The 288,358-nt window shown below is 37.8% G+C and overlaps 14 protein-coding genes across 40 annotated transcripts in view; 7 read left to right on the forward strand and 7 right to left on the reverse strand.

Annotated features, from left to right (window-relative positions):
• LOC122576788 overlaps positions 1-32,827 on the reverse strand; it is a 314,658-nt gene extending 281,831 nt beyond the window's left edge. For all 3 annotated transcript variants that reach the window (XM_043747566.1, XM_043747562.1, XM_043747563.1), the window contains exon 1: positions 32,437-32,827. The gene's annotated coding sequence lies outside the window, so the exon portion shown is untranslated. The remainder of the gene's footprint in view (positions 1-32,436) is intronic.
• Positions 32,828-79,027: 46,200 nt separating this feature from the next.
• Positions 79,028-80,578, reverse strand: LOC122576790 (probable rRNA-processing protein EBP2 homolog). The gene is made up of 3 exons (XM_043747568.1): positions 80,181-80,578; positions 80,023-80,109; positions 79,028-79,926 (listed from the first exon to the last, which is right to left on the reverse strand). Exons 1-3 carry the CDS (start codon positions 80,265-80,267, stop codon positions 79,123-79,125), a joined length of 978 nt encoding a protein of 325 aa, XP_043603503.1. The 5' UTR covers positions 80,268-80,578; the 3' UTR covers positions 79,028-79,122.
• Positions 80,579-80,825: 247 nt separating this feature from the next.
• On the forward strand, positions 80,826-84,497 carry LOC122576789 (uncharacterized protein YJR142W). Its single transcript, XM_043747567.1, has 5 exons — positions 80,826-81,040; positions 81,693-81,790; positions 81,880-82,084; positions 82,178-82,657; positions 82,729-84,497. Exons 1-5 carry the CDS (start codon positions 80,965-80,967, stop codon positions 82,851-82,853), a joined length of 984 nt encoding a protein of 327 aa, XP_043603502.1. The 5' UTR covers positions 80,826-80,964; the 3' UTR covers positions 82,854-84,497.
• An 882-nt stretch (positions 84,498-85,379) lies between these two features.
• LOC122576786 (myb-like protein X) lies at positions 85,380-148,491 on the forward strand. 8 transcript variants are annotated; one of them, XM_043747556.1, is made up of 8 exons: positions 85,380-85,893; positions 86,311-86,414; positions 119,376-119,431; positions 139,423-139,484; positions 139,696-139,819; positions 141,210-141,366; positions 141,942-142,599; positions 142,900-148,491. In XM_043747556.1, exons 3-8 carry the CDS (start codon positions 119,398-119,400, stop codon positions 147,034-147,036), a joined length of 5,172 nt encoding a protein of 1,723 aa, XP_043603491.1. In that variant the 5' UTR covers positions 85,380-85,893; positions 86,311-86,414; positions 119,376-119,397; the 3' UTR covers positions 147,037-148,491. The 8 variants fall into 8 exon arrangements, with proteins under 8 accessions (XP_043603491.1, XP_043603492.1, XP_043603494.1 ...); XM_043747557.1 differs by having other exon boundaries at positions 86,314-86,414; XM_043747559.1 differs by having other exon boundaries at positions 86,367-86,414.
• On the forward strand, positions 87,607-90,061 carry LOC122576688 (quinone oxidoreductase-like protein 2). Its single transcript, XM_043747348.1, has 8 exons — positions 87,607-87,858; positions 88,446-88,679; positions 88,742-88,933; positions 89,028-89,209; positions 89,284-89,375; positions 89,456-89,582; positions 89,807-89,936; positions 90,035-90,061. The coding sequence occupies exons 1-8, from the start codon at positions 87,607-87,609 to the stop codon at positions 90,059-90,061; spliced, it is 1,236 nt and encodes a 411-aa protein (XP_043603283.1).
• A 1,002-nt stretch (positions 148,492-149,493) lies between the features above and the next one.
• LOC122576197 (MYG1 exonuclease) lies at positions 149,494-151,472 on the forward strand. 4 transcript variants are annotated; one of them, XM_043746119.1, is made up of 7 exons: positions 149,494-149,606; positions 149,710-149,866; positions 150,015-150,110; positions 150,184-150,417; positions 150,494-150,695; positions 151,035-151,210; positions 151,276-151,472. In XM_043746119.1, the coding sequence occupies exons 2-7, from the start codon at positions 149,754-149,756 to the stop codon at positions 151,445-151,447; spliced, it is 993 nt and encodes a 330-aa protein (XP_043602054.1). In that variant the 5' UTR covers positions 149,494-149,606; positions 149,710-149,753; the 3' UTR covers positions 151,448-151,472. The 4 variants fall into 4 exon arrangements, with proteins under 4 accessions (XP_043602054.1, XP_043602055.1, XP_043602053.1 ...); XM_043746120.1 differs by having other exon boundaries at positions 149,523-149,606; positions 149,694-149,866; XM_043746118.1 differs by having other exon boundaries at positions 149,529-149,866.
• Positions 151,473-151,738: 266 nt separating this feature from the next.
• Positions 151,739-158,077, reverse strand: LOC122576200 (cuticle protein 18.7-like). Of its 3 annotated transcripts, none has more exons than XM_043746125.1 (3): positions 157,123-158,077; positions 152,362-152,682; positions 151,739-152,052 (listed from the first exon to the last, which is right to left on the reverse strand). In XM_043746125.1, exons 1-3 carry the CDS (start codon positions 157,282-157,284, stop codon positions 151,855-151,857), a joined length of 681 nt encoding a protein of 226 aa, XP_043602060.1. In that variant the 5' UTR covers positions 157,285-158,077; the 3' UTR covers positions 151,739-151,854. The 3 variants fall into 3 exon arrangements, with proteins under 3 accessions (XP_043602060.1, XP_043602061.1, XP_043602062.1); XM_043746126.1 differs by having other exon boundaries at positions 152,362-154,026; positions 157,123-157,239; XM_043746127.1 differs by lacking the exon at positions 157,123-158,077 and adding an exon at positions 153,829-156,718.
• Positions 158,078-160,034: 1,957 nt separating this feature from the next.
• Positions 160,035-167,467, forward strand: LOC122576689 (pupal cuticle protein-like). Its single transcript, XM_043747349.1, has 6 exons — positions 160,035-160,743; positions 161,215-161,630; positions 161,776-161,881; positions 164,704-164,751; positions 165,041-165,303; positions 165,704-167,467. The coding sequence occupies exons 1-6, from the start codon at positions 160,723-160,725 to the stop codon at positions 165,906-165,908; spliced, it is 1,059 nt and encodes a 352-aa protein (XP_043603284.1). The 5' UTR covers positions 160,035-160,722; the 3' UTR covers positions 165,909-167,467.
• A 2,042-nt stretch (positions 167,468-169,509) lies between these two features.
• LOC122576201 lies at positions 169,510-171,971 on the reverse strand. Its single transcript, XM_043746128.1, has 3 exons — positions 171,926-171,971; positions 170,855-171,205; positions 169,510-170,564 (listed from the first exon to the last, which is right to left on the reverse strand). The coding sequence occupies exons 1-3, from the start codon at positions 171,935-171,937 to the stop codon at positions 170,274-170,276; spliced, it is 654 nt and encodes a 217-aa protein (XP_043602063.1). The 5' UTR covers positions 171,938-171,971; the 3' UTR covers positions 169,510-170,273.
• Positions 171,972-175,413: 3,442 nt separating this feature from the next.
• Positions 175,414-179,854, reverse strand: LOC122576199 (pupal cuticle protein-like). The gene is made up of 4 exons (XM_043746124.1): positions 179,707-179,854; positions 178,393-178,756; positions 177,580-177,831; positions 175,414-175,652 (listed from the first exon to the last, which is right to left on the reverse strand). Exons 1-4 carry the CDS (start codon positions 179,716-179,718, stop codon positions 175,489-175,491), a joined length of 792 nt encoding a protein of 263 aa, XP_043602059.1. The 5' UTR covers positions 179,719-179,854; the 3' UTR covers positions 175,414-175,488.
• Positions 179,855-186,479: 6,625 nt separating this feature from the next.
• Positions 186,480-189,089, reverse strand: LOC122576202. Its single transcript, XM_043746129.1, has 2 exons — positions 188,019-189,089; positions 186,480-187,080 (listed from the first exon to the last, which is right to left on the reverse strand). The coding sequence occupies exons 1-2, from the start codon at positions 188,103-188,105 to the stop codon at positions 186,580-186,582; spliced, it is 588 nt and encodes a 195-aa protein (XP_043602064.1). The 5' UTR covers positions 188,106-189,089; the 3' UTR covers positions 186,480-186,579.
• An 892-nt stretch (positions 189,090-189,981) lies between these two features.
• Positions 189,982-192,329, forward strand: LOC122576198 (cuticle protein 18.7-like). The gene is made up of 2 exons (XM_043746123.1): positions 189,982-190,832; positions 191,124-192,329. Exons 1-2 carry the CDS (start codon positions 190,396-190,398, stop codon positions 191,548-191,550), a joined length of 864 nt encoding a protein of 287 aa, XP_043602058.1. The 5' UTR covers positions 189,982-190,395; the 3' UTR covers positions 191,551-192,329.
• A 1,986-nt stretch (positions 192,330-194,315) lies between these two features.
• Positions 194,316-196,825, forward strand: LOC122576195. The gene is made up of 5 exons (XM_043746115.1): positions 194,316-194,330; positions 194,995-195,264; positions 195,669-195,839; positions 195,942-196,116; positions 196,566-196,825. Exons 1-5 carry the CDS (start codon positions 194,316-194,318, stop codon positions 196,823-196,825), a joined length of 891 nt encoding a protein of 296 aa, XP_043602050.1.
• Positions 196,826-211,191: 14,366 nt separating this feature from the next.
• The window catches only part of LOC122576604 (polypyrimidine tract-binding protein 2), a 417,022-nt gene continuing 339,855 nt past the window's right edge, over positions 211,192-288,358 (reverse strand). For 12 of the 13 annotated variants that reach the window (XM_043747173.1, XM_043747179.1, XM_043747171.1 and 9 more), the window contains 11 exons: positions 280,731-280,880; positions 259,036-259,176; positions 237,567-237,618; positions 234,068-234,126; positions 228,503-228,731; positions 226,168-226,385; positions 222,606-222,639; positions 221,182-221,274; positions 220,702-220,918; positions 220,284-220,425; positions 211,192-219,435 (listed from right to left, as the gene is read on the reverse strand). In XM_043747173.1, the coding sequence (XP_043603108.1) occupies positions 219,367-219,435; positions 220,284-220,425; positions 220,702-220,918; positions 221,182-221,274; positions 222,606-222,639; positions 226,168-226,385; positions 228,503-228,731; positions 234,068-234,126; positions 237,567-237,618; positions 259,036-259,176; positions 280,731-280,880 (1,404 nt within the window). In that variant the 3' untranslated portion in view covers positions 211,192-219,366. The remainder of the gene's footprint in view (positions 219,436-220,283; positions 220,426-220,701; positions 220,919-221,181; positions 221,275-222,605; positions 222,640-226,167; positions 226,386-228,502; positions 228,732-234,067; positions 234,127-237,566; positions 237,619-259,035; positions 259,177-280,730; positions 280,881-288,358) is intronic. The other variant, XM_043747168.1, reaches the window with a different exon arrangement.

Raw genomic sequence — 288,358 nt, forward strand, 5'->3', positions numbered from 1 at the left:
TTAAGCAACGATGTAGTTGTTTAGAGTTGAGAGTAAGTTCGAAAGAAGACGAAAGTGAGAAAGTTGAAACAGAGCAGAGTCGAATAATTAAATAAGTAAAACGTTTAATGTGAAGTAAGTACTGGAGCTTCGAGTCATTAGTTTGCAATTACGTGTCGTGTAGGATGAGTTAGCAATGTTTCGTACATTATTTTCCCTGCTTTTCACATTCATCTCTTATATCATTTAAATCGTTGTTTAACGTTGCAAAGCGTTTTATGGCACTCGAGTTTCATGCCATTGGTTTATGCTTGTCAAGTACGTTTAACGAGCGTGCAGTATTTTAACATAATATTTGCCAATAACGGATAGTTTTAGAAATAATTTTTCTAAATGTTCATCGTCATGTTACATATTTAAACGATTTCTGCCATTTTCCGTATTATTGGGAATTTTCATTGCCAATATTTCACCGTGACAAATCAACCAACGCCTGTTATTTATGCTTACGAAGTCGCGTAGCTCACCGACGCACGTATCCACGGCATAAACTAGTTAAAGCAGTATTTCCGTGGACCAATGGTATTAAAACTCGGAAATACAAGGGACTTTTCTTGATCCTTCGTGCGTCACGCGAGCCATGTAACAACGAGTTTTTACACCATATGCAAATATGCCAGTCGGCTTCAACTTTTAATTGTGCGCGGGTGCTGTTCTCTCGACTCGGCTGCGTCGTTAAACGGGACAAGGCGCGACATTAATGAAATGCAAATTGCCGTGAACACCAGCTTTCGAAGAATTCTGGATAGGATGAATGGCGTTGATGCTGTCGAACCGTTTACGAAAACGGAAACATGGTGTTATACGAGAAGGATTAACTCAGGGCCATGGATTAATTGGAAGGTTAAACAGTGGCGTAAGTCGATCCGCTGGTATTTTTCGTAAAACAGCGTTCTGCGTTCACCGTTCTAAAAGCTTCGTCGTATTTTTTCAAGTCATGAAAACGTACCATGGCATTGGAGTATAATCCAGTTGGATTAAGTATCTTTTCTTAACTCACCGACTGCTCGTATGTTAACTAAATAACGGATGAGAAGGAGGAAATTCATCTCTTAAATAATCCTTTAATTATCCTATCCCACGTAAGTTAACCGCAAAGTTCCTATTCCCATTTTTCTGTCTTCGTAACTTTCTTCGTTGCCATAACAAACTTCTTGAAAATCGAATCCTCGACCTCGGAAACCAACCACCAACGCAACCATTAATCGCTTTGCCAAATAAGAGCCTCGTCACCTAAAAGTCCCCCAGCAATTCGCAGCTCGCGGCATCCCCGTGGCGCACCTGCACCCATTAATCCCCAGCCATTAAACGTCACTTCTACACGCAGAATGTTCATGGAGGTAGGAGCAGGAGGCCGGAAATCGTGCATGCTGGAAGCTGGCAATTTATTAAAAGCGCATCCTCATTGTCACCGAATCTGCTGACAGTGCCCATGCAAGACGACTGCCTCGTACTCTCGTGCGCGTTATTATCCATTCTCGCATGTACGTATAATGACGAATACACGCACGCGAACTGGCTGTATTATCGTTCAAAGCTATCTGAACGCTCGATTATTTCCGAAAATGTATTTAAGACGATACTAAATGACGCGAAAGTCTTTGTCTTCGGATTCTCCAATTTTCTTCTTCACCCGCTGAATATCACAATTACCTTCATCTTGTATATTCGATATTCGTACTCAGCACGTTCTATGCATTTTTCCACCTTTTAAATTCCTACAAATCCTATCAAGATCGAGTCACAACGTACTATAGTTTAACTATATCTTTGTCGAAATTGATTTTTAAAAAGCGATACGCAACGACTAATTTATTCGTCGTTAATTTGCATGTAACTGCGCTTTGCTTCGATTTGAAAATTCCACGGATCGAGCAGAACGGCCAAATACTTGCCAACATTAATGTACATACACGCGTATAGAGAAATGCACACTCGACTAGTGTACGTCTATAGATTTACAGGCGGGCAAATACACAGACTCTCGTGTGCAACAGAGGACACACGCCGCTTGAATCCTGATGGGGACAGCCGAGCAGTTTGCGCTGGTTATTCGCGCGTCTACGTGTACCTGCGTAAGCATGTACGTGTGGACATAAAGGAGCGTGTCTGCTTGCAGACTAATCGCATCTAATGAGCCGCACCCCGTCAGCGCAGATTAAAGCCACCGGTTACAACGCGGTTAAATGGCCTCCTCTGGCGTTCCAGCCGCGGAAAAAAACCACCCCCGTTCGGGGAATTATTGTTTCACGCAGACTGGACTGTCTTCTTTCCTTTTTTTGTCCCCTTTTTTGTGCCAACAGAGCGGTCTCTGGATATGGCGAACGAAGAGTGTGAGATAGAAACAAGTAACGCGGCTATAGCGGCTTACGAAGGTATTGGAACACTTGCAGACAATATATTCCGGCCATGATTATATAACTGGCATAGTTGAAAATAAATTATGGGAAAATATGTACAGAAATTAAACGCTTAAGGTAAACACCTAGATAATTTCAAATCTCTATGGATCATTGAACGATCCCAGTATATTAAACTTAATTTTGTCAATACTCGTTTCGGTCAATAACGATGGAGATTTTACGAGGTATGTCAGTAGCCATGGTTAATTTCAATTTTACGTTATTGGAAACCGAGTCTCTTCGTAATGATATTAACAAAATATTTCATTTTCTGTGCATCATTGAACCTAACTCTCAATTATTTCTTCAAGAGAAGCTACCTTACGCAATTACTCCAAATAGTTCGATTTAACGAATTTCCAAAAAAAAAAAAAAAAAAAAAAGAGTCAATGTAACCGAATAATTGCAGAATATGAAAAGCCGACAATTTGTGAATTGTACTCGGGCTAAAGTATTGAACGTTCAGCTGGCAAAAGAAGGAAAGGAAGAGAATGCATAGGGAACACGATTTGTAACGCTTTTACGATTCTCCCTTTTCCTGCCAATTTTCTTTATCTCCGGTGGCGTTCGCTGGTGCGGCTTATTTAAATTTTCACCGGGCATGAAAGGGTGGCCGGTGTTTGCGTCGAACATTAAAAACACACGGCCGGCCACACGCCGTCTGATTAATCGCCGGGGAAACGTATTAAAAATACATTAGCACGCTGGCTGGAATATTGCCCGTACTGTAGCCCCTACCTGTTCGTTGTTGCACCGATATACAAACGATTCGAATCTCGTTACGCGGCCGGAAACCGCCTCGTTCGACGTTAGAACACGTCGATTAAGCGGCAACGCGAATCAATACTCGAATTTCAGCCCGGAAATTTGATTAAATGACGGGAAAGAAGTACTCCGCCTTCGCTGTACTTTATATCCTTTCCGCAGTGGTTACGTTTCTGTATGTCCTTCCCCAATTTTTTCTCGCAACTGGCACAACAGATATTTTGGGGGCTTCTTTTTTAAGGTGACTTTGTATAAAGCGTGTCAACGCGTATAAACGCAACGTTCCTGAAACTTGAAAAAGAATTGAGAATTTTATTGTAATATCATGAAAACTGCAAAACGGACGAATAAAAACCGTTAAACGCTATATACATCGTGTTTGCTTTAAGACGTTTTCTAATCAATAAATAAAACAGTAAATAAAATATTGTTTCAAGCAGCTAGACTCGTTGTTATTTATTTTCACTAGTGCCCTACGAGAAATGGGAGGATTCGATCGCTGAATCGGGCCGAACCAGGTAGTCAAAGATCAGTTAGAACCAGTTTTAAAGACTCTTTCAGGATCCCCATGTCAGAATTATCCCCCATAGAAACTTAATCCCGATGGCCGCCTATTTACCTCGGTCAATGGCCATCTGGAAACCTCACACGCCGTATAATCTACTGCAACGTTCAATCTTCCACTTTTTCTCATTGATATTCAAATTCTAACCTCTAGCTGCTTCATAATTGCAAGTGACTCATCGAGGTAGCCTTCGATGATCCGTAGAACGTCATCTGGACCAAATATATCAGGTCGTAACGCATGTAATGCTCGTTTGAATGCTCCAAGTTCTTTATTACGTTACGTCGTTTCTCCGTACTGTTCGCCACACTATTTTATAATCCGTTTATCAAATATAATCGAACAATCGGATACTCTGTAGTTCATAAAATTTCATTCCTTGCTTAAATATCGTATCTCTGATATACACTCGCGTGTGACAACTTGTGCAACGGTGCCAATTCGTAACTTGCGACTCTTAGAATTTCGCTAATAATACTACCAACGTTAAAAGATTGATTCGAGGAAACGAACATTTCATAGCTTACAGGCCGATACAATGGTGGCTTCATTACGGCTCCAATGACTCACCTGAAACAAAAAATGAGAGAAAGCATAATACCGCAAATACTGCAAATGGAAACGTAAAACGAACACGTAGCAGGAAGTTTCTTTACACGCGTGCTCTAGCATACACGAACAAACACTAACACACGCATAGGTAGACAGTTTCAGAGGGACGTTTTGCGTCCGTTCGACGCGCGGTTTCTGAGATGTTCGCCGAGTAAATGGCAGCAGCTTTCATGCAGACGCGCCTTCAATCCCGGCTCCGCCACAGCCTTCAGTTGTAAGCCACACACATTCTTTGTTAAGGATAGCGAGGTCATTCCTTTCCCAGTAAAACTCTGGCATAAAAGGGAGGTTAGGAATGCGTATGGCAGGTTCGAGAAAAAGACGAGGAGAATAGAAAGACCGGGTGAAGTTTCGTGGACCGGGGATAGTAGCCTTTTCATGCTGTCAGCCAGCTACGGGATAATTGTTGCTTTCAGGGATTTTAAATAGGCAAGTGACTACCGTAAAATGGGTTCGAAGCGGTTCTATCAGTCTCTGAATTTACGCCAACGTTTGTCAGCATTTCAATTCACCAATTTTTCGCTCATCCTCGTAATATTCAATGAAATTTCATTAACAAGCGCGTTTGTGCTTGTCGAACGTACGTTTGAATAAATAGAACCACGTACGTGTTCTTCATCTTTGAATTCAGAGTTGTTAGAGTTACCTTCATTCGGGTTTTTCATTTTTTCTCATCGACACGTACGTTTGATTTGAAATTAGATTCGGATTAATTGATCCACGTATGTACATGGCTATTATTTACGAACTTACGGTAACGCATTATCCGAACTCTTAACTCTACAAAGTATATTTAATTGCTGGTGACAATTAATAACACGACGTGATAGTGGTATGTTGAAGAAGGTATAAAACCTGTCGTTGAAATCCAATACTACGGCAGGTAAAGCTGCCTTGTGAACTCAAGTTTGTCAAGGTAGAAAAATGCCAGGTCGTTTCTATTAATTCCACGGTTTCGAAGGGCACCGGCGATGGGTTTGTTTTAACACGAAGCCAATTTATCTTTCATCTTTGCCAAGCTTTCTTTCATCTTTCCCAGTCTCCTCTTTGATCCGTATGACAAGTTTCTATTAGCTTTATGGCACACAATACGCCCGTAAATCCTATTAACAGCCTTTCAGATTTATCCTCCATGCGTGTTTCGCGATAGATATTGGCCGTCTTTCGGTTCAAAGGCCAGGCGAATATCGATCCAATATTAAAGAAAACGATTATCGAACCTTTACTCTTGATTTTCGATGCTTTTTATCGGAGAAAAGTCGAGCATAGAATCATAAGGCTTCGTGCGAGCTTAAATTTATAATAGTTGGGCTCGCAGGGTCTAAGAACAAAGGAAAAACGAAGCGAACGGAACAGGGAATGATGAAAGATTAATAAAGCAAAGCAGGCGCCTATATTAAATGACTGTGTACACTTAATCATCCTCGGCAAACTTCCGCGGACATCGAACATTTACGACAGGAAATTACGGGCCGATTTATGGACTGATCTGATCGAATTAATTATCGAGTCTGTTCTCGTACACCTCTAAAAATTGAACGTCAATCCCTCGGGTCTGCATGGCGAAACGACTCTTCCATCGATTAATATCGTTTCGCTTATATCGAACAATAATTCACCGGAATATTTATCCGTCCGCTACGAGTAATACATCCCCAACGATATACATTACGTTTGTAATAATCCCCGTGTCTCTGGAACCAAGTACACGCTGTTCAATGTTCTGTTTTCTAATTTTCTTCTTTCGCTCTTCGCTTCCTTCTTCTCCTTTCGTCAAAGAATTTCATATATCGAAGAGTACAGGGGACACTCGAAGCTGACAAATTCGATTTATTCGTTACATAAAACAACTTTACGCCCAGCGGGCATCCGCTGCAGGAAGTAACAGATAGAAAGACAGGAAACTTTAGCGAAGAAGCTTTCCGAACAGTTTAAACAAGAGTCCGAATCGATTCTCGAAGGGAACTCGCGATCCTTCCATTACACGTTCCATCGTTTCTATTTACCAAAATTGTGTCACGGTAAATATGTGAGCTCCATGCTCTCTACGTACACACAGCGGGGAATATTAGTTCTACAACTTGCCGCGATATTGAAACGTTTCCGGTCGCGAGTTCGCGTTTATGCAAAAGCCCGGAGTTGCGGCTGAAACGAACTTTCGGACGCGCGCGGATGCGAAATGAAAGAATCCCACCTCGCGTCAGATCTCCGAGAAACCTGGATTCTCGAGGAAACGAGCGCGGCAGTCGATATAAAAATCTGGTACGGAGGAATCTGGCCGAAACCACGAATCGAAGAAACTCCGATAAGGAGGATCTTTCACTTTACTTTGATTATTAACCGTTTGAAACAAAAGATGCGATTGGAAACATTCCTCTCGTGTAGGTATCATAGTCTATAAAATCGTATTGTAGTTTCCATTGTTGAGGCAGAAGATTCATCTCGACGAGTTTAAAGGAACTGATAATTGATAAGCGATAATCCAATCTGGTCTGTGTAATTAAATTTCGAACCTCGCGATCGCCGAATACCGACAACTCGAAGAAGAGGATTAAGGCGATAATACGTCAAAGTGGAAAATAATAAAGCGATTGGAGGAATTTTAGCGGAACGTATAAGGAAAGGTAAAGCGGCATCAGAAATTACGATTCTGAAGCGTGGCGTAAGTGCAAAGTGTAAAACGGGGTTGGAACAAGGTCCCAGATGCAATAAGAACAAGCCCTTTACAATCCAAGAGTCACGTACGTTACAACTTCGCACTGGGAGCAAATAAAACGTCACCTAGACGCGAAACCATGGGGTAGACGCAGCGTCGAACGAAGTACAAAATCCAGGGGGCCAGATCTAACACGAATAGAGAGAAGGGTGATAACGAACTAACAGATTACCAAACTTCCTAATATCATTACCAAACTTCTGAATATTGCAATGAATACAAAGCTCCCAGTCGATATTTACGTGCCACGCACGCTTGCGAGCCACGTACGATGTTGTAACCGTAGAGCAGGCTCTATGCAGCAATTGTACGAATATAATAAACGATCGTCGTAAAGCGTTATAGTCGATGCGATTAGAATCAAAGTCGGACCAAGAACAGGATCGTAGGTTTTCGACAAACAATATCGAAGACTCATGTACAAATAGAACAGGGGTCGGGTCGACTAAGAGATCGCACTTAAGAATCGGAAGCGTTCTCCCAGGCAAAGTGGATTAGGGCGATTACAGGCCGAACTTAATTAGGGACTGGCACATAAATAACGCGCCAGGCGTCAAGAATACCAGACACACGGCAACCTTCCGTCGTGCGCCTTTAATCCTGTCGACGTAATACCGAGCTAATTGTGAAATGTGTCCCGGCTGAAGACAGCACCGGAAAAACTCCCTCGCCGTCAGCTCTCGCTCTCCCTCTCTCTCTCTCTCTCTCTCGTTCTTTTCCCTCTTCCTTTTAGGATTATCCCAACCGACGATTTACGATGACAAATCCGCGACGAGTGTTTCTAGGACCTTCGTTTTTGCGTGTACGTGTGCACTGGTACAATGGAAGAACCGGGTGACACACATAACCTCCTCCATCCGGAGAAGGTTGTTCATGGACCCATTGAATCATCCGGCGTCAGCCGGGGAAAATTCTATGCATCTTTGAGCGAGGAGGTTCACCAGTCCTTCCCTAGCTGATGCACGAGAGAGAGAATTTTTTTCTGTATGGCCTTTCCTCCTCCCTTTTTCTGTTTTCATAGCGGCAGAGTGTTTGGTGTTCAGGGATGGGTGAGATCGGTCGTTGGGTGTAAATTGCAACGCTTGTTCCAGATGGCAAGATGTTTGATCTGCTCCTAGGTTGTATCGTTTAACCCAATAAATAGCAGAGCAATGAATTATCCATTTAAATAATGAATCTTGGAAATTGTTTGAACGACACAATGTGAAACTTGTGGCTTTGGAAACGAGTCGACTAAATTCTACGTGATCAGGAATCCTACAGTACCAAAACCTATGATCCCTGACCGATTCACAGTTCGTTTAATTTTCCAGTGTACAAATCCAACGATAGTCAAATTCCTTGATTCAACGAGTCCCTCGTCCCTTGAATCCACCCTTGCTTTGACGTAACAAAATTTAAAAAATAAAAAGGCTTTACAATTTCTTGCTCCTAGTAAACTTAGCCATTCTGTGCCATTCCCCTAACATCGTCCTAACGTCATATGTCAAAGGAAATCATAAGTTTCAATTTTTCTTTTTCGCTTATAGATACCATTGGTGAGACGCTGGAAATTTTCGAGATCCATAATGGTACCAACATGAAAACGACCTACACACCGCATAATGAATTCGATGTGAGCAACGATAGCGTTGCTAGAGAAGCAACGACAGCGGGAAACTGACAGTATCTGTGGAATGCGATTCAGTAAGGACAATGGTCCGCGTTAAAACGGCCCGTATAGATAACCTGGTGGCCTGGTTGAACGTAACGTGTACACGCGTACCACGTAACGACGCGAGAAATCGATACGCGGCGAGAAGAGTGCATGGCCCGAGACACACGAGATACCTGCAACGCCACGGCTTGTTTGCCATTGCGAGCCGTGGTCAGAGGACCTGCTGATAAAACCGGTTTACCGGCCTGCGCCGAGTAAATAATTGGTTAAATAATTGGCCCAACCGTGCCCTGTCATTAACTCTGCCACAGCTCAGAGCTGCTCTCGGTTTCGAGTCTATTTGGAGCCTAGCCTGGTTCCTGTTTTCGCAAACTCCAAAGATTGTGGCTGTTCGCGAGACTGAGGACTTTGGGTCAGATTTTCGGGTAGTTGGAGTTTGGCGATTTTTAGTGTTCCGATCTGATAAGATGTAACATTCTAACGTTGGTCGGATAACTTTTAAGAAGGTTCGTTTGTGCATAGATTTTGAAGAATCCGTTAAGATCGTGTACGTGCGAAAGGGAGATAGGCAAGTACGTATAACGAAATACTCTTCGTTTTACGACGTTCTCTTAGACTGTAGATTATTACGTTAGCGAACGATATACTCGTAACCCGATCGTTGGATCGTTCAAACAAATCAATTCTTCAAATAATGTATTCTCCAATGAGTTTGGATAATCGAAGTTCGAGGAAAGTTTAGCTACAGCAGGGAGCAACCTAACTTCCCTAACGAAGTCAAGTATGTACCTTCTCCGGTCTTCCGGTTCACTGGAACAAAAACAAGTTCTGGTCGTTCCCAACTTATCTTTCCACGACACAATTTCTAAATATATCCTGATAGTCTAGCCTTCGTTAGCGGATCGCTTAATTAAAATTTAAGAAACGGATAAATTTGCCTAGTCCAGTTAATTGGAGGTTTAATTGTTTCGAACTTTGCTCGATCGATCGTAATTAATTGCTTAAGAGAAAGAAGTCTTTTCTTCTTTAACCATTTGTTAATATTTTATTCTTACATATTTGTCTTCAAATTCTGTTTATTCTACCTTCGATATTTGAACTCACCGTTGCAAACACGAATCATCGTGTATCAGGTATTTCATTAAAATCGAACGTCGAAGGCTATTTTTCCAGCACTATTCTAAGATCGTTTTTTACATTTTTATCGCGATAATATCCGTCGTTTGTAACGCGATATTGTAATAGAAATAATCACCTGATTAGCTTCGTTAACAGAACGAGAGGCAAACATCCCCGTAACCTATAAAACCAGTAAAACGAAAGAGTCTCCTAATTCCTGGTAATCCGATGGCGGACAGGGTGAAAAATACGAAGAGAAGAGGAAAGAACAATCGTCCCCTTGCTGGAGAACGGGTGGAGCAAGTTCCAAAGTTGGGTAAACGTTGCTCGAGACACGGGACAAAAGGAAGCAGCGGAAAAATAAATTTAAATGCCCCAACGTGTCCGTGCAATGTAAGAAGCGACGTTGCGTGGATTTCCATATGCAACGGCGTGCAGTTTAGAGAATAGCAGCGTGTAGACACTTTGTACACAGGCACAGACACGGAAGGGACTAAAAGCGTTACGGCGGATAAGTGACACCGGGGGGGAAAAAAAGGGCGAAAGGGAGCGTTTTAAGCGCTCAAGTGCGCGGATACGGACTTGCATCGGTCGCACGCCAACGTTCTACAACGGGAAATTGTTTCCGACAACTGCGCCGAAATCGCCTGCACGCTCGTGTAATTGGCATCAGTTAGAATTTGTTATTTTTGGTCAATTCTAAGGGGAGCCACACGCGACGGATGATATTCGTAACAAAATATCATCAATCCGTTTCGATGTTTGTGAGGTGCCGCGCGATCAATATTTTTGACAATATACAAGTTGCCTTCAAAACGTCACGCAGTATATATTACTTTACACCGTATGTGAAGTCCATTGAATTTTTATCGTGTATCGTACTTTATCGTATATTTTGTGTAGTATTTTCAACTGCACTAGAAGCTAGCCGTAACAATTTTTCTTTTTTTTTTACGGAACGCTACATGAAAAGCAACCAATGGATAGAACAATGCATTAGAAGCCGGGAAACAAATGTTCGCGTATAAATTTATTGAAAGAAAAATGCGATTTTGTTAGTTGAAACGAGTCCGTTCCAATTACTTTAATAGGAATTGGAGGGCGTTTCAACAGATCTATAAAACAGTAGGAGGTTTCTTTAAAAAATCGCAAACAAAAGTTCTTTGAATCGGCACTGTGCATACCGATTGAAAATATTAGATTTCGACTGCACACAGTCACGTAGAATTTCTTTCGTTTTTCCTCTTTAATTATTCGTTGTTACGTTGACGAGCGTGTTTTCTATAAAATTACGACAACTTTCCACCGCGTTTCTTTCTTGTTTTTATATTTACTATACACGTCACCTGGTGTACGGTTCGAAAGCTTTTGTAGTGGATAGAGGATAAAACTTAAACAACGATCTATGGATCTTTAGATCGGGAGAAGTGTGCGTACGTGTGTGTATGTAAAGACGGCTGCCGGGGACAGCGGTGATGCCCTAGATAGAGGGCAGCACGGGTTAAAACGAAAAAAGAGACGAGGATAGTGTGAGCGTGATTATAAAAGCAATCGATAATAACAAGCAGAAAAGAACCACGTCGAATTTCACGTTAGCCGAGGAAGCGTTAGATAAATTTATCAACAGTGGAATTTTTTCTAATGATTAACAATGACGAAGAGCGAGTAATTGGGATTGCATACAGGGTGATAAAAACGGATCCAAGAACTTAGAAACTTATAAATCTTCATTGAGAGAATTCGATTCGCTTGCGATTTATTTTAAAGCGAACGCGTCTCTTCGTATTATTTCATTTTTTATAATTGTTATGCACGAGAAAAGATAGTAAAAATCAAACTCCCGTCACGAACAACCTCGAACATTCCTCTCTACGAAAGGAATAATCTTAGCACGACTATTAGAAGAATGTAACTGAACCATTCTCTGAAACAATTGACAAACGCGTGCACCGTAAAATCAAGAAATTTCGAGGGACGTTTTAGGGAGAAAGAGAGTGCGTGTGTGTATGTGTAGTGGCGCACGCGCGCGCAGTCGCTTTACATAATATCTTTGCCATTGTAAAATGCAAAGTACCGCACGAGTCTCGCTGAGCCAGCTTTTCCTTTCGCCGCGTTCGCACTCGGCGTGCAGAGTGCAGAGTGTGTTCGCGCGACGAGGATGAGAAGAAGCATGGAGACAGAGGAGAAGAAGAGAGTAGAAAGGAAGGAGAGGATGCCTCGAAAGCAAGTTTTTGTCTTCTCATGTAAATCGCTACGTAGACGGGCCGATTGAGGGCTTAAGCACATATTTTTGTATTCCCTTCTTAAGGCGAACCGATCCCGTTCGCCTCGAGTGGAAATCGATATACGCTGTAACGTAGACACGGATAAAGAGGAGTTTCGTGGGCTGGAGAAATTGTTTCCAAGCCGCGGATATAATTTTACGATGGCGCCGTGTAAACGCGAATGGCAAAACGATTCGAAGAAATTCTCTATATTAAGATGGATTTGTAGGTTAGGTTGGATTTAGGCGGATGCGTCAGGCTAGCTACGGTGTAGTCTATGGATAAGGAAAACAAATGTTAGGTTCTCGCGATCCGATTGAGTTACACCGATCATGTGTGTCATCTATAGGCTTTGTTATCCGTTTGATAGTTTTCTATCCATGCGGTGAACCACGTCAGAGTTACTATACATATACATACATATATGTATAGCCGTACGAGTTCCATATTATGTGCCATTTTAATTCCGATTCAATTGAAAATTCTTCATTTTTCAAATGTTGTTAACGATATTATAAATCCAAATTCAATCGTACGATTGCGCTGAGGATTCGTTCCTAGAAAAGCTGAGGAGAAATCTATAGCACGATACGTTTATTGCAAGATCATTGAAACGAGCGAAGCAAGGATGTTAGATATTATCGTGAAAAATCAGGCAGCTCTGTTTGAACCCAACCTGGCTTAATTTAAGTTTAACCCACTCTAAAGCTACCTAATCCAGCAGGATCCGGCACAATGTATGACTATTTCAATCTAGCTCAACATAATGTTGAAACGATTCGACCTAACCTAACCTGAAACAGAATAGATCCTAGCTAATCTAACCAGTTTCGAGATTAATCCAGATTAATCCGATTTAATTCACTGCTGATCGGGTTTAATCTACTTTATTCTACGATAACCAGGCCTAATCCAATTCTATTGATATATCAGATATTTAATACATGCAATTCGTACAAAATATACTTAACCTCTATTTATTATACAATCACGATTCGCATAAGCGAGACGTTATTCGGATCTCATTCGTTTCTAACTGGAATTTGATTCATAGGCTGTTTCGCGTAACCGGACGTTTGGCATAGTCGAAAGAAGAAATGACTCGAGTAATTTCACGCGTAATTGATCGAAAGCCTGACATCGCTATGTATTTTATGGAATGAAAAAATTTAAAAAGGAAGTTGGATGAAAATTATTTTACTTTTTTAGTTACGAAAATTATTCTAAAAAGGGGAAGATAAAAAAAATTCAATTGGAACACGAATACTGTGCAAACCCAATCCCAGGACCTTCGTCTAAAAATCTCTGTTACCTCGCCACATTATCATGATCGCTTCCCATCTGGTCACGTTCCATTAGTCGGTCGGTCCTCATTTTCATGGAAACGCGTTCTAAAGAATAGATCGAATAATAATAATAATCTATTTCATTTAAACCGTAAAATTTCACGAATTCGCGGACCAAGAGAATTTGAATATCCTACGGGGAAGAATGTTTTCTGTAAAGCCCGAAGCTACACGATTCTACGCGAGTTTTGCCAATATTTCTTCGTGGCTCACAAGTGTCAGCAGTATTGCGAAACACATTCCGTAGTATTCCTACGAGTTATGCCTGTATCTGCCAGTAACACGCGATCTCGTAAATTTAGCGGATCTGTAACCGTTATTTGATACACTTCCAACTTGATAAACTTCTATGAAACAGAAAAAATAGTCTATAGGCTTGCGGTAAATTCAACGATCGAGCCTCGTTCGTCCATCGATCGAATTTCCGCCGTAACAAAAGAAAATACTCCGTTCGAAGCGATTTATTTTGCAAGATGGCTTTGTAAGCTCGATATTTCGAATATATGTATATATCGCTTCGGGAAATGTATAGTACAGTTTTTTTTTTTACCAGTTTTATCGAGTGGAATGAAACGATATATCTTGGAGCTTTGCGCAGTAGCATGATTATTCTTCCGGCTAACACAGACGTCTTGCTTCCCTTGGCGAAATTGGCCAGTAAGAACTTTCTTTTGTACAGTAATTTAATAACTCGGCAGTAGCTTCAACTATCTAGCTATCGTACGAATGATCCGCCAACTTCGAATCCGTTCAGAGAAGAAACTCGAGTAATTAACAATTAAAGAATCTACTAAAATTCATCGTAAGAAAATTGAATTTTCATTTTGAAGTTCCTCGATCGTTAATAAAACGCGTAACGAGCGTCGATGCTATCGTGTAGAGATTCAACGCGCCATATAAAAATCCACAGCTTCTATTACGACAACTAATTTCACTTTCTCTTTTTGAGCAAGTATCAACGAGTATGACGAACCAACACACGTATCCTCGTTATCGTACAAAGATTCGCCGTACGAAATTTCAATCCAACCATCTAAGAAAGAAAGAAAAAGTCTATCTTTCTGACAACACTGCTGTACTTATTCTCTGTTTTGCAAGTGTCTGCGCGCGTTTCAAAGTTGCAGTATCACCGACGAAACACCCCTCCGGCAAACATTCGCGAGGAACCGCGAGATACGATCATCGGGCATGCCGGACGCGTGAAAGATTAATGGCGTCGGGACGGGCGCGCCGTCGATGGGATTAAAAAATTTAACGAACCAGCCGACGACAAGCGACACGAGTTGCACAATACCGGGCTAACTCGCTCCGCTTCCTCCCTCTCGACTCTCTTGGCCCAGAATAATAACGTTAACCGACGATATTATACTCGACCGTGGAGTTTCCGCGGATTCGCTTGTTTTCGCATTTCCGCGACTCTTTAGGAACGCGGAAACGTTCGCAATTTGAAGCTCGGTCGACACGACCAGGCACCTGCTCTTTTTCATACACCGACAATTAACCGGTGTACGCGTAGCTGCTAATCTGGCTGCACGATCGATACGAAATTTCCTGGCTCGCTGGAAAAATTCCTACATCCGTCTACCAGGTGTCTTTCGCCTGTCACCGCGAGCTTCCGCTTGTTAACGCGATTTTCCTCACCCCGTGTGATTAATGGATACGTTCGCTCGCTTCCTTCCAAGTCCATGTGCAGCAAATACATTCAACGCGTGTCTTTTATGTGGATTTTTCTACGCGACTTTGATTCAACGTGGTTATCTTAATATCAGCTATCCTAAATAGAATTTTATTGTGTCAAACACTCGCACTTATACCAAATAGTTGCGTAAATACGACAAATACACTCGATGGTAAAATAAATTTAACGAACCCACCAAAACTCCTCTTCCGTTCGTTCTGCCTGTAAATCTGCAAGAACGCTAAACGTCGAAAATCTACAACACTGAAATATTTATTAAAAAGCGAACGAAAATCAGTCTTTCGTCCTTTCGTCCTATTCTGTGGAAAAAACCGCCTCTGCCACTTACACGCGTCATTCGTCGCTTCAGCACTCCAATTACAAAGCTGCGAGCCAAAAATCTACGAAATAAACATTCGTCGCGTCTCGAATCCCCTCGTAACACCCATATTTCGCAGCTTACAGAAAATTCTACACCATCGACGGGAAAATCGGCATCTCGGTTCTCGCGAGAAAGTGAAATTCCTCGTAAACCGCGATTTGCTTACATCGAATTCGTACGGGGCCACGGTGTATAAGTCCGCGTATTTCTTGGGAAACGAGGGGCTGGAGGATTCGAAGAGGTGCTTCGTCGCGATCGTATTTCACACTTTGGGGCAACGAATGCGGCCACATTTTCGGTCAGCTATGTTCCGCGGGTTCGTTGCCGTGTGTTGGTCGAAAGGTCCCGAAGGAAACGTTTACGGCCAAGTTAACGGCTAATCCTGGCCATAGTTACAGTCATTAGGTCCAGCTTAAAGCGACGTTATTGCTTACATTAGTTACCAACTGTTCCAACCGCTTGACTCCTCCCGTGTACCGATGTTCGATTTAATTACCAACGCTGTTTGTCAAACGGCTCTCTCCACCATTGTTGTCGCTTTGGGAATTTTATTTCGCTTTCGTAGAATGGATGGTGAAATTGGATCGATCGGGCATTTTTACGAAATTGAATGCGTGGAGAATTTGTTGGAATCCTTGGGGGAAATTAGAGTATGGTGGGAATTTTAGAGGCCGGCGTTGCACGATGTTTTGGATTTCGCGTTTATGTTGGCGGTAGGTTTTCCTTCCAGACTTTTATTTCTTTTCTTCGTTTGGAAAGTTTGTCGAATCGACGACGGAATTTGGAATTTCCACAAATTAACACGGTGGAATGGAAATATATCGAAGACCGTATGACTTAAGTTTTCGAGCTTGGAGACTTGATATAAAGCTAGAAATGTACAACGCCACGGACGGACTTGAAAGTACGTTGTTAACATCGTTGATCAATGTGAAATTAATCCTATTGATCTACGTACAACACGCACATACGCGGGATATAAGTGGCTGATCGATACTTTGAACATCAAAGTCAAACTCTGCAACAAGACCGTAAAATGAACAAGAATTAATTACTGGATCGTTTCTGGAAACAAACGGGGTTAATCAATCCCATTTGAAAGGATCCTCGAGAAGACGCGTGCAACAGAGGCGGATCGATAATCGCGACTTCGAATTCAATTTTCAGCAGCTCCTCCATTTACGGCCACTTCTCCACTGTTTGCCAACAATGACCGATTACACTGGCATTTCGATGACCAATTGTGGGTCAAAAGGTCAACCAGCTTACACTCCACATTCGTACGCTTCGTCCAACTTGTATGCCTATGTGTATGTGTGCGTGTGTGTGTGTGTGTGAGCGTCTATGTAGAGAGAGGATATCAGGCAACCAACGTTCCAGAAAGGCACACACAACTACCGAACAGAGAATAATTCATTTTGAATTTACAGATTAGGCGATGAATCGAGCCGGATTTATGGCGTTTGACGGCCGCCTATTCGAACCAGAGATGCGACTAATCAGGATGATTTGAGTCGTATTATACGACGTATGAAATATAACGAGGAAATTTCTCTCGTTGTTTGACGAGAGATACGACTGCCGATAAAACGATCAACATGTTTGCTTTTACGATAATAATAAAGGAAGATTATCACAGATATTATATAGAAAGGTAATTTTTTTTTTTTTTTAATTGGATTCAAGGAAATTCGTTGTCAAATTAGTTAGTTGGTGAACTTTTTGATGGAACAAAATCAAAAGTCAAAAAGGATAGAATTTATCGCTTATTCTGCGTTACATTGTCCTGTTACGAGAATACCGAACCATTCGACGAAATTTTCAGTTATTCCATTAAGCAAATTTCAATTGTTAATTTTGATTGCGGTGTAAATGGTTTGTTCCCCGGTGAATTCGTGATTTATGCGAAAGAAAATAATTGTTTTCCTATTGTGTCTTCGCGATAATAATTAAGAGAGATAAATCTTTCGCGAAAATAAATAAAAAACGGCTAAGAGAAACGCGATAGCGATCAGTGACAAGAGAAAGGAAAAAATTCGTTACATTTCATCTTGATGGATAAACCATTCATCTTGAATTCAAATCATTCAAGGTTTTAAAAAATACTATCCTATAACGCGTTGTATATCTTGCAGGAATATGAAATAATATAATTATACATATGTATAATTAATCAAGCGAGTCACTGCATCGAAATTATTTAATCAGCGGATTAATTTGTAACTTTCCTCGGTTAAATCCCCCATGTTATAATCTGCGAGCGAACAGAATCTAAAAAATGTTTTCCCGGCACATCTTCAAAGTTTACTCGGCAAAGAATGTCTGATAAGAGAGGCTGGCACGCGATATTTTTCACAAGACTGTTTCTGAAGTTTCAATTTCATACATTCTCTCCTTTCACAGAATATTCCTGTATCTCTCGAGTTTTACTTCCTTTCTGTCTGATATTTATTTAGAACTTTTTCTTCTTACTAAATTCTACCATTGTTCTACACCTCTCAGACCATTCAACCGTCTGGCATTTACTCTAAAATGATTTAAGAAGAACGTGACTGTATTCGAATATCTCGTTATCATCAAGAAATACCTTCTTCTGTCGTAAATCCTAGTTTAAAGTATTAGATAGTTCTCGCGAAAGAAAAGAAGGTATCGAATAGATACAAATTTCCATCGCTTGATTTTGTAAACTGTTGAAGTGGTCACCACTTCCAAGAAAACTCTACGTCTGGTCTCTTTGGCTTTCTCGAGCATTGAAGCCATCGACAGCGTATAGACAAAAGGCTGGGACGAAGACAGACCATAAACAGTAGACAGGCGACGTTGACTATATAGGGTAACACTGTTAGCGTGCGGATCTGGACCAGCTCGAATTATTATTTCCTACTTGTACTTTCACTTCTGTATTTAAAATATATTTTTCTACCTTACAATTTATCCACGCGTTTCTCTCTCTCTCTCTTTATACATCTAATAACCTCAACATAAACGATCATTAACGAAATGTACAGACGCAAGAAGTTGCTTTAAAAATCAAATTACGTAAAGCGAAATATATTTGTGAACGTGTGCAACCCACTTCCGCAGCTGATTGTACACCGGAAAACGATGAAAAGCAATTTTCCGTATCGATTTCGTGTTATCTAGTCACCTTCACGAACGATGCTGAAAATGACCACGTTGCGTTTCGAGGCAAACCTGTAAACGTCCTGTCGTGGATCCTGTTACTCAGTGTTTCAACGTTTCCCGTAAGTTTGCTCTGCTTACAAAATTCGTTGCATCTCATAAACGAACACATATGAACGTTTTCCGTTCTTTTCTACAACCGACACCCGAAGTGCGTCCCACGTGTGACTGAATCGCGTAATACTTAAAAAAAAAAAAAAAACACCCGCGATTTACGAAAATTCGGAAATAAAGTAACAAGTACGAAAGAAATTTGGGGACAGAACTTTTCGATCAAACTAATAGACTGGTGGTTACTCGATTATACGTCGTGCACCGAGCTGATACGTAATCCTACTCATCGAGTACGTCGCCACTCGTCGGAAGAATCCACTTACGAGTGGTCGATCGGTCCGGCGTTTCAAAATTAACGCTAATCTAGGATCAGACCTAGCTTATAAAGCGCTGTCGAGATTTCGTCGGGGGAAAAAACGATCGTTACCGGTTCGCCTAATTGGACGGCGACGACTACTCCATCGAACAATTCGCTCTCGCTCGATTATTCCATCTCGTGGTTCCCAATGCCGCCATATTTCAGCATCCAGATTGATCGCCTCTTTTAGTTTCGTTCGTACGAAGAGATTTGTTGGATAGCTTCGAAATTGCAGTTGAAATTGACTGGTTACCCTTTTTATTATTATTTTTTCTTTTTTTTTTAAATAGTACACGTGCTTTTAATCATTGTGGACGAATTTTTCATTTAAAAATAATTTAGTACTTCTTTCGTCATGAAAAATATTTATATTTCCGACGTCAAACCGTACATACGTGTTAATCGTTTTGGTACTTTGGAATGAACGATTTAGGAGATGATTATCCCGAAGAATATTAGTATTTTTGATGACAGAGGAAAAGGGACATGGAATTCTGAATTTTTACAGCCGATTTTAATGTTCGTATCGCGTCTCTGTTTGGTACTTTTCTTTATATTTGTACGCCGTAATGTACGAAATTATTCCGATTCTCAACGACAAGTTTGAATGCGAGTCCTGAAAGATTTTAATCGTTTAGGAAAGTTAAAATTTTCAATTTTGATACGATACTTGATACGACACGCTATACGTAAAATGATCTACAGAAAGACGAAAGCGTTTATTTTAAAAAAAGATTTACGGAATTGATACACACAGCGAAATCGAATACTCGATATGTTGCAACGTGATATTTCATATTTATGTCTAACCATTTATTCGTAAATTAATATTATTATGCTGTGAAATGTAATATTCGCAAGCTGTGACAGGCATTTAAAGAACTCATAGCGTTTTAAACAAAAATATATCTAAATCGTATAAACAAATGGTAATATCAATCAAGAACAATCGTCAAGTTATATATCCTTTTATCTCTCAAAATCAACAACGCAATCCAATTTCACAATTCAAAGAGTACTGTGGACAGAATATTTGCTCAAGTCTCACACTCTAATGCTTCCTGCAACAGCGAGCAATAATTTTAAAACCGAATCTGCCCCATTATCGAGCTATTATATTCTCCGATATATTAGTACCAAAGGAAGATAAATAAGAGGTAGAAGAGAAAAATATTATTTCCAACGAATGGAATGGAACTGCTCGCGTGTAAAATTGACTTTAGCGAGAATTCCAGCTAATACCCTATCTGTCACTAATATGTCGTCGCGTACGGTTCCATTCAGCCTCGAGCGTCTTATCGCGCTGATTGCTTCGAAGAGAAAGCGAGAGAAAAAGAAAGAGAAATTTTACTATTTAGGAAACCGTGTTCCTTTAATATCGAGGCAACCGTATGTTATCGATACTAAATCATTTATCGACCATTACGACATTTGCACGCTGCATTACGCAAATGGCCGCCGCTCTTTTTGCTCCTCCAAGCCCGTCGCAAAACCGGAAACAAAAGGAATACGTAAACGAGATCATACGTGAATTTCTAATCGAATATTCCGTGGATTTTCTACGTTTAATGGCTCGCGAATGTATCTGAACGCTCATGATAGAAAACTTTTGTAGAGAATATCGGGGGCGGAATTAAGCGGACAGGTAGAGGAAGCTTCGTTAAATAACGCTTGTATATAGAAGAAAGTAAATTTTAATTGCAATTACTTGCCACGAAAATTTGCCAAACATTTCCTTCCTTCTTCGCTGAATCCTTAAAACAATTGAGAATTTGAAAAACTCGCTGCAACACAAAAGAAACTTTCAAGTGGCTGTAATTTATTAAGGTATTTGCAGCGCGGATTGACTTTCTTGCAATTCCTTTGAAATTTTCACGATGGCTTACTTTACACGTACTTTATCTATACGTTGTTCAATTTCAAACAGAGTGCAGCCTTGCCGAAACGGAGATATTCATCTTCTAAGCTGAAACTTTTAACACGTAATCCCTATAGAAAGCCGGAGGGAGAATGACTTTTTGATTAATTACGGAAAACCCGTTCTTACAAAGTTGTGAAAAAACTAATACGTGTAAAATGGCCTTTAAAGGAAGAATCCAGCTCCGCCCTCGCCGTGTTCGAATAAATATAACGTGAAATATCTCTACTATCGGTCATTTCGACGTCCAAAATGCCGTATATTACAATGCGAAATTTCTGTCTATTTCCGAATTGTTTGTTAGTCCGCGCGCGTACAAGGCACAGACAGCCAAGAAATTTCTAGAGAGAGAATCTCAAAACATACGCGAAGAATATGGTTTTCGAGTGCGAACGTGTTTTGCTTCTGAGAAATATCGTAACGCTACAAATATCTTATGGCGAGAAGAGTTTAAATAAAAAATCGTAGAATATATTTCGTAATTATTTTGTCAAAGTTATTTAATAATCACGCTCTAGGGGTGCAAATACGAAAGGGTCGGGGAAACGAGCTTCTTTCAATATGAAATATTGCGGGCTGCTTCAAACAGTTGGACTGTAAAATTTAATAGCTTTGGCTTGTTTTTTCACCGTACGTATGGAACCAAAGCCAAAGTACAATTTACGAGAGCGGTGCAGTATCGATGGTCAAAATAGATTCATCGATGGCTCCAACAGTCAAAATAAATTTGCGCTCCGCAATACGCTTTCAAACTTCGGCCGAATGAAAAAAAGTGTTCATGCGCGCGTGCGTTTAAACCCCGCGCTTAATTTCGCCGCTCAACTTTTCACTTTCGTCCAATTAGAGGCTTTCACGGATCTCTTGACCCTGAGTCGTCCTTTTCGTCCAAGTAATTAATTTATATGCTCGCGTTATTTGTTTTACAAAGATCTAGACGGGATAAAAGAGGAAACTTACACTCGTCTTGTAAAAAGAATTTTGCCTTCTAACTTCGAGGTGTACATAACTTTACAGTTGGTCTCGTTTCCTTCGCGAAAAGATTCAAGAAGAAATGGCTGCTCGATAATTGCAGATAGATTTATAGCCTCAAATAGCATTTCCAAAAATAATTTTCGATAAATCTACTTCCTCCGCTATATTACTATGCTTTGGATATTTTATGTATCTTTAGATACTCTGTCTTCCCTGCATTCTTGCCCCTTCAAATTTTCCACGGATGCAGCACGTCCAACCTGAGCAGCCTAAATTCTCATCCAAGAGACGCGTATTCAAAAATCATTTGCGTCATACCACAAAAAAAAAAAAAAAAGAAAAAAGAAAATTCACTTTCAACGGTCTCCTTGGCGATCGATTACCCATCGACCGGGTGCGCGGGGCGAAAAACGCGGAATTAATCGACGGACTGGCCGTGTACGAGTTCAAAGAGGCGCGCGGTTCGACCATACGCCAGACTCTGGTAATTGGGTTTTCGCAGCGGGTTCGCATTTTCCATCGAACGGACGCAACAGTTGAGATTTCCAGCCTGCGAGAAACACGCCTATAGCGAAAGAAAGACAGAGACCCCGTGCTACCGTAAAGAGAGACAGAAAAAATCTTGCGTTCTCGAATTCCGGTCGACTGATTGACACGGGAATCTCGCGAAAGCTCGAGCCCTCTCATCGTCGGCTACCTTCGGCTCCACTTACATTCCAGCCAGATTGCATTGTACCTTGTACCCAAAGGAGCTCGTCGAGAATTTTCCCCTCGCGACTCGTCAAACATCGCCGCGTTAACAATAGTTTATAATCCCCGCGAAGCTCGCGTTTCGAATTGCACGGGATGAACGTCGATACTCGACTTTCGTTTCTGCAGTCGTGGATAATCCAGTGAATATATTCGAAATCAATTTTATTCCTTCCGAAAGGAAGGCTATGAAGGATTTACGCGAGACTTTTTCGTTACGTACGCGCGAGGAAAACTGTTTCTTCGATTAATAATTCAATGACTACACTTTCCGTTTACGTTTAGTCGGTGACTGAAATGATAAGTGTGAGAATGTACAGGGTGTTCTCCAATTATTGATACAATTAGAAATGGAATTGCGTTATATACAAAATGAATTAAAACGAAAAACAAGTTACAGACAAGCGGACCGAAGAATGTTTCGATCGCTAAAATTTAATGGAAACTTTGACCAAATATCGACCTAATGAAAAAGCTGCTACCTATGATCCGAGCTTAACCTACTTCGGTAAATATACACATCGCCCATCTTTCATGAGAATCTACAACATTTTCCTTTACTCGATATATAATCGGGTTAGTGGAAAATCGTTGGCGCGAATGCCGCGAAGCTGGCAAATAGCAACAATGGTGACGGAAAACAGGACGCGAAATTGATTGGCGAGATCATCTGAACGCCGCAAATAAAACGCTCTTAATTAACGGATTTTTCATTTCGGCGAATGACAAAATGAACAATATCTCTGTACGAAAAAACCAGACAGTGAAAAGAGCTGAAAATAATCGAGTCGGAAAAACAGGGTCGAAAGAGTAGCGACGGCTCGTATCGGCACGGCCAAATTATCTCGAGAGGAAATCGTTGGAATTCGGCATTTCCGTCTCGAAATACCGAAACGCCAAAACACGAAAACGTTGGATACGCAGACGGTGATCGATCCTAACGGCAAAGAGATTACGATCGAAGCCAATTTGCACTTTCCGCCGACCGCCTCTTCCCGATCACGATAATGTTACACTTCGCAGCTCGGATAAAACGAAAATGGTAAGTACACCTGTGTCGTCATTCATACGCGACCATACGCGCCATTTCGCTCTTTGCACTCGTATCCAAACAGCCCATAATCGCGATTTATCCGGCGTCGATCGGTATTACGATCTGATACCAGACCACGTGTATCGTCACCGTGCAATACAGTGTGTTTCAGGATGTCTCGGTATTCGTACGACTCGTAAAATCGAGAATAGAGAGCGCAATTTTTTCAGTTCTCCTTTTTTGCAAAGTTGCGAAATCTAGCGACAGGTTTGTAACAAATCAGTAATAATCTGAGCAATAAATAAACCTAGCGACAGTAAGAAATAAATCCAATTGCAAGTTTGGTATCGATCGAAGCTAGCAACAAACTCGGTAACAAATAGAAAGATCGAATCGACCGAATAATTCATTTTCCAAATACAAACGAATTTGTCAAAATTCCTCTTCCCAAAATTCTCAAATTAAATTAACATGTCGCATCCTACCGTGCAAATTACGCAAAAAGTCTTTCAGCAAGGTTTCTACCTTGGCAACAGGAGCTCCGCAGGGCCTAATTCGAAGCAGATCCGCGTTACAGCTGTCGTTTCTCCTGCTTTTTGCGAAACTGCTCGCACGCAGTTGGATATATCGTTGTCTGGCACAAAGCGTAGCAAGAAACCAGACACCCTGTGGATCTCACGACTCGCGTAACCTATCCACCCGTGTGTGCACACACGCAGGTAGATATCTCGTGTCCCGAGTAAAACGGAAACCGAGCTGGCAGACATTGACCCCGCGAACCGGAGCCTCGGATATATTATGCAGAAAATTGTCGACGAAAGAAATCCGCGAAAGACGAGGACAGGGATTGAAGAGAGGTCGAAATCCGGATACGAAAATAATGTAGTCAAATCCTGTCCACCATATATGTACGTGGACTGCGCACGCAACTACGATGGAATATAAAAGCACGGATAAAGTGACGTAACTTGGATTTCACGTTGAAAATGCGAGATTTTTCACTGTGCATGTATTTTTAGTCGTTTTCCTGGGCCCTGTTAATTATTGTTCAGCCTTATTCGCAGTTCTGTTAAGGTTATCACGATTTCGGCTCATTTTAGGGAAATTTTCGGGAACGTAGCAACGAGCCGCTGTTTCGTATCGTACGAATGAAATAATAGAATTAGTAAAATTTGTTCGTCGTTGCTGTCGTTTGTCAGAGATCTCGCTTCTAATGAAAAACAATTATCGGAACTTTGATGGCTGGTGATCACAGCCCGGCAGTGGACCGCGGCGTTGTTTCTGCAGCGTCCATTCGAGAGATAAAGTCATCCGTCGGACCAGCCTCGCGTCGTAGCACGCGCAGGATTTGCAATTGTGCGGCGCCACCGTCGCGAAAAGCAAGGTTGCAGACATTGACCCCCGGAGACCGGAGGGAGGCTGATGTTTTGGGGAAGGTCGAGCAGAAGGGGAAAGGGTGGCTAAAGCTGGAGGGAGTGGAATCCAAGCCTTTCTCTTCGGCCAGCGAAATTTCCCTCTGCCTCCGCTTTTCTTTGCCCTTGCGAGCCTCTCTTCCGCCGCTAGACCACTCCAACCCGGCTCTTCTCTACGAATCTTTCTCTTTCCGTTCATCCAGCTTTTTTCTCTATTGCCTTCATCTCAACGCGCGTTTTCTCTGTCAAGCACCCTACACGCGTTGAGACCTAACTTAACGTTAGGTTTCGAGGTTAAGTCTCGTGCGCGACGATCTCAGCCATCGTGTCTAACAATGTTATTATTCCAGGATTACTGGAGATTTTCTAGCTTTTCCCCGTGTCTAATGACATTTGTTTATCAGTCGCTAATAAAAATTGCTCCGATTTGAAATCTTTTTGCGTCTTATGAGAACTTTAGCTTTTCGCCAGTCAGCCACTTTCGAGAGTAAACCTGCACCCCTATTCCCAGTAAGATATCATTAGTGAAAGTTAAAAATCCCAAATTTTATTATCAATTCGAAATCACTAGATTTCAATCCTTAACTACTTTTAAGAGTAACCTACAACCTCGCCCAATAAAATATCCGTATTTAGCGATTCATCCTGTTTCATTAAGGGCGTTAATGATGGTCGCGAGTCATCGTACAGGTAGAGACCATACGGCTGGTTAATTTAGCCGTCGCTTAATGTATGCATCACTGTTGATATTATTAAAGTTCGGGCCGGACGTGTATTCAATTAGCAACCGATATGTGTGTATTATCTGTGTGTGTGCGCGCGCGCGTGTATGTGCGTGCGTGTCAGGGTGCAAGAGAACGGGAGAGGTGCAAGGAAATGAGAGGCGTGCGGGTTGTATCGACTCGTGGGTACGGCTGCTTCGTTTACGCGGAATTTAATACCGGCCCCGTTGTTATTAGCGGATTTATTATTCAAAAGTGCCGGCAAATGGAGATTGAACGCCGCGTAGCTCGCTCTGGGTAAATCAGCCGACGAAATACTTCTCTCGTCATTCCCCTTCCCCTCTCCTCGATTCCCCGCTCTGTTTTCTGCGACCTCGGAATCTGATCATTTTCTTCCATTCTTTTCTGACAAGGGTGGTTCCTTCCGTGCAAGGAATCGTAATTTTTATGCGTTTTACATCACGCGAAGTGATCACCCTCGACAGAGGGTGCCACTCAAGTTTCGTAGGGGATGAAGAATTTTAGGTGGGAATTAACGAAGATGGAACTGGGGAAACTTTGACTCCATTCTTGGTCTTTTATGTTTTTACGGGTTTGAGGTTTCTTTCGAGGCTGGTGTGTTGCGGATACACATCGTTGAATAATGGAATTCGTCTCTTAAACTTTGCTCTAGGCTGGTATCAAGCGTGCGAGCGCCCGTAATAGACGAAACTAGGGTTATTTCGGCCAAGTAAAGTAATTTGCTTTGTCATTTATGTTGGATACGGAACGGTTTAGTTTTGGATAAATTTCGGATCCGAAATTTTTTATATACTTAGCCTAATATGTGATTGATCGATAATCATTCGCGTTTAGTGCAACATCGTATATTTGTTGAAGGAGTGATTAATTTATTACGAGATAAAACGCTTCACAACGGAGAATGCATTTGTATACTGGTGCAAACATTTTTATTGGAAATTAATATCGAAGATAGGGGAACAGAAAATCAAAGGAAGCCGAGTAATTAATGGCACGGAAACACAGGCAACTTTTCAGTTCCAATTAAAACACCGCCGCTTCGCGAATCGCGATACAGAAATGAAAAACAAATTATTTTTTAATTAATACGTGTATTGGCCCCTGCTGTCTCCTATTAACGACGTATATAAATTTCATCCAATAACAAGAATGAACCCAATATTATCCTCCTCTATGTTTTCCTTTCTTTCGCAGCTATATGTAAGTCGGAAAACGTTATTTCGTCCGAAAATTTTGAAATATTTTTCAATACTTTTGTTCTGTTATCCTTTGAAAAGTAAAAATTGAAAATATTCAAAACTTTTTTAACAGAGCGAACGAAGATTTTTTGACAGTTTTGACTAGAGCAACGAAATAATTCGCAAAAGAATTTCGATAGAAGAAACGCGTAGTTCGAAATATCAATGGTTGTAATTTTAGTTTATTTTTAGGAATCCAGAAGATTGAAAATTTCGTGAAGCGAATAAGAGAAAATTGAATTTCGTTTGCCTCGATGAAGCTATTTGCAACAAATTTTACGAAATCTTTCGTACGATGTTTAAAAATATCTTTGGGAATAATTTATCTATTGCGAGGATTTAAAATACCGGGGATATTAAACATTTTCTATGGAATTTTACAAAAAGAAACGATTTACTTTTATTTTACTTCCTCAATTAATAGCTAAGCAATTCTTAAACGAACTATTCCAGGAAATATTTGACCAAATATTGCGAAAAACATCGAGAAATACTTGGACCGAAATAATACTACAAAACATACTACGAACGAATACAGGAAAAGATTGAGAGAAATTCAATATTGGAAAAGTTTGCTAAATTATTTTTAGAAAAATTCATTCGTACATACTTCGATCACGAGCGTCTTTATTTACCAAGAGTTATTTAGAATGCAAAAATCTTACGTCGAGTAGAACGATCAACTAATTTGTAAAATATCTCAATCTGCGAAATTTCTTTCTAAATCTCCGCTTCATTCTTGCAGCAAGATTTATGAATACCGATAACTTTTAATTCGTGACTTGTAAAATTTTGACTAACGATACTGGGTCAATCATGCAACAGAACTCGGATATAAAAATATGACTTCCCATTTATCAGATCTGCAATGTTTAAAAAAAAAAAAAAAAAAAATTCAATTACGACCAACGCATCGAGGCAATCTTTCGAAACGTTCGAGACACGCCAACTGGAACGAAGAAAGATCGAGATACCGTTCTGAAACATGCCACAGGATTAAACGAATACAATCCAGAAAACATCGACAACGCACCGTCCTACAAATACCTCTTTCTACATATGTATATCGATGTTTTAAGAATCGCGTTCAACGAACAATTCACGATGAATATTAATAAATGCTAATGTTTCTCGACAGCTAATTTCGCCACACGAAGCTTCTCTCTCACAACGATCAGCATTCACGCTACATCGAGCGTTTCTAGAGAGTGGAGGGCGTGAAAGGGGTGAAAGGGGTGAAAGGGGTGAAAGAGGTCCTGTCGTTCGGTGTTCCCATGAAAATTGCTGGAAAAGCTGAATTCGTAACGAAAGTTCATTCCGGCGACCGGAAACGTTAGCCAGCTTTCCTCGCAGTTCCTTTTCCATATTTCCTTTTCGGCTCGTTCCTGTAATAAACGTCGTCTCGATTCTCACGCACCATCTCCAAGCCCGCCGAAAGACGTTGGAAATTTTTGACAAATTTCGATCCTCTGTCACATATCACAGAATGGTTTGATACTTGTAGCACGAGTGGAGAATGGCGACTCTTTGTAGGAAATTAAGTTTCGCAAATAATACATAGATACAACGTTCGCGAGAGGACTGAAAAATCGCCTCGTGATCAACGTAAATGACGATAACAGGTAGATATACTTTTCGGTTCTCTTCCAACACACTTTCACGGAAACTCTACTAACCCGTAATTAGTACCACGATTACATACTTCCTTTGACATCGTTGTTTCTCTCTATTTTTAACTAAAATTTACCCTCGCATTCGTCCCTGAAAATTTTCCGTACCGAGTCATTCGTCCTGTTCCAAATTTCCAATTAAGAAGTCCTACTTTCCTCCGAGAGAAAAAATCCTCAAATACGATCGCACTGTAATTCGCTTGCAAATAGGCTACACACGCTAACACGAGAACTAGCTATTCAACGGACATCCAGTGGATCCTGTGGCAATCACAAACGAAGAGGCCTTTGCTCTGGCGAAAACCGAAACCAATGCCAGTAGGAAATCTCACAAAGGTAGTTAGTAACCCAGACAGCCAGACAGACAGATGGGAGAAAGATAGGAAGAGGAATAGAGGGTAGGAAACGTTGCATCGTTTGGATTGAACCGGATGGCTTTAGTTCCGTACAAGTAAGATCTAATGAAGCAATTCAAACTGTAACCACAGACCGCTTCAAAGTTTTGAGAAATGCCGCAGCGCGCACGGGACGGCCAGTACATTACCGGCCTGGTAATATCAGCCATACCGATGCCACAACTCGCCTATATCTCGGCGAACTATGCTTCGCCGAGGTTCGACTGCACACGCGGCGCCCAGGAACACGCTCGAAACATTAGCGTTCATCGACTCTCGGCGATAGAACCACTACCAAACCCGGCGTAAGTATCACCCCGTTTCATAATTAGTGCTCCCCTTAGAACAATAACGTTGCTGGTTAACGAGCTCGGAATCGACGTGGCGGCTCACGACCGAGTAAATCTATCTGCGTATCACGTGCTCCAAAGTCAACCCGTTTTATGCGAATGCTTTTATAATTCGAGAAATTTCAGATTCCGTGGAAGATAAGTATTTAAAAAAAAAAAAAAAAAAGAAAAAAATATGAAAATTAGTATTTTCGATGCGAGAGCTAGGGCGGTTCTTGAGACTTAAAGTAGGGTGCGACGGACCCCAAGGATCATGATACAACGATTATTATTGGCTCGAGTAAGTGTAACAGGTGTATTTCAGAGCCCAAGTTTGGGTGGAAGGGTGTTTTTCCATAATACTGAATACTGATTACGTTAAATCGTCAAGTTGCCGCCCCTATTTTCCCACATTCGAAGACAAATTGTCGCTAAGTATTTTAATAGGCGTTTGACGTCATCGATCGTATATATCGAGAGAAAAATCAATAATTGCACTAGATCAATAGGTTAATTCGAACGAAGGTAACGGAGATATTTCACGATTCGATTTCGCGAAAAAGGCATTCTGCAATATTAACTGTTAAGTGTCTCGCGATATTGAAATTAAAGCAGGTATATCGCTTATGTGAAAGACATTTATACAATATCGTTAACTTCTGTCTTGTATTTTCAAAGATCAAAATAGACTGGTTATTACTGTTTACGTTGCTAAATATGGCCTCGCGACTCGAAGATACGACCAAGTTTCGATATGGCGATGGAACGGAAAAGCACCTAGTACGCTTGATCGTTGCGTAGATTTTATGTATCTCAAGGAAAATAGTGTTTACAATTCACGAAGTTTGTTCTGTAGCTCGAAGTAGAATGCAACGTACTGTATACAAGAATAACTACAGAACGATCTTCGATTTACACGAAGGGAGCAAACGTATTTTAAGATTCAAATTTTTGCGACAAAGTTATTCTACGATAGCATACGCGCGTAGTCTTCCCTACATTCTACGTATTCCACCAAATGTAGGCTGGTTAGCGTTTACGGTTTCAAACGTAGCTGCGTAGGCTTGACGATGCTTCAAGTACAGTGCAGTGAACGGTGTAAAGCAACCCTTCGTTCGAGCAAGGGTAGCAAGAATCTTTTACGATCTTTTCTGCGTAAAAAGTTGTTTCACGATAATAAATGAAATATATTAATATCAACCCCTTGCCCTATAAGCTTTTTTATGGTCACTACATAAAATTACATAACAAGCATTAAAATAATCTATTTCTAAGATAATGTAAGAAAGGAGGCAGTAAATAAAATTTATACTATAATCGTTTAAATAAATAGCGCGTGTAATAATAATAAAATACAAATAATTATTTAAACAAAAGTGTATTCCTATAGCAACTAACGTCGTTGCTTTGTGTTTCATTTTAAAAACTCAACGCCAAATATTATAGTACATATCTATATATACTTCGATTTTATAAGTCGAGGCGAAAATTTGAAATTGAAAATTCGAGTGAAATAAAGTTCTTGTACATACTGGTTGGAGAATAATCTATCACGAGCCTGAGTCGATACTTTAAGACAAAAGAGGATAGAAAGGAGTGAAGGGGAATAGAAAAGTCGGTGGCTATGAATGAAATTTTGCCGAAAAATCGTAATAGTGCCCGAGGGCTCCATTTACGTACATTCTATGTGGATTTGGAGGGTAAACAACGACGCTTGGATCGGATCGAGTTCAAGGGCCGTCGCGAAGGTTAAAGCTATTTCACCGCTGGAATTAAGCGTTCTGATTACGAAGACTGACGACAGCAATCGCTTCTGTCGATGAAACGAACGTAGTAATTGCGCACTACGATTGTTCCCTAATAAATCGCTTCCTAAACTCCTACGTCCCTGATACTCATTTAAAAACTTGATCTTTTAAATCGTTAACTATCCAACCTATCGAACGTTTCCTCTATCCTCCGAGAAATTATTCTGTATATTCCTCTATCAATCTTTTGACGCGCTAATCGTCGAACGAAATTACGAAAAATATGGCAATTTCAATTACTCGACGCTTCGAGTTGCACATTTCCCGAATCAATTCTCTGGAGAAACAAATTGTTCATCGATATTACAACGTATACAACTATTACAATACACGTACATAAATTCCTAATTTTTATTTCATTAATTATTATATAATTAAAATTTTTAAATACGTCAAGATAATCGCGCCGCACAACTTTTTCCTACACTGTAGCCGCCGGCGTTCAGCTTCGGTTGCCGAGATATTTGTAAACATTCTTGAGCTATTTTTCAGATTCGCGATAGCTTTGTGTACGAGTACGACGACGTTATAGTTGTGTTCGTACCGCGACGCGCTCATACGCCTCGCGTTTCAATTTGTAAACAGAGAGCTAAGAAAGGAACTCGGCTTACAATTAGTTACCCGAGAGACACGAAAACAACGTGTGTACTTATCGCCATATTCGTACATAAAGCTAATTCAATCGCAGTCTACATGGGGATAAAAAAAAACATCAACAGTATGTTTACGAGTACAAAGTAAAAACCGAGCGACGTTTATGTGTACAGGAACAAGTTGTTTAAGATCGTGACTCTGACAACACGTTTGACGATCATCGAGATCGGTGAACGATCGCTTGTCGGAATAACAAACTCCAATTCACATTTAATCGCGTAATTTAAAATATCTAAATCGAATATCTCGATTCGCGTTTTCCCTAGAAACGTGCCGACGCGTGAAATGCTTTCATACGAAAAGCGCTATAGACAGAGTGTGTGTGTGTGTGTGTTCCATTTATCAGAATCGTTGAAAATCATGAATAAACTTACCTAACTGCAGTTCGTGCTTCCCACCGTCGTCCACCGCACGCTCCTTTCGAATCGTACACCTCGATGTCCTAAATGTCACCACCGAATAAAACCAAAGACAACAAGTTTGCTCCAAAACAAAAAGAAAAAGGAAAATGAATAGAAATGATCGTAGCACACACAACACCTTTCGCGATGAGTATATTTTATAATAATATCGAGACGCCTCGAAATCCAAGGGTTTTCTTTCGCACCACGAGAAAATATGGTCCTGTGTAACGAGTGAACACGCGTGTATAGCCGACACGCCACGTTTACGAGAGCAACGTCGTCGTGTACGATGAAACTTTATCGAGTCGCGTTTACATCTCGTCGCTAGCGCGGCTCGAAACGACGAGGATCGAATCGCGGTTCGCCGATAACTGGCGACGACGCCGGGTCGGAGAGTCGGCAGGCAACGCGACCAACCCTGTGCGCCGCGCATGCGTGTTACCCCCGACGCGCCATATCCCCACCCCTCGATGCCACAATGCTTCGGGAGAGGCAACGTTGGCGACAAAGGACGCGCAGAGTGCCTTTTCCGGCGCAGTTTTTCGAAAAACGCCATCGGAATTGAACTGTTCGTAGTTAATTAATATCGTCTGACCGCGGATGATATTAACCACTCGCGTTACGATGCGATTCGTGACGCCGAAGTGACAAGGTGGACGCGCAGAAAATTGCCGTTACCCGGCACGATTTCTCAAAAAGCGACGCACCATTGTTGGGTGGGTGGTTTTAAGTAGGAAATTTATCGTTTTTGTTCTTTAAAAGGGCAGAAAAATTAGTTGTTGTAATGTACGTATGAAACACGAGTAAATAAAGATGGATAGGATAGCAACGTTTAATCCCTACGAAAATTCAACGTAAAAAAGTTACGTTCGTCTCTAAAGACACGATTGGTTATGTATAAAGCAGGATACAATGTAGGCATTGAAACAAGAAAAGCGTAAACCAATATCACAGCTTGAACAATGATATCTTGTTTCCTTGTCACGCTTTTTTTTTTCATCTACGTTTTGCGCGATAAACGATGCATTGTTTTGGTAGAATTCCCCTTTTGTTCAACTGGGTAATAGAATTCGCGCAACGTGTTCTTCCAGTACACGTATAATGTAACGAGCTATTAATAACGATATAAAGCAATTATTGGTCGCTTCTCCATCGGAAGATCGTGAAGTAGTTTTAAAAATTCAGTTTAAAAAATATATTTCATGAATCAACCGACCCTTGTCTTCGCTAGAAGACATACACACATACTGCACCAACTTTTCGAATGTTCGAGAGATTCGACTTCTTAATCTCCAGGAGGAAAGTGTCGCGTTTCGAGACATTTGCGAAAAAGCGACGAGTAGAAAATATAACTGGGTGTAACAATAGCGTAACTTCAATGACACAGCGATATTTTATACGGGCCTTTTATCATGGCGAACGAGGACTGGCGTTGAAGAGTTACGACAGCGGGACGCTCTTGTTCCAACATTTATATTGCTCCACGGTAATTGTCTTTTTAACTTTCGCGCAATGGCGGAGTTCACAAGGCGACAAGAGAGGACGCTGGACAGGTTTAAACATTTCCCGATGGCCGACTATCTGGGAGCTTAGAGAGGCCACTTAAAACTCGACTGACGCGTGTCAATGACGCGTCTTATTGCGCGTACGATACCATATTTAAGTATAAAATACTCGAGTTTAGAAATTTAATTTTGAAACGCTATAATTCCGAGCTATAAGTTGTATCGCAACTCGGACATCTTTCTAACGAATTAAATCAAAGTTTATCGGTGGCGTGATAACTACGCGATAAACTATAATTTTGTAACCGTAAATGAAATCATAGATCGTCGTTGTTATTATCATTATCATCATTGTTCGTACGCTCCGGTAAATTTTCTAAGGTTGGAAAATCGATCGTGTTCGGTAGATTTAGTAGACGGCAGGCGTCCGACGATATTTAAGAAAGGCCCGATTCATCGGGGCACGTAGACGCGCTAAGAGGCTTCAACAGCACGCCAATTTCTCCTTAAAGGTGTCTACTGTGCATTGAGAATTCCCGATTGAGTTTGCGAACACGTTTGCACAGGCGAGCACGCCGAAAGTAAGTTTAAAGAAACGCTACCGGCGAGAACTTCCTTCGATGGTCTAGCTCTGCCGCTATAAAGTCGACCTAATAACGCTTTTTAGACACACGCATAACTCCTTACTAGAATTTTATAACATCTTTTACGAGCCACCGTGGCCGGCTGCTATTACCAACCAGACCAACCAAACTTTATTCGTGAGCATCCCAAAGTGTCGTACGAATTTTAATACCCCAACGTTTATCCTAAACGCGTTCGCGTTACTCTCGTTCTTCGTTCAGATTCGCTGCACCGCGATTTGTTATATCGTTACAAAGTTAAGCTTTTGAGAAACAAAAGATAGAAAAATAAAGAAACGTACGATTACTCTACTTAGACGTTCTCATAATTTTCCGAATTCTCAGGTCCCCTGACCGCTTACTAAATGTGCGAGTGAATTTGCTAATTACAAAGTCACAGTGTATTGATATCTTTCTTCCACATTTCCCCCTATTTTCGTAGTTTTTCTTTCAAAGTTATAAATACGGTGGTGCACGCGTTTACACTAACGGTTTGTTCTGGGCCAGTTAATAATCGGGCAAAGGCTGACGAGGCACTCATTTAACCGTTCTAATTCGCGAATATTGCACATGTACAGGGAACTTTAATCGGTTCAGTGGTTCATGTAACACACCGTCGATTGTATTAGAAATTTATTGTACTAGGGATGTTTAATGCGATTCATCGGTATCAGCAAATTAGTATGGAAGCTCTGGGATATGATTAATACCTGACTCAAATTTCATGCAAGCCGCTAATACAGCCCGTGTATATTAATATCGCCCGTTCTGTGCAAAGTGTCGCAATCTGCTTTCCCCCTGGCACCATGAAAATCGTCGTAATTGTCTTTACAAGATCCTACGTGCGCAATCAGCAACAAGTTCATACAGCAACTTTGATGTAATTTCCAATTGTCCGATAAAACGAACATTTGTATCTTTTCTAATTGTATTTTATATCTCACGATGCCCCGAGTCACTGCATCGCCATTTTAACTATAAAACGGTTTTTCGTCTATCATCGTAAGAATCGTAATGCGCTTTTCGAAGATACGGAAACACGTCGCAGCATGCAGGAATTATAACTGCACTGCGAATTTTATGCATCTATGGGAACTTTTAAGATACGAAAACACACGAGACGCACATAACGTAAAGAGAAAAACGTATAAAGGATATATAGAAAGCGTCGTAATTTTTATAATATCGCATAGATTTATAAAAATATAGATTTGCGGATAAGTCAGATCGTTCTTGATCTTTCTTCGTTCTTGGAGAAGATCGTGTCTTGGTCGAAATTCAAATTACACGTATACTGATAAATCGACGCGTAGGTACGGCGGCGGGTTGCGAAATAACAAGAACGTATGCAGGCATTATCAGCGCAATTTTCCATGCTCGGTGCGTTGAAGTATCGCTTCTAGATGTCGTTAAGTCGAGTTATCTGTACACGAATAATTCCATGCCGGGGCCGCGGCACATCGGTGCACTACATTCCCCTATCTCCGTTGTGCACACTATGCCGCCACGTATACACGAACAGAATGGAAATGCTCGTGGATACACACGACCCCCCGTGTACACCCCCGTTCATAAGTATTTGGACATTTACGAAAAATTGAGCGAGTTGGAGCGATCGATGGAAAACGATTAAGCTCGTAAAAAATTTAAAGGTTCGCGATAAAAACGATCCTGGTCAAATTTTCCCACTTTTGTCGGATGTAACGGCCGCAACATGGTCGCTTTGACATTGTAAAACACGATTTCATATCCCAGTTTATCGTCAGACCGTGAATTTTTCTGGAAATTTATATTTTCCGAAACGTATTAAGAAAAGTAGAAGTTTGGCGGAAAATCGTTTCACGTTACCGAGTATCGTGGAAATGTATTGCTATATTATCATAAATATCAGTAATCCATTAACAATTTGCTCCAACTCTCGCAAAACAAAGTTTCTACCAACTTCCATCGTATACTTGGAATCGTTATTTAACGCGAGTGAAAAGTCCTGATCGATCAATCGTTTACTTGATAATGTAGATGGAATATCGCGTTTCATACGATACGGGTAAACGTGCTAATACTTATGAACGCGTGTGTACATGTACAAGGATGCATAGAGGTTGGAGATATCTTATGCAAGCCGGCTCGTATGGCCCACCCCCTATCTGGGATCGCTACTTATGGCTAGACACGATCTCGCGACGCTTCTCCATTTTTCTCCGATAACCTCCATACCCCGTGCTCTAATAAATTCCGATTTGGGTCATCGACACGTCGATGGGACACGGATGAGAACCGCTGTAAAGACAGAAAGCACGTTTTCCAGACATCTAGACAAATAGTGAAATGTGTCTCGCGGATCCTTAACATACAGCGACTACAAAATAACGTGGAATTTTTAAATAGCGCTTCCTGAGCTATTTTTCTTAATTAAATGTATTAGATAGATATTTTTCTAGAAACTGAAACTAGTTCGATTAGATTTTGAGCACAATACAACGAAACTTGCGTTATTCCATTAAAAATCTACAAATTGAACATTTCGAATGAACACTGTAGCGATCATTGCGTGGTACAGGAAGGATGATATCGGTGACATTAGCGAAGACTAATATATATGGAACGTTGTTTCAAAATCCCGATAAAATTCGATGAAAATTGTAAATTTGTAAAAATATACTTTTCTACTCTCTTAAGTTTCCCGAGCTAGCAGCATGTTGATATTTCTGTTGAATTTTTATTTGAACATGGTTTTTCACGTAAAACCGCACACGCTGCGCAAAATATCGAAGGGTTTGTAGACATTTCAAACCCATCAAAGAATAATATATTTTATCGAAACTTTTATTGCCAGCGGTTATCTCCAAGTACTTGTACGTGAAATAAATTTTTCTACTTTCCTAAAAAAATATGTAAATATACGTTAAAAATAAATATTCGTACACGAAAATACGACATAAAACCCATTTTACATAAAGAAGACGACGTTTCTTAATGCAAGCAGGAAAGAGTTACACGAATGGTACATTGGACCGGTAACCAAGGAAACAAAAATTCCCTAGCCGAAGAATTCTTCTCGCGTTGTTGATGAGGATCTCCCGGAGGAAAATCCTATTGCAATTCAAAATCAAGAAGAGAAAAACAGTGGAAGAGACAAACGGACGAAAATTTGTCCTGGAACATGGAAGCTAATAAAATTAGCCTGAAATCGCGAAGAGCACCAGGCGCGAGTCAAAGCGGCCGATTTCCATCAGGAATATATTTGTACGCAAACAAGCTATCGCGATATAAATCAAGTAGCTTCGCTTCGTAGCCGGATTTTCCTCGGGCCGAAAACGCGAAGGCCGAGCTCTCTAGCCAGCAGAGATCGAGGAGAGGAGAACGAAAAAAGATCAAAAGGGATGGATAGAAATAATAAAAAAAGGAAGAAGAAGAAGAAGAAATACAGGGATGAAGAGGAGGGATGAGGTGGAGGAGGGGAGGGCAGATTGGATCGATGGAATGACGACCCGTTTCCGCTCAAGCGGATTTCCACGGCGTTATTTTCGCGATAGTCGCGAGCTGGTTAACTCGCCCATGTTCGCGGCACGACAGAATGCATGCTCAAAGCGCAGAAACAAGCCTGCGGACAAGCGCAGCCAGCCTTCCACCCACCCCTGCAACGTGATCATCCTCTTTTTCTCTGTTCTCTCTCGTTCGCCACCCTTCTCCTCCTGCTAACGTAGGACAACCCCGGTAGCGATGGGATCAAGCATATTCCAAGTAGCTTCGAAGCTAACTATAGTTGCATCCGCCGAGTACTCGAAAGAAGAAGCAATGATGTAGTTTTAACTGGAGTCGAATCTATAGTGGCTACAAAAAGCAAGTACTAGAGCGCGCCATTTAGCTATTCGATTAGATCCAAGTACGTTCTTCGTGTCACTTACGTATAATGCAACTACAACAATTTAATACTGTAATCGGTATACCGATGAGTATTTCGAAGAAATTTGTATTATTCGTTTTCGGAGCGTTTCATCGGAGAAGACGACTATGTGGAAGTACTTTCTGGTAGCCACTCTCTCGTAGAAACAACTTCGAACTTGGTACAAGTGCAGTGCCCGACCGTTCAACGAGGACCATCGAAAATTTCCCTTTTCTAGATCAAAGGCGAATGTTTCGAAAATATCCTACAAATTTCTCATTCCAGCGATCCCTCGTTCGCTAATTCTTGAGTCGCGAGTGTCGCGATACTTGTGAAAGATGTACATACCGAACTTGATGCTATGCTTGTTAAAGCTAGACCTCGATTTCCTTTCTATGACGTGGCTAGGAAATGGGAAAACGAAATGAAGCGTGAATAATTATGTATCGCGTCTAATGGTTTATGGGTTTGCGTTTGGGTCTATCGTATCAAAACCCTTTTAAGACAGGCTGGGTTAGAAGAGGGAAGGTTTCGGAGTCAAAGGTGCTTCGTTCATTTTGCCAAGCTATCCAACAGCCGTGATCAAACGATTCATGAGGGACTTGGTGTATAACGATTTTTCGACGCAAGCTTATGTCGTGAGACGATATGGTTTTAAGATGGAACGAGACGTGGTGATATCGCCACTGATGAAAGTCTTCCGAGGGATTCGTTTAGTAAAAATGGAAAAGAGAATCGTGGATAGATATTTTCTGTGTTTACAAAATTTCGGTTACATCGATCCAGTGATTTTTCATGAATCTCCTCACCTTCCATGGAAATACTCTGTTTCATATCTATCTTAGATACGTACCGTTATTCGCGTCGTTTACTCGCGATAAACGAACTTGCGGAAATACGTCGTTTGAGAATGGAATATCAGTCGCGTGTATTTGTATAATGAAATTAAGAAACGTAGATATTTCTGCAGCAAAGCATCGATGGATGTGTTCTTTCGTTTCCATACACGCAAATTGCAATTAATGTGCGTCGTTTGTCTACCCCATGGCGTGGCGAAAGGGACGGTTGAACGTCGGTCTTCTTCGCCAGATCTATTTGTAATCGAACGATCGACGAGAGAGAAAAGAGGAGAAAAAAAAAGGAGAAGAAAGGAGAATAAAGGAGAAAAAAGAGGAGTAATGTTACTCTGTCAGAGGAAAAGGGCGAAGGACAGGCCGGTTACTATGTAAATGAAAATAATAATTGCAAAATACGGGACGGTGCCAGGGGCCGCAAGTTTCTCTGTATATAGAGCCGCAGACGGATTTTATAATCGCTCATTGAAATGGATCGGAGCAAGTTTTCCGCTGTCAAGCAGCGCGGTTGCCCTTTTGCGCCGTTGAATCTAATTACCGGAACGTCAGTTTTACCAACTTTTCCGCGTTTTGCATCTTCGGATTATATCTCGCCAAGCTCCCGTTATAATGACCCTCGAACAGCCTATAAAGGCAACCACCGTCTGAAAAGATAATTCATTTAACTTTTCGCCATGATAATGGACCCGTTGCCCACTTCCGACTCTCGGTTCAGACGATGCAGCTGATTGTGCGTCGCGTTCAAAAATTTCTCAAGCTCTGTAATTGCCTGGCTACGGACGCATTTTCAGGGATAAAGTGAAACGGAAGAAGGGTCGTTCAGGCATTTTATCTCTATTCGGAATTCTGCAAGATTTCGTAGAAATTGATCGACTTTCGTTTACTTCGGCCGAAATCATATTTCTGACCTTATCAACTAATCATACGGCTTTGCTTTCTATTCGAGCTACTGGGATAACTGGAATTGTGCCAAGCAACAGTACGTACGTCTTTCTTTCAACGCTGCATACGTACAGACCTATAACTCCTAAAGTTGTTAAATATTTTTGTCTGGAAAAGATGTTACGTATTTTTTAATTATCTTCGTTTAATTATTAACTTTGATATTTCACCGAAATTCGTCGATCGACGCTTTCGATATTCAAAGGACACTCGTTCTTCAATTATCTTGTTTCTACTTATTTCTCGCTATTCAAAAAATAACGATCTTTTTATTTCAATATCAGCTCTGACGTATAACTTCAGCGATGGAAATATCTCTCGAAGCTTCGATATTCAAAGAACGTCGATTTTTCAAATATCAACAATAACCGACTGGGTATTATCGCACGACACGAAGTGACACCGGCACGTTCGAACACGGAAGCAATTAATTTATCCGTTTTTCCAGGAGGCGAGACCAGAGGGGTTGGAAACTCGAGCATCCTTCGCTTGTTCTCACGGTGTTCGACAAACTATCACCGAAGAAGTTTTAAAGCTGACCGAAAGCACCGACACCGGCAGACGAATGGCCAGCGACTTTTCCCAAACTTCCTCGGCTGCTATGCATGGCCGCCACTTTGCTAATAAAACGAGTAAAAAAAAAACATAGTTCTACGTGTTTTATCAGAATGTCACCGATCATCGAGTTTCTCGATTTATTTTTCACATTTATAGGCGGCTATTATTAGGAACGAGAATTCCTACACGAACGTGCTTCACGGTGTTTGGTACGAAAATTTTTGCACTTTTGAAACCTTCGGTTCAGCAATGAAAGGAAAAATTGGATTATGGAAAATTTAAAAGTGCGACGATCCACGAGACACACAAAATAATCAATAATTCTTCTTATTGTTATTATTATTAACAGGGTGGGTACAAATCAAACATATACACCGCAAATAAAAATATAATAAACAAATATAAACAGTGCGTATAGCTGAATATAAAAATTTCTAAAAATGTTGCAACAAAGTTATAATATTTAACGAACGAAGCGAATCTTCACCTAATCTAAATCTAATCTATTATGTGTTGTACGAGCATATAAATTAATCGACACCAACATCCCAATAATACTCTGCGATATCTTGGAACGATAATCAGTTTCATTAAGGAAGAAGTCCACCGTGGCAAAATGGCATCCTACGAAAAATAGAGAAATGTCGGGGCACTTTTAACCAACGACATCCATTTCACGATCATTTTCTCCCAACGAAATAACTCGCTACCATTCCGAATATACTGGAAAGAATTCGGTCACAGGTCCCATTCAATATAACTTGCCAACTACCAAGGCTTCTCAACGCGAAGACAACTCGGTGGACGAACGATTCTCTATGTGGCGGAACTAACAACGAGCGATTTACGGCATCTAGGATCAGTTTGCGACAGTAAAATCGGCGAGGATGCCGGAGGAAGGGGCTGGCGAGACGTCAGACGAGATTTAAAAAGTCGTCGCGTAGTGACCTCGCACGCTCGTGGACAAATCGCCCGTGAAATGGAGAAATTCGCGAGGAAAATCCACGCCTTCGTCCACGGAATACCTTATGGTTGAATCTTGTTAACATCCGGACGTAGACGAATACGATGCAACAATAGGATGCGCGATGCGAATCGGATACCGTGCATTTTTACATGTATCTGCAACGGGAGGCGCGATCGATATCAATTGATCTCGAAAGAACAGTTACCCGATACCGAGCGCAACGGCTGAAATGCGGGTCTTTAACCCTCGACCGGGTCATAGATGACTCTAACGGGATCGGTCAGGTTTGGCTTACGCGGAAGAAACCACTGTGGAATTCGGTATTTCACGATGGAATCTATTCTCGGATATTTTTCAATTACAAATAATACATAGAGCCGTTAATAAGTGAACTTTTCGTTCGATAGGAGCGTTTGAGCTAGTGAGAATCCTTAACTGATCTTAAGAGAACTACGGTTGAACCTGATAAAAGTAAAAATTTGGAAGTGAAGTCTTCCACTTCCTAATTAAGAGTAAAGTATGGGTGAATTTATTCTTTGCCTCGATGTTCAAACAAAGGAGACTGGTAAAGTGGAAGTTAAATTGGAAGGAAACTTACAACAAAATCGAACTAGCCCAACCTTCCACGTCTCGAAACATTTCCCTCCTGAGAATTAGTCCAAGTCGAAATTGAAAATACAAATATCGATAGACCGATTCTCCGTCATAAAATAGTCGCCTAACGAAAACTCTAACAAAAGAATGTCGGTGCGAACGAAAATGACACAGTGGAAGAAACTTATTGAAACGTAAAACCACGGATAGGTGGTGCGATCAGGGAAGATCAGATAGGGGTGGCGGACAAAGGTGGAGACGTAGGAAAAGCCATCCGTCTGCGAGGAGGGCTGACATTCAGCGACGAAGGATGACCAAGGTTGTACAAATGAAGGACCTTCCACTGTACGGGCCGGTAGCACGGATAAAGCTGAAGGATCGATGCGAAACCACCCCATCCCCACTACCCGTTGGACTCCGTCGGAACACACGCAAGCGCAGCGACGTCAGAACCGTGTTTATTATACATGCTTTATGAACGGGCATACACGCGTGTAGCGCCACTCGCAAAAAGCAATTTGTTCCTACCTGCGTACTTACACTTTGTTCGAGCAGGGCCGTGCGCTCCTCCAGGCGCCTCCGAAGGCCATGCGCCACAGCTCGCCAACATTTCAAAGCATTTTACACGAGAATTTTCGAAAAATCGATATTACTCTTTTGCATTTTGGCGAGAGAGTTTATTCGAAATTTAGGATAGTTGCACGATGAAAGGTGTAACGTAAAGATTTGTTAGCGTAAAGCAAAAATTATTACGTACGGATACATAGTAGAATATTGGATATCGCGCTAGTAATACTACTGGCATGGTATCGGCACAATAGCATCGTAGTAACAGCAACGAAACGTATTATGCGAGTAATTTAATCCAATCGCGTTAAATTTCATTCGTACGGTTAGAAAAGTGTAGATCGATGAGATATAAAGATATTATACGATATGATACGAGACGAAAGAGTAAATAAATATTATACCAGTGAGAAAATATAAATTACCTGATTAAATACGAAATATTAGACGTTAATTGGATGCTGATAGATTCGTAATTCCTTTTACGATTTTCTATCATGTTGGTTGAGCTTAAAAGAGCGAAACGGGATATCTGACTGGTTCTAGAAACGAATCGCATACAAGGTTGAAGATGTAGAAACGCGAAGTAAACTGCTATATTATTACCGCTTTTTATTAGTCACGTTTCCGAAGCTCACTAATTTAGAGAGACGTCGAACAGAAAGTTTCAAAGAAGTTCCTGTTAACAAGCTCCGCCTAGTGTTTCCTGATTTCTTGCTTCCGCGCATTTACAAAGGTTTCAACCTCGTGGAAGAACATTAGTACATTCTATTTCGGTGTTGCGCGCTCGTGTATAGTCGACCCTATGAAATATCGACGGCCCGTGGAAAATGTAATGGACCTTAAGTAAACTGAAACCTGTACAGACTGTTCGCGGAAATAGTCATTGTTCTATTGCCTTGCCATTCTTTTTTCTCCTCTTTTAAATTATCCGAATCAAGTAATAATTTACCATTAACGAACCATCAATAATATTTTGTTAGCATCTTGTATGTATACCTTCGGATATTTTAACATTGAGATATATATTTACTTATTGAATATCGGAAAATTCTGATATTTGGATACCTTGAAATACTCAAATATCCATTAAAGTATCCAAATATTCGATTATTTAGGTATAGAACTTTGCTTTAATGCGCGGTACTTTAATGCGCGATCGCTTAGACGTTGATAATTGATTCAGAAGGCACGAATCTATCGCGGAAATCGCAGATCTCTTAATAGAATTTTCATATTCTCCCTTTTTTATCCTACATCTTCGTTTAACCGCGTTCCCATTTTCCCCGTGGTCATTATCAAAGAAAATAAATGCACGCGTGCATTCGAAGATGAAATTGAAGATGAAAAATCGTGGGCCGCTGCAGGGAAAATCCGTTTCACTTCGAGAGAACTTTAAAATACCGCAGAACTTTTCCAGTCTCGTGTATACCGATTTAACAAAGATGGATATTTAAATTATGAAAAGATAAACTTGAAACGTAAGAAGCACCCCGAGTTCAACAAAGAATCTGGCTAAACTTACAAATTTCAACTTTAAATCCGTTTTTTCCTACCGATGAGCTGAGAGATGGAGTTTTGCCGATCGGGTAATAAACTTTTCTATAGAACATTATTAATAAATAATTTATTTGGAGAACCTGGAGAAAAGAGAAGGGATATCGGCACGAATTAATCGCGATATAAAATACGATATAAATAACTTGGAAAGCGTGTCCTTTCGAACGAATGTAGCTTAAATAGCCATAAATCAAGGTGGTAAAGGCCGATTTATTATATAACAAACACGTAGCGCCGTGAAAAGCTTCAGAAGCTACGCTTTTAATTAATAACCCATTAAGCCTCCGATAGCGATATATTTATTTCTATTTTTTCAAGAGGGCTGCAACCCCCATAAATCCCTGCGCCCCCAACACCTCCCTCGCAAATGACTCTCTTCCCATGGCAATTCGAAAACCCATTAAATTTCAAGTTAATCCTGCAGCCTCCCGGGACGATATTAGACTGTCAGTGTAACGTGTATAATGGACGACGGCCACCGACGACGAATATACCGTCCTGTATCCTTCATCGTCCACGAAGAACCAGACGAGCGCAGATCTCTCGCTTCTGTATTTATTTTAGTATCGTAGAATGTAGTATCACGAACGAATTTTGCAAATTTTCAATTCAATTTGAACAATTCAATTGATTAAGTCAATTTTCTGCATATTTATAATTTCGAGAACTTTTTAATATTTATACAGTAATTTAGTATTACAGTAGTGGTGGTAGTAGTTTATCGCCTCCCCTGGGGAGGGGTTACAGGATTTCCCCTTTACATCTTAACCGCGCTTTAAAACACAACTCTATATAATACAAAGAGCAAGAAGAATGCACGCCCTACATAAACTTTACGCCATACAAAATCAGATACGGTTAACCAAACGAAGCGAGAAACTTGCGAAAAGAATGATGGCACGTAAAATCGTGAAGCATACATTTTACATATACATATATATATACAATTTGAAGGAGAATTTTGCAATTTTCGTTATCATTTCGTATCGACTAAAAATCCTTCTTAAAAATGTAACCTTCTTACATTTTGCATAACCTACATCACGACCAATTTGTCACGATTATCAACCTCTGCCAGCGCAATTTCCCCACAAACTTATACCGTGACAGGCACAAATGCCCAATTACACCGAACCAGTTTCTGTTATAACCAAATTCTATCAGGTACGATGAACAATGCATTACCAAGATACCATTTCCACAAAAAGAAAGAAAAAAAAATACCGAGCAAGAAACCCTCTGCACTCGCACACACTCTACGAGTATCATGGTGTTTTTGCGAGTTTGAAATCGCAGGAAGAAGCCGCCGCGGGCGGGTTAGATAACGACGAGTGGTATCGGCACTTTTTTCGAAGTTTAATAAATTCATTTTTACAAATAAAGAACCGTCGATCCGACGAGCCTCTGCGGAGGGGTAAAGGGAGGGATGGAAAATACCGCGTGTCGATCGATAAAGCGAGAGAGTACCCTTGTTCGGAAACGTCGAACGCATAATACTAGCGAAATAAAACAGAAATATCCCTCTTCCTATCGAAAAAAAAAAAAAGAAAACAGAAAAATACGGAAAATTGAAAGAAACGTATACAGGGTGTTAAACTGTGTACTGTATACTGTAGCTTGGGAAAGGAGCCTGAAACAACGCTTCTCTAGCTAAACTTTCGCCAGTGTCTGGATGTCTGCAGTCCCTGTGCTACTTTTCTTCTCAGTACTCTTTTCTAGTCGCAACACGGTATCACGAATAGCATATTGTTCTTGGTTAACCAAAATACTATTCAAAATATAAAATTAAACTGTTCGCGACTTGAAAGATGAGCCTCAAACGACGTTTCGATATCAATAATCATAACATATAAATATCGTTTCCTCTTTTCTTAACACCCTGTAGATAGAAAAAGAAATGAACGAGGTAGATAGGGGGGACGGGGGTGTTTCGCACATCCCAACAAGTTAGTTAAATTAAACGAGGAACTTCGATATTTCGTTTCATCTGGTTGTAGCGGCGGAAAAAAACGTGTACGCCGGTCGTTTGTGCTCGTTTGAGCTCGCTCGCGTGTGTTTGATCGGAACAAGCGAATCGTTCTCGGTGAAAAAAAAAATCGTTCGATGATGATTGTCCCAATTAAACAAGCTGGCCGACTGCGTGGAACACGCGTGGCAAAAGAGGGAAAAAAATTATTTAACACTTAACACGCGATAGTAATCGGAGAATAACGCGCGTAGTTGAGTTTTTCAGCGCCGGAAACGACGCCATTTTCCCTAGCGAGGCGAGACGCGGTATCGCGTTCGTAAACGTCGATCGGTAAACGAATGATCATGGTATACGGTTTCGTGGAATGAGAATCCGAGGTTAATTACCGGGCTAGACGAAAATTCGTGCAGAATTAAGCCCAGGCTGTGCGATATTATATAGACACGTAATACGTCGTAATGTCTGCTCATAGCAAAGTTATATTCGGAAATGAGAAAGAAAAATAATGTGTTATAGTCAGAGCGGGGACGTTTGTGTAAATTTATATTTTCGAGAAGAAAAGAGAAAAGGTGGGAGTTAAATAAAGATTTGTCGAAGCTGGCGGAATGTTACGATGAATATTTCACTCTGGATATTTTTGCGTACCACGTGCATTTTGTTGCTCTATTGCATATCATGAACGGAATTTCGAATCTGTCGTTTTTATAATTTACAGCGTGCATCTAACTACTTATAGAACAATTTTGTCAGATAATTCAGATCATTTCAACGACTCTGAAGAACGAACCAAAACAATCGAATCGTATTAGAGTTTCTTTAAGGACACCAACGACAGGCGACACGTTGCGATCGTTTGCACAGACTCGTTTTTCTCTGTTTAGTACAGCGGCGGATATCACCGTGACCAGCAACAACGAGAAAGTAATAACCGCAGCGGGCGAAATGACAAATTCGCCGCAAATATTGCAGGGGACGCGGTATGCATCGTAAATCTGTGTTATGGGTATAATGCAGGTCATGGAACGATTTCCATTGTTGGCAACTGGTAAGACGCGATAGAGTTTCGTCGTTCGCAACGGCATGGAAACAGTCAAGAAATCCTTTTCGCTGTAAATCTGAAGCGTTAACGCTCTCGAGAATGGTGCAAACATGCGCGCGCGATTATTCCTATATTTATTGAAAATGGCGAAGAAGATAGTCGTTCGATTCTCGCGTACATATATATATATATATATATAGAAGGAACGTGGCGTTGGATTTCTTTGTAGACCCCTTGGAAAATGTTTACTCGATATTCTCTTTCAGTCTCTCTCTCGTTTCTCCGGTGAACTTAAATTAAATTCGCTGTTTTAGATTTCTTTTAAAGCTTAAAGAAAATTAGATTCCTTTTATATATTTCCGGAATAATAATACGTATAATAATACGCGAACCCTGACAACTTTTACAACGCACATATGACTCCGTTGAAAATCTGGTTAAAATAACGCAATTAAAAATTGCGAACGAAAGTCTTTCTTGTCGAATCATAACGAAGAATGAAACGCGTTGTACGGCCTTCGACCTATCTTAACCTCGAGCAACGCGATCCTTTCAAACAAACCGCAGCTCAGCTGAAATCTATGTCACCGACAATCTGGCAACAGAAATCTCAAAAATCACGGTTCCCTTGTGTGTTTCAATAACTTGACCGCACTTCGAGCCACAGAACGCCGCGCGTAAAGCAGTTATTTCGCTAAAACGAATCGTAAACTTGCACGAGGACAAAGGAGCAACTCGTTACTCCGTTTTAATGATCCACTCTCATTTTTCTAACACATTCTCGAGAAAATTCCACTTATTCCTCAGATGTTAGACATTTTTATTTCGCTCTCCGCGCTTTTTCATTAATTCTTTTCTTTTTATTTTCTCTATTTTTTTTTCTACTCTCATCTACTACGTGTTTCTAGGCACGTGTTTTTTGAGGAAAACCGTCATAAAGTTGGCGACGACGAGTTTCCAAGTTGTTACGTTGAACGTTGCGGAGGAAAGTTGTTTTGCGATAACCGTGTATGTAAATTGGCAACGCTCTTAGTCGTGCCGAGTTACTCAGTCTGTCAAAGGCGAAGATCGCAGATATCGGGGGCGAAAGGGAGACACAGTACGGAAGTCCTCCAACCTTAGGCGATTGGCGGGAAACTCGATTCGTTAAAAGTTAACGGCTAGAAAATTTTGATTCCTCGCATACAACTAGCGAATCTATGTCGCCCTACTTATATATTTTACATTCCCTTCCAATCTACGTGTGCCGAATCAGCTAACCCCGAGACATATCGATGAAACTTCTGATCTGTGTATTTTGGTGCAAGTTCGGTTGTTTCTATTTGGAAAACTGCCAGGAAGTCAGCGATTGTTTGAACGTTCTGTAATATGAAATTAGAAATCACTTTTTTGTCGTTGTTGCGAACCTCGACGACGAACCTGGGGACGAATCAATGAAAATTTCAAAGGTGAACGATCAACGAAAGTTTCGAATCCGCTGACGTTAGTTTCTCTCGGACGAAATTACCGCGGTATAGTGTGCGAGCTGTGCGAGAGTCTTAGCCACGTCTACAAGTCAGCTGGAAATATCGTTCTCTGAGGATGAAAAGACCCGGCACCTTTGTGCCTCTGGCAGAATGCATGGATTACACAGGCATATCGACACGACTGCGGCATGCGATTGAACGCTGCCACTGTGCACCATTCGATATGTGATCTCTGCCGCGTCGTTGTGGATACGTACGTGCATAATTGATAGACGTGCTTGCAATCAGTGTATACAGTATACACGATCTATACGGATGATCTTCAAGGGTCTCGATTTTCATCCCACATAATCCAGGAATTCTGTACCTTTGAAGTCCACTGTTTCGAAGAAACGTTTCATCCGTTCTACGCTCGTTGGTTTCTAGAAATTATTCTCGAGAATCTTGAGCAATGGAACTTGCGGGAATTTCTCGAATAATTAAACTGAACGAAATATCGCTACTTAAACTTCTATTTCTGTCAAATAAAAGAATTCCTCGTACCGTTTCTATTTTCCTATAAAGAAGCGAGTAAAGTGGTTCCATACGTTATCCACTCCGCGGAGGAACGAAAGGATCCTTCATTATAGCCGGCAACGTAACCTAAAGTGAAGTAACCATTTAAATTTCCATTTCCATCAAATAAAAGAATTCCACGCGCTATTTCGATTTCCCCGCGAAAGAACGTAACAAAGAAACGTGCCGCTTCGGAACTAAGTTGCAGAGACGTAACAACACGCCCAGCTAGATTCCATCAGCATCGAGCCAACTCAATTGCACGTTTTCCATTAGCGGCCGCGACGTCTAGCAATCTAATAAGTAAAGTATTAGCGAGACGACAGTCGGCGAAGTTCGAGTAGGAATTTCTTGCCGTGCCACCGTTAACCATTCAATTATTATCATAATTGTTCTTATTGCCGCGCAAAACAGATCCACGGAGCGTTGCCACGCCAGTATACCGGTATTCCAGGCGACGTGTCCTGTATAGGCCCGCGCTCAAACTTGCATTACCGTGCTCAGGCGCGGAACGTTTCGCAACAGCGCACTTCTACCCAACACACTGATACGTGACACGCCGTCTGTGCACAGCCTGCCTCGTACAGTAACATGCAAAACTTTTGGATACCGTCTTGGCACCGAACGATTCTGAAGGGGACACGCGGTGTCGCTGCTTTGTTTCGGGATTACCCGGCGTGCTAGGGAGTTTCTAGGGACTTTGGTGAATTACCATCAGAGGCAATACGAGTTACTTAAACGTATCGTGATTCCAGTAAAACTCGGTTTAATTTATCGCGATCAGACTGTGCGTGAGAATTTAGATCCTTATAGATACGATGAGAAAAATAAGCGTGTATAATCGAAAATTAGAATAGGTTTGTACAGGTATGTACGTACAGTAAGTTTCGGATTTGATGAAGATGTAATTTGAATTTATTTCGCGATAAAATTATATCGTCGTTTGATTCATTTTAAAGAGAAACGATCACCTATTGCTGATTTATCTGTTTTCTCCGTGTGTTATTTTGCTAAAGAGGAATTCCTTCGTGGTTTACTAATGCAGGTCGTTTATCTAGCGAGGCTGCGTGTAATCTGTCTAATGGTTCACTGCAGTTGTAACGCTTTAATTTTGTTTTAAAAGTTTATAACAGATTGTTATTGTTCTTTAAGAGATCTTTTCATCCTTCTTATTATATCTTATTATCCATTTGCTTTTATATTTCCATTTATATGTATTTTAAAACTAACACGAAAATTTATTTATAAGAATTACATTTGTACCACGTAGTATTTTATCTTTCGAAACGATACAAAACACTTCTTTTATATTTTCATTGATCTACGATGTGTATAAGCTGAAAATTAAACGTTCCCGATGTTTCTATAAAATGTTGCAGATGCATTTGATAGAAGAGTCCTTTATAGTGTAACCTGATTACACGGCGCGTGATACCTATTTTTTTGAAAATTCAATTAAAATAAAAGCAATTTTCTCTGACGTATATTGACGCGGCCATGACAACGTCCTGGTTCAAACATGATCGAGTGCCCCTATGATTACTTGTCTCTGGCTCCAATCATACATATCAGTCATACCTTGATACTATATCCCATTCTAACTTTTGCTATAGTCAATATTCGTAAAAAAAAAATCACTTTTTTACATACGTATCATTTTTAATAAAAGCTTTAGAATTCGCTAGAACGAAATTTCGCTGTTGACATTTATTAAAATCGCGACATTTTAAAGGAGCTGAGAACAATTCCGCGGGACAAAATATTCTTAAATCTCCGCCATATTACTTCTCAAATAAAGGAAAATCGCTATTTCGCACGTTATTATCTCAATTAACGAAATTTCGAAGATTCAGGTTTAGACGAGTAAATTAAATCTTTCGCGTGTGATCATAAAATAGATTCCATATTTCTCCAGATTATCGGTCAACCTGTTTGCTCTATTTCTCGAACTCCTGTACCCACTTGTGGTTCCCGCATAAAATATTAATTTCGAAATATTAGAAGCTTTATGAATGTCTAACGAGCCTCCGAGCTTCGCAGACATTTGACAGACGCGGAACGATAGTGACATTTTAAATTCATCGATATTCGTTGACTTTAATTGACTTAAACTTGTGAATTATTTGTGACCATCCAAGAACGTATATTTAGTTGGAAGATATATATAGACATGGCTGTATATTAAAAACATCGAAACGCTTTGCACAAGCTATCGGTTCGACGAAAGGACAGAAGAAATAAGGGTAACGATTCTCGACAAAGTTTTCAAGCCGTTTTTTCCGCGTCATCGAGGCACGAGCGATTTTCAGACAACTTTTCAACTCCCTTAACGCTTCCCCCATCGTTATCCTGGTCCCTTTCTTCCCAACCGACACAAGGGATCGATGCAGATCGAGGGTAACAGCGATACCTCCTACCATCGTCCTCCACTTCATCAAATTAACAAGAGTCCCGGGAACTTACGATTCGCGAAACGAAGCAGCTGCACTTTGCAAAATAGTTGTACGGCGCGCGATATCCGCTCAAACTTGCAAGCTGTACGATTAAACTTTTTCCGTATGCGAGAGGACGTATCGGAGGGGACCATTAAGGATCATTAATATCCTTGTGCGAATTTATTTTCCGTTCCTGAGACATTTTGCACCTGTAAACGCTACACATGTTCTTGGCTTCTGGTTTGCCAATTTTATAACAAAATGTTCGTTGCGCGATGGAAGGAATTTGTACGATTCCGAAACTCGTTGGTTCGAAAACGTTTCATTCCAGTGGAATTAAGATCGTGTTATTGGAAGATGCGAGATAATTGTACGAAGTACTCGGTCCGTATAATTTTATCTCGACGTGATCGACAGTTGACGGAAGAAAATTAATTTGAAACCATTATCGTCAGCCCGTTATATTCAAGTTTCGTGTACTAATCTCTCCAAACAACACCAACTTCTTCTATCTTGCCTTAATCATATGCAAAGTCAGCGTCTCCGATTTATTCAACTCGGCAGAAATGTTTCCAAACACGGTCGTTTCTTTTCGTCTTATCCCTTATCGCTCGATACAGGATATCGGAAGCAATTGCCTCAGCTGTATGTGTCGTTCAAGCTTCATCAAACGCGGCGACACGTGAACACGTCAAAGCCATAAAGCTGCACAAAACGGAAAGACAATCATACGAAGATGATTAAAGCGAACTGACGGAGGATGTCGTCGGTATATGGAGCAGACCAGCGGTCGGCTGTTGTTTTATTCAAGAAACTGAATATTGAAACGAAAGTCAATATCGGGTTGGTCCGCTTTCAGGGAGGATGCGTCGATATCCGCGCGCGGGCTCAACGAACGTGCCCGGAAACGTCTGGACGGATGGGCACATCCGATTCGCGTTTCGTCGTAGCAAACAAGCCTAGAGCTTGATAGAGATGGATAGAGCGAGATAGGCGGGCGAGTGCGACAGCGATAGATAGAGTAGCAAATTACTCGAGTGTCTAATTGATCGGGCGTCTATCGTTCGCGATTACCACGGCGTCACTCAGCTGGCGTCTAATGGCCGCGTGGCGACGCTATCGTTGGAAATTACGCGCGTCTGCAACGCGCCTCGTTCGTTCGACGCTGTTTGCGTTCGCACCGTTCCACGAACGACACATTAGTTTGCCCTCCTGGAAATTCCTTTCAATATTGATCCCCCACGAACCGGTTGATACTCCCGCGACGTGTGTGTACACGTTATTTGACGAGATATTAATGGACGACTGGATGACCCGTGTCTTGATAAGGTTTAATGCCGAGGCGATCGATTCCCGGAACAGAATAGGTGGTCTCGTTTCGAGCACTGCCAAATGAGCACCTGCTTCCAATTTGCCAGGTGGAATTGGGAGCCGAGGGAAGGTTAAGCGTGAGGTATGACCGAGGAGGTTAGGAGGTCCGTGTGATGTTCGCGTGATGTGTGTTTTGAGTTTAGGTATCGAATAGCTGGTTAGAGAAGGTAATTCTGGGTTCAGTGTCCTGGTTATCGTTGTTAAGCTTGCATCACCATGTTTATTACGCTTTGTAATTACCCAAGATCTAAGTCTACGTAGAATTTGTAGAAGTTTTCTTACCAGTATATAGGATATTGTTGGGCAAACATGGGAAATTTGCAGTTTGCAGGTAAAAAGTACGAAAGCATGACAAAATCCATTTGGACATTTCTCCGACTGTTGCTTTAACTACGATATATGCAGTTATAACCGAGCCTCGGTTCTTACCACGGACACGATATAAGACGCACTGGGTACGTCGCTGGAAAAACGTTTGAAGCCAAAAAAATGTCGCCTCTCGATTCGTAGACGCGCTTCGGAACCATGGCTGACGAACTATTTTCACGGGTGTATGACGCGGGATTTCACGGTTCTGAATTTTGACCAGGCTGAAGGAAGATATATCCCTTGCATCGTTTATGACGGCTTTCTGATTCCGAGATGAGTGTACGTGGGACGCATAAGATAGGCTCTAGCTGTGGCAAATCTGCACGTGACCCTAATACGGGTTACCGCGTCGCCCGGATTCGCGCGTTCGCTGCCTCGCCACAGCCTCTGTATATAGACGATTCTCGTGTACGTGCACGCGTTTATCCATCTGCATCACGTGTGTAACCCCCGCGTTTACAGAAACAACTTTATCCACTTTTCCGCGCGCCGCTGACCAAGCTGTAACCTCTAAGCCCAGCCACTCGATGCGACCTTTTGATTTTCCTGACCCCCTTTATCGTCAGCCTGGTCAGACCGCTTTGCTTCCAAGCTATGGCGGTTTGCTTTTGTTTGAAGGCAACCGGAGTGATTGAGTTCAGAGCGAATGGTAAGCAGATGGAGAACGTGTACGGAACAGTAATTTCCCAAACGTTCGCAAAGGTTTAAGGTGGAATTTTTATTCTGTCGTGTTTTTAATATTTGCCCGCTCCGTTCTAGTATTCCAGCGTCTGTACGCCTTGCCGCAGCACCTTAACAGCGTAACGTTTTATTCTTCATCCAGCATGGAAAAGAACATCAACCCTTTAACATCCTATCCAACACCACTCGAGCCACGATTGGACTTTGCCCCTTCCCCGAAATCCTCCGTAAAATCAGAACAGACAAACGAACGAAGCTGCCAATGTATCGATCACCTACACGCTACTCCGTTTCACTACCATGCGAACGGAGAGTAAAACGCACATACTGGGAGGGAGATGGTTCGCTGACGGAGAACAGTGTGCACACACGCCGGGTTTCGGAAAGGTCGCCGAAAATTGCAGCCGCTCGCTTAATTTGAAAGCTCTTCGGCAAGTTCTTAACGCGTAATTACGCCCTTGTCCCGATTTTCAAATGCGCTGACATTAAGCGTATGCGGGGCTCGCAAACGACCAGCTCGTAAGGGGCGAGGGTGGCGGAGGAATCGTCAACCCCCTTACGTTCTGTTTGTCGTTCGACGTACCGTAGGTGGTAGCTCTGACGATTACTCGCGTATTTCACTCGACCTCCGCTCTGTTGAGCTTGAACGCTTTGCTAGAAAGCGTAAATTGGACCGTAGGGCGAAAAACAAAAATGGAGACTCGGATCGTGATATCGATTACGAGTTATACTGGTATTTAACTATTTTCCTCTTTTTTTTTTTTTTTGCTTTAAATAATTACGACGTTCAATTCGAAGGGAGAATATTCCAGATCGACTTTCCGAAGATCTCGGTAAATAAACATTATCGTTTTCGTTAAGAGAAGCATAATTCGTTGCTGTTTACAGATTTATTATGTGAACGTAGGCTACCACATGCACTCTATTCTATGCAATGTAACGAAAGTTTAGTATGCCAAATAGCCTATTATTTTGTATTATTTTGTATTAGATGCTATTAATCGGTAATTACCACGGCGCATCAATAATTACCACCAGATGACATTAGTAACATTTAATTAACTCCATGTATCTGCCAATAATAGTAATCGGGTGATGACAATCGTGCAAATCCTCTAAACCCGTTACGTATCAAGTATAATAAACATTTAATATTCTATTTTTCTTCCATTTTCATATAGCGTTGTTTATGTAATATTCTGTGACACCTGATACGCAACATTTTTGATAAAACAACCATTTCAATACGCCAAACATTCGAAAACATTCTCTTCGAATGTGAAAAATATATGAGTATTAAACAGCTACAAAATACAAGAAAGATTTAACAGATATTTCATATAATAGCTTTCCGAATTTATTACACTGAGTATTCTCGATATCATTAGCTGCATAATACCGTAGAAAATAAAATTACTAACCCGCACGATAAAAGTCATCGAAAATTGTCGATGCTGCAAACTGTACTCTGGAAATCGGGCAAAGTATGGCCATCGATATTACAGAGAAAATAAAATATAAGAAAGACTGATTATTCGTTGCAAATAATCCTACGCGAAATAACAACGTATTAATTTTCCTATCCTCGCATTCGCCTGTAACATCGGGCATGTAATATCGAGAAGGAGAAGGGGGTTGGAACGAGAAAGGGGGATTGCTCTGTGTCGATCCTTCCGCGGGGGATGGAAATTCAGTTGGACGTGCAATCGGTGAATTTCAGACGCGCTCGCTGCTCGGCCAAATTGCCGCCGATACGGAAATATCGGATTGACGCATGAATTGCGTGCACGCGCCCCCTGTCCATCGTTCGATTATATATTTATACGCGCGGCATTCGATTACACGGCCACTCGTACCCGTTCGGACGTTATAATTTTAACGAATGTTAAATAGCCGATTTTCTCGCGCGCGCGCGCCGACGTCCACTAAATATTCATACGACATGTTCGCAGGCATTGGACACGAGAAAGATTCGTACAAACTACGATTTTATGCGATTCAGGGAACAAATCGTTTAGCCCTTGTTGCATGATTCGTTGTATATAGTTTGCATAGTTACAGCTAACGTAATTGCGAATCATTTTTCAACGTTGCGAAATAATCGATAGAAGATATTATATTCTTCACAGCTTTCAAGCATACCTTAAAAACAGGCGCCTGATCAGTTATGGAATATTCTATTTACACTCGTTGCTGGAATAAATTCTCAAAACTAGTCATCTATCTGTCGAAAAATCGATCACTCGATACAATAGGAAATCTAAAATATATTCTACAGGTTGCAGGTACACCTTGAATACGTGTCTGACTAGTTATCGTATATATCGTATAAAGGGCAAAAAGGGGTCGTAATTAACATTAGAATAAATATAGTTCCAAATCCTAATTATCTATCATTTGAGAAACATTGTCGCTTAAAACAATACGAAATTTAGACTATACTCTACAGCGGCTGACTTTTAAATAAGTGGCCGACTATTTATAGCGTATTCTACAAAAACAGACAAAGTGTCTAAGCTTCTGATTGCATTGTAGTTCTAAAGCTACCTTGTCTGATTTCATATTTAATTCACTGATAATTAATTCATAGGTTGATATTGACAAAGCGGTATCGAAGTTTGTCATGTACAAGTTAAACTAGTCAGTCCCGACAAGTTAAAGTTAAATATTTGTTATTCATTCTAGTCTCTTAGGCACCAATCACGTATTCTGCTACTAAAAATGAGATATCGTTTCGGAGATCGGAATTAATCAACGTTTCAACAAACCAATTAATAACGAAAGCTACCAGGTATTCGTTCAAGAAGATTACCGAGTCTCCGTCTATAAATTTTTATACAGAATGATATTCGTAGTTAATTCGTGTTGATTGGATACCAAACGACGAGCATATTTAAAGATTTTAAGGAATAGACGCGTTTCATCTTTTTTTTTTTTTTTATATTCTTACGATTCGAAAAAAATAAAAATTCATCGATGATTTCGTGTGTCACGAAAGGTGAGTGTAACACGAAAATTATTAATCAAAAATAATTAATCAATTTCCAATTTTCCATCTACGTTTTTGTAAAATTCAATCAATATTCCATTTAATCAAATCACAATATTCAGAGTACTTTTTATCACGCGAGACCATTGTAAAGAGGAAAATGTTAAAAATAAAACGGCTCGTAACGAAATGATTTTTATTGCCTTCTAAAGAAGAAATAATATTAGAAAATCGGCTTTTTTAACAAATTCTGACAAGGTACCAAGTAATAAACAGAGTTCCGTAGTTCGTTTCACGTTAATTGAGAAACTTTAATTACGTAATGATATTTTTAGTCGTTTGTCATCGGGATTTCATAACGTTTGAACGCGTTCGAGTATTTTTAATGGGGCTTCTTCGGAAATGAAGTTTCACACAATACGTCCAAATCATGTAATTTTGCAGAGTAAAAAATTGAAATTGAAATGTTACATTTGCCATCGTCCTCTAACGATCGTATACCGTTCCACCTTATTAAAACTTTTTATCCCCCGGGCTGCTTTAAAATATCCCCAAGCGTGCACCGTGAAATATTCTTTGTGCTCGGGAATATGTAACCGAGGTTAACGCGAAAACAAATGCGAGAAACGAAAAAGCTATTCGGCACACACGCGAAAATAATAACCATTTTTCACATCTATTTAAAATATTTCAAGAGAATATTCGCTAATAGTTAAATATTTCCTTTAACCTTACGTTTGTTAGATACTACGTATTATATAAATTTTTCATGGAAATGTTTCAGAATTTGTATCTTAAATATTTTATACGCGTAAATTGTACGCCTACCAGTCCTATGGTATATTCTATATAATTTTACGAAGCATTTAAACAGAAATGCAGTCAGTCACGAGTTAACGCATAGTTCTTACATATAAAATATTCTTAAAACGTACCACCGTTTATTCAGCCTCCCGTTTATTAAAAGAAAAGAGGTAAAATCGTAGAAGTCGCAAGTTTATATTTAACAACAACTTCGGAGACTAAGGAGCACGCGATTTATACCGAAGAAATTAAAGTATAGAATTAATAATAACTTAAAGACCAAACTAAAACGACAACTACCACTAAGAAACAGACATCGGAAATATTCCTCGAATAATTATTCTATTTCCTATACCTTTCGAAAGATCCTGTCGAACGCGATACTTGTAACCGACATAGCAGGACGAAGTAATAAGAGTAAGACGAAAGCTCGTTACAAGAGGCGTGCAAGGACAAAATGGAACAAGCCGCGAAGGTCATGGCATAAACTAGCTCGTCTGACGGCGACTTTAAAATCAGTTGATACGAAACCACCTGGATAGGTGAAACGCCCATGGGACATCGTGGATCCTCGAGTCGGATCCTCCAGCCACCACACTTTGTCCCACGTGACTCTATGCTTTTCCGTTCGGATACGAGAAGCCGCGCTGGAAAATGTTGGATATCGCCACGGGCGTTTTTGATCGTGTAGAAAATCAAGATCTCGCGAATCGACCGCCCAAGGGCTCCTCTCGATAATTTCACACTGAGAGGAAATGTGTTCTCGGGTCACGAGGATCTTGGACGGACACGTTGGCGAGGTTAGGTTAGGTTTAAAAGTGCAAGGTGAGTCGGATGATTCGACCTGATTGTAAGTTTCAAGTTTTCAACGAGGAGAAGGTTCTCACAGCGGTAAGGAAAGGTTTTCTGATTTTCAAAGAACAGTTTCAAGCAATTTGTCCGAATATGGATTTTTATATTTTAACGGATGCGTCGTTTTGATCTGTTAAACAGCACGGCAAAAGTTATTGCTTCCGGATATATCATTATTCGCTGATTTTTTTATTCTTCGATAACGGCAAAAGTTTCTCTGCAATTTATTTAAAATAATAACACGAAGAGATAAATTGAAATGGAACCTTCGTTAATGTGGATTAATAGAGTTGATTAAATTTGTTCGATTTGCGTAACAGAATGTTATCTGTACTTATCGGAGTGAGCAATTTTTTAAAAGAGAGAGAACGTTCGGTTCTATGGTATATCGCGAGGAAAATTTATTTGCCATAAAAATTTGCTTTACTATTGCCGCGAAAACATATTTTACTACTCGACTGTTCCCCGCTATAAATTTCCCTAACGTTACAGTCGCTGTTTTTCTTTTTTTATTTTTGTCATAATTTCGAAGGAGCATTCTCCAGTCTGTACCCATCCAGCTTCATTATTTATCACGTTTACATCCTTACCAGTGATTCTCAGTCCTATCGTAACCGCGAATCCAACGGACTACTACGTTCTCTCTGATTCTAAAATTCTCTAAAATTCGATAGCATTGACTTTACAGGCATTTACGCATGGAGCGTGTATCTTTAGACTTTTCCTTTAGAAATTTCCTGCCTCCTGTCCTCTATCCTCAAACGTAAATTCACCGAGTATCAATAATTACGTACGTCACCTCATCAATTAAACCCGATTCATTAGGCTAAAGACAGCAGCCGGAAAGGGTTGGGAATCCTCTTAGAGCGGGGCAGGCTATCGGGCAAATTTCTTGGATCACGCAACGCAGGAGTATCTAAATTTCCAGACTCCCGCCCCCTCTCCTTTCTTCACCCTCTCTTTCTGCCTCGCCTTAGAACTCAACCCCGGTGTCCGTGTAACTAACTTTCGTCTTTAAAGTCTGCGAGTGTGTACATTAAGGTCTTTGTACGTAAGACTCGTGGCTCTCTCCTCTTTGCCTCTGCCGTTCCCTCCCCTCCTCGTCACGATCTTAGCTCTTCTCGTGCATCTTGCATCAGTTCTCCTCTTGAAGAGGGAAGGTCGACCACCGCCGGTTGATACCGCGGTACTTCCTAATTAACTCTCTGGATTTCCCTGCACGCCTCCGTAGCACTGTCATTATCCTCGCGCCTAGCTGGAAACTGAGTGTTGCTTACACATCGACCGACCGTCTGATACTACGACGGATCTGAATGGATGCGAACCGTTGCTCGATCCGTTTCGTACAAATATCGTAAAAGATACGGGGCTTTGGCCTTTGGGTTACGTTTCATTTGAAAGGTTTTTGGTTAAGTTAAGCGTTTTGACGATGGATTCTATATACTGGAATATTTTACATACGCTATGATACAGTGGCAAGCAGAAGCGAGTTTAAAATTGAGACTCGTGTATGTACGAGCGTAAGGAAAATTTGCGTCGAACATTTTTTCGAAACGCTCGTCTATCGCGTTATCGCGAATCACGTTAGGCACTCGTTTCTTTCGTTCGTTATAATCCAGTTTCGTTAAATTACAGCATCCTCTCCGTTTTACTCCTCAAAGTTCCCTTTGATCGCAACTGTAACTCGTTTACATTACTCGTTATACATTGTACGTATGATATCTCGATTCGACTCGGATTTACAACGTTCTTGGCAATCGAGCTTTTCAACGGTGGTTCGTATATTTTTGATCGTGTATTTACACCTCTATAGATTTTTTTATGGGAATTTTCGATCGTTGCATAGAACGCGATTAAAAATTTCGATTTTCCGCTCGAAGCAAGTTTTTCCACGGACGAATATCATTCGTTACTTCCAAGCAAATATGGTTAACCTGTTGGCCGTTTTCAGCTTGTAAAATATTTCAAAAAGAGAGATCTGCCGGAGATTTGCCGGCGAACACGCGCCATCGCACCGCGTTTTTAATTCTTCGGCAAATCTGTTTCTCGTTTAATCAACGATGATTCTTTCGAAAAGTCGTTGTTCAGCGATAAGTGCGTGTCTTAAAGACCATTTCAGAAATACTTTATTTGATAATACTGCGGTCTAACGCGTATTAACATAAAACTACAATGAGCTTCGATCGTTCTAATTTATTTTTCATCCTTCCTTTGCCCGCTTAATCTACTAAAATTCCCAAAATAATTATAGCCGCTGTTTAAATTGACTTCGAGATTAAACACGACGCTTACGATTACTTTCACGATTATTACACGGCAAACACAAAAGGTCACGCTCCAGGATCCCATCCTTCCAAGCAAAACAATCTCAACTTAGCCCAATTTCGTCTGTCCTAAAAAACAACAGCGGGAAAAAGCTCATTACACCTGTCCTAAGATATTAAAAGCCCGGTGTTGCGAACTCCTCCTCGAAAAACAAAGAAAAACACACCCTATCCTCGTTGAAATCTCATTTAGCCGAAAAGACTGGCAGAACAGTGTCGGCATCGGAACTCTCTTTTCGGAGAGTTTTCCTTAATGGCGGCAAATTCATCAATGGCATGAAACTCGAGGACCGAACAACAGAAACAACACAAGTTTCTAGCTAGTATGCCTGACAATCGGTGGAAACGGGTCGAAGAAGCGCAATCCAGCTTAATTTGCAACGAAAACGAAACGTTTCCATGAGAACGAAAAGAGACAGAGTTCGGAGCTGGAGATTGAAAATCAGCAAAGTTGCTTTCATTAGCCTTTCCTGTCGGACTCCGCGGGGCTTTCGTCGAACAAAGTGCTCGAGTTTTAATCACACCTATGCCAGCGAAGAGGAAAAACCGAGTACACGATCGTTTACCAACCCGCATGTACACAGTTCGATCGAAGGACACGAGTTTATTATTCATGCATGAATCCGAGACTCGATTGCTACCCTAAAGGGCCGGTGCCCGTTGTCGCTAACGCTGCCCTCTTTAGTCAAAATGTCCTATCCAACGGAGTTCCGCGTGTCCTTCTTTCTCTTCTTCCAAGGCTGCAAAACGGATAATTATTCGCAGTGTAGGATTACGCAAGACGAATATAGCAAGCCAGGTTTTTCATGTTTCGCAGGGAAATTTTTGTTACACGAGATGGAACAGTACTTAAAAATTGGTACTTCAAAATTTGGAAAATAATAATCGATTATCGTTTTTTTTATTCCTCTTGCAATTAAATACAGTTCCACGCGTACACGCGATCGAATAAAGATCAACTAGCGCAGGAAACGTCTACTTTCGAACTGAACTAATCATGACTTTCTATGTTAATGTAACGATCCACTGTCTGCTCAGAATAGAAATTGAATTTGAACGTGACAATTACAAGACAAAATCACGGTCGCGTTCTCTAACCAACGATTCGTTCTTTCGAGAGTAAGATACCACTGGGAACTTCTTGCTCCGGCCAACGGCGTTTTGTTTCACGGGAACGGTGGTAGACCCCGTTTATGGCATTTAACACAGGGGGCTGGAATTCAACGTGACCCAGATCTGTCACCGAGCAGCTGTTCATGAAATACTGAGAGCTTGGCACGCTTGATTATTTACATATCATATACTGGAATGGCGGTCTGTTCTGTCGGCTAGTTTAATCAAATATTAAATTCGATCGTGCACCGTTGTTAAATAGAATAAATCATGAAACTGAATGGCTAGACAGAGTTCCGACTCATTCAACTGGAAATCGTACTAAACCAAAAACTATGGCTCAATGAAAAGTCATTGCGCTTATGGCTGCTTCGCGATACGCGTCTCAAATATTATTTTATTTCATCTTAACTGTCAGCTGTGTGTAGATCGTCAAGAATATGGAAACGAGAAGACGATATTATCATTAGGCCCGCGCTGATAGTGTGCATGAGCTTTCGTGATTGTTCGATAACGCGGTGGGCTTGGACTCTTTCTCTGGTACGTAACATCGTGTCGAATCGTACGAACGCATTTGTGATTGCGACTGCTTATCGGCCGAGACGTGTATGCTGAAATTTTCTATCATTACGGGGCGTGTCTACGAGTGAAAATATACCCTTTGGCAAACGGAACGGACATTTGTCGGTTTTTACGCGGCAAAAATTTCATCGATAACTTGATAACACGGTGTTCCTTCTGCCGTGATACCGTCGAAATGTACGATCATTAAGTTTGGAGAAATTTCAGAGTTAGACGAAATTTCGTTGCTTTATCAAAATTTGTATTTCATTTATCTTCGTATAATCGTACACATTGTATCGATAAAGTTAGAAAGTAAACGAAATAATATTCCAGATACATATGATATATCGTGAAGCAGCTATAGCTGGAATAATCTTTCACCGAGTAATAGTTCGGTCTAGTACAGTTCCTAGTTGGATGAATCTGAATTCTATCTGGTCTGTCTGTATCGCATCGTCTTTCAAAAAGAATCAGCTCACACAAGAATTGCCTAATATTTATCATCATGATTGCATAAAACATTAAAGGGCGAATAAATCGGCCAGTGGCCTGGTCGTTTCGACAAAAAAGAAAATCAGAAACTCTTGAGGTATATTAAAGTTTTACGAGAGCAGTTAAATTATGAGTGTCTACGGAGATTCTGAAAGCGTTCGGGGATCTTTAATTTCGAGTAAAAGGTGAAGCGACCTTTTCGTAATTTTCCGAGCACGTAAAAATATGAAACATGGAAACTGGACCTTCTTCGTTAAAATTTAATTCTTCCATTTTTCCTTTACCAAGATGTTACTTTTAGCAACCTATCGAACTCCACGAGATTTTGTCAAAGTCCAACGAATTTAAAATTTGGATATTTTAATAAAAATCTATACGCGTTTCTTATTGCATTGCGAACTTTGTCCTACTCCTTCTACTTCTCTGATACAAGTTGTATACTTTATTCGTCGGTGGTTCTAGCGTTAAGATAAAACGTTATTTTTCACCAAATTTTAGGAGCTCTCGGGCCTCTCCAATTTCCATAACTGTCTACAATTCCAGCAAAAAGGCAAAGTATCAAATTAAAATCCCCTGAAACCTTGATACCATATATCTCTAACCGACGAGCACCGCCATCGCGCCATCTACGCGCTTAAATTATTAAATTCGCCGAAAAGTCCGTGTCCATGAACGCTATCAGGCGTGCCAACATTTTAGGAAACTGCCTAAAATTCTGGCAACGACGTCTCAAACATTCGCATAAAACGGAAAGACGATCCTAATCGAATTTTCAGGAACTTTTTAAGGCCGCGTTCGCGACCGAAATAGAAATATGCGGGCAAACACGCGAAGAAAGGTTAATTCTGTATGAAGCGGTAACCTTGCTAGATAAAAGTATACTTTCGACGGAATTCATGTTTGAAAAGGGGGTCGAGAAGGTTTAGGCGTGCAACATACGGGAATTCGGAAAGTTGTCGGCATGTCGCTTTAAAGGAACAATTTCGTAAATCAACCGACTCGTGAGAAGTTCGCACCCTTATCTATTCGACTGGTGGTCCACTTTCGACCCCGTGGAACCCCTTAACCGTCTCATCCACGGTCTCCGAAGGACCATACGGCTCGAACATGCGAGGGTGAATTTTTTCCCGTCTCTACGTGCGACGAAAAATGAAACGTCGAGGCGCCTTCGAAGCTTGGAAATCGTCGACCAGGCGCGACAAACCAGGCACCGTCTCGATTACAGCTTATCGGTGCTCGAAGATGTCCACGACAGTTTGTGCTTTCGACCAATTCCTCTGATACAATCTTGTGACTGGAAAGTTTTTTTATAATTTCAGTTTTGTGAGAAACTCGAGAAATTGTTATTTCCTTTGTAATTGTCGAAATAAGAAGTTGATGGAATTTTGTCGTGTATATGTCGTTCCATTTTGGGAAATTTCTCGGCGAAAATGGTACAGTATCTAAACAATCCCGACAAAAGGATGACCCATAGGGTAAAGACGCGATGATGGAAAAATACTGTGCTGGATTTGAGAGCTATATAAACGCGAAGACCGAGTTTCACGGTGGTTTAACGAGAATGAAATATGTTTCCATTTTTGAAGTAATTTTCAGAAGTTCGAGGGTAAATTAACGCGACAAGTTTCCAGCCTGAACTTTAGAAACACACAGCGTGACTTAAAATACGATACCATATTTCAAACTCAAAGATAATTCTAACAAACGCTAGATTTGTCATATAGTGTAACTACTACTTCTTCCCCCCACCCCACCCCACCCCATCCCTGGAAAACTACAGAAAAATTACATTACCTACCTCTTATACTCTCATACGTTTAAAACTAAGGAATTCGACAAAAATTTTATACAACAATAGATATATCAAAATACGGAACACGTTAAATATTCCCAAAAGTCGTTTCCACGAATGGAATTTTCAGAATAGAATATTTCCAAGAATCGCTTGATTGTGAATTCGATCGTTCGCGAGAATCTAATTTTACAGGGAACACGCGATTCCGATTTTACAGTTAAAGAATGGCAGACATGAACTTCGATCTTAAGGCTCACGAATATGTCAGCAGTGCATTCCTGGTCTAATTAAAATATGACCCAAAGTAAGAAGAGTCAGACAGTCTCGTTTTAATCGACCTGCCGTCATTTGTTGTCCCGCTATTTTCACAAGTGGGTTATCGCGAAAGGTCGTTGCACGTACACATGTATATGATGGGATGCTGCAATGGGCAAGTTGATGAATTAAACCGCAGGATCTTAATTAAGGAATGATATTCTCGAAACGGAGTCCTCGTTTGTGAATGACGCATAAACGTCGACGTTAACGTTCCTGGGACAGAAAATGCGTTGATTACTGGGGAACGTCGAGTTTCTGCCAGACAATCAGCTATCGAGTGTCGTTCCTCCTTAGAATATCCTTTTTGAATAACTACACGGATTGGAGAATTATCGACTAAGAAGTTGATAGAAGCGAGATTTTACGTGACACTTTGTACAGACAGTTCAGTTGAAAAATAAAAATAGACGCTATCGTATGCATCATTGGATGGATAATGTCAATCACCTCGTAACTAATCAGCGATAAAAATATGAGAAATTCGAAGAAAGATCGTACTTTTGCAGATAACTATTCTAATGTCTAATTTAACCACGTCCAATTACACAAATTATCCAGAATAATTTCGCCAATCATCTGAAATAGCTAAAATAGAAAGAAATATATTGTCAGGAATAGTACAGTCGATCCAATTATCCATGTGACCCAAGGTATGTGCAAAATTTGCAACTAATTCACGTTTCTATAACTGAACTACGCCAAACACCTTAAAACTATTTCCAATCATGAATCAATAATATGTTTCATTTCGTTCGGTGGAAATTGGAATTTATTTATTTAAACGCTGTACAAACGTAACAGACGCGGCAAGAAAATTACTCGTTGCGCAAAAGTTGGCAAAACTGAAAGGAAGACTCAGGATTCCCTTAACCAACAATTCCCAACCATATTGATGATCAGAGCGCCATCTCGGATGCTCGACTCTAATAAATTTCGTCGTTTACGAGAAGCGAATTAAAAGGGATTTCCCTCTTCCTTTACAAAAAGGTAACGCTTAAAAGCACCGTAGAGGAGGCGGAAACTGAGCAAAAACTGGATAATATTCTCTTGCATACTCGTTGAACGCATCGATTCGGTCTCGCGGGACCCAAAGCTTTGCTGATCAACTTTCACGTCCGCTCGTTTCGCGTGGAATTACCAAACGTAATATCGCCGGTGCCGTTTTATTCTTTGCGGCGTAATCAAGTCGCGAGCGTCGCTCAAAGGACGCGCAATAAAAGAAATCAAATATCAATACGGCGTGTCTCGAAAGAAATGAACAGTGAGAAAGCTGGAGACGCGCCGGTAACAGACCCGGAAATTGTACAGTAGCCACTGCAGTCACGTCCCTGAAATGTGCTCTTTGTTAACGGCTTCCTGCTCTTAATAAACTCGATATTAATCGTTGCCCTTTCTTCTTCTTTTTCGTTGTTCTTCTCTTTTCTTTTCTTCTCTTTTCTTTTCTTTTCTTTTCTTTTCTTTTCCTTTTTGTAGCTGCTCGCTCTTTTCCGCCTCTTTTCCCCTCCTTATTAGCACGCTGGGCAAATACTTGAAACGTATCCGGCTCCTTTTCCTGGTTATTAAGCGGACGTTGGCTAGACCGGACGTGTTTGCTGCGAACTCTCATTATACCATTCCCGGGATACACGATTTCTCCATGGATTTTTGAGTAGTTTTATAGGCGAGGGTGGTCGAGAGATGATTCGTGTAAATTAAATTCATGGAAAAGTGGATCGAGTGTTTTAGAAAACTTTTGACGAATAGCTTGTAGAAGCTCGATTTTAACTTGATTTATCTATAGTTTTTGTAATTCGAGTTAATCGAAAAGAGACGTTTGAAAATTCAATTGTTTTTTCAATGTAATATAATTTACGAATTATTTCCTGATCTCGTTGCAACTTGAAATCAAAGTCTTGAATTTTTATGTTACACTCTGTATTACTTCTGATTGGTAAATTTATTATTTCACAGCTAGAATTTAAAGCATCTTTTCGTAACCGCATAAAGGCAGTGACGAACAATCGAGCGTAAGCAAGAGTAATTCGTTGATGTTAAAGAAGAAAATTGTGTATTTGAAAATTCTAAATTACGGATTTATGGATTCTTTGAGAGACGAAAATAAAAGTTGGGTCGCTGTAAGCGATAAAACGGATCGATGAGATCCGCGCACAAACAAATTGCGAAGGACATTGTCGAGCTTTCGATGAATTCGTGAAACATTAAAAATCGAGTGGTGTTTTCCGTCAAAACTTTTCAATATTCGTAAAATATTGCATCCTCGTCCATCTCGATACCCACTTCAACACTTTTCACTTCGTTTGAACGCGTGCCCGAATATTGTTCGAAATATCTAAAAATACGTCGATATCATCGATGATACTCGTTCTTTTTTCTCTTCTTTCGTTCGGATACGTAGTATTGCATTTCGAGTGGATCCAACTTTGAACCGAGATGATCTAAAATATCCCTAAAAATAAGTACGTATTTGACGAGAAATTTAATGTCGAATACAAAAAGAAAAAAAAAGAAAAGAAAAAGACTACTGGTTTATTCCTTGAAAAAAGGAATTGATATCGAAAAATTCGATGCAAACAGAGTTTGATACAATGCCTTTAATATCTCTGCGAAATATCTAAAATATATAAAAACTCAAGTATGTTTATTCGTGTCGTTCCATGAAAAAAGAATCCAACTTCCATTCCCACCGATCACTCTCAATCTGGAACCTTCGAGTGTGTAATACATCGCCTAATCGTGTAATCGGAATATTAAATCTTCATAAACATTCGTCACACTGTAGGAACGCGACATACGACAGGATTTGATCGTCATTGGAATTTTTACCGTGCAAAAGGTTATGTCCCATTAAATATAAAACGGGCATAGCATGCCTGTGAAATCGATTTCCCTGGTGAAGAGGACTTGGTCGATTCAGAGATCATCGTATCGCGTCGAGCACGTCGGGGAAGCCCTCGATACGCCGCCACGGCACGCAACAGTCATAATAGGGAAGAACACAAAACACGTAAGCGTGTGAAAGTCCCTAGAAAAAGGATTTTCCGCTGCACGCTCTTCCGTATGTGAGAAATGCCTGGCAATTCGCGTCTCTACGGACGAGAACGTGGAGGGTCTATCGATATCTTTTCTCTCCTATTGAAAAATTTCTTCAAAGCAAATTCGATCTACCGTGAGATATTTTTTATTCAAATAAATCCTTCGTATTTATTCAGAAATTCGATTTCTACGGACGTTATTCGTCGTTTATTATACTACAACCGATCCTACATGATTGTAATGCCATTCGTAATATAATACTATTATAAGTGTACTTTGCTAAAAACAAAAAGACTTACAATATTTTGGCGAGTTTTTAGTATATTGATAAACACTTTGCATATTTTGTTTATCAAGAGCTTAAATATTTGAAGCAACATAGGTTCCAGTTTTTGAATCGGAGAGTTTTACAAAGAGCTTATAATGCCCCGGAGATTTTTGAGATAAATATTTAAAATAATATGGAAGGTAGAAAATAGCTTCTGTCTGTTTAAAGTAATGCCAATTTAAATACTCGTTAATTTTGAAACGACGTCGCGCGAATATTTGAAAATGGATGGAATCCACGTGGAAAAGGGTACAGATTTCCCGCGCGATGGGGAATAAATAACAACTAATAGTCTTTCTATGGCGAGGTGAAAATTTCAACCGGGCGCGCCGGTATTCAAGCTTTATCGGCAGAATTTAAATTTCCAGCTTTTAAAGGCAGCTCACCGGATTTTAATTGGAGATATTTAAATTCCAGCTTGCAAGGATAAGTTAAAACTGCATGTGTAAGTAAAAATATTCTTTCATTTATATTCCGTGAGCGAGAAGGATTCTTCGTTTAAATATTTAAAACCCCCGATACGACACATATCGTTCGACAGAGTGAAAATCGAATCCCATCGATTCCGACCACGAGAGAATGAACCTATATCTATCGATATGAAACTAATTCATCAAGAATATAAAGGTCATTGCAGAGACATCTTTTATCGACATCTGTACTATCCTTCAACGTGTATATTCCAATTCAAACTGACACAAACTTGGCTATAAACTTGCTTTAATTTCACCGTGTACACACGCTCCGTTTAAGAACACTATAAAATAACAGTGTCGAGAATTTTCTAAAGTACTTTCCCCGCTTAAAAAATCAATTAACGACAATCGATAAGAATTATTTTGTCACGAACGACTTAACAGACGTATACAAAATAATTTCACATAGAGAAAAATTTCCTTTGATGGATGTCTTTCGAACAGAAATAAACAAGCTCAAAATATAATTAGTAAAAGTGATATAATTTTCTGTCGAAACTTTCGATTAATAGCGACCACGTCAGAGCCCGGAGACTCGCGTTCCTCGAGATCTATCTTAGGACCAAGGAATAATATTAATTACATAATTTCGAAACGTTCCTGATGTTGAAACTTGTTTGAAAGTTTCTGTCCTTCGTATCGAAGCATGGTATCGCTTTGAATGGTATCGCTCTGTATCCACTCGATGCAGAGTTTTCCATTATCTATTGCGGAAAGGGGTCAACATCGTCGGATCTTCCAAACGTGGTCAACGCTAATGAAGAGGACAGCATGAACGATACTGATTGCATTCACCGAAATGTTTGTATTTCTCTGACCGGCGCGGGTGGAAAAGCGAAAAGCGTGAACGAAAACGGTTATATGTCAACTACTGACGAGAAACGTTCGATATAACAAATGACAGCTCCGTCAAGTTTTGAGGTTAGGTCGAGTGAATACGTGTTTGAACTGAAACCTCGGGATTTCTGTCAGCCGACGCCAGGATTGTTTCATTAATTTCGATCGAATATCAAAAAGTTAATTATGATTAGTTTCGCTAAAGAATTAATTTCCAATTAAGTAAATATTTTATGTTCTCCTTTTCTAATAAATGAGAAAATTAATGATTGGAGAAAGATCATTCCTTCTTCAGCAAAGAAAAATTTAAACATATTTATTAGCGAATCCTAAGATTGCAAATAACCAAGTATCTCGAGTAACCAAGCTACTCTTCCTGTAAAGAAGAAAAAGAGCTTGTTCCAACATAAACAAATGGAACGTAAAATACTAAGAACAACAACCACTTGGAAATCACACAGACATGATCTCTGGAACGTCTCCCGATACTTCGGAAGGATCCTAGGGATCCCTAGACAAGCCGGGGCGAAACTGTAGGCATTGTGCATACATACAAATGACCCGCATAAAAATGTCATGCCGCTTCTCAGGGAAAACAGTCGAGTAGCTCTATTCCGCGGGTCTCGCTGACAAATACGTGCTCGCGAATAGGTCGCGTCATATTCAGGGAAAATAAAGCGTGGCCGGGACTCTCCGTTCGCGTATATCGCTTATTGGTATGCCACTGACACGCCAGTCCAATTTCGTTACCGACGTCTGCGAATCGCTGAATATCATCTGCTCCATTGAAATTCCGCTATAGCCGTGAGACGCGATATCGCATTTGTCTCCCTGACTGCGTTACCTAAACGATCGCGTTTTGCACCAGCGGCCCTTATCCCGCCTACCAACGCGAACGTGAGCGCGTATCGATCACGTGCATCCAGTGTTTTTCTATCTGGAAATCCATTCACGAAACCGATAATCGATCTCTTGAATCGTCGCGAAGATTTGGGCAAACCTTCGAATTAATCCAGTTTCATATATGGATATCGCTACAGCGCGTTTAAACCAAGCGAGCAAATGATCTTTCGAACAAAATAACGCAAATAACTTCATACTTTTACGCCTGTACCGCTCCTCTCTTCGTACCCTTGCTTTCGCCATGAATTTTGCTTTGTCAAATAATGGTCTGTTAAATTTGCAACGTTATAAGGAAAATAACCAAGCACCTAGTTATTTATGGGTTATTGTGTACATTGTTACGTACTCTAGTTGATCTTGGTTGTATTTAGTTACACGCTTCGGTTGGTCTGGTTGCATCTCGTTATACGATCTCGTTGGTTCAGTTACATGCAGTTACATGGACCTACTTACTTGCAGGAACGAAGTTGATAATAGCGGATTCAATTGTCATTTAGCAAATTGAAGAAGAACGAATCTGGGCCACGGAGGATATCGTAAGGGGCAAAGGGTGATCCAAATTATGTATTATTTACTTTTCTAAGAGGAAGTTTAGATACGAATAGTCGGATTTTCGGGTTGCACAAGTGCTTGCAAAAGGTAATGAGGATTTTCTAAAGGATTAGTAAATTTTTTGGGATAGAGAAATTCTTTTATGAAGTTTTTTCGGTCACAGAGCTTTTTCCGAGGGAGTACAAAAGATATTAAATTACATATATTTTTATAAAAAAAAACCTTTTAAAGTTAGTTTTATAAATGATGGCAAAGTATTATCTCGCTACAAACAGCGGACGTAAATGATAATTTCGAAAGGAAGTTTTACAATAAATTGCTCGATTATTCTTTACCCTATCTTTAATCTGCCAATTATTTGTATTTGAGAAATTTGTATTTAAGAAACGTAGGAATTTGTTGATTTTGAATTAAGATTGCAAGAATTCAGGATGAAGAATTACTTCCAGAGATTCTGTACATCCACGATTTTAATCTGTCAACCAATTAGCCGACATAGATTAAACCAATTAGATTCGTGCTTCGTAGCCTGCGACTGTAATTATTGCTATGAAGAATTGCAGAAATTTCAGCATGAAAAACTTTCGAAAATTTACATAAAGATTATCGTTTCTTTACTGTAACAACTTTAATGTTTCTTGAAGAAGGAAATATTTAATGTAATTTCTGAATTGTTGTTTGAAAACCTTATATTTAAAAATATCCAACGTATCCTCAAAAGCGATAAATTAATTTTTAGGGCTGGAAATTGTACAATTTAATATGCACGCACATTATCGAGGTTCGATTGTCATTATCCCCAATTAGGGACACGGCTAACCTTTATATTATCCGAAGAACGTCGAAGCGATTATGCGTTGCGCTTTGTTTGTATCTATTATAACATTCGCGTTGTTCAAATAACACGTGTCGTGTAACACGCCACAGGATGCATAATAACTGCAAACAGCAATTATTCTGGGGAATTGGTCACATGTTTCTCGTGTGAATGATTGGATAGAATCTTCCACCAATAGTTCACGTTTTCACTGGAAACAATCTAATTCTAACTGATTCGATGTGTTATTGAGATACATATTCAGATACGATCATCGATAGTTGGACAAATTTGTGTCATTTCGTATATTTTAAGTCGAATGCATCTACAAAATTCAACAGAATAAAACATTTGTTATGCGATACAATATAATGCCAAACCAAGCTCTACGTTGAATAAAAAGGATCCTTCTTTAAGAAATTACGAATCTTCCTGACCACCAGGCTGAACTTCAAATTTCCATACACCGTGTCACACGCCTCTCCCCTCCCACCAAAAAAAAAAAAAAATAAAATAAAATAAAATAAAATAAGATAAGATAAAGGAACGACAGCGTTAAGAAGAAAGGTGTAACGAAATTCCATTCTCCAAGGAATGCATAGTGAAAACTTTGTAAGCTTTTCAAAGTTAGAAAAACCCCTGCCTGAGATCTCTCGTACAATGGCAAATTCTCTTGATCACGTACGAATGAACCTCCACGCACCGAATCATGCCTGAACGAAAACACAAGAACATCAAGGACAAAAGAAATCAACAAAACCTATATATTAATCGCGACACATTATGCAAACCCCACTCCAAACTCTCGTCTGCCCCTCCCCCTAAAAACCTTGGATAGCATCTTGGCAGAGAAAGCATTAGACCAGGTAATAGCCCTTACCATCGGCAGCCCGTAGGCCGATCAACCCCCGTGTGTTTTCGTGCGCCGACAGCGAGCGGAATCATTGCGAATTCTCGTAATTCCCTCCCGTCCGTGAAAGGGTGGTTTCGCGGGTGTGTGGGGATGTGCGGGGACACGGCCAGGGTGGTAGGCGCCTCTCTTTCCTACGGCACGCTCGAAGCACCCAGGGGCAATTGAAACTCACGGCCATTTACTGCATTTCAATAATGGTTTCCCATCCCTCCTCTTCGCGTTTCTCTCCCTCTGCACCCCCGTGGGCACCCAACGCCCGTGGCCGCGTACGTGCAACACAGTAGAGCTCGGTTGCTGCTCCACACCCGCTCACAGTCGATTTACCGTGAGCTTTATGGAACACACCGGGGGCAGAAGTAACCAACGGCTAACTATCTCGTCTATGGACGACTGTATTATTCGATGCGGCCCCTAACATAGCCACGTGCCGACGTGAGCACCGTTTTATGCTTCCGGGAAAAGTCGTTCCGTGTGAATGGCTGTATTTGTGTTTGCGTGTGTTTGGCCTTGTATGAGGGACGTAGGTTGGTGGAAAAGATGGGAAATACGTACTGCGACTGCTTCGTCTTTGGTTTAGAGGAAATTTGAAAGCGTCGGCTTGGAAATATTTAAGAGTTGTTGAGTCGTGTGCAGGGGGATTTGTCGTTTAGGATGATTTTTAAAATAACTTTGATTTTTAAAATAACTTGAAATTCGATGTATCGGATAATTTAACATTCCGACAATGAGTCGTTTAAGCAGAAGAATAAGATTCAGTCGTAGGCAAAGAATGAATCTTTTTCATTCTCTCTTCATTGTTATCACCACGTGTTTGCTAAAGGGAACCGTACATAGATATGTAGATTCCCAGTAGAAGTGAAATATTCCACTGAATAATCGTATGGATGGCAGCTCAAACTTAACTAAATCACTACTCGACCAAGTTATTTGATCCATGTGTGCAAACCAGTTGACTAAACTAATCCAACTAAGCTTTCGGTTGCGACTAAACCGGATTAGCCTCCCAATGATCCTGCGGAAGATTCATTCTTACCGCATGCAATGTTTTCTATGCGAATTTAATTCTTCTTTGTTCTCTCCATTCAATATTTAGACGGTATAATATTTTCATAGAATAAAAATTGACAGAGAAAAGAAAAAGACAAATTTTTGATATTGACAATAATAATGTCTTCCTAAAGGCAGTTGTTATACATTTACGTTATTTCGCGAAAATCTTCATTGATTACGTAAACACGATACAAACTCGAAACTTCGTTTAGTCATCTCTTAGAATCAAAACCGTTTAAAGCAATCGTTAACGACATCCGAAACGAAGTTGAAAATTCAAGAAACGAAATAACTTCGTGCAATCTAAACTTTTAATCAACGTTACAGTTCAGGACACTGACAAGTTTCGTTGGATTACAAAGTAACCCGGTAAACAACTTCCATTTTGAACATTTTAAGCACACAGTTGTACATTTCATAATTGTATATGAGATAGAAAGGGATAAAACACGAATTGGAAAAGAAAAGAGCAGGAAAAATTGACTTTAAAGCGTTAATAAAAATCTCTGTTTAATCCATCTTCTTTCTTTTTTTTTTTTTTATTCGTCTCAACCATAAAAGGGTTCGTCGAATCCATTTTCGTCGGATAAAGTCTATCATGTCGAGCAGAGATATCTGAAAAATGTTTTATATTCTTCAACGCACCGAATACATCGAACGCCCTACTATTTTCATGCTAAAATCCACGTTTCGATTTCGTTATATCGTTTCCGACTTATCGACATTCGTCTTCTGTTTCGCCCGTTACAAACGCGGTTCACGTACTTTGGTTTTATAATATTAAGATTTTAAGAAACTTTATCATGCATGTATAATTTAGTGGAGACCGAACAAATTTGGAATGTAGAAAATTCAGAAGTAAGATTAAAAACGCCAAACTTTGAAGATCCAACGCCTTTAAATTCAGAAGTAAGAACAGTCGAAATTTGAGAAATTCAAAGCTGTAGATATTAGAAATTCTGAAAATTCAGAGCGTAGATGATCGAAAAACTTCCAATTTCCTAATTCCAAGAACTTAATATAACTATTCTACGTTAAAAATCCCAAGATCCGGCAGGTTTCCAATTCTAAATTTCTACAGATCGCACGAAACTCTCCGAAAGATTCGACTCAAATTCCCAAACGTCCATTAACGATCAAAAATACCTTGTTCCAATTACTTAGCGACATTGTCAAAAAAAAAAAAAAAAAAAAAGTACACATGCACCAATTTATCAACCGCTCCATCGATTAAAACCAGCCGTGTTTCCATACTGCCCACTAGACGAAGGTCTAAATAATTGAGATGGATATTTTATCGTTGTCCTGTCAGGTTTCCATGAGCACGGGAAAGCCGTGGTAGGTGGACGTAGCGAGCGAAACAGAAGGGGAGATAGAGGGAGTATACGGATTCGGTGAAATTTGAAATCGAACAAAATCGCCCGAAGGCAACGGCGAAACAAATTTCACCCATTAGCAGCCGACGCGACGGAGGATACATGTCACGCCGCGGTTGTCATCAATACAAATATCTGCGCCAGATACCTGTCCATATTCTCGTGGTCCAGCCATGGAATCGTGTGTACGGTTCCATACATGGAAAAACCTCACGAATTTGTTCGATGAAATTCGTACATGCTAACTGTATCCCAGCTACGAATACCGCGAACATGATCGCGTTAACCGAGTACGTCTAAAAACTGGACGATTCATCGGTCCCGATAGGGGAAGCTGTTCATTTGCGGCGATGTTTCCTAACCTCTCCAACATCCCGACTCCGTCTTATGAAAGATAATAACTTGCGGGCCTGTCTCTTATTTGGATAAAAAGATAGTTTCAATGAAGCGTATCTTTCAGCTTTCATGAGTTAAATAGCAAGATGAGTTAAAGCTGTCTTGTTATCGCTTTGGAACTGCGTTTAAGAATAAATATGTTACTACACATTGGCTGAATTATTTTGCAACACGGTAACCGTAATCGCTATGTTCGGGTCATGAAAGAGCCTATTAAATAGTATACTATTCTAGGATTAAGAATGAAAATCATGGAAGAAAGAACCTATAGAACGGTGCGTACCACTTGAGTAATTGTTAGGAGTGCGTGGGAGGGAATAAAAATGGGGATCTCCCTCTAAAACAGCTGTTACCTGGAGAGCGGATTCCCAGGGCTCTCGTGTCTGCGCCGGACACAGAAGCGGAGGACACAGCGCGAGAGTGCTCCTGGATTTAAATACAATAACCCGGGGCTATTGTAAAAAATATACACGGCCACGTGCACGTGGCTGCACACCAATGGCCCAGCCTTATGCATGCGGCTCGATCGCTGGTATTTCCACTCGCCAAATAACAAGTATACACTCGGAACCCAATCAAGCGTGTTATCCCATATTCCACTGACCATCCATCCCATCGATCCTCGAGGATCCATCGTATCCATGATCGCACATGTGCGCGTCATCATGCATTTTCAAAAGTTAATCGATCGATTTTTCAAATAATTTTCTGTTTTTCTCCGAATAACTGAATTATTACTTTATCTGTATAAAGTTTCCTGACACAGGCATAGACATTTAGTAACTTAGAACATATTTATTATAGAAGTGAACTAAAATTCAATAGATAGTTCATGCCTATAGTAACAATGTTAATTATACATCTTTATATTATACACCCATCATATGTGAGTTTATTACTTATGAAAATTTACCAAATTTTTTAAATTTACATAATGTATCATAATCATCTTCTCGTGACGGATTTTGGTAATTGGTATCGTTTCACAAAGATTTTTCCTTGAGAAGCGACACCAAGCCAGGATACTCGCAGAAATACAGATTTTGCAAATAATCCTCAGGCCTTTTGATTATTTAACTAGGTTGAATTTTCGTTCAAATTTTTGAAGGTATTCTCTCAAAATTCTTTCTACGTTTCGGAGAATCACATGTTAAAGAAGAAGATACTTAATTGTATCGTGAACTTATTTCATTGAGTAAGAGTAGTAACTCGCAGTTAATAGAATTTAGCATTTTTCTTTTTAACTATGTACTTTCGAATTCTATATGAACGGAGGGGGGAATCATTTATTATGCGATATTATCTACAAGTTTGATAAAGGTAGTTCTTTTTTGTTACAAGCTTGTGAATTTTAAATGTACACACATGAATAGAAGATGAGGTTAAATCATCATTAGCTACGTATGGTGGCGAATCAAGCCAACGATCGCTAAAGGAAAGGGGAGCGTGTGTACATACGTATATCTACGCGAGTGCAAACGTGGCCGCGCATGTAATATGCGGTGTAATCGCATTCCTATGCATGTAACAAACCCTGTAGATACAGTGGATTGTCTAATGGACGACACATGTTAAATATTCCGCCGGTATCGATACCATAGAGAGATTACTCTGATCCACGTGTTTCGTGTCGCTATCATTCGACCGCATCCTTCGCGATTTTTCATAACATAATGGGGCATTAACGTATTGAACGGGTCGAGCACCAAATATTGGAGAGTCACTTTGTAGATTAAGCGATCCATCATGCGACCACTCCTGCCGTTGTTTTATGTACCATTCGTTCATTTTGTTTAGTTATTTTTCTTCTGTACTTGCGTGTAATAAAACTTAATCGAAACTTTTACATTCAAACTATTTGATGCACGTTATGTTTGTTTTACGTTATCAGATTAACCTAATCTGAGATAATAATTTCTTAGTAAAGATTTCTCAAATAATAATATATATGTTCCAAGTAATGATTACCTTTTCTAATTCAACTGTTGTAAAGTTTTTAAGAATATCCCAAACAAGATACTATTTATATCGGAATATCCTATCGGATTTCATTCATTCAAATATTTCATAATATCTAAGTTTAACAATAGATTGACAAACTAAAAATATGATATAAATAAAAAATAAATCACAAAAAGTGGTAGAAGAGGAAGATGAAGCAAGGAAATCGCTATAATTGAAGGAACAACATCTTTGCGTTGCGTGTACACACTCACTACTACTATTATCAGCGACAATGAGAAAGAATTCCTTTTTATATAGGAGTTCGTGAAAGATACGAGTGATAAGAACCACAATAGTCGACGGGGCGTTTCTGTTTGGCCGGTGTATATTTTTCCAGCGCGCATAGAAATATTCTACGGATACACGTAAAACGCAATAGCAAGCTCGAGAACGTCGGTATCGATGATGCTTCGGGGCTGTTCGCGTTTGATTGAGCACGAAACAGTGTGCTACCTAACTTGAAGAAGATCTCTGAAAAGGGAAAAAGATTTTCTCGCTTTACACGTCTTTACGTAATCCCTTCTTTGCATACGTTTCAGTGCTTTCACGCTCGATACGTTTGAACGTAGTTACGTATGCGACAAAAATTCTTTTGTCGAGGCCAGTTTGCAATTGTTCATTGCTGTCTGTTGAACGAGATCCCAGAAATATTTCGATAAAAAGGTAAGAAATAATAATAGAAAGTATCTCGAGTCATTTATTACGCAAAAGTTTATTATTTTACAAATACGTGGCTTAGATCAATTACTCTTATAAAACCTATTACATCAAGTTTGTTCCTATTGTCTCCTCTTCTTTGCTTTCATCTGTGTTCTACGACTTTTTCCTAATCTCTGTTTAGGCTTCCCCCCCTTTCCCCCTTTATTCTTCAAACCTTTCCCTAGTTTTGAAGGCCTTCTATATTCTGAAACATCCGCAGAGCTTGCCCTTGTGTTCTTCTTACTGTCACGTTTCTTCCCACCAAAACCATACTTAGCATCCCTCATTTTTCGCTTTGCTGCTACCTTCTGATTCGCTGCTTTACCTTGAGGTTTCTTTTTGTCATCTAAGAAATCTAAGTCTTTTCTCACACCCTTGCGATATTTTTTAACCTCCTCTAATAATTTTCTCTTTTCTGCATGCTTTTTCAGAGTTGCTTCTATCTGCATTTGCTTTCCTACTTTCCTCTGTTGTCTCAGTTGTCTGACCTTCTCTGACCTTTGTGCTATTATTTGCTGTCTCATTAAGTTTTGTCTAACCTTTTGCATATGGGTATCTGATTTTGCCATTTCAGCAAAATAATCGTCGGGTCTGGTTGTTGGAATACCAAGCTTTTTCAATCGTGCGATTGCATCCATAACGGCACCCTGTGCTTGTCTGTGAAACATTGTTTCCCTGCGAAAGTCATTCAGAACAGGATCTTCAGCTGGTTTGTACTGTGGTAACTTCTTATTCCCTTGTAACTGTTTAGAACGCCTTACTTCTTGTTCCTGCATTTGTAACGCCAATTCTGGTGCTAAAGGTGCTGGCGCATTAGCCATGTCTAACCTTTCGATCCATGGCAAATCCAGTTTAAATTCCTCTAGTTTGTTTTTCATAAGATTCTACGAATAATGTCAATTATAAGGATAATATTTTTGTCATTTTCTTCAAAAAATTAATCGATTAAGTTACATTTAAGAGATTATCTTTATACTTACAACACAGTTTTTGTGTTCTCTTTTTTGTTTTTCAATTACAAAATTCAAACCTGGTTTCAACAAACCTCTCGCATAAGCTTCTTGTAACTATACACGTGAAAAAAAAAAAGGTTAGAAAAATATTATGATAGATATCTTGATATGTAAGTGGTATTTACTTCTTCGTCTGATGAATTGTATTCCGAATCCGATTCAGAAGACGCTTGCGCTTCTTCGGTGTGCAATATAACCTTCTTCACTTTCATTTTTTATATTAAATTTGATAAATATACGAATTTACAGTATTGATACAATACACAGTGTGCATCCACACGCCTTTAGCGCAATCTAGTGGAAATACAGGGTTATGTTTCAAGCATGATACTTAAACGATAAGCAAGCTTCTTAAACTGTTCTCAAATATAATTAAAGTGAAATATTAAAAATTGTCCCCTTTACTCCTCCAAATAATTACTCTTATGTGCATATTAAAAATTCTAAACCTCCTAGTTTCTATTTTGTGTCATAAAAAATTTTGATATCATGATATTATTTCAGTTTTACTATAAATAATTCTATTTAAATTTAAAATACAAATATATAAAATTGCATCCTTAAAAAGTGCACAAAGTTCAATATCCAATAAAAAGAAATTGCGTACAATTTCTAAATCAATTCAACCAATTACAGATCATATACTCTGTTAACTACTGTTTGCTATCGCAATAGAAGAAGTATATTGTATGTTATAAGTTGCATAAGAAGTAGAATCTGATATCTTATCTCTGAATCTATGGAAAGATACACAAGAAAAAATAAAAGCAGTTGGGATGAATCGCGTTGGCAATTTCAGTCTAGACTGTACCCTTCGATGTGCAGAAATCTCGCGAGACTCGCGTCTGATATATACTATACTCTATGCTAGGATTTTTTATCACAGCTGGCTAACGACAGCGAAACATAATGACGGATAGTGATAAGAAACCGATGTCACGTTTATTGAAGCTCGCCAACAAATTCAACTGCTTCTACCTGTCAGGTAAGCGAAATCATTTCATATAAGGGCGCCTCGCCTCTCTGTATGCCTCCTGCACGATTTTGTAATGATTAGCGCATAGAAATTCGTAGCTTTCCGTCCTGTCTACTAAGATATTGATTTCGAGTCTCTTGTGTATTCTTTCACGTATTTTCAGCGAACTAATAGGAATTGTGCCTATCTTCCCCGGAGAGCATAAATGATTTTCATGAAATTCGCTACAATAATTTTTCCTACCATTATATATATATCTTTGATTCTCCCTGCTTTTCTCATAATAAATATTTTGAGTATTGTTGCTATATGTATATTTATCAAAGTAGATACCAAGGATGTGTATCGTATATCTTTATGAGGTGATCTATATTATAATCTGTTTCTTGTACAATTTAAACACAGATCTGTAAATAGATATTAATAGATGAATATTTGTGAGATTCTATTGATATTCTTTTCTTTTTTCCAGGTTTAAGTTATAATAGGATTATTATGTTACTATATTATGTTTTTGTATTGACAAACACGTTTAATTTTCAGTTTTAATTTTTTCATTTCCTATTTCTTTCGTTTATTGCTTATATTTTATATCTAAATTCTAATTTTATTCTATAATGTCAATAATTGGATTAATGAAATAATTCACGATACTTTTTAGGTTTTCATGCAGGTGAATGCAGAGCCTTTGTTGTTGATGGACAACAAATTGGCCTTGTGCGTCCAGATGTAATGAAGGAATTGTTGAATTATCCACAGGTAACTCTGCATATTGAATTACGATAGATAATATGTCTATTAATATGTTTATATAATCTTATCATATCTATCTTAAATATTTTTCATAGGTATTTCAAGTACATCCTGAGTATGTACAACTGAATCCAGCATTCAGAGAATATGCAGAGAGAAGTGCCAGAGTTGAGGAAGTTTTGAGGGAATGGCGTGCAGGTGGAAAGTTCATAGCATTAAGAGGATGGAGAGAAGAGTGCTATGAAGTACGCGCAGAATTCAATACCCCACCACTGTTCAAAATGGACCGGTCTGCTACATGTATGTACAGTAATCACAATCTTACTAACATCTTTATCCATCTAACTAGACTTGTTTAACATAATTCTTTACTTAAAAATTATTATTCTATAGGCTTGTTTGGAATTCGCAAATATGGAGTTGACATTAATGGATACGTTATGGATCCTGTGAAAGGTTTATCAATATGGTTGCAGAAGCGTAGCCCAAACAAGCAGACTTGGCCTGGCTACTGGGATAACATGGTGAGTGGTGGGTTGAGCGTTGGCTATGGAATTAATGAAACTGCTATAAAAGAGGCTGGGGAAGAAGCCAGCATTCCTAATAATCTTATTGCAAAACTAAAGAGTGCCGGTTGTGTATCTCTGTTTTTTGAAAGTGAAAGGGGTCTGTTCCCCAACACTGAGTTTGTATACGACCTTGAACTACCACCAGACTTTGTACCAAGTAACAATGATGGAGAGGTAGAGACTTTTGAATTGCTTCCAGTTAACGAATGTTTAGAAAGGATACTGTCTTCGCATTTTAAAACCACTTCGGTGCCAGTCGCGCTTGACTTTTTAATTAGACATGGATATATCACAGCGGAAAACGGTGAGTATACTTTATGACAATAAACAATTACAGTGTCAAGTAATTAAAATATTCACTTCATTCTGTTGCAGAGCCTAATTTTATAGAAATCGTGGAATTGCTTCATATACCTCTGCAAACCATTTATAATCACCCACAAAAAAAGTGTAAAATAGCCGCAAATGGTGAAGCAATCGAATCATTAGACAGAATTTAAGTTTAATTAGTCCTTAATTTAATTTCGCGTTTAAAATTGATCGAATCGAGCGGAGTTGGAATTTTTGTGATTTCTTTGTATTTAATCAATTTTTTGCAAACTTTATAGTAATGAAAAGAAAAAAGAAAATGGTGCAAATTTATATACGTAAGACTTAAAAAATCATTAGAAGACCACTAAATAATAGTTCAAATATTTCTAGAATTGATTTGAAGGATTTTTATGAAATTCAAACTAACTGTTGTTTCCACAATATTGAAAAAGGAAAAAAAAAAAGAAGATACGTTATTTCAATATTTTTACTCATAAATATATTATTATTCCTTTTGTTATAACTTGAGTAGTTTTTATATACAATAACGATGAAAGTAGCAGGTAAAGACGATTTTTTGATGACTTATGCGAAAGACATACATAGGGATGTAAACGTAGCCATTATTAACTCAGCGAGAGTTTCATAGGGAATGAATTCTAATTTATTGGGGATTTATTGATATATAACAACTTTGTAAAATTGGCACAATACAAAGAGATAATTTACGAAATGATTTTTAAGCAAATTCATTCATCATCGTTATTTAGAAAAAAAGAAAATCACGCTACATCTTCCTCTGATTTCTACCAAACCATCGAACTGAATTTTTGCACAAGAACGAACGAAGGAGTTTTCGCCGATCGTACGAGTAATAATCTAGACGTGTGACAACTTTTGATATACATCGATGTCAAATTAGAAGTATTATTCATACAGCATTCCAGAAGCATAGATTAAGTTTTCAGTTTCTAAGCAAGCAAGGAAGTGGGAAAACGAAAGAGTAACAATAGCTTTTTCTAACGTTTGTAATAGAATTTTTGTACTAAAAAACAAACTTGTACACCTAACAACAACAATGAGTGCGCATAAAGTAAGAATGCAGTAATATCCTAATATTCTGCGTAGGATGTAAGATGAAATTCATTCACAGTATTATGAATGTGAATGCACAGTATACTATTTGATATGTTTAGAGTAAAAATGGAAAAAACGAAGAAAAAAAACAAAAAGAAAAACATTTGTAGACGAATTATGTCGACGTATGTGTTCGTATACTATCAACTATGCTACCAACGAGAAAGATCCAGCATTTTCACTTGAACAGCGTTTATTGGGAAGGGGAACAAAAGTGTTCGTATATTGTTTATCGTATGTAATATGTAGGTAGATTTTTTAATTCTCAACAATGATTGGTACCAAGGTTCTGATCAAGTGATATTATTAGATTGTGAAGAATAGTGATTGTATGAACGGCAAACGCAATCCTAGAAGCATCACTTTTTATCTTTTGTCCGAATGTTTTCAATGTGATATTTATTGCTCATTATACTTATTTGGCGACAATTAATTTATGTATTTACCATTTTGTTCATTTGATGCACAGAATGTCTAGTGTTCTTGCTTTGAAAGTATATTAACTATTATCAAGTATTTTTATAAGTTATTGTATTTAAATGATGCTTTATATCGCTTGCATTGCGTATGCCCTTAAATTAAGAGATTTTTTATACTGAAACTAGTTTCTACAAGATGAAGAGTCATTAGGTATGTTAAATTCAATATATAAATCGTTGTAGTTTCGATATTATTATAATTGCGTTTATGGATAAGCGTTCTGAATATCTTTTTTAAGGAATTTTTCTACCAACACCGATTTTAAGCAGGATATCCGCTGTGACTTATATTATGTTAAACGTATTTGCTTCTTTTTGTTGCTTTTATTTCAATCCACTTAACTAGATGACAGTAAGTGAGATCCGTACTGCTTAAGCATACTCTAACTTTAATTTAGTCCTTATTCGAACTAACCTGATGTGTTTAAATGAGTTCGCTATTTTTATAATCATGTACTAGTCATACTCGTCATCGCCCTATTATTTTTAATCCGATCATTAAATCTATGACTATATTTGTTTTTAAGTGAAACTAACATTTTTGTGATAGATATGAGTACGGCTGGCCATACTGTTTAATGCATGACTTAATATTTGTCAATGAATAAATCTAATCAAACTTACAGTGCCATCGTTTCTATCTTCCTATCTTTCACTCCATTTTCTTTCCTGTAAATCCGACTTGATTAACATACAGATACATTATATGCTTTTTATGTTACTTTTATTTTAAGCATTCATTAACCAAAATTCAAATGTAAAGTGAAACTTTTACATATATCTCTGTTCATTGCATAAATGTTGCACTTAATTCTCATAGTTCTTTGTAGATATTGAATTACTATGAACTCTGTTATAAGGTATCATCGTGGAACAGTCGTTTAAAATATTAATCAAAAAAGGAGAATCAGTTGCAATGACCTATTAGCTCAATAAATAAAGTTGAATGCTTTGTACTCTATCATTCTACCCTCTTTACATGACCAATAGAACTATACTATAGTTCGTTAAAAAGAATACTTGGGGACAAGTAATAAATCTATTTGACAAAATGTTTAAATATCTTTAAATTCCAAGAAGTTAAGTTAATTAATATGTTACTCAGAAAATAATTTTAAAATGGAATGCGATTGGAAGAAACAAAAATGTTTCTTTGCTGCTTTAAAATACAAAAAAAAAAAATTTTAATTAGATTTTTCTACATTTTTAATTTCATAAAGTAACTGTCATCTGATATAGTAAAGGCATAGCAGTTTCCGGTACACTTATATTTCGAAAACTTGGACACCAGAAAGATTTTCCAGCGAGAAAGCAATAACAAATGACCAGGCTAGTGGGGACGCTCGAAAAGGTAGAAATAAAAAAATTGTGCTAGAAACCTGGTGGGGAGGCTTGACTTTGTCAGAAGAAACAAAAATCGACCAAATCACTACCCTTTTGAACATCAGTGGGGCAACAGTCCTGTGACTACTCTCCACTACACACTTCTACATGCTTCCTGTTGAAGTTTAGCGTTACTTTTCATTTATTTCCAGTTAAAAACTATTTCTAAATCCAGTGACTAAATCAAACAAAATAAGTGCGTCGTGTGAAGTGTTATTTTGTTTATTAGGTATGGTGAACAAGTATCATAATTCAGCTATTTTTCGAAAGGCAATTGCATTTGTAAACATTATTTTTGTTTATTCGCTACGATTTTGTCAGTTTTATACCAACGGAACGCATCGAGGTTGCGTCATATTGCGAAACTTTTCATTTTCTCTTTTAGTTATTTTACGTGGAATTCGTTAATTGTACTGAATTTTTTGTTAGCCTAGAAATGTCAAGATTTACGAAAATTCGTATAATAGAAAAGATTTATTTTATGAATATTTTAATCATTTCTTATGTTGCTATAAATTCGTAATTTTTTTTCTACTATAATACAAGAACGCAAAAAGTGAGAATTTTTTAATTAATAATGTGTTAAGTTAAAATTATCCTATTTCTACTTTCTTTTAATTCATTTCCGTTCTCTTCTATTTCATAGTAGATTTTTAACTATGGATTCTACGACGTTTTCACTGAAACAGTCTCCTTTAACAGCCTCGGAAATTTCGTCAAAATTTGGATCTTTCATACATTTGGCGATAGGTGAGTTATTAATTATATTACATATACTTCTATTCTATACATATCTCTCAATTATTTTGTATAAAAATTACATAATATAAAATCCTCATACTATTTAAAAAAAAAATATATATATATATATATTACAATAAATAGGCTGCGAATGTTTCTGCAAATTCATATTTTTATATACATATAACTAATGTATAACTAATTATAGTTTATATAAATACAACTAACTAATAAAAAAAATATAACTAAAAAAATTGAACATATCATAATAAGTACTTTGCTTCAGATATTTCATGTATTTATAAATGCATGAAGATCCGCGGTCTAATAATAAATACACAGAATTCAAAGGAGGACATATTGAATTAACGTTTTCTTACCATACGAATTGCGTTATCTATAATCCAGACCGTGTGAGTCACAGGTGACCCATCCAGAATATTCATTATAATAATAAATAAGCTGTGTTCCACAGTGTTTACGAAAATTATTATTCTCAGAAAAGAAGGCCTAACATACGAAATATTTCGATGTACGTATATTATATTGATAGATTCTTTCAGGAAGCATTTCATAATTTGACTTTATCCTACAACTAAACATATTATACATAAAATATATATATATATGTATCAAACAACCTAAACAAGGAGGTTGTTGTCAATGACTTACACGATACGAAGCATATTGAACAATTAATATAATTAATAAAAAAAGTCCAATAATTTGATAGCGTAGACACGCGCATAATATTTCATACTTGAATAATGGCGATGCAATGGAAGAAATTTTCTATCACTGACCTTTTTCAAATATTGTGGCCTAGAAATAGTTGAAAGCTGGAGATCGAGAAAATTATGTGGTCCAGGGTCATCACTCCACGATTCAATCACGACACATTAGCACTAAGTAGTTTAATCACATTAATTTTTCAGTTATTAAACAACACTTTGAACGAAACGGTGGTTGAAATCGTGATGGCCGACATTTAACTGCGGAAGATTTGAATTTTCTTTACAAAAAATTCAAAATATCGATACAGAAGCGTTTCAGTTCGATTTCACCGCCTCATCGATATTTAAACTTTAGAATTCGATATTAAATTAGCGTCGCGCATGCGTACTCGTACTTCATAAAGTTCTGCGTGGGTGCTATTTTTGCGTTTCGAATAACAATTTGAATTTTCTTAGAAAAACTGAAAATGTCGGTGGTGATAGGGAGAAAAATCTTCGCGGATTTTTGTGGCAGTCATTTGAAGAAATTGTCGACGCGTTCGAAAATTGTTAGGTTTGGTTCTGTCGCGAATGACAAGTCTGTTAACCTAGAAGAGAATGCGAAAAGTGGCATCCCGGCTTCTGAACATGGCAGGATTTCTGCCGCTGTTTTGAAGAAATTTTCCGAGCGCTTCGTTTTAGAAAACGTTGATCCTCCTAAAATATTACAAACTAATGAAGTAAGTTTGTCATGTAAAGATTAACATTTCCAAAGATATAAAAATATTTCTTTGTTATATTTTCATGTACTTTCAATTTTCTGTTTTAATAATTCAATTGATTATTTGATTGTGGATATATGATGTACATAATGTTAACATTTGTATAATTAACGAGTGGGAATTTTATACGCACAATGAGGAAGAAAAGGTATAAAATCTTTTCTTGTTGCTAATATTATTTCAGAAAAAATGGTTTAAGCATGATAGTTCCATAATAGACAATTTTGAGTTACATTTGTAAATTATGATTGAACTATATTTAAGCTACATTTATACTTTCTAACTGAGAAAGAAATAATGATATCATATCTCTACGCACTATTAGCAAATTATATATTAGTTTTTATCGTAAAGTTTGGGTAGTTAATAAACAAAAGTAATTTAGTATTTTATCTTAATTCTTTTTGTAACTATTCTATAAATGTTCCTGTAAATATTCTATGTAGAATATATAGTGCCTTATATCTTTTTGTATGTAATTTATTGGTATAAATTAATAAAATATTCATTGAAAGACAAAGCTTGTAGCATTTTTGCATTGGCAGGTTCTTGTAGATGTTCAGTATTGCGCTCTCAATGCATCGGATGCATTATTGACAAAAAATATGTATACATTTGAACCAACTTTGCCCATGGTTCTTGGTTATGAGTTTGTTGGAAAATTAATTCAAGTTGGGGAAGAAGCTAAAGGACAAGGTTATAAGGTTGGGGATAAAATTATTGCTCTTAACAAAGACCGTTATGGAGGTTTAGCAGAACAGTGCATAGCAGATGTTAATGTAAGCGAGTTTCTTTTGCTTAATTGCTTGTGTTTGTATTTCACTATATCAGAGACTTGTAGGATATCTGGAAAGTACCATCAGAGGTGAAATCTGTTGATGCGGTGGGTTTGCTCGACGATTATATTACAGCTTTAATCGCATTAGAAAGGAAGGTTAGCATTCAAGAAGAAGATATGATATTAATTAACGTGGGTTTAAGTGGCATTGGATTAGCTGCAGTCGATCTTGCAACAAATGTATTCAAAGCTCAGGTTAGATTTCTGGTAATAAAACTTTACAAACACAAACATGGATAGGCAATTCTCATTTTAAGTCAGTAGTTGTCTATGATGACTATTAATTCAGGTAATTAGCGTTTCTGCTACTGAAGATGGAGCAGCTCTTGCTAGAGAGAAAGGTGTGCTTGCGTCTTTTAAATATAAAGGTAAAACATTATTGAAGCAAATCGAAGAGATAGCTGCAGATAATGATATCAAAGAAATCTTTGATGACGCAGATGGTGAATATTTTAAAAAAGTGTTAAGTTGGTAAGTTTAAGTAGAAATGATTCTCATGCAAGGTCAAGTTAAAAGCAATGTTAGAAACTGTGTTGTATTTCTAGTTTTACTAATATTTACAAAGATGAAACTACCATAAAAGATATGTTGCGTGATGATAATTTTGCAGTTGTGTTACACCACCTGTCCCGTGAAGGTACATAACTACTTTAGAAATAGCGCTAATTATTTAAATTAAGTAGGCCAGTTTATTAAATATTAGTTTTTATTATAAAGGAAGAGTAATAATCGCTGGTTCAGCAGTAACTGTAGAAACTAGTGACTCTGATACGGAAAAGAATGGCTTTTCTGTTAGTGGATTCAACTTGAGGCAATATAGGAAGAAGAAGCCTGAGTCATATCGGTATAATAACTTTAAACTAAAATGTCCCATAAATTTTGTTCTTTTATGAACCATTCAAAACCATTATCGAATTATGATAAAAATGGTAATTATTATGAATTATCAGCTACAATAAGAACTATTTTTAATTCATAAAATTATTAACAAAATTTGTAGGACAGTTTAGCGCTTAGGTTTAAATCTTTTCAAAGTAGTTTATTTTAATTTTATATTTCTTTAACTAGACAAGCAGGCGATGATATTTTACAATTTATCGAAGAGGGTCTAATTAAACCAACTTGTTCATTAACAGTTGGATTACCAAAAGTAAATGATGCATTGGACTTTATTCTTAACTGTAAATCTGCAGGAAAAGTGAGTGTGGAACATCCAGTAGTTTAGCTAGTTATTGCGATTCATAATCTATGAATAAATATAAATCTATATAACATAAAAAATTATTAATTTTACAGGTTATTATCAATATGAAAGATAGGTAGGTTTAGCTCAAACAAATAAATTAATGAAAAAATTTGCGTCGCTATAAATAATGAATATCTATTAAAAGTATGTGCAAAGATATTTTACACTTTATCAAATATAAATAACACTGCAAACTTGAATTAAAGCTATATTTAAGGACTAATTAAGTACATTAAGCTTTTCATTTACTGCATAAAAATTATATCAAAAATAAATTGACTGTATCTTTTGTATAATATCTTTGAATAAATATCTTTTATTTTACAATGGTTGGAAATGAGGAGAGTGATACCCTTGTTCTATTCGTTTTCCAAAACACGCTTCCATACAAATTCATGATTTATACGATATGAACAGTTTTCTTGTTCTACAATTATCCCTTCTTTTACAACCATTCCTCCTGTCTTGTTGTATGGGACTATATGCATAGTATCAATGTTATTCCTTCTTACAGTGACAAAGAAACATTTAGGGGTGAAATTAAAAATTATATATATGCGATACAAGAATTATAGGTTCTTCTTACATTACATGTAACTAAATCAATAATAGATAAAAAAACCTTTGACTTGAAGGATTTTAAAAAATAAAAAGTGAAAATTATACAATAGTGGTTTAGAATATTTTCGTACTGGATGATTGTTCACGGAGATTCGTTCGGTTGTGAGACAACAGAAAATTGCACGCATACGATTGTTCTCAGGTAGCCGTGCCATACTAGCAACTCGGTTGCGGTCATTATCGGTTGCTCAACGCCCCTTTATCGAAACTGGAGCGTTTTGTTGCCGTGCTACCGACGAAAGGAAGCCCGGAGTAAAAGTCCTGAGAACGGTCCTTCGTGAAATCGTCGATTCTAAATATGTTCCCTCTAATGGTAGCGAAGAATTTTGTTCGTTTTTTTTTGTCAGTTCGCCTGGAACAGGCGATGAAAGGTAACTGTTCTTTTGTAATACGCGTAGTAAGGGTGAAACACGTATTTTGATCTTAAATTATGAGACTATTATCCGTACTCGGGGAATAATGAGCCACGATTGGTAGAAATTCTTCGACCTTTTTGTTCTGGGATATTTAGCGCGGATACAAAAATGTAGAATATGCAGAAAATGGATCTCGTGGAGGACGAACGAATGTATCATTACCTCGGATATGTCATTCTTTTATAGGAATATTTCATTTCTTTCTTATCTTTCTTTTTTATTTATCTTTCTTTTTGCATATTTAGAGTGCAATCAATATCTTTAATTTAGAAAATAAATAATTTAGAAAATAACTGTTTAGTTCAGTTTTTTTTTAGTTTGGATAAATATGAGTATTGTTAAGAAATCACGAATACTTCAGAAACTACGTCCACTATCTGAAATGGTTGGTATGCTGTTCGAAAGGATTGTCCTTTCGTTTTAGATTTCGTTCACCACGGGGGTCGGACGACGACAGGATTGTCAAACGTGTTGATTAATTGATAACAATGATTTAGGATCGTGAAACGTGGCGTGGGTGCTCTAGAATGCGTGAAGTGGATGAACTAATATGGTCAGCCCTCGGGCGAAGTCCTTGCAAAATTGTCTCACTCAGCCGGACAGTCTAAGGTCTCAACAAACTTTCTCGAAAACTTTTTGTTGCAAATTACATTGTATTTCATATTTTTGTACTCTTTCTAGTTGCTATGTAACTATTAGCTTTGACACTTATCGTTTGACATTAACTTGGCACTTGAAGGTGTAAAATAAGAGGCGACATTACTTGTGAAATAACGTGATATAAAGGTCAATTAAACCGCCCTGGTATTATAAATCACGCAGAATCGTAACGAGGTTCAAGGTAGTCACGATAATGGTATGGGTGTGGTGATTTCAAAATTCGATCGTCAGTCGCAAATTATTCCTCTTCGAAATCTTCTCGTTCCCAAGAAAGAAAATTTCGTCAGCAATTTCTTTTTTTCTTACGTCTGATTTTTCTCCCAATTAGTTTACTTTTTGTGGTTGTCTTTTTTGGCGTGTTATAATTATAACAGTGTTGCTCTGGTTGGTTTGAGATTTAAGCAGATCGAAGCCGGATTTTTAATGAAGGGGATCGTTTTTTCGTTGGGTGAACTGCAAGCTGTTGTTTTATGGCTCCGAGTTTTTTGTTAATTAGTCGTGCTTTACGGCGATAGCTTTCGCGACAATGAACAGACTTTTGGAATCTTTTTTAATTAGGACAGGTTCTGGATGCTTTGTGAAAAACTGTCGCGAATATCTGAGTCATAGCTGTTTGCCTTCGATCTCTGAGTCCAGCTGTTGTTTATCCTTTTTAATCCTCAATTCGATAAAATCAATAAAACTCAATTACACTCTGTACGAAAATCTGTGAAACGGCTGGAAACTAGCAAGTTAATCGTTTAATTTAATCCATCTTTCGTGTTACGCCGCGTGCCCGAGCTATCGGATACGCGATCTTTCAATTAACCAGCCTCTGGAAAGAGAATCCGCGGTCGATCTGTTTGCCAGATGTCGAAGGAAGAGGAGAAATAAACGGTTCTCGCGTAAATCGAAAGAACAAGTTACATAATAAGACACATCGAGCGCAAAAAGTCACGGTTTCTCGGTACTTTCGCGCTGGAACACGCTTTTCTTTCGTTTTTTTCTCTCCCTTCTAAAGTGACTCGACGCTTTACTCAACGAGCCTTTTATTATCTCACGCGCGTGCCCTCCGAAATTCTCGCTTATCCTATAAATGATCGCAAAATGGCGCAATCGAGTGCCGAAAATGGCGCCGTTCTACCGATTACTGACGTAATTCTCTTCATTCACTGGTATATTTAGTCCAATACACTGTGTCTCGTAACTGCAACATCGCTCGAAACCTTCAATTTTTGCATATTATTCGATTCAATTCTAATAATTATTAAATCCAACGTAATGTACTATACTCTTCTAGATAATTGCAAGTGAATGGAACAGGCCCTGGTCCTCGAATTACGATCTCATAGAAAAATTGCACTTTTCTAACTACAAAACGATAACCGACAGCTGATCACTGATGAAACTTATTTTATTCCGATTATTTTACAAAATATAATGGAACGTGCGTCACCTACGACCACCGTGATAGTCGACGCGTCAAGAGAAGATGATAAACTTTCTCGGGCGTACGAGTCATTATTTTCACGAAAATTGATTGTATAATATATTTCCGCGTAAAAGTGGAAAATTTTAAGGGTGGTTTTGCAGTTATGAGACGCATTGTACGGTTTGTATGGACATCGATACGTCAATTTTTCGTGCAATGAAGCGTTACATTGAAACGTACCAGTCGTGATTAATTGGCCCGATGGGAGGATTAATTTTAGGTTAGGTCTTTTGTGAAAGGATACGATTTCAGGATGATAAATCGCGAATTTAATGCCGTTTGCTCGGCCTGGAAACTTACGTTGAACGCGGGTCTGTTCGCGACTACGGAGAGGAAATTAATGGGTTCGCGTTTCTACGATCTGTATGAAGTAGCGAAGTGTAGGAAGAGGAGAGCTACGTTGGGTAACTGGCTCTTAGGTAACCCGCTGCGGATCTATTTCAGTAATTGTCAAATTTGGTCGGTGATTTATGATTATTATCGGCAAATGAACGAATCTTCTTCCTCGATTTCCATTACTAAATCATTAAGAGACGAGTTTCAAAGTTTCAAACTCTTTCCCTTATACGAATATCACGTTGGAAATTGTATGGTATGTTTATTTTTATTCCTTTTTCCTGGATATCTAAAAGTTCAATAAATATCACATTATAAATACCATCGTATCCAACGCGGTTATTTTTCTTCTTTCCTATATGAAATGTCTATGTAACGCTACCAAAATTTTTATCATGGAATAATGGTGCAAAGTATGTTTTATTTGTTGGATACTAATTCTCCAAACTCGATTCAAAACTAAAAAGGAATCTACCACACAAATTCGTCTTATGAATCCTGTACGAGAATGAATACAGAAGAATTAATACGAATTCTAGGAATTAATAGTTACTTTAAATCGCCATTAATTACGTTGACCATATTTCACGAAAGTAAATAGCCAAATGAAGTCGTCAGACCCGTTTGCGTCGTTTGAAGTATCCTCTTTCTGTGAATCAGGGGAATTAATCTGTCAGACGATCGTTAGATCGATCGCGGATCTCGACAACTACTTGCAAAACAGGAACGAGATCCGCTGTATCTGCAGAAACCGAGGCTAGTTATACGTGGCGCGAAACGAGTGGGAGAGCCCCTTACGACAGTCACATATCCGCGTGGCAGTTACGCGGCATTTGTCGCTCTGTCTACGAGAACGATAAAAGGAAATGGCCTCTGGTATCGCCTATCTGTACAATCACTCTTGGGAGCCACGGTTCACCTAGATATGCTAATATGATTAGAAAAGAGCAAGGGACATTTGCAAGGCCTTTTCCTCCGGAGCCGACCGGTAAATTGCTCGACACCGTGATACTATAGGCCACACGTGCGCCATCGCGTTTTCAGCGCAGATTATTTCGTATTTGTTGAAATTATCAATCCCTCGATGCGTTTGCACGCGAATCATTTTCGTTTTAAACGTATCTTTAAATTTCAATGTTTAACAAACACGGAGAGAGAGAGAGAGAGAGAGAGAGAGAGAGTCGACGTAGTAAGAAATTATCTATTATTTGTAAATTTCTGGTGCAGAATATATATAGATTCAATGTAATTTTTATAGAAAATGGATAATGCTCCCACGAAGAATTTCCAGATAGCTGAATATTTTTCTGGAACTTAAAAATGGATCGGTGAACACAACGTGTCTTTCACATGAAATTCTCGATGCAAAAATGTCAAACTTTCTCCCAATTCTACATACTTTATTCTCTACAATAATTTACGAAATTCTCTTATCGACTGGAGTGCTAGAATATCAATCATAGCGACAAAAACGCGTGATTACACTTTGTCTTTACTTTCACATTTTCCTAATTCGTATCTGTCTTGCTAATGTAAAAGAAGAAAATGCTGCGCGAATATCTGGCTAATTGTGAATCAGTTTGCCTTCACATTGGAGAAAAATCGGTCGACCAGCACGTAATCACTGATGCAACGTTGCGATAAAAGGGGGAGAGAGTGGCCAGCGACATTTAGAGGATTTTTCTCGACGGAAGCGTTTCAGTTCGATAATTATCAAAGGTTAACTGCTCGGCGATTCGCGTGCGCCGTCTGTAAATTGCATTTTAAACTCGTCGTTCGGTCGATCGTACTTTCGTTCGAACGAACCCCGTGATTGAAGAAATTTTTGTTTTCATTTTTTATTTATTCGCGTATATGTGCGCGTACGTTTATGCGCGATTTAATTCGTCGCACGTATTCAATGTTAGCCTCTCCAACTAAATTGCAAAACGCATTTGCGTAAGCAAATGACTGCGTCGTTCTATCGATCAAATTTTTGATGCGTGTTATTGGCGAAGAAATAATTTAACGAAAGAGCGCACAAGCAAACAACGAGAAGCATTCAAATTATAAAATATCGATAAAAGAGATCTGTCGTTCATTACACATAATTATATTTCTCGAGAAGAGATCCTGACAGAAATCCTATCTTTGTATGCAAATTGCGAAATTGGAAAACGCCGATCTCCCCCATAAAACGGCTTATTCCCGGCGAATTAATTCTTATTCGAAGGGGACGAAGGGTTGGGGCGGAAATTGCGGGTGTCCGTGGTAATTGCGAACGGTTTTCTATGGGTCAACGATATTTGTAGGCAGGCTAGCCGATAATAAAGTTACGACAGAGAATGGCGTTAATATTATGCAGAGACCATGGCTTGTCTGGTATTGTTGTGGCAGTCAGTTCTGGTAGCACGTAGATAACCAGCCTGACAATGGCGGCCTCTGTTACGTGGCATTGTGAAATGATAACACTTTCATCGGCCACGACGACGTTCATTAATCAATCGGCCGGATGACATTGAAATTTCACGCGGGGCGGATAGTACAACGTTTTTGATGATTTAATTGAAGCTAGAAACGTTTTAATTTGGTTTGCGTTAACTCGCGCCTTTCTCTTGTTAGAGCCGATGAATCGACAATAATCGATCATTGGTGTCTGGCGAGTGGGAGATTAGTCTGTGATTTAACATAATTGAGTTATTTGTTAGTATGAAATTCGTTTAATCGGGCGATCAAAAATTAGTTACGATAGATTAGTTTTTACAAAGTATGGATTTGGCATTGTATATTCCTATAATTAATTACTGTGATTGTTAGTTTGAAATTTAATTTATGCGAATCGTATCTTAGTACGTTTAAATACGGAATTCGTAATTAATGATTATAAATCAATTTAGAGTTAGGATTATTCTCAGTCTACAAGTAGAAACTTGGTGTTCCTGAGTCACCGTACGTTCTTTAAGATGGATGACAATCCTGTCGATCCACGGTTCGTCAGGCCGACCCGCCAAAGAGTCACATACTAATAACTGGAGCAAAGCGTTGTGTAAGCAGTGGGTGGCCGCCTTTCTCTGCCAGTTGCCAGCTTTAATACGATCGTCGTATGCCAGAACACCGATTTCTGCAGCCACCAAGGATCGGATTCTTTTTACACTGCAGACATTAGCCGAGTTAAGATCGGCTTTGTGTAATAATTAGAACGGCCACGTCACTCGATATTTTAATTACGCTACAGTCGTCTTAATTGGGCTTGATCACGGTGTCGACAGATCTCCGGGAAAGTTGATAACACCGATGAAATAATATCAGAATATCAACACGTTTCTGAAATAAATCACACAATTGATAGAATAATGGCGGGCAATTTTAGATCCCGAATAATTATGAGTTATTATCTTCTCTTTCCCAGTGATCGAAGGTGTTACATGTTTTCTCTTTCATTTTTTAGTTTGCGTATCCCGAGAATTGTTTCCTTCTTTATAGCTGCGGATGCAATTGCGAAATGGAGTTCCTTCGATTCGATTAATTCGATCGCGTTATGCCAGAGGAGATCGGTTAAGAAAAATTAAAGTTTCAGAAATTTGTAGAAGATCGTAATTTGATTTTGCACCTTAGAATTAAAATTCTTATCCGATCAGTTTAATTCTTATAAGAAATTAAGAGTTTCCTGAATAATTTGAAGATCGTTGGTCGATCGATGGATGTCTACCAGGATCGATAACAGACAAGCTCGAGATCCGCCTTTACCCACGCTCTTATTACCTTGTGATCTTTCCGATCCGTCCGATGCACAGATGCATCTTTGACCAATTACGAAAGAATTCAGTTTCCATTCCTATAAAACCTTTCACTTCCTTGATCGAGCGTTCATAAATTTCATTATCGTGCGAACATTTACATCGATTAGGATTTAACAATAAAAACCGACCAGTTTTTCTTTCCATTGGCCTTCGATCAGTCGTATTCGTTAAAGATACGTTACAGCAAGTTGGATTTCGTGTCTGTGACATTCCGCGTATAGAATTATTTCCGAGAGAGATCCCGAATTGGCATAAATTTACACTAGCATAGAGCAGCTACGAATATTCGCGAGGAAAATGAAAAATGCGGTTAATACCTCCACCGAATTTCTTATGTATTAAATTTTGGAAAATAAGAGGTGGTAAAACGCACAGAATACGCGTGATATGGACAAATGTAAAATATGTAAACTGTAACACCCGTTACAACTTTTACCACTTTGTGCATTTGTGGAAAATTTGAACGTGCCAAAACGCAGGAGATACATATAATATACAGAGATGTGTAATATTTAGTCGACGAGACAAATTTCTATTTAGGTTCCATTTCCATAGTTGCGTTCGTAAAAATACAAATTTGCATGAATATCCACAGTTTAATTATGAGATATTGCGTGTTTATTAAGCAACGTAGCTTTGTCCAAAAATGGTCAGGAGGCGGTAGCTTTCGAATCGATCGGTCGGAATTGACGGAAAGCCGGCTAGCTTCGCCGGCGGAGGTGAATTCGAACGGCGCGAATTGAAACAAGAGGTAACGAGTGAATTGTCGCGAAGGCCATCCAGCTCACTTTTCCCTCGCACTTTTCTCAGCTGATTCTGGGGGCTCTCGTTGCGGCACTCTCTTTCTCTCCTCCGCCTTCCTGTCTGTTCTATTTTCGTGTCGTTCTCGTACAACAGCACGGGGAAAAGTAGGAATTCCAACCCGCTATCTCAATGCCGTGCGATCGAATTTTTTTCTTCGTCGCCCGAGAACCTTTGTTCTTCGGTCAATCAATCATACGCATTGCGTATGCGTCCGCGACTGTAGAACGGTACAATCCAATAATGTTAACGAAGCTTTCTTATCATTTGGAAATTTTCAAGTAGAATTTTGGTCGATCGTTTTAGAATTTAGTACTCTTCACGTGGATTAATTGGAAAATTGCAATTTTTTACAATTTCAATTCGTTTGCTTCGTCGCCGATTTCTTTTCGCGCAGGTTAATCAGAAGATTGCTAGTTCGATAGCTTCGTTATTATACAATAGAAACGCGTAATTTCAAATTAACGTAACGTTAGGCAATAAAGGTACAAAGTTCGATAGAACTTTTAATTTCAAGGCCCAACAATTCGAATTACCACATCTGTCTCGTAAGTACGGAATAAAAAGATCACTATGACGTCTGGACCACGCCCACCCACTATAATTGACGATTTCGTTAATACATTTCAGAGCTGATTAATCTATATCTCAATTGCTCTCGATCCCTCAAGGTAGCTCCGTGTAGAAAGTTTCCAAGCAGAGGAGGAGATACCGATTCGAGTACGAAATTACAGTGCCAAAATCACGCTTCACGAATACTTGGAGCCTGTTTTCAACTACCCCTATTCCGAATTATGAGGCAACATTTATTTCACGTAGAAAAGTCACACGGATATTCCGATCATACGTTAACGTCGCGATAATGAAATTTCATACTTTTATCGTGAATCTTCCTAACGTTGAATATGGCTGTTACATTTAAACGAGAAAGTTGGAATATCTCGCGGGCCATTTGAAAGTTAGATGATAACAAAAAGAGACATTATGTGGTATAAATAATTTTTACGTGGGTAAAGCGATGGGGAAGATTTTAAGATCAAACTGACTGTTTTAAATGAAACCCTACATTTTTTATTCATGATATAGCGGGTGTCGAGACGAAAACGACCAGCTATATCGTGTCATTTCACGCTGTACAGTGTTAAATTAGACCTGAAATTGGACGTACGGCGGCTAAACCCTATGCGGCTGCAAGTATCGACAAAGTTGCAGAAAGTTTCGGAAAAATTTTCTGTGGTTACGTATTTGAATACTTTCATGAGCCATTGTACATGCAAGTTACAGGATGTTACACCGCGTTACAGGGCGATACATTAATCTGCTTACTGGCCTTTCTCTTCTTTCACCTCGTTATGCATCGAGCAGCTGTGGTTAGCGCGTGACAAATTAGTTAACGATTTTTTGGCAATATTTATTACAGTGAAAATTCGAATTTTAATACGAGGAAAACGATTTTATTCTCTTCTCGTGGTTTATTATTGACTTTGCAATTTTTCATTTATCTTTACACGTAGCAAATTTTTCTTCCTTTTGAGAATTCGATCTTGGTCGATAATTACTTTGCATCGCAGTGGACGCAGATACAGTTCCTTTCAAGTTAATGTATTCTTTTTATTCCAAGGTTAATGTTCTAGCAAGTCGAGGTGTTAGAATTGCACTCTGCTGCATTTATATCGAATAACGAGTTCCTTTTACGTTTCTCCATATTCACGAAGGAAAATATTATTTTTATTGCAGTTGAATTTGAGTAACGCTTCTCGAAACTACGAGGAAACTACGTTCATAATCAACTATCAAAGATTATACTACTATCCCTATTCAAACGGAACGATGATGCTAAAAATTGTGAAAAAGTACTTTCATAATGAAATCAGGATCGTTAAAAATATCATTAAATAAATGCAATTTTACGTGCTGGATAAAATAATTATTTTATTTTGATTTACATATAACACCTAATTTATTTCGTAAGGAGTTAAAGGACTGATTTACGATTATTTGTGACAATCAATAATGTGCTTTGATATTTTTATCAAAAATCTACTTAATACTTAATACAATCCTTTTCAATCCTCGAATAATGTCATCCTATCTTTTTTCTCATTTTATCAATTTTTATTTTAGGTACTTAGAAATTGAGCCACAATGTTTGTGCAAATACTTATCGCACTCGCTATGCGATCGCTTATCAACTGTCGACAGCAATTCGACACTTTGTGTAATCTTCGCGTGGGTGGCGAAAAATGACCATTTTCGATCCGTAAAAGTTGGAGAAGTTGCGCTCTGAAAAAAAAATACCTGAAAAATGCCTATACCCTAAAGAAAGTTGCCAATTTTCTTAACCCACAGACGAGAGCTCGATGGACGTCGAAAGCCCCGTTTCCAAAGCGTCCGAATAATTTTTCCTGGCTGTCCACCGTATCCTTGGACTCGGTTTCCCCTCCACTCTGGACCGAGTGACAGAGCCGCGTAGAGAGGGAGAGAACGAGCGGGCCTGTCCTCAGCGCAATAGAGAAACTCGACCAAACCAGCCGAGCAGGAGAGAGAAGGAACAGATTTCGAGCTGACAGGAGGGATAAGAAAGCCATGCACGTACTCGGTTTCCAGTGGAACGACGACTTTAGTCTGACGACCGCTTCCACCGAGCGAGGTTGACAAATCTTCGACGTGTGTTCTTCACCCGTGTGTGTTCCCTCGTGCACTCGAAACCTTGAATTTCCCGCGTTACCTTCCCCATTCTCATCTACCTCCAACCCCATTCACCAGTGCTCTTACCGTTCTCCGTTAATTCTGAAAAAGATTCTTGAAAAGTGATAGGTAATAAATGGTCCACTCTATGGACCATTGCTCTAATGCTCTATGGTACCAAGACGTCAAGCTTCGTCTTTTAACGAAATCATCGTCTTTTTTTTAAAATACATGGAATCGACCGTAGCTCGCAAGACACTCTAGCTGCTAGAGTCTTGATCCAGAGTCGGCCTCCAGGTGTTTGGAAACCGATCGTGGCACGTGCCGCGGTAGGAATTCGTGACTCGAAGAAATAATCGTCGACGTGTTCTGTGCAATCGCGGTTATTTTCGTGTCTGCGGAGAAAGAAAGAGAGAGAGAGAGAGAGCGCGCGAGGGAGAGAGAGAAAGAGAGAGAGAGAGAGAGCGAGAAAGAGAGAAAGGGGAGGGGGAGAAAGTGTTTACTCGTGACGATACTCAGGTGGATAGAAGGTAATATCCAGGGACGGATCACAGAGGTTTGGATGGTGTTTCGAGGATCGATTACGGGGATGAGGGACTCGTGGGTGTCACAGAATGACTCGTGCACGTTGTGAGGGAGTCCGGTGCGGTAACATGCGCGAGATCCTGCGTGCTTCCAGGGGCAGATAGCTCGTTCTGTCGAGGAGAACATCCCCAGGGAGAACAACAGCTGAAAGAACCCTAGAGGATCCTGAAGGATTGAGAGTCGCGCGGGACACCTCAGGTTCGTCGATTTTCCTTTTCATTCAGAATTTTCACCTTCATTTTAACAGCTTAATTAATAGAATAACCAATTTTTAATGGATATGCTACATGTAGCGATACTTCAAAGAAGCTACTAACTAATACCTTGTAAATATATGATAGTATTTCTTTTTGCTCTGCTATTTTTTTTACTCGTAATATCGGTTTAAAGTCGTAAAAATATCGCTTTTGGACCATACAATGAAGAATCTATGTGATAGGAAACTCTTACATAACGATGTATATGCATTTAGCGGTAATTTTAGCGATCGTGATAATAGAAATTCGTTACCTTGATAGATTTTCCGTGTTTTGAATCATAAAAGAGAGGTCTGTAACCTACAATTTGTAACTTAATTATTATTGTCTCAAAACGGAGCTTAGACTTGACTAATTACTAGATGAGTAACCGATTACTGGGATTCGTTCGTACATTAGTCAGGGTTGAGTAACTTTCTGAACGATTTTCTTCCATTTCTTTCGTCCAGAATACCTGGGTCTCAACGCAAAAGGCTTTCGAAAATAGTGTCCGTGATTTTAATCTTGATTGCTACCATTACGAACACCTGAGCATTACAATACAACAGTATTTATAGACAAGCGAGTTATTAATGTGCGTCCCTACTTATGGTAATTTGTACATAGAATTCCATTAGACTTCGAAATTAGTATAATCATTAGTTATCCATACACTGGCAGGAATAATGGAGAAATCCTGGTTTAAATAATGGACTTAGATCGATCAGTACAATTTTCATTGTTACACCTTTAAATGACTGCAATATGCTCATAATAGCTTCCAGGTATTTCCAAATTGCGTTGTTGATGTAATTTATTGTTTGTTGCTGACGTCAACATGCTTGAAATTCTTGAGATACTTCGTTCGACACTTTTTGGTAGGGCAATATTTTTAATCGTCGCTAATAACCGAACTAAGTATGTATAATAATCCTTACGTGTTTCATCGCGATCATCTTAAATGAAATTATCTATAAATCTCGACACTATCAAATTTCGTGATCGGTATTTAACGGGCCATTAAGTTTCTTAAATTAACACATTGGTCCCATAAGCACTCACAGACACCCAACGTCGTTCTTTCCAATCATTATTACTTTGCTTCGTCACAAGCATTCCCATAAAATACTTCATAAATTCTCTGTACCAAAGAGTAATCTAAACACCACCTACGTACTGATAATATTCAATACCTAATGATTTATAGAAATTTCTGAATCACCACACGAGTCCTACAATAAGCTATAGATGTGTAGTATGAAGAATTTCAATTATTGTTATCTCATTTTTTTCGCAAGCTTTCCCATAAAACGTTTCATCAATTTCGATCAGTCTCGCATAAAACACACAATAGCCTACAAAAATTTTGAAATTACCACACGGGTCCCAGAATCGATTACGAAAACTCAGTATTACCTTTCTATCTATCGTTGCTTCATTTCCTTGTTACGATAATGTTCGACACACAGTAGCTTAAAAAAATGTCTAAATTACTATGCGGATCCCATAAGGAATTTCTACTTATCATTGATTCACTTCCTCGCAGACTTCGTTACAAAACAGTCCACAAATCTCGACACACGTCCATTAGAACACCATATTGCCAATATACTGGAACAGATGAATGCTTCCTGAAGTATCAGAACTTAAACCAATTACCAGTAGTACCCACTATAAATTTAACGCCACATCTCTAAATTACCACGTTTGAATCTAGCAAAAGCCGACATTAGTGCAGATTTTCCACAGGGAAGTACCAAGCAATCGGTTACACACCACGTTGCTCTAGAAGTGATCTCTAGCGAGATCGTGTTTGCATAAATCCTGTTTCGATCGGTAAAAAGGACACGTTAAGTTAACGCGGAACTGTCTCTGGACTTTGCCTCTGCTTACGCGAGAATCGAGATCGCATTAGTTTAACGACGACGCTGATCCAAGCGTTGTAACGCAATGGCCAAAAGTAAACATTTTTAATAGCGACAGAGGAAATGTATTTTTCTTAATCTTGTCATTTACATATACTACTTTTAATAATTCTAATAAAGAACTTTCCTCTATAATTCTAATAAAGAATTTTCCGTATTAATCTCTTTGATGCAAATACACGATCGCTTTAATCGTCGCTAATTCTAGTGTCAATTTATCGACGCGTGCGTCAGGATAGCGCCGTCTGACGGGGATTTTTTCGCGGATAGGGTCCGCTTGTCAGGTTAGCCACCTGTTGCGCAAGGGAATCCCCTCTACGGCCAGCGGTGTGGAATCTTTATTTTTGTCTAGCGAGCTGCGACGGCGGCATGGCATTAAGAAAGCGTGCCTCCGCGGTGTCACTGATTGATGACCGCGCGAAGACAATTCAACGGGCATCTCCCCTTCCTGAAGCCGTAAAATGAGAGACGCCACGCGCAAATCAAAGTCGATGACGTAGGCTCTTTCAGGGGAATTTATTTGGAAAGAGCAATTAGAAACTTCTCTTCTTTTATTCTTCTGGTTCTTAGAGTTGAACGAATAGGATGAAAGTTCGGTAGCTGTGATGGGTTTCGTTTGATTTGAATGAACGTTAGGAGATTCTTTTATCTAGGTATGTTTGTAATAATATTTTAGTGGTATGTTTAGCAGTATATTTCAATGACATTTTCTTGATTACCCTGTTATCTTAAATTAAATTATCTTGTATCGACGTTCCTTGACTGAATCGAATCTTCACTCAATGAACAAAACTTCATCCCACTTTGATCCTGTTTTGACTTTTAAAATTTCATTTACCTAATTTGCAATAAAATAGAGGAAAGCCTGAACGAAAGTAACGACAGCCACGGACAAGTGATTAGAATCGATTTATTTCGGAAGTGTGCGATTCCTAGGCAATGTATAATCAAGGAAAACGCTCAATCGATTTCTATAATCGTCATTGCTAGTCGTTTACATCCCGTAGATTTATTCGCGTATTTAGAACGGGGCATCGACGTTGCCTTCGATAGCGAAGATAATACGCGAGCTGCTTTGATTTATGGTACCTTACCATGAAGTGAAACGGAACCACTAGATTTCTCGTTGTTAGATAACGTCGTAAGCAGGAATGCTTTCTTACTTGCGCCGCGAGAAACGCGATCTGGATTGCAAATCGCTTGTAATAAATCTCGCGAATCAATAACAAATAGAGCTAACGCTGCTGATCGATGTTTCATCGGAATGTTCGATATCAAAGCCATTGTAAACACACTTATCAACACGCTTGACGAAATTTTGCAATTTTTTTTTATATCAGATAATTAATTATTTTGATGATAATTATAGCATATTGATTCACCATTTCGGCTTTCAAAAATTAGTCGTTGAAACATTGGAAAGTTTCGAAATTCCAAGGGTCGAGGTCATTGTCATCGAGGATCGAATCAGTGACTGGATCTCGCGAGGCTTCTCGCCGATCATCGTCCTCTTGTTCTTTTCTTTTGCCTTCTTTCCGCCGCCTGCTCCAGCGAAACAAGAAAAAGAATGGAATCACCGGCAACTGGTGCTTTCTACCAATTAGAAATCAGCGATAGCGGATCGCCGCGAACAATTCTCGATTTTTTTAGCCTACATCGTGAAACGTCTATTTAAATGCCATACATCCTAGTGGATCACTGGATCTTTACGAGGAAAATCCTGTTGCAATTTTTCCAGCAGGCAAGTTTATTGCCTCGCCTACGATCCAAGGATCGGTTCGTTGTCATAAGGAATTATGGCAGTATTTTATCCAAACTGGTTTTATGCGTTTCGTTTCGTTTTCTCAATAGGTAATTGGCTTTCATTTAAAAATTTAATTAGATAGAAGGTCGATCAATGGAAATGTACATACATACATGCAAGAAGAAGAGTAAAAGCGAATAATATGAAAATTGTTCGATAATTGTATTTTGATGATCTTGTATTATGATAATATTATTATTGGTGATATAGAACGTACAAGGAATATTTACATATAGTAAATACAACGACGATAGTGAAATTTCTGCAGTGATACAACTAGCATGACCCGTGATTGCTGCGACTCGCTCACGCTGGTTCAGACCAGAACTATAATGGTTCCTGCGCGTAGAAAATTATAGTAATTTGATATCAGTAATTTTGGTAATAATATTGCTAGTATTCTATAACAACGCTATAACGATATTATTAACAAGAATTAAGTTCAACGTAATCTCTGCGTGTCGCAAAAGGTGTTTGAAAGAGAAAACCTCTGAGAATAAGCCACGAAAAGAGAGTTAACAAATTTTCATGAATTCTAACAAAGCTTTAATAGTAGCTACAATTTCTTGAACTGGAAAGTAATTTCTTCTCTAATAATACGAAAATTTTCTCATCGAAGAGTTTTAGTCCAATCTATGGCGTATAGAAATTTGTCAAAGTGCATATTAAAGTAAAAAGAAACGAAAATTGAATATTATTCATCTTTCTAATCACCAGATGCTTTCGATTAGCTCAACGGGATAGCTTTCGATTTATCAGTGATTACCCATTTCGTATCTCGCGCCATATACCCGCGTGTATTTGGTTTCTTTTGTGACTGGCGGAACACAATGAACCACGTAATCGAAGGGATAGCGTAAATTCCATTGTTCGGCGTTTCAATTTATGCGGTTCAATTCGACACAATAATTTATTGTTCGGGCCGTGAATGAACGCCTTTCTCCGGCTGGACCACACTCGTAGAACCGGTTTAGAACCGTGAATCGTCTGTTGAATTATCGAACGATCCGCCATAGGAGAAACGATTTTCATTAATGAAAACCGTTTCTGGATATCGTTCAGCCCAATTAATGAGCTTTCTCATGAATTTATACTGGTCTCGTTGTAAAGATGAATATTGCTCGTGTTAAAATCCTATCGATCCCAGACACTAATGATTTACATTTAATTATCGTGTGTTGATTATAGTCTTGAGAATTTTTATCGTTATTTATGCTTCCTCAATTGGTATACTGGTAAAATATCCAAAGTACGGTGCTTTCTACGGTACTTGGAAAAACACTTTTCTCAGGAGCCTGCACTTTTTAAATTGTGCTCTCGGCAACACGAATTTGCATAAAAATCCGCAGTCTAACTACCCTAATTACTGCGAAAAACGACTAATAATAGGAATTAGGACGACAAAAAAGAAACGACCATAGTTGCGAAGATATTCCATTTAAAGAAAGTTACTGTGGTCACGTCAATCTGTTTTCAATAGAAAATTGCTTGTGTCAATTAAAAAAAATTATTCATGCTTAATAATCGCTATCAATACCAGTAACACTAGTAACAGTCTTTGCAATATAATAGCGACAGAAATTTCACTCTAAACAAACAGCGTCGTTAATTTCATCCTAACGATGAAAAAGTGGCACGCGACAATTTTAGAAAACCGCGTGAAAAGATTGGACAACAAATGGCTGACATTTCACTGTGCCAGTCAGTTACATAAAGCTCGCTGTGTGTTTCCGAATCGAAACAGAGAAACTTGGACTATCGAGTAGGATATTGCCATTGCGGCGCGGCAACAAGAAGACCAGAACCGCCAGAAGCGATAGTTGCTGGACAACCGGGTAACCAGTTAGCTTTCGTTTTCGATAACCACTTGTTCAAATGTCTGCATTCTTTCTAAAGGTCGGTAATCGTTCGTAAGACCGCCAACCGTGAACGAGAAAAATGGTCGATATCAATCAATAAACCCTATTTATTCTCTACATTTTCGGTCATAATTATCTACTCGAGCCTGATCTACTTTATATTCTACTTTCTTTTTGCAATTACACGCTGTGCGCTTGATACGCATAAAATAATCGAAACCATTTGATAAATCCCATTTATCCTCCGCCCTTTTGGAATTACGTGTTCCGTGGTTGGATACGTACCACAGTTAACTCTTGTAGCAACTTGTTTAGTTAATGTATGCAGATCACGCAGAATGTAAAATAATTTGTTGGTTGCGGAGATAAAACGATTAGAGGGTAGAAAATTGCTGGATTTCGTGCAGTGTCATTACTAGAGCTTTCTTATATATGAAGAACGTCGAAGGACTATTTTATTTTATCGCATTGATAAAGATTATAATTTTCTAAAGTCTTTGAATTATAAATTCTATTTGATAAAATCTCGAGCGATCTACATAATAGCATATAGCAAATATTTCAAGCTTCTCGTCTGGCTGGATATTACGTAAAACACGACTCGAAACAGGATTTCTTGGGTAATCGAAAGAAATAAAAAATATAAGGCGCGCGTACTCGAAGTAATATGCAAATGCGCGGATTCGAGAACGACGGTTTTACTCCTTGCTCCGCTTTCCTCGTAATTCGCGTCTTAGATAATACGGTGAAAAATATCAAGTTTTGTCACTCGCCAAGTTATCCGCGAATAGCAAGCCATCCAGCAACTATTGATTACCTGGCGATGACGATCGACGCGTATCGATTTCACATTTCCTCGTCAGACACCGTTACTTCTCCTTCGGAAAAACGTGTAACGTGAACAGGAAAGTTGGAAAAATCGAAGTTGAAAGGATTGAATTTGTCATTCGATGTGTGAAAGATGATTTAGAATTTTGTTACAAAATAATCAATACAGAAAATTGCATTATAGTAATAGTATATAGTAATAGTATAGTATAGTATAATTGCATTATAATATTGCATTATATATTACTTAATTGCTTCTCAGATTTAAACGAATCTTTTGTAGAAATTTTGCATTGGAATTAAGATTTATAATTATTTGGTTCTCACTTCGAATTCTCCCACTCCTCAATAACAAATTCCTAAAATATTGTTAATCTGCAAATAGTAAAATATTAAAAAAATTCCTTCTATCACAAAATCGCTAATATCCGCGAATCTTTTCTTCCTCGTACCTATTCGTGTTTGCAATTATTCGGCCAGACGATGAATTCACACTATCAAATATCGTGAGAGTTTTCCACAATGCACTTAGAAAGTGTACAAAAAGTGCTGCATTCCTTTTTTCCCCGCTTTTCTTGTTCTATCCGCTCGCGATCGATAACTCTCTAACGATAATCGATACCGCGTTACGTAAGTCGGTTTTTACTCGGCAAAATGTATTGTGGCACTTTCCCGAATGTATCGTATTACGGAAAGAACGGTTCTCACTGTGCATTCCATGATTTTACCCCTTTTCTTCTTCGTTCTCGAAACCGCAGTTAGAAAAAACTCCTTCCTTTACACTTCATTACCGCCACTTATATAAATATTCGGAATCAACGGGTTTTGAACGATAATTTTATCGTATGGTTGGCTAATTGCCGTTATATAATTGTATAAATTATTACATAATTACATAAATACACGTGATCCAAATGAGTAATATAGTTCGCGATTTTGAAACCTTGCATACCTAGTTTTAGTGAAATTTTATTTGTGTTTCTTACTGAAGCAAGATTCATGGATGCAAGATGAAATACTTGGGCTGGATATTATTCCATGTACAAAAATGAGTCGAGAATATGGTATAATGTTTTCTCGATGGAGATCTGGAGATCGGTTTTTGAGAAAACCGAGTTTGAAAATTTGCCAGACATGCGTTCACTTGGTTAACTTGCGATATTTCACATCCAATTTTCTCGGAAACGTAGCTACGCCGGATTTACCATTGTTAATTTATCGCTAGAACCTGTGAGAAGATCTTTCACGAAACGTTCAAAGATTAAATCAATCATCCGTGCAAGCGTGAACGTGGCTTGAGCTACTTGGAGGACAGCGAAGCGTGCAGCGTGAATCAGGCATTACAAAATGCAATGTCCGGCCTTGTACCTCTGCTTTTCATCTGGATTCACTCGTAAGCTTCTTTTTTCGAGTTTCAACTCTCAGATTGACTTTCAACAGCTGAGGCACAGTTTCACCATCGTTACGCCTGCTCCATTCAATAAAGCCGTCAAAGAAAATGGAAAACGTCAAAGTCCCCGGTGAATCTACTTGAGACTGAATCGTACCAAACACGTTAATCGAGGAGCGTTTCAACGAAGATTAACGGAGACTGACGATTTCGTTCTTCTTACTGGCTCGAGTATTACGTTTTTCTAACAAAGTTCTAGTTCTCTACAGATGGTCTCTGAGAGTAAACAGCTTTCTCTTGGGAACACATGTAACGATATTTTAATTCGTGAAATGCAATCCTCTTGAAAAAGTCGATTCAAAAATGTGGAATAAGTTTTCTTACAGCAGGTTTCGTTTTCAAGAAAATTGATTTCTAAAATGACCGTGGCATCGTTACTACGAACTGACTATAAATTATAACTTTCTACGATAATATATATATATATATATATACTATATTTTCCGTCACATGACTTATTTATAGAAAATATAACAATCTTTCGCGGTCCAAACTTGTGATTATCTCACGTTTAACTGCTTCGTGTACTAATCTTGAATCAGTTAATCTCAAAATTGAGCTGTTAACCTTTATAACGAGTAAGGAGGTACGAAAATTACAGCGGGAAAGACTGATTTGTAATGCAAATGAGACGCCAATAGCGATCGAGACCCGATCAGATTTTCTGTTTAATCGTTCAATCTCGTTTCTAACGCGATATCTCTTTTACGGAGACTTCTGTGTTCTATTCGATGTTAATAGATTCGATAGATGTTTCGCGATTCGAAGATAGCTGGGTGAATTCATTTCTCGTTTACTATATAGAGTGTCTTGCTGAAATTAAGTATCTCCGATACTTTCACTGCTATTGAAACTATCGAAAAAAGTTTGTTCGCACAAGATTATCTTGAAGAGCGATCTAAGGCCACCGATATCCTTTGTCTATAGTAATAATATATTTTCTATCATTTTATAAGAAATTTATAGTTTATGATAAGAAACGTTAATTCATAAGAAAATTTTGAAAATTATTAACAGGGTTTTACGTTATCTTATTTTATCGTCGATAACAATGAAAATAATTTAGACGTTCGATTTCAATGAGATACCCTGTGTATACACCGGTACGCTACAGTAACTCCATTCTCCGCTACGAGGATTTCATTTCCTCTGTTGTCGATTCCCAACGAATTCCTTTGGCTGGTCGATCTAATCTGACAAAATAGACATTGACAGAAATACGATGGGTAACGAAGAAGCTTCCTCTCATTCGATCATTCCTGAAAGTATTTCTATTAAGCGCACGGTACCACGAAGCTGCTAGTTTGAAAAAATATGGCGACTGTGCGTATAACAATGAAAAATTACATTCTTTAATGTGTCTCAACAACGGTGTACATGGATACTATAATTAAACAAAATTTTATGCATTTAGCAAACCGGCTATGAAATCATCCAACCGTCGTCCAAACCTTCATCCTAACTTTGGCGAAGGCTTAAGGTATCGACATTTGGAGGGTTGATTTTACCCCTTCAACTTGAGTTAAAAAAGCTTGCAGCTAGAAAAGGTAGCTGTTAGTTGCGTTAGCAGGGCAGTAGCGTGAAATTCGTTGAACTTTCAAATAGTCCAAATGCAGTAGCATTTCTTGCTAAAGGTTCGAAGCCTAAAGTTTCTGCACGATCTGCGATACATTTTGCGGCTTTGTGACGATCATGGCCAGATTACATAGCCGCGAGGTTTCTTTAAGAGGAACATAAGATTTCACGATGATGAAGTCTCTTGACCCCAGAATGCTTCGTAACTATCCTGCAACTTACGATTCATCTGGTTAAACGTTTTCATTCATCGATCTTAAGATGGACTGAAAGATTCTCTGGAAGATGCGCAGCAATTCCAAGATCAGCGAAATGAAATTGGTAACAGAAGGCGGCAAAGTATGGAATAGAAGAGAGGAAAAAGCGAGCTGGGCTCTGAGGAACTCTGTCTATTACACACGACCTCGTTTACACCGGCGTTACGTGGGCGTGCAGTACTTTGTAACAACATGTAAACGTCGCCGAAACGATCGAACGTGTTTCGGCTACAGTCGTAAAGAGAAATTTACAGTATCGTATGAGAGTTCGATATTCTTTACGATTGACATCATCGATCCGGCCTTTTCAAAAAGGAGAAAGTGACTCTGTAATCGCTTTGAGAATTCTTGTTGAGGTAACGCCCAATGTCAGTAAAAATCCAATCCCTCAAACTCAAAAGTCCTAAAGTCAAATTAGGACACTAAAAATCCAATATTTTCTCCATATCGAAAGATCATACACGGTTGCTACGAGAAACATCGGCACGCCATTGTATTTACCGTGGCATTTACGTATCAATCCGTTGACGTACGATTTAATTGAGATTAGCTCGTCATTGCATATGTACTTTGTATTACAGTATCATTGACATTATTTCTGTACATTTCTATTACTACGATGATACCGTGCAATATGTAGGATCAACTAAAATACGTAGTAATTACTTTGAATTCTAATTTATACGCATGGTGAAACATACATGTGAAAAAGGAGAATATTTCATTTACTAATAGACCAATCTAATTAGTAAAATTTGTAACACACCAAAACAGTCGACACTGATTTACGTTGAACAGATTTGTAGCAGGATTTGTTTCCCTATTTCGTTGTCGAATGCATCGAAATGAGATCGAAGCGTGCCGCGACACTTCTAACGAATTCTAATGAATTCCTCGAAAGTGTCTGGCGAAAGGACGGACGATCGATTTATAGCCTGTTCAATTTTCACACGTGCATAGTAAAATAAACGAGGTTCGAAGTCTCGTAATAATAAAAATGTTTGATTCTATGGTGACATGGTTATGCGATCATGGTGAATTATAATAACGTTAGGTTCGATTGGGAAAAATGTTGCAAGATCGAAAGTGTAAATAAGTTTATTTATCACGGTGCGAGCAGAAAATTGACATTTCACGGAGTCTAACGTCGGGCGGTAGCTTTCGTAACCGTTTCGTAATCATTTATTCTGTTTTATTAAAGACGCGCATTAAATATGGATAATGTTACGCTGTGTGCGATCGCCCGATAGCGAATTTATTGTAACACGGAAACGCGGCGAGATATAAATGATCGGTTAACGTGGTTCGCTGATGTGGCCCTAGTGACTCACGGTGGTAGTGTAATTTCGTTTCTTCGACGTTTTACATCGTAGCTTGGTGGTGGTCTGTGCTTTAGATTAAATTATTCGTTGCAGAAAACCTTTGGCGATAAGTATATCTGGTTATGTAGATGGCGAAAAATATTAGGAACCGATGGATTTAAGAATTCGAGAATTCCTGAATTAAAGCGATTAGAAATTCAGGTATCTTTTCGATCAGGTATATTTTGAAATTCAGGTAGCTACATGGATTTATATTCTTTGGAAACCAGGTATTTTTCAATTTGGACATCTAGAAATTCGGAAACCCGATACCTTTCGAATTCAGACACATAAACCGAGAGCTAGGCATTTAAATATCCTGAGACCAAATGTCTTTGGAATTCAGGCATTTTGAAATTCAGGTACGTAGCTCGGAATTTAGGTACCGTGCAAGTTAAAATTCTGCAAAGCAAACCAAGAATTCTAAATTAAAAATTTTCAAACAACCGCCTGAATTTGAAACTTGCAATGAACCAAGAAAACCAACAGTTCAAAAATCTGATCGCGCCATACACCGAAGCAGCGGACGAAATTGTTATTCGAAACAGGATCGGTTTATCCCGTTCTTTGTCTGTTAATAAACCCGCAGAGTTCTGCCGAATTTCATTTGCTGAAAATATTGTCGCTCGAATTCCTCGACAGCGGGCATTTTGAAAGTGTAACAAGGCACACGCGAGTTCACCGTATGAAGGTATCGGCGCTACGATCAACAAATCGGCCATTTAAGAGCGATCGAATGGAGAACGGAGATTTGTTTTGTATGTGTAACAATTTACATAATCTGAGTTTGCAATCGCTGGTCTAGCGGGTCTAGCTTCGATCAAACGTAAGGGGAAAGCCGAAAGTTTCGTTACAATCGTCCATTTTTCTTTTCGTTGGCTGTTGCACATGGTGTAAGTATAACGCGCAGAGTTGTGTATGGGAATTGTTACATTATCGTAATGCAATTTCTCTTGTCGCTACGTATTTTATAATATCTCATTGTTCCTTTACGATTGACATCACTTTAGAGTTTTCTTGTAGAGTATTGTCCCGTTCGGAGAGCAAGATATTTGTTTCGCATTATTTAATTTGATAAATATTTCTGTTGTAGGTTTTTGAAAGTTTAATTAGTCTGATACTTGGAGATTTAGATGGACTAGAAATATTTGGAATTCAGGCAGTGCGAATTGGGATTTAAGAACGTCGATATCTTGGTAACTTAAATACGATAATATTTGGGAACTTAAATGAATTAAGATTATTTAAAATTCAATTATTTTGGAAATTTGGATTTTGAGGCCTCCAATATGTTAGTAACTTAAATAATTAGAACTTGAATGTCTTGGGTATTCGAATATCGGAAACTCGATTCTTTATAATTTGATTTATTATTGAGAAGCGATTTAAGGATTTATACCGGTCCTCTTACCGTGTTACTTTTACTATTTCCTTGGACTCTCAGAAGTTAAATTGTATAAAAACATCATAGCTGAATAAAAAATTTTTTTTCGTTCAAAAACATGGTTTTATTCTTATTTTCTAGAACGTTTATACATATTCAATCGATGATCCAGATCTTCTCGCTTTCAACGTATTCGTTCTACGTGCAATACAGTGAATCAGCTCGAAGGATGGCTGGTTGAGAGCAGAGCGAATCTCCATTCTCTTTCTCGCATCGCGTTGGTCTACGATTGCCGATTTCGTGGCACGATTCCACCTTCCTCGGACGTTATGTTTCAATTCGAGACGATTTTATGGAAAGTGAAAGCAAACGCAGCATCGTTTGCCAGTGATCAATTAGTCTTTGTCTAAATCGTACGATTCCCACGATGCGGGAGAGCAACTAATCCACTTCGAGATCGAACGAATGTCGATCTAAATAGCCCATTGCAATTCTAAATATCTTTCGTCATAGAAATGCTGTTATAGTCCTAAATAGTTTCTTAATATTCTATGGTCGATGAATTTTCCAAGACGCGGATAATTTAGGTATCCAAATATTTGGCAGTCAGATAGTTCGAGAATTTAGGTGTTTTTAAATCTCAAATATTTGGATGCTCTGGAAATTAGAATATTTTAAGCTGCTAAATCGTTGAAATTCAGATAGAATTGGAATAGATATATTTTAGGTCATTTAGAATTTTGATGGTCTGCGAATTAAAATATTTTAGGCTTTCAAAAGCAAATTCCTAAAAGCAAATTTACCTAACAGAGACATGTCTGAATATCCAAAATTATATTTATATTTGGTACTCTAATCGATTCATTTTCCATCCGGGAATACATTGGGCAGAATTTCATCCACGCGACGATTCATCCTTCTTTCTTACAACTTTACGTAACCAGTTAATTATCGCTGGGTCGATCGACTCTTCGTCGTGTTCTTCTTGCCTAATCGATCGCTATCGCGACGATCCTCGGTCAAAAACATGAAAAGTCGAGCGCGCAGCTTTCTTTCTAGCCCTGAAGGAACACCTGTGTCCTCGGTTTATGTAAAAGCGCAACGATTGAACGGGCTATCGATGGAGAAAATCTTTCTAGAGCACACGGAATCCACTCGGGGATACATAAATCAGCCTCGAGATCGAGAGTTGCGAATCGAGGATTCTAGATCCGCGGATGAATGGATCGTGGACTACTTCTGTTTCCTTCGCTTCAACGTAAAATATAGTAAATAGCCAGCAAATATATAAGATGATTAACGTATAATAACTTTAGATATATCGAGATATATTTTCGTTAGAGAAATAAAGTTGGAAATATGAAAGTGACCGTAGTAGGAAACAGCGATGCAAAGATCAAGTAAATGATTTAGTTCCTAATTTTCAATTTAAGGGTTAAGTCATAACTCACGTTACGCGTCAACGACACCTGTCTTTGTCTTAAGAAAAAAATCTTTCTTCGTAAAAAGCGTAAAAAATTGCAAACGTTTCCTCGAACAAATTAACATTTCACCATTCCACGGCTATTTCAATCTCGACCACATTACAATATTCATAACAGCGTCGTTAAGTGTCAAGGTAACGGCAACGGAGGATTTATTTTCAAACGAATGATTTAAGATCCTCCTCGAGCGCATCCTCGACTTTCTAAAACGATCGATCGACTTTGTCCCGGCACACAGAGTCGTCGCGTACTCGCCCTCGCTACTTTTCAAAGAAAACGATTTTCCCGAGACGATTGAACGCGTTACGTTATAGTCGAGTGGAACAATCCCTTTTCTGAACGGAGAACGGTCCTCGTTTCCGCTCGTAGATCGATCGACCGGATATTGCCTGCGGCCTCGCGTGTCGATCCTCGTCCTCCGTGATCTAGATCCTCCGGTGCATTCAGACATTGTCCCCGTGGCTTCGTGCAGCTCCATTTCAGTCTTCGACTTTCTAATGCGAATTTCAAGTTTGAAAGCATTTTGTACCACTGGATGCTATTTGACTCAAAATGGATTTAGGTCAGATTACATTGGCTTAAATTAAATCAAGTCAGATAAATTAGGTTAGGTTACTATTAGGTTAGGTTATGACGATAATACGTTAAGTTTAATTAGATTTTTAGGTGGGCAAAAAGTTAAGGATCCGTGTAACAGCTTGATTGCAATCATCAATGAGACCCATAATCAATTACGAAACGACCTGCTTAGAGGTTCTTTACACGAATTCACCTGCACATAATACAGTCGTGGCTCGTCAAGTAGTCTTTCCAGACGTCCTTGAATTTTCTACTTTTAAAAATAGAAAGGGAAAAGCAGAAAGAAATATTTACTCAGTACGGACATTTTTACATATTTCTTCTCTTTGATCCGCACTGAAATAGTAATTAGCTATGTAACAGTAAAAATGACTGGAAAGTACTGTACTTTATATATTCCTAGCGAACTGTATTAGCAAACAAGTTTGATATCGTTGGAAAGTGTTTGATCCGTTACCAGCTCTAGTGAAATTACAGTCAGTGAAAGAAGCAAAGTTTTTTAGTTTATTTAAGTAAAGTTCCGTTCTCAGGTGTGAAGTATACAGCGCACAGGAATTATATAAACTGCGGTGTGGAACTTTGAAGTAAGATTTGATCAAAAACTGTTAAGTAACTCAAGGAAGAATATCGTAAAACAGGCAGATGTAAATCATTGTTCATTGTAATGAACTTTTATGTAAGATAATTTGCTTTATTTACGGTCGTGTTTACGGGGGTAAAAAATTAAATTCCATTTTTTTTTTTATATATATAAGACGAAAAATGATCATTATACATAAGCAATAGCAAAAATTCGTTGTACGAAAGCTTACCCGACGAATAAAAAGAATGTAAAATCGTTTGTAATGAGAAATGTAACCATATGATTATCTGGCAAGTATCCAAAGGCGTGGCATCGATCGTTTTTAAACTGTACAACGTTCGCGATACAGAATCGGGGAAAGTCGTTCGCCATGGAAACGAGTCACGGCCGATGTGCCGGTTTTACGTAAGGTGAAAATCGTCTTTAAGGCGAAAGAGGATCGCCACGGATGCAAAGGAGAGAAAGAAACCGAGCAACCATGCATACGATCATATCTTGCATGAATCACAATTTTCACATAACTGCACATTTCCATTTCGCCCTGGAGCAACGTGAACGAACATTATGTTACATTTTCCAAAGAAAAAGTTCCCATAAAACTTCCATATAAAACCGTTGTGTATAGGAAATCTATGAAGAGTTTTTTCATTAATATCGAAAAAACGAAATTCTGTAAGTCCATCAACTTCTTACGTTACTGTTGCTTCTTCGTCCTTAGAAAACGACGAATTACCAAACAGTATGTTACGTTTGATATTAAAAAGCTCATTTCTCTGAGTTTGTCAAATTTTTAGATTCTTGGTTCCACGAGGTCGCGGTACATGAAATTTCCGACGAGTCCTCGACGAATGGTTACGGTACAGGAGACGAAAGAGCACGGCTCATCAGGAATTGTACGCACGTTAATGGCGGCCGTGTTCCTCGATTTCGTATTCACAACGAGGGCCGCGATCGACCAAGACGTCGGTGGACGTTTTCGTGACGCGCTACGCGAAACAAAATACCACTATCGGGTGGTTCATTCCTATTACAAGATCTGACGAAACTTTACTTGACTTTGTTGCTCTCGCTGGATCCCTCCATTCTTCGTTTCCAATGTTCCTTTCCCACATTTATTCAATGACGATCATTTCATGGAATTTATTCATTACTCGTTCGAACGCTACGTCAATTGTAAGGCAAATCAATAGGTTATCAATAGGTGTAGTTATCGATGCATTTGACGATGTTTGACATCGTTGGATCTTCAAAAAATGAAATGGATCGAATTATAAGCTTTAACGATAGAAGTAAGATGGACGATAATTTTGTACTATGAAAAGGATGAGATCGTACACACGTAAGAGCATCGAATCAATTTTGACATAAGATAGGAAGAGATTATTAATTGGCTCAGTACTTAAGCAAGGATCGCGAAAACGGGGAAAAGAAGTCTGCTGTGCCAGAAACAATTCCGTTGGCCGTTTTGTGGCTTGCAAAGAGGCACCGTTACCCGCTCGTGTTCCTACGTGCTCGACCTGAATTAATTCCGCTGCAACGCGGCCATTGTGCTCCGACGAGGACTTTCGAGTGCGCCACCGTTGATCCACTGCACATGTTCGAATTTTATCGATCCGGATGATCGAAGCTCTGACTTGCAGTGACTTTGTTTAACCCGTTAGACGAAGTTTCTTTTCTACTCTAAATTTTCTAGTAGTTTGGTACTCTTGTGTAGTTTTAGATTTGGCCCTGTTTGACAAAGTTTGAATCCTATTTGATAAAGTTTGGAGTAGTTCGAAGCTGTGGCATGTTAGATTTCGGAGTTTGAACAAGTCTGAGAATTGATTTAGGTGTGCTGGATGGGCGATGGATTATAAAGTTGGTACTTTTCTGTAAACGCTCTATATACGTTTTCTTTTTCTCTTTTACTGTATTTCATCGAGAATAAAGAGCATTTACTAGCATTGAAAAATCCTTTAAAACGACTACTCTATCGCTGTTAAGAGAACTTCACTAAATTATGTGCTTCGCGGATAGGTTGCCCAAGAGCAGCACAATCGCCACAATTATCCGCGCATTTCACGTACGATCGGCTTAAACGTGGTCTTTCATAAGACTAATTGCTTTTAATTGATCGAACGGACGCAATCGTCGGGCAGAATCGACGGATCGATCAGAAAATTCCCGCTTTTCAAGACTGACGAATGATAGATGGCAATAATGCAACGCTAAGAGATGCTAATTGCGGCTAAATTGCACGAAGGCGTACAAGAATCTCTGAACAAAGTAAATTCATTCTTATCCGCTCGGAAACTTTACGTATTCTCTCTTGAACCTGACCAGTGCATCTTTGAAACGTGTATTTTCATCTATGCTGTCGCAGATCTCAATCTCTTCTCTATTTGAAAGAATAATTTCTAAATAAATCTTTCAAGTAATGTTACACTTACTATATGGCAAATAATATGTATATATCAATTGACGTTGTGTTATTTATTATAAAATAAATTCGATAAACTTGTAGAATCAATAGTAGTGCATTTTAAAATATGACTCTGCAATGTCAGATTAGATTCAAATTAACTTAGATTTAAATATTATTAATATTGAACAAACATTTATTAATAACCATTGATCTATACTCTCATAATAATACCGTGAGAAAGTAAAATAGAATAAAATTTTTGACAGAAATTTAATCACTAACCACGAAAAATTCTTCTGTTTCAGGCTGAAGGAATTGATCGTAGCCATGAACCTCGCGCTGCATGGATTTTTGTTGCAAGGTGAGTCTCGTAAACCTAATTCTCTCCTATCGTCTCCCCTATCGATCTAATTTACCGATTGGAAATACTCGAAAGAAAGATGTTACCAGCAACAAGTTTAGTGGAAATTTCGAGTAAAATTCAACTCCCCTCGCGAATCAATCGTTGCCTCGGTTGCACGCATGTGCTCGAAATAATGGAATGCAATATGGTGCATCGCGGGAACAATGCGTCCGAGGAGGAATACGCAGCCTCGGATCGAGGGTTGACCTAACTCAACTTGCCTCGTTGCATACGAGGTCCTCGAAAGTCGGAGGGAAACCGAACAATGCGCGGAGGAAGTGCAAATGGCATGCAACTGGCTGCATGAGTGCATGCACTGCATCCTTCTGCACTTTATCGCTCTACTACCTTCCATTTTCTTTTTCTTTTCTCTTTTTCACTACGTTCGTGCGTATGAAAGTTGAATTTGACGCGCCAATACCATTCATTAAATTAAATTTTCTTCTATCGTCGTTATCAACATTGATGGTATAAGCGCACCTTATAACACCTTATAACCATCTGACTTTTTCATATTCCGTATACTTAACCTGCGTAAATTTACATTAACCTTTACATTTAATCGGCGGAAATAAGATACGTAATATTGCAAAATATTTGCCTCAGTGTCTCAGAAATTCAAGTAATTTTAATCAACATGTCCAATTAATGATCGCACCGATCGATCCTAGTTGGTAGTCGCAAGGAAGAGAAATGAAGAAACTAATGGCAGGTTCTTGAGCAATTAGCGTTGCCTGGACAGAATGGCGTATGTGTGCACCGAAACTATTCGCGATTCTTCCGCCGTACGAGATTCTCTCCTTTCCTCCCATCGGCACGATTCATTCGCGATTCTCGTATCGTGGCCGACGTACGGTCTCGTGTTTACGTTCACGTAGGAAACACCTTGACTCGACACGAAAACCCAGTTAGTACCGCGATACACCATCTACGCGCAAAGACGCGCCTCGTGATATCTACCACCAATTAGACACGTTTTCTAAGTAATTTAATTACCTTGGTCAAATTCTTGATTACATTAAATTTGCTTTGTTCTATTTTTCATTTTGCATTAAATATTGAATTGTACTTGTAGGTTCGATGAATTTTTTTTTTAATATACCCGTTACTACGTCGTATTGTTCCTTCACTGTTACATTTGAAAAGTCAAACCTATACATCCGTTACGTATATTGAGTCAACGATTTTTTCCACAAAAATCCTCGATAATACAGTTTAAACGAAATACTCCGAAACCGAATTCCTCTCTAAACGAAAATACGTACTTGTCAGTCATCCTCCCACGCTGTTTGCTAAAAAAATCCCAGTGTGGTATAATATACACGCCTTAAAACCAAATCAAAGGCTTACTATTCTCCGCGAGAAACATTCGAGACTCTCGACAAGGCTTACAAGGAGGAAGATACATAAGTCGATTCACCGGAGACGGACGCAAAGGATTTTCTGGGAAGACAGGAGGATGTACGAGCCGCAATAAAATTGCAAACAAGTGGACGTACACTAACGTTCAAAAGTTTGGGATTTCTACGTGTTCTATAGAACCAGGAATTACCTCAACAGCTTTAACACCTCGGAAAATTCTTCGATGAAGGATATTTTGGGAGAAAGTTCTTAGGTCTCCATCTCCGAATTTCACTATCTCGGAAAATTCTTTGGTAAAAGATACTTTGAAGAATTCTTTCGACAAACAATTTTTATCGAGGTAATAAAATTACCAGGCGATCGAACATGTCTAAAGATTCTATTCTAATTTCCTGGTTATTGATTTATCGTTAATTTTTGTACAAATTTGGCAATATTCGAATACTGTTACTTCGAGTTGACTTATGAACAGTAGTGTATACGAACGTCCCACGTGGTTCGACCGCGATGCATACGTTTCACGGACGGATGTCCCACGAGGCTGCATTCCTTGCCCGATGCAACTTCCATTTAGCTCCTACGTGAATGTAAATACGCTTGTACAAAGGTGGATTCGCACGTTTCGCGGCTGGTGGTCCAGAGACGCGGCTCTTCCAACACGCAAATGGCGAGTGTAATGAATACAAAGCCTGCCGTTTGCGTCCAGACCAGGAATTTTATGTATCGTTCCTCGGGGATGGCTTGTTTTAGTGTCCGGAGCTTTGACTATACGTACCCCGTATTTCTCGACAATGCAATGGCGGTAGAGTTTCTCGTGTTGAGATCAGCAATGTCTATGGAGACTGGAATTTAGATACTTTAGGCGTTTCAGGTATTTTGCTTTAGCTTTTAGATATTTTAGTGGAAAAATTACTTTGAAAAATATCAAAATGCACATGTCATTGTAACATGCGTACATTGTAGGAAATGGTATGAAATCACTTTAGACAAATACTAGCTTCGTCATTAAGGGAGGATATTAAAAGAAAAAAAGAGAATTAATCGTTTCATGGGAGATAGATTAATTTGAAATCAATAATTTCAATTTACGCTGTCGTAAGACTTTCTTGAAGCGGCCCACGGTTGCATTTCTACCGAAAGATGAGCGAAAACCGCCCCCGCGGTTATTACACGAATGCAATAATCAATGAGTCATTCGTTGTCTACGAAACTCACGACTGCTTGCCTTTTATTGGCGATCTGTTCGACCTCTTTTAAGGCCGTTCGTACGTTTTCTCGTTACGATGCTCTCGTTCTGCGTAGATTGATCATCTCCTTAGATATATCTTCTTAGATGTCCTTAGATATATATAATTGCGAATACATTGGCAACACTCGGAGCAAGTTTGTAAATGAAGTGGCAACCGGTCACTCGATTAACGAGATTTCAGACTGTTCACAATTCTGTCAAGGAGATTTCAAAGGAAATCACACAGTGACCGACAGAATATCGAATAAATTAGCAAACAGATCGACTGGATTAGAAACGAAGTCGTAACTTGATCTAGAGGATCAACTGGAAAGCTATCAAAGAGATTTCCAACATGGTTATAGGTTGACGTATATTTCTGAGAATACAGTTGCAAATTGTCAATGCAATAAGGTTCAGCGAGTAAAAACTCGCAGTGATTAATGGATTCGTGGGTAGTGAAATTCAGTAATGGATTTCTAATCGTAAAACAGATCAACTCTTGTTTTGTAACAGACTCTGATTTCGAAATTAGTTTGGAAGCCTAACGATATTTGAGATTATATCACGGCCATGCTTATAGTAGCGAAGAATTATTTTACACCAATAGTCAACGAATGTAAACAATATATCTATTTTACCTCGTCTCAAATTCCTTTTTCCAAATTGAACGCCGCATAAGAGTACTAAAATTGCAATAACAAACGTTCAACTCTATTATCATGGAGAAAATAAGTATTCATCGATCGAAAAGAAAATGTTGATACACTGTTCGTTTAGCATTTCAAAGCGGAGTTATGATCCATTTTCCTTGGTTTGGAAAACGCGGAAACAGACTGGTATCTTTTCGATCGTTCGAAAAATATTCTTCCGCATTGTTCACGCTTCTGCCTGGAAGCGGCGTGCCACGCAACCCGGTTCGTTCACCATCGGGCAGGGACTTTCTTCTCTCGATCGCGATACGCCGCGATCAACGGTGCTCGTTTCCATGCGTGGCGTCAACGCGGCGCACGCCCTCGCATCGTAAACGTACAAATGATTCAACCATTTGCGAATGATTCATTCGCGACGTTGTTCGCAAATTCGTGCTGTCCATCATTCTCCCGTCTGCCTCATTTCGCTCACCATTTTCATACTTATCGAATGGTGCAGCGAAGATTATAGCGGTGTAAGAGATTTTCAGAATTCGTATCTTCTACTCCTTGGATATTTTAACTTTTAAATGCATATAATTGAAATTTAATTGCATAATCAGACATTTCAACAAGTTCAGTTTTACAGATTCAATTCCGCGAGTTCTACTTTATAAATTTGATTCAACAAATGTAATGTATCAAATTCATTTTTCTAGATTAAATCTTATAAAATAGGTTTTGTATATCCAGTTTAATAAATGAAGTTTATAAAATTCAATTTATAATTCTCCGAATACAACTAAAGATATGTGATCAAACAATATTCCTCAAATGGTTAAACAATCGTTACGTAAGTAGACATTATTGCAGAATATACATTTCATTAAACTTCCTTCTATCCGCCGTCTTACCTACGAATCTGATTACTCACAGGCAAAAAATAATAATTTTAAATAAAGAATATTTGATAGTAGCAAAAATTAGCAAATTTACTGATGCACTATAGCTGTATGTGTTGATATAAACGGAGCTCTACTTCTTCTCCTGTAGAATCTCCTACTCAGGATTATATAATCACGCATAATGTGCGGCCATTAATCGAAAGGTCGTCAAAATCGCGACCCCGGTCGCGGGTAACAGGCCTAGAAAGTCCAGAGAATTGTCCAGTCACTCTATAAATAACCAGCACGCCGCATATTAGCAGAATTTTGCATAACGACTCGAGCGAACGAAATAATTGACTTTCGCTTTTGCGGAGCCATGCTGATTTTACCTGCACGCGATCATAATACCGTCAAGTATAATCGTATTACAATGGAGTATCGATTGCCCGTCTAATTAGAGGATCGAAGTAAAGTTTAATAATCAATCGTTAGGCTTTGAGATATGAACTTCAATGTCCGCTGAAATCGCTTCGTAGCTCGTTGAACTTGTTAAACGTGACTTTTAGGTTAAGTTTTATAGGCTGATTCACATATGGAACGTACAGAACAACTATGATGAGTATATTATTTTTGTTTAATTAGGGAATCGATGTGAAGTTTAATTACTTATTAGGCTTTGATACATAAAGTATAGCGTCTGTTGAAATTATTGGTTCGTAGCTCATTGAACTTGTCAACTTCGGTTTTTAGGTTAGATTTTATAAGGCGATTCATATATATAAAGCTTACACAGGATTAATATAGTAAGTTTGTTTTCGTTGATTTTCTGAAATGGAAAAATTTTCGTATTTTTTGTATTTGTCCGCTTGATGCTTCCGGAATTACTTTCTCCGCGATCATTCGATAGATATAAGTCAGATTATCTGGATAGGCGTTTAATTAAATAAAATGGTACAGGAGCATTTTTCAATGATAGATCGGCCTCGAAATACGATCCTGTAACGATCTTCGTCGGCGTACTTAGTTAACCTAACAGATTCACTTCCTTGCCAATTAGACGCGACACGATTTAACGCTTGTGAATTTCGCAAATGCTATCCACTTGTAAAAGTTAATCGTTGCAGTCTAGACACGCTTATCTTAATACTGAGATCTGACTTTAAAATTCTGTATATTGATACGTATAATCTTTCACATCGGTGGTATTTCTTGATCTTACACGTGTACAAATCTATTTGAACGGAAAGTTAAAACGATTATCCTATTAACAAAATTATTCCATTCATAAATGCTAAACTAGTGATTATCCTATTAACAAATCCTGAACTATTAATTATTCTGTTAATGAAGTTATTCCATCAACAAATCCCAGACTATCAATTATTCTATTAATAAGATTATTCTTTAATTACACATCTACTAATAAATCCTCAACCATTAATTACTTTACTAATAAAACTCTTGAAAGATCTTCAAAAAATCTCGTAAAATCCTCTTAATCTTATTCTAACACTTAAAATATCAAAGATTTAAAAATTACCAATCACGTTTCTCTCATCTTTTCTATTTCCTTGAAAACATCGAATCTAACTTTAACACGTGTCTTAATAGTTATATATTTTATATTAATTTGATCGATCTTTCTAAAGATAAGGCAGTGTAAGTAGTACATATGTATATATATAGCGTCTTTTATGAGCAGCCGCGTATTTTCTGGAATCTCGTTTGGCTGAGCACACTTTTCTCGACTTTTCTCGTCCCCACCTCGAGCACAGTTGGCTATCCTGTTCTCGCCACCTGGTTGTCTGACTTTTCTTCTTACGTAACCGCGTAACTGCGGCGCAAGGATGCGGTTAGACCTTTCGAAGCGTGTCTCTGGCCGATGTCACGTAAGACGCGAGTCAGTCAGTCACGATCTTAATTTCACTCTCTCACGTTGTCGAATAATGCCCATCATTGTGCATCGGTGCGACTGTATTTCGGAAATTTTGTCGAGGAACGGATCTTCCATATTTTTGTATTTTCTTTTTATTCTTGAGATTTTCTTTCAAATTATTTGATACAGAAATTAAAATTGGGTACATGAATGTATGTGCCTAATTTCTGTGTCAAGTAATACAACATTGTATCACACAAATGCATGCATTTAATTCTTGTGTCGAATAATTCGAAGGAAGCCTGAAGCATGTGGATCATTTCTAAGTTGAAGAACTACAGTTTTTTCTTTTAGATCCTTGTATGTTATTCTTAGCATTCCAAGACATGATTAACTAATGCGTCCTTATGATACTTTCAGTATTGTTTCGTGACCCACTGTGTGCACGTTACCATTTTAGTGACGTAGGTAATTGAAGCTTTTATAACAACGACGGCCAATATTTTGTCATAAACTTATAATGAAATTAAAGAAATTTCCTGAAATATTCCGTGCTCTGTGTTAATGAGAGCTGTTAACAAGTTTATAAAGACATAAAATAGGATCGCAAAAAGAACTTCTAAATACTTAAAGATGAATCATACAACACAGCTTCTCCTTTCTACCAATAAGTAGATCGAAATAAAATCGTAAATCAATGAAAACCAACTCGTCTTAATGAAATCGAAATTCCTTCGAAGAAATCAAGCGACGACTGTTTTTCCAGGCAAACAATTTCCGGGCTGCGTGCCTGTAATCGTGTGCAATTATATAGACTGTTAAACATGGCCGTGTTCCTAGGGGAAGCACGAAAGTCGCCATGTTGTTATCAATGCCTCGCTCTAATAAAGTGTACGGACCGTGGCGAAGAATGTTTGGAAAAAAATGAAAGCGAAGCGTGAAGGGGGAATAATTCGACGGCGTTTTACCGGAACAATTTCTACGAATTAAAACCGTTTTAAATATTCTCGTGGAGGAGAAAATTCCGATTGGGCAATATATAGGTTAAGTGGAAATGTTGAAATTCCCTAGACGATCGTGAGACTAATTATGAAACTATTTGGGGAAAGGTTTGATATATCGCAGTTTGTCTAATTACACTTACTTTAACTGGAAAATTAATTCGATTAATTTAATTTTCAAATTAATTACTTACATCAGAAGTGTGTCTTATTAAATTCTAAATAAGAACAAATTGCAAATGCATGCTTACATTACGCATTTTGTGTTCGAAATATTGAGACATAAAAGAGCTATTTATATAAAAATCGACGCTGAGAAAAACACCCTCGTCGCTGAATAAATAAAGCAACAATTGCGTGACATTGAGGAGCCAATAAAATGGGATTACAAATTCACTGGTGAAATACGCAAACTATAAAATATCAAGCACGTATCGCACACTTCACCGCGCAATACATACCACATAAATAATGCATCGTCGCTCTGTCTTTTACCTTGATCGTCTCTCGATCTTTTATCTTTGGCGATATATTATACAATAATCTCCAGTTTACTCACTTTGCTCCGTAAGTACGCTATAAAATGCTCGCATATATTTTTCAAGCAACCAATCGAGTTTTTCTTCGTCCATTATTTTTTATGAGCAAATTTTTATTCGAAATATTCTGCTTCTATGAATTTTATTACCGTCGAAATTTCGTTTTGAATTTTGCACAAATTCTCTTATCTTCACTTTGGACCTTGATTACCTTTGGATTTTTACATCCAAGTAGAATATAGAGACCTATGTTTGTATAAGTTTGCTTTGATTGTGTCGGATTTTGCGAGTCGTCATCTTGTGGAATTTCTTTTTTATCTCAGTTCCACTGGACCAAGGAGAATTCGTGCGCGTAAAACCAGTGGAGGAGAAAATTTTATGTTTAGAAATCGTGGAAAAATTGTGCTAGGATATCCTTGGAAAACTGTGATAGGAGCGTTTTCATAAAAAATACAGAATTATTTTATATTATCTTTCTAGCAAAGTAGAGTAGTCAACTGTAATCAACTAGCAATTAACAATTGACAGCAACAATTACGAATAACAGTTCGTTTACTAAAGAATCAAGTGACCATGGAAATATAAGTTTACATCGATATAAATTTAAATATAAATTAGAATAAATCATTTAAGTATAAATCGCGATAAATCACACTAAAACTTCGACGATGCCTTCGACATTTTTTAATCCAAGCTATGTCTCAACAATTCAACTTTTCTCCGTCAGATTTTCAATAGTTGTTACATAACATCACTTTTCTCGAAGTTGCAAATACCGTAACACGAAACGAGAAATTCCGCGCGATCTCCTAATTAATTCCAATTAATAGTCACCCGAGAGAGAACACAATGGCGCGTTTCATCCGAGGCAATTGAAGTTCGTCTGACGACCTTTCGTCGTCTCCACGTTCGAGTTTCGCCTTGCTGCATTGTCTGCCATCAAAGAAAAATCCAGTCAGTTTTCATTTAGACTACCGCGTAATTAAACCAGACATGCGATAGAAAAAATTCCCAGACGAGAATTAAATAATTTCAAAGAATTCTTGAAAGATTTTTCAAAGAGTAATTGCACCTGACTCGTTTCAGCTAGAATATTTCCTCTTCGATTAAAGATAAAGCGAGCTACCGTATGTTCAACCATCTCGGAAAGCAGAAATTTTGTAATCGACTTTTTTCTGGCTTTTTGATACCAATGCTTCATTGTACCGCGGCTTCGTATTGTTATGTACTAATGTATACTGTATACTGGTCGAGGCCCAGTGGCCATTCAGTGAAAATAGAAGTCGTCGAAAACGCCCACGTGGCGATCCTGCAGATCCTTTCACATGGATTTTTACGAGACAAGCGCAACCAACCGAATCGCGCTACCGGCGACAGCCTTTTCCCTTCTCGAGGAAAAGTCGTTCACCGACTGGTGTTTTCGCATGATTTCCTGTGACCAATCTTCTATTAGATAACTATATAGATGTGGAGTCGGTGATAGATTTGATAGGCGGAGGTTTGACCCTTTCGTGCTCTCACAGTAGAAATATATACGCGTACATTGTTATTCTTCTAACGATTTTGGATTTTTCATTTTACGATATTTTTCGCAATATTAATTATCCGATCTCTCTGTGGTTACAGTGTTACGTAATGCTTGTGAAAGATTTAATTTAGGATAAGAATGGAGTCTGGATTGTTGGAAAAATGTAATTTTAATTCCAAACATATGATATAATATTTAAAATATGCGTATTATATAATATCTATAAGATGATATCTACGACAAGCTTAACGTTTTTCAACCTAATGCTATTGTCAATTAAAATGTTCCGTTACGAAGAACAAAGCACGCGTGACAGAGGAAGATTTCTTGAGGATTCACGTGACTATCGGCAGTATCCACGGGAGTGACATTTATTGTGAATGACGTCCGCTTCCTTGACTCATTCATCTCTCTGCTCCTCAATGAAACTCCCTCGTGCTTCGTACGCGCTTGCGTGAGTAGACACGTGTTCCTGTGTACGCGCGGCGATGACGACATGTGTCAGAAAAGTCGGAATCAGAGCCATGAATCACACCTACATTATGAAAAGTAAAGTCGACCGTATCAAATAAAAAATAACGAAACAAACGTTCTCTGTTAATATTGCAGAAATTTCTCAAAGACGCCTGTCCCTCATCTTTCTTCTTCATTTAGTGTTGCTCGTAGTATCGTCCAGACCCACTGCAACAATACTTAATCTTATCTGTTAATTTCTTAAAAATTCTAACTAAAAGAATGTACGTACTCATAATTCTAACTTATCTGATAATTATAATAATTTCTTAATAAATTTTCAAATATTGAAATAAACAAATAAAGAAATATTTGATCAAGAGATCCATCAAGAGATCAAGAGAGTTAAATTTCCAATATCCGCCAGAAATAAATAAAATAGTCTCGATTAATGTAGCAGAAATTTCCCAAAAATATAATTATCTCCATTTTCTGACAGTATCCGCAGCTCGAAACGTTGACAGTTTGACAACCGTAAGACTGAATACGCGGCGATCCGAGGATACTTGTCGTGTCTTGTGGATAATCGGGAACTTCCGTTTCCTGCGCCGGCCCTCGAATAGCAATGACTCGGTTCTCGCCTCTTTCTTGCTTTCTTGCGCATAATGAACCAGCACGCACCGTCGCACGCCAGCACGTAATCCAGAAACCCACGGAAACGCGGCCCGGGAACGCCGCGTCCGCATCGAAACCGGAAGTCGAGACACCAGTTACTAGTTACACTGGTTCGCCGCTTTACTGTTCCACGCTTCTCTTCTCTTGCACTGTAAACACACTGTTTTGCCGCTGTTCTGCGTCGTAAGTTTCTAGAGAGCGATCCAGATTTGCATCGCACTTTAAACGAAAGTACAGTCAGGCAAGTTGGACAGACATTTTCATACGAGGTGGAAAATTATTGGATTTGGTACTTTTATTTGCTAAGTGTCTTTTGATATTTGAATACGATGATATGTTGTCACGTTTGAAAATTTTAGGGTGGTTTTATAATTTATACAGCACAGCGTATAAGCTATTTTTTCGAAAAGCTCATCAAACTACTTGAAATCGTTCTATGCCGTATACAGAATGTCTCACCAATTCTGCCACCCATTATTACGTTCTTATTTGCGATGATACAAAACAATGTTTCAGCCAAAAGTTGTACGATATCGAGGAGGACATACTGTGCTTCCTAAATACATTTTAAAATCATTCCAGGTGCGACAAGAAAAAATTGATAAAGTCACGATACGTCTCTCTCGATGCCATACACCTTTTGTCGCAAACATTTTTCAGTATCGTGACGAATAAGCGAGATTAATTAAGGATGGTAGAGTTAAACGCGACACTCCGTACAATGCTCTGAAAATAATTCAATTTCTAAAATTAGCGAAAGATCTAAAATTTTCATAAACACATCATACGAGTACACGCATCTATGATACAAGTATCGCTCGTCAACGTATGCAAACGTATGCAGCAGGATACCAGGTTTACTCGCGGCGATCGCACGGTACACGCGTTACGAAACCCGGTAAGCTGGCAGCTCGGCGGATTTTCACGTATCCGCGACGGAACGCGTGCAGAGATCGATAGATCGCGGCCCTACTCCGACGGAATACGCGTGTTTGCGCCGTTGGAAGTGCAGGTAGATCGGTTAAATCGAGATCGGCACGTTCCACCGTTGAAATAAATCGATCCGCTCGATAACCGCGTCGCTTTCGTTTATGAACCCCCTCGAGCGGTGTTCCCCTGGAAGTTAGAAACCGGTATGGCAACGATTTTGTTCTTTTTCTTCTGTTCTGATACGTATAGTACTTCTATGATCTCGGTACAGCGGAATTCGTGTTCCAGCGAAATTCTTCGTCCTACGTCCACAGGCTTGTCATTTTTCTCAGTTTTTCCGTGACTTGTCGCATGTCGTTCCAAGTAAAGGATTTCATGGACTGATAGGTAATATTGGGCAAAAAGATACGACGGAACAGTGAAATAAGTTTTTGCTCTGGAAGCCTCGGTTTTCGAGAAAATCGAGGTTAAAAATTATAATCATTTGGAATTATTATACTTTGAAGTTGTACTTGTTCTTTCGTCGTAGATTTCCTCTTTTGACCAGTATCCTTACTGTTTCCATTAATCAAGATACTAATGATTTAGGATATCGGGGCAGTTTAGAAAACGCATACGTTAACGAAGAAATTCCATTGTTTCTGAAACATGGCTCGTACTTGATCCTACTATTTGACCTGGATTGACATTGTCTGCCTACTCCGTCGAACAAGCACGCCGGTCTGATTGTCCGGACACATAATTATGCTAATAAGTTCTATTTATAGTAGGCGATATACCGCGGAAAGTTCTTTCTTAAGTGACAAGATGAACGAAAACATGTGAGACAATTTAGAATGGTTGAGTTCCTATTGTTCTCTCTTCCGTATTAAAGTGGAACTAGGAAAGATTACAGTAATTGATGAAATAAAAGAAATTATAGTTTTATGCACAAATTTATATCGAACGACAGCGAAGCCTTTGTTAAGTAATCGTGTTTACAGAAGTTGCGTTTTTACATTAATTCCAAAGTATTCAGAGAGTAAACAATTTCATACCATGTCGAACATTTTGAAAATATCGAATAATCTTGAATATTTTGTAAGAATACGATTACGAATTAAATGTTATTGATACATCATTAAAATTCCAAGATAAACCAAAACATATTCAAAGATCGCGGATATTCTAAAATTCCAAAAATTCGAATCGCTCCAACTGGTACCAAAACACGTTTCGACACCAAAGAAAGAGATCTCTGCGAGAAGCGCGAAGGAGAGGATCCATCCGGGATTATCCAGACTGTTAAATATTTATGAGGACGTTCGAGCATTATCCGAATTCTCATCCTTTGTAAACTTTCACCCGGCTGTGCTCTCGCTTTTTTCCTTGTCGCTGGAACACCGAGAAATATTGATGTATTAGAAACCTGAGAGTCGCCGGGCACAGCACCAGAGAGACTTTCTACATCGGCGACAAGTCATCTTGGCCACCTGTTAAATATTTATTCTTCGCTGACTGCCGGGAAACGCAAGTGCGAACAATGGATCTGATAGGAGAGGATCGGATCTTAAAATTAGTTATGGATGATGTTGCTAGGGAAAAGCGACATGTTATCGTTAGGCGTGTCGCTAGACCGCGAATATTTATGCAAAAATTCATATTTTCACGAATATAGCAAATATTATACTTTGGATATTCTCTATAGTTTGAGATATATTTGAAACATTGTATTTCAAGAACTTCTGACAGTATAAAGCATAAAGTTATTTGCATTAAATTTAGATTATCTTCCAATATTGATATTGGAGGACTGTAATTGTACGTTCTGAGACGAAATAATCGCCAAGTTTCGGAGATTTTTGAAAGAGAAATTTAATTTTGCTTTCTAAAAAGTTCTCCGCATATCACGTGATTAATGAGGATAAATTACAACTGGCAAAAAGAAGAGACTTATGAAATTCGAATTAGTTCTATAATTTCAAAACAGTTATCGCCCTCTTTTTCGATAATGTAATTGCCATCTTCCGCGGTGTTTGGGAAGAAAAAAAAGTTAAATTTCACTTTCTAAAACGTATGCGGTCAGGAGGAAGTAACGTTTGCCAAAAAGAATAGAGCATTTTAAATTTTTTAATTAGACAGAAGCTGCGGAGTGAATTTGCTGTCGACAGTTATTGAAAGGAGGAGAAATGAGGAACAAAGGGGAACGAGAAGGAAATAAAGATGCTTTGTTCTCTGGATGGGATGATTATGCTAACATTTAAGGTCGAAGGAAGAGATGTTATATAACTGATCATATTTGTATGTGTGTATAAATTTATACCGACCTATGGAGATTCATAAATTTCGAGGTTGCGTAAAGGATTCTTTTCCTTGTGCATCCAGATTAAAAGTTTCGGGAACCGTATTTAAATATCGTGACGAATCTTTGCGAAATGTAATCGCGCCAATCAGACGAGTGTTTTATGTAACAATTACACGTGAACCCTGTTTTTTTCGTTGCTCTATTTACGCGAACGACGCGTCACGATACCATAATCGTAGAAAGCGCTGACGTATCGACCAAATTGCCAGCTTCTCGTTCTTTTACCACCGCGGCCCGATTTTGCAACGATTCTCTGCTCACCTTCACTTTTATCCTCGTGGATTTTGTTCTTTTTCTTCCTCGGTCTTGTCCTTTTTTCGTCGGAAACCTCTATTTTTACTTGTCTCGTTTCGTGCAGCTTCAACAGGTGATCCATTTAACGCCATTCTTTGTACTCGTCCAAGATCATGAATTTTTGATCGAAGGTAAATCGGATGAAATACTTGTTGCATTTATTAAACGAATTGTTTCCGAGTTATTTATAATAATCATCAATTCCATTTTTCCTCTTCCATCATTTCTGACAACCCTATAAATTTCCAGAACGTATAAAATTTGTTAAATACAAAAATAATAAAATTATTAAATGTAAAACTGATAGGTAACGGTGCATGGTTCGAGAAAGCCTGTTAGTTTGACCAGTGTTGGTACAATGATACGTAGTGTGGAGTGTGTATTTCCTGGATCGGTAGATCGTCGACACCGGTCGTTCATTATCGATGTTTGTTCGGTAATCGCGGATATTTGGTATAAAAGCAGGCTGTACGCGCGATCGACGAGGTGAAAGGTGATCTTCTTACGTGATTTTACAATACACCCGCGTGCCAGCGTGCCCTTTCGACTCTAATAGAACTCAGCTGACTTTCAGCCGATCGAGCCGCTTCCTCCTGCGGAGCGTCCTCGAGAGAACGTCTTTCGAGGTTACAAGGACTTTTCAAGTCTTTTAAGATGGCATTAAATCTGGAGTTTGCAGCGAGAAGTATCGAGGTATCTGCCGTCGCACGAAAATTATTCTTCCGTGTAATATAATTATTGCGAATTAATTATGTATCGCGGATTTTTCCGTTTAATTTCGTTGAAAAAGCTGAATCACCCATTTATTTTTAAAGAATTAGGAATAAAATAGCATGAAATCGGGATTAACAGAGAGGAATCGGCAAATTGAATCGTTTTTTCTCCACTCAATCAACTACAACGAGCCACTAATTCGAGTATAATTAGAGAATCGTGCGTTCCAATTATACCAACAATACAGATGATAGCTCCATGAATAACAGTAATTTCTCGATCTTCCTTAATCAACTTTATCAAATAAATCGAATCAAATATTTCAATCGCAAGCTAAACAATCAAACACGAAGCTAATTTATAAAAATGGAAATCTACGAATACAGCATGAAACCTTAATAGACAAACGAGCCGAAAAAACGACGTGAAAAGAATTCTAAGGAAAAATGAATTATTAAGGATCATTAATCATTAAGGCAATGAATTATTTGAAACCAGAAAGAATCTAAAAAAAGAGAGTGTATAGAAAGTAATGAAATAAATTTCGAAATGTACGGAATTGAACTTTCCGTGAAATAGAAGTCGCGCATCTTTCATCTAATCGAATTTGAAAGAAAGAAAAGGTATTCGCGAAACGGAACAAGGTGAACGAAGAGGAGACCAAAGAAGAAACCGAGACCCGATTATCGCAACTGTTACAGCCATTACCGTGATATTACCGTTACAGTAGCGTCTCTAAGACGTTACTACATCTAGCAACAATGTTGCTCAATGTTGCTCATCTCTCGAACGCTCTCGACTCTGCTCGCGATTCGTTTTAACGAAGCTGTGACTTTTCCGACCTGAACAATCTTCCACTGCAAATAATTTTTCTACTCTTTCCTCCCTTCTTCACTTTTTATTTCCTGATCTTTCTGTTTTAGTCGAACAATCTATTTTTATATTCTGAAAATTATTCTTCCGTTTCTCTTTTTCTTCTTTTATATTTTCCGTATTTCCTCTTTGTGATTTATCCTCTGTCATTTTCTTTTTTTAAAGCTTTGTTAGTTCCTTAAAAATTTCCGACTTGAGCTAAAGAGAACCAATACTCCGAATAACAGTTGTACAAAATTATCGAGCAAGTGCTAATCGACCTGTTAATTCGGTAGTCAGCCCTAAACAGGCCTTTCCTCTGCCACTTTACCAATTCTCGTTTCTCAAGATTTAATTGTCCCATTGTAGATCTTCGAATCGCCACAGGTACTAATTGTACTTTTGTTCGTTTGATAATTCCTGGGAAATTCAATTGTTTCCAGCGGGCACGATTCCTAATAATTGCTCGAATCGCACGTTCTCGAATCGATCGATTCGATTATAAAACTCGATAATTCGTTCTGCAAATTATCGCCAATTTTTCTTTCATAATTCTTGTTGCGAATTATTCTCGCAGTAGATAATAGAAGAAATGAAAATTTTCATTGACATTTTTGTAATTTCTCTTACGAATGAGATAAGCAATAAAAGTGGGTCAATTTCATGGAAATTTATGATAATTATTAGTAAATAATTAAATTCATATCAGGAATCCTAATGAACTATAATTGCATAGGAGAAAAGAATTCCCATGATTATCATGCGCTTGCCGCTATATTTCTCCGGCGTTATTTTAATTATAGTATGAATCGAGTGGCTCGTTTTTATAAATTGGGGCTCGTTAAACAAACGGAAGTCGTTTGTACACCCACACGCTGGAAACTTTAGCCGAACGAATTTCCCATAGCGCGAGCTACACGGAGCATTCGGAAAAATTAAACAGAATAATTTGCATGAGTTTGCGTAATCACCGATTCAAGATTATTACTCTTCGTCCCGAGGAAGTTATTGCATTTTCTTTTCTCGCATTTCTGAGGCAGTCTACGAGATAATTGAGAGAAAATAAAATAATGTACTTGGCTGTTTTAAACTTCTTTCTGCAAGATTACGACGTACAACGAGACATACAAAAGAAGAAAAAAAGAAAAAAAAGAAACGAAGCATCGATGAAAGGAATTATCGCACGAGTTGGAAATTAGGAAGTTTTAGCTTTAAGGAATAAACGAAGATAGAAACAGAATGTAACATTCTAGAAAAATTGTCTGAAAAATAAATTTATACTTGAAAATAAACGGCTGAGATAAAATAGATAAAATAGACAAATCGAAGCAAATTAATAAATTATTATGCAAGATACAATTTGTACATACGTAATATGCTATAGATATTATACTAATGAAATATGGCAGCACACGTGCCCCTTAATATCCCGAGCCCGCCTAACATCCTGGACGAAGGCATCGGACTGTCAAGAACTTGTCCCGCGAAGATGAGCATTGGGTCGGCCAGTTGGCAGATCTAAATGTCACGGGATTCACACAGGCGTTACATGCTGAAGGGATTATATCACTGCCTCATCCAACGATGCTACCGCATAACGAAAGATAAACAAAGATAGAGACATTACTCATCAGCAGTGACGAGAAACAGACTAGGAGCAAAAAGAGTCGAAGCAGAGAGTCGAAGAACTGTTCATTAGTGTTCATACGAATACAAGTTTCGATTCGCCCTGGTGCGATCCACGAAATTTCATTCGCCATCTCACCAAAATCTCCAACATGAAATTCGAACGAAAAACGACGCACGTCGATAACAATCCCTTTATAGTTTTTTTTTAAATTAAGAAGCTGTTTAGAGAGAAGAGCAGAGAAAAGAGTAGAAGCCGAAAGAAACAGGCAGCTGTAGCATCGTGCACGTACGTGTTTCGATTAACGAAATTAGGGACTGGAATCTGCATGGCAAATAAGTTACGCGAACCGGGAATTATGAAATGCGTTGATGACGCGAGCGATCCTCCGATTCCTGATTCGTCCTCGTTACGTCAAATTATTTATGGACAAATGGACTACGTTTAGACGGTGAAATCACGTTTGGAAATGTCTTGCTGCCTCGACGACGAAACGATGAGTGGCGCGCTCGGCAAGTGGAGCGTGTGATCTTGCTTATTTTCGATGATATTCGTGATTGACGATACCGATGATTGCAAGGCGTTTGGAGAATTTTTGATAACGATGTAGATAGTTCTTGCTTGACGCCCTAAAATTTCTTCTCGTGGAATGCATTGACCTTTCACCTAGGCATTTCTGATTATGTCACGTGACTACAGTTTCCGTCAATTTCGCCGCAGGCAATGTCATCAATAACTCCGCGCAGCTTTCTAGAGATGAAAGAACGATCATCGAGTTTACGGGCGAGAGTCTGGGAAAAATATCTTCTTTGCGCCCGTTTTCGCATCGTGCTAATGTTTCATCACTATCCGATAGCTTAATAAATACCAGTATCTTCCTCTTGTAACTTCCATATATCCTGAATGATCGATTCTAAAAATTCTAATCTCATTTCATTCATTGTTAGTTAAAATTAGGCACAATTAGAAAATTAACAATATGTTTTATTTTATTACCAAACAAAAAAAAAAAAAAAATTTCTTTAGTTGCGTTATTAGAGTAGTATATTTTGTATTACGAACAGGTTTGTAATATCTGGAATAAAAGCTTCGTTAAACAAGTGGATCAATGACATACTTCGCGGTGAATTGGAAAATCTGTGTCGAAATAGATGTATCATATACAGTATAATTTGATATATTGTGTGGAAGGTTTTGAAAGGGAAAGGTTGAAGAAATGGAAAGCGTGTGGCCCCGCATGGCGGAATTCCATCGTAGAAACCAAAATTCGATGAATCGTTCCTGCAATATAAATAACGTTACGATAGAAAGTCTAAAGTTATGTATTTTTTCCTTCCTCTATAGAAAAAATTCGTTGTCAACTTTTCTTATAAATATAAATGTAGATATAAATATCGTAAATATTAATTATTATTAAATCGATGAATTTTAAGAATTTTTTTTCAATCGGGGATACGTGAATATTCGTTTCTATAAATTCTCGAATAATTCTAAAAATTATTGAAATACAATGTTTCTCAATTTTAGTAACGTTAATATAACACAAATGAAACGTTCAGTCGCCACTCTGCTGCAATTTTGTTTGATCATTTCTCATCGAGTTCCTTCAATTTCTCCTTGCGTCAGAAGCATTCGTCGATATACGCATGTACGCTGCTACCTTCTTCTGGAGATTCTGGACACACGATACGCTTGCAATAACGAGAAATAATCGTAAGGTGAAGTTAACTCTAAACGTGTTTAGTGTAAAATAAAATTATGTTTCATTGCATTTTGACGATTTTATAATAAATTTATTCCAATAACTCTCGTGTTGAACGTCAGCGAGTGAAACTTGCAGGGAATAGACAGCAATATAATTGGTTAATTTTCCATGCAGATTACATTCGTGGTAATCAATCAAACATTGAATACTGTAGGTAAAGATGGATAAAGATCTTTATTTTAATTAATCAACTACCGCTTACGATTAAAGTTCACGGTTAATTTAATCGAGTGATGAAATTATTAATCGCTGATTAAAAACGTTGATCATCGAGGGTAAGTTAATTCGAGGTTAATTTTTTCGAAATTTAAGTCTCGAAGCTTGAACCTGGAAGACATTGTACGCCCGATGCGTGTTCGCCCGATCTCGATCGGATTCAACGTATACTCGCGATATCTTCGGCAGCCGACTGCAGCTTTGCAAAAGACCTCGATCACGAATATTAGATTCGCGAGAGATCGACAGGATCCGGGGACGTATCTGATTGGATGGCCCGCGTGCACACCGGATGACCTCGGCCTACAACTGACCACTCGATCGTCGATCGATTCTCCACGCTGCGACATTCTATTTTATTTAATAATCATTTTTCTGACTCTGACTCTGACAGCGCCGATTGAAATCAATGCCCTGATCGGATCCGGTAACAGGTGGTTCTGAAATCACCTCTTTTCTCAGCTCCTTTCGTATGATATAAATGTAAACAATAATTCCCTGGCAATAGTGGTTCTTGTACCTCAAAATATGGAGAATTTCAGCAAACATATGGAAAATTGTAATTTCCAATTTAAAAACTTGTTGTTCCGTATTCGGTATATTGTACATGAGTTTGAGATTATTGTGGAGCGGTTTTGCAGAGCGATTAGTATTTGTTAGATGTAGATGGAATTTTTTAAAGAAACAAGTATTAGAGAGCAACGACCTAGGTGCGTGTCGATAGTTGCTTATAATTATAACCGTAACTGGTGTAACAGGGTCTCCGAGTAGAAGAGTTACGCAAACGCATAAATTAGTCCAGTAAATTATTATCCTCGTGCCGAACATGTAGCCTTTTATTTCATTTCATTTTTCTTTGCAGAATGAAAAATTATTTTCCCCTTCGCGCGACACTTTTACTCTCGAATTTTTCCCCTTTTTTCTTTCTTTCTTTTTTTCCTTCTTTCCTACGTTCCGCTATTACGGACGTATGGATTGGTTTAGAATGTTATTAACGATAGCTCGTGGTTGGCTCGTTTGTTGCAGTTTTATTGTCGATCCTCAACCTCCAGCATGGCTCCTTGTTATGCAGCGCGGGGGAACCTGGCGTGAGTATTCGAATATTTTTAATAACCTCGTTAGAATACATTACGCGTTACAGAGTATACGTTTATCTCGTTTTCAGTTGGAAATTGTTATCAAAAATTTCGAACCCTAATGAATTCTGGAATGAATTTTGTAAATTGATCGTACAATACTATCTTCGGGATTAATCGCGATCACATGTTTTGTAGTAATCATGTTTTGTTATCTCGCAAGTATTTGGACTTCGACAACCTGCCAGAGACGAATTTCTCGTGTCAGGGGAAGGTGATCGGTGGATATTACGCGGATGTTGAAGCCGGATGTCAGATGTTTCACGTTTGCACCATCGGTCAAAAAGGTAATTCAGCAATATTTCTGCAGTCGCTTCTACAACTTTCAATTTTCCAATTTCTCAAAATAACAAAATAGTACAATCCCTCGCTAGACATAATATTCGACAAAGATCTTAAATACTAAACAGATGGACAAAAAATCCATTTATTTAAAAACATTACCCTCGTATTTTAATACTGCAACACCTGTTTCAAACAGACCTAACAAATATTTCATTATTCTAAATTAAGCCTATAAAAGTTACCTTATCTTCTCAGCTTAAATTAGATTACACCGCAAAAGCTAATTAATTAATTCGAATGGCTTTCCTACTTTGTCAGTTTCCCGCGAAAAGGACTGCAACCGACGTTGAATTCGTTCGAACGCGCATCGATTAATTCAAAACAGACTCCTCAGGGGATCGATCGATCGATCGATCGTAATTTGTTCCTTAATTTAATTCTTATCGTTAATTTGTTGTCGTGACAATTAGAAACCGATAATTAAGTTAACGTCAGGCAGGGAACGAGACTCGTAAACGCGAAACAGATCGATCGATCGATCGTACGATCGAAGGATCGCGAGAGACCCGCCTCGGGGGCCTGGCAAACGCCTGATCCAAGTTTTGTAATCGATCGAGAGATCACTCGGAAGAGAATGTCACGGTCGTCGAGGAACGTTTACTGACCTAAGTCGAGAACGTCTGGCTTCGTCTCGTCACGAGGAATCGAGTAGATCGTCTAACCTTTTAACTATCTTCGTTAGACGTGACGTATCTTTTTTCTTTTTTTTTTTATTTTTTATTTTTTGCTATTATCTCAACTTTTTAATCTTCCATGGATGATTTCAATTTTAAATTTATCTTTCGTGTAATTTGTAGGAATGTTTTGCCATATAGTTTTTCTTCGAATAAGTTTATTTATAGAAATTTTGTGTCTTCTCGAAGTATGCAGTTTCTTTTATAAAACTGGTACCTTCTTGATGCATCATTTTTTCATAAAAAGCTTTATTACGTAATTTTCTTTATAATATTTGTATTTTCTTTACGGAAACTTTGTGCTTTTTTCGCATAGTCCTTTTTATAAATCTGTATCGCATAATATCTTCTTATATACACGCGCATAACAATTTTCTACCTTGTGGAACGTAATTCTTTCTATTCACATGCAAACAATATTTTGAAACTGTCTAATTATAAATCTACTTTCTAATGCAAATTTCAGTAGGCAGGGGAATGTTTATTAAACTATATTTACTTTGTTTAATATATTTAAGACTGAATTTGCTTCATAAATTACCGCGGTGATTGAAATTATTTTCGAATAATGTGGGACGTATGGACGTTTCGAGAACCGTGACCCAGAAGAGCATCCCCGAATAATGATCCTGTCCTTCACCATGAGACTTGGTTTCAGACGAGATTATGGACATAAAGTTCCTCTGTCTGAATGGAACCGTCTTCGATCAGGAAACCAGGGTTTGCGAGAGAGTGGACGAGGTCGATTGCAGCAAGAGCGAGCGATTCTACAACTTGAACTTGGAACTCTATGGAAATAACGCAGTCACTCTCAGGTATGTTAATAAATTCACGTATGAACCATACAAAAATCACCTACCAATTACGTATTCACCTCTCGTAATTCGACTCGCCATATCTATTTTTCCGTCAAAAGAATGCAACATCCCCCCCCCCCTCCCCGCCAATCTGCTTTCGCGAAAGGACACATTCGCTGAAAATAATTATTGTAGCGACTCGGTTCACCTGTCGCGCACGAAATGCCTGTCTAGACGTTCACCTATGCTAGATGTGATTTCGAAAGGACCAAAGGTGCATTAGTTCGCATAACTGCCGGTTTTGCTTACGTAGTCGCGCGATACAGGATCGATAGGTGTGGTGATTGCGTGTATCGACGATTTTTTGATTGATCGCGTCTTACTGGCTGCCTGTTGCGGTCACTTCCTATGTAGCGCGCTATCTTTAGAAACACCGTCTCTTTTCAATACCTGAAAAGCCTTTCCATGCTGAAATTTCCAATTTCCAATTTTCAAGGCGACACAAATCACGATTCTCGACTTCCAACACATCCTCTAAAAAAAAAAAGTCTAACCCGATCAAGTGAATTTCTGAATGCTATTTTTATTCGCAGTTTACACGAAAATAGCGAGGACGACATCGATCCATCGGACCCCATAGACGACCACCAACGCAGCACTTCAGCGAGACCAACTACAACAACCACAACGTCCACGACAACCTCGAAACCAAGTAAACCCTCCACTACGCCATCCTCCGGTTCTTTTTCCCACCCCACGGGCTATCCACAACACTTCCAGCCGCAACCACCATTTCCTCAGGTTCACACGAGTCAATCAAAGTCTCTCTACGATGACAAAAATAGCGGCTACCATCACCAGTATATTTTCCACAATGGAGAGAGGAACAATAATCAACAGGCGACTTCGTATCAACTGTTTAGCAATCAAGGAGTCAGTTCCACCACTGTTCAGCCACCTCAGGTGCATCAGATCAGATTCAGTTCGACTGCAAGTCCACAGATTATTCACAACGAACCATCGACGGCGTCGCCACTGTTTCACGCTACATCTTCTACCATTCAGACATTGTTGAATAGCAATGGAAATAGTCCAGCGTTGATAAATCCTATCTTTCACAATCATGGGATTGCTAGTACCACGGAGCAGTTTATTCATAGTAATAATCCTAGGGAGACTTCGGATTACAGGGAGAGTGGGGTGCAGAGTATCAGGCCGTTGGAGGTCGTTCAGTCGAGCAATAAGGGACAGGTAACTTTGCACTGAATTGACTTTCTCTTTCCTAGTTTTTTGTCTTTATCATACAAGGCGTTCCGTAGTTCGTGATACAGGTCGGGTCAGGCAGACCCTATGACTCGAAATAGGACGAAAATTAAGGATAATAAAACTTGGAGAGGGAGAGGCTCATTTTCGGGGAAATAGAGTTTGAACACTTTCCTAAAATAGAATAGAACAGAGACCCTTTCTGAGGAAAAATAATATTGCAATTAATTCATCTGATTTTACAATCTCATATCATTTGTCTGATACAAATTCTACATATTGTTCCAGGTCTCAAAGTTAACGATATCCCCAGTGCCAACGCCGGAGCCCTCACGCTCAGTGCAAACGAAGACGAGCAGCCAGAGCTCCCAACAACCAAGGATTTCAGGCAACTTCCTTCCCACCCCATCTCCCGACGAAACTACAGTGAGATCCTTCTATCCAACCCCACGAACATCTTCGAAACCTTCACAGACCTCTCAATCCCCTAATGATCAAGTCACTCAGCACATACACGTGCTACCGCCTGTGCAGATCCCTCAACTAAAACCTCACCAAATCACCATCAACTTACCACCTCCAGATCTTCAAAGAATAGTTCAGAATCCATCATCCTTGCTACCTTCTCAATCTAGAGTAATTGTAACAGCCAAAGCAAGTGTTAGCGACGAATCTGGTAGACCATTAAATACAACGCAATTAGTCACTCTTCCCTTGCCAACGATCCCAGCCAGTTATGATGATTATAAGGAGGGAGACGAGTCCTTTGATCCGTTCTATAGAGACGTTCCTAAAATCAGAAACAGCAGAAGAATCTCTGAAGAATCTAGAGGAGTTTTGAGATCTAAAAGATCTGTTAGTCAGACCAAGAATTCCATGGTTTCTTTTGTCTATGCTGGGGATTCTAAACGAAAACGTGATGGGCAGGTGACAGGTGCGAATAACAAAGATGCAGAAAATAGAAGTCAGGATTTCACTTCCATTAAGGAAAGTCTAATGAGATTTAGGGATATTCTCTTTGGAGAAGACTTCACTGAGGACACTATAAGAAGTGTCTTTGAGGGAAGTAGGCTTCAAGGGCTTGGTTCTGATAACGAGAAGAACAATTCGAAGAGAGATTCGTTAGAAGATTTAGAAACAAAGGCTTCTAAAAATTTTAAAGCGAGGGATTATGAAGAAGACGATGTTAAAGAGAAGGAAGATGAAGAGACGGAAGATGAAGAGACGGAAGATGAGGAGACGGAAGGTGAGGAGACGGAAGACGAAGGGACGGAAGACGAAGGGACGGAAGATGAAGAGACGAAAAATGAAGAGAAGGAAGATGAAGAGAAGGAAGATGAGGAAAGTAAAACTAAGCAGTCAGACGGATTAGAAGTTCCTTTGGAAATAGACACTAGGGAGTCTGATGCTGAAGAATACATTGACACCGATGAGGAAAAGGATGCTATGTCAAATTTGAAGAATGTTGAGTCAGATTTGGAGGACATCGAAGTGGAAACTCATGAGGCTGAGAAAGATGAATATGTAGATTTTTCTGATATGAAAGATAAGCCTAATGATGAAACTAAATCAGACTCTAAACCAAGAAAGCCAGAAAATACATTAGATGTTGTTATTCTTGATCCAGGCGAGTACATGAAACTGAAATCCAAGGATGAAGAAGAATTTTTAAATACAACTGAAAAGGAGCAAGTTTCTACACAGACTCCAATTCTGTCGTCGACTGAAGAAATCACTGGAGCAACGACAGAAGGAGATTCAATGGATAAACAGGATTCTAAGAACTCAAAAGACCTTGATGGTACTGTTGAAGATAGTAAACAGTCTAAATTGCAAGAAAGCGACAGTAGAAAGATTCTAGAAGAAGAAAAAAAGGAAGAGAAGCCTAATATAGAACTCAAACCAAACACGAGAAGGATAAGTTCCAAGGTCAGAGCCAGAGGAAAGATTTCTTCCAAGAGAAAGGAAACCAAAATTGAAAATAACGAGCCTGTTGGATTACTTGATGATAAAGTCCCTGATCAAAAAGTAGAGACAACAACAACAATAGTGAATCCTGAGGCTGAGCAGATTGACAAGCACATATTCAACGAACCAGAGTCACAGACCTCGAAAGACGTCGATATCAGAGCTGTGAATAATCATGGAGGCAACTTGAAGAAACTTCAAACTGGTAAAGACCACAGTACAGGCAAAGACAATCGGAAGAGTGAGGCTAACGAGTATGAGACTCTAGAGAAACAACCTAGAACTTTGGGAAAGGATGAAGAAAACGTCGAGATTTTGGAAGGTGAGGAGAAAACAATTGTTCCAAGCTTAGACGAAAAAGAAGTTGAAGAGAAAAGAAAGGTCGAGGAAGAGTTTGACGAAGAAGTGGAGCAGCCTGAAGCTCCTAAGGAAGATCCTTCTGTAGAAGAAATGAGCTATTATAAAGAAGAATCTTCAATAGAGCACGAATCTATGGAAGATGAATCAACCACAGTCTTTAGCAATGAAGATTCTCAGGATGACCAGCAAGAAATGGCTAAACATTCTCGCAAAGGAAAGATTATGAAGTTTGAGAACTTTTCAAAAGAAGTGTCTTCTCATAGGCAGGTTAAGAGCAGGAAAAATGAAAATGAGAAAGAGGAAGGAAAAGAATCTCGTGAATTTTCGACGATGAAGAATGAAGAGATGAATTCTGAGGAAGCTTCCATGGAACATTACGACTCTACCGAAGCATTCTATGAAAATACTTATGAAATGAGTACGGACGATGAGTACAACGATCCTGGTAGCTCCGAAAACGTCACCATTTCCTCAGAACATGTGACTTCGGAACATGTGACTTCTGAAGAAATTCCAAGTTCTAAAGAAGAGACTCTTGAAGAACATGAAGACGACGAATCTGTTTTGAGTGACCAGGAAGAAAGTACGGAAGGAGTTCTTAAATTCACTGATGAGTTACCTAAAGATAAAAAGGAGGACGTACTAGAAACGAAAGGACCCTCAGAATCTGTCGAGAATATAGCTCACGATTATGTAGATGACAATTATGAACCAGATAACTATAAAGAACACGGGTCTTCAGACTCTAACAGTCTAAGTGCAGAGAAAATTCGTAAGGAAATGTTGGCTGATAATAAGATGGAGGACACCAAGAAAGAGAATGAGGAAGACAAACTAGAAACTACCACAGAGCCTCAGAGAGATCAGGATGTGGAGACTGAGAGTCCAAAGGAGCCCATTACGGAGAAGATAGATTTGCAGACGACAACAACCACTACAACTACAACAAGTGCTACTACGAGTACAAGTACTACAACTACCACTGCTCGTCCCATGCCTCCAAAATTGTTCAAGCCGATCACTGCTAGAAAGAATTACAATTACATTCCTCCAACGACGACTCCGAATCCTGTAATTATTAAACCTAGATTGAGTCTGTTGAATCCCAAGCCAGCAAAGCCACCTAAATCCTACAACGAGCTGGCACCCAAACCGGTGATCAGGAAATTCACTTTATTAGCTCGGAAGCCAACTACTACTATGGCTATCACGACGAATATGGACGAGAATTGGACCGAAACTGTGGAAACGATGACAACAGATGTATCGACGACTACTACTGAAGCTAGCAGGAGCGAAGAGAATATATTAGAGAGCAAATTGAAGCCTCTAAACGAATCAGAAGAGAAGGTGCATGCTCCTACGAAGAGCAAAAACGACCAGGACTCCAGTCCAAGCGAACAGAAGTCACCAACAAACGTAAAACAAGATCAAGAAGAAAATTTTACGCCTTATCCTGTTTCTAGGCTATCAACTCTCGCCTCTATTGTTGAGAAATCCTTGAAGGAAACCGAGTCTACCAGCACAGTGTTTGAGAAATCAACTAGTCCGAAGAGTTTCACCTTAGTGGACCTAGAAATTGTTAGTACGACAACTTTACCGATCGGTTTGACGTCCATTGAGTCTGATCATCCTGAAGAATCACCCTCGACTACTGTTAGGTCAACCATAGAGGAAGAAACCACGCTTGCTTCGTCTACCAAAATCATGGAACGAAATTTGGAGAGTAAAGCGACAGAGGGACCTGTCACTTTGACAGTTTCTGAGGCAATCGCTATTTCAGAAGTCACAACTAAGCGAACTGAAACGGTGGAATCGACCACGATGAGATCTCTAAGTCGAAACTCAGCGATGTTGAGGAGGCAGGGTGGTTTTAATTGCTTGGAGAAGCAGATGTATCGTTTCTATGGTGACAATAGAGACTGCAGACTGTTTCACTATTGCTCTCCTGGGTTCACTTCAAGGCAGGTACTTGATTTTCGATTCGTGTGTGAAGAAGGCACTATGTTTGACGAGGAGAGCCAGAGCTGTCGTCACAACGCTAGGAATAAGGATTGTTTGAAAAGGGAGTGGTTGAAAGGAGAATCAGGATTTTGATTTGTTTGTCCTCTCTTTGTGGCTGCTGGCAACGTTGATTTTGGTAATTGGTGAATCCCCTCCCTTAGTGTATATTTATGTATATTGTTAATAGGTAAGATTCCGGAGAAGAGGGCGGCGCCTCTTCCCCTCAGCATTTGCCATAATCCCTGTACATGACGATGATGGATTCACACTTATTAAAATTAATACGCTCGAGGTAGTTCGAACAAGCAGCTCACGGAGAAGATAGATTTTAAGGGAATTTATTGTTGGAATGACAGTGCTAGAAAGTTGTTTTTATGCGGTGAACGGTAACATGATTGTGTTTCCTTTCGTCGAAGTAAGTGATGTACAGAGAGTAAAGAATAGAGAGTGAGGAAATGTACTCTGAAGTAGCCTTCAGCAACCAATCGATTGATTCAATATTAGTTATAGCTTCGTCGATAAAGCAGGTTAGTTCATCGATAAAGCAGAACAGTCATTGATGATCGATAAAGTAAATCAACTGATTGATAAAGTAGAACTGTTTGGTTGATACATACTTGGGCAGATAGCAAAGCTTCCAAAAAAACCATATGTAAACTAGAAATTAAGAACACTGCTGTGTCCAAATACTAAATTGTATAAATAACCATAGTTTGCACTGTCATTAACCAACACGAAAACACGAGCAAGTTTCCTAAATATCTTCGTTCAGAGAAAAATATTGGAATCTTGCTCGTATCAATTTATAGAACTTGATAGTCAGACAACAGCCCCTGTCGACTTCCTTTAGTCAAAAGAGAGAATCACGTCTGTTCCTACGTTGCATCGATGGTTTTCACGATACAGTCATCGATGGAGTATTCCCTCTAGCGATACAGCAATAAATCTAACGCGCATTGCTCAACAAATTACGAACGAATGTTCGTATCAGCTGGCTAGATGCAACTGCATGAGTAGATTAACAAGGATGTACAGTAACAAATAAAGAAAAGAATTTTGAGAAATACTCGAATCGTCATGTCGATAAAATAATTTCTTAGAAAGATCGACGTGTTTTTGCGAATTTATTTAAATCCGTAGATCCATCGATTTTCGTTCTCATTAGCAGAAATATGGTCCCTTGAGCCGAAATTCCTAATGCTAGTAAATAGACTGAGGATTTTTATGCATTTATTCGAAATTTAAAGATACGAAAATATACGAATAATCAACCGTTTAAATACTTTTATTTAAATATTAAATATCATGTACATTCTATGTACATTTCCAGCTCTGTTTCAAACTTCTCCGATATAATCCAATATAACGAAATTTCGAAATATTTTGTATCACACATACAATATATTCATAAAAGGTTTTTTTATAACTGATCGAATACATTCATGAGCTATTCTTTTAGTTCATTAGAATGTCGTAGAATGAATTGGCGTAAATATCCACAGTCTACAAATAAATGTATAAATAGACTTCGCATACACATATGTATATCATAAATATATATATTTTTACATGTGAATTTATCCCGTTACAGTTTCAGCGATTTTTTTAGATAGGTAATCGCGACCGATATGTGTGTAGGACGTTTATAATATGATTTCAAAGCGTGTACATTCGATAGTTTCTGTAAATATCCTGTGTCCCTCTGTAGAGTAACACGTTATCGATGTAAGAAGCCCTATACTGTGTTAATAATAATTGTGTACTACGTGCAATCTCTTGTTCGTCCATCTGCACGATAAGTTTTTTATTCTTTATTTATTTTTATCGATTTAGAACGTTTAGTTAATTGTTTTCTTTTCTCTTCCCTTTGATGTTCTCATATCGAGAGTGGCAACAAGATTTATTTCCATTTTCATTTAGTATTGATCGCAGCACGATTAATCTAATCTTCGTTCCTAAATATGTCGATTATTCAATGATGGAGGAGGTAGCCCGAAATAATTGAATTTGATGAAATGTGTAATTTCGTATAATTAAATAACGATTGTAAATATAGTCATCTCTCAAACCACGATATCGTAATATTACTGTAGCTTAAAATAATAAAACACGTGAGAAATTATCTGTTTTCATATACCATGTCACCAAGAGAGATATATTTATTTTCCAATCTGCTAGTGAAATATTAATAAATACCTTTCGCAATTTCTTTGAATCCATTAAAATACCAGATTATACCTTTGTTCTGTTAAGTGTGTAATGAACATATTTATATAAATAATATTTATATTACTAATATTATAATAGTATAAATATCAATATTTATTTAGTGAAATATCTAATTCTACAAAAAATATTTTTTCCACGTAATAATACACATTTTTCCCCCAAATAAATATATAAATAATGTGTATCTGAATACTAATAACAATAAAGCACACGTATCATTCGCTTGGAATATGTAATTTTAAATGTCTTGTTATAGTAAACATGTGCGTACGCAAGCGTAGCGTGTGTAGCTTCTGATTGGTCAAGCGTAACGCATGTAGCCTCTGATTGGCTGACACATAGTATTGTCCTTTTAATTGATAATCGATTCGGCTGTACACGTGCGAAATTAGAGAAATAGGATTCTGTGTATCACGAGCATTGTTTACATCACGGTGAGAATATAACTTAATTATTGACGTGATTAGTGCTTGGATATGATTAAGTATATCTCTGGAATAATTCCGCGACTCTTTACGAAGCTATCTGTTCCACCAGGCAATATAACCTATACGCGAACGACATCGCAGAAATTCGTGACAATGATTAAAAACGTGAAAATCGGAACGCACGATGGCACTTTTCATTGTGACGAAGCTCTTGCTTGCTTCATGTTGAAGACGCTACCCAGATATAAAGATGCAGTTATAGTGAGGTAAGATATAGAACTATTTAGTGTAATCAGATTTTCTTATGGAGTTATATGGGGCAATTTGAAATGAGAATGTTATTACGAATGAGAAGTATGCAGGAACAATTAAAGGAGAGAATTAATTAACATAGAGTATCGAATGTACTTGTAGATCACGCGATATGAATATTTTAGATGCATGCGATATTGTGGTCGATGTTGGTGGAGAGTATAATCCTTCCATGCATCGTTACGATCATCATATGAGGTATGACCCGTTTTTTAATCATTTTGGTATAAAGCTAATAACATAGAGTTCATTCCTTTAATTTATGAGTCAGAGATTTCAACGAGTCGGTAAGCACAGTAATAAAGAAACCAGGTTACGATTGGACAATGAAACTGAGTAGTGCTGGTTTGATTTATTGCCATTTTGGCCATGAGGTTATCAAGCATTTGATTCCACAAGCAAACGATAGCGACGTAGAAATGATTTTTAAACATATTTATGATACATTCATTAAAGAAATTGATGGTATAGATAATGGAGTTACCATGTTTAACGAGGAACCTGTGTAAGTGTCCAATACTATTGTTGCACAGTTAAGATATCATTATATTAAATTACTTACAGTGTGTTGTCCATTTTAGATATCGTATCGTAACAGACTTATCATCTCGCGTGAAATTATTAAATCCTGCATGGAATAGCAAGGATATTAATATTGATAGTCAATTTTTTAAGGCAGTTGAATTAACCGGTAAGGAATTAGTGCAACATATTAATTATGTTGCAAATGCTTGGTTGCCTGCTAAGTCCATTGTGCAGGAAGCTATCGACAAACGCTTCGAGGTGAATAAAACAAGGACTTTACAGTTTATCAGTGTTTACCATTTTGTAATTAATAATTGCACTATTACGGATATTGTAACAAATCATTGTGCATCTTCGAGGCGACATTTGCATAGATTTGAATAGAATAACATTCTGTTTGAATAGAGTTCAAGCATTAGAATACACGGCCATTGTTAGTTGTATAAAAATGTATCATAGGCATTTCCTTACTGCAATATTATGCAAGAGAAGGTTCCTTTCTCTCTTATATGTTAACATAAAAATATATTCTACCAAGTTCTTCTGTTATACAATCTAAAAACATGTTCAAAGAAAAGCTATGATAAATATTTGCAGGTTGATCCTAGTGGCGAAATTATAGAATTATTACAATTTGTACCATGGTCTGAGCATCTTTATGCGATAGAAAAAGAACAAAATGTACAGCCGCCATTAAAATTTGTAATTTTTGGAAATGGTGCTAACTATAGGGTTCGAGCCATACCTGTGGCACCTGACAGTTTTGTGTGCAGGTATTTATTCGAATGACAACTGGATTATTTTTGAAACTTTTAACGTACATTCTATGGTTTTGTAGGCTGTTTTTGCCAGAATCTTGGGGAGGTTTGCACGATGAAGAGCTTGTAAGCGTCTCTGGAATCAAAGATGCTGTTTTTGTCCATTCAAAACGATTCATCGGTGCCCATCTAACCAGAGAAGGAGCGATAACGATGGCACGCAAAGCTCTTGAGATAGGGAAAGCTATTTGATAATAAATCCAATTAAAAGCAATTACATTTTAGGATTTCAATTGATCGAACGCAAATTCAGTATTTTATATCACGTTTCGCGTATTTAAAACAGGTTCAAAGTATTTTAAGAGCGAAGAAATGCACAAAAATAAATAATAATTTGTGAACAGATTATTTATTAAGCGAATCCATCGTATTAGGTCATACAAAAATAGCACGATACTTTTGCTGCCTTATTTCACACATATAACATTCAGTTGCAATTTTTACGGTATTTAGTAAAAAATCCAGAACGAAGGCAGCCGATCATTTTACAGAATTATTCGTCCATTTCATATTCAAATAGTCCAAATATTGGATAAATTGATAAAAAATTATTTTAGAGTTGCGTCGTTATCCTTTCCAAATATTCCTCTCAGTGGCAATCAGAGATTTTCAACAGTTTTTGCGGCCGCATCAGCGTGTGCTGCAAAATGAGCTACCTTCGCTCGAACAACTTCCGGAGTGTCCACTACTCTACCATCAGGACCAAGGGGAGCACCATATCCAAATCCATAAGCATAAGGTGTTGAGGCGTAAGCCAGGGCACCGTATGGGTAGAGTCCTAGATTCTTCGCAGCCTCCTTCAACATAAAAAAACGATGGAAAGTCAAATATTAATAATACTATACATTCTTCGGCTTGAAACGAAACATTTACTTTATTAGTAAATGATTGTAAAAAAAAAAGAAAAAAGAAACTGTAAGATTCTGCTCTTATTCTCACGAGTATTTAAAAATTCCTTTGCAAATTTAAAATGTTTCTAAAGAAGAGGAAAGAAAACTTTTAAATACAGATCCTTGAACTTTTCCAAGGACTTTCTCCTCCATTAATACCAAAAACACTGAGTCGTTGACTTTTCAGATTTTAAAAAGCTAATTGCTCGTAATTACCAACGCGTGAGCAGTCAAGTGAGCAGCTTTCGCCTGCGCGACCTCGGGTGTATCGACGACACGACCATCGGCGCCTATGGGCGCACCAGGTGCAGGTGCATAAACACGTAACAGAGCCGGCACGTGAGCATAGCTGAGTGTGTTCCTGGCCGCCTCGTACGCCTGAGTCGCGAGGTGCGCTGCTTTCGCCTGTGCCACTTCCGGCGTGTCCAAAACGTGGCCGTCGTAGGCTAATGGCACTCTGAGGTAGCTGTAAGGTATCACTGGAGCCACGTATCCGGCCTCTGCGATGGCCAGGGTGCAGATTGTAGCGAAGATGATCTGCAATTTGAAAAAGTACTTTGACATCTTATTCCGTTAACCGAGGATGGTACAAATTTTAGTTTGTTAATTGCAATTTTTGTAATTGTAACTGTAGTTTTAATATTAATTAGGTCAGAGTTTGAAAGAGCAAGGTTGATGGAAATGGAGTTATGGTGGAAAATGAATTCAGTGAAGCGTGTCTTTGCGTGTGAGGCAACGTGTATTTTTTCAAAAGCTCCAAGCATAATTAGAAATAGAATAACGAACAGCAAAAAAGGTTCCTTGTAGTTGGATTAATTTGGTGAGATGTGATTTTTGGAATTTTTTTAGCGTTTAATAGTTTAAAGCATAGTAAAGATAATTAGGTAAGAGGCGTTAAAGAAACAAGTTAGTGGAAAAGTGTGATGAAGCGTGGAAGGAACTTTTTATGGTTGGTTTGACGACTGAGCAGGCATACGAATTGCAACTATTCGTATAAAGAGGCTCCTGTTAGAACGTGGGATGTTAGTATGTCAATGACGAAGAAACCTAGTGACACGGAAAAACTCGGCTAGTTATTAATAAGTAACGATTGCAGATTCCTTTTTTTCGATTTTCATGGTCAAAAAACTAATTGCATTCTAATACGTAACAACTTTTTATAGTAATTAATATTCAGTGTACCGATTCTTCTAGTAATAATTGTAATTTTGAAGCAATAGCAATTTAATTTCTCTATTCGTTTAATTTAATTCAGAGAAAGTGCGTGTACCTAAATTATCGTTAATAATAGTAAGAAAACGGTCTCGTTTCTAATTATCTTAAATTAAATTAAATAATCATTATATTTTAATAATATTTTAACGTTCAACGTTCCAAATACAATAATAATCGATTTCTAGATCTATACAAGCTATCAAATTTTACAAAGAAAGATTTCTAAATCTTCAAAGAGCTATTCATTTCTACGACAGTCAAAATCAAACACGTACACGATACTTGACCGATCAATCTTGCCCTAATTAACCAATTTTAAATTAAGAAAATTCATAGAATTATTTAACGAACTATTTTCTTCTCACAGCGCCCTAATCTGATCTACCACTTGTGCAATATCCTTTGAAAACATCCTCACCGATCATACTGCCATGACAAAAAGGAAAATCCCTGGATATCCATACTCACTATCGTTCTCATGGTTAGTCACGTGGAAAAGCGCTGCTAGCAGGTTGAATGTGAGTTTTCCAACCAGTACTCGCCCTAAAGTATCAACGGTGATGTGCTGCCCTGTCGAGCCACGGTGTCTCCTTTTATATAGGTGAATCTGGTAGGGAGTCGTCGACCCGTAGGAGGGGACCACACCCTGGGAAGCAATTGGTACACCTAAAGTGGTGACATTGACATTACTCTCTGGTCTGTCCGTCTCTTGTCTGCTCGTCTTTCAAAAGGATCTCTCGAGGTCAGGTGCAACTGGTGAACTTCCTCCTTGGAGTCCGACAAAAATTGCCAACCATTCTCTTTTCTTATAAATGGTACGTTCGTTGTCCCAAGATACTGATATCTTGGGCGAATAGCGATAATTTATATCATTAGACGGCGAATTCTTGTGCAAATTCATAACGTAGTTTCCCAATATAATTAGAAAAATAGAACTTAAACAGGAATTTCTACGTATATTTGTACCTTTCCAAATTTGATTTTTCACTGGATGTTTGATGTGGTTAAATTTGTGACGATTCGTAAGAGGTTTACTGTTTCTTATGTTACTTGTCAAGTACAATTAAATATAGTAATTTTTACTCTGAATGGATTTTCCTGTATCTTTGAACGTTTAAAAAAAAAGCTAATTTTTCATTCATTCATAAGTAATAGTTACCCTATTTTTTGTACTTGTATTATTAATCGATATAAGTAAAGTGTTTCAAGTATTACGTGTAGGTATTGTAACCACTAGAATACTTAATAGAATATTTAGAGTACTCTCATTTATGTGAAAAATTTCGATAGAATACTCACGTGGTATTAAGTATTCTACTTGTGTAAAATTATCTTTTGTGTATTTTGCGAGTGAAGAGAGATAATTGGAGAACTTATACCTTACACTTTCTCATTACTTTTACGGCTTGTTCGCTGTTGTACGTTTTAAATGATTGGTTTTATCAATTCCATGGGTTATAAAGCATAAATTGATTTATAAACTATTTAGTACGGTGTTTTCAATACGAGCCGAGGGTAAGATATAATTCTTTTGATATTTATAAGTCACTAAATATAGCTATTAAGAAAGTTGTAAAGTGAGTCGTTGAAGGGCTAATTGAGAATTCATGGGTAGGTGACAGTAGTTTAAGCATTTACCAAGGTAATACACTTTAAGTAAAAATGGCTGAAGGATACAAATAATTAAGTTACATTTCACTTTAAGAAAATGAATATTTCATTCTTTAATTTGAAAATATTTCATATTTGACAAATGTTTCGGTACTTCGAACATTAAATTGATCGATTCGATACTTCTTTAAAAGAAAGTAATTTGCATATGTGGAATTAAAAAAGTTTGCCTTCGTAAACAAATTTTTGAGTCACCACTTTAAAGAACTTTCTAGACTATTATATTCTATAGTCTAATTCTACAATCCCTCGTAAAAAAAAAAAAAAAAAATTGGAGAATCGTTACTTCAGAATCTCGATCTTAGAGTATCGATCTATTGTATGTATATTCACGGAATACTAATTTTATCGATAGATCCGGGTTTCCTGTGATTTTTCAAATTTTCTCAATTTTTCCAGTTTTCTCAATTTCCGAAATGTAACGTTCCATTATATCTCAATCAGCGTCGTAAATTTTCACATCACTTCGCGTAACAGTTCGTAAAATGTAATCCATACATTATTCTGAAATAAATCAATCATCGTCCCTTTAACTACTATCATATTCGCATTCTTTCCCATGATAACGATAATAATACAGATAATAATCGATAATCGAGAGATACAGATTTTCGATCGAAAATGGGCGGAAAAATGTAAATAGTGGAAGATCGCGTACGATGTCGTAATCGAATCAATATCTCAATTATTATTCAGAGAATCAAGAGTACAACCTTGATGTGTAAGCCGCGGATTCAGGGAAAGAACAGGGACGAAATGCAATTAAATGGGAAGAAGGGATAAAAGCAGAAGGAGTAAGAAAGGTAACTGATACGTTGATCAAGACGAAGGCCGTCCCGCGTCCTCGGAATAAACAATCGTACGTGATTGGAATGAAACCTTTCTTACCAATAAAATAAAAGAAAAAAGAGAGAAAAGTGGAAAGATCGTAAAAAAGACATGTGTAAAATATTGGTTTGCTTTCGAAGTCGTATCTTTGTTTCTCTGACTAATTCTAGCGTAATGAAGTTATTGAAAATTCGCTTGGTGTTTTATGTTGCATTAAGGAGCGCGCGAAGGAAGAAATTAAATTTTGGAAGATTTTATTGCTCAAATATAGTACTAGCGAATTGAACTTTTCTTAGTAATCGCGATTAATAATTTAATGAATTTAATATTTGCGATGCTCGAATATCCTCGATACTTGATATTGGAAACTGTAACTTTTTCAATGACGTAATGTTTCCAAATTCAATGTTCAATATCGAATATCGAATGACAGGATGTAAAACACAACGTCGAACAAAACTAAAACGTTCGATAGAATTTTTAAAATACAGGCTTGTGATATAAAATAAAATCTCTAGAAAACTAACATCAGTGTAGAAGATATTCTTACATAAACCCATGCAGAGTTACATAAATTTGCTGCGATCAATCTAGTCTGAAAAACTCCACCCTGCAGCACTAAAAAACGCAAGAAGCATACGAGACACGAGACAATGAAATCAGCAAAAAATCAATCCGTGCAACGATGCCGTATTGAAAAAGTGATTGCGCGATTCGCGTGAATTTCATAGCCAAACAATTCTGTTTTGCATAATAGACATTTTTCTATGGTCACGCACGTACGCTTTCGATCACGCATATAAAGTTCCTTTTTTATTTTGATCATAGCTCTCCGATATCGCTGAACTATCGATTGTTACAAAACTATTTAAGTAGTTTTAAATTTGTTCTAGTGATATGTATCTCAGGTAATTTTGTAATGTTTCGTTTCAAGATTGTTTCAAGCGGATGAAATTTAGGCCGTTTTTGTGAAATTTTGAATAAAAGTGTCCTACTTCGTATCTTGCAGCAGACACCATTGTCCACTTTGGTATAATTCGTTCTGATTAATATAAAATTTCCGTCTGCACTTCCAACGCAGATAGCACGATACGATAAATTCCAAGAAAATGAAAAGGTATTGCAAATATTCAGCGCTATTGTCCGCAGAAACTATTTAACTCCAACGTAACCAAATCTCATAATAAAAATTAATACTCCAAGTATCGAACATGCAGGAAATATTCCAATTAATAAATAATTTTAAGCATTTTAAACACTCACCGCTATTCTGCACGAAAGGAAGACGCAGCGTTCAGAAAATGCGGAGAAAATCGCGTAGATCGCGTAGTATGTGGCGTGGGCGGCGCAGCAATGCATAGATGGATAGATACGTTGAACAAAAGCCCTTTCCACGGGATTCCAGGGGCTCTCGTCACGCGGCATTGTTTTTAATCAGCGGCTATCCACGCTAACCAGTTAAGGGTCTCGCTAAACGTTCGTCGTGGTGCCATTAATTGGCACGCTGTGCTCGTTGCGTGGGCGGTGGCGCCTGATTCAGCCGAGAAGAACGGGAAGGAAGCGTAAACGTAACAACGATACACGTTATGCGAATGTTACGCCAGGTTCGGTGTCATTCGACCGAGGCCATGTGCAAATCGTACATTGCTTCGGAGATTTGCGAAGAATTAAATTTGACAAATCGTACGATAGTTGGACGGTTGCGATGAATTTCACTGGCAGCTACTGTAACAAAATCCTTCCATCGAACATTCAAACAGTTTCAATATTTCCACTTGTAAGGAAAATCATTCTGCAAAATCAAGAAAATTCTAAACTGCGATTTCCTAAACTGAATTTCCACTGCGATTAAGTGTCGCATAATGTTCTGTCGCGTAAAGTGAAAAATTCAAAACAAACTGCTATCGTAATCGAAGCTGTAACCAAATGACGCGAATCAATGTGCGATAACAGCGAAAGAATTTATCGAAGCCTTCGTTGGAATCCGAGGTAGAACGTGACTTCCTCCTTCCTGATCCAGGATCATTCTCGAACACTATGGGACGATTAGGCGTGTCACTAACCCGCTACACATTTGCCTGGACGAGGCCAGGGACGGTTGTCGACAGGGAATGCCTGTTGCACGTATCGTGCATCGACATTCACTCGATTATTTACGCTGCTCTGCATCCAGTAGCGCATGTCATAAAAGACGGACTAAACTTCGTTTCGATTGGCATTCAGACATGACAAGAAACTCGAAAAAGCGCGATGATCTTTTTTGTATCTGCATCTATTTCGAATAGTAAATAAGAAATTATTTAGTTTTTGCGACGTTATGTAATGGTAATCGATGAATTCGGTTGTCAGGGAATGTCGAAGAAAGGTGTATCTTGGATCTGACGAGGTTTTGTAGGTGAATAAAATATGGGCTTTCAAAAATTGGACCTTTTAAGAATCAGACTGGAATGTCGTTTCAGGATATTTAGGAATTACATTGGAATATTTAACATTTCTTCAAATCGATTTATATATATAGAAAAATTGGGAATTTCAATAGAAATTTTAATTAGTTACTTGAGAAACTAGTCTAAATTCCCCATTTTCCTTAGTATCTGTGTGCTGATATTGGTTGTTATTAATATTCCACCTAATATTTTATCAATCTCAACGCGATGAATATATATTTTATCAACACGAACCAATGATTCAATTACAATAGAGCTTCGAAAGACAGAGATAACCGCATCCCTTGATGGTTTATTGATCCTTGCCCCTATGGCTTGTCATATCGCTGTACTGTATTGATGGAATATAATAATACCGTGATTACAATGATTGATAGGTTCAGATAGAGCCACTAGGATGATCCACGTTAAGTGGCGAATGCGTGCCGCGTGCTGCTGATAGAATAATCTCGTTAAAGCTGGATTTTAATTTAATCTCTCGAGGGGTTTTAACCTGTGACTGCAACGCGGACATTTCCTTGTCGAATTATGTACATATTTGGAAAAATCGTATTTGAACATTTCTCTAAATTATAAAAATGAACGAAAGATATTAAAATAGACAAATAAGAGGGAGGAAAATTCAGAAAAATCTAGCAAAAATAGTTCAAATAATTATAGAGTTAGAATCCCGCTCTCAATTCTCTTCCTGCTCTCGTTTTAATCGAGTTATTGACATTGACGTGAGATCATTAGTATTACGTTAATCACGGTTGCGTATCAATATCGATTACTCAAGCAAGCGTCGCTGGTTGGAAATTTCTTCGTCATGGTTTCTCGAATTCTTTCGTCTCCCGGCAATCGTGCGTGAAATATCTGGTTTACACAGAATCTCGGTATCAATTACTCAACAACGATATTTCTACGATCGTTTCGACGAACGAATACCGTTCGGGACAATTCTATTTTTACAAGGCATAAATTATATATCATTTTCATATACGTAGCGCTTTTTTATTTACTTGTATCTTTCTTTCTCTTTACGTTAATTTGCGTGTTATTCCATTAATTCCATAATTAGCGAAAATAAATTTGCGTGGAATTGTTTGGAGCGTTTAATAAATTTAAATGAAATTTGTAATTTGATAAATCGTTTACACACAGAAAAGCTATGAGATAACGTTCGTACAGAAAAATTGTCAGACGAAAGCGATTGCTGATAATAACTACCGTAGCATAATAATAAAGTAATAATTTATTGCACAAACCTATAATGTATTATAACAACGGAGAAAATATTTGTACTTGTACCTGTCCATATCAGAATTGAATTGCACGCGGATCAGTCTAGTCCCATGGCTTACGCCATTTTCATTGGTAGCAGGCCACGAATAATCAGTGGAAAATGATTCCATCGTAATGAACTTGTCCCAATTAGGCTGTGGACGCTCGTTAGAAATGATTGTTCGAGCACTGGGTGTCATTGTTCTGCGTTTCGCAAAGTATAATTGCCCGAGGGCTTATTAAGAACTCGGGCGTAGCGATACGTGATGGAATCTCGCAGAATTTGCATCGAACGCCACGTTCGAGGATCTCTCGATTCGTTATTGACCATAAGCACCGTATAAAATTAGCAAACGGAGAAATGTGGTCCCATGCAAGATGGATAAAGTGGGCCAAGTGGTTCTGTATTGCGTAAGGAAGTGGATAGTTATATTTATGCGTGAATTGTCGCTATTGAACCGAAGCTTACCCCGAAACACAAGTAAATCGACCGTTCTTCAACTTTTCATACTTCTCCGTCCAGTCACCTTTCTGTAAACTATGAAAATGCGACATCAACTACTTGAAATATCCCGAGAAAGTCCATTCTATGAAGCAACATTCGCCTCAAGGTCCAAGTAAATCCGTCATTCTTCGATTCTTTATATTTTTCCATCAAGCGAGAACCAACCCCAATTAATATAAAATTCCATTTGATTTCATCAAGCCTGACCAATGCAAAGTTTCCATATGACCAACCCTGGCCAACATAAATTTTCAATTTAACCAGCCCTGGTCACGCAAAATTCTCAACGGACCAACCCTAATTTCTCTTTCGATCGCTATGGATCTCTCCGGTCAGAAATTGACGCAACAAATCTTATCCCATCCATTTCTTCTATCGCTGTTGATTTCTTCTGCCGATCTCTGAATCGGTTGGCTGTCGATCGATCGCACGACTCTCTTTTCCCGCGTTGCCAAACAGAAATGTCTCTCCCCACCCATTATTATGTGAAAATCAAGCGGAACGCGTGCGTGTGCGCGCGCGGATATTTCACGTACACCGGCGTGTCCGCTTGTTTAGCTGTTCTAAGTGGGCGCCCGTATTGTTCCACGACTATATAAGGTGTACCACGGACCGTTCAACCAGCAGAAAAGCATCAGGTCGTGGATCATGGCTAACATGAGGCTCCTCGTGAGTAACGACCATAACATTACACGTTGCGTAAAGTTTCGAGTGGTAGCAGACAGTTTGTAGATTATCATCGTATTGTCGTTGGTGGACCGCGCATGTTTAGGCCTCTGTGGGGAAATAAAAGTATTTGATTGGTATTTGACACTCCTTTGATCTTGCTGTAAAAAACGTGAATTTTTATTAACATCCGCAGTCTAGCTATGGTGTTTGGTTCGAATTTGAGAAATTCGCGAAGATGTTAAGTCAAGTTTGGTTTCGATAGACGACGACCAGATTCAGTTGATTTTTCCGCGCGAAACTATCGTGTCCCTTGTCTTAATCTTAAAAATGATGCACTCGTATCTTATCGGCCAAGATGAACAACACTTATTTGCGTGAAGCGTATTTGCTTCTCAAATAATCGAATCACTCTGATATTAACGTGTCTTCATTTTCCTTCTTTCCATCTTCAAATATTTTCTTTCGTTTCAGCTTCCTTTCTCGTGTCTCGTCCTCTCGGCGTCCGCCATTCCAGGCTACACAGCCTACGGGACAGCGTACCACGGTCCTCCAGCACCCCTGGCTCACGACGGAAGGGTGGTCGACACACCGGAAGTGGCTCACGCCAAGGCAGCTCACCTAGCAGCTCACGCAGCCGAAGCTGCCAAAGCTGCTCCACTCGGCTACGGCGATTATTCTGATGGAAAATACGAAGACTACAGCGGCAACTACGTAGCCGCGGCTCAGAACATCTACCACGGCCCACCCGCACCCTTGTCTCACGACGGAAGAGTAATCGACACACCGGAAGTGGCTCACGCCAAGGCTGCGCATTTGGCGGCTCACGCTGAACAAATTTCGAAGATCGCTCACCTCGCTTACGCTGACCCTTATCCGCAGCCACATTGGTGATAATGGAAAATGAGCAGCTATAATCGGCGCCACTGATGACAGAATTGTCGAAATTTCTTGGAAAAACAGCAAGGGATGGGAGAAATTTGAGAAAGAGGGAAAATTGTAAAATATTTGTAATATGTCATTTTTCTGACGGAGTTGTGAATTAATTGGTATTATAATCTGGGTTTTACTTTACACTCTGTTGTCGGTGTGCATTTTTGGAAGTTTTGTTGATGGAATTGTTTATAATAGTCCAATTTTTGTAACCTTGTAAAGGGGTTGTGTATCATATAATGGAAGGGAGGGCTCTTTTGTAAGGTAGATGTAGATCGTGCATTGCAAGGAGGATGTTTTGTTATGTTGGTGAAATATTTTCATTAAAGATTGCAAGTATTTAACGGATATTTTATCTTTATTGTATTTTCTATCCAATCCTGTTTCCCTTTTGTATTTTTATCTTTTTTCTCCTGGTTGTTGCGTTTATATTAAAATAGACAAATTTATATATACTCGGATGCAACAAAGATTTGTTCCTTTACTTACAAATCGTAAATCAATGCCAAAATAGATAGATTATCTGATTATAGATTATCATTGTAAATAGATTATTATATTTCGTAGATGGTATCTGTGCACCCTTGTCATTTCAGTCAAGTGTCCACGAATTTATGAGTAATATATAGAAGATGAAAACAATCTGGCGTGTATTGTAAATGGATCCTTGAAGTAACTATACCTGCTGTACTTAGGTAGAACTCAAATTCATTTAGAATATGATAACGTCAAGGTATACTATTGTAGGGTGCAAAACAGGAATAGACAAACAAAAATGAGTTTACGGTGAGCTACAGCCAGCTGGTATCTTTTATCTGACTTATACGAGAAATCTTTTGCCCCAGTGATCGCAAGATGGTACCTTGTATACTTTGATATCCTGCTGAATTTTACGCTTTCGTTGCACTTCTTTCGCCAATCGTTTCATACAAATTTGGCGCGAATAAAATTAAATGAAATGCATAAATATATTTTGCAAATAAGATGATATTGTAAATGAAAGTAAATTAGAAATAAAAGTAATTTCCAAATATAACATATTTGCTAAATGTTACTTACAGGTTGCCAATAAAATAAAAAGTACGTATCAAAATACATGTGAACTACTACGTATTATTACTTGGTAAGCTTTGTTACGATTCAAAAGCGGATTCAGAAGCGGATCTTATTAAATCATTCACCCACGTACAAGATACACATTTTATTCAAAATCTCCGTTTTATAGACGAATAGAAATAATTTTTAAAAAGAACTCACTGATACGTAACATTATAATTTGCTTTCGTTTAGAATGTGAGGCAAATGTTATTAATTAGAGTAGAGGTGAATCGGATTGTAAAAACTGTAAAAACAGATTTTAATCAAAATTTGTATATGGAAACATTTTTCGCAATGATCTAAGAAAACAGTATAATTTGTTTTCACTTGCAATAATAAGCAATTACCAGGTGTTGTCTATTGTCCTTTATGAAATAATTAAATTTATAACAAGCTCTCTCTCTCTCTCTCTCTCATTCTGATTTAATTATATACTGTGTAAGAAACTGGTGTTCGGCATGGCACGTCCCGACCACGTTTGTCTGTCGTTATCAAAGCGTTGGCGACAAGCTCGCGCAGTTCCGCTCAGGTCAGCACGCGAACAATGCGCGATGGTGGTCTTTGAACCGGCACCAACTGTCGCAACTCGGTTCGTTATTTCAAAAGAAAGAAAGAAGGGGAGAAAAAAGCTTGGAGTAAAGAACCCAATGCACCGGTTGTGACGCCGCGTGACAACACGCGGGATCGTAAGAGGTGGGTGAACACGGAATGGGCGACGATCGATGGAATTTGTCCACTTGTTGTGGGCACACGATGAAATATCGCTCGGAGGATATAGAGAGTGAAATGCTTCTGAAACGCGTTGTCGCCTCGTGTTACGTACCTATGCAAACTATGCCTGTTTCCGTAATTACCCATCCTGTCATTCTTTGGAAATTAGGATAGCGATATCTTTCAGATTTTTCGATTTCCCGCGAAATATCAAAAACCTATGCGTGAATATAGAAGATACAGAAAGCACGAGGAAACCGGAATATTACAGAACATTGCAACGTTAAAATAATTTTACAAAATTAATTTTGGTTAGTAGAATCAGTTACACAATAAAAACAGTGTTCATTTCTTGGCGAATAAAGAACATTTCGATTTTATAACGAATACTTTCCGGAATAATTATGAATCGTGCAGAATACGATTCGTAATAAAAAAGTTAAATAACAGCAGAACAAATCTCTTGGAGACGAGAATTCTTTAGATTTGTCTACGCAAATTCAAAGTAAATGCTTGAAAATGATACTCTATTATTCTCGACGTGTATCTTCCTATGCGGGCGTTGGGGTCTCCAATTCATTTGTAGCCGTAACTTTCGTGTTTGTGCAAGCGTCTAAGTCTCCAGTCAGACTCAATAGAGTTCTAATTACGACTTTTTTCGCTGTTCCCCAAGCTCCCAAAGATACTGAAAAAATTCTACAATACTTATCAATATCCTCACTACATTACACAGTCGTTTAATTTGTTCGATTATTACATCAAATATTTGAAACATTTTTCGATAAAAGTAAAGACAAATATATATATATATATGAATCTAATAATAAGATTAATTCAACTATACAACAATCGTAAGCAATGAAATTAATAAATTTTTAAATGACATATTCCATGAATTTGGTTGCCACTTTATTGAAAATGTATCGAGAACGTTGTGACTGCATCCGCGATGACGTGCGTGTCCACGTCTCGCGCATAGCGTCGCGTCGAGGCAAGTTTTATTCCTGACGAGGTTACGGGACACACGGTGTCATTGTTAATGGCTGGTAAATGTTACAGAGCTGGGCAAGGCAACGTTTAAAGCAGAGCATTTTTCTGGGTGTGGTTGTATACCCCGTTGTCGCGCACGGGGTGGGGCACGCGACGACGCCCTGTACCCCTATAAATTCGACGATAGCAGATTGTGGAAGTCATAATGCGGATCACAAGCTCTGTCGATAGTCGCTGGATCGACCTGCGCTGAGCTTCGACAACATGTTCCGATATATTGTGAGTATTACGTAATTTTTTATCTTTGATTTTAGTTGAATTTCTGGTGAAAATGATTTTGGAAGGCTCGTAAACTCGTAGGCAAGTAGACTCGGATATATTTTTGAGCTTTTTGCTTCATTTTTTCTTTTTTAACGCAATTTGATGTTCCTTCCTTTTTCCTTTCTTTCGGAGATTTACTTTGAAGCGTACGTGCTTCAAAGTTAGAGGGAATTTGTTAGAGGGAATTTAGATAGCACATGTTTCTTAGGGTAAAAAAATCAAAATATATGTATTCTATTCTCTTCAGATTCTGGTTTCTATTATTTTGAACGTGGCCTACTGTGAACCACAGTGGTACGGAGGAGGAGCCTATGGTGGCCACGCGGCTCCAGCCCCGTTAGGAGCAGATGGACGAGTTGTAGATACTCCAGAAGTTGCTCAATTGAAAGCAGCTCATTTAGCTGCTTTGGCTGATGCAAATGCTAGGGCACCCAAGGGACCTGGTGTTGCTGGTCCTTACCCCGGCCCTGCTGGTTCCTACGCACCTGGAGGCTACGCTCCGCATTACAGGTTTTGCATATTGTCTCATAGAACAGGAATTTCTCTCTCTCTCTATATATATACATGTATATTTATAAAAATATATATATATTCTCTACTATTAGGAAGAGGAAGTAGGAAGAGAGTGAAAAAATTCAGATATTCTTGTTTCTGGTTTTTTTAAAATTGGAATTTTCTGTAGAAATGAAACTTTAGTTAGAATATTATAGTATTGCTTTATTGTACGAATAAATATGTGCTTGATATACATATTATACATATTCTATTTTGCACTAAGTGAGTATAAAATTCTAGCGTGAGTATTATTTTAAATATGGAATTAGTTTGAAGTTTCATTCGACTCTTGTTCGTTGTTACATTGTCTTGTCCTACGTACTATTATTATTAAGAAAATTAATTTATTTTCCAGTGGACCACCAGCCCCTCTCGGACCAGACGGCCGCGTGGTAGACACACCGGAAGTGCAGCAAGCAAAGGCAGTCCACTTCTCCTTATACAATGCGGAGGCTCAAAAAGCTCCAGCCGGTCCAGCTGCTCCTAATCCGTCATGGAACCCTGCGGGTGCTCCATGGAATCCCTCCTGGAATTCTGGGAACAATTGGAATCACTATTAAACTGGCGTTGATCGCCGCAGAAGAAGAATCAAGCTGACAGAAAATATTCACATTCGTCCACTGTTATCGATGATTCAAAAGAATTTTTAAAAATCCTCTTGAGTCATCGAATTTCAACTACCTCCGATAAGTTTTTACTTCGTGAATCAACGAAATATTTCTCTCGGAATTTTTCTCTAACGTCTTCCGTATCTTTAAGCTTTCTTCCTTCCAGCTCTCTCCATTTTCTGTGATTCTGTGTTTCATCTACCTCTTGATTGTCTTGATTGTTTTTCGCTCGGATCTCAACGAATTTGAATATCGTTACGGATTAGAAATTATCGACTCATCAGATCATATTGCAGAGACGATAAGTTTGCCTAATAGAATTTCATACAAGTTTCGTACGCTTTTAATACAATTAAATGCAAGTTAAAAATTGTTGTCGAACTTTGAAAAATGATGTATGCAAATGTGCACGGAAAGCGAAATCGACACGTGTGTTTATCGTCGAATGGAAATGAAATAACGGTGGTCTGTACCGTTACAGATATTATCGAGATAAAAATGTCCTCTTGTCACATTCCTCTTCAAGGTGATCTCTTCATCGCTTTCGCACTCGTTAGTCAAGGAAAGTTTGCGTTTGCGTGAGAATTAACCTTTGCACATGAACTATTCGTAGATATTATTCAATGCTATCGTGTTTTCCTTTCATTTTTTTTTTTTATAATTACAGCGATACATATACATTTGTAAATTATCGTGCGTGTACATAACGGAGAAACGATTGTAACATGAATGAAACGAATAAAATGCAGCGAAATATTTTGCTGAAACAAGCAAGATTGAAAAATCGCTCTTCTTAATTGCAAGAAAATTTTAATTGCGTTTTAAAATGCTTATGTTTTTTAATTGTGTTTGACTTTCTGGTATATCAATCGATTTCTCGAATATCTTGCAGGGTGAAATTAATTGAACTAGCTGTGACTATAAATTATAAAAACAATTATTAAGTTATAAGAGAGTTATCGATTTATGCAAACGATCATTCAATAATGAAACGGTTATGAAATTATAAAACAGCGATCAAATTATTAAAACGACGATTAAAGATTAAAATAAGAGTAATGTCAGAGAAATTGAAATTATCATTCAAGGATTGAAACGTAATATTTCATTCTTTTAAGAGAAAAAGATATTTACAAAATGCAGTGGTATGTTATTGGGCAATGGTTAGCCATAAAATTGTTCATAAAATAGTCAAACGATGGTAGACGGTTAAGAACTGTTTAAAAGTTGTATGACACTGACATAATCGAATATATAATCAGAGAACAGGCACGTGTGGTCGACTAACATGCCCGTGACACGAATCAGATTGATTCGTGCTCGGCTAAGAACACAAGGCAGTGAAAACGAGTTGGAGTTTGAGCGACTACACGCAAATCTGACTGCACAGTGAAGTCCAACACGTGTACACGGGCGTGAAAAGGACGCAGTGTCGATTAGTTTATTCAGGACACTAAAGGCAAACTTATGGGCGGTGCAACCAGGATGCAAAGCGATTTACTAGTTTTTAGACGAAGATATATGATTTGGATATAAAATTAAAATATTTTATTGGTGTACGCTATTTTTTTAATGTAAAACTCCATTCGGATAATTTATTTTCTAGTTATTTAATTGAATCAATAAAAGAGATCCAATCAAATTCGATCTAAGATCCGCGCAAAAAAAAGATGAGTGAAAAATTTGTAAAAGTATCAAGGCTCCACTTCGATATTCCCAAACTTTCACAAACCAAATTAGATTCTCCGCAGTTGAAATCTGAAATCCAAGCAAGTGCAAGCTCAAGTCCGAGAATTTTATAATCATTAAACTGCACCAAAACTACTCAAAGCTAATTCAAGATTTTCACGAAATAATTCAATTCTGCGTGACAAAGCCCCAGGTTTGAACTAAACTTAACATAAAGTAGAAATCGGCGAGACCAAGAAAAATAGATTCAAAATGCTCAAATCCAAGTAAATTTAGCTCAATTTTACTTTAAATCCAGAAAATTGCATAAAAAGAACGCTCTTCCGTTACAATAACTTTAAATCGACCATTCGCATATACCAAACCCAACCAATTTTCATTTCCATTTTCACAAACCAACCGTATTCCCTCCAACGTCTGCAAACTCACATCAACCTCGTAAATCCACCTCCAACTCTCACCTTAGCACCCTATTATCGTTTTATACGATCGCAGGTGCACCTCAACGACCCTATCGATATAAATCCCATTAAGGAACAACACGGTGGCAATTTTTCTGCCCCTAAATCCTAATGCATACCTCGTCAAGCTCGATCAAACACGTCCTTGCTGGTGCCAGCGTCTAGGATACACGTTAGCCGAGTCACGGACAGAACCGGTTCCATGGTGTCTGCTGGATAAGTGCAAGGCGAAGTGTGCCGGTAGCAGACACCGTTCGTGGATTCGTTTTCTAGATCTGGATCGGCATCGTTATCGCAGTGATCGCGCGTAATTGACTGTTTAAACACGATGGATATTGAAATCGAGAGAGTTGGCTGCATAAGGAAGTGAACGTTTGGGGCGTGGAAGGTCGAGATTTCCTGTTGCCCCGATCAGGTAGCTGGCGAGGAGATCGGACGATTGTTCGGAAGGGTGGATTTTTAATAGATCGTGTGCAAACATAGCGGTGAATTACGGGTCACTGGGCATCGAGTTGAGTTTAGGTGACAGTAAATAGTTTGGCGAGATTGTTAGAACGGTGGAATGTTTTTAATCGATTAAGCAGTGAAAAATTGTGCACGTGTATTCGATATTACTGAAGGAATGCAGTGGCTAACGAATGTATTTAAACGTTTTAAGGAACTTTCTTTCTTGAACATATTACGCGTACGTGTATTATATGGAACGTTTTGAGATTTTTCACTGAGGCAATCGTGATTATATCGCTAAAGTTTAAAAGGAATTTAAAGACATATTCGTATATTGTTTGAGGTTTCAAAGGTTTCGTGCACATCACTCGTACGCCTCTCTGTCTCTGTCTACTTTTTAAAATTCATAATAAGAAAAGAAATCTAATTTTTTGGAATATATCACGTGGGCACACTGTGCTCTTATTCTGTCATCCCACGCCATACTGTGCCGGATTACTCATGCTCGAATGTAGGTAAATAAGCGAGCAGGTAGGCGTCGTCCAATGAGAAATGGAAAGGAAGAGCGCTCCCAGCTTGACCTGTATGCATCTTGCGTAATGTAAATTCTAGACGATAAGAGTTCCCTGACATTAACCGGAATTCAGTTATATATTATTACGATATCGAGTTCTGTGAACTTTATGAAACCGGGTGGAGTCCATTGTTTAAATTCAGTTTTACGCGTGTTATTGCGCGAAAGAATTGGGTAAATTGCGTGTTATATCCGATGTACTTTAATTTTGATCGTCGATCGCGGATTCCGTAGAGTTTGGAGGAGAAAAATTGTTGTCAGTTCGATATTAATTAATTATGGTCCCCCTATTCTATGTTCTACGTTAATACATATTCTAATTTGAAGTAGGAAAGGAGAAAAAACGGAGAATAGAAAACATTAGAACCATATTCATATTTTATTTCGCAGGACAGATAATAAAAAATAGAGAATACACTTTGGTGGTAAGAAAGAGATTTTCTAATCAACATAAAATTCATTTCACATAAGTATCTTAACGTCTACGACTATCATAAGTTATTACTATTAGCTTAGAATCTAGACATTATTAAAATCACCTATCGTTAATCATTAGTAACAATCATATGGCAATAAAATTCGAATTGCAGCAATGGCAATGTGAGATAAAAAGAAATCGTTATTTCATATAAAATGATTCATTTTGATTAATATTACGTATATGTAAGGTTGAGTGTGTGCATTGGTAACGTTATTTACAAAAAGTGCGTAGATTGTTTTCGTTGTCAAACAGCCGAACGAACGAAAATCAAAGTCCAAAACGACGTTAGATGTAAAAAAATCAGGTACAATACAAACAGTGCTCTCATTGCTGCGAAAAGTTACATTGTGTGCGATTCTCGTAGAACGAATGCGTACAGTTTGACAGAGAGTCGAACGATTTGAGATGAAAATAGAGTGTGACACACGCGATTCTCTTGACTCAAGATAAAATAAATCCTAATAAATTTCTCATCATCCTTAGCTTGAAACAGAAATGTCAAAATTCGATTTCGAAATATTACAACTCTTCAAAGAACGGAGTATTGCATTTTTTCACCATTCTTAATTTGAAACAAAAATACCAAAGTTAATCGTTTGACGTATCGTACATGCCCGTTTACCAAAATCTCGCGGAATAAACAAAAAGAGATGCTATTTTATTCGTCAGTAGTAAAGATCGTTCTGCGTTGAAAGCGCCACAGCGCGAGCATGCGCCTTCATGTGTGCCTCGCGTGCCCTCATTACTTCCGGTGTGTCTATCACGCGGCCATCCGGTCCCAGGGGCGCCAGTGGTCCCCGATAACCTATCGTTGGCGTGTGTTTATACGTCAGTCCGATAGGAGCAAGGTAAACCAAATTTTTTCGTCCGTCAAAGACGTCGAATTCGTAAAATTCGGATGCCTTTGAGGCTGCTCTCGCATGCGTTGCTACATGCGGGATTTTTGCTTCTGTCATCTTGAAAATTAGAGCAAGGTTTGTATGTAGAAATTAATAATTAGTAATCTAGGAGTTTTTGTGACTTTTCCATTTGAGAAAAAATTGAAATTTTAGGATTTTTTTAAAGGTATATGTAATATGTAAACGTAACGAAATAAATAATTCGAAATTCAGCATTAAATTAAAGATTCTTCTATTCGTAATTTTTCGGTTTCTAAAATTCTGAAATTAAAATTTCTCCAGCGATGCGCGATACGATTTCTAGTTTCTTTAAATTCTCAAACTTGATAATAAATAATTGAATTTACCTGGGGTATATTGCAAGTCTTACAGCTTTCCATGGCACGTCCGTCGTTCTCCAAAGGCGTGAACGTCCTCTGTCTTTGTCGTTTCTGCATAATAACCTCCATAGGGTACACCATCTGAGGCATGTACATTTCGTTGTTTTCGTACGTTTCGTAATCGTTTTGAGCTTTTCTTAATCTAGCTATCGTTTCAGCGTGTAACGCTAGATGGGCAGCTCTTGCATGGGCCACTTCCGGCGTGTCCATCACCATCCCATCGCTGGTTAATGGCGCCGGTGGACCTCTGTATTGATAGTACTCTCTCTGTTCGTAAGTCTTGGCGATCGTTGACGCCACTAATGCGGCCAGAATTATCTGAAAAAGTCGATCGAAAAGAAGACGAACGATCAAGTTGCATTCTGTAAAATTTGTCCCCGCAATTGGACCTCACAATGCGACAAAAGTATTGGAAATTAGATTTGAAGATTAGAATTGAAAACTAAAGAAGGATTGGCTTGGAAATAGGTAGAAGGTAAGGAATGCTGATTTAATTTAATTTAGAAAGATACGTGGTATCTTACAGTAACTTGGAATTTAATTTTCGAAAGTGAAACAAAGATAACTTTGATTGTTGATTGACGTTCCTTTCTTCAATTAATTTAATAAGCTCGAAATAGTTTCCTAGGTTTCCTCCTTTTACCGACATTGCAATATCTTTCCAATTAAATTTTAAATTGGTTCCTCTCAAATTGAGATTACGATTCAAATTCTAATTCAGATTATTCCAGATTTATTACTGATATTAGTTTCGATAGAATTTCCAACGATAATTTATCTAAGTTCAATCAGAAGCGAAGTTCGACAAGCGCTTTGTAATTAAAGCTTCATTTAGGATATTGATTTTCTAATGGATGGAATGTGATTTTGATTTTGTGCAAAATTAAATGTACCCGTAAATGTCAATAGAATCTTGAAACTCCGTTAAAATCTCAATGACTTCTATGACTAGTTCGATCTTTTTCCGACTTTGTTTTTGTCAATCAACGTTCAACGACGAAAACGAAACAACTTTTTCCTGGACGAAATCACACTTACGAGCAAGCTCATGCTGCTGGACACCACCGGCCACGAAACGGACGTCTCGATTACGAGTGTGGCTGGTTCGATCGAACGATCTAGCTTTTATAGCGTCGCGGCGTCGATCATGTGAGTAAACCACGTTACGATGATCAACACCTGACATGAAAAACGATACCTTAATTGTTTTCTTGCTAACGATATAAACGTGAACGGCGATCCCGCTAGATGCGTCTGTGTGGAAGTTAAAGCTGCTGAAAGTTACGGTGAATTATCGAAGAAGTAAAGTGTTGTAGTGTCACTGACGAGGGAGAAGTTTGGGCGTATTATTCTTTTACCGTGTATAATTCTGGAATTTTTAATTTCGAAATATTTGATGTAGAAATCTGCTGGTTTTGGGATATTTTTACTTCGACATATTTAATCTTGGAACTATTTAATCACGAAAAATTTAATTTCGAAGCGTTTAATTACGCAATATTTAATTCCGGAATTTTTAGTTGTGCTATAATTTAACGTTGAAATGTTTAACTTCCTTTCTCTTCTTCCCTTACTGTTTCTTCCCTCGTTGAAATATTTTAAATATTCCAAACTTCGAAATTCCCGTTCGTCGAATAACAAGTCCGCTGTATAGATAAACAAGGAAGTGAAAAATCGCATGTTCTATCGATGAGAAAAGATGATCAAGTTTTAAAGCCGTCCTCAAACGTCCCTGATGTTTCTTCTCAACTTTTCGAGGCCAGTTCTCACGAGTTGCAATCTCAACCCCTTCGCCGCAACTTAGGCAGAACTTTTCTGTGGTTTTCGACACATGCCCGATTCACGGACGACCGGACGGGATCATAGATCCTCCTAGTGATCCAGTGATCCTTTCAAGGCAGTCCTCTATCAACAATGAGCTAGCTCCTGTTCCCTTATAAACAGTGGCCCAGATTACACTTTCACCATCTATGTCCATTTAAAACATCGCACAGTAAATGAATTTCTGTAGTATCTGCTAAAATATTTCAATATTCATTTGCCTATAAAATATTTACGGAATATTAAATTTAAATATAAAAACAAAGGTAACAATTAATTTAAATTTTTCTTCTAATATATCGTATAGATAACATTTATGGATATATTAATTATATTTTAATTGCAATTAATTATATACATATTAATCCTCAGGTGCATTTTCTAAAAATAAATGAATCGTTGAAATGAAGTCAAAAATGTTATATATATTGTGTTTTGTATACTGTATATACAAATGTTACATATATACATATTAATAAAATAACAAATAGAATAAAAGAAAAAGTAACAAGTGGTAATAATTTTGCACCGATGGTAAGATAAATCAGTGTTTACACAAAATTGTTTGCCATGCAACGGTTCATTCCTGTAATTACGCATTACACGAGCAGGTAAATTAGAATGCTGACCTCGTTTGGTTAATTAACGTCGATTCAGATTCCCTGTTTACACTGTAACACGATATAATTCGGTCGATAACTTCAAGAAACAGTTGCGCAAACTTTTACTCAAACAGGGTCCTCTAACAAGTAACACATGGAACATACGACGTGATTAGATCGTGCTTCATTAAAATTCACCGATAATATCAAATTCGCTTATCTTTCTGCTGCAAAACTAATAAAGTTCCTTCTGCCTTTTCAACTATAAATAATATTCACATCTCGCCAAAATTATCGCAAAATTATTGAAATCTATTTTATGTACAATTATTTCAAACTACAATTAATTATTCAATTGCCAGTCAATGTGTCCACGTGCTCGATTCGAACAAGTTACAATTCTTGACCTTTCCGAGAGCGACGAATCACGATGCTTGAGTTCGTTCAGGAGGAACGACTCCACGTTCCTCGGCAGGTTTCTTCTCACGTGTTTCGTACACCGATGTGACCTATGTCGCAAGGATTACGGTCTGAAGGTAGTTGGTAACCAGCTGGTAATCGTATTTCGACAAAATTTCTCGTTATTTCTTCGTAAAGTTATCTGCTTCTCGATTATTAGTCAGTTGGTGATGAATTTAGAGATTTATCTATTATCGTTCCCTTTTAGCGACGTTTCACTCGAGTATATCTTAAAGATAAATAAATAGAGAAATTTATACAGTAATCATAATAATTGATGAACGAGTGAATTTTGACGAATTGCGATAAAACGCCAAAATGGATCAAAACAGGGTGCCAGATTTGTTGCTGAGAATTCAACGAGCGATGTGAAAGTCTGGATCAGTTCTTTGTGAAGCCGCCAACGCCGCAAAACTCACATTCTCGTTGATCAACCAACTACATCGTTCTTTTATTCTAATGGCGAAACTTTTTTTGGGCGATCGCTTCTTTTCGCGTGAAATCGTGCGTGCAAAGAGATCGCAATGCTACGAGACAATCGTTACGATAACGTCTGACAGAAAATCTGAACAATCTGAACAATTTTGAAATGTTTGTCTTTTGTATTTCTCCTTACTTTTGCCTGGCCAAGAATAATCGATAATAGTAATAATAATAATATAAATAAAATAAATGTGAAATGGCCATGAAGACACGTTCTCGCTAACCCGGGATCGAGGTGAGGAGATCTTTCTGATTCTTGGATTACGTTAACCGCAATGCATAGCGAAATCGAATGTAGGTTAACTCGTGGTTTCTGACGACTAAATAATACTCCTTGGTCATTCGTCCGGCGCATTGGTTTGGCCGCTTCTTGGCCAAGAATTGCGCGTTAACCTATATGATACAAATTCATTAAATGTCTGAAATATAAGAGCCGATTTTTTTAATCGTATTACAGCAAAGGCTGACTGTTTCTGTTAAGTGATAAATGTAAATTAACAATATATAGTTTCTAGAATTGGATAGTTAGATTGTTCAATTAATAATAATTACTATAATATATATTTACGTAGTATTTATGTAAGTAATGGAATTTTAGATAAGGAAAGAAAGAAATCGTTATCGTTTGCGGTAAAAATATTCGCAACTGAGCGAGTCGCTTCTATAGAAACATTATCGAAAGGTAAATTGTTTTACAACTTGATAAAACTTGAAACTAAACCGCCAGAGTGGAAGCACTGGAATTTTCTGATATTTTAAACTATATTCATTTTTCTAGAAAAGCAAAACACAGGTTCCTCGAAAGATAATTCTAAAAAGCTTCCCCAAAACTTTGAAAAACTTCAAAACTTTTAACTTCAATCTTATTAAAAAAAAAAAAAAAAAAAAAAAAAAAAAAAAAAAAAAAAAAAAAAAAAAAAAATAGAAAGAACAAACAAATAATACAAATTCATTAAAAATAATTTTAGGGAACATCCCTTAAACTTGAAAATGTTTAGGAATCTGTCAGCATCTGTTGTTAATATTATCGTTAATTCCTTTTTTCCAAAAAAAAAAAAAAAAAAGTAAAAACCAAAGTCTACTAGAAGCAACTTAAGGAAATTTCTCTGATAAGGTGCAAAAAAATAAAATAAATACAAACGAAGGAAAGGGAATAAGAATGACAAGTTTAAAAAAAAAAGGAGGGGAAGTAATTTATTTGCCTAAATTATGTACAGATACGTCGTGATTATGAATTTAGTAAGCACCGAATTGTTGCGATTGGTAGTTCTGGGGTTTCGGCGTGCCGAACGCAGGTTGACCTTGAGAAGGATATGAAGGTGCTGCGGCAGGAAATACTTGTGCAGCAGGAGCACCATATTGAGCGTTGTATGGAGCTGGAGCTGCTGGACCAGCATAAACTGAAAGCAAGTAAGAAACAATGCAATTATCTATTGCCGATTCTTGATCTGGTGAACAATTTTAAAGAAACCTGTTTATTTCTCTTTTCTATGGACGGAGACAAGTTATTAGAAACTCGTAGATCCGATAATTTGTGATCGATTCTATTATTGTTCTGATAAAATAAAAATGATCATTCAAAAATGATAATAATTGGTAGTGAGTAAGTCGTCCAAATAAATATGATAATGCTTTACCATATTCTCCTCGATGAGGTTGAGGAGGAATAGAAAACCACTGCATTGTATATCTGCAGTTGTCAATCTTCCAATTAAAAGGTGCAAATTATAGCAACCAAGGCTTAAAATATCGATCAAGGTGACACGTCAAGGAAGCTTAAAATTCCTTTTCATGATTTATTCACACGAGTCATTTAATCAGTTCCAATTTGCTTTTGGATTGGCAGTCGAATGAATCGACAGTCGGGTTAAGAGGAACCGGTTCCTGTCTGACCTTTCCCCTTCGTTATTAATGATGCAAGCGTCCATTTAAAGAGATCGAGACAATAAAAATGGTTTATTTAAAAATAGCTCGTTGCTTTCAAATTCTCGTTAGTTCAATCTCTCGCGTGGTTCTTTCTCTCCTTGGAAAAAGAAAAATATGGTACTCGATTAGTTCATCATCTTCGATTATTACAGTTATTCGTTACAAAGTACCAGTTTCGAATGACTAGAGTGAAACTCGTTCCTGACCTACGACGTCGTTGTTTGATATTCCAGAAGAGAAATGGCCGGGTCACGATTATATTCGTAACGATTAGTGGCCATACAGGCCATTCTCACAGGAACAATCGAACGATTAACTTGTTGAGCAATCAGTTGGTTCTTACGTTGCATCAGGGTGTTACGAACGTATTTATAACTGGTCAGAGTTCGGTCGTTCTTGACTGTATAAATTCCTCGACTTGATTTGCAGAAAATATTACATCATCGAAATTGTATCGAAGCTACGATGGAAAAAATTCTTGTTGGAATTATTGGAAACAGGCTTTTGTAAGTAAGAAATTTTTTAATAACTATATTTTTGCTCAGTCCTGCTTTATAATTCTTAACAAATTAATGAATTATTCATTTGTGAATCGAATTATTCTAATTCGCTAGATTATACGTTAGGAAATTAGATTAAAAATTATTCTATTTCACAATACTCATTATTTTATCCTATCACTGGCACACTTCTTTTAATGTATGTATTACGTTTAACGTTGCGTTATTTCAATGTATCAGATACATCACATGAAATAAGAAACAAAACGATTTACATACATTTGTGTCATTCTTCCCACTATCCAATCCTTATACAAGCTATTTCATACAAGAATCATTATCATTTTTATTCAAGCATGTTTAACGTTATGTGTATCCTAAATTCTCACGTTGCATTCAATTATTTTACATAAAGGTCTGACTTAGATAATTGGCAAAATAATCTACCTATTATGTATATTAAATTATAAGTTATTTCTTACTTGAGCAGTGTGACTACTTCGGTCACATTATATCAGATACCTTCAATATACTTCACTGGGTATTGTATAAGGATTAATGCTTTGTAACGAACGATCAGAAAATGAGAATGCTACAAATATTGAAAAGATTTACGATAAAAAGACTATAGAATATTATAATAAAGGAATTTCAGAGTTATTATGTGCGTGTTGAAGTGGCTTCAAATTTACTGAATTTTTCGTAGAAATCAATACTCTCCTCTAATATTTGTAATAAATTAGTAAATAGAAAACGTTCAGATTTTAAGGAAGAATATTTTCAATAAAGAAGAGCACCTTAAAACGAAAGAAACTATTAAATCTCCAAAAACAATCTTGTCCAATGAAATTCCAAATATATCAGATTCCTTCTCAAGCGGAATCCCTCAGAGTGAACGTACCTTGGCCTTGCACTTCCGGTTTGTATTCCTGCGCGAATTTGTACGCCCTTGCTTCGGCCTCGGCCAGTTCCGCCAACCTGGCGGCCTTAAGGGCAGCCACTTCCGGCGTATCGATTACGGTTCCATCCTCAGCTAGAGGCGCTGGAATAAATCTAGCGGCTTTCGCATTCGCAGAGAAACTTTGTTGCCCAATGAAGTTCGTGTTTCCGCTATAATATGGCTGGTTAGATTGACCATACGGCGGTGCTGGAACTGGAATTTGTATGATTAGTTTTGTGAGTATGCACGATTAGTAAAATTTAAAAATGAGAGAAACGTGGTTAAAACTTTTTCGAAATATTAAAAATACTGCAACTGTAATTTTTATGGTTCACCTTATGACATTTTGTACATTTGACAAATTTGAGAAATAAGGGGGTTTTGTTTGAGATTTATTAGGAATATTAAGGATATTCATTTGTTATTTATGATCTATTAAAGGTGTTAAAAGTACCAAAAATATAATCACGTTGAAACTAGAATTTTTGTGGTTGCTTTTCTCAGTACATATTTGATAATGTTGGTAAAATAAAAAGTTTTACTTCTGATCTTTACTTAACACTGTTATCTTCTTCCGGTCCATATACCCAATAGATGTTACTAGAATTTACTAGAATTTATTAGATATTTGATTTGGCTATTCAGTGTAATTTTTGTACCTTTTGTATATTCAACGCTCTTTATGAACAGATACTTCAAAAAGGAAAGATATCTGAAGAGATAGAAAGTGAAGAAGAAGCGAGGAGGACAGCAGAATTAATATAAATATTTCACCTGGAGCAGGTTGATAATAGTTCAGTTCAGGAGGCTGACAGTTCTGGTTTTTGCAAATGGATCGTATAGGTAGCGAAACAGGAACGACATGCGGCTGGGCCGGTACTTGATTGTATTCAGGCGACTGGGGTTGATTCTTGCTCTCTTCCGCCGCTCTAGCCGCTGCTCTGGCGAATTCCGCAAAGTGTGCAGCCTTCGCCTGAGCGACTTCCGGCGTGTCGATCACGTTCCCATCTTGGCCAACCGGTGCTGGAGGCGCGAACCTTTGAGGTCCTGGCTGAGGCTGGACCTGGGGCTCGACGAAAGAGGGCGGTGCGCCGAGGAAACCGGCTCTGCAGCTCGCTACCGTAACGATTAAGACGATCTAGAATGAAATAGGAATGTTAAGAAGGTACGAAAAGAAACTGCGAAATGATTAATATAAAATAAAATACATTTTTGTGCTAATTTATATTTTTGCGGATACAACAAAGGAAGTAGTATTTAAATAGGGAAAACGGTGAGATTTTCTAATTAATTCGACAGATTAAGTTACATCATATTGGGGATGTATACGAGTTGAGAATTTTTAATTAAGTATGATCTTCTGCTCTCGTTTTAGTACTTGGATAGAAAGCATGTTTAGGTATAATGATTCCCCTCTATATATTTCGTTATATACAGGACAAAATTGTCCTTCTATGGATCTAAATAAGGTTTGAAACGCAATCGTCTAGTCTCGTATACTTCAACATTGTTTATTCATGAAATGAAAGTTAAAAATTTTGGAATCAAACATTTGCGAATTTAGCGATTTTCAAATTTTCAAGCGAACGATTTACAATTTGGGAGTGTTGTAGTACTCAACCTCCCTGACCTCGACGATTTTTTAATACGTGGTGGGGGGCATGGTGATGAATATTTCGGCAACTAAAAAGCGCGTTCATCCCTTATACGTATAAGAGAAAGTTGTTCAAAATATCCATTTCTACAACATCAGAAAATCATCGAGATCCGGAGGATAGTCGGTCCTGCTACAGTTTCCCCAAATTACAAACAAACTAAATTCTAAATACAATATTTTAACAAAAACTTCAGGCATACCTAACAAAGTTTGCCCCTCCCTAAGAGAAATTGAAAAAAAGTTTGTTACAAAAGCCAATCCAAAAATCTTCAAAAAACCCTCTTTAACATACCTATAAACCCTAAACCCATTCCAGCTCCTATCGTATCTCTAAGCTCCGCGTGGGCCTCTACCGACCTGATCTACCCTAACCTTTCACTTTCCTTTGTTCTTCACGTCGCCCTATCCACTCACGCAAGCAGGACACTCACCAATCCTCTCATAGTATCTTTCTCTCTTCCTCTCTTCCCTCTATAATCCCTCTCTCTCTAAGATCCTTCTGAGCTTGTTTCCTCTTTTTTTTTTTGAAAGCGCTGCTGGTGACCAGTACTCGCTTGTTTCCGCTGCAGCCACGGTTAATCCGGCCCGGCCCGACGTTTTGTGTTCCTGGTGAACGGCTGTTGGTAGCATTTATAGCGGTGATCATCCGCCCCCTCCCACGTGGACCACGATTGGCCACGACCAGGAGGGAGCCAAGGAGGTGATCGGCTAACCCACGTAGCCTGGGAAGCGCGCCAGGAAAAAGGATACTCCCTCCCTTCGGTTACCCGGCTGGCAGGACCTTGGCATTTCAACGAGGTCCATGCACTCCTGTACCGGAAGGATGGGACCCGAGATACTGTGATACGGGGCTCATGAAGAAGGTTCTGGCTAGGACTGCGTCAGGAAGTGCCAGGGCAGCCGTGGATTGAATTGCGATGAAGGATCAGAGATTTGGAGATTGTAAATAAATATCAAGTTTGTAGAGCGTTTCTTATCATCGCAAGCTTTAGTTGGTTGCAATGAAGCGGATTGGACAGTGCAGTCAATTTGAGATTTGGATTTGGATTCGGTTGCGGTTGAGAAGCAAGGATTTTGGAATTAGGTATTAGGTATTTCAATATAGATTCTTTAATTGCGGAAAGTTTGAATAAAATAGAATTGACAGAGGAGTAAATTTTGGATTTAGATTGGATTGCAATTAGAGATGAAGGTAGATTAGATCGTATAATTGCGGAAAGCTTTAGTTGATTGGGATAAAGTGGAATTGAGAGTGGATTTGAAATGATGATTTGAAATGAGAGTAGAATTGATATACATACATAAAAGAATATTTATGGACACTACTTCGATATTCGGTAGAATTGGAAGATTCAATGGTTAAGTATGATCACTTAGAAGTGACTTAGAAATGGCTTGCCGATGAGTATCGAATTAAATAAAATTAGACTGGTTGGAAGAGCTAAAGGATTTTGCGAGTGGGAAAAATATTCACATAGTGTCTAGATACAGAATTATTAGGAGCGTGGGATTGGTAAAGGTATAGAATTATAGCTTCAAAGATCAGTAGGGTTACTTAGGTATACAATTTGTAAGGAGGAGATCACCGAAGACATTAAACCTGTAGGAGTAGAAAAGGTTTCAAAATGTTATCACGGAAGTATAAAAGGAAATTTTGTAATATTTTTTCTTATTCTTTTAAGATTTTACAGTCTCTTCTATAATTCTACGATATTTTGAGAGATCGTAGAATTTTTGAATTAAACAAATGGAGTTAGTAAAATGTTTCGGGAAAAATACAGTTAACAAAATTACTCACTTATGATATTATAAAATTGCCCCTAGCTAAGTGCGTAAGTTACAATTTAACAAATTTTCTAGCATCATTGTAAAGTGCTAAACTAAAGTATCCGAGACATCGTCTAATTTGCGAGCAGAATGCAATGAGAAGGTAGACAACAACTACATTTCTGGTAATCAGGGACCTGAGAAACCTCGCGAGATTCGTACATCACATGAGAAGTAGGTTACATCGCGATAGAGGAAGTTACATCCGAGACACTTTTCTTTCTAATTACATATGGGAAATAATTGTATGTTCGCACTTATGAGAAGATGCTTAATGTAATAATCATAGTATAATGACTATATTTCCCTTTCGCATTTTATTTCCTTTTCTCTCTAAAATATAAAGTTCTTCCATATCTAAATTTATTAAAAACTCGAAACTAATTTACTCTCTATTTGAATATTTATCAAATAACTTTTTCTCTTAATTATAAAACAGTAATGGACAAGTTCATTAAGCCGTCGTTTATCATATATGAAATAAAACTTGTCAAGATCTCTCTCCATTTCGTTTTATTTCTCCTCTCGCCCAGTATTTCGTTGTCCTTTAAAACAAAGCGGTGCATGGGAGTGTTAAACGACTTACCAACCCTGAACGAACGAAGGACTCGAGGCTGAAGGACACTCTGCAGCAAGAATGCATTCCTTCAATATTTTTGCATCGCTCTAGAAGTATGATTATAGTGTACGAAGTCAGATCGTTCGATCAAAGAAATCGATTCGTATGAAAAACTCGTGTCATGCCTGGCAGAAGTGTCATGATTAATTAACAGGTATTAACAAGAACATTGACGACTATATTATACGTCTGATTTATTATTAGTCGTGATTTTTTGATTTTTTGATTTATTGATTTATCGTGACGTATTGTTCCGACACATGTTGAATTTTGTATTATTCCAAGAGTAGAAGCATCGAATTTTTTTCAACATTTAATTAGTAACTGTATAATAATAATTTATACACATTATATATACATGTGTATAAATGAAATACCAAAAATATAAAATTATATTTCAGTCGTTCCGTTCTCGAGATTGTGAATAAATGCAAGCATAAATTATTGATACAGAAATTAAATCTGCGATTCTCTACATTGATCATTTCAATAGCTACCTGTTTTAAGCGATATCAATAAAATGAAGTAGATCATTGATGAAATGTAGATACATAATTAAAATTCGTGCAATTCATCAATTACGGCCGTCCATAGTCAAATAACTTACGCGATATTGAAAAAAATTAATCTTTCGTGACATCAAGCGATTAATGCGACAGAGAGAAACATTCTTTGTTCGAGTCACAATTTATCGAACGACAACTATCTCGATTTAATAATGTTTATTTAAATCGTTGAATATTGTAAGTCTTCTTAAGATATCTCTTGTAAGAATCAATGTATGTTTTAATAATTATGAATAATACAAATCTTTGTATTTGTTCAAATAAAAATAGTTTTTTCAATAATCAGAGTATAAATTTAAAATTCATTTAAAACAAAATTTACTCATAACGAAATTTGGAACATGCAACATTTATTTGAGTGCAAATCCAAAACATCCAAACTTAAGTTAGAAAGAAATTCGGAATGTCCATCAACATCTATGTAACAAAATATTCGAACTTTATATTCGATCAATATTCCTCATAATGTTCTAATAACTTTAAGAAATCAATTAATGTAATTGATTGAACCAAATGTCGAAAGAAACAATCAAATAAGCGTCAAAGGCAAGAAAATAACTACTGGGACTGTTTTGTCACCCTATTGCATGTGTAATTGGGAAATCGCGAATATTTGCTTGTCCAGGTGTCACAATCACCGAAGACAATTTTCAATTGGCGAAATAACAATTGTAAAAACGATTTTGTAACTGCGTACGAGTAATATTAGAAAGCCGGCGTGTTCCCTTTTTTCTCGATCGATTGGGAGAAACCCTTTGATATTACACCACGGATCAATTTTTCAATTACTGCATTGCGGTCATCTCTTGAAAATATTTCGTTATCAACACGGGTCAGAGACTACGAGAAAGAAAATTTGTCAAAGTTTGTTTCGTATCTTTGTCTTGTAAAATTATTTTTCAATTATCGAAATTAGTCAGAAAAAAGTACGTTATGAAAAAGAACGTAATTTTTTAAAATATTTCCAGCAAAATCTTTTCAAACGTTGATTAGGATTTTTTGTAGATGTAATAAAATTTTTAAGTGGACGTTCTAAATTTGTAAATGTCACACTTTTATATGAAATTCTTTCTCGACAATCAAAATTAGTCACCGACTATGAAAAAGGGCATAAATTTTTTTTTATATTTTCAGAGAAGACAGTTAAAATTTTATTACAATGATAAATGAATGGAAATTATTTAGAAAGGTAAGAGAGTAAACTCCAGAAATGATCAATTTTTATTTTAGTTTTGACGGAACATTTGCTTCAGGAATTTTTATGATACGAACAATGTGAAATATTTTATCGCTATTTAATTAATCTAGAAACTCATTAAGATCATCTACTTAATTTATGTACATATTGTGTCCGACACATTTGTACTTAATTAGAAGTCATTAAGAACGCATTGTGTACCTAAAAAAAAGCGGGATAGTCGCTTTAATCTTTTTCTCCCGAATTCCAAGATCGCTTTATCCTAAGATAACTAACTTTTAACGAATTGAATATGAGATGTAATTTGTTATATCAGAGATAAAAGATATTTCATTTACATAAAAAATTGTTTTTTAATTCCTAGGAGAAAGACATAAAAAGTAGGAATTAAGTAACAAATTCCTAGAATTACTTTAATAATTATTTATTATTAAACAAATTTTACAGTCGAAACTCTTAGAAGTTTTATATGTAGAACACTGAAAAATTTAGAAAACTTTAAATCTTCTTTTATTTATAATCGTATGGCTTTATCTGTGACAATGTTTTTAAAATGATCGGGGAAATTATTTGACCATTGGATTCAGTAAATAACCAGTCCTCTTTCGATCCAGATAAGCTATCGTAATAGCCTCTTTTTAGAGGCACGCCCCGTGATTGAGGAACAAACTCGTCGACCGTGAATATCGTAATTTTCGTGACTTTGAAACGAGCGTTACTCGAAGGACACTGAACTCTTTCCGAGGTCTTCTGGAGCCGGAAGTCCATTGTGTATCTATCTTAACCAACAAATATAACATTTTCTAACAACTTCATTACCGTATTTACTTACTTTCTAATTCGTTTAAGTACGACTATATAATACTTTAAAGTATCACAAAATCATTAGCATCAGTGTATTATACGTGTAATTACATTATTATCGTATACTATTAACTAAATTTATCCAACTAAATACAATTTATGATTAAGGAACTCGCCGATTTATTCTACAATTTCTAAAGGTTTATATTTCTGAACAAATCGAAACACGATAGTGAGCTTCGTAGCTGCCATCGTAAGAACATGTCGTTGTTATATAGTCTCTTGATAATAGCGATCGAATTTATTTCTACGTCTCGGGGCGTGCACGTACGTGGACAATACTCTTCGTGGGCGCAGGAAAAGGCTCGAGTAGCGACCTTGACTGCCTCGTATTCCTCGATATCCTGACGAACGAACGGCGTGAAACAGCGGTTCCCAAACGAAGGGTGAGAAATACATGGAAAACGTATGTGCAATATTACTTAGGTTTCGACAAAGCTGCAGTTCGATATTGACTGAATTTGTGATCACTTTTGTCCGATATATCATCCGAGAATTTTAGTTTGGAAATTTTTATACCATAAAATTGTGTACGATAATGTTACTACATACAGAATGTTTCCAGGCTATAACTCTCTGTCCCAGGAGGAAAATTTTACACTGTTTAACGCGACTAGGCGAGAGGCTGACCCCTCAGCGATCATAGCAGCGATGCTGAGCGGGCCACGGGAATATGAGGCTGTCCGCCTCTTCTGCGAGCGAGTTATGCTCGCAAAGCAGCGAGCAGAAAGGGAGAGAAAGAGAAATTCCCACAAGTGTAGGATAACGCGATGGAGGAGGATGGCTATCAGCGGCCTAGAGCCGCTTCGTCGTCGCCACAACGAACCGCGACTAGAAGAAGGAACGGCGCCAGGGACAATGGCCGCCCCTAGCGCCAAATTCAACAGTCAGGGAATCTATAGGACTGGCTCGAACGAGAGGACGCGGGAGAGGGTGCAACAGAAAGTAATTCACCGAGGTTCCCGGAGCACCCCTGTCATACGCGTAGGGTGGCCAACGTGGAGTTTTAGTCGGTACGAGTCCGACACTACCCTGCTGCTGTCGTTATTAGCTGCAGCGGAGTGTCCATGAGGATTTCTCCACGTGCAAAAAGAAAAAAAAAGTTTGAAAGATATTTCAATTTTAGTTTCACCAAATTTAAGATATGAAAGAGAAAGAAAATCTGAATAAAGTTGTGTATTGTTAATAGCTAAGGAAGAAACAAATTTGATTAGAATTTGATATAAATAATGGAGATATTGAGACACTACTCCATTCCTTACGTATCTTATTTCATTTCCTCAGTCTTTCGTTGTGTATCCCATTTATAGTACACACAAATCAAAATTGACACTACACATCCACGCATTATACTGCGTAATGCATCCCATTACCAAATTAGACGATGGACTGATAAAGTACATATGGAATAGAGACGTGATGTCGGAATTAGGATGATAGATGTGGGTTAGGAATACTGGATATGGGATATAGGAGAGAAAATAGGAAATATAAAATTACCTTACCTTGTTAGGTATGGGAATTGGAGTATTGGTAGTGGGATTTATGATATAAGATGTAGAATGTGAGATACAGAACGTAAAAGATGGGGTAGAGTAGGGAAAAGAGGGAAAGATACAACACGACTATGCAAAAGACATATTTATTTTAAATAAATGAATAAAAATTTATCACTTATTTAGAGCATTATTTTCAAAAAGTGATAAACTTCATACATGTACCCATTACTTAAGTATTGTTCAGTTGAGCTTTTTTTCATTAACATTTTATTGATTAATTTTATAATTAATTATTTCTCATACAAGTATAAATAAAAAATAACCAGTCCATCGACGTACAATTTTTAAGAGACGATATTTTATTTAAAATTCTATACGCAATATACTAATCGTCATATGCCGAAGAAATAACGATCTCAAACAATTACAACACCAAATATATAAGAAAATCCATTAATGAAATATACAAAACAAATTTACTCAATGAATTACATAACCATAACTTCTCAAAAAGTTTACAAATTTGATCAAACCCCATTGAACATTAAAGTAGCAAATTCTAGATCAAAGTGAAGGAAAGAACAAGTGAAAGATACTGAAAACTCCATGTAATAATTATTATATTCTTAAATATCGCTTTATTTAATCAGCTTACAATTATGTACAAAAAATGAGTGTTCCACGTAACCAACATCGCCACGAAAGACAATCCAGCCAGTCATGTCCTGTCCTTATATCAAAACCTTTTGAATAACTGGTGCAGAGTATGTGGACAGAACCACAGGAAGCTCCAAAGTCCCTTTCGATGCTTGTTCAACAGCGTGTTCAAGTTTCTCGTTGATATGAGCAGCAGCGTGCTCTGCTTTGGCTAAAGCGACTTCCGGTGTGTCGACAACGCGGCCATCGGGTCCTAGAGGAGCTGGAGGAACGATTTTGGCTGCAACAGCCACAGGTTGCAGGCTACTGGTGATTACAGGTCCCGTGTAAGCGATTAAATCAGCAGATTTGAATGCTTCGTTAGCCAAAGTGATTCTTTCGTTGATGTGGGCTGCTGCGTGTTCTGCTTTTGCGAGAGTCACTTCCGGAGTGTCTACGACTCGGCCATCTAGACCGATGGGTGCACCAGGTACTAGTTTGGTGATGGTAACAGGCGACGCTAGAGCTGCTACCTGTGGCGCCAGTAGAAGGCCTGGACGCGCGTATACTGCTGCCAACACGGCCGAGAGAACAATCTGGAATTGAAAAAGTTGCCGATTCTTACTGCTTAAAATAGTGTTATATTGCAGTGTGAAATACGTGATTGTTTGGCTATAAGTGTTTTAGGATTTCTACGGTCGCAAGGATTTTATTTCACTTTCAATTTGATAATATCATATGCATATATTCAAATTTAAAAATTTCCGAGTTTAAACAACTTACGAATATATTCAAAAGTAGGCAATTCTAAGATTGTCACAGTAAAAATAATAAATATTATATTTGTGCATTAGAGAATATACTAATTCTCGATCGTTGCATTTTCTAAATCACTAGATGATACCATGACTGAAAGATTAAAGTTCATTACAGTGAAAATAGCAAATATTACATTCATGAGATAGAAAACTTCTCAATTCCTGATTACTCTTAATTAAATTTACTGATTGCTGAAAATATATGTTTCAATTTTTTTCACATGTATTTATTACTACGTAGACTATTGTATTTAGTGTGGAATTTACACACTGATTAATTAAACCCAAGAATAGCGAGAGTCGAAGACATGAAATTTACTCGACAAGAGACGAAAACAGTGTCAAACGTAAATTGAAAATTGATCGAAAAGATATACAATACGTAGGAATACGAATTAATAGTAAAAACCACGATTTGTTAGGTAAGCGAATATTACACGAGTTTATTTTTGTAAACTGTGTACTCGTTTCTGACTCTAACAAATATATTAAATTTCGTATCATTTAACGATACTTTTATATGCGTACAAAAATTTGTCACTGCGAGAATAAGATATAGAACCTGATAAAAGAACGTTTCATCGAAGGATAAGGATACGTATCTTTACAAAGTGTCTTCTCGAACAGCTCGAGGTAGAAGAAACAAAGAGAAGCAGAAAATCTACACGAGTAACCAAGAAAAACCAAGGCTGAACTATCGCCGAGAAAACACTCACCAGGGTCTTCATCTCGTGAAACAAACGTGGCTCCTTGCGCGCTATCTGAGGTACAGTACTCGCCAAGGTGCCTTGGTCCGGTCTCATGGTGTCCACTTCGTCCCCTCGTCTTTATATAGCACCTGGGAGAAAAGGTTTCGCTCCATGGGGCACGTGTTCATCGATGGGAGAACGCGCGAATGGGAGACGCCCTGTCCAATAAAATCAACTACACCTGACATTGACATTCGTCCCGATCGACATCCGCTTGGAATTCGTCTTTTTCTATTCCATGACCCTCGAATCATTGATCGAACCACTTCCAACGTTCCTTTCTTTCTTTTCTCAATTTTTTTCTACGTTTTTTTCTTCTTTCACTGGATTAGGCGAACTTCTTAAGGAGTTGTTGCGAGATTTCCTACTTCAGTGGCCTTCGAGTTTCTTTGATAATTTAAAATGAAATGCGTAGAGGAATTTTAATTAACTTTTTGTTGGTTTGAAGGGGAAATTTAGGTTTAATGGATCTGGAATTTTTAAACTGTTGAGACAGATTGTTAAAACGGATAAGACAGTGGACGTTTAATTATGGTTTTGTTTGTTACGTTTGTAAGGGAGATTGAATCGGTGGATTTTTATTTAAATTAACGAGTTTGAGATATTTTAATTGTCCGTTTGTTTCTGTTTGAGATTTTTCGTTTGGTATCGCGTGAATTGCATTTATTTGTTTATTAGGAAGGTAGGGAGAGTTCAGAATGCACAAGAATATCCAAAAATTATATGAAACATCCAAAGTAGAACTTGTTACAATATTTTGGAAATAAAACAAATTTCTGTTTGGTTTCTATCGTTTTACTTGTGTTCGTGAAAATATCGATTAATTATAATATCACTGCATTAAATATTAAACGATTTTATAATACTTTTAATAAAATAAAATTTGATCATTTGTTACCAATTTTATGAATTTTTGATTACTTTTTGCTGGTTGCATTTATCATTACCAGATATTGATGTGTCAGGTTGAAATGGAGTAGAATTTTTTTGTACGACAGGAGATTACTGGCGCTATGTGTAATAAGAAATAATATGTTGCAAGTGATCGTAAAAAACTATGTTTCAGTGTCACGTTTCAGGTGGAAGCTCGTAGATCATTATGTAACGTATTGTGTATACGGGTTGAGAAATTTCGTCTTGAGTATATTCGACACAGTGTGTTTCTTTATTAATTAACAACTTATTAATTATCAATTATGATGATAAGACATTAATCGTTACTAATTATTAATTATAAAACATGTTTATACTACTCCATTATCTTGAACGATTGAATATCGAGTAAATATTAATTATAAAATTAAAAAATTGCGTGTTAAAATTAAAAAATTGTTAATAAAAATTATAAGAAAGGTTTGAAATAATCTCTCAATTAAGGTACATATCGGTTCCTAAAGTTAATATTTATGCGACGATAATATGGTAATATCATGCCAGTGCTATAGATAGTATTACAGCTGCATTTTATTATACGTTTCGATACCACATCGCTACGTTATAACCTCATTACTGTAACAATATTAATTTACTACAAAATGCAGTGGTTAAGTTTCATAAATTATTTTACCTTTAAAATTATGTAGAGGGAGTAAACAATCTCGAGAGGAATCTCAATAACGTTAAAAAATAAAGGAAAGTAAAAGGTAGTTCACTAATCAAGCACCTGAATCTTTCGCCACAACTTGTTCCAATTACGGAAACAAAGAAATAATATTTTCAATACAGCTCCCCCGAACTCACCTTAAAATCCCCGCGTAGCAAGAGTCCTCTACACGGATAAAAAAATCCTGTTGCGTGATGCAACCCGGCGACAGCTTATCGCCGATACACCGATAGTCGAGGGACGGTTACGCGATCGTCGGCCTTCGCCAACATCGCCCTTGGTATCCATGGCCAGGCTAGGCGCGGAGAGATGACAACGGGATCGGGTGTCTTCCCGTGCTAGTGAGAGAGCCACGAAAATGGAGAGCCCATCATTTTTTCTCGGCTACGACGGCGGAGCAGTCCGCCCGCAGAGCCTGTTACTCGTTTTACAAACACGCTTACCTTGCCCCGGAGGGGAACGGAAACAGTCTGCGCCCAGTGGTCCAGATTCATCGTCTCGAAAAATCCACCCTATTCGTTACGTGATCTATAATGTCAACTATACAACTATACTGATCTAACAGCTATAAAAGCCGATCTAGGACGACGCGTCTCATAGTCTCGAGCGCGTCCAACGATCTCCTAGCAGTCCAGTCGAAACGATCGATCAGCCAACTCGACCTGTCGCCGATCTCTTCCTGAAACTAGCCGGCGCTCGGAAGCCTCTGAACCTCCGAAACACCATAAAGCGACGATCGTCATGGGACCAGTCTCCGGTTTGCTATTGGCAGGCCTGGTTTCTGCGGCCCTGGCCAAGCCGGGACTCCTGTCCGCGCCCCTGATCGCCACTTTAACCCCTGCAGCTCCTGTCGGACCGGATGGCCGGGTCCTAGACACGCCAGAAGTTGCTGTTGCCAAGGCGGAACACGCGGCTGCTCACCTCAACGAGAGATTGAAGCTTGCTGACGAGGCTGCCAGGTCAGGAGCAGGCCTGCAACAGGTCCAGGTTAAACGGTCTTCGCTGTTGATTGCTGCACCAAACGTTTTGGTACCTGGCGCTCCAATTGGACCTGACGGCAGGGTGGTAGACACCCCAGAAGTCGCTGTCGCCAAGGCTGCGCACGCTGCCGCACAGGTTAACGAGAGAATTAATTTGGCAAACGAGGCGGTCAGGTCTGTCGCTGCGGATCTTAACAGGTGAATTTGCGCTGGGGTTGACAGATGATTCTTTTCCAATTTTGACGGGCGATTATTCTTCGGGATTGGAGATTGGAGAGGTTTTGACTTTTTGGGAATTTTAAAAGATGATTTTTGTAGGAATTGGATAGTTAGAAAAATATTTAGGGTTATTCGACTAAGCAAGGTTTTTGATGGGAGTATAAAGATTTGTTTTCGGTGTTTTAGAAATTACTTTGGAGTTTGGGTTATTACGTAAACTTCAGATCCCATCTTAAAACAACTATCTCGAACGAAAAGTCCTTCTTTCAGACCACTGGTTCCTCTGGTAGCCAGCAGTATAGTGGCCCCAGTGGTGCAAGCAGCAACAGTAGGTCCCGACGGAAGGGTGCAAGACACTCTAGAGGTAGCAGCAGCGAAAGCAGCCCACGCAGCAGCTCAGATCAACGAGAGGATTAACCTGGCGAACGAGGCGGTGAGATCATCGGGGACGATAGTCGCTGCTGCTCCAGCAACAGTGACCGTGCCATTAGTAGCCAGCAACGCAGTGGTGGTCCCTGGTGCACCCATTGGCCCAGACGGAAGAGTGCAGGACACGGCGGAAGTGACTGTGGCGAAAGTTGCCCATGCAACCGCTCATCTCAACGAGAAATTGAACCTGGCCACAGAGGCTGCCAAGTCTGCCGATGTTCTCGCTGTTGCTGGCCCTGCCCTCGCCTATGGACGCCTCGTCTATTAAAAATCTGATCGTCATTTAACACGTTCACCGTGTCCACGCGTAGATCTGGTAAAAACAATCACGAGGAATCGCGAATTTCTGAAAAAGCATCCTAATTAGACTGCGGATTTTTATGCAAATTCATATTTGTGAGAATATAATTTAAAAAATGGAATATTTTTGTAACGAACTTATAGAAACGCTATACTTGAAAAAATATTATTTGAAAAAAATATATAACCCGTTATACGCACTTTCTAATTTACCGTAAATGCATAAAAATCCACGATCTATTCATAATAATTCATACAGAGCATATCGCGTAAACGTAAAGTTTAGCAGACACACACACACAACTTTTCCTATGGAAATTATGTGTTTAGAGTGTAATGTATCACACGTACTTGGCAGTGAACGTGTTAAATGAAAATAAAATGGAGGACCACTCGTGAATAATTAGCGGATAAGTATCATAGTTGACGGTGAAGAGAGAAACATAGCGCATGGATCGAACGATTTACAATTATCGGTGTTCTCTGGCACATATTTCTCTTGTTTCGTTAATTCTAGATTCGTTATAATTAGTTGGCTTTACGTTTTGTTGTTCGGTTATGTCATTTTTTCCATGTATGCGTTTTGGGCTGTGGAAATTGACGTTCTGGTCGTTTGTTGCTTTTTCGTTTAACTCTGCTGTGCTCTTTCGATGTTGATTGACTTTCGAGGGTGGTGAGATTGTTAAAACTGCCATAGGGGGATGAACGACGATTGTAGACTGGATTAATAAAGAGAATTTCGAAGAAGTTCAAATTCTTGTTTCAATCGAATCCAAATTCTGTCTTTAATGTTAAGTTACGTTTCAGAGTTCTGACTTTAAATTCATCAATTTTGATGCGAGAGTACAGAAAACATGGAAACTATACGGATATTCGTTATACGATACGTAGAGATTTAAACACAGTAATTGATGGTAATGGTATAAACAATTAAAAATTGCCTCTTACGTTTCAACTGGCGCTAAATTCGCCGTCTGCTCGACAAAAAGAAAAAGAAGAAAAGAAAAAAATCCCGGCATCCAGTTTCATTCTGTCACGATAGACGAGCGGAATCGATACATATTAATGTCGCGGCGATTTTGAAGCAGAATGCGTTCGTCGCGTCAGGATCGATTGCGACGAATTTGGGTCGAGGATAGTATGCAAATAGCTAGACTGAACGATTACAGAGGAAGAGACGAGTATACAGGTGTAACGAAGCCAACGACTCTCTACAAGGCGATAGCAAACAGATCAAATTTTTATAAAACAGTTTTGTAAAATGTTTTATAGGCGGTATGTTGGAAATGTTTAAGTTCTACTTCTGTTTCGACAAGATTTGGCTTTCAGGTTTCTCCGAAAGTATAATTTTTGTAATGGCGATGAAATTATACATTTATATCGGTACCCGTGATTATAGTTTTAATATGGTAATTATATAGCGAATTTATTAAATAAAAAATTGCGATGTATGTATACATGTACATAAATTATTTAGGAAGTAGAAAACATTGAAATTTTGTGGAATTGGCAAAATCCCGATTGTTCGAACAAACGTAATCCAACATTTATGGAACGGGTGTCTCATTACCGTGAAACACGTTTTCGATATGCATATAAAATAAATTGTTCGAGAACCAGTTAACAGGAGTCTACACAGCTAAAGAACGTATCAGGTTTACTAACGAGATGCAATTATTGGGATTTTGCGATACTTTCACGCACAAAATTACTATTCTTTCTTGGCAACAACACTATTATGCACTTTATGATTTCATTAACTTTTTTCTTCGTACATTAATGCCGGAGACTATTAACCGGATGTTTCCTCTTACGTATACATGAAATGAAATTTCTGATAGACTATCTCGTGAAACTTGATAAAAATTCTGTTTCTCCCATTTAGTCTCGTTGTTGCAAACGGAGTTTACGAAAACATTTCTATTCCATTCCTCTTACCCGTGTAATTCCTTTATTATTACAGATGTCCCATTTTTGTTAACTTGGAATCACAGATATTATTTCGCTGCCTAACAATCTTTTCACTATTAATAGTACGAGTATAGTTTATATTAAATAAAGGATACATTACACGTCCATTGCGTAAGAACAAATATGTGAACGTTATTTTACAGACGAAATATTATTGAGAAAACATCATAGAATTTTCAACTTGCGAATTGCGCTCTACGCAATCCGCACACGTTACAACGCACCGTACCGTACCGTAGTTCGTATATTTTATATGTTTTCCGTACCGTATTCTATTCATTTTTACGTCTTCAAGTTTCCCATAAATGCGCGAAGAAGCTACCCGCAACAGTGCCAGTAAAAATCGGAAATGTTTCGCATAACACGTATAACATATTCGCGAAAGTCATCTGCAGGCGCTATCTACTTTCCTAAGCCTGTGTAACGTCGTGAAAATTCCTTATTCACGTATTATTTTGTAAAACGGCGTGAATGGAAGATTCTTGGCAGATCTCTGCGGCGAGACGACCGTGAAGATCGTACATATTAGGGCATAGCTGGGTGTTCAGGTTTCTAACCGAGAAAAAAAAAATACTTGGTGAAAATGTTCAAGAGCCGGATTCCAGGCGGTAAAGTCCTTGAGGACAGGCGTGACCAGTTTCATGCACCTCCGATCCTCGCGTTTCCGCGACCCGAGCTGGTAACACCCTCGAGGCTCGCGTGTTTTCTATATAAAGTGGCGGATGCGTGAGCGAAATTTAAAAGAACTCGAATCGAATCGCCATGAACAGCGTATACGTAAGGAAGAACGTGTGATTGCGTGGGTGAATGGAATGGTGGTTGCTTTGCTCGCTTTACGGCCAAGTCTGGCTGGTCTTACGGGGTTGCAACAGTGTTTCTCAAGCTTTGGGTTGCTCGGAGACGTTATTTCGATCGTGGTTTCGGATTAGTGTCTTGTTACGTAATATGTTTATAAATTGCATTGATCTCGCGTTATTCAGTGATTTTTCAGTTGGGTAACTCGCGTGCCGGATCTTTTGCAGTGGATTCTTGTATTCAATAATCGGATATAATAATCGAATCGAGTAATAAGTTTGTTCTTTCACCAGTGTCTATTGGCTCAAACAATGTTATAATAATCGTTTAAAGGTCGTAAATGTACGCTTATTTGATTGTTTCTGTATTAAATATATAAATTTATGGAGATACGGGATGGAGATCTATAGAAAAATTTATAAGGCACTCTTCGATCGAATAGAATTTTATTTGAAAGTAATTTGATTTGCTCTTTCAAGAAAATGTGAGTGAACGTATTGCTCGACCTGATAGGGAAGTTTAAATGTGATTGATAGAATTTTGTTCGTGGTCTGGTAATAGTGCAATTGTCGTAATACGATGATACGAAATAAGAATTAATTGCTTCGTGTAAAATTATGAAAATCGTTGAATAATCTATGTTCAGGTCCTTCTTTTCTCTTGTTCTGTCGTTTCTTTCGGCTTGGCCAAGCCGACTGCACCTATCCTGGGCTATCAGGACAGTTACGGCCAGTACAGTTTTGGCTATAGTGCTCCAGGCTCTGCAAGGTCGGAAATCAGAACGTTGAATGGCGAAACACGAGGTGTTTACAGTTACGTCGATGACGCAGGCTTTATTCAAACAACCCAGTATACTGCTGACAGCAAAAATGGCTTCCGGGTAGCGGCTACCAATTTACCCCAGGCGCCACTTCCGGTAAGAATTAAGGGTATCGTAGGAACATATAACAGTAGGTAATAACATGAATATGTTACAATTCTGTGTACGTAATAATTTTTTCACGTGTTACTAATACTTGGTACTATTAATTAATGCACCTATTAACTAATGTAATTTGCTAGAAATATTTGTTACCATTAAAGATATTCAGTGTGTTACTACTACTTGATGTTATTATCAATTTTCGACGTACTGAATTACTTTGATGTAATATTATTAACATTTTATACTATCAGCTGCTTGATACTACTCACATTTAAGGATATTAACTATCAGATATCACTAGTATCTGAATATTAGTCATTAATTAGTTCGCGTTACTAACATTTGATATGTTTTCGATAATTTTCGTTCAATTTTATTAATTACGATTCTCTCAGGCACAAAACACGCAAGGCGTGATCTTGGCTCGAACTGAAGCTCCTCAAGTATCTGAAATAGCGCAGGAAGAATATAAAATAGGGGAAAAGAATGTATTTTTGCAAGGATTGCAACAATTAGAGAGGAAGTCTATCGAGTCGAATGAAAAAGAGCAGTCGCAAACCAACATAGTACGATTAACTTTTATTAATACTAACAACAATATTTTAATATACTGAAATTGTTTTTAAAAGTAACCAATTTATATCGCACACGTATTTTTAATGAGTCAGATGGAGTCTGAAGGGCAATCGTCGCAGAATAAAAATGCTGAGATTTCAGTCAAATCAGCGGCCAGCCCAATTACGTCTAAAATAATCAAACAGACCGCGATACCTGTCTTCCAAATTCCCCAAGGAAATCTCTTGATTGATCCATACTCTATACAAGCACCAATAAACGTCGAAGGTAAATATCTTGCGCACTTTTTGCAAAATTAAATTTTCTGAAGCATAGCAGAAATAATCAAATTTTTAATAACAGACCATAAACAAGCTCTTATAGAAATAACTTGATCCATTCATTTATAACCCAATAACTAAAGGTAAGAGCAAACCAATTACTTTCTTTCCCGATTAAAAAATCCCGAAATCAGATTTAGGCGTAAGAATATACCGAGCGGATATTTTATTCCTCGTAAAGGTAATTCTGGTTCCGGTGCCAATGATCTTTCAAGATCACTCTGTCGTCAGCCTTTAATTACACTTGCACGATTTTCCTTTTGTTGCTAAAGAAGATGCATATCGAAGTAAATTCCAATCAAAAGCAACTTCTATAGTATATTTACATAATAAAGATTTACGCATTTGAAAAGAAATTAAAAATTATGTAATCGAAGATTTTTCCATTTGTCACAGGTTCTTCTAAAACTTCTGCGAGCGCTACTCCAAAGATCAATGAACAACAGTCTGTTCAAAATAACGAACAGATTAACACGAAAGAATTGCCTGCATCAATGAAGGAACAAGCAGAATCAGAAAAACAAGATAAATCAACTGATCTACCCAAAGACGCAATCGCACCTCTTAACATTTTACCTCTGAGTTCAAATTATCAACCTACTCTTATCAAATATTCTGCCATTCCCACTTTTCATTATGTTGTTTACAGCATATAATTACACGTATGGTAATACGAGATTTTATTTTTTCTATATTTTGATTGATATTTTCATGTTTGAAGCATTAATAAAGCATCTGAAATAGAGAAATAATCGTCTGCGTATTTTTTTTTTTTTATTTAAATTCCACAAATATTCAGAATTTATTCCTTGTATCGAACAGATGTTAAATCATTAAGTTATTCGCGAGATATCTTTATATTTGTAAAGATATGGTGGATCGGTGGTATGCAGGAAAAAAATTAGTCGAGCGGTACTTGTACATTTGTCAATTTATTTTTATTCTTCTTTACAAAATAATGCCGGCTGCCATAGGACAATGAAACGTAGGAATACACGATGCATATATAATTCATGTCAATAATTAATATCGATCGAAAATTAATTCTAACATTCTCCATCGTCCTCTTCGTCATCCGCCATCGTCGGTTTCCCCATAGAAAATATGTGTCGCGCTTATAAAAAACAGCTGAATCGTTGAAATACAATTTAAATCATTATTATCGTCCCTTCGTTCGTCATTATGAAGAAACTTAATCTAACTTAGTAAAGGCCTTCGTTAATTAACGATACATCATCATCATCATCATCATTATACTTTGTCTTCATCTCGCGAGAAACTTACGATAAAGAAAACCTATGTATGTACATATATGAATTGAAAGTGGCGAATAAAAATGAAAATTATCTGATTAATCTATGAAAATAAGGAAAAAGTATAATTCTTTCTTAGACAACTATAAATATTTTTGTTCACTTAATTATCATATAATGTATACAGTCTACTTTGCAGCTTCTTGTTGGCTGTAAATTTGTTTATCAATTATTTCGAAGAGAAGTGGGATAGAAAATAATGGGAAAACGATGAGAATTTAATTAAGAAATAAGGTCTTTAACGGCCACCGTAAAGAATGTTGGAATGGAAATGTGCTGGAATTATTTCAGAAGTACAGAACAACCCTTTTCAATTTGTTGTGCAGGATAGTTCGAATTTTCAATCAATTAACCCTTCGCAACAACCCTCTCTTTGCAATTAGCCAATTCTAATTTAATTTTTATTTAATTCAATCTTAATGTCGCTCATTGTACTCGCATCTGAGCTGGTGATTACTTTTGTGTCTTTTATTTTCAACGTCTTTTATTATCCCCTGAATACTAACTTCGATTTAATACTGAAAAGAAAACACCGTTCAAACACGATCGATAGATCCTCGTCCTCTTCTAATAACCTCGATTCTATGCAAAATCTTAATCGCTATTAACCATTAAATATAATGATGATTAACCCGACAATAATTAGAGGCGTAAGATCAGACGTCGACGTCGGTAATAACGAGGGCTAAATTTTCCATTGCTATAATCCATATACTATAATCTCGTTTAAAAATTGTAATAATTCATATATTCAACGGAAATATTTGCTTTATCACTAATAATCGGTAATGGTAATGAATTATTAATAATAGTAATAAAATGACGCAAATGTCCCCTGTGTCACTCGTTTCTGTTTCTTTTTTTTTCATACCCCGCCGTTGCCACAATCGCAATATACGTCAACACATCCCCCTATACATATAATATAAATCTAAATATTAATATATATATATATTTTTTATAATATTCATATTTATATATATAACATATTCGTCCTAAAACTGCGCGTTGTTCACGCGCGATTAAATCTGATTAGCAATGTTTTTAAACACCACCTCTCTCAACCCTTCACTTTCCATCCCTTTCTCTCTCGCTACTGTTTCTCCTTTTCATTTTCAATTCTATGGAACGTAAACTTCTCCATTTGATAAGCAAAGGAATTTTATTTCCTCCTTGTTCTGATTAGAAGATATAAATAATTTAACAAAGCCAGGAAAAATAATTTCAATCTTGATATGTAGTATTCAGTTTCAGGGGTTTTGGTAGCTTTGTTAAATTATCGATTAAGTAGCTTGTATATCTTTATTTATATCGATAGCCTTATTAAATGTTCTTGTCAAAGAATACCGACCAATTTTCTTAACGAAGACAACATCAATATTTTCCTGTATGAATAATTACGTACGTTTTTGTTTATAGATGAATACAAATGAATTCCAAGATCTGTTCTAGAAAAATCATTGTAGGAAATTCTACGTGAAATTTATAAGAAACTGTAATAACAAATGTTGTTCTTAGAAAAACTTTTATTTTTTATTATTCTAGAGAACTTTAATTTTTAATATCGAATAACTTTGTTTTATCAATTATATCTCTCTTTCTTATTACGTGCCGAATACTTGTTGACGTTCCATAGAAATCAAATATCCACACAATTTTTCCATCTTCCATTCTTGCAGAGGGTGGAAAGTGAACGAATTTAGAGAATGAAAGAAATACTGCTGGATCGAGGAGTATTTTACTCAATGTCCTCCCCTCTATTGCCGCACAGCTCTCTAGATTTTTCAACTAATTTCACAACGTACTCGACAGTTTGATATATTGATGCTTCGGCAACTTCTCCCCAACTTTTCTTCTTCTTTTCTATCTTTTATTCGAATTCGAACTTTTCACTGTGAGTTAACCCTATCGCTTTCTGCCTCCTACCACCTTCGACCTCTCTCTTTTCTGTTTTAGTAACGTGGGCGGTATTATCTTGAAACGTCAACGAAAGAATTCACACTGAGCTATTTTTCGTCCGTTTAGTGTAATAGCTTTCTTTTTCTCATTTTTGATGACCGGAAGTTACAATGATTCGATCGATTTCGCTTGGGCTATGAATCTTTAGTTATTTTAGAAAAATTTTGCGTAAGATATTGTTATTGACAGCCAATGTTACTGAATTTTTTCTTTTTTTTTTTTTTTTTAAAGATTTGAAGAATCCAATCTTTCATATTTTAATTAATCAGGCCAGGACGAAAAATGGCTCGACGAATATTTTATACGGCTCCCCTCTTCGATCTTTAATTACAGGCTAATAATTCGCGAAACTACGTCGATTTACCTTAGCGGCGATAAAACATTATACAACGTTTCTTAATAATTTTTTCTTTCTTTTTTTCTTTTATCCTCGTATAATATATGTTGCTGTGTATCGTGTATGTGTATGCGCGTGTGTCGGTGTGTGCACGAGTATATCGAATAAAAATTGTATAGTTTACGACAGCTTCCTTCTTCCTTCTTATCTTTGACCCTCGGAATTATTATTTAAATCATGTTACATAGCCAATAATTACCTATATGTAAATTTAATACGATGATTTTCGAGTGATCGAAATAAAGGTCAATATCACTTAGAAGTAAGAAATAGAAAATAGAAAATGTGTGTTAAATGCACTTATATTACAATGTTTGTCAACTGATTGTCGATATTAGTACGGTGCGCTAGAATTTTGTAAATTTATAACACTAGCAAATAATTGTTCATCTGAAATTTAGTAATTCTACCATATTACAATATCGTGTAGTAATTACGCTATAATAATAATACGGTAATTATAACTACATCAGTACGTTATATTAGTATACTATAACGTACCATACACTTAATAATAATTCCAAGTATCAAACAATTTTCCTCGTCGAAGTACGATTATGTATTTTTTCGAAGGGATACATCGTTTATCTTGGAGAACGTTCAGCATTGACTCTCGTAGCGTCGTTAATCGTATATCTATACAATACTGTTTACGAGTATCGAATAATCTTAAGATCGAGACTAATTACCATCAGCGACGAGTTGTCCAACGTTAAACGATAGTATTACGAACAATTGACTTTTTGTCGTCCCTATATTATACTATAGTGTTCAGACGCACGTCTCGAAGAGACGAATTTTCGATATTATAGAAATAGAACGATGCATTCTTTCTTTCTTCGTCCATCATTCACGCTGCAGCTTCATTTTCTCGGAAAGATACGAGTCTTTATCGAGATTTCTTAAAAGTGTACTTTTTTCATTTTTATTTTGTTGCTTCGTTCTCTGTATACTCGAGTTTTCGAGAATTTTCTACGAGAAAAATGGGACACCTTTGTTTAAAGAATTCTTTTTAAAGACATAGTTATAGATTGAGAAAGTTAAGCGTATTTTCGGGATTTTCGGCGCAACGATGCACAAACTCGTTCAAAGTTATTTCCTCGAATAGATTTTCAGAAATATTACGATAAAAAAATATTATTATTTTTTCTGGAGAAAAATTTATTTTCCTGTAGATTAAATTAAATTAGATTAAAAATTTCAGCTGATGAAGATATCATAAAAATGTTGCAATTTTAGTGATTTCATGTTTCTATTAAAAGGAGTTTATACATCGTTACTTGAAAGAAAATCGATAGAACACCATACACAGAGAACAGGAATATTCGGAGAGAAAAACGTCGACATTATTCCAATTTCACGATTAACAAATTGTTTTCCATAATTGTACAACCACGTATTACTGTCGATACTCCAACAATGCATTGTCAAATCTCGACCAGAATCCTTCAAGTTTATACTTCTCTAATTTCAGTAAGATTGTGGGGTGATGCAAATTCTACAGTGCGATAATCAGTTAATTAATCCTAAATCGTCATAGTTTTCGAGTTAATAAACAAATAACAAATTATTATTAACTATCGTTAAAACAATAATACCTTCCAATCGTCGATCATATTCGTCGAATAACACGTAACCTAAGACAACGAAAAAAAGACATATTATTCTAAGAAAAATACTTGTATCTTTAGAAATAAGAAAATTCAAGGGAAATAAATTTTCCGAGATACTAACTTAACAGAATTGAGTCAGATCAATTAATTATCGCACGCTATATCTACGAATACTTTACAATTAATTAGCATAACACTATCAATACGCTTTTACAAGGAATTATCGTCGAATATTAAACATTATCTATAATTAGTACTATCATTATTATCATAGTTATCGATTACCGTTAACGATACTAATATTTTCTTAACGATATTTCTCGATTTTACTAGAATTTTCATTTTTACCTTCTTCTATTATACAGAATCGAGTTTCACTTTTGCAAACGCTCTCAAAATTTCGGAAATTTCTTTCGACAACACGCTCCTCTTATCACAGATAAGATTTATGATAGCTCACGTCGCGTTTGCAACCGATCGATCGAAATTTGCCAATGCATTATTCCCTCGATCGGATCGAAGCTTATCAGAGAAAAGAATCGATCAGGACCCCATTTTTCGATACGGAAAATCAGAACGATATCCTTCCCGTTATTTTCGTCCAATATATTTTGTTTATAACAAAGTTCGTGATATCGATAAATTGATGTACTTTTAAGTTTGGTTTAATGCAGGACAATGTTGCGATTGAATCGTGTCGAGGAATTGTAAGAAAGACACTTTATGATTGATGTTCTTAGGCCTTGTTCAAATCCTGACAGTTTTCCATATTTTACGAAATTATTTTAGAAAAATGAAAAGTTCCAATTTTGTCAGAAATTATAGTTTAATTTGATTTTTCGATTTGTTCTGTTTTTATCCTCTAATCAAACACATTGTTGAAATTTTTGTATTGTCGATACAACACGAATATTCATTTGTTAAATAATGGACAAATAATTTGTTATTCTTTAATATTCCTTTCTTAGAATGAATTTCATAATAGTTCAAACGAAATTGTTTGAAACAGAACAATTGGATTTCGTAAAATACAATTTGAACCTGTTTGTCCGTGTTTGTACATGTGTTTGACAGATTTGGCATAATGGTGTACGGAGGACAGCATCATGCAAAAGATTTCTTATTGAGAAATTATAGTCATCGTCGATTCGGGCAAACATTCCATCGTTCACGTAATTTTTCAATACTCTTAGACCAATTACCGTCCCATTCTACCTAACACTAAACACTACCTTTAAAACAATAATATCCACAAAAAATCACTGATTAACAAACATATTAGCAAGAAACGTCTATTAAACCCGATTCCGCAGATTTTGTCCAAGTCTAATTTGTTTCGTTTCGCTATCGCTGTCGATCACACGCTGGTCAATCAAGCTCGATAGTGCTTTCTTTCACGTACTGAACAATATATATATATATTAGATTGAAAAAATTATATTTGTTATCGATGAAACTTTCAATTCTGACGTTTCAGTCGAATTTTTCGAATGCGCATAACATTGATCATATGAATTTTGATAATTCGTTTTTTATCGGAACGATGGAAAGTGCAATAACGAATCAGCGATGACATGGGCAATAAAAATGCCCCGGTGAATGTTCACGTGCTGAGAAGATCGAAGCTTCGAGTGATAGTAGCAGCAAAGTAAAAATAGGGGAATTTCTGCAAAATGGAACCTTCCTTCAAAAAACTGAATCTTCCTTCAATTTCAAAATTACGCATATTTCCTAGAACTTTCCTAGAAAATAAGGTTTTTCTTCTTTTTCGAAGGTCGGGCTTCCCTTTTGCTGTAATAATTGTGAAAAATGACACAACAGTAGTAGCGATAGTAGGCCGTTCGTGAGTTGTCGAAGAGGAGGAAGACGACGATAGGCAGTAGAGTAGTGAAATGGTCGATGATCGGTTTTCGAGCTGGAAGAAAAGTTAGTGGAAACAGAAAAGGCGCGAACAACACACCGTTCAGACAAGTGAAAAGAAAAGCGAAGAATCGTAATAGCAACTTTAATTTCACAATTTGTCCATCTTTTCTAATCTTCCGATATCGATAATTAAACGTTTGACAATTTTTTAAACTAATAAACATGGTATTTTAGTAATATTTTTAAAATGAATAAGATCAACGTTATAAAAATATTTAAAGAAAAAGATACATCAAAAGATATATTCATGATGATATGTTAAATTAATATAAAATTTGATATTCGGCTTGAATTTTTAGAAAAGAATATTTTGACAAAACGATGAACTGGTCCATGACGTGTGGTTTCCCTTCTCTCTTCATTCGAATCTCTTCCTTTTTCTTTTCGTGACAGAGTTCATGCTCGAGATGGAAACTTTCAGAAGATAGAAAAAGGAAATGGTAGATGTATATACATCGAGTAATTACAGTGTACATACTGCTACACATGTATATAGAATATATAGTATATAGATAGAGCTACATATAGAATACCGTATCGTGAAGCTTGAAATTATAAAGTGTTATTAAGTGGAAAATTTCTCCTATACTATATCTCGGTTTCCTTTTTCCTCTGATTTTTCATTTAAGAAAAAAGCTTCAGAGTCTCATAAAAATTACGACTGACATTTTCGTCCGGAAAAACGAATATGGCCCTCGTGCTGCTCGATTCTCAGAAAAAGGATTTTATGGGATGGATTTTAGAGAAATTCTATTGAACACAGAATCGAGCAACGCTTGATTGGATTTGGAAAACGATGAGTTTCGTCTGTTTGAAGGCAGAACTCGCACAATTGTTATTATTGTTTTTCTCTTTTTTCGTTTGTTGTTTGCGCTGCATTTTGGATTTGCTTAATTGAATTTCGGCGGAATTTAATATGTCTCGTGATGGATGGTCTGCGATTGTTAAATCGAAACTTTTCAACGGAATAGAAATGTTTCTTCTTTTTCATTTTCGGGAAAAGAGCATGGGTATGCGTGGTCCTGGAATCCGACACATTAAATTGAATTTTCATCTTTTGAAAAATAAAGTTTCAATCACATGCATGTAAAACTAGAATTTAAGAAAGTTGACTTAATTTGTAGGATTCTTTAGGCTACTTTTTGAACCTTATATATTACATAATTTAGATGCATAGCTATTATAAATTGAACAATTTATTTCCTCCTATGATAATTTAGAATTCTAAGAATTTGTTTATACCATTTATAACAAACATCTTACTTCGCTACGTGGCTGAATTACATTTTAGCTTCAAATAGACCATTAGAATTTTCTAGATTATTGTAAATAGTCGAATCATCGAATGATAAATATTTGTAAACAATTTACCCAATATTGATTTTAAAGGCAGACAGAAAAGATAGAGACAGAACAGCGTGTCAAGGTTTTAGAAGAAAGACTACTTTGTTAGAAAGAAACATCGAATAACAGGCAAAATAAAATATTGAAATTCGAAGAAAAAAATGCTGACACGTCGTCTCGGTGCCATCTTTTCCTTTCGTTCCATTGGAATGTCACGAATGATCGATAATTGATTATCGATCATTTGTGATGTTCGATCTAAAAAAAAAAAAAAAAAAAAGTGAAATAGAATTAGCGTGGATAATTAGTGAAGTGAAAAGTGATCGTACGCGTAACAAGTTTCTCATAAAATGGTCTCTATATTGAAAAGAATTTTTATTATCACACTTTAGTAAATGATATTTATTTCAAATTGTCAATAATTTTCATTAATTTTTAATGATTGCCAATTTTTAAATCTCCAATAATTCTACTAATTATCGATACTAAATTTTGGAAATAATGTTGTACGAAAGGCAACCCCTCGTTTGTCATACAACATTTCTATATAAATATCTTTTGTATTTCTACGTTTTTAAGAGAAAAATCCGAGACCCATTTCATAGATGATTCTTACGCCTCGACTTAAAGATTAAAATATAGTTTTAAATAGAAACAAAGGAGAAGGGGTAGGTAGTAGCTGGATACACAGAAAGAACACAAAAAACGGACAGGTTTATTTATCTTTTCCATTCATTGTTGCTTTTTTTTTTCTCTTGACAAATCGGCTATATTTTGTATATGTAAATTACCCGCTCGCTATCAATCATATTCCCTCATCTGTGCTTGCTTTATCTTTATCGCGTTTAAACCTCTATCCCTTTTCATTATAAACTTTCCTTCCCTTAAATTCGACTCACTCGATTGCTCGTTTCATTTCGTTTTCTTTTTCTTTTTCTTTTTCTTTTTCCAAGACGAGAAAACCGTGATTGGATGGTGGGATGGGGGATGAAGATTAGAGAAAAAAGAACTGAAACTCGCGTGTTACAAACGAAAACGGGGTGGAGAATCAAAAGTACGAAATTATAATTCGTATAATATAAAAATTAAAATTTCCTTTAATATTTATATTATATCGATAGGGATAGCGAGAAAGGAGAAAAAAAGAAAAGTTGTGATTTTTCTTTAAATTACAATCGATCATCGCGAGTATAGTAACAAAGAAAAGCAAAACGAACAAACAATGGAACACCGAAGTGGTCGTGGAAGAACCACCCCTTTGCCTTGTTCTCGTCGACTATTCACGTCCTTTGCGCCCCTCCATTCGATTATCGCTTTTTATATTTCGATACAAAAGTTCCCAGGGGTTTACAGAGAAGTAGTATTCCTCGGAGGAATACTAGATTGAGGCCGCTGCGGAGTGGAACTGAATTTAGGGGCTGCAAAGGGTGAAAGAATTGCATTATATTTCATGTGGAAATTATTTCTGCGGACTTCGAGGACAATGGTTTTCAAATTTTTGATACTTTTATGCCACCTGCGTCCTTGAAGCGGTTTCTCAATTAGTATCGACTAACATTTTAATTTTGAAATTACTGGAAATTCATTTAAAAGAACATCGACAGTGTTGATTTCGAGGTTGTCAATAATTTGTGAAAAAATTCCGTGAAATTCTCATTCTCGAAGTGGTGGAAGTTTCGTTTTGCTTATTCCTTGATCAGTATCAACCGAAACTTAATTTTAATTTAATCAAGTTTCAATTGTTAAAAATTAATAAAAAAAAATACTTCGGGGGCATTGATTTGCAAATTTTTTAGTCCTCGAAGTATTGAAAATTTCGTCGACGGAGATTTAGGGGTGGTAACCATAGGCGAAGATAATAGAGCGCTACTAGTAGTAATAGTAGATGGATAGATAAGTGGATAGCAAGATAAATAGTATAGTAGTAATAATAGTTGTAGTGACAGTTATAGTAATAGTGATAGTAATAGTCGAAACGATAAATACAGTTGTAATAGTAGTAGTAGTGGTAGTAGTAGTGGTAGTAGTAGTAGTGGTAGTAGTAGTAGTAGTGGTAGTAGTAGTAGTAGTGGTAGTAGTAGTAGTAGTAGTAGTAGTAGTAGTAGTAGTAGTAGTAGTAGTAATAGTAGTAGTAGTAGTAGTAGTAGATTGATGTAACAGTATAGTTAAAGTAGTAGTAGTAATAATAGTAATAGTCATAGACGATAGATGCATCGGTAGTACGCAGTTGTATTCGACGCGATAGTTATAGATATAGGAGTAATAGTAGTAGCAGCAATAGTGATAGTATAGTAATTATAGTGTTAGTAATAGTTATAGACGATAGATAGATACAGCGATGATATTGCTAGTAATAGTAATAGTCATAGATAATTGTAGCGGTAGTAGTAGCGATAGCGATAGATATAATAGATGCAGTGACAGTAATAGTCGCGAACGATAGATACAGTGATAGTAATAGATAGATACAGTATTAGTAATGATAGGTATAGTAATAGTAATAGTCACAGACGATAGTTAATAGTAGTAACAGCAATAGTGATAGTAGTAGTAGTAGTAGTTATAGTGTTAGTAATAGTAATAGTTGTGGATGATAGATATAGCAGTAGCAGTAGCAGTACCAGTAATAGTTATAAGAGTAGTAGTACAGTACAGTATAGTATAGTAATAGTAATAGTAATAGTAATAGTAATAGTAATAGTAATAGTATAGACGATATAGTAAGAGTAATAATGATAAGAGTAAGAAGTACAGTATAAAGGTATACGATACACGTATTAAGATAGTGAGAGAGAGAGGAGGACACAGAAAAATGAGAAAGTCAGAGAAAGAGAGTATAGTGTGACTACTAGAAAAGTTACAAGCCAGACAGTAAGAAACAACGAACAAATAAATCAGAAGTAGAAGAAGAAGGAGGAGGAGGAGGAGGAGGAAGAGGAGGAGGAGGAGGAAGAGGAGAAGAAGAAGAAGAAGAAGTAGTAGAAGAGAAGAAGAAGCTGAAGAAGAGAAATAATTCGAAAGGGTGAGAGGGGGTGAGAGATCACACAGAGAAAATAGTAATAAGATGGTATGTGGGGGGGGGAGGGGGAATCGTAGCGCCGAAAAGAGTTAAGAAAAACAGGAAAGATGAAGTGTGTGATTGGCGAGCCTGACAACTAAAAAATTGGAGACCTTTTCCCTTCCTTCTTAACTTCGCTTTTATATCACTTCATTCTTTTTTGTTTACGAAAAACTGAACCAATCGAAAAAACGCTCGATCTTACAAGAAAAAAAAAATCGTTTCTTGCGTGTCCGTGTGTATACAGATTTCGTATGTGTTCGTAAGTGTATATGTATACGTGTATCGCGTGTGTTCCTTAATGAACTCTTTATTTCCTTTCTCTTTCCTAATTCGCTTGCAGCTAAGTTTTACATAAATTCTAGCATTTTTCGTTCGCTCGTTTAAAAAACTAAGCTCGTGCGTCGCAATAGTCGATACAGCCTAAGAGTTATAGAATTAAAAATAATCAAGTAAAAAAAAAAAGAGAAAACAAAAGATAGTATGATAGCTAATAGTAGTATAGTAGCGATACAGTAAATAGTAGTAGAGGGTACGAACTAGGGAATATCAATGACAATGTTAAGGAGTAATTAAATGGGTAATTAGCGCTAGGATTAATTATAATAATAGTGAATAGTGAATAATAATAGTAATCTTAATAAAAAACGAACGCGTGGCGATTAAAGAGAGATAGTTAATTAATTAATAGCGACGACGAAACTGTCGTATGCGTGCGTTGTCTCCGTTCGTATCCATTTAGACGATTAAAAAAATAGGCTAAATAGGTTAACTAATCTTAAAAAAAGAAACAAAAGAAGGTTGAAGATCAGATGAATAAGAAAGAAAGAAAATTAATATATATATATATCATATATATATATATATCATATATATATATCATATATATATGTACATATATAATAAAATTGATATATATATATATATATATTATATATGTATATATATAATAAGATTTATATATATATATATATTATATATGTATATATATAATAAGATTTATATATATATAATTATATATATATATATATATATATATATATACGTATAATGTATATGTTCAGAGGCGACGTGAACGCAACGCATCAGTAATACCGGAAATCAACGAATCTACAATATGCTCCTTCGGGCAAGTTGTAGGGAATCGCTAAACACGTGACCCGGAAGTGACCTTATTAATTCTCACTTAAGTGACCATTTCCTATTTTTTTAAAAAAACTTTTCTGTTGAAGAACGCTAGTCGTATTTTCGTTCGTCCCCCTCTCTGATGAAATTCCATTTTCTACTCTTGAATATTTCCACGCACAATTTTTCCACTTTATTTTTCAATTTATTTTTCGTTTTATTCATTTATGTAGAAAATATTCGACGAGTCTGGAGGGAGAAATACGTAGTTCCATTCAAAAGAAAAATTCGTTCGCAACTTTCGGGTTACGTGAATCGCGAATATTTTTCGAGGATACGGGGCGTAAATGTGCTTGTGTATGTGCGGGGATGGCTCCGTTCGGTAATCGAGGTATAAAAATCCGTAAATAGTAAATCGTGTATAATAATAAATCGTGTCGTGCCGAAAGAAGACACGTGGAAGAGCGATCGTAAACGTGTCCCATACTTACTATCGGTTTTCTTTTCGGAGTCAACTCGATTCGTATGGTTGTGTGCGTCTCTGATTGGCCTCTGTGTGTGTGTGTGTGTGTGTGTGTGTGTGTTTGTGTATGTATGTATGCGCGCGTGCTCGCGCCTATGTACGTGTATCGTGTGTTCAAATACGAAGAAACGCGAACGTGAACGTGAACGTGAACGTGCGAACGCAATTCTGATAAATGCTTCGCGCAGATCGTCGATCGTCGTCGAGAAACATTTGTTAAAAAATTCAACCATTTTATGTGATTTATTTAATTCTACTTTTGTTAATTCGATATTTTTTTTTTTTTTTTTGAGATTTTAATTTTTGGTATTTTCTTAGAGTTTCTAGGTATCTTAATCTTTATTGTGTTGAATTTTTGCAAGTTTCTAAGTCTCGACAGTCTAAGTCTTGAATAGAAAATGATTGTCGTCAATTGTTTAACCTTCCTCGGGTTCTTTCTCCCAGGGTTTGTGAGCTTCGGAATTTGCAATTTGAGGCGGAAAGAGCATCGTGGAATTTCAAAATACTTAAAAATTTTTGTTGAAATGTCTATATAGAGAAAATACTGTACAGTACTAGATATCGAATATCAATACCAGTTGTCGATATTTAATGTGCCTATACAGCATCATTAAAATCAACAGTCTTAAATATCAGAAAATAGTATTTGTCAAGAACACTAAGTGTAATAACAAAAACTCGTAACCAAAGTGAAACTTAATTTTCTGACTTAGAGTAATTATTTAAAATTTGTATTTCCTCGGCAAAGTAGCGTAAAAGGATCCACATTTCCAATTCCACTCACAAAATTGTCAATCCTTCGAATCTCAATCAAACAAACATTCTACAATCCGCTGTGCTACTTCCAAAACAGATGTCTAAAAAAATAGATATCACGATCCATAAAAAATCTACCTCTATCATGCAAGTCACACATGATACATTCAGAAGTTCGTTTCTTGAATAAAAACACAACTAAAAAACCCATCTTACTATTTTTTTCTTGATTACAGTTTCACGGATAGGATTCGACGACGATCGATCGACGAGAAAACGAGTTTTCTTGGCTGCCTCTGCCTTCGTCCCTGGACTGGCTATCGATCGCTAAATCTCCTGATCCAATTCTCCCTAATAAGAAAACTTACTACGAAACAGCTTAACCTTTAAAACACCCGCTCGGACAAATCACGAATAATCCACCGCGGCATCTTACTATGTGTATAATCCCGTGTACAAAAAAGCAAAAATTGATTTGTCTTGCGAGCTGATTGTGACTTGCAACGCAATTCCTGGCCCACGATTCCGATTCCCTTGATCGTCTCTCTCGTGTACTTTTCCATCTCGTCTAAAAGAAATCTTTTCTTACCAATCTAAGTTCTAATAAAATTATCGATCTTCCATTGTTCCTATCTATAACATAGTCACATTCTCCATTTCGATTCTCAGTCAACGATTCCAAAAAGATCGGAAGAATTTCTAACAACACCAATATAAAAAAAGAAACTGAACCAAAGCAACCAACCAAAAGAAAACGCAAAAAAGTGGCGCGACGAAAGAGAACTCCCACGGTCGTAATAGAAAGGCTAGAAGAGTGCTCGAGGAAAAAGAAGTAGAAGAGAATACTGGAAGAAATCCAGCGGATACTAGAAACAACAGTTGCTGAAAAACAGTAGCAGCTTTTACCGTTTCAGAAATTCCCTTATAATCATCCATGTATTTCCTTTCCATTCTTTTTCTTCTTTCCTTCATTTTTTTCCATTTTCTTTTTTTTTTTTTTTTAAATATTTGTTTCCTCCCCTCGAGAATTATCGATACAGAGAGTCGAGTGATTGTCGAGTTCAACTATACATTATAGTACTCGTTAAGATCTGGAGGCTTAATTAGAAAGGGGGAAGGGGTGGGGGGCTACTACACGAGTCTAACACGCTACATCGTGTGTACACTGTGTACGTATGTGTATGTTTATGCATGTATGCGTTTGCCTGTGTTTTTTCATCATTATACGTGTCTCACGTGTCACGATTTTTTGTTTCTTTTTAAATCATTTTTTTTTATTATTTCTGTGTTTTCGTCCACTTAACAACTACCCTTAGATAATCCTAATGTTCTGTCTCGCGACTGAACGCTCCCCTCCTAGTCGGTAAAGAAGATCGTCAATATTATTTTTCCCTATATATATTCCTTCTTCTCTTTTGTTTCTGTTTGTTGCTGTTCGAAATTCGATTCGATGGGGTCGTCGAGAAACTCTTCCGTGTTAATTAATTAGGCTTAGCTTTCCAGCTTTCTCTTCCCAGCTCTCCTTTCGCATTTTTTTTTTGTTTTTCTGCTTTTTTTTATATATCGCTTTTTTGGCAATCATATCGACGTCACAACGACTATTAACGACCAGCTAACGACCGATAGAAGTCCGACTTAATCGAGGCCCGTATGAGAGAAGCGACATTTCACATCGTCTCGTCTCGGAGCCTCCTAATGTCTATTACAGCGGCCGTAGAAGAGAAAAGCGGACAAAAAGATCGCAGAATCACTCAACAGGCACACCAGAACGTCTATCATCCTGATCGATTTCTCATCGAGGCGCCGCTATGCCATGAATAACAAAAAAGAGAAACGACAACAACTTTGGAGCGATCCCAAAGTACAACATTATTTTTCTACGGAAAAGCGCGAATTTTTTTATTATAGATTTAACATTGATATGTCAGCGACTTTATAAGAATTTGAAAATTTACAAAGAATAAGGAGTACGAGAAAATTCAGATACTTTTGAATCGATCGTCGACCACGTGTGTCTCTTTTTAGCTGATAGCGTTCCTCTTTGATCGAATTCGTGTAACAGCCATATCGCATATGGAGAAAAGCTTGCTCGAACATCGTGAGAAGCGTCCCTTCGCTATCTGTGTGTCTGTTCGTTGGAGATCCGAGCGAACAGCTGGCCCTGCTTCCCTTTTAGTTCTATCGTGAACGACGCCTAAGGCCCTGATTAGGCAAGCAAACTATCCTCAACTTTCAACGAGGATACACACGTAAATTCCTTCATACGCGTCTTTCGGATATTCCCTGGATTCGTTCATTCGTTCCATTACATTCGCTCTGTCCCTTTTTCATATTTACTTTCGTTCGTTCTTTCTTTCGGTTTGTCGTGCTCAGATCTCATCGTGTCTCTAATATATATATATATTATATATATGTATATGTACCGCGTGTGTTACGACAGATTCGTAATAGATTAACTCTTCTCTGCTCAATTTATCCATTAAACCGTTAACGTCGATAATCCTAGTTCCTTATCAGTTATTAATAAAATATAGATTATTGGGATGCAGCTGCTGCGCACTTTTGGACACACTTGTTACATTGCGATATATCAAATATATATATATGTATTGTATAGGTTTCCATGTGTATTTGAACGTGTGATTTGAGTACCGTTTGAACGTGTTTCTGAATACTTGAGTACCGTTTGAATGTTTTTCATCCGTATTTCAGGGTGTAAACCGTGTTTGAGGATGTTTGAACGTGCATGCACGGCGTGTATGCGTGCGATGGTTTGTCCGTGTTTCGTGTGAGGGTGTTCGCGATCGGTGTGGGTATACATACGTGCCTCTTCTTTAATTATTTATACTCCTAATAACCTCTGTAGGCTAAGCTTCGTCTACTGCGTGGCTCGAACCAGACCCCGAATTTCCTTGGTCCGAACAGGTTTTTGGTTTCAATGGATTTTTTGTTTGTGTGTTTAACGTTGGAAGTTTCGCTCCAAATTTTGAGCACCCTGGATCTCCTTCCTAATGACTAACTTGGCATTTCACATCCTGATTGCCGTTAACCTATTGGGGCTTTGGTGGTGAATGTTTGACCATCGTTTTTGCTAAAATTTGAAAATGTTTATGTTTAGACTTGTAGATAGCATCTAACATTTTCAATAATCACGTTGGGCTCGAAACATTTAAATTTGATTATAGGAATAAATTAATTGACCGAGCAGTTAGATTTTACATTTATATTATTAGACTTGGATCTTATTTATTTCGTATTATTTCTTCTGTGATATTATGTAAAATGAGTAACGTAGATACTTTATCAAATCTTTAAACACGTTCTGTAAAACATTAAAAACGTTTCGTGAAACATACAATCTACAATTGCACTGTAACTTATTTGAACCTGAAAGGAGCTGTGACTCTGAATAATTTTCCACAAAGATTATCAAATTCCACGGTTAAAACAGTAGAAGGAGAGCGCAGGGTGTACAGTTAGCCGGGATCTCTTCAACCATTACGCAACCGTATCTAAACTTTCGTCCCGATCGAGATCTTCATCGAGATCTTCGTCTTATTTGGTCTCTTTCGTTTCTATCTCTCTGTTTCTCATTTTCTATTCATATAAAAATACGTCGTCTATATGAGGAAGTCGCGGGCGAACGCGCGTCGAATAATCTGTATACATAATATATTTGAACGACTCACGTAGAAATTTCACAAACGAGCTTTGTCAATTTCTTTCTTATCAATTCTCCACAATATTATGTTTGAACTTGGTCTGAAGAAATTTCGGAGCCTGAATATTTGCGACACCATGTAGCGAGTGCTGGCTATCCCAACCCTCACCTCGGCCCCCCTCAACCCAGCTAGTGATAATACTCCATGTCTGAACCCTCTACAGGGTGTGTTTGTTCCTCAAGGAAATCAATTAACCCTTTCAAACCCCCGCAAACTATGTCAAACACAGAAGTATTCAAATTTGAACAAATGCGTTTGAATTGCTTACACTGTCATAATACTAAAAACTTTTGAAAAAATGAGATATATCTTAAAACAAAATTTTCAGTCAATTTTTCAGGCTATTAAAAAGAAGAAAGACGAAATTGAGGAAAAGAGCTACACGACGTTGTGCTATATGATGCGAACACCCTGTAGACACCCACAGAATTCATAACAATCTCTTAAAACTTTTACTACTGTCCTCTAAAACGGAAATCGAGCTTTCTTCCCCTCTGATTCCGGAGAAACCAGGCAAAAAAAACGAGGAAATCATTGTCATTGCGTGCTTTCAACGTCCGAAAGAATCAGTGAACGAATTTTAACGGTGATGGAGGAGTCGCATGTTTGGGTTTCACGCCGAAAGAACTCGAACGTCTTCAGGACGTGCTTCAAACATTGTCAAACGGGATCAAAATCCTTTAAACGAAGGAAGAAAACAGCAAACGTCCGAGAAAAAATAATTCGAACTCGTTCAGCGTGGACCAACATGTATGAATGCATAGGTTTCTGTAAATGTGTACGTGTGTGAGTGTGTTTGAACGGGAATGTGTTCAGAAATTCCTCGAGAACGCTAGTAAAATGAACGGAGAATGCAACGCCTGCGACGGAGCGTGTTTTTATTTGCTTTTTTTTTTTTTTTTGAAAATTGCTCCGTAGCTGTAGCGACTCGTTTACACAGGCTTTTCAGGTACGCTTGCAGATATTGTGCCGGGAATACTATTGTGCGCCAGGCCCTCGATCGATCATTTCGCGCGGGAACATCCGGAGGACCGACAGTTTTGTGCGCTTGCGACTGGACTAGCCGCGAATCGATTGAAAGAGCCTGTTTTTCTTTGTTTATAGATTTTTAATACTTGAATGAAACGATAAACACATGCTTAAACTGCGAGGCAACTCAAGAGCGAAGCTGACGCTCAGATATTGCAGATTGTCAAGGAAGAACATACATGAAAAATTTTTGTTAACCGAAAATTTGATTTTATTGAAATAAAAGATCGGTATATTGTAAAGAATTAATGTGGATTATTTCTCTGTAACTTTAAATAATAAAATATTTCATTCTAAATTAATGAATATCGAATTTACATTTGTGAATGAATAGTAGTAACTGGAATGGTTGACTTTTCCATAATATTCTGTCAATTAATTAAAAATATTTACAAAATTGTATTCTTTTCGTATACTATACTGAATGCGGTCCAATTTTCTCTTATGTTACAAAAACTCAAGTTTCGTTATTAAAAGTTTAATACTACTTCATACCACAAACAAAAAACATTTTTTGCAGTTCCCAATAGTTCATAGTAAAAATTCCGAACCAATAATCTACACTAAAACATAAGAAGACTATTATTAATTAATCCAATTATTATTATGTACGATTTATTTAATTCTAAAGAAGGAAAATATGGAATTCCTTAATTTTAGTCCCCTCCACAACAGTTCCCGTACCCTAGTATGTGTTTCAAAAATATATTAATATATTTAAAATTACTTAAACCAACCCAAATAAAAATTTCAGATACCGTCCAAACTATATTATCAACGGTTTCCATATCTTACCAATCATTTCAAAAATATACTGGTTCAGCCCGAATCCTTGAAATCAACCTAAATACAGGAAGTCACTTAAAACAATTAACAAACATCCTCCTGAACGTCAGCATCGAGTCGAATACCAGAACCAAGCCCGTTCTGAGGAAGCCAAGAACCAGAAAAAAGAAAAGAAGAAGATATGCCAACCAAACTCTCATAAAAATCTAAACTCTAGCATGTATTCGTGTACAGCCAGTGTGTCATCGACGCGAAACGAGTTCAGATGCGTCCAGGATAGGATCTATAAATGCAGTCATCGGATTAAACAATGTAAATACATCAGAGATTCGAAAGACAGATCATAATAGATGCAAAGACTGGCCCCTTCGCTCATGCCGGCTACTCGCTACGTCTCTAACATGATTGGTCGAATTCTTCCCTCTCCACGAACCTCATCCAACGCCTTCCAATCACAATTGTTACATCTTTCAAGAAAGTTCACTATCAATTCGCTAGAGATTCTCTTCAAAGGCGTAGGATCGACGCTCGATCGTGAGGAACATCAGCTGGCTCGTCGAGAGACCCATCCCCTAGAGTCAACAGCTAGCCTACTTTGGCACAAACAACACTGCCCGGGCCGGCACTCGCTTTATAATATATATTTTTTTTTTTTTGTAGTTTTCTCGTTTTTTCATTATGCTTCGTCCGCCACACTCACTCCAGCCGCTTTTTGGATCAATCACACTCGCGGAACAGGCTCTCTCACTCGCTCTCACCAGCCAGTAACGTCACGTTCATCTCTCTTCTTACACACACACACACACACACGCACGCACATACACACACACACAATCTCTTTTCTCTCTCTCTCTCTCTCTCGCTACCTTTCTACGGTTGATATATGTATATTAATAAGATTTAATTGACTCCAACAGAACGTCGGTTAGACAAAAATCGACGGGGCCCGGGAACGAGTTGCGACGCCCCTGGATCAAAGCCACGATGGCGCTGTCCGTTTCAAACAGCCAGTGGCGTCGCAACCATTTTCCTCGTCCTGGCCCAACCTTTTATCACGACTCTACGACACTACTGATAATCTTCGCTTCTTGACACGAGGATTCGATCTCGCTAATATCGCGCGCCACTCTCTGATCTTCTCTTTTGTGTAGTGTATATTTGTGCATAATTTGTGTATATAAGTCGTGGCAAATTTCATCGTCAGGACTCATCGTTCTCTCTCCCCTTTCGAGCCTCCCTCCTCGTGATACCTCTACGATATTAATTTGTTACGCTCTGCGGACTATAGGCTACTTAGGTATGTACCATTATAGCGTTTCTATGTTTCTGTCTGTTCGTGTGTGTGTGTGTGTGTGTGTGTGTGTGTGTGTGTATATATATGTATGTATAAGTGTTTCTCTTATAATCTTATTATCTTACACGACACTAGCGCATCTTAACAACACAACGGACCAGCCCTACGAAAAAAGATGCCCCTCTCTCTGAGTGCTCTCTGGTCAGATCGGTTCGTTCTACGTCGCCTACGGGCGCGTCTCTTCAAGAAAAAAAAAGGAATGCTCGGTGATCAGGAACTAATCGTCGACCGGACCTAAACACGAGCCTGAACCACGCGACGAGCTCGCTCTACTTATCGCTCTGTGATCTGCTTTCTTTTTTTTTTTTTTTTGTTCTTTTTCATTATATATTTTTATCCCTTAAACGAAGTCAAAGAATCGCGATTCGTCGCGCGATGGAACCGCTCTCTGCCGGAGCAATCCCGAACCAGCGAAAATATACCAGCTCGCGAAACACGTGCGCGTGCCTCTCTAATTAGCGATATGTTCAACGGTCCTTCATCCACCCTCGTCAATGATACTTGACGACGGCGCGTTTTGTCTCCTCCTCAGCCTTACTTATACGATTAAGAATCTACGCAATCCTAAGCACCTATCAGCTAAGAAAACTTGCATCTGAATGTCTCTGCGTTTTTCTGTGTTACCTATATGTGTATTGTTCGTGTACGTGTATGTATGCGTATGTTTACGTGTCTTTATGTGTTTATACGTGTGATTAATACTTATTATATATAATATATATCGTGTGTTGAACATACAAATTATAAAAATACCACCTGCAACGACAGTGCGCCGCTCCGCCACGTGTGGGCAGTCGCGTCGCGAGCCAGCCGTATTGTACGTCTACGTGTACACGCCCGAATCCAGTTCTCTCTCTCTCTGGATACTTTGAATACTGAAAGGGATTTTCTTTCTATATTTTTAGAAAAGTCAGAACGAAACAAAAGGGGGATGGTGTGTCGTGTCTGGACCACGAGGACGGCGACACGTGGCGGAGGAGACATCGAGAAATAATCGTCCCCTGTCCCTAAATCGATCCGACAATAATTGGCTCGCGTGTTTGGATCGGCCCCGGGGCAGAGGGCGCGAGTGTAGCACCTCGCGAAAGCTGCAAAGGGTCCCGTGACAATTAGCCTTAAACGACTAATCTGGCTTGGTACGCGCGCTACTTTCAAAGTCGATTTCCCTCGTTCTCGCTTCGATCGTACTCCATTTCCTTTATTTTTTTTCTTTTTTTTTTTTTTAGTTTTTAAATTTTCATTTGATCGGATCCTTCATCGACGAAGCTTTTTAGTTATTTTGTTTCAGCGCGTTCGAGACAGATTCTCGCGACGGTTAAAAGGTAGATGTGATATAATATTTATATATATATATCTATATATATTGAACGTAATTTTTTCTCTTCTGTCAGCACACACACATGCGGATCCTGCGTGCATGCGTGTGGTTATTTGCGGGTCATATAACGCGCGTGGCTCGCCGCCAGAGCGCGTCACCCTTGTAAAATATATCATATATATATATAGATTTATGTGTATATAGAATATACCTTAATGCTCGAAAAATTGTTCTTAACTCTGTACAAGAACCCAATCGGCCCTTTTTCTTACTTCTCACCGAGCCCCTCCGTTTCCTTTTTTTCTTTTTCGTTAAAAACCTAGTCTCTCCCTCCTCCCTTCGTGAATAACATACACCTATCACGCGAAACACACGCTTCCTGTGTCTCTCCTCTCTCTTTTTCTCTCAATATAAGATCGATCCTGGCTTTCTCCTTCTCTCTGGCCTCGCGAAAGCCAGCAGTGTATGATTACTTTCTTAATATTTTCTCTTTCAAACACAACCCTCCCTTTCGCTGTTTCGCAGCCCTAATCCTTTTTTATCTTCGTATATTTAGTTTTCTGTTTTGTATCTTTTTTTAATCTGTGTGTGTATGTGTGTGTGTGTGTGTGAGTGTCCGCGTGTATGTGTATGCATGTATGGAGATAACAAATCGTGTCTGTCTGTACGCTGTTCGAAAATGGTCTTAGAGACGGTCTGTCAAGAAAAATAGAAATGCACCGCACACGAATGTTAGGTCGTGCGCGTTTTATATGTCCGCTTCGCAGAGGAAGCTTTGTTCCTTCGTTTCCCAGGTAAGATCCAGAGGTTGGCCAGCCAATGGCGTCGCGGTAATGGGACCAGCGACTGACCGCACACTCAGCGAGGATCATCACCATCGCTTGTTATCATCATCAGTCGTACACTGAGCCGGGTATCCAAAAGGGGACTAGGGCGTAGGGCTGGTACCACTGCCGGTTGCATATTTGTGATTCTTGTTAGATGTTGCTCTTGGAAAATGACACTCTCAGGTGGTTGGATTCGCTCAGCTGGTAGTTGTGCATTTTCTGCAAAAGAAAGAAAACGGAACAGTTTGGGTTAGCATGATTTTTAAATAAAATAGGTTAACACATTTAATACCGCGTGGACTATCGGTGGTCCACGGTGGACTTTTCATTCAGGCTATTGTAGTTTACGTAAAAGAAAAATCGATCATGAAACGCTTCAGAATATAATCAGTCGATGTATAGCTGTCATGTATTATGCAATTATAATACTACTCACGGTCCATACGATTTGAATGAAGAGTCAAAACAAGAATGGTTCGTTCACCATTTAACGTGTTAAGTAGGCCATTTGAAAAGACTCGTAAAGGTAATGTCGAACAGCTTCGGGTGATAATATTCTTAATATTCAACGTAATAATATTATCAGCAAAGCTGATGGTACTAGTAACGTCATATATAACAATAAATAACTGGTCGGCTTCGATGAAGAAACACGAATGGAACACGTGGAAAATGACGAACAATTATTATTTTATAACGAGTTTCGAAACATTGTAATTTCCCACAAACTTAACATAGATTTGTTATGTATAATTTCGCGCAATTGCATCAGAGACGAACATCAGGCACCAGTGACTAAACTAATTACGCCACTGATGAATTTTCATCGAATAAACAATAATAAATGGGCTATACATTCACGAGCAACATCGTCAACATGAAACAAGACGAAAACTGCGAGTATATTCGAGCCAACTATTAAATTAATCAACTTTCGAGTTCTAGATTTTACATTTTAGAGTCCAACAGAAATGTTAGAATCGGAGGAAATTAAAAATGTCAAATATTAAATCCTCGACAGCAATCTAAGCTTGTGGCGAATTTTGAAAAAGGCAATTAAAACTTACGATCAAAGCAGCTACGGCGTCGTCCATGCTGGGCATCTGTATGAGCGCCATTTTTCTGTCTTTTGGGAAGAACTTGAACGCCTTCACAGTGAAGCCATTCTTGGTGAACGCATCCCTGATCTCGTCTTCAGTCACAGTTGTACTAAACACATGCCAAAAATATTTCACTGTCTTATATAATATTACAATTATATTTATTAATATACGATACTATATACTGAATTATTTAATATTTATACGTAATATTCTAATATTTGATTATTAATTCTAGGTACATAATAATTTAACTATCAAATATCAGAAGATTGAATTATCCAATATAGAGATATTAAAGAATCTAATTTAAAAAAAATTTTGTATCATACATTATCTTTTAATTACGGAAAAACACGGATAAATTTGGAAACAATTTACTTACGGAATATTCGATAAATGCAGAGTGGAACTCGGTGGATAGATATTCTGATAGTTCTTAGAGCCCGGTTTCTTGAACCGATGAAGAGGACTATTGGTATAATCTTTCGTCAATCCAGCGTCTGGTTGGCCCTCCTTTGGTAACTGTACCGTCTGATGTTTGCTCAGCATTACCTTGATCTGCTTGCCAAATACTCGCAATTTGTCCATGTGTGTCAATGCTGTGATTTTAAACAAATTATCAATACATTTCTCGCCACTTTCATTTTAGTATAATCTCAAATTTTGTAAATTTTCCTTTTTAAGAAATTATACCAATCACTGGAGTATTCTCCATTTATAAATATTAACATAAAAAAGATATTTTCATTTACGTATTCAATTACGTATGTTCGTTTCATTTTTAATTTATAAATATCGTAATTCTTTATTCTCAACAGTTTAATCATTTTCGATACTACGTAAATTATTAAAGGAAAATTACCTAAGTGTGCCTGGTGCGGTTCGGCCATTTGAATCAGTGCCGAGTCCTTCTTGTTGTAGAGAATCTTCACACGTTGAACATCCCCGTAAACGCCTACATGCACAACACGCAACACATCATTTTAATCAGTCCGATCTCGTTATCAAATTACGAGCGTCTAATCATTATCGAGTCGAAGACGAAACGGGACAATAATATAATAATAATCGGTAATAATAATAATCGATCGAGAACGGGGTACGATCGGACAAGATCTGGGACATGCAAATAGGCAACCGGTTCAGCCACCGATTTTATTCAAAGTTTGTGCTGAATGTTTCTCATAAAATTTGATTTCTATGCGAGTTTGTTTTATCTTTTTACACAGAAGTTTTATAAAAATTTAAGTTCTACGATAGTCTCATAACAGCTATAGTTGTATAGAAGTTTTATAAAAATTGTATAGGAATATGTTTACGCTACTTTTATAAAAATTCTATAAAAATAAAATTTATAAACTTTTACTTCGAAGAATGGAACTCTTTCAAGGCTCGGTTGAATTAAAAATTATATAAAATGGCTGAATCGTTTGGCCCGCGAGAAGTGAGCTCCTATGGAGATATTACGATAAAATAAGCGAAAGCTTATGTAATATTAAAAAAGGTGTCTGGAACTGATATTAATAAAATATTAATGAAACAATTTAGAAGAGATGCTTGGAAATAGAGAACGTGAAAAAAACGGTGTTGCTGATGAGAATCGAACAATGATCATGGGGGTCGTGGTGGGTGGGCGGGGGTGAAAATATCGATGAATGAGATTGCGAATAAGAACAGTTATAGCGAATAAATAAAATAATAAAATAATAAATCAATAGAATTGAAGATCGGTAAGAGACGAATAAAAATAAATAAAATAATACCAAGAACATTCACAGAGGTGAGTAAAATAATAAAAATAAAATTAAAATTAAAAAAAAAAAACAATAAAAGGAAAGAATAAAATAAAAATCATAAGTACACGTGACGAGGAGAGTGATATAATGATTTAAATTTTCCACAAAAATACTTTTTCTCAAAAGACCAGCAAAAAGATAAAAATGTCAGAAATTAACAAAATAATCATGACGTACGATCGATGATTATAGACTATATACATATATATTCTCTGTTCGTGTTCCCATGTATCACATATGTAAGAAAATTTTGTAAAAAAAAAAACAAATAAATAAATAAACAAAGAAAAATATTACTAGTAATATTTAATTTTATTTGTTCACTCTCCAAAAATGCTCACAGTTACTACTGATCCATGTAAAAACACGTCTAAGGAATGTCACTGTGTAAAGTGTGTTTGTGTGTTGCGTATGTGTCAATGTGTTCCGCGAGTGTAAATATAATAATTAATAATGTAATATAATTAATAATATAAATGTGGAGACGTACCAAACAGGGTAAAGAGAGCGTCAGGCGTGACCATCTACACAGAGAACAGACAGAGTCCAGTCAGTAGTCAGCGAGTATAATAGGATTCAAATGTATAGTGTTGGCACGCGCACAAGTTTCGCTGGCCTCACGTGTATACGGGCCACTTTTGGACCTTACAGATCTTCCAGATCATTTACTGACTTTGAAGAATATATCTGACCAAATCGTGTCACTATGACGAATCTTTATAAAAACATAAAATTTCAAATGTAAAATACAATTTGGAAGAATTGTAGAAATTTTACTTCAGAATTTTTGGAAAATTTTCTGAATTGTAATTTGAACTTTTATCGAAGTGCATTCTTATCGGATTCAAGCTTTGTCTAATTTGGATTTTTAGCGAATTTGATCATTAACGAAATCAATCTCCATTTCATTCGATTCTTATATACTTTGATTTTCATAAAATCCAATTTTCAATTTACAATGGCATACATTTCTTCTAATACAAACATATAATACAATTCTACAAGTATTACGTAATTATTTTCGGTACTTTCAGAAATGCAAACGTTTTATAAAAATAATTTTTAACTCCCTGGATCATCTTCTGGCAATTTAGAGAATAAACAGTAAGAAATATGAAATTGTTTCTATCTTCTGATTGAATTTCACGGAGCATCCAAAAACATCATGAATTAGAAAGAAAAGAAATTTTTCTAAAAGAATCTCGGAATCACAGTGACCACAATTTGCATGAAAAAAAAAAAGCTGTTACAGAATGAAAGTCAGCGAAAGGGCTGGAATTTCTTTTTACAGTCGATTTTCCTGCGGTCGCAATCGAAAGAGGAGAGAACAGGAGAGAACAGAGAGAGACACAGAAAGACTTAGAGAAGCAGAGAAACAGCGGGACCTTCTCGTCAATATGAATCCCTCGCGGTTCTTGTCGTTCCTCGATATAGTGATATCGCGTGGGGTTAAATAGAGAAAGAAAAAAAAACATTTAAAGGAAGAATATCGTAAAAATATGTATATGGATAGACCACACTATTGTCACAGAGGTCACACAGTTAAAAAAGCATGTCTTTCGAATTAATTCACCTTCTACTAATGAACTTTATTCACGGAATAACGTGTTACATTATGTTACATATAGTTTTTTGTATTTTTTGAAAGAGTAATGTTTTTCACCTGTGTCACTTTTGAAACAAAAGGGCGATATGTATTCAATCATCCACAAAAGTTTTCGTACACCCTGTAGGAAGGCTATTTTTATTCCAACAAAATACTGAAAAAAATTGCATTACAAATATCGTTGCAATAAGTTATATTCTATCATTAATAAATGTTAAGAAATGTGGATAATAAGGAAAAATATTGGACGACATTGTACTACTATGTTTTATATAAATAAAAATTGCCTTTTTACAAGTTACAAAAAACTTTGCGTGGTAGACCGTATTTATATATAAAAGAGAGAGAGGATGATAGACATAGTAAAAAGAACACTTGATCGTTTGCTCGCCAGAGGGAAAAGACACTCGGTTTGGAAGCTTGTGCGCGCGGCGCAACGATAGTAGTACACATAGTTATAGTACAGTAGTGACAATAGTTGCAGCTGCGAAGTGTGACGTTGACATACAGTTTCTTTGTAAGGCGCCTTTCATTTCCACGTGGGCCAATCTTTTAGTATCCAGTACTAATAATTCTACTGGTGGAAAAATTGCAGCGGCACTAGCATACACTAGTAGTCAGTATGTAGCACTGCTACAGTAAACAATACTAGTAGATAGTGTATAAGCATAAATACTAGTAGGTAGTATGCAGCAGTACTAGTAGATACCAGTGTATACTTTATACTTTAGTAGGCACACGCTTATATGGAGTGGGAAGTTCGGAAATTTATATTTCTTTCATTAAACTGAAAGAGTTTGAGGAAATATTAGCTCGAGTATGAAAATAGGCAAATTTGATGTGGCGTAGATATAGCAGAATTTTATTGTAAAAAGATTTATTGCAAGAGAAATGATTTTAGATGTCGAGGGTACCACGATAAAATAGAAATTCGCAACTTTGCAGAGTTGGAATTTCTAGATTAGTATTTTCAATGTAAAGTTGTACTAAAATCTCCATTTCTCGTATTTATCTTAAGATTTACGATTTCCGCATAATTTTCAGAAACAAAAGACGCCTCGCCGGAAGTAACGTTGCGATTAACAACGCCACGAATTACTCAGGACAGAGGATGATAACGTTCGGAACGATATCTATATATGTATTTCGAAAATATGAGGGGTAGTGGGGGGTAAAAAGGTAAGATAAGAAGGGACGTGACGTAAAGAGGGCACATACGCATCGAGAACTCGATTTATTTTACTTGTCGAACTCAATACTCTATTCAAGGATTGACAAAAATTTATTTAAAAATAAAAATAATCACTCATAAGTGCAAAGCTATATTCGATTATATCTGAAGATACATTCAGAAACGATCGACAAGGAAAATTCGAGTCCAGGGATGGAGAAACTGCTAGAGTTGCCTACGTAGCACTACGTTATAATTATATCGTTGTATTTAGGTGAATTTTTAGTAGATAAGTACATACCTAAGCCATTTTCGTGTACATAGGCAGACGCTGAGAGAAACGAAGATAGTAAAAAGAAAACGTCTTCTCTTTTAATCTTGATGTAATTAAAAATTGAACTTTTTACAAATCAAAGAATAAAAATTTGGAAATTCAGAAAAATTATATCCCTTGATTTAGTATAAGTTATAAAGCATCATTTTTACCTTTGTCATTAAATTTTATTTTCACTATATTATTTAAAATTATAAAAAGTAATTTACCAATGATTACAAATTGATGTATCGTGGAATTATGTTATCAATTGCAATTCGTTTGTAGGGAAATCTAATGGTCCATTTCTCTCAGCGTTAAGTGAAAATCATCCTAATTGAAAGCGTACAGTACGTCGATCACAATTTGCGTATTTTATTAATGTTTATTTTGCTCAATGTGCGACAACGTTCTATACGCTTTAGCTGCGTTCCCTTGACAAGGCGCGAAGAAAAATTCTATCCCGTTAATTCAATGAAAATATAAGAAAAAAAGCAAAAGCAATAATAAAGATTTTGCTGAATCTTTCTCATTTATATTGGAAGTCCCAATAATCACTATTTAATTCTACACTTTAATCAAAATGATTATTAATTTATGTATGTAACAAATTATGAATAATTTTTCCAATAAAATTAAAAGAATAAATATCCACACATTACAGTATGAATAATAATATTAAATAACAAATCATAATTCTCTTCAATAGTATGAAAAGAACGAATATTCACATACTTTAATGAGCTTCACGATATTTTATCAGCAATACGAAATTAATCACCAATTAAAAGAAAAAAAAAAGAAACACAAATTTTCCTCGAATATTTCCAATTCTTTCTTACGCTCCTTGATATTTTAATTCTTCCACATGTAATTTTTCTTCGTGCCTCTTCTTGGATCTCCATGTCCTCGACCACGTCACAGAACAATTTCATCGAGTACCATCATGAAAAACCACTCACCTCTTCGTTGAGATTGCTGACGAGCAGGACCGCGGAAGTTTGCGCGTTTGTAGGAACGCGTACTCCAAGACCAGCTGCACCCAGAGGGAACCCACCTAAGCCAGCCAAACCGCCGGTAGGTGGGACCCCGTTGTATGGGCCCGCTAAGGGCGAGGGTAGACCGTGCATGGCCGCAAAGGGCGTGGGCAGCACACCCGGTGCCCCTGCAATGGACTCTACTTCAGGAAATTTACAAGCTATAGTTAGCACCGTTTCTCTAATTGGAATTTGTGGCGGTGGACCAATGGTGGGTGTACTAGCGGAAGAATCGACTTGGTGGTGAGGGAACTCGAGGCCACGCGAGACAGAATCCAATGGACCTATACTATACCTCGACCGACGAAATTATTCCAATACTTACGGACACTTTTAATGAATAAATTTGACTCGCGATGTTACGAGGCTCGACTATGGAGGTTTGGAACAAATATAGAAATGGATGTAGATACAACAATTTTTTAAATCATTATTATGGAATTTATCTGAAGTTTGTTTCAGGTACAAACATGTATCTTTCGAGAAATTTGTTTGTTTGGTAAATTCGGGAAATTAGCATCGTTCTTTGAGTACGAATAATGGAGTACACAATACATTTTGCTTTCGTTTGATATCAAGCCACAGGTGACAATGACAATTTTGGGAAAATTTGAATAACTTTAATTTGTATTCAGTGTGTTATTAAGTAAGATATAGGACGCACAGAGCAAAATTAAAATATCGCGAAAGTAAATGAAAAATAGTATAATGCTGGAGTCGGTCAATTTTTTGAAACTTCATATGCCAAGTCGATTCTTTCGTCGAACGAAAATTTTTTTTTATGTATTTGTGGGACTCTGTGGGATGCAATATAGGGAATCCTTCGATTTCGTAAACTTTCAACGTTGAAGATCGTTTAAATTTTAAAATATTGTTAAATTGTTAAAATCGAAGGATTACCTGCACTTTTCTCATAATAAAATACAATTTCAACAAGAAACAAATTCAGGAGGTAAAACTATGTTAGTTGATACAACATTAACAAAATTCTTTGGGCGTCTCAACGTGATCTGACAAAGAAGCTCTTAAATCCGAAACCTTCCTAGGTACTTTCATATAACTTACATTAGACTGCACAATTTAGAAACTTGGCGAACAATCCCTTTAAACTCCAACAATTTCGCGCCTTCACTGTCTTTTAACTCTCAAAATCTTTTAACTCAACTATTTAAATCTTCATAGTATCATCTGCAATAGTATTCCTAATAAAAATCTTCGAACACTCTCGAAATTCCAATCATCTCCATAGAGCAAAAAGGAACAAATTATTACAAGTTTCAAAACGAACCCTCTTTTATACTATTATGATGAAAAAACGAATGTAATAAAATCCAAGAAGAAATACAATGAAATAATAAAACAATTGAGAATGTAGAAACAGGAGGAAGGATCGATGATAGGTAATCGTCAGGCTGTATCGATCGGCCGTGGCGTTGCACCGTAATTAATTAATTTACCCCAGGAAATAATACCGTCTAACCGCGTGCAATTCGATCCCCCACGGAAATGAAACTGAAAACGAGCGGCAAATTGGAAACGGACCGATCGACTCGATATAACAATTTATCATAAACCGCGGGCGAGACACGCTATTAATATAATTAATTCTAATGGACTGAACCGTTCTGGATACACGGGACTAATTGATCGATCGATTTTTATGGGTTCCCTTGACGGTCGATGTCGTGTGACAACTTTATTAGAGCACTGGGTATACATGGGGATGCATAACACGTAATGTCTTATTGGGCTTTTTATGGTTATCGATTGTTTTCGATTTTCGAATTTTGATAACGTCGTTTCAAGGTATTTAATTTCTATATTCTCTAACGTTCGAAGTTCTCAAAGTTTAAGATTCCAAATTTCATGACCCCGGACATTCAAAAAAGTAACGGTAAAAATAATCTAACTCATACTTTATATAACTAGTTTTATCTCCTGAACATTAAATTAATTATACTAGAGATCAAGCATAAAAAACACTTAATAATTAATTTCGTTTCAAAGCAACAACAAAAAAAAAAAACAAACAAAAATAGTAGAAAAGCTGTATCAAAAGATATCATAAATTAAAAGCAAACTGTTAAAAATAATAATATAAAAAAAGAAATAAACCAAATTGAAATTTAAATGAAGCAACCTATTTTACCCCTTTGTTTTTACTTTTCTACGAAATTCTGAAATTATTCCAAACAGCGTATCCATGAACTATCTTTCATACTATTTTCATAAAAATTCTATAAAAATTCACGGTTCTCACCGGGTATTCTTGCGCGGGGCTGCGATCCAGCGCCCATTAACAACTGTGGAAGAAGCTCGCCGCCCAAAGCAAGAGAAGCCGCGTCCAAATTCGCGTCACCAGTTGGCAGAGAAGGATTGGTATAGTCTCTCGACTTGTCATTGTTATACTTCACGTTCAAGTTCTGCATCTTGCTATAGTCGATGCGCAACGTGCAACAGGAATTATAGATGTTCTGACCCTCCAGCGACTGAAACAGAAATGAATAATAAAAATGTTAGCTGGAATGTTAGATCTTATGAAAGGAATGTTATATACAGTTATGGTCACTGTTTAGTCCCCTGAGTATTTTATGCTGAATTTAATTTTTTATAATTTCTCATTTATAACACCGATTAAGCTGAGAATTTATATGAAAGAATTACACGATGAAAGAGAATCAATGTCCTGATATTAAGGGACACACGCAGAATTAGCACGTGTAGTTAATAAACTTCAAGGACACATTTCCAACTATAATCGCAGCCCATACTCCGTGTAATTGTAGAGCTAACTCCCAGTGCTGTTGGACTCTACCAGCATCCACCAATTACACTAATTAGACCCTCCAACCCTTATTCGAATTACCAGAAAACACAAAATCCAGTCAGGCCTTGCCTCCAGTGGAAACCGATATTCCACCGAAATGATTCGAGTGAAACCACGTTTGCCCCGTTCGCGTTCATTCTTTACTTTTCACCGCAAACAAATCGTCTAGCCAAAATCTACGCTAGAAAAATACTTCCGAGTATATATGGCGGCCCGCTAGAACTCGTTTCGAATCGATCGCTCGCTCAAGGTCGTTCGATTATTACCTAATCATTCGAAACAGATGGACAAAAGACTGTCTCCTTAAATACCAGTCCTACACAACTCTTATATCTAACAATTCTTATATCTTTCACTCTTTCTACTCACTCTATTCACTTTGAATACTCTAGAAACAATTTCAATAATTATCAACCTAAATAATACTTGGGAAGTGTATCACGAGTACGGTCATCACCTAATGCTTCGAAATAAAGGTATAAGTTGGCGAAAAGGATGTTCAGAGGAGCAGATCCACGCCACGGAGAATAGCTGTACGTAGGCAAACCGGTAATTATGTATGAAATTCATTAGCCCGTGTAAATATGACCGGCGGAGAGATACAGCGAAGCGTGTACATGCGTGCATGCTGCAACAATGCACACGCAGGTCAAACACCATGGCCTCCGTCGAGCAGGGTTTGCTCTAGTCTACGCCTACGCGGAGAGTCGAACGCGTGCATACGTAATTAGACTGCGTCTTTCCAGCCCTGCAACTGCATTAGACCAGCTAGCTAACATTGTTATTAATAGGGCTGAAACGCGTTGAAAGGGCTAGCTTGCTGTTATCGTTATCCCTGCCTTGGCTCTAGCCTAACTTGCCCGAATCATTATGGAAACTATGATTTCGGGATCTAATGAGCCGTTGGCTTGATGAGCGCGGACTTTGGAATTTTGGAATTTTAACGTCAGGTGTTGTTTCATCGTTGATTGACGTCAGGTTGGCGTTAGTATTCCAGTACTTATGGGAGTCACTGTCCGAATACTTTGAAATAATCCGCAATTAAGTACGAGTTTGTTACGTGATTCTTCGTTTTCTAATAACACTATAATTGAAATATTTCTTCCTATCGGTTTGAGATAGGTTTGTGTTAGTTTGACGTTGATTGTGAGCTTGCTTGATGTATTGAAACTTTGGTATTTTAAATATTCTTTGTTGTATTAATCCATTAATGCCCGTTGTACTCACAGAGATACACCCGATATATATCGTCATAGTAATTCCAGAATGGGCAAACGTCAAATGAACCTTAATAGGACAATATCTTGTCAGGCAAAGAATAACGAGAGACAAAAAGTTCTATTTAACTCTATTATTACTCGTCTTCGTAAATATACGAATTTGTATAAATGTCGCAGTCTACTCATCACCAATCCGTCCACTTGCAAATACATTCCCCGGTGTTTGTTCTATAAACACAATTACGTTAATTTGCATTAATTCGACAGCAGAAGAATTAGTTTCGATCATTGCCATGGCCGGGCTAGCAAAAGCGCGTCGCGTTTAATTAATTGGCTGCGCGACAGGATAAATTTCAAACTGATTAGTCGGTCGGAGGGAAAATCGGGCGGAAAAATTCAATTGAAAAATATTCCGAGACTCTTGAACGCGAACGCGGAACTGCGCATAATACCAGACGCAATATTCCACGTCCTTCCTCTTTTTTTATCGTTTCTTTTTCTCTTTCTGTATGCCATCACACGGCGTAGCAAAATGGCAGGCTTCTATGACGTACAAAGAATACGTAATCTGGGTTAACAAAGTTGGTCGGATATCTGCAATGAAATTATTTTAATATCGTGCCCTGTCGCTCGAACGAATGGTATTAAGCTTTGAAAATAGTTTCGAAACTGAAAGGAGGGGGCAAACTTTCCGAAAGAGGCTCGATGTGCTGTTTTTTATTCCGTCGTTCCTCTTTCTCTCCGGCAGGCTGGATTTCGAGATGCGATTGTGAAGAATAACGACCCTATATATAATGGTGTAACGTATAATACTAAAATTAATGTAATATATTATACGCTATAGAAAAATAATATTCATTATTTACTGGAATAAATTTGTGTATAAGAGTAGGAATAAAAACACTAATACCAGTGCCAATTTTGTAGCAAAATCTTCATTTCTGATACAGAAGATTATACAGAAGATAGCAGATGATCTTCCAATTTCTGTAGCGAAATATTGAAAGATGAAACACTGGTAGGAGTCAGAAACAAAAACGAAATAATTCACAGGCAATATAAAGGGTTAAAGAAATAAGCGAGAGATTCGGAAAAAGACTAAAATATTGTAGATTCACGTTTCAGTGACCAATGTTTCATGGAACTCCATTAAACGAAAGGAGGGAGAAAGAACTGGCGAGTGGAGCACGAAGAGAACACGGATGTCTCCGTTTCTCCCAGCCAGATTTTCTATCCAGGAGAATTTCAACGCGATTATTTGCATTTGCCCCGGACGGTGATGTAATTGCCTGCCGCGAAACGTATTTCGCCGCGTTCAATTAATATTTACGGTCCGCGAGCGAGTTCAAACAACCGGGATTATAATATCATCGCTGGATTAAGTGCACGCCGATGTTTCCGAGTTATGAGACTATAGACGTGGAAGATTGCCAAGGGCTCGTGTGTGTTTAACGTGGACTGTTTGCAAATGTGTGCTACGCACTTTGTATTTTATCGTTGGAATCGTGATCGAAGAATAACAGAATAGTCGACTTTAAGTTGCAATAAAAAAAAATCCAGCATCTATCGCATTTTACAGCAAGAAATCAATAATTTTTGAAAAGTTGTCAAAAACCATTTCGTTCTTGTTTAAATTTGAGTATTTTACAATAAATCGTTGGACCATTTTTATATTGTTGTCCGCTCGAAGAAGATGTGTTAGGTTCCATTAAATTATTATTATCATTAAAAATATATTATTGTTATATTATTTACGTGATTTTAGTTTCTTTTCGAGAGAAATTGGAAGGAAGAGAGAACGATAAACACGATCGAAAGAGCAGCTTAGAGGGCCGACATAGAATTCCATTTAGTTTGAAAGCAAAGCCAGCTCCCTATAAAATGGAAAATTATACAGAATAACATTTTTCTTCGATTGACTTTAGAATCCCATAAACTCCGATCGATCGGAACTTGTTGATAGAAACCGGGGACTTATATCTAAGAGGATTGCGGTGAAAAAACAAACTCGAAAAAACGGGGAAACAGAGAATAAGGGTTCGTGAAAACAGTAAAAGTCCTTCGGCTTCGACCGGAACTCTTAAAATATCCCTGACTACCAAGATTTTTTTTCATTTAATTCACGAGCAACTTTATCAATGAAATTTCTCGATAAATTTCTATCCCCTTCTACATTAAAATTACGAGCATTTTCTCGACAGAATAGTCTATGAATGTCTGACAAATGTGTTAAAATATTCTCTTAATTATTATGAAATACTAGAACGCATAGAAATATATGACTACAGATTTATGAATTTCGAACAGGTATATCATAAAATTCAAACAAGAACTATATAGTATAGTGAATATAAGTAAAATAAAGCAAAGTATAAAGTATAGATGGTATATCGGAATGGTAATGATTACTACTGTGTAACCAAAAGAATTTATTCGTTTATTTAGATAAATATTTCAATCCGCTCCAAACCACTCGAAATCCCCTCGAATCTACCAAACGGGAGAAAAGGTCCAGACGTTAATTAACCTAAAAATCAGGATTCGAAAATCGACGTGGAATCGACGTGGAATAGAGCCAGGTGAAAAAAAAGACAAGGACTAGAAAAATATCGAAAAATTCGGTTGCTTTGATATCGAAACCGGCGGATAACTCTGGAAATAGCGCGACAACCGCGTCGAGCAAACGTGTTGCAGCTTAATTTTGGACGCGAAAAGGGAACATTTATTACAGGAAACGTCGACTGGTAACCGGCTTTCGCGGATTTCCACTCGTCGAGTGGTCGAATTAGCGTTCGTTAACGAGCAGATTCGCGACGAAAATTCCAAACCAGAAATCGCGGCGAGGACTCGGCGGATTCCTTGCTAAGAAGCGAGGCTACGTTGCTGGTTTTTGGAACGTTGCTGAGGTTAGATGGATTGTCCGAGGTAGAAGAGGTTTTCTCCGGATGAATATTTCTTTGACTAAAATACAGTGGGATTTAAAAGTGAGCATATATGTAGATCTTAGACGAACGAAGATTCAAAAACTCTTACGCATATGTCGCATAAGTGGCACGAATGTTGCATAAAATTCATCGTAAAATATAGAACAAGAACATCAACCAAGGAGCCTACTACGTTCCGTTAAGAGAGAAGATGTATCAATTAAAATATCTTGAAATATACTATCTGTTGGAAATATGTCATTTTTCCTTTTTACTATGCAGCAACAATTTGTCATCAGTCATATGGGATTCAAGTGAAGAAACTTGTAATAAAATGGCATACATACGAATACTAGTTGCAGAAATAAATTAAAAATATTAAACTAAATATTAAAATATTAAAATTTATGCTTCAAAGCTCCGAAACTGGGAACTGAGGAAAACAGAACCATATTTAACCACATATATTTAAAAATATATAAAACTAAGAGGACACTTAAAAATACAACCAGTCTAAAATATAAAGAAAAAAACATAAAAGATAAAAAAAACAGTACACCAACGAAACGCATTTTCTTTCTGATAAAAACAAGACTGGGGAGGAGATTAAAATTTACATTATTTGCCTCATGGCACCTGGACCTTCTAATGGATGACACTTCCGTTGGTATTCCACGAAAAATGTCGATCTGTCCCACGAGAGGACAGGGATAAACGGTGGCTGCAGGAGAAACACTGGTCTCCAGACGCGTGAAACGAAGAAGAAAAACGCAGAGAGAGGAAAAAGAGGGAACACAGAGAGAGGGTTGGATTTTTGCGTGCGTTTCGGCGGAAAAGTTTAAGCGGATACTCACCAGTTTGGCGGTTTGCGCCGACAGCATGTCCGCGTACTGTATTAGTGCCTGGAAAGTGTCTGAAACAAAGAGAAAAATATTTTGTTAGATTGGGTTACGAAAACTGTTAACTGATTCGTTCGGAAATTACGGAAAATAAAATATTAAAGCGTTACTTTGTGTACAGTGGGTGGTGAATTTCAATATTTAGAGAATATATTACGCGTATGTGTACTTACGAAATATTTTAATAAAATTATTACGTTGTGAATCGATTATGAATAATTATGATTTATATATTATCTGGTGAATATATTACGTACGTAACACGAAACAGTTTGAAACATCAGTGGTGTAATGAGAAGCAAGCATAAAAAGTGTTAAAGAAATTAAAAATTCGTTAAATAGAAAAAGATATGTTCTACGATATGAAAGTTCCAACAATCCTCTTAAAATGAAAATGGTAGGAAAAATACGTAGCAAAACAGGGATTATCGTTCGATTTTCGAAACCAAATGCCGTTCTCACGGTGGTTTGCGCCGGTGAAAATTAAATAAAGCCGAAATTAAATGGAAATAAAGGGAGATCTCACTGGATTCGCGGTAATATGTTGTGACACCGGTCACTTTTTCCCCTCTATGGAACAGAATTTTTATTATCTTCCCGATCTCACCCCTGTCGCACGATCAAATAACGATGGAAATTGAATAACGTTGCTACCGGCGAAAAACTCGATCCCGTTATTGCATTATATCGCTAATAAAACGTTTTCCCATGTATTTTTCGCGCTTTTTCCAACTTTTGTCGGCGAACGAAAGGCGATATTAAGGGTATAAATATTCGTATGTAATGCGCGAAGATCTGAAATAAAATGGAAATCGACTACGATTACTGTTCCATAGAGTTTTCTGCTACTTTCTTTCCTTTTTATTTCCATCAACTTTTTTTTAATCTAATTCTTGCGAATACGATAAACGATGTTTTATTTGCAAAGGCTGCGATTTTTAATAGCATTAAAAGCTTCACACCAAACACCATTCATTTCCTTTAAGTGTCCCTCAACATTTTCTTTAAACACTCTGCAACATCTGTCCACCATATCTTTCCATCCAGAGAACAGGTAGAAATATCTGTTCCAGCGTTAAAAAACAATATCGACAGCGAATTGTCTTGGCGACGATTGGTCAGGGATAGCCAAAAGACGTTCGATCAATGGACGCTCGATCGAACAAAAGGTGGCTGTTGTTCGCGATTGAAAGGGATGCGACAGTTTCAAAGAGCCTGGCTTTGAGACAAATAGCGGTTGATTGGCGAAATCACGGAGCCACGGGCCCTAAATTAAAGCGAAGACGCACTCAGTGTCCAATTAAAGTTCGATACGGTCAAGTGGCTATTCGTTCGTTCGATTTCCATACTCCCTATTCTCTCTATTTTATTTTATTTCATTATTTTTCTCTATTTTATTATTCCACTTTTCTATTCACATTTTTCTCTTCCTTTTTAGTTTCTTTCTCCTTTCTTTTTTTGGTATTTCGTTCTGATGATAATTAGTTGTTTGATTTTTTGGGTTATTAATAGATCGTCGTTAAAAAAATCTACGTGGAATAATTATCGCAAGAAATAGAAACCTAGAGATTAAAAATTTCGAAGGTCGAAGCACAGAGATCGATGGTTCGACTCTCGAAAAATGTCTCAATATGAAATTTCTCCAATCGAAACTTCGTTCAGAGAGCGTCGAATATATCTATTGAAAATTTACGAATCGGAAGTTTTCCAATCGGAACTTCGTATAAATCGGACATTCGAAAATTCCATTTTTCCTGCCACCTAAGTACGAATAACGAACAGAAGAAAACAAACGGCATAGTCTAACGAATTCTCGCCGTTCTGTTGGCCAAACAAAACCTTTAAAGAAACAGAAAAGACAAGGAAACAAGGTAGAGTTTCAGAAGCAAGGCACTTGGTGCTCGGTGTTCCTCGACGTTGCGAGCTGACTGCCTCGAATTAAAAACATATGCATCTCCTTTCCACGAAGAACACCTCAGGCTGATTGGGAGATTCCCATTTTTTATTTCATTTCGTTTGAAACGGATTTCCCCTATAACAACTCGCCTCATTTGCTTGCTTTCTTCGACTCGAAAATTGAATGATCGAGCACACGGCCTATTTTTCCGTTCTGTTTATTCCCTATCGTATGTTTCAATAAAGTGATTTGTAATCGTATGAGTGAATTCAGATATCAAATATCAGATATTTTCAATACATTGGCTATTAATAAAAATAGTGTTCGATTGTAGTAGACGCATAGAACGCGTCGTCGTGGTTGCAATACAAAGTATACTGGTATACTTGTAAGATTACTTGGTAGTACCATAATGAGTAAATAGATACATTCGATAACGTTAAAATAAACAAAAAGAAACAAGTTCTCTTTCCTTCCTTCTTTTCTCGTTTTCTTCTAATATCGAAGGGACTGTGCAGAAATACAACGGGAGGAAGCAAAGTTGATTGGTCGTGAATCGATGTTACAAAAGCGTAGGAATATCTATTTGCCTTTCTATAATTGTCACCCGCGGAAATATATCAGAAGCAAAAAAGGAAGGTTGCCACGTCGCAAAATAAAATACTCGAGACTTTTGCTGTCTGAACCGACATGAATTTGTAACGCATTTTTACCGTGGGTGAAGTGAACTCTTTCTACGTATACAACGGGCGTGCAATGCGAATGCTCTGTCTTGGGCCAAACGTAAGATATATATTTTGCTGCCTCGTACAATTTTAGTAATTAATTTATCAGGTGTGACGTAACAAGATGGAAAAGATTGTATTTGCTTGTTGTTTCCTATTTCGAAAATACATTTATAGAGAGATTAGCAGGGTAGACGCATTTGAAACACCCGTTAGATTCGAGTACAACACTGAAAGTACTAACAGCGTCGACGTCGTCGGGCCAGGATACACTTCAAGTGTACACTGAAGTACTAAAGTGCCATGGCATGTCTGCCAGCAAGAGTGGCGTCTATACAGGGTGGTCCAGTAGCTATTGCACTGGAGGAGGAAAACAAGAGCCACTTGGAAACGTTGGAAACGCTACGGTCTTTCCCCACTGCAGTCTATCTCCTTCGAGATAAACGCGAAAAGTTTCGGTGGATATTTGTGAAAGTCTTTCTGTGTAACAGCCCCGTCAAAATTTGGCAAGAAAATTCGTCGATGTTGAATAGAAGATCGGGTAAAAATTGGTTAAACATTAAGATAACTTTAACGAAACGTATACACATTCTTTTGGATTTCAATCGATGAGATAAACCGTGGCGAAGTTTTTCAACATCTCGTAAAAATTCTCCAAATATTCAGACACTAATTGGAATTTTTTAAACCATTTAGGAATTCCGTTGTTTTACCGAAAAGAACATTTGTAACGTCGAATGACTTTTGTGAAATTTGTACTTGAAATTCAGGCTTCTCTACAAAGTACTAATTGCATAACTGTAAAGTATAAATTACATGAAATGCTACTTACTGTTTTTCGTGAAGGTGACGATCTTGAGGACCTTGCCGAAACGCGTGAATATCTGCAACAAAAATGAAAATACGAAATTAGTGCAATTTTTAGTTAATTCAACGTGAAATAGAGAACTTACCATGTACAGGATAAATTCGGAAACGATCGATATGTAATCCAATTATGTTTTCCAACAAGATCGTTCTACCAGGTAGTTAAGCTAATAATTCCGATACTCAAACTCGAACTCGTTAGTTTCGCAAATTAAACCAGGATTTTATTTATTATACGAAATATTCCCGATATGATGGAGAATTCACGATTCTTCACACATAGATGCACATTCCATGCATTTTATTTTTTAATTGGAAAACTTCGATACCACAGATATTTCGCGACACATTTGAGAAATTTTGTAAATTCGAGCTATTCTAAATAAATCAACTACATATCTCGATATTAAATATTGAACAGCTGCGTTTAATTAATTAACGTCACTTTTGCTCGCGTCCCGATGATCGACAAACTATTCTCAAAACAAATAAACTAACAATACCAAATACGCTATAAGAATGTTACAATTACAGGATGTAACAAAATTCTTTGACACAGACTAAAATTATTAGATGAACAGAGTCTTATTTAATTTGTAATATCTCGATTGAAACAAAGGAGGAGGAAATATGAGATAATTACGTAATAAAGTATGAAGAGATTAATGTAAATGTTGAGGGTTCCTATCCCATCATTAAGGTAATTAAAAGCTTCTGATTCGCAGAAATTTTACGCTTTGGCTGGGCCTCGAATTTTATCCGACTCGAAAAAACGAAATTCATTAATTAATCCCTTGATTCTATTCTTCATTCTCACACCCAGCATAATTAGAATATCGTGCGATTTAAAATTATCTTTATTTTCATGTTCCGAAATTATTAAATAATGTTTGCGCAAACACTTGGTTTACCTTTCGTTGGTTTCTAAATAAATTCGGACAAATAAATTTAAATATCATTATCGTTCTGATTTCGCGAACAATTTTTTCTCAATTTGGAAGACAATTTCCCATTATCAAAACCTGTGGAGAGACTGAAATCAATAACCAAACTAATTTTCAACCACACAGGTCATCACGTGTAACAAAGCACCTATCTTCTCGTTTCGCTATTAAACCTCCAATTCTCATATAGTTGGCCAAAATCGTTAAAAGCGTAATCGAGTAGATTCAAAAATGGTTATCGCAGCTTGGAGCAACGAAACAAAGCGTGTGCAGGCGAAAATTGTGCTTCCAGCCGCGGACTGATAATCGCGATCAACGTGAAATCGTCGTCATTGTCATACATTTCGTCGGTCGAGTAGACCAGGCCATCGTATTAATAATACCAGGACCAATATTTGCCTTGGTCCATGGACTTGCGATCACCTGCGCCAATTCCCACTGAATCATCGTATAGAGTTGCCACTGGTTGCTCCGTTCTCTTGTTATTGCGGAGCTTGTGACAAGAAAATTACCACAGATGGGATAATTATGTCTTATTGATGTTATTATTCCAGTGATAGTTAATATTGTTACTTGATATTGATATTTTAATAGATTGCTCATGTTGGATGATAATTTAATCTTCTTAGTTTATTGAGCGTATGTTTCAATTCATAATTTCTCTAATATTATTTGATCTTTTAATTTCTAAATTTCCACGAGATAATCTTTTATACAGCTGGCTATTATAGTTTTAAGTGAAATTTAAATTAAAGATATAATATGATAATAGGACGAACCTAAAATTACAAGAACGTCAAACATTGACTTTCGTGGACCGTAAAAAATAATTAATGCTCGTATCTCGGGAATTTTAAACGAAAAGAATTTTTTACACACTGGAATTTAAATATTCCGCGGATTTAAAATTGCAAGAAATATACGAGGCTCGCATTGGTAAAATTCGTAACAGGAAAATTATAGCAACCATGGCTTTGTACAAATATTAAATTGCGGTGAAGAATTTAAAAATGCATAATAAATAATACTTAACATATACGAAAATCGTATACGTGTGTTAAATTTTACGAATAAACGTTTCCCCATTTAATATAAAGTTCTAGCTCGTACATTCCCGAAGTTATCATCTGATATAACTGGTGATTTTTATGAAATTTAAATTTTAATGACGTAAAACGTAACAGTACGTTTCAATGAGAATTTTTTAACGAGCCACTCGCTTCTCCTAATATCGGATAAATCATGACCAATTAACGTATGTACAAAAAAGAGAAGAAAAAAAGACGAAAGAGATGCATCCATATATCGTTCGTATTAAAACAGTCGGCATAACAGCGAAGTCGTCATCCTTGTGCGATATTCGATAAAAATAATTAGACGATCGATCATCCGATCAAATTAGTTCGCAAATAAAAAAAATTACTCGGTATTTTAAAAGATTCGATAACAAATACGATATGTTTACAGACACATACTGGAATATTACATTACATAAATGTTTCAGTAATTAATCGGATATGCTTAATCCCGAAGATTGTGCCAAAATTTTTCTAGATCAAAAGAACGGTATTAATTTGTAATCAAGATGCTGGGTAAAAATATTGTACAAGATAATTGTTGTCACAAATACATAATTTCGATTTTATAATTTTTCTTAATTTTTGTAATTAGACCGCGTTTATCGGAAACTGGAAGTCGCGAAAAAGGACAAAATACGTATAACAAAGATAAAAATTATAGTATAGCTCGCTATGATATCTAGAGGGTGAAACAAATCTCTGTGTAGATTCCATTTCTTTAATTACGTCTATAAATACCAAGTTACATAAAAGTTTACAGTCTATTCATAGCCAACTCCATCGTCAATCTTCATCAAAGAGCCATAAGCTCTAAAAATAAACTACGTATGAAACCACCTTCGTGTTCACCGTAAAATCCACTGTAAAAGCACTACTACACTTGCAAAAAAATGTCTCTCTCGAATAAATCCCCACAGTGAAATATTTTTAGCGACGGATTATACTCGTCAAACTATTATACTAAATACTGTGGTGCGCGGTTGATATACTGTACATACGTCACGCAAGAAACGTCCTGAGAAACGTCTCTGATTTAGCTCTGTTTTAAAGAGTTCGTCCTCGTTTTAACCGCGGCACGCTCTAAAGCTCGGATAATTAGATTTTTCGCGTAAACAACAAAAGGATCGTCGAGCGTATTTTTATCCATCCGGCCGCGAAACAGCCGTGAAAACGGAAACGGAAAAGAGGAGAATGTAACGAACGATACGAGGGACCCGGCTTCGTGGCCGCAATTAAAATTTTAATCTCTGTCTCAGGGATAATAACTGCACCGTTATCGTGCTCGATTAAGCACACAGTCTCTCACGAGATGCAATCTCTGCCGGTTGTATCGTGAAAAATCCGCGTGACACGTACGTGGAACTAAGGGAATATTCGTGTGTTTAAATAATTTTGCTGAGGATTCTTTCATTATTTCATTTTCTCGTTCGCAATTTCCAAAATACACTCTACTGCCTTCAAAGGCACCTATTACTCAAATATCCAATTCTAAATTTTTCCTCCAACTTTACTTGATGCTACTGATCGTATAATAATCCACGAGAACAAGGATAATCACCTTATTCATATTATCACATTCTTGGGGGGGGGGGGGGAGAGGAGGAATGAAAAAAGGGAAAAGAATCACATAGTTCCAATATTCGGTAATACCAGAAATATTAGTAGTACTCACTGCAGATAATAATCTTCTCACCACTATAATAAAAAGTAGTAGTAGTAGTATTTCATTGTACGAGTGTGTAATTTCATCAGTAAATAACTGAATCTCATAAAAATGCATGGCACCGAGTTGACGCCAGAAATATCTGCAAATGTGAATGGGAATCGCGCGACGGAGGGGCTGGATTCGTATAACGGGGGAGGGAGGAGGTAGCTAATGCAAGCAGTGTCACGCGTTTTAGTTCTCATCGAATATTCAACATCAGCGTTGTGACGGCTGAATGAAGAATTTATATTTTTCGTCGTCGCTGCGATAAATCCGCCGCGTTTGAAAATAAAGAGGACGGTGAATGAAAATGGGAGTGAACGGGAAGAAGGGTTGTGACAGCGACGTACTTAAAAGGGTCGCATCGGTGCGCTGATCGGCCCTTCTCGATTCAGCCCTCATTTCGTCTTTTAGACTTGTCAATCGCAGTTGCCGTTTTCATTAACTTACTAACCCACTGATTTACCAACTCATTTACATACCAATTTACTAACTCGCTGACATACTAATTTTAGCATCGGAGACTAATCGAAATTTTTCATCCGTTACACATAACGCAATAAACGAAATCGACTGTTTTTTCTGTTGCGAATTCGCGAAAAACTGGAACTGCAGCAAACACCAAGGGATGAATAAACAAAGGAGGCTAAAAGCACGGGGGGGAAAAAGCAAAAAGTGATCCGAAATCAATGGAAATTCTCTGCGCCCTTTCTGAACCATTCGGCCGCTAATTATTTAAGCTCAACCCTTATTTTCTGCAAACGAGCCGTCGGGAAAGCAATCCCCTTCCATTCCCTCGCTGGCGGATTCCGCGAAATTAACCAGAAAATGAACAGAAACAGTACGCAGAGGCGTGCAAAGCGTCGCTAATAACAATAAAAATTGCTACTTTCCACAGACAGATGCTCATTATCGTTAACACTCGCGCTGCTCACGGAAATGGCTCGTTTTTAGGGTAATTGCGTCCAGATTCGAACTTACTCCCCCGAGAGTGAAACGAGTGTTTAACATTTATTCGATTTTAATCAGTGCCGGTTTTATCGAACAATATTATCCGACTTTGCCACGGCTAATTTAATCAAATTACGAGGAAAGCGTGCTTTCCTTTGTTGTGGTTATTACGAATTATCATTTGCACCGGATTATAAATAATAATATTAAGCGTAATCTTTGATATATTTAAAGCTGAAGTTGTTTAAACCTTGTACCGTGAACTTTTCATTAAATAATTTTGATAATAACGTAGAACATGGAAAAAGGACTTACGATACGTGTATATTAAGATATAAATATGTAAATGTGTGATACGCATGTATATTAATCGATATATACGATCTTTATTTCTTTACGAATATTAAATATCCAAATAACATGGTATATACTGTGATGATGTTACTCCACTGTTTAAAAATTCGAACAATTTCATTCCTCAGAAAACACCAATTTCAATGGAAAATATTAACCTGATTATACTTGTCAGAAACCATTAATAACGATATTAATAACTCATTAATATCAATATCATGTATATCACCTTTAATCTCTTTAAGCCAACTAAAGCAAATTCTAGTATCAATCACGTAGACAACAAAACACTACCATCGTTTCTCCATTACAAATTTTAAAACGATTATACCCACCAAAGATTCCTCATTGACGATAATATTAGCCAAAACCTCCATGAAATCCGATTAAAAAAGATAACAAATTTAAGGCCCGATAACTTTGCAAGGGATGATCAGAGATCGATGGAACGACGAAGTCCATACTTCAAGATGCCATTTGGTTCACCCCGATCGAACTTTCGATTTCTAAAATATCGTCGTTGGAAGCGAAATCTAATTTTTCTGGTTTCGCTATCGCTGCCTCGCTCGCACACTCGCATCTCTCAATCGCACCGACGCACTAACCTATCGCAAGCGAGTCACGTGCGCGCTACTCAATGACACCCGTTGAATCAGCGAGTTTTTACTACTACTACTAGTAGTAAGTACTCATTTTCAGGAAAGAATGCGGGACATGCCGTTGACTGATATCACTGTGCCCTAGAGCTAAACTTTGCAAGTCCATATCTTAGGAACGCATGGATATCGACTTGAAGCAAGGTGCATTTTCAAGGAGATTTTCGGGAGGAATTTTAAAATACTTTGTAGCATTCGTATTTCGTGATTAAGTTTTGAATTGGATAGGTTTCGATCGTTTCTTTGAGAACTTTGGAATATTACAAGTTGGAATGATTTGATCTGTGACATAGAAATCTGAATACAAGAGAAATCTTTACTTATTATGTAAGTATTGAGAATTGAGAAAGTATTATTATGCAAAAATGTCTAAAATATTCACAGCAGTGAGTTCATTATAGTATCTCGTAGGTGAGGTATAATAGCCAAATCTAAAAGAGTAACGAATCAAATCCTCGGCAAATCAATTTTTGCCACTAAACGAACCTTCGTTCGAATCATTAAAATATATCCAATTAAATACTTCGTCGCACGATCACCAAGAAGACAAAGAAATCTATTAATCTAACAATCTAACGATTCGACGTAATAATTAAAAAGAAACGGTGTCTTTTTCCAAAGTTCGTATAACAAACGAACGATAATTCCTCGCAGCGTAAACGCTCCGGGATAAAGCAAGCAACGTAATTAACGAAAATCGAGCCGGTTGCAATCCCCGTGTGCACTCCGATTTCGATTGCATTTTCGAATTCCGTAGAATCGATGACGTTTCTTTCGCCAGCGGCCACGATTCGCGCGCGGTTTTGTTTAATTATTGCCGACGGTTATTTCGTCTGCTCGCCGCGGTTATTTCGGCTATCAGTGACGGGCAATTTGCCCGTTTGCGTTTTTCAACCGGCTCCTGGCTTCCTCTTTCTCTGTTCAGCTCCATAGTTCCATTCGTTCGGTTTTGATCGCGGCGACGAAACTATGATCACGAATTAATGGAAGGAAAATTCGTATCGTTTTGGCGGACGAGATTTCTATTAACAGTCTCGATACGACGCGGCGCAAATTGCATTTGCCAACGCTGTTTTCGAAGAAGGGAACGACGAATCCCAGTGAATATTGCTCGCTATTGTTTCTCAGTGCCCTGGAAAAATAGTTTCATTGGTCTAATGTAAAGAAATGAAGGAGTTATTGAAGTTCTTTTATTTTTCTTTTACGTACCAGGAAACGATCATTTTATTGGTAATAATTCGGGGCGAATATAAAACTGGTTAACCTTTTGCTGCGAACGTTCAACTATCGATTAGTATTGAAAACGATGTGGACGATAACTTTCAATTAGTATTGATAGCGATACAGAAAGAGCAATGAAACTTTTGTACCAGTTCTATCTGACTACGATTACTCGCAAAAGCTTGTATATGTCCAATGAAAATGGTGATTTTTATTATTTTTTATACTCTTTATTGGCCGGTTGCTCAGGTAGTATATTGACTACTTCCTTCTTCTTCACTACTTACTTAACTGGTCTGTTAATTAAATACAATACTTACGAAGAATCTACTACTTGCCACCTTAACATATTATTGAGTTAATTTAAAAAAAAAAAAAAAATCATTTAAAAACATTTGAGTCTTCTGCTACGACGTGTTTATGAAAGAAAGGTATAAAAAGATAGATGACGATTAAAAGACTTTCGAGGAGAGAAAGAATCCTTCAGAAATCATTTAAATATCGATTTCCGACGCAATTATTCCCAACTCGAATCGCGAGAATATCGGGAAAATCGCGCTCGAAACGCGCTCTCTTTTTATCCTCCCTTTCGATGGTAAAAATTACGCTGTTGTCGTTCTAACGGCTGTACTCTTTCTCGAACGCGCCAGCCTTTGAACAGCTTGATTTCCCGCGGGATTTTTCGTTGAAAACTTGCTCGAGTACGGCCGCAGGATCGAAAGTATCGACGTGAGCGATACAGCGATTGAATGGCAGCCGTGGGCATAATTTATTCCGCCGAAAATGGGAAATTTATACGCGTTAGTATCCCTAATATTTTATTCGCGATAATTTTTCGAATATTTTTCATCCTTTCCGTAATTCGGTTTGATAGAATTACGTTTTTGCAACTCGGTATTTAATTATATGTCCCGCGATTCGATTATACATTTGTATATTTTTAAAGGAAGCTAATAAAATTACGTCTTCTGCTATAAAGGATACTCTTCGAATCGATAGAAATTATATTTTAGTGGGGAGATTAACGTCGCGAGAAGAATATTTGTAAAAGGAAATTGGAACAGCTTAATGTTAGAAAGTTTTCACGCAGTTTCAAAGAAAAAGTTATAGAAGTTTCTCAATAATTTTATACAATTTTATGGCAGAAACCGGCATGGCTATGATTAAAACGAGCGACATAATTTATTTAAAACGAAATGAAGCGGGATGAGGGATTAATTAACGCGGCGAAAAGTTTGGCTTCCCCCTATATCGCACTTTAAAAGCAGAATTAGTTAATAAATTAGTACTATTATAAATTCTGAATATAAAAGATTATAGTCAATATGAAAAGTATGATTATACGTTATATAATACTTACAAGTATGATATTACAATATTTAACGCAACTAGAACAAAATATGAACGGCGTAACACATTCTGCGAATTGAAAATGAAAGAAAGTTTCAGGCTCGATATTATTCGTCTAACAAATTTATACAAGCGGCGTCGTAAAAAAAACTTGAATCCTTGATATAGCCCACGATTGAAGGGGGCGGCGTAATTTTTTAAATCATACTTCGTTTTTTGATTTGTCAATATTTACGAAAGGAACTGCAGGTTGATTAAACATTTATTCGCATCACGACGTTGAACGTATCGTTTTTCAGCAACAAAACGTATTACATATCGCTTGTTTGATAGCGGGGCATAAAAACAGAGCGAAACAGAGGAGTGGAAATGGAAATGAGAGGATAAAAAATTCAACGGCAATCCGCGGTTTCGTTTAATTAAAATACAGGCAACCGGGCATGATTTTTTTTCAATAAATATCCACCGCCGCGGACCGCGCTTCTATCGCGTTTGACGTCACTTGGAAACTACGCTTAACACGTAATGTATTTGTTATTGCCGCGTTTTAATACTTAACGCGATATCGTCCGCCTTCTCTCGTTTCCTGCCATCTCCAATCTTTCCTCTTTTCATATTTTTCGCTTAAAATACTTCCTTCTTTCCCTTTTTTAGAGTATCGATATGAAATTTCTGAATCTTGAATAGAAATTGCTTTCTGAATACGAAGATCGTTGTTATTCGTATTATACGTGACGTTGCTTCGGTGCAATGATTTTATCGACTTTGCCAAATAATTTCATCCACTTCGCTGCGAAAGTATAGAAAGGTATCGACTCTGACATTACAAAATAAAATAACACCGTAGATGATATATCGCGGAATCATCCACTGCAAAAAATTGTCGAAACTCAAATACTTTCTTCTTTCCTCCATTCACGTACCACATCAATTTCCAAAACTGGGTATATCCTCAACCAACCCGCGGAGAATTCAATTCTGACAAAATTAATGGTATTACCGAAAAACGAAAGGCGTTGGAATCGCGTCTACCAATTTACACAGCAAGTTTAAGGTCGATATCTAGAAAGTTTTCTCATCGCGGTGGCAGGTCTCGATTCAACTGCAAACTCCAGCGAAAAATTCTTAAACGACCTCCGTCCCCCCTCCCCCCATTACCTCGGCGACAGAAGTCCATTTCGGTGGCTGCAAGAGGCCGGCCTAGTGGAAATGACGACACAATGAAGGGGCTGATAATAAACCATCCCCGGCCATATTCTCGGCGAATTATATTCCGCCGATTCTATCGAGAAATTCAATGGACGTTGGACAATGGACGATACGAAAAAATGTTTGAAACAAATATTGTACAATTCCTAGGGGGGGGGGGGGCGTATCATACCGATATTTACTTTCCCTTGCGATGATCTGGGAAAGCACCGGGGGATCTAGGAAGTCACGATTGATTATATTTTCGAATGGAAACTACATTTTTGTATTCCCTATTCGTGTAATCGACATCAAAACATTTTCAAAACACTACTTACTTGTATTTCTTTTGCATAAACCACTATCGAGATATTAAATGACAAAATTGACATGCCAGCGGCATTGGCGTTATCCAATGAACACGTCGGTCGACATCTACATCACGATGGCTCTAAAAAGAGCCGATTCCACGTGTATTAAATGTATAGGTGTACTAAATAGTTAGTCGCCTGTCCTTCTACATGTTCACCGCTTAAAAGGACGCAACTTCCATTCTACTCAAGAATTAATATGTCGACAGCAGTTTATGCAAAGAATGCAAGTAAATAGCGTTTTGAAAAATGTTTCATATCAGCTACAATAATAAGGAATAAAAATGATGTAATTACCATTTCAAAATATAAGCATGATCGTCACAATACTTTTCAAGATCATCGCAAGATGAAGTAAATATCGGTATGATATGCGATCCTCGAAATGATACAATATTTGTTTCGAACATTTTCTCGTATATCTTCTATAGTTTTCGAGTTATCTACGCGTCTCCAGGCAAAACGAATGCACTGTATAACAGCGATGGTTCATTATAAACATCTAGGCGTCTTCAACTAAATATTAATTGAGAATATCAACGATTGTATCCCATCGCCAATATTAAATACAGCGAATAGTGAATTTATTTAAATTCCTCTGAAATATTCCTATTTTCCGGTTTCGTAAATACATGAATTATTATCCGCAAATAAACTAAATGATAACGACGACAATTATGGGGCGAAACGATGTAAAAAGGCCGGGCGAACGTTGCAAAATGGTCAGCAATAAAAAGAGCACGACACGTGCTCGTAATTAAACACAATCACGTGTACCCCTGTGACAAAACATTTTCCAATAAACTCTCACTTTCGATGCTTTTCAATTAACCGACCTTTTCACCGTGCAAAAATTCCTCTCCGTTACGCGTCTCGTTATTTAAAAAAAAAAAAACCATTCCGTCTAGCTATATCTCCCTCCAAGTTCGAATTTCTGCTCAACGAGGCTATCGACGGTTGATTGGCATAACTTTCGATCATTTAAAAAAATTTTGCGAATTTTTTATGATTTATGCGAGCGTTTTGGATCCAACCTGTCGAATTTTGTTAGGAAAAGTTAAGAGAAAAGGAAAAATTGAAAGATCAGATATTAGAGATTATTATTCGATCGTAGTATTTCGTTATATAGTAGAGAGAGAAACTGGAAATGTATTAAATGTATTAAAATACAAAATAATTAAACAGTTGTACTAGTAGTAATATTTCGCCAAACAGAATGTTATAAAGGAGCATTCAGTTACTATATAATTGTAAGAGTTGTCATGACTCGCAAATGAAAAAATATGATCAACGAAAAAATAACACTAACAATTCACAGCCATTCAGCTTCCGAATGAAATATTATATTTCACAATTTTCCATTCATTTATTTTCCACCTTTACCATGTTATTCGTATCTATTACAGAACACGCGGGAAAAATTTAGTCTTCTATTGTAACCAATCGACATTCAATTTCTCCAATTTTCCGAACAAATTTTAGGCTGCATTTGAACGTTTAATAAACATTTCCTGCATTCACGTACGAAGAGAGCGACTATTTTCAATATTTCTCCAGTGAAATTAATATCGAATTTCGTGTCAAATATTCTTAAAAAAAAAAAAATATCCAGGCTCTGAAACTAATATTCGCCATGGAAAAATGAGAAAAATATTTAGAAAACTAGAAAATGTAGGAAATAGGAAAAAATTAAAAATTGTATAAAAGAGGAACGTTAAAAAAAATATGAAAAATGTATATAAAAATCGCTCTTCATTTGGATGATTGTTCCATGCTGGCAACAGTATGTTTGCCCGTTGATTGTCAAATCACGTCACTGTCAACGTGGTCAAAATAGAGAACAGCAATCGCTTCTGTCGAATATCGATGAGAATCGATTCGTGGTATATGTAGTGTGAAAGCGGCATTAAAGCCGTTGATGTAATTCGAGCACGTTTCACGTAACACACAGATGTTTAAACGTCTAAATAATCTCCTTAAAACGTAGTCTCTATTCTACGACGTTATTTAATCCAGAAATTATTTATTGCACTTTAAATGCATATATTACATGTTACAAAACGTTTCAAAGATACTGTATACATTACACATTCATCTATCCTATCCTATATAAAGTAATACTAATATAAAAAAAACTGTCAAATATACCAATGCACCTTCATCGAACGCAAAACCAACCCTTACTATCAATTTCTTCTACATAAAATAAAGTGCTCTGCCCCAACTTTTGAATACACCTGTACGATCAATCTGACAAAATACAAAATCCACAATTTCTACCATATGTTCCTATATAAGATAAAATTCTGAACTTTTGAACAATCCTTATAACCCTTCCCCCCCCCCTCAAAAAGAAGAAAAGAAAGACGAAATCCTCCCTTATTATTATATTTTTTGCTATATAAAATAAAACTCCAATTCTTTAAATGGGTGTGTGTGTATATATATATAAGATAGGTAACGAACCCTTCGTACTCACTAATTTCTCCGTAACACCGCGACAACAACCATAACACGAAGGAAGAGAGTTCATTCGTTTATTCCGTGGAAATGATGGTCGTTCATCGGTCTCCAGGGAACCACCTACGTCCGTTGCCAGCCATAGCAAACATCGACCCTTTCATGGTCACCGTGGCACGCATCGTCGACAGAGGGGTCGCATTGTACATATTGATTGATGTAACAGTTATTAATTCGCGTTCTCGATTATCGACGCGTCTGCGACAGTCTCTCTCTCTCTCTCTCTCTCTCCCCCTCTTCCTCCCTCCGTCGTCGCTAATGCAATAACGAACAATAATAGTAACGTAATTTCGGCCATATCCGCGTCGACGATCCGACATTATTCGTGCTTGATGTACACGTGATCGAAACTATGCGAGTAAATTTGGACCCCGGTCGAATTTTACATTTATAGTTGTATATCAGTTGTATATTGACAATGTGAAACTGCTTTACTGGTTCTAATGTGGTAACTATACTTTATTATACTGTACAATTTCAAAACGTACCCCCTTTTTTTACCTTTTCATAATTTCATGAAGTTTTACGGGACCTGTTTGTCATAACAACATAGAAATAAACAACAATCCAAAAACTGCAGCCTTGGGTATAAAAATAACTTTTAACTTACTTCTGATCTAACTTAAACAAATTTAAGGTACATTTGATATGATCTATTGTACCTACATATGTGGATACGTCAGATACTGACGCATTTTAACTGTGTACAAAGATATTTTAAAAATTCGGATTTTCTTTTTCGAATTTTTCATATTTTCATAATAAAAATAATCTAAAAATTCTGGGAGATTAAGAAACATTTCTAACTTACACCAGTCGACGGTTTTCTGCAAATATATTTATTCATATATATTACTGCTTCGTGAAATATTTCTATGATGTACCAGTATATAATTTCCATAACTCCCGCGGCTATAATTAAAACAACAAATCCTCGAAATGAATACTGAATCTGTAATAAACACTTCTATATAACAAAATAGCATATTACACGAGGCAGACGGTCGAATGAAATAATTCATAATCCCATCGCAATAACCATCCACGTGCGTTAAACAAATTTTTAATCCACGATAGTTATTAAAAATCATACATCATAACAAAATATGAATTTAACGCGGCGTATCAAAAAATAATCTCGATGATCCATCGATACACGTGTACCTGTGTAAAGGTGCATAAATCACAGATTCTCACTGCTTCGTGAAATTTATCTGAATAATAGAATCCTTAGAATCTGGAATTACAAAGAACTCGCATTGAAAATTAAATGTTACGATGGCAACATATAACGTAAAATTTTGGTTTTTGTTTCGTAATTAGTCTATAATCATCGCTATAAAAGCGTACTATAGAAAATTAGATCTGCTACTAAATATAAATATACAGATATTAACCTATCAACAACCCCTAAAACTCAACCCACCCTCCACTTCGATATTAATCAAAATATAACGAACAATACTCGACAAGCCTAATTTCCATTCCAAAAAGACATCGAACCGTTCCATCCAACGCTACTTTAATAAGACGAGATTTAAAGTGTCCCAGGTGTCCAAGCCACCCCGTACACCCCGTCCACTTTCCCTTCTCAAAATTTCCTCTTCCTTTCTTCCACGGAATAAGTCACGAAAAAGACAAAGAACAAACAAAAAAAAAAAAAAATAAAAAAGGTGGAAAAGGAGAAATCGCTCGCCATTTGAAGCAACTACGCGCGTAAACGTCAAAAGACCGGCATTTACGTTTCCTGAAGGAGCGTTTTTCAACACAGGACGTTGAGGAACGTGTTCAGAGAGAAATTACAGGGAGGAAACGACCGGTTTCGAGGATGCCATGCCGCTTTTACGAGCCTCCATCCAACGACCGTATGTATAATCCGATTTACGAACTCGCGGCCTGCCTCTATTTCTGCTTACTTTCCCTTCGTTCCTTTCTCTCTCTCTCTCTCTCTCCCCCCCCTCTTTTCCTTTGCCGCTCTACCTTCTTACGTGCCTTGTAACCCCCATGTAGCACCGAGGGTGGTTTTTCACGGTTAGCTGCGGTGTAACCGATCGTCTCTTCGTGGCTGATGGCTTTTTTACTTCCCCTGTTTCCCTTTTCCACCAACGAATGAACGAACGATTAAGGGCTGGTTTTACTTCGTCGTTCTTTGAGAGATCTAGTTTGTCTTCGTTATTTTTATTTATTATTTCATCTATAGAGATCCAGTCTCTCCGCTTAATTTTTATTTATTCGTACTATTTTTACAGAAATCTATTTCTTTCTCTTAATTTTTGCTTATCATTATCTTATACAGATCCATCCTCTCTCTCTCTCTCTCTCTTTAATTTTGTACCTTAATTACCACCCTTAAAGTATCTTAATTATACAGCGTGTTCGGAACAAAGTCTAGATATATTTCCGAGAAAAAAACATTTATTAGGAATGCATCGAAATTTTATAGTCAGTCTGTGTTTCAAACATTATTTCATTACAAAATGTTTTTTATTTAGACGAAAATGGTCACTGATTTCAAAGATCACGAAATGGGTTAAGCGTGCCTACCCTTGTGTAAACCTTCGGTACATAATCAAGGAATAAGACGAAGAAAGAGTGGCCTGTCGAAGTGACGTCATGAAAACTTGATAATGCAGTAAGACGCTATTACTTAGCGTCTTAAAATTTCTAATGATCCGTGAAGTTAACGAAACGTATCCTATCGAGGGGCCATTGATCGTAGAAACTTTTAACGACCCTGCTGTTTTTATCGTCGATTACTCTGCCTCGCCTCGAAGACCGTGAATTCTACGATTATGGGCGTTGTTCACTTTTTCATTCTTCAGAGTGATGAGGATCGTAGTTAATAAAATTTTTTGCGAAATAATTTGCCGGATGTTAAATATCTGTAGCAAGAATTTTCTCCAATTATCAAATCGATATATATATATATAATCGACTTCGTCCTTACTTTGCGAATTGGAATTGGTTAATAAAGTAAGAAAAATCTAGGCAGACCATTAAGACACAAATATTAATATTAATTTGAATCGATTATTCGAATATAAATATTGCGACCAAGCATATTTCTCAGACTTCCTGACCGTTATTAAATTTCTCGCGTTTCAACTCCACGGATAACCATCTGCTCTCTTGAATTCTCGATGTTTCAATATTTGCAGATTTCTTTGCAGTTGTTCTGCATCGATTTCATTTAAATCGCGAGGATTACACGCTGCGTTCAAGGAATTGCAATCGAAGCAGCTACACGACTTGCGCAACATTCTGACAGCTTTGTCACTCCTCGCGTTTGCTATTTTATAATTTCATATAACTTACATATTACTTACGTTACTCGCGATTTACGATTTCTCATATTTTCCGTGATTTTCGAGGGTCGTAATACAATTTATCGCACGCAATTTATACATTTTTCTGCACGAAGCATACAAATCTCCATCGATAATCTGCTCCATTCGTATTTGATTACTACTAATCAGGAATTACATTATGAATAATGCACCAGAATGATCCATTAAATTACGAGTAATATTAAGCTAATGTGAAAGCAACACCGTCGTATTAACTAATCTCGATTACCTACCACTATCAAGCCGCTATGAAACGATATGGCTGAAACATAAAATCTAATAAAATTCATAAATCACGGACCACCTATAAACATGTATATCAATATATGCGAAAATATGAAAAATATGCCAAGTAGAGTACTCATTGTAATATTTAATATGTATATAAAACAAATTTCTGCTTAGGCTCTGTTTCTTTACTTCGACGTTTATATCAACACGAATTTCCATAAATATTCAGAATCTAATTAAAAAGGGTAGAAATCTATTTTACGCTTTTCAACCCTTAAAGGCCATCGTACGTTGAATCTGAGCACGTACAAATTTTGTTACGATAACCGTAGTATTCTAAAATCAGCTCGATTCTCTATTCAATTTTTGTTCAAACAGAGATTCACAAATTAGACTGCGCGAAACACCACGAAACTTCGAAATAACAGGCCTTGGTTACTACATAATGCACATTGTAGCGAACAAAGGCAGCGGAATAGCACTTCCGGTCAGCAGACAGAATCGACTTAGCGTGATGGCCGGGAGCTAATCTTTCGAAGCGATCGCGATGCGTGTAAATTCGGCGTTGAAATCGCCGCGTAAGCCTACTTACGCGGCCAAACAACGGCCAATGCCAGGGTCTGTAATCCAGCCGTGTTTTCTAGTCGGTCCATTATCGGCTTACCACCTTTCTACTACTCTGTACTCCTACCAAAATCCCGTGCATCAAGTCACCACGCGAAATCTTCTCGAATCTCTCGAATCTTCCTTCCATTTCAGAATGCATCCGATCTTTGACAATTCTCGACTTTCGTATAAATTATTTAATAATACAGCAAATGTCAGACCTTCGTAATTATAAGATTGTGAATTTTTATGGAAATTCATGGTTTTATAAACGCAAGCTGGCTGATAATCTTTGGGAACTCTCGGCTTTCATATAGAATTATTTAATGGTACAATAAATTTCAAATGTTTGTAATTAGATTGCGAGTGTTTACGGAAATTCATGCTTCTATAAACACGATCTAGCTAATCTTTGAGAATTTTCGGCTTTGATGGAAACGTGAAAATCTCAAACTTTTGCAATTGGGAAACCTCAAAAATGTCAAACATCCGTAATACGAATGTTCATGAAAATTCATAGCTTTCTAAATACAAACTACCTCACCTTAGAGAATTGGAAGATTTCTGGCAAATGCTTAAGAAAACACGAAATAAATCTCTATTACCCTAAGCCCTATATTATTCGCAAAAAAGCGTGGAAAGCGAGGAAGAAACGCTTTTTACGCTTTCCATTTTTCGTCGCCTCGTGATCTCGCGAACCTTCGTTCAAACTAGCCCTACAAGCCACCCCACACGTTCTTCTTCTTTTTATTCCTCTTTTTCTATTTTTTCCCTTAACCTGTATCCAACAGAAAGAACGGTCCAAGCCATGTTTAGCATACCGTAACCGCGGTTAGCATTACGTATGAAAACACGCGACATTCAGCCGGAAAGAAGCCCTCAATTTCCGGATTCGCGGGCCATGACGCAACGTACCTCCGAAAAATCCACGGAGCTCGCTCCAAAACGGAAATAGCAGCGATTATCGCATTCAACGACTTCTGAAGGGGACTCGTTATAGGGGAATTACTAAACATATCCAAATGCGAATTACACGCAACTAATAAACAAGTAAAACAATCCAACGATAAAAATATTTCTGTTACCTTCAACGCGTACATTCGTGAAACCATATACAAATTCTTTCGCTTGCCCTTATTAACAGGTTTTCAATTTCACGCTCGAATAATTGGAGATTCTATTCCCCGGCCATTATTTCTCGCTCAAAATCATTTTAGTGCATATATTTTTTATAACAATAAAATAGTACCGTCTGTACTGTTTCACTTCCCTATCGATTCTTTGTTTCCATTTTGCCTTATTTTAACAAAAAGCTCGCTGTTACAATAGGTATTGTCTTACGTTTCCTTCTTTTTTTTTTTCTAAACTTTGATTGCGATCAGCACATTCCCCCACAGTGAATCACTCTTTTGTTATCTCTTACTTTTTATCGTTCTTTCTCCATTTTTTTACTCTTTTCGCCACGGCGCGAATTTTCTACTTTTTCGTGTCGAAATATTGATAGAAGAAAAAAAAAAGAAGCGGAGGAAAAGTTTAGATGGACGCAGTTGTGCACGATACTGATGAAGATTGGTTGCATTCCTTTCGAGATCGATCCCACATGTCAACGCGGTGAAAAAGTGTTATAGGGAAACGGCAGTTTCTCGTAAGCAAAAATTGGTGAAATATCGCGCCGATTTTTTTCAATTTCGGTGTTCCCTATCGTACTTCGCTCCTCGAGTATTTCGGCAATAAATTACGACGTATTTATCAAGGCATTTGCCATATATTTGGTTAACCTTTCATTGAAGCGTTACATTTATCATAAATTTATTAGAAGAAGTAGATGCGTATATATTCGGTGCACGATTTGTCAAATATTTGTCGGGAAAAACTTTCTAAACCAGCATAGTTTCTTATGTTTATTTACCGTAACAAAAGTAAGAAATTGTGTATCCATTTTGAGAAGCAGAATTTTCTAACGCAGAGAATCTGACGATTTAATTGAAACTCGAGAAATTTGAAAATTTATAGTTAGTGCTGATACGTTGTAACATTTTTTAAGAGATTGACAAAATTTCAGTAAACGATCTATGTATATCCTGTAAGTATATTCTGTACAGCTGCCATAAGTAGCTACTATACTTGACACTCTATTTTCACAATTTCTACGACGCGTACAATCTCAACCGAAACAACTGTGCGACGATCTAACGACTTCGATGATCTTTTAAAATCTTTTTATTTCAGCAACGGCAGTCGCAACGATAGTGGCGATAATGTCGCGATAATTTTAATCGACTCGTTAATCGAGCATCGCGCAACGCCAATTAATCGTTCACGAGAATCGGTTTCTATGTACCCGAAACAAGCAAATTAATTCAATAACAACGCGGCTGCATAATTCCCGCGTATCGTTAATTGCTATTCGTAATTCTGTAAATATGTAATCTGACGGGGGGAACCGTTTCCTTATTACGAATTGGTAATCCAAAATTGGTGCGACGGACCATGTGACGCGATAGCTCCACACAATTGCCTGTTTCAATGACTTTGCATTATGCCAATCAATCGCTCGTTTTCGTTCTGCTTAGTCCAGAGAATTATATGTTAAATTAGAATTACATTTGAAACGCTGATGGAACCTGTGTCACGCATAACACTGTGATATACAATACGTGTACCTGTGTAGCGACGGCTTCTGAAACACTTGGAGTCACCTGAAATCTGCATACACAGGATGATCCGTAATTCACGGTACAAATGGGATCAAGGATGATTGTATGGCTCAAAACGAGGCGAAAACGAAGAATAACAAAATTGCATCGGAGATTTCAGTTTTTGACGAAATTGAGTCCGAGGATTTGCCAGAATGAAAAAAATAATGGAGGATAAGTAATATGAATCGAAAAGCTGTAATTAGTATTCCTTGAATAATAAAAATTATTGTTAAAATTCTAGTTCTAAAAGTATCACGGCTGAGAAGTATAATTCAGAATTTTTATAATTATCTCTGGCATTTAATAGACTTTAAAAGGACAAAAATTCAGGAACAGTATGGGGAAAATAAATTAACCGCCTTTATGCGAAATGAATCAGAACTATTATAAAACGTAGCATAAATTTGCGAAAATAGTGGATTAAGCGGGTGAAAAGGGACGAACTAACGGGGAATATTTGCTGGGAAGTTGTTCACGTTCGGCTGCAGTGGAAATCCGGATATTTTGAACGGAACGCTTGCCTGGTAACATGCTTCCATAAATTCACGTTTCAGATCTCGAACTCATATTATACTCTTCAAAAATACGTATTGTGATATAGGAATATGTTCCTGTCTTCTGTTCTTTTTTTTTTTTTTTTGCAGTCATATAATAGAAGTACATATTTTAGTTCGTTAAAATCTTGCAGATTTACTATACCAATACGAGATAATTCTATTCGGTTTAACAATCCCTATGGAGAATAATGCACGCAATTTCCGCATCTACTACGTTTTTAGAAATGTATCCAGAAACTTTTGTCTACTGTTTATACCTATTCTATTAATCTTCTAAATTAAAATTGAATTCGAGCCAAAATCTAAAAAATCACGATAGTCAATCTTATTGTCAAAAAGTAAGCGATTAACGTCGAATATCATAACAAGCTGTAATTTTAAAGGAGGAATTTTAAAGAAGAGATACTTGCGAAGGAGATTGACAAGAATCTTAAAAAATTTGTCAAAACGCTGCTTACTGAACTAATAACAAATAGTTTAGAATACAAACATTTCCTACATTACCGACCGTCCTAATTTCGTCGTCCATCTTGTCCTACTACTCAACAAAATGGCGACAGTCTCGGTGGAAAATCAAATTATGGTTCGTAAGCGTGACAAACGAGACTCGAAGTAGTGGCAGATCGGAGGTTGGTCGAACTCCAGCGAAATTGTAAATGTTCCGCCAGCAAACGCGGATTGTTTAATATTCCATTAACGAAAACGAGGCGAAAAATCTAGCGAGCTCGCGGCGGACGAAATATGCCGCGGTCCTCTTTCATTGTAATCCACGCGCTCGTCGACGAAAGAAGAAAATATCCGATTAATCGGGAATCGAATTCGCCGGATACGCCGCGAAATCCGATTAATTTCCCATCTCCTGCATTATTCCCAACGATTTCGACCGTTTTTACCACGCGTGCCTGATCCCTAGTATAGCTGTTGTTTTCAAATAAATTTCGCGTTCGCGCACTCGGTCGTTCGTCGACCCTCTCTTCGATCCTTTGAAGATGAATAGCTTGTAATCTGTGGTGCAACTCGGAATTTGATAATTATTCCGTACATTTTTGGCGAGCTTTTGGAGAATGATGTACAAAAAGGAATTTTTCTTTTTAATACGCTTGCATCTTCTTATAAAATATTGCGAGATCTTTTAAGTTATTCAGACCTTTTTAGATTGTTTTTTCGTTTTTTGTAAATCGCTGTAAAACGCTGTAAAACTACCTGGTAAAACTCTATGAAGTACAGACTTTTGGATTTACATCGCCGGTGTTCGTTCACTACTTTGTAACTGGAGAATCGGGACGGGTTGTTTAAATCTGTTACCTACCTTTGAGAAGATTCAGCGAATCTTGTACAACGTTTTAAAAGTTTCAATTCTTTTTAATTCTACTGCACACAGATTCTTAAATATGTAGATCTGTCAAATTCTACAAAAGTCATTGGTAAGCCTGCATTACACGATATGAATTGTAAGTTTCACGGTTTCTTCCAGAATTATTTACTGAACTTTTACAGAGCTGGGAAAATATATTAGCAAAACGTCCATAAGCTATAAAACTTACAAATTATCGAATCTTGGCAACGATAAGAAATACAACACGATTAATCATTGCTAAGCGTTAAAGTTACCGAGAAATTAATCGATAGTCGGCGAAACAGAAGTCGTAACTTACCTGATAGAGGACGTCCAAGGAAATTGGGTAGACCATCTGCTCGACGATGACTCTGAGAACGGTATTGGGCCCCCCTTGAGTTTCTGCTTGCGTCTGGGCCACCTGGTTCTGTCCAGGAAGCGCAACTTGGTTGTTCGAGTTCTGTAACAAACGAGAAAAACAACGACAGTTAGTTATCTATTCACTTGACAACGTGGAAGAAACTTTTTTCAAGGAGTCTTTCATTTTTCTTTCCCAACAGTTGACTGGGAGTTTAGATTTGAGACTGCAGTAATTTTGACGAGACTTTTGTTTAAAGAGTAGGAAACTTGAGCGATGGTAGTAGAAGTCTTTTAAGGGAACAAAAGCGGGGAGAGATTTAATTTGTATCAAATAACTTTTGTTTACAACTTGATGTAAATCACGAAATTGTGAAACCACTATTTTGTAAGAACTACCTTTGCACGAGAAATGTGGCGTATACGTGAAACGTTATTGGGATAAAATTTGATTAACGTTATTTGGAGTATTTTGAAATACACGTGAACGATGTTTGTAAAAATTTCATTAGCGATTATTTAATTCGTTTCGTTAAAAAAAAAAAAAAAAAAAAAAGAAGTATTAAGTATATTTTGAGATCATGGAATGCACGCGTTTTCAGTAAAGCGAGATATGTATCCATTCGTAAAAATGAAAATGTATATAAAAATTCCGATCAACATTTCCAACTCGATTCAAATTACAACTTGATTATTAATTGAAATGCAAAACACAAATACACGGGAGATCTCGCTGATTTTCAATTTCCCACATAAATATATAATAAACACAGCTTTTACGAATTTTAACTTTCAGCGATACGTTTCAAAAATAAATATAAATTATTAGATATCCGACAGAATGTAATAATATAATTCTCTGAAAGATATTTAAACGGAGGACACTAATTAATATTGCTTTATGTTCTAACAGTATAAAAATTGTTTCTTTATTTTCTGGGACATCAAAGAGGATGAAAACCCCATGGCCGTCATCAGGTGTTGCCATGGAACGAACTTCGCCAACGATTAGCATAAAATGCAAAAGAAATGCGGCACATTAAATTCACGATGGAGATTAAAACGCGGCATGGAAGCCCGACGGCACCGGAAGTGTCGAGAAAGAGGAACTTGTTACCGAGTTAGTCGCTGGACTGACGTGGAATCGATCCAGTCATTCGAGATAAGCTTTCAAAATGGTTTTTAACAATCCACATGACTGTGAAGAATCGAAAGAGAACGCGGAATATATAAAACTCTTCCACGTTTCCTGCAATTACAATTTTTGTCTATTTTAAGATAGACTAAACGTAAAGTCCTTCCCATTTCCATTTAACTAGAATTTTTCAACTTTTTAATTTCATAAAGTTAATTCGTTAGTTCTTTGATTCAATTAAACTACCTTAAAGAGCCTTTTCGCTGTAACCAGAATAAGATCAGGACACGCTCGACTGACACGCGCGTACATACCGGAAAATAGTCCTGTTAAATGTGACGTCTGCGATATGAGACCATCGATCACTCGCATAATCGTAGTGTCCTATATATGATACAACGAAGAAAGGGAAAAATAAATGGTCCACAATAATCTTAAGTAATAACAGCCTCACATCGATCCTGTTCCAGCAGGAGATTATCAACTTCTCTAAAGAAACGAAGATATGGAAGAGAATTTAACAGACCACCGAATATGAGAAATCGCTAATGGGTGCATGGTAGTCCGCGCGACTTTAAACGAAATAGATAATAATAGTAACCTTTTCGCTGGAAAGATCGATGAAAAATCTCTTCTCAAAACGAATTGGTACGTAAAATTTTCGGACAGACGAGCGCGAGACGCACGTAGATTATTCGACGCGACAGAGTTGAACAGAAACTTCCTTCCGGGACAGCGAATTTCCGGTAGTTTTGAAGTCTGTGCCATTTATGACCGTCGTTGGTCACGTAGAGCGTTGGTGTAAAATTAGAATGGCCACGGGGTATAAGGACGACCGACGTGTCGAAGTATTTTTATGAAGCAACACGGGTATGAAATTACGGGAAATTCAGCGGCGTGCAGGTCGTAAAGCGGATAAAATAAAATTAACTAATAAAAACGGGAAACTCTGTTGATGTCTTCGTAACTAGATCTACCAAGTTCATGATATTTTACTTCGTGGATTTACTGTTATTGGATATTAAGGCTGATTTTTATTTCGGCTCGATGTCACGTGAACTCTTCAGCGGATTTTTTCCTTAAATTGTCCTCGAATCGCGTACAAATGCATGCAAATAATACGAACGTTTGTTCAACAGTTCGATTACGGTAAATTTTGAAGTCCTATTTTAATCGAATTCTTTTTCGATAATTAAAATACTTTTATCACAACGAAGCGTAGCACGGTCACTATAAAATTGTTTCTTTATCAAACAATAGAATCGATGGATTCACGTGCTCGATGCTACTGAATTTTTCAACTGTACCATGTTGGCAAACACATTTTTCGAGATTATCCGCGGATACGGAAAAAAATAAAGTTCACGCGTCACAGGAGCGTATTTTCATCCATTTGCGTCATCCACGTTCAAATGAAAGTAAACAGGTTGTGTACATCGACAAAATAAAATACGTGGACCAATTACTTCGATCCCCGCGGCACGGTTCAGCGGAGGCACGAGAGTTTGAAAAATGAAAATCAATATGCGACAGGAAATTAACGCGGTCTGTCGCGAATCTAGACGCGAATCAAAGAACTTTGGTTATTTGATCTAACGAATTCTTTCGAGAAGATTGAAAACTTAACCAATGAACCCTCCGAAAAATGAAGAAACGCGGAGAAAGGATTTCTCCCTCGAGCATCGCCACTTATCAGGATCCACAGAGCGAATAAAAAATAATTACAAAGCGCGTGTCCAACGATGTCCGAGTTTAACAAAAGTTAAAAAGTTTAACAAAAGCTCGCAAAGTTTCATCAAACAGATATAACAATAGTAGTTGCAAAGTATAACAATCGCGCGGCGATCTAAATAAAAGATTCACTGGGCGGAATTCCAGAGTCGTTACATGGTAATCAAGATGAACGGATGAAGAAACACGATCATCCAGATTCACGACGGACCACGTAACCGGGGCGCGGAGATAAAACGCGAGTAGACGGCATACAATTGCGACGACAACAGTTTACGAAGCTGCAACGAAACGCAGTAACGCGAGCTTTTCATTCCCAAACACACGTACTACGTTCCACGAGTAATTTCCGGTTATCTTTCTTTACGATTCCGCGGTGACGCTTGTACCCGGGCTCTGTTCTTCTCTCTGACCAAGATCTGACTGATCGAGAAATGTCCGAATACAATGTTCACGCTTTATGCACCGATGCTTAATTTCGCCCTTTGAATCCTAACTGTACAAGTTTCGCTCTTATGAAGGATCTAAAAATATCGACGTAAAATTTGTTGTTGTGGTGTATCGCAGAAAGGATCTTCTGACTCTAAACCTGCATATATTGCACAAAGAATTTTCAATTCTCGGTAAATACTTTCACGTAAACTGAAACTTGACATTTGAATCGCCAGTTGAAATTCAAAGAATTCAGGATTACCAAGTAAAATTCGAGGAACGCATCGCTATCGAGTAAAGTTCGAAGAGTCGTTCAAAGGACCATCGACTATTGTACAATACACATAAACAGCATCAAACGCATTAAAATATAACCTCACTTGTCTGAAAGCACCCGAGACACAAGAGAAACCATAAAATATTTACACAACCAACGAACACACTTTGCTTTCACAACATTTCCAAGTTTGCATCGAATAATCCTCCTTACGGCGTCTAAAACAAAATTGCCAACTTTTTCACTACGCTATCAACTATTCAAGGAGTGAAATAACTTCTTAAACAGCGAACTAGGCGTCGTTAACAGTCTTTGGATCGAAGTGCCATGGCAATAATAATTTCAGTCGTTTCATCGGTGCAAAGTGTTTTCTGATGAAAACTACACGTTGTGTTGCTGGATATTCAGTTTCACGTCATAAACTCGCGTTTCCCGAATAATGGCGAGTCCGACGAGTTTTGTTAGGATGGATTAAAACTTTCATCGACCAAGTAAATGTGTTTTGTATGATGGTTTTTCGGGAACTGTGGAGAGAATCGGTTTAATGGTTCGACCGATGGAAGTGAATTTTGATTTTCATGGTACGTTAAAGGAAGATTAGAGCACTTTTTATCCGGTTTTCAATGGGCTCTATACGTATTTATGTAGAATTTTGTGAATTTTTTTAAAACCTAAAACATTTTTCGTTGTGAACTTCTGCTCCATTGTGAAAGAATAATTTTGTGCTTGTGCATGAGAAACTGTAATTAACCTACCTATTTTCCTTCATTTCTTTTAATATCATATCGCGATATGAAATATCCATTTCTTTCAAACAATTAATCGAAATAGAAGAATAGATTTATCAGAAACTCATCGATATTAGAAAAAATTATTTTTCATTTTACTTTATCTCATAAAACGTCCTTTTTCGTTGACAATAAAATCGATATTTCCATTTGAATTCGAGTTGAATCTGATCGAAAATCGATTTCATTAGAAACTCTCAAGCTTACTGGTCGAAATACGGTGATAAAACCCGAAGGAAATTAAATCTGACGTAGGAGGGTGAATTTTCGCAGGCGCACAATGCTTTTCCATTTCTTTGCCTGGGAATTCCTTCGATTTCACGTGCCTCCTTGGAAGATCTACGAGTCTGATGGGATTCTTTTGAAAAAAAAAAAAAAAAAACGTGAAGAAGGGAACCCTGGGATCAAATTTACGGTGAACACGCACGAGAATTTATCGGTTACTAATTGCAGAAACGAAAGCGAAAGCCGAATGAGCGGAAATTACCGTAGAACCTTAAATTTCGGGATCCTCTCCTCTGCAATTTTCTGATCGCCGTGAATAGAAAAATTCGTAGAATTTCTCGTGCGTATATTTAATTAGTAAATAAAAATCAATACCGACATATTGTTCAAAAGGAAGAGGAAAAATTAATCATAACACGAAGCAATGAATTTTTCAGACGAACAATAAAATACAATAATTAATTCTTCCCTGAAAGAAGGGCAGATCGATAAACGGATAATGAATTGAAATCACGGTTTTTTCCACAGAAAGGAGGTGAATTAATAAATAAGTAGCGCGCTCAAGCTACAAATTTTATGTTCGAGTAAGAAAGAAAAAGAAAGGTCTCAGTCGACGAACGATACATTGAAATTATTGAATCAACCGCAGCAATAAACCAAACACACCTGGAAAAAAATTCATTCTACTTTGAATAAAATTACACGAATTTAGACCTGAATTAAATTTCAATACAACGAAATTCTATAACGTTGCTTAAACCCAAAGAATAAGAAGGACGAAGCATTTACCCTATCATTTCGACCCAAATTTCTGCAACAGGAAATCACGTGAATTCGCGCGTTCTCCAACGAGAAAATATTCTTAGAACGTTACTTCGTATCGTTTTCTCATCCGGCGAACAAACTTTCGAAAGAAAATGAGAGAGGGGGAGAAGAAGCGAGGGTTTGCTTCTGCCGAGGAAGCTTCAAAGAGACGCGCACTTCTCGCCGCTTAAAAAGATGCAGATGGTTTAATTATACTGAATGTCGATAATAAAGTCGCCAGCTGCGAGCTGGAAAGGCTCAATTAAACTTGTACCTTAATTTCTGGACGGAGGTCGATGGAGGGTGGAGATAAGAAGAAAATCGTGGCCACTGAAAGAAATGTAAAACAGCTGGAGAGAGAGAGAGAGAGAGAGAGAGAGAGAGAGAGAGAGAGAGAAGAGGAACGGAGGAAAATGGAAGAAGCGGGGAAAAGGGAGACGAGTTAGCGAAACGCGCGGCGAAGGTGCTAAATAAACAAAAGGGAAGGGTGGAATTTTAAATGAGGCAGAATTAGAGAGATGCAGTTGATTGATAGAGAAAAAAGGGAAAGAAGTGTTTCGATTTGAAGGGCGAAATTACGAAAGGCATATTGAATAGAATTCGGATGAGATTTTAATCGAGAGAATTAAAAAATTACAAACGTTTAAAGGTGGAGTGGACGCATTTTAAATTTCGCTGCATATTCGTCTAAATTTAATTTTGATAATAATATTCGTTAGATGAAGATGCTAGCGGTCAGAGGATGTTTATGCACAATTCCGATTACCACGAATTTCATACGAAAAACGCCCAAATCTTAGCAAAAAGAATTTTTCAAACAAGCGAAACCAATTGTCCAACAAAATTTACGATTTTATTCGATGCACAAAGGTATTCGCGAACCGTTGCATCGAAATACGAATCGCGATATTCATGGGTGAATCGAGCGATTCTGCGAGGTTGGCGATCGTTTTCAGAGATTGCAGCCACCAAAACAACCGTTCTGAATGCAAGTTTAACGTATTATTGTTGCCCGACACAATAGACGCGTCCGTTGTTTCCGAGTCGCTCTTGTAAATCGTGCTTAATGATAGATGAACGCGGATGCGCTGGTGCCTGAAGGAATTGCCCCGGAGTTTCGGCCAATTTATAATTCCGAAACTTTTAACCCAGTTTTTGCTTGCAACTTCCTGAAAATTTCCCATTTGTACATTGTGTTTTTACAACGGACGTGTCCTCGGTGTTTTCTGAACCGTGACAGCATTTTTTTAAACGAGAATGCAATTTGTTTGGGTTCGATTTCGCTCGGCGAATTGTTATTAAAGAATGTAATTAGTGGAAGAATAATTTATGCCCGTATGTATAGTAAATGAAAGAACCGCGAAGGCGTAACGAAGGTATAATGATCCAGATTCAATCTTGCAGCTTCGCGGAAAAATTAGAAACTTCCATTTCTACGAAATTCAATTAAAACTAGCTATCGTTAAAAGGAAATTTTAAACAATATACGCTACTTTGAAGAAACGTGAAAAATTCCAAAGAATTCTCAGAAGCGAGGGTATAAAAGAATAGTTTTCAATCTTAGAATAAAATACATTTCACGGAGAAATTAATCAAAATTTCCATTTTTACGAAATTCAATTAAAACCACCTGTCACGAAAACGTAAATGGAAATTAAAAGAAAAATTCAAATAATATAGCCTAGCCTACCTTCCAATGAAAAGTTTAAATGGAAGATCGACAGAATCATCGAATGATAGAAACACATCATTTTTTTTGTTACTTTAATACGCGGGACTCAGGAAGGAAGAGAGAGAGGCGAGCACGCGAGTTACAAGTCGAAATAATCCAAGAACTTTCGACGAGCAATCTTGCCTCGGCGGATACCGTTACTTTGACTATGCACTCGAATGGAGCAGCTTTCAACAGGCGAAATAACTACTCTAAAGGGTAGTTTCCAACCCCTTCTGATGCCTCGTCCCTGAACTAACCGTAAGTGCTCGGACTCGGAACATTACCATAACATACCACGCTACTTGTTGCAACTGATATAGTCCGAGCCTTTTACTTCTGCACTCGGATCCAAAGAGTATAGCGCGATTGAAAGCTTTTATATCCTCGTTCGACCGCGATAACGAGGGTCGAGGGTTCCTTATATATGCTTTCTTATAGGTTGCAGCAAAGTAAATAATACCCAAATAGCATCTTTTGCAATTTCTCTGTTATTTCAGAAGAAATTATTTAGTATTCCGTGTTATCAATATTATTGATATCCGAAAATGCCAACACACAAAGTAATAAACTTTTTCCTCTTTACATTTTATTTTTTGGAAAACTATTCTGTTTATTTTTGAACGAAAATTTAGTCGAGAAAATTTTGACTATTTTTCAGGAAAAATCGTCCAATCTTTTTTTTTTTTTTCATTCGAAAAATGAAATCCATATTGCTTTGTGCGCTCTGAATAAAAATTTATCTCTCTGTCCAAATAAAAATTTCCTTTTCTAAACAAAAATTGAACGTTTAAAAATGTTACTGATTGGATGAAAGAGGAACGATATGAATCAAGTTAACGGTAAATAGCAGACATAGCATGCGATCCAAGAATGCACGTAAGACTCCATAAACCTCGAAGAGAAAGAGAAATTCCATTCTTTTAGAGAATGAAACTCGAACGTGTCTCCAGAATATTAATCAGAATCCGACGATTCGAAATAGATCTCTTTCGATTCTTTCTGTTTCCTCGCCTGTATCTTTCCGGAATTGTCAGAGTAGATAACATACAATTGCGCAGTATCTCTGCATTTCTCAAATTTGATGTTTATTCGAGTCCGGAACCGGCCAATTCTCGTATTTCCTCACGGTGCACCCCAGTTTCTTACGCTTTTCCATATCTCAACGTTTCTAGGGTATCCACTATCTCCAGTTGTGTTCCTATATTTCACAAATCCTCGATTTCTCTTCGTTTCCTATCCAACATGCCACTGCACTGTCTTATACATACTGTAAATCCCTTGGATCTTTATTACAGTTGTGCTCCCGTATTTTTGTCATTTTCGTTGAAGCATTCTCGGATTTTTATTTGATCCTTTGGTTGGTTCACAGCGAAGTATGTTGCATCGAGGGTCTTTCTTCAACTGCTCTAGGAATCGTGGAGATTACGATGTACACTGACTCGCGAAAGTATTCACTTCTCATTATTTGCTGCCCATAGGAAATTTATCTTCATTCATCGTACGTATCGCGTACAATTTTACAATTTCATTAGCACTGCAGCGAGTCATGATCGTATTGGTCAACTTTCGACACAATGTGCAAGTACATGCGAAAAGAAAAATAACCACGAAGAACAAAAGTAGAATCCGATTAATAATTCCACTCGTCGCACCAGTCCCTTTCACAGCGAAAACCCCAAACGCGTTCCAACATCGACCCTTCGAGGCACGAAAAGAAACAAAGAGCACGGAAAGGAATTCGCAAATTCACCCGGTGATACATTATTCGCCCAGTTAACAAAGATAAACGACGAAGAGAGGCGAACGTGAAAGACGAAGAGATAGGGAGAAGCAGCTCGTCGAGTGACCTCATGATCCACATTCGCGGAAAACGTTTCGACGTAGCGAAGAGCAACCCCACAGCTCGTCGTCCGGTTAAATATACATCGATGGAGAGCACGCCGCGGGATGTGGTTCTTTCGAGAATGCTAACGGACCAAATAATAGAAACCGCGACGATAAATAACAATGCTGGTGGCGTTCTATCAGTCGCTCGACTTTTCAACCCTCCAAGGCTATTGCAGTTTTTCGAAAACAAAACCGTGGTTAATTCCATAACTGGACGATCGCTGGAATTTCACAATTTTTGGAGAAGAACGGTTCGTTTGAAACATTTTCGCGGCATCGACGTTTGATTTCTAAAACTAATAGCACATACTGATGTAAAATATCATTGGCGTGATTTCCTTTCGTGAGGATATTTAAGGGTTAACGGGGGTTCAAAGAATGTAATAAATACAAAGGCCTCGTAGCTGGCGTTTTATAACTAACCATTGACCAGCACGATAACGAAGAAAGTTTATGTATAAAATTCTTCAAGTCGTAAGCCATTTAGCTTTACGCTGGAAATAGCGTTAATGGTGTGTTGCATAATTGGTGCTTCGTAATCGTTAATTTCGTGTATCGGAGGTAATTCTGGACGCTGAAGTTGTGAAGTTGAAATTGAAGTTTGTTGGAAATTTTGGATGACGTGTCTCATGTTTCGAGTAGAATTTGTGGAATATTGGGGATGAGTTGGTATTATAAGTTAAAGGATTAATCCTACTATGGAGTTAATTCTACAACGAGGTTAACTCCGCAACCTTTTACTTTCAAGGGAATGGAATTTTCGAAAAATGTAAAATTCCGCTAGAACCTACCTTCTAAGACTCAAGACCGAGGCTCGATTCCACTCTATCAACCAACGATTTCTGATTAAAAAGAGAAACAAACTCGCTTCGATCGATCTGGAAAAACAAAAGCGAACCGAGAAATGCCAAACGACGGAACAGTTTCAAACATCCTCCGTTCAATTTCCCGGTGTACGATTTTGTGCGAAGCTTTCCCGTTTATTCGTCGAATCCGAAATATTTAAACGGTTGTTTCCGCCGGCGGAGAAATGGCGAACGGCGTACGCGCCGCGAAAAGAAAATGAAGGAATTAAGAATTAACACGATGGAAAGACGGTACAGCGGAGAAAGTCCGTAGGAAATTGCCAGTCTGTTCTACCCGCCTCGAGGAACCTGCGATTTGTTTGCGAAACGAGCGAGCATCCTGAGCCCGCCAGCCCTCTCTCTGTTATCCTGAACGAAGCACAGCGTGCTCTCCGAGTGGGTGCCACCGAATCGACGAAGGATGCTTGTTGGAAGTTTCGATGAGGCTGGGAGGGGAGGGGGGCGCCCTGATGAAAAATTCGTACGCTACCTCAGGAATTTGTTTTGGCAAGCCTGTCTTAGGATCCTAATATCTGATTCAGGATCATTTGTCTAGGAATGAACATAGAGGCAGGGGCCGGTAGAAGTGAATTGGTCTGAGAAGTGAATTTTTACTTGTATCGTATAACGTGTTTTAGAGATGAAGATTTGATTAAGGAAGGCTATGAAGGCTTCGAGGGACGAAGAGTGAATTTTTCTTGGATCGTGAAGAGTGAGTTATATTCTAGAGAATGACTATGTGAACTAAGAAAATTCGAACTACCAAAGAATAGCGCTCGTATTGAATTTTTATTCTCCTAGCTTTCCAAACGTAATCTCCCAATTTTACGATAAAGAATTATCGCAACGCTATCATTCTCTTAAAATCCAGATTCACCCCGTAAAACCAATAGAAGAGTCAAAAGAATCGCGAATTGAGAATTTCTAAAATCCTGATACAGGCAAAAAGTGAAAAAACCCCGTAAAGTAATTTCCGAGCACCCTTCAAGCTAAAACCAAGCCCCGCCGACTAGAGTTTAGTGGAAATACTCACCATACAACTTCATCTCCATAAATCTGGCAAAAATATCACGGAGGAAACAGGAAGAACAAGGAAGGTGGCGGTATTTCGTCAGAAAAAGAAGCCTGCCTGTCCAACTTTGCATTTCGCTTAGCACTCTGATCGCGGAAATAGCATCGGGGACGTAAAAGAGAGCGAGAGGCCCCGTGCAGTTAGGCAGGAAGAGAAAAACGAGCTGGGCGGAAACAGGCCGAGAAGACTGATTATTCTGGCTGCAGAAGAGTTCGTCTGGCTGCCTAGCCACTCCATCATTTTGACGGCCGCGGATCCCTCTCGTAATATTGTCCAATGAACGCGCTCCTTTATCCTCGACGAATGAGGTAGCAGCGTTAAAAACGAAAACGAGGGAAAGGGACGGTTGACTGCCGAAAAACAGGCTGACGACGGAATCCAGGAATCCTTTGGTGGCCTCACGGACAGATAAAGAAGCCGGAAGTCGAAGGAATTGCACGTGATCCAAGTCGATGATCCGACGATCGACATCTCAAGGATACGGATCTTCGGTTTTGGAACGTTCGCTATGAAGCCTCGATGATGCTTCGTTTCCTGCGAGCTTAAGGTGTCTTTCCTGACTTCTTTATTTTTCCTTTCTTAGTTAGTTCAGTCAATAGTAACGTAGTTAGCTTCTTTTTCCTTTATTTTAAATGCAAACGAATGTTCATGTTTCTCCGAAGTCAAAGTTATATCGTAGGCACAGTTAAGGTTACTTAAATATAGCAGTAAGTATAGATATACTTCCAAGTAGCAGTTATACGAAGAATATTTGCCAATTTGTTAACAATCGGTCATTCTAACGTCATATCATATAACGCCATAGATATCATCGCTATCGCTAATCCGACACCAACGTAAAGAATCCATCTCGCGTCCACTTCCATCCATGTAGATATAGGAACTTGATAGATATAAAATTCGTAACCTTAACTGCCGACACAAAAATCGATCAAATAGACGTACGACGGTTGAATCGAATATGGCCGTCGGAATTCTTTAATTGGGTACGCAATCACGATTCCATTTAGGCGAGCGGCGTTTAGCTTCTCGTTTCACGATTTTAATCGCACGAGCAGCAAGCGATGTGCATCATCGTTCCTCGCGTTTCAGGTTGGCTACGTGAGAAATCCAAACACCAGTCCCCGTTCTTTCAGCCAGTCGGGTTCCATTTTCCGGCCGCAACTCGTTCACGTTATCCATTTTACTCATATTTCATCCCCCGGCAACGTCGAAATGGGGCGAAAAAAAAAAAAAAATATATCAAACGAGTATCTCGCCTCGTGTTGCCGGTCCTTTCACCCCGGCTCACAAAAGCTCTCGTCTTTTCACGAGATCGCAAGAATCACTTCCTTTTTATCACCTTTTACTCTGTATAATACTTTATACACTATGCTAGTACCGATTGTAAATTGTTATTTAGTAGATACTTTATATCGGTACGTTAATTGTACTATAGTTCTCAGAAAGTTGCTACTGAAGAAATTTGTTGCGAGGAATTAAAATGGAGAGATATGTAAATTGTTTTTTTTTTTTAATTACGACGATTTAAATAGTGATGTGGTAATATGTATAGCGATAGTATTTCCAATATATTCGTGTAATACAAATTTTTGATGTATTTTAAGAACCCTGTGCTATTTGATCGTTTCAGCTAATTATTGATAAATTGATTTTGTTAAATATTTGGATCAGTTATGGCTATACATTTGTTTCATACATTACTATTTGCTTGGTCGGCCTGTTTATTATTATACAAATATCAGCATCATTTACTATACATTATTTAATTACCTTTTCCCAGCCCGCATAAAACAGTCGGTCTTCCAACTGGCATTACAGCCATGGTGAACAGCCGTCATTTTCCATAAACACGATATCTGCACGCGTATTTCAACGATCGATACGCCGGATACAAGTTTGCCACATTGTTACTCCGAATTCCGTCTGAAACGCCAAGGAGCCACGTGGAAACGGCGACGAAGGGGTTGGAGGATGGTTATGCCGCCAAGATGGCGTAATATTTTTAATGGAGGGTGTCTTGGGTGATCTACGACGCGCTGCATTGTCTCTGCGAGACACCTCGCGCATTCTTCTCACCACCCTCTACCTTTTCTCCCGCTCTTTTCCACCGCCAGCCGCTCCTTTTCCCATTTCTGGATGTATTTTCTGGAAATCTTTCGGGATCTTGGAATTTTTTGATGTTCCTAGTAGTAGTTGCAATATTTGGCAATATTTCGCGAAAGTTGCGACTTCTGACATTCCTCGAATGGCTAGTAAAAATTGTGAGTGCTTGGAATTCGTGGTCGTGTTCAATTTCAAGAGTTTGCAGTTTTTGATATTTCATGGAGGTCGAAGGATACCTTTAAAACGTTGTAAAAGTAAATTTAACTAGTATGCTCAACTAGTATCATTAGGCCATAGTTGACTAGAACGAAGGGAGTTTCTGTCGGGTTGCTTAACTCTTTCCTATTCTATATTTCACGAGATTTTATTTGCCATTATTGTCATATTTGTTATTAATAGGAATAAAATTGTTTTCACAAACCTAAGCTAGCAGTGAGAATATTTATCGCTATTTTGTGACGTGGTATTATACGGTTTAAGACGTCCGTTGCAAGTTTTCCTCGCAAACCAGCAAGTGTTAAAGGCTAACGTTGTCGTCAACGCGTACACAGGCATGGCACTGACGTAAGTTGGGCATTGTTTTCAACGTCAACAAGGAAACGGCTTGCTCGCGTGTTCATGCGCTGAATAATTGATACCAGACTATAAACTGTCCTGTCATTCTGCACGATACCTTAGAACGTGCTGAATTTTGCCTTCGACTAAATTTTTATCTTCTATGCTCGCACCACGAAACTGAAAATACCGTTGCTTATCTTCTTTCAACTTTCATCGGTTGATCAATTCCAAATAAAGTCATCAAAATATTCTCTTTTACTAAATCCAATCGTCAGTTTCTGGTTTCCCCTTTACGCATCGAATTTCCTTCCCGACGCCGTCAGTTTCGAAACTTTCGCGTTCATTTTTGCTCGTGGTTAAAAGGAATGAGAGAGAGAGAGAGAGAGAGAGAGAGAGAGAGAGAGAGAAGAGGTCAGAGGAACCGCGGCCGGTGTAAGGTAGAATTATGTCACGGCTTTACGCGGGACACTTTTTATGGGGCTTCGTAAAGGCCGGCGAAACTTTCCTTCTCGGTAAAACCATTAGCCAGGCCCGTATATTCTCGTCACAAAGGCGAGCCGGTCCTCCGCCTCTCTCAGGCTATTGGAAACAGGTGTCTAAGCCGTGTCGCGAGGAAAGAATCCCCTGTGTCGTGTGGCGATGCGTCAACCGAGTGTCATTCTTTGTGCACAGCCTCGCTGGGATCTTGATTAAAACGAGGAAACGCGAGCAGTCTGTGGTGTGAGTTTAATTATGGCAGAGGCGAGGTGGAAATATTTATAAATAGCGCGTACTTATGCTTATTTAATGGTTATAAATAAGGGCCGAGGGGAAACTAGTATTTAGTAGTTACTGTTTACTTCACTATTTAATACTTGTTATTTACTATTTGATACTTAGTGTCTACTACCTGATAGGCATTTAGTGCTTAGTAGTTACAACATGGTACTAATATTACGTTAATGAACTGACGTCAAATAAGCGAACTACTACGACATGGCGGTATCTTCCCATAAAAAGGACTAGCTAAATCTGTCGCTACTATATAACGAGACAAACTAAAAAAGATGCCTATAAAATCTTACGAAATTTTCTAAATACTCACTCTGAATTTCGTTTCCGAATCTTTCAAGCTATAATTCATTCAATTTATGAACATTTATATCAAGGCGATGCCAATGCAACACATGTAATAATGACTAATTAATTCATTTTCTGCCCGAAGAAAGTAAAATGGAGACAAACATCCGTTGGGACGAGAGCCTGTAAATTAATAACTATAGAATGCAAGGGTGCTTTGTCGCACGGTGTCTTTATTAAACGAGTTCAGAGGCGAGCTTCACTCCCGTCTCTTTTACTTAACCGACATATTAGCCCCAGGGGCGGTCAATGTATTAACCGTGCCGCGCGTAATTCTTTTCTCTAGCACCAATCAGCGAAATCCCCTCGTTTCACGCTTTTGTTTATGCAACAAGCGGCCACGAGACTTGATATCGTAGAGATTACATGTTCCGCTCGCCCGTACAGACTTAACAGGGAATTTGTGGTGTTGCTCGCTGAAATATGCACAGGATGTACTAAAACTATGTGCTTTTTTAAAGCCACTCTTAAGTCCTGTATGTACTTGTAATTATATGACTTACATTCGAGCTGTTCTACTATACTCGAATATGTATAGTAAGCAAATTTGAAGGAAAAATTTTTGTAAAGAAGGCAATGGTATAACAATGGCAGAAATGTAGATATGATATTAACATGCAAGTATCTAGTATCGAAGTACTAGTATACTGCATTAAGTACATAATTTTTAAACTAAATTACATTCTGTTAAAAGTAAGCAATACAGACCGTATATTCTTTCGAATGCGCAGTGCAGGAAAGCCAATCGCAGTTTCCTATTTACAATACATGCACGAAACAAATACCTGCTTTCTAAAAATCACGGGCCACCGGAAATTCAGAATGAAATACCGCCGATAGTCCGGCATTCCGGCGAGTTCCTTGCACATGCCTTGGACAAGTCCGTTGCTTTATTCTTCCGATGCACTTTATGTGGCTAAAATACTTCGCATTCGCGGAAATTTCCGCTCGAACGACATCGGGAAAAGTGGTTTCCAGAAATTCTCCGGCGTCTGTCCACGCGTGACTGCGTTTAATTTCGAGCTTCGTTCGGGGAAAAAACGACCACCTGATCGAAACTCCGACTGCATCATGGAGAATCGATCGCAGAGAAACCGTGGGAACTTTCTTCGATTGTTTTCGACCAACGAATTCCACGATTCTACGAAAAAAGTGTATTATATTTCACGCATGGAGTAATTTTCCAAATGATTTATCCTGAAATCGAACGTCGACTTCGTTCTCGAAGATTCCTGAGAACGTAGTGTAGAATAAATATTGTATAAATTACGTTGTTTCGCATGATCTTAAAATTGCTATTAATTTACTAATATTGTGGTCACTAAACGAAAGGAGTGTGGTCCTTGAATCAGCACTACATCTTGACTTCTGAGAGCTTAAAGCGAATATCAAACTTCGACAAAGTGAAATTTCACGTGCACCAACCCATTAACGAACAACCCTCTAAAATACACCCTGATTTTCACCTGAATCTCACAAAATTCGCAAAAATCGCTACCGAGAATCTTCCTGTAGCTTCAAGAATTTTCTGTTTCGACGAAGACAGATGCAAATCGAGTTCCGTAAAGGGCCGGATGAAGAAGGTCTGATTTTCTTCTCGCGCAGCCGCCCCCGTAAAGGGTCGAATGATTTCTCGCTGAGCATCCTCGTGACAAACGACGCCGAGGAAAGCAATCGCCGTGAAAGCCTCGCTTGCATGCACGTGCAGGGTCTTGATGTTGGCCAGCTTGTACAACATCGCTTGACCAGCGTGTTTCATGGCCCTCGTGAAAGGAAACGTTCCAGAAGCTCTGACGCTCTGCCGATCGTTGCGGGTTTGTAAGAATTTTATAAAGACACGTAGACAGGACGTAATTGGGGTTACAAGGATGTATAATCCACCAATTGGATTATGCAGGATACTTTGTTTTATGTTTATTATCAGACGCTGAGAAGATGGAATGCAACTACACCAAACTTGGTTTGGGAGTTGGGAATAGCAAAAACTGCGAAGGATTTGTCTCTTCGTGTGGTTTTTCTAGATCGATGACGAGTTAGAGAAGCAAAAATGATCGAAGAATTAACAATTTCTAACATTTTACGTAATTTGTGTTCATCGATAATCATTTACTTCGTAGAAAAACAATTTTAATTCTCACACAAAAACACCTTGTCAGAAAAGAAGGAAAAACATATAACAAGTCGATAGAATCGGAAAGTATCCCAATACTAGTTTTCGATGTCCACAAAAAGAAACAAAAAGAAAAAAAAAAAAGAAAAAAGAAAAAGAAAAAAGCATAGCAGAAGTTGTTCGCCCTCGAAACTTCGCCTATAACCTACTTCCACGCGATTTATGATTCAACGATGCCTGAAACTTATCATCTCCTCAACAAGACTATAAATCTATAGGAGAATGTAGGTAGGTACTTTTGAAAAATCGAAAAATTGTCATTGGATGGGAAATTATTTCAGGGTTGATCTATCTGGTCGATCGGTCGAGCCACGATCGAAAACGTAGTTATTATTAATAAGCAGTCAGAATAAATTGTGACATAGGGGATGTCCCGAGTTTCTCGATGACACGCAGTCCCCAGGCGAAGTTGCCGGGAGTTGTCAAACTGTTCTTTCCTCCCCAATGATCCGGCAACTTGCTGGAAACGGACACCGATTCCGAGGGGAATGGCAGGTTTAGCGATCAGCTGAATGGACAAGTGACAAATAAGGATAATGGCTCTTGTATATGCAGGTACAGGTACACTGACTCATCCAAGTATTTGGACACTTATTAGTACTTTCCACATACATATATTAAGTGAAGAAGAAATGATACTAGCTAGAAATCTTAAACATCTCTTTCTTATGCCTTCTTTGCTCAATAGTAGGTATATCGTAATTTCCAATACTAAATATAAAGTAATTTTTCGTGCTATATACAATTAGAAAAAACCAAATAAATTAAAATATGGAGTTTCAAATTCTAATAGTTTTTACATTAAAAAAGTTAATATTAATCCAAGAAATTATTTCATAGCGATAATTATACAATAATATTCCTGAAGGTTTTTCCACACCGAAAGCTCTCAACTAACTCACTAACACGATAAAAAAAAGTTTGTAATGTTCTCCAACTATTTTATTGAATTTCCCAGATATTTTCATCGTGAGATCTATTTCGAAATTTCCCAAATTTCAAATTCTCTCCCAATTAAAAATATTTATATCAGGGTTTATTCAATGTATCTTCGTAAACCAGCATATTCTTTTTCCGTCCTAAGATGTATTAAAACTATTCTTGATTAAAAAAGAAAAACGGAGGACAGAGAAGGGAGAAAAGAGGAAAGCTCGTATTTCCGCGCCCGTACGGCGGCGAAGAAAACTTTCGTAATTAATAAGTAATTTCCTCGCTTTATGGCGGAGAGAAAACTGTCATAAAAAGTTGGCCCGCTCGTTTCTTTCTCCCCGTGGCAAAAACAATACAAATAAATATCGAGGATATCGGCGCCGTATTTCATCGCCAACTAATTCCCCGCGATCCTCCCTGCTAGATACGCTTCTTCAAACGTGTGAATGCTATCGATTACCGGGCACGTAATTAATTTCGTTTCATAGATTGCGATTTTTCTGTTTGAAAGTTAAGGCGTTGAAAAACAGTTGAAAGTCACGTTTGCGGTATATACAGAGTGCCATATAATTTCTGATATAGCCAATCAAATTTCTAGGCGAAAAATTTCAGTCTATTTAACTGTTTTTTCATAACAAATTTCAATAATTATTTATATGTATTTATTACATTCGATAATTAATGGGCGAAATTAATACACGTTAAAACGAAATGTAAAACATTTATAATTGTTTAATTAATAATTTTATTAATCCCCAGTCAGAGGAAAACAGAAATGTCAATTAAACTACGAGAGTATAAACTCTTTCTGGTACAAGCAATTTAGTCCACTTTAAACATTGTAAAAATAACATCGATTAAAAATAAATACTGTTTTATTGATCGAAGAAATATTTGTGAGTTAACATTCAACAAACGAATGCAAACGAGACTTCATCGATATCCACCGAAAACCAGCTAATTTATTCGAATTTTGAACCTTCGTCCTATTTAGGCCCGCGCGTCTGACAAATGATACGCGTATACTACTTGATTAATGCTTCCTTCATTCAGACCAATTGAAATGCTCGTAACAAAATCAATTCGCATGAAATTTTTCGATTTTCTTTTACATAACGGTGCATTTTAATAGGTTCGAGTGAAATTCACAAGATGATGGAACCACGAAATGACGGAAAGTAAACGATTTATACTACTGAAAAATTCTAAGTTCCACGTTCTACGCTTATTATATTTTTCTGCAAAAAGATAAAAATCGGCAAGAGTTATTTTCATCACGAACTGTTCAAATATTTATCAATCCCCGAATATGAAACCACAGGTGACTGATTTTAAAAAATGACACGATACGATTGTCCACTGTCGGAAAAATCGTTGGAAAATCGGAAAGTTTCGGTACGAACGAAACAAACCGATGCGAAACAATGGAGGAGGCGAGGCTTTCGCATGTTGCAAGTGGATTTGTTTTCCATGGCACACGTGTGTACAGGAAAATCGAGCTCGTAGAGAAGTACAATTGACGCGGCTGACTGTTTGAACCGGCAAATTCAAGAGTAGCTGAAGTGGGGAATTTTATTACAGGTAACAAATCGAAAGAAAGAAACGAAAGGACAAAAGAACCGGAGAAAAACACCGGAGTTTGGTTTACATTCGACGAATAGCTCGCACAGCAGCTGACATATCGAGCATTCCTTTTTTTTCCCCCCACGTCTTTTATATCTCGTTTCCTTTCTTTTAACGTAAAAGAGAGAACTGAAAGGTACGATTTACTTTCAAAATTGATTCCGTTGGAAAGTTTCGATGGAAGTAATTATTTCGGAATTTTAGAGTTTCGTCGAAGATCGTTGTCAAGTTGAATGTTTGACGACATCTGACAATTTATTCTGTTAAAAATTAAATTCTGTTAATTATCAAATTATTTTTTCCCCAGTATTCACGAATATCGTCAAACCAACAAAATCTTTGGAAAAATCAGTAAAAATTTCTTCGCGTTTGATAGAAACCTTCCTAGTGGAGTACAATAGTAAATTATAGCGAATAGCCAAGGATCCATGACCACGATGTGTCCGGCAAAAGGATGACAGCGGCAGAGAGAAAGAGGGATATGTGTAAGAGACACCTAACGCTTGCAAAGACAATGTCCGTTGGACTGAGAATAGAGCGGAAACAGAATCAACAAGATGGAGTCCGTTGCCCTAGGGATTGTTCGTAAATTATGGACGCGTTAATTGTAATGGAGTTGCCAAACCGGACTGTTTATTGACTTCGCGCCGCTGATGAACCTTTGTACCATGTATTTTGCCGGGAATTTCGAATATCTTGCGACGATGTTTCACAAGCTTAATTTACATCGTATTTTGCGAATTCAAGAGAATTCGTTCACCGAACATTCTTATGCATTTTGTCGAGAACGTTGCGCATCTTGTACTCTTATTTTAGCAGTTTCATTTATATCGTATTTTGCGGATCAAAGAAGAAGTTAATATTTCAAGATTGCAAGTTTCTTCGGGGTTTCTTTGAAGATACTTCGCAGAAAGATACGCGTGTAGATACTTTCTTCGTCCGTTACATACAACATGCAACCACAATCGCAGAGAACTGAAAGTCTACCTTTGGATCAAATTGGACGTTCATTGCACCGAAGATTCGTAACATAGCCCAAAATCTGACCAAATAATGTACCTACGTAGGAAAGAAAACTTTTCGAAAGAGGATTCAACGATTCTCGAGTCATAAGGTTATAGATGAGCAACAAACGCGCACAGACGTTGCGTCTTACAGCATACGCGACATGCTCGTGCCTGAATTCTGGCCACGATCTCTACCTGCTGGTGGCCAATGATAAAACTAAAAACATTGTTTACGAAGAGGACCTCGGATAAAAAGGCTCCCGTATTCTTTGATATAGGCGTGGCGACAACAGCTGACGCGAACACAGTTCTCGCGCATAAGCATTTTAAATGCGCCGATGTTCTGTACTTTAGGTGCATTAAAAGTTAAAAAAAACGGTCGATACCGGTTATTTTAAACGCTGTCCTCGGCTAAAAATGTATGTAACGCAAATGGTGTAATCGGCGCGGGCGAAACCATGAGCGCAGCTAGTATTATATACAACGAAACGACGTGTTTCAGAATTACTATTATTACCACGATCGTTATCAAATTCGGAATGAATTTATTTGCGCAGAAAATGTGAGACCGGTGTATCTGTTTCGATTTTGATAATGTTGAAATTGTTTGTGGGTCGAGTTCATGCTTCGATTATCGATATCTTGGCTGGTGTATCTCCCCGGAAGCGCATAATCGAAGCTTTATGCGACAATGTCGGGCCAGGATCTGCTCTCAAAGGCTGCGAACGCGTTTTCGAGAATCAAATTGCCCCTCCGCCTACCCCTACGTCCCTCGAACGATATTACTCGATGAACGTGATTAATTAACGTGTCTCAATCGTACGGTGTAAAAGGGATCTGGTCGTGAGAACTACGACAGCAGTAAAAAAGAATTTATGGCGACTGGGAAATTGCTAGAATTTTATACGATAAATTTTGATCTCGATCGATTTCCCGATACTTTGCTCTGTTTTTCTCTCGTGTGTCACTCTTTGAAGGAATATTATTTTTGGAATAAATGATAGAAATCTTTACCCCTATAGCAACACAGAGACAGTTTAGTTTGAGATTAGGTTTTACATAAAATCTTTAATTTGGGGATGTAATTGGTTGATTTTTTAAACTATTTGCTAGTTAATTATTTACTAGTTTATTTTGCTTAAATTAGAAATTGCTTATCTTGAACGTTATCGTAGTCCTATATAGCGTAGAATTCGTAAAGGAAAATTCTATAGCGAAGAGTGCAAGTACTCACCGCATTGTTGGTGTGCGTTTGATCGGTTTTGAGTTCTCTATGGTTGCTGAATTGAACGTAAACTGCCCTGCCACGGAGCTGAGCCATACACGAGGCATAGTAATTTACCATCGTCGCAGCAGCATTTTCATCCGCCATTTCCAGGAACGCCTGCAACAGAAAATCACCAGAATATGGTTAGGAAGATCTATTAAATCAGAAAATTTAACTAGGACGATCGCTTTTTTTATAAGTAAGTGATTTATCGTAATGATCTTTTGCCATCTGAAAACATCATTTCCCAAACACTCTACAAAACATTCCAAGCAAGAATTGCAGTTTGCAAATCTGAGACATCTCGAGAATGTCAGAACAGAAATAAGAAAAGGAATTCCACTTTCGTGGACGATTTCAATATGGTCGAAGGTAAAATCGGGAAACGACGCGTTTTGAAATCCAAAAGAGGGGTTAGCTCGTCGCGCAATCCAAATATTAATGCAGAATTATCTCTGTAATTGAATTTCCGCGTATTCTTCGTCGATGTTACTTAATTTCCACGCGAAATTCCCTCCTGGTCACGGAATACAACTTAAATATTTGCCGGGAATAATAAAAACTACTTTGCAAGGCAATGGAACGTCAACGATTCGATCGCATCGTCTTTTAAATGTGTTTTTAATACGATAATGGGGCAGGAACGACTTCGAGCCAACGACCATACCGTTCTGATGAAAATCTTAACAAAACTGAGAAACAAATTACCTTAGAATATTTTAATATCATATTATTTCTTCAATTTTACTAAAATTTCGGAAATTTAACAACTGTATGTTGAACTCTACCGAATTCAGTGTAGATTATGTAAAAAGTTACACCATAATTTTAATCTAGCGTGTAATAAAACTTTTAAAAGTGAAATTTAATTGAAATTAAATTAAAAGAATTTAGTTTTCAAGGCAAAATTTGCGATAATTTTGATGGAGAAAATGAATGTTGAAATTATAACGATGGATCAAAGGAAGAAATTCTGATATTGCACTGATAATTATGATACAATTAATAGAAGTGTAATGATTAATTGTAGAATGGATAGACTAATAATGGGAAATTTAATTGGGAGAGATGTTTATGCTAGGTAAATTGTTATTCATTCGAAATTCTATACCGCCTGTCCTGTGTATCATTTTGAATAGAATAATTAGATTTATTTATTTAGAGAAGATTGAAATTTATTTAAACATATAATTTTTCCATCTCTCGTCATTCCACGAGATACCAAAAATATTCATGTTGTATAAATAAGAATTTATTTATAATGCATATCTTAAATATCTCTTAATTATAGAAATGGGACAGAGTTTCTTTTCCATCGTACAAACGAAAGGAGTGGCAAAGTCAGTAATATTTCAAGATCTGTATGGAATGCAAGTTGCAATATACCGTTTAAGTAACGTGAACGGAAAAAAAGTAGGCAGGTTGTAAATTCCCTTCATGGGGCAACTACCGAAGAAAGTATGTTTCTGAAAATGATAAATAATTAATTGCACTTCGTTGGCAGAAGTGCCTTAAGAGATATCGATTTCTCGTTAAAACGTCTCAAAGGACACTTTTTCATTCTTCTCTTCCCTCCACCTTTAAGCGTTCTATATTTTTTCCCTCGAAACGAGGCATTCTCCTTTGAGCTCGCTGGAAAATCGAGAACAAGGGATACTTTTTAGAAAGAAAGAAGAATAAAAAAAAAAAATTCGTGAAAAATTAATTTTTCCATAGAACCTACCCAGAGAAGCTTCCAAGAAGACATAAATTCGTCCTACTTGCCGCGGAATGTAAAAATTAATATGAGAATATTAATAAACAGAGAAAATAAATCTAATAAAAATAATTCACGATTAGATCGACAGATTTATATATCGAAAGGTTATTGGGATAATTTTTAAAGAATTCCGCATAAATATCATATAGAAATTACATTAAATAGTAGACAGAAATTTTAAGATGCAAACTGAAATTTCATCTGACAATTAATTTGAATGGAAAATAAAATTTAAACTAAATATTGGTTAAAATTAAGATCGAAATTTAAACAGAAAATTAGCCGAGTTTAAAAGCAAAATTGAAAATTAAATTAAAATAAAATTACATACAAATTGGTCCAAATTAACATTACGATAATGTTACTTAAATATTGATAGACTTTTAAAGAGTTCCATAATACTCCTCATAATATTCCTCAAAGTATTCATAAAACTGCTATTTCGCTCCTCTACTTATCTACATAAAAATATCTATATCCGAATAATCGATTCATCTTTCCAAAAATGTTGTCAAAAATCAACCTGCTCTATTAAAAAGGCAAGAAAAAAAGATCACTCTACCTCTTCATGCAATAATAATTTCTTTCGCCGCCTTTAAAAGAAAAGAAATGGAAAATGGAGGAAGAAGAGGAGAAAAATCTGTCGAACGATCCAGAGAGCAAATTCGAGATTCCAGGTCAATTCGCGGAGGGAAAAGGGAGAAACAGCTATGTGCTTGGAAGGCATTTTTACATTTGCCTCGGAGCACAGCCGCCGCCATAATGGAATATCTGAAGTTCAGCTCGGGTAAACACACTTGGGACACGAGGAAATTCAGCGGAAAAGAAGCAGGATGAAAAGGAAAACAGCCCGTTTTTCCTTTTCTTTTCTTTTTTTTTTCTTTTTTAGAAAAACGGCACACACAACGAAAGCTTTCATTTCAATTACGCCATCCCATTAAAAACCATGTACAGCTTCGATTGTTAAAAGAGTATTTCTCTTCTTTCTCATTTTCTATTAATTCTTGCCTTTCGCTTGCGCTTGTCCCTTTTTGTTCGTTTGTGTATATTTAGAATTTAATTATTTTATTCATTTCATATCTTATTTCGTTTAAGTAGAATCCAAAATATCTTTCTGACATAGTCCTGGCATTCCGTTTTTGAGCACATAATAATACGAGATCGATTCGTAAATGTTATTCAGTTATCAAACTTTAAATTACTAATTACAGGCTGTACATCTAATTTCGCACGCGAAGCAATTCCCTTTTTCCCCTTCTTTCGTAATTCTTTGAAACTTTGAAATTTTATTTCGCTCTCGTTTCCCCTGTTTTCCTTTTTATTCCGTCCGTTCTCGGTTTCTCGACGTCTTTTTCTCCACATCCCTTATATTTTTCTTTCACCAGGCTTTTGCCTCTCCTTGCCTGTCAGTCTACTTTTAATGAATTTCTAGTCTGAAAACTATATTATAAAGACAAGAGTGAAACGCTCCCCGTTCCTCGCGATTCTCTGAATTTTCATGCAATCCCTCGAAATAAATTCTTGTATCGCTGACGTGGCTACCTAAAAATCTATGTGTTTAACACAAGAAAAGAAACGATACAAAATAAATAGTTACTTGTGAATTATAAACGTAATTCTGGCCGGCTTGGGCCGCGGTAAAAATTAAGAAATTAACAGAAGAGATTAACAAAAGATTTTCGAATGATCGAAAGAATGGCAGTCGCGTTTCACCGCGTTTACAAAGGGTGAACAGCTCGAAGAGGTTGAATACTTAAAGCGTACCAACCGGAATTTAATAAAGGAAATCCGCTGTTGAAGATCGACAACAGGAATGCGGGAATTATTTTATTATTACATTCTGTTGCGTTCTTGAAAAATATTCGTCGATTCGAAATGCGGTTCATGAACGAAGTCTCAAACATATGTATATATATTTATGCTACCAAGTAGGAATAAGAAAAAGAAACCAAAATCTCTCAAGGTCCGAAAGAGTAAATCAGATCGATAAATCAAAATCGAGTCTCAAACATCATTTTGATCGCAAGAAACTTATTTTATGAGCGTTTGAATCATTGAATCAATCTTGAACAAATTTTCCGACTCTATTCTGCTTTAAGAAAAAAATGTTCCATTAATACGAATATTTTTTTGCCATTAACATTAATTGCAATACCAAATTTACCCAATTATTCGTCCCATATGCAGAGGAATTATTTTATACAAAAGAATTCACGCAACAAAAGCGGTTCGACCGAGCTGCAGTAACGTGGAACAGCTTCGCTCGTTCGCTTTAATTCTAACGCGCGATTCCCATTAAACGAGTCGCAAAATCCGATCAAAGAAAGTCCCGGGAACTTCCAACAACTGAAATTAACGACATCGAACTATTAAATTTCTGCAAACTCTCGCTGCGACTACGTAAACAGGGAAATGAGGCGAGGCGGAGGAGCGAAGGTGTTTTAGAGAAACACGGAATTGCAACGGGACGACGATCACGCACAGGCCTCGGAAGGAAAACGAGACAGTGGCATGATTGCAACTCGGATTTTCTCGAGAACCCGACGAAACGGCTGCGATTGTCTCGGTTAGGGTAATGCGAAATCTCGATCCTCATTTTGCATCAGAATTTTCTTATTTTGAATCAGAAATGTAAAAAACAAAGGAAACAATTTTCCAGCCGCTGTTTAAAATAGCGCAATTAGAAGTAAAAGGTTTCCATCCCCTTTGAACCATTTTCTTATCTAAAAATAAAAACATTCCACTTCGTCATTCCCAAGACAAATGTGAAAATCCAACGCCCTTTCAAACATATCCGCATAATACCCCTGTCAACTAAAGACAAAAAAAAAGGCAGAAATAGGAAAAAAAAGAAGAAGGAGAATTGTGAAAAGTCATAGAAGGGGCTTCGTTAGAGAGATTTCCGGATGCGGGAAAAACGAGGGTAAATCGAGTTTTGCGGGACGAACGATCATTTATTCGCATTTCCATGGGGTTAGTCATCGCCCTGCGAGAAATACGACGGGGGAATAATATCGTCGGCAGTACGAGAACACCACCAGTCCTGAATTTAACCCCGTTAACTCCGTTTCGAGGCGCTAATGACGCATAGAGCCGCGCAATTGGGTTTTCGTTTGGAACGCGGGCCGAGCGCGCGGATTTCTCGCGAGGACTGGACACACGCTCGCGTGTCCTAATGTCGAACCGTGCTCGGCAATTGTTACACCCGTGATTGCCGTGAAAATGATCTATTCACCTGGAAATGAACGCGCAGTCGGCCTCGAAAGTTCCGGCGATTTGGTTGACACTTAACCTTGCTACGGATTTTTATATTTCGCTCTTGCGCTTGCCTTTTAGCGTGTAAAAAGGCAACGTTCTTGATTGTGGTCAAGTTTCACAACGGGTCAATGTTTAAACGGCGATACCCGATTTTCAGTAAAATTAAAGCTCAATTTATCATCGTTTGTTTAATTAGAAATACAAAATAGACAAAAAATAGATAAGACAACATCTGAACCAACGATAGCCAGCTTGCAATCGTCCCGGAATAACGACGTACTCGATTCAAAGCAAAGTTAACCCCTGATAAGAATCCTAATTTTCTATCCTTCGTATATTTAAAAAAAGCTCGCTAGTAGCCCGAAAATAAAACAAGAGATAGCCGAGAGAACCGTATATTACTAAAAATATATCTCATGAAAGTAATACAAACAGACAATCAGAAGGGAAAGAATAAAAGAAATAAGAATTACCTAATTACCTAAAGAATAGAAGCCTGTTGATAATTCAATGATAATGCAAAATACGAGAGAAATTAAAAGAAACACACGGTAGCCCATTGAAGACGACAGAGGAAGAAAAGAAAAAAATGAACATCGAAAGGATGGAGTCATCATACAGCGAAGGATACAAGAGATTAGAGGGGAGGAAATCTAGGAAGGAAAGAAGAGTACTTAAATGTTAAAATTCTATTGAAGGCAATAAGAACAATAACTCAACTGAGTCTAGCTGGGAAAAAAACATTCTACCACAAAGAAAACGCATACGAGAAAATAACGTAGAAAGAGAATTATGCGCATTGCGCAACAGGTACAAAGAGGAGAATGTAAAGCACACATTATTAGAATATAGTTATAGGCAGTGCATCTGAAGGGAAAAGTAACGATGAACGATTTTCTGATAGTGAAATTCGAGAACGGAGCGCGAGAACTATTCTACGATATTTAAAAGCAATAAAGTTAAGGGCATTTTTCAGTAATTACGATAAAGTATTACATAAATACATATTTAAAAAAAAAAGGCTCAGTTAAAAATACGAAAGAAACTAAAAGATTCTTTATACGTCGTCTGAATCTCGCAAATAAATAAATATGAATAAATATCCAACTTTAGCAAACTTGTAATTGGCCCAGCATTGTTGGTGGACAACAGTTTCCCCGAAAATAAATAGAATGCAGCGAATTTCAAGGAAACCACCGTGGAAGGGTAATACGTAGACGGGGTTACGACAGTGGTCGCGTGTAAAGAGCCGTTTTCTCGATCTTAAGATCCCGTCCAGCCCAGACGAATCGTGATCCCTGGATTACCACGCGTAACCCACCCCCAATGGCGGCGGGGCAATCTTCTCTCGCCGCCTGTGTTCGCCCTATGTCGCCCATAAAGACGTTATTGGATCGAATTCCCGTGCCACGCCGTAAACAATCGCCCTGCTGGTGTGTTCTACACAGAATACAGCCTGTATGTCGTTCCGATGGACACGCGACACCGTCAATGGGCCGACTCGGCCATTCTTGGCGCTTGGATAGTGGACGCTGCGAGATTTCAGAATTCCTCTGGATTTCTAACGAAAATAATTATGGAAACTACTGTAATTGGCTTTTAGAAATTTGTATAATGCTTAGGAAGTTTATTTGAAATTTATTTGGAGCTTATTTGATACGTTATTACTGTGAGAGATTTAAGGGCTGTTTTAATACCAAAACTATTACGATTGGCTTTCGCTATTTCGTATAACGTTTAGTTCATTTGCAACTTCTTTGAAACGTTAATTGAAGGGTTCTTTTAATATTGAAATCGGATTTAAGGATTCTTTTTAAAATTTCGAAAACTCATTGGCTCTCGTGTGTCATAGCAGTGCCAATGAAATTTCGAAACGTTTTATGTAACACATACGATATGGACACGAATGTTTTCTACGATAAATATCCAAATACTTTCGTGAGCCAATGTACGCTTCGATACAAGAAAGTTCGATATAATTTTCGCCTGGAGGCGAACGAAAATTCGCGAGAAAAATAGAAAAGTGTAGTCTTGGGAATGTACAATCATCGGAAGAATGGGTGGCATGACGATAATCGTAGAGGCGTGGATATCCCTCGCGGTAACCAAGCCCATTACAAGGGTAGAGACCGCGTTTATGGCCTCGTAAATCAACTAGAGGGGGTGGCCATCGAGCGATTATTATTTTGTGGATACACCCGTCTCTCTGTCTCCCTCTCTTTCTTCGTACATACGCTACCCGTGAGAAGCTAGGAATCATCTGGTTTAAGAGCCACTGTGAACCGTTAATCAATGTGGTTTATGAATTTTAGAACCAACCCCTTAGTATAAAATAGAAATTGTCCAAGGGTTTCTTTTAACAGAAAATTATCAAATTATATTATTATCTCTGAACAACTTTAGATAATTCAGCAGAAAGACTCGGTCTTTGGCCACTAATAAAAATTCTTACAACTAGTTTTTAGCTTTGTCGGATAGCCACTTTTTTCGCTAAGCTCTGTGAAATCATAGATTTCTTTCAATTTCTTTCAATTTCAATTTTGGTATCCATAAGAAAGAAACTGTTACACTTGCATTC

Source organism: Bombus pyrosoma, linkage group LG16 (genome assembly GCF_014825855.1).
Source record: "Bombus pyrosoma isolate SC7728 linkage group LG16, ASM1482585v1, whole genome shotgun sequence".
In the NCBI taxonomy this organism is placed as follows: domain Eukaryota; kingdom Metazoa; phylum Arthropoda; class Insecta; order Hymenoptera; family Apidae; genus Bombus; species Bombus pyrosoma.

Bases quoted from the DNA above. Each gene is read 5' to 3' on its own strand.
- LOC122576688 (XM_043747348.1), top strand. From the start codon at position 87,607: ATGTCGGTGGTGATAGGGAGAAAAATCTTCGCGGATTTTTGTGGCAGT. The intron at 89,210-89,283 runs GTAAGTTTAAGT...TTGTATTTCTAG, and splicing joins TTTAAAAAAGTGTTAAGTTG to TTTTACTAATATTTACAAAG. The intron at 89,376-89,455 runs GTACATAACTAC...TTTATTATAAAG, and splicing joins ACACCACCTGTCCCGTGAAG to GAAGAGTAATAATCGCTGGT.
- LOC122576195 (XM_043746115.1), top strand. The intron at 195,265-195,668 runs GTAAGAATTAAG...CGATTCTCTCAG, and splicing joins TACCCCAGGCGCCACTTCCG to GCACAAAACACGCAAGGCGT. The intron at 196,117-196,565 runs GTAAATATCTTG...CATTTGTCACAG, and splicing joins AGCACCAATAAACGTCGAAG to GTTCTTCTAAAACTTCTGCG.
- LOC122576201 (XM_043746128.1), bottom strand. The intron at 170,565-170,854 runs GTAAATTCAATT...CTAATTTTCAAG, and splicing joins AGACTTGCAATATACCCCAG to ATGACAGAAGCAAAAATCCC.
- LOC122576789 (XM_043747567.1), top strand. From the start codon at position 80,965: ATGACGGATAGTGATAAGAAACCGATGTCACGTTTATTGAAGCTCGCC. The intron at 82,085-82,177 runs GTATGTACAGTA...ATTATTCTATAG, and splicing joins AATGGACCGGTCTGCTACAT to GCTTGTTTGGAATTCGCAAA. The intron at 82,658-82,728 runs GTGAGTATACTT...ATTCTGTTGCAG, and splicing joins ATATATCACAGCGGAAAACG to AGCCTAATTTTATAGAAATC.
- LOC122576199 (XM_043746124.1), bottom strand. The intron at 177,832-178,392 runs GTGAAATATTTA...TACAAATTCCAG, and splicing joins CTATTATCAACCTGCTCCAG to TTCCAGCACCGCCGTATGGT. The intron at 175,653-177,579 runs GTACGTTCACTC...ACTTGCTTTCAG, and splicing joins ACCGGAAGTGCAAGGCCAAG to TTTATGCTGGTCCAGCAGCT.
- LOC122576200 (XM_043746125.1), bottom strand. From the start codon at position 157,284: ATGCCGCGTGACGAGAGCCCCTGGAATCCCGTGGAAAGGGCTTTTGTT. The intron at 152,683-157,122 runs GTGAGTGTTTAA...TTCAAATTGCAG, and splicing joins TCCTTTCGTGCAGAATAGCG to ATCATCTTCGCTACAATCTG. The intron at 152,053-152,361 runs GTAATTACGAGC...TTTATGTTGAAG, and splicing joins ACTTGACTGCTCACGCGTTG to GAGGCTGCGAAGAATCTAGG.
- LOC122576198 (XM_043746123.1), top strand. From the start codon at position 190,396: ATGGGACCAGTCTCCGGTTTGCTATTGGCAGGCCTGGTTTCTGCGGCC. The intron at 190,833-191,123 runs GTGAATTTGCGC...TCCTTCTTTCAG, and splicing joins GTCGCTGCGGATCTTAACAG to ACCACTGGTTCCTCTGGTAG.
- LOC122576786 (XM_043747556.1), top strand. From the start codon at position 119,398: ATGAACCTCGCGCTGCATGGATTTTTGTTGCAAG. The intron at 139,485-139,695 runs GTGAGTATTCGA...TTATCTCGCAAG, and splicing joins GCAGCGCGGGGGAACCTGGC to TATTTGGACTTCGACAACCT. The intron at 141,367-141,941 runs GTATGTTAATAA...TTTTATTCGCAG, and splicing joins AATAACGCAGTCACTCTCAG to TTTACACGAAAATAGCGAGG.
- LOC122576197 (XM_043746118.1), top strand. From the start codon at position 149,649: ATGATTAAGTATATCTCTGGAATAATTCCGCGACTCTTTACGAAGCTA. The intron at 150,418-150,493 runs GTAAGTGTCCAA...TGTCCATTTTAG, and splicing joins ATGTTTAACGAGGAACCTGT to ATATCGTATCGTAACAGACT. The intron at 150,696-151,034 runs GTGAATAAAACA...AAATATTTGCAG, and splicing joins CTATCGACAAACGCTTCGAG to GTTGATCCTAGTGGCGAAAT.
- LOC122576790 (XM_043747568.1), bottom strand. From the start codon at position 80,267: ATGAAAGTGAAGAAGGTTATATTGCACACCGAAGAAGCGCAAGCGTCT. The intron at 80,110-80,180 runs GTAAATACCACT...TCACGTGTATAG, and splicing joins ACAATTCATCAGACGAAGAA to TTACAAGAAGCTTATGCGAG. The intron at 79,927-80,022 runs GTAAGTATAAAG...CATTATTCGTAG, and splicing joins GAGAACACAAAAACTGTGTT to AATCTTATGAAAAACAAACT.
- LOC122576689 (XM_043747349.1), top strand. From the start codon at position 160,723: ATGGCTAACATGAGGCTCCTC. The intron at 161,631-161,775 runs GTGATAATGGAA...TTTCTGACGGAG, and splicing joins CCTTATCCGCAGCCACATTG to TTGTGAATTAATTGGTATTA. The intron at 164,752-165,040 runs GTGAGTATTACG...TATTCTCTTCAG, and splicing joins ACAACATGTTCCGATATATT to ATTCTGGTTTCTATTATTTT.
- LOC122576202 (XM_043746129.1), bottom strand. From the start codon at position 188,105: ATGAGACCGGACCAAGGCACCTTGGCGAGTACTGTACCTCAGATAGCG. The intron at 187,081-188,018 runs GTGAGTGTTTTC...TTTCAATTCCAG, and splicing joins TTCACGAGATGAAGACCCTG to ATTGTTCTCTCGGCCGTGTT.